The sequence below is a fragment of the Pleurodeles waltl genome, chromosome 7 (assembly GCF_031143425.1).
Source record: "Pleurodeles waltl isolate 20211129_DDA chromosome 7, aPleWal1.hap1.20221129, whole genome shotgun sequence".
Classification (NCBI taxonomy): domain Eukaryota; kingdom Metazoa; phylum Chordata; class Amphibia; order Caudata; family Salamandridae; genus Pleurodeles; species Pleurodeles waltl.
Genome location: NC_090446.1, coordinates 135077783 through 135328186, shown reverse-complemented (window position 1 = coordinate 135328186; position 250404 = coordinate 135077783). Strand labels below are relative to the sequence as shown.

At 45.0% G+C, this 250404-nt stretch overlaps 1 protein-coding gene across 1 annotated transcript; it reads right to left on the bottom strand.

The window, feature by feature from the left end:
* Window positions 1-102901: 102901 nt before the first annotated feature.
* TM9SF4 (transmembrane 9 superfamily member 4) lies at window positions 102902-249581 on the bottom strand. The gene is made up of 19 exons (XM_069243379.1): window positions 249261-249581; window positions 172722-172855; window positions 124534-124647; window positions 123650-123749; window positions 122828-122996; window positions 122208-122337; window positions 121840-121963; window positions 120460-120578; window positions 118303-118414; window positions 116219-116289; window positions 115851-115983; window positions 110850-110931; window positions 110423-110498; window positions 109628-109711; window positions 108979-109154; window positions 108236-108299; window positions 105983-106102; window positions 105453-105542; window positions 102902-104990 (listed from the first exon to the last, which is right to left on the bottom strand). Exons 2-19 carry the CDS (start codon window positions 172734-172736, stop codon window positions 104841-104843), a joined length of 1929 nt encoding a protein of 642 aa, XP_069099480.1. The 5' UTR covers window positions 172737-172855; window positions 249261-249581; the 3' UTR covers window positions 102902-104840.
* Between the last annotated feature and the right edge of the window lie 823 nt (window positions 249582-250404).

Sequence of the window (250404 nt, the reverse complement as noted above, 5' to 3'; positions counted from 1 at the left end):
TCACTGGTCCAGCTCTTTTAAAAGCAGTCTTAGGAATTTTACTGCATTTCAGGCTAGGGGAATTGAGGTGCCACTTAGCCATGTTATTAAAGCTTGCCTGCAGGAGCAAATTTGCAGATTTAAAAGGGCTGGCTTCAACAGCTTTTTCCTTTCTGCCATAGGCACCGGGCATAGACAGAAAATGTGTTCTAACATCTCTTGCTTATATCTGTATAAACAGCAAGTTTGGTTTTGCAACAGTTTTTTTCCAAGCTAGAATGTGATCTTTAATGCCTATGGGAAAAGTGTACTGAAAGGTACTCCTGGGGCCTCAAGTTTTTGCATGAGTTGATAACTGTCCAGGCGTGTCTTCTTGTATCTGTTGCAAGAGACAGTAATCAAGTTGAGGTGTTTGTTACACAGTTAAAGGCAGATTTGTCCGTGCTGGTAGCCAGACATCTTAATTACCTAATTTCTCAATGGCCTGGCTTTAGTATTGTCTCCATGATCCTTTTTGGTTACTGTGCTGTTGTTCCTCATTTTCAAGCCAGCATCAATTGTAAATGGAGCCGCTTTAGGAAGCACGCAGTTTCCAGCACAGTTTGACAAAAGCGCTTTTACTTTGTAGTGATTGATTTTTTTGTAAGCCAAGCTCCATGCATACCTTGGCAGATGGAGCACTTTTGGGAATAGAAAACACTGTTTAATACACTTTTCATTTTGATGTTGTTGAGTGTAGCTATTTCCTGTCAGTGCATGATTTCCATGCCGTAGGCCACCGCTGGCATTAGCTGTGCTGACATTATGGTAAGTAGATGGCTAAATGATGGACAGCTCTGTTTCTTTTTCAGTAATTTGAACCCAAGGATTAATGACTGTGCTTTTGCCTGCATAGCGGCTAAATGATGTTTAAAGGTAATTTGATGCTCTAAGTTGATGCCTAAATATTTGTATGTGGTAGCAACCACAATCTTTTTTGGCCTTCTATAAACCAGGTGAATGGCTTAAATCAGGTACCAACCAGGTGGACCACTTTAGTTTTCTTTAAGTTTAACTCAAACCGTTGATTGTCCACATAGTTTTTAGAGCATTCATGGTTCGTTGCAGGCTTATTGGTGGTTGGCTCAAGACCACAATGTCATTCGCATACTGCAGACACCTAACCATCTCTGATGCAAGAATTGGGGGTGGCTGTTGTCTTGTTGGAGGGCTCTGACAAGATCTGCTAGATATAATTTAAACAGACTTGGGGCGAGCACTCATCCCTGTTTGAGGCCGTTCACTGGCGATTTTATTTGTGACAAAGCTAGCATCTCCTATTTTCTCTTGCGGACAGGTTTCTCTGTGTAGTACTGTGATTGCCCTCAACAAGTCTCTTGGGATGCCTGATTTCTCCAGTTTTACCCAAATACGATCACAGGAGACCCAATCAAAGGCAGACTTAAGGCCTTCAAAACATGCAAACAGCTGTGTTTTTTCTCTGTTTGGCCTTTTCTACTAGGATACTTAAAGGTGTAAGTTTGTCAGTGTTCCCATGTCTGGTCTAAATTCTGCTTGAATTCGTGGTATCAGATTTTTTTCATTTGCCCATGCTTGTAAGTTCTGGAGTAAACATGCTGCAAATAGTTTTGTTTCTACGTCGATTAAAGCAATTCGCTTTGAGTTGTTCAGTAGGACTGGGTTTTCGTTCTTATAGACGTGTTGGAAGGTGTTACCTTTCTATGAGTTTGGAATAACATTGTTTTGGTGCAATAAATGCAGTTGAAAAGAGGTGCTAGGTAGTGGACCCAGTAATCTATATCACACCTGAAGAGGGCATAGGGGAGACCGTTTGGGCCACAGCCCCTCCAGCCTTCAGTTTTTTTTTACAAGTTGTTCAATGTCCACAATTAAGACCGCGTTGTTTTGGTAGTCTTTAGTTGAGCTCTTGGACTCATCTAGGTTCACCAGGGCGCTGTAGGATGCAGAGACTGGCTGGGTATTTTGGGACTCCCAACTTTCAGCTTTGGATGGCTGGCTTTATCCGTCTCCATCTATGACTGGCTTTGCGTACATTGCATGGATATGTGATTCCCAGGAGTCCGCATCTATTCCAGTGTTTTGATTTCTGGCTTTTCCAGATAGCAACACATTTACCACTTGCCATAAGTTATTGCTGTTTGGCTGCTTACTGGACCATAAGAGCTTGTTCCACATTTCCTCTTGGTAACTTCTTTTTGCTTTCCAGCATTCATTATATTGCAGTCTCAAGAATCTTAGGGCTATATGTACGAACACATTTTCCCATTGACACAGAATGGGAAAAACCCTTTGCTACATCTGGCCCATAATTTAGCTTTAGTGGCCCACTTCCCTTTGTTTATCTCCTTTGCTACTCTTCTTGTTTCTTTCACAATTTCAGCTTTTAGTTTGCAAAGCCCGCTGTTATAACAATTTTGCTTTCCTGAACCCTCTTTTTTGTTTGTTCCCTCTGGTTATGTTCTGACTGGAAATTGTGTGAGAAGGGTCGAAATTAGGGTTGCCCATGCTTTTTCACATTCTCCTCCTGTTTTTTTTGCTTCGTCCTGATTACCTGTTGCTCTTTTTACCTCCTCTCCCTGCACAACCGTAAACCTCACCCATCAGCTTTTCTATCCCAGAGCAACACCATTATAATCATTTTAGGTTATGAGTAACCGAGGCAGAGATTACACCATTTGCTGGACACAGCAGATTGAACTTGCAAACTATCCAGAAGCTTTGGGGGAAGTGGTCACTCTCCGTGCAGGGTGAAATTCGAAATTGGAAGTCAAAGGGCAAGGCTGCCACAGCGTGCAGTCTATTGTTGAACTTCTTCTACCACACAGGTGGGTGATGGATGCTGGAGTGTCCTCCATTGTATTGCCGTTCAAGAGCCTTAGGCCTACTTTTTCCAGCTGCTTTCGTAGTCTGATGCTGCTGAGGTTGTTGCCCCCTTTTTTGCTGCAGTAACTTAGAGTTGAGTTGAAGTTGCTGGAAATGACAAAGTTCCCTTTCTTATGTAATTTTTGTAATGTTTTTGTTAGTTTGAGCAGAATAGCCATGTGTTCCCCTTTCTCTGCTTTTCTAGGCTGAATGTATACATTTATGATGAGCAGTGATGTCTGAACGGGGCAATCCTTTTTGAGTGCTAGCCTGATTACTTGATTCCAGTTTACTCCGGGTTCAATTGGTTCTATGATCCAATTGAATTTAGTAGACCAGAACATAGATAGGCCTCCCTCCCGGGATGCTCGAAGTTTGGAGACTTTTTGCTGTACTTAGCCCACTATTGGCGCTGGTTGTAGGCTCTGAGTTTCCTGTGTTAGAATAATGTCAAATTTTTAAAACAATGACATTGCTTCCCCATCCTGTAACATGTTCTCAAAGACAAGGGTTTTCCATGGGTATATGTTAATGCAATACAGATCCGACACCAAGCTGTTGCTATTACTGTCAGGACTAGTTAGTATCCTGGTCGCTAATGGACAGTGGCCAGTCCCGATTTGTAAGTTCCGTGATGTCATGATAAACCCGCTAGTCCTGAGCCTGGTGAACCTTGCTTCAGTTTGGACCTATTGTTAGGTTTTCTAAGTGTGCTGGACCCAAACCTGCCCCATCGCAACCCTTAGGACCAAGGGCCATATGTACAAAAGCTTTTCCCCATAGACACAGAATGGGTAAAATCCTTTGGTACATCTGGCCCACAGCTCCCTCTTTTTGACAGTGATGGACTGAAGATTCTTTCTTTTATGGGAAGCAGCTGTCCTGGGTATCAAAGGGGTTCAATCTTTTGTTAGCTCAATTCCCCTATGATTTGAAAATGTCCTTCGGCGCCAGCAATTGCTGGATTATAGCAGGCAGGCCCAAGATGTTGCCGTTGCCTCTCTGTCACTTCTGTAAGGGTGCAGTTTAAATTCTTTTGACAAGAGGTCGGAGGAAGTAATGTCCACTAGCCCCCTTATTTCCTTTATTAACTTTATGCTGGCTCCCCTGTTTAAAGTATCCAACAACATGTAATTAGGTATTAGCAGAAGTTTTGCAACTTTTTGTGACTAGGTGGATTTTATTCCTGAATAAACCCGTAATTGTACTTGCTGGCTCTCATCCTGACTTACATGTTGCCCCTCTTCCAAGGCCTGCAATGGCGTTGCATCTTGTTGTAAATGGATGCTTCTCCTCCCCTCTCCCCATTTTGGAGTTTTCATAGCCCTCGTGCCAGGTTTGCTGCTCCTTACTATCAAAAATTCAGAGAGAATAGGGCTCCACAGTGCAATCTGGGCGCTTGCCTGTGATTCTGATGTCTTTTGTATTGTAATGTGTTAATGATACAACCCAACTGCCTCTCAGACTTTGTACTGTGTCTTGGCCATTTGTAGGCATTGCTGAATATTTTGCTGCCCTTTTCTGAATTCTTGTAGGGCTTGGGACGGTTGCTGGCCCTGGTATGTTGGCCCAGGGGTTTCAATTGATTTGTTTTCTTCATTTTTTGGTTGCACAGCGTTGGAGGGAACTGATGTTCTCTGTTGAGCAAATAACTGCAAAATGCTATTTTGTTTCATCACGTTGCATTTCTTGCAGGCTTTTCTTTGCCTTTTTTTCCTCCTTTTTGTTAGGGCCAATTCATTTCTCCCCGTTTCTCAGTTGTAATTGCTGGAGCTCCTGATTCCACAACCTCAGGTACTGGAGTCTTCCAACCTGCACCTGCTGCAACTTGCTAAGAGGACTTAGCGTCACTGGTGAGCATTGGCAAACCGTTCACCCAGGGACTAATGGGAGCAGTCAGTGCTGAAACGTCTCCTGTTGCTTGCGGGCTGGTAGTGTGTGCTGTGTCTTTAGATTCATCTTCTAGAACCAGCATCCTTTCAAGTGGTCTTACTGATTCCAGCAAAAAATGTTTAAGAAGTAATGGGAGGACCTGAAGTATGTCCCCTAAATTTGCACATTGACGTGTGACTTGCTAAATATGGTTATAATTTTGGTCTGTCTGCATCTGCTCATTAAGTTGCTTCAAGGCAGATTGCTGAGGAAATTGCATCCATGGTAGACAGGAGTTCCCCCAGTGTGCAAGCTGAAACTTTGGTGTTTACTGTTTTGAGTACCACTTCAACTGTTGTTTTTATATTTGTAACCATACTCACTCTTCCAAGTGCCGTGGGGCCTGAGGTCGAGGCTGCCTTTTGAAGAGGTCTCTCAATTGGACTTAAGGGGGTCTTGGATTCGAAGATTAACTTATCCTTGGTCGGTGGGCTACTACTACAGTCCACAAATTGGGCTTAGACTAACGGCTGTTATATCAAGTTGTTGCACCTGCCCCATGCAAAGGAGCTAGAGGTGGCACAAGAGTGTTTATAATTTGCATTACGGTAGCAACATGTGTGATTGGAGCTGCTTCTGTAAATTCGAATAGAGGTTGGTACTGTGTGTGTGGATCATTTGGGTGGTGCACAGGGTTGACTGGGGCCGACCCTGAACTGAGCAACCCCCATTTACTGTAGTGTCGTGCCCTTGACATAACGGTGTTGCGACCACTACCATGTGGGGTCAGGATATGAGGGGTGTTTTCGTATGCTACCCCTGACGTTTGTCTTTAATGTGGTGACCTGTGCGTTACATGGTAATGGGCTTATAAATTGGGTGCGGCCGACAGGCATGGTCAGGTATAGCACTACATGGCGATACAGGTGCACGTCCGATTAGCCGAAACCCATGATACGACATACACACACGGTGTCCGTCTCATTATTATGCGCAAGTGCACATATCAAATATTAGCGCAACTCCAATGTGCTCGAAGGCCCCACTCTAGAGACGAGGATGACACACTGTCTGCTTCCACGATGTGGCAGCCCACCAGCTGATTTCAAGCAGCCCTGACTGTCTAACTGCCAGTACTGGCGACCCCGATGCAGCTGTTAAATGGGGGAATCTGCCTGGCTTCCAGGGAGCAACGCGTTTACCAGAAAGGGCCAGTGAGTCGGAGCAAGCCACGCCCCCGTCCCTGGAGCCTCTTAAGGCTACAGAGTCCAAAAGACAGATGCAACCTTTGTACTCCACATGAGTGTCCTGCAGTGAAGCCAGGTTTCACCAGGCCACCCAGGATCCCAATTAAAAAATAAAAATAACTATAAGGTGGAGAGAAAAATAAATAATAAGACATTTGCACAGAGTGTAAGGACATTAGGCACGTACCTCAGAACGAAACAGCCAGAGTGGGGTCATCCACAAGACACCTCACACCTGCAAAATGAACACCATACCCCCCCCATAGAGCCGTTCATAGTGGAAGGTGCCCCGTCTGCACAAGCCTCCAGGTGGAAGGACTGGTTAGAGAGTGTGATGGTATCCTTTGAAGCCATGAAAATCGAAAATGCACAGAAGAGGGCCAAGTTACTGCACTTAGGAGGAAAAGACATACATCGTATATCTAAAACGATAGTCAAGGAAGAACAGAGGACACACCTAACCCTCATTGCAGCCCTCAAAGTCCACTTTGAACCTCTGGTCAACATCAACTATGAGAGGTTCATATTCAGGCAAGCCTAGCAAAACCCGAAGAGTCCATTGACACATTCTATATGAGGCTTAAAGAATTAGCTAACACATGCGATTTCCATGATGAAAACAATGAAATCAGGGGGCAGATTATTCAAGAGTGTGCCTCATCCAAGCTATGGGAATGCATCCTGGAAGAATCGGAACGGTCCCTAGCGGACGTTCTGACAATGGGGAGAACAAAGGAGCTGTCAAAAGCGAGAACCTCCCACATGGAGGCAGCGCTCCAGAGCCCCGTCACAGCAGAGCAAGTTGCCGCAGTCATGTCCGCACCGTACAGACCCAGGCTTTGGAAACAAATGCCACAGCAGAGAACATGTGGTTGATGTGGAGGGTCGTCCCACCCCCTATCAGATTGTCCAAGCAAAGGGAAGAAGTGTGAAGGATGCGGCAAGTTCAACCATTTTGTCAAGATGTGCCAACTGACGAAGGGTGCACCGACCCAAACCACTGTAAATACTGCCCTCGAGATTCAGATTCGTGGCAGTGACATGGATGAAGATGAAGCACAAACGGTACACTCAGTCTTCACTGTCAGCACTGCCACACAGAGGAATGAAAGACTGCCCAAGTGGAAGGTACTAATAGCGGGATGCACTCACTGCCATAGTGGACTCAGGAGCATCAATCCATGTCATGTCAAATGCCATGTACAAAAGCCTGCAGCCGCAACCACTCCTAACGCCAACACAGATTAGAGTATTCGCATATGGACATGCCCAACCACTTACCATGAGAGGGAAGTTCTGGTCTCCCATTTGTCATGGATCGCATGAGACAGATGCATATGTGTATGTTGTGGAAGGAGGCCAGCGCACACTCCTAGAATGTCACACAGCTGAGGCCCTAGGCGTAACCTTCACATTCGGCTTCTAGGTCTAGTCCCTCAGCGACATCCTAGAATCATTCCTGCAGGTGTTTGAAGGGATAGGGTGTCTCAAAAACAAAGAAATCACCCTACATATAGACCAGCCGATCCAACCAGTGGTCCTCCGGCATAGATGGATAGCTTTCCACCTCAGGCCTCTCGTTGAAAGAGAACTGGAGAAACTGGAGGTTGCGGGTATTATTGAAAAAGAAGACGGTCCAACACCGTAGGTGTCGCCAATTGTAGTGGCCAAGAAACCAAAACAACCCAGGGAGGTCAGAATCTGTGTCGACATGAGGCTACCCAGTGCCAAGATAAAGAGGGAACGACACCTTACTCCCACCATTGATGATTTAATTGGGGAACTGAGTGAAGCCCGATGGTTTTCAAAACTAGACCTATGGTCTGGATATCACCAACTAGTTCTAGCAGAGGAATCTAGGTACCTCACAACGTTTTAATCCCACGTGGGGCTTCGCCGTTACAGAAGACTGAACTTTAACCAGTGCGGCAGAAGTTTTTCAGAACACCATCCGTGAACTTCTGAGAGACTTATCTGGTGTCATCAACGTAAGTGATGACATTTTGATTTATGCAAAGAGCATTCCAGAACATCATGCACAACTAAAGAAAGTCCTTCAGCGCATACATGAGTCGGGCTTCACCCTTCATAAAGAAAAATGTGAGTTCCTGAAGAACAAACTACAGTTTTTTGGCTATGTATTTTTGTCGGAAGGGGTCGCTCCCGACCCTGACAAGGTTGCAGGCATCAAGAATGCTCGCCCACCCACAAGTGTAACTGAAGTCCAGAGTTTTTTAGGCATGGTAAATTACTGCGGGCAATTCATTAAGGATCTCAAATCCCTCACGCAACCACTGAAAGACCTGACTAAAGCCACCACTGCGTGGTCATGGGATCCGGCACAGGAGAGCGTGTTCCAGGCGACAAAAGATGCACTATCTGCAGATACCATCCTGCGGTACTTTGACCCCAGGAGAGAGACTACCGTAGCAGTAGACACCAGCCCAACAGGGCTAGGAGTGGTGCTCCTGCAGGAATTTCAAGCAGAAGAGTGGCCCTCATGACCTACGCCAGCTGCTCCCTAACTGAAACGGAGAGGAGATACTCTCAGATTGAGCGAGAAGCGATTGCTATCCATTGGGGGTACGGACACCCTTTCACTGTCACCACTGACCACAAACCACTTATCCCTCTATTTAATGGCACCACCTCCAAACCACCCCCTCGCATAGAAAAATGGATGAAACAACTGCGGGGGTATAGCTGCAAAGTTGAGTATCGCCCTGGAATCAACAACCCTGCAGACTAACTCTTGAGACATCCGCGGCCTGCCACCCCCACCGAAGAAGATGAGGCTCAAGAAACAGAGGAGTATGTAAGGTGTGTGATAGAGAGATCCGACTTCTGCCTATCTCTATAGAAGCTATGCAGCAATCAACCACAGAGGATGAAAACCTACAATGGGTCATGCACCGACGGAAATGCAGACATGGCACACAGTGCAGAAGCAGTGGCATCATCTCACCCTATAAGCACAGAGGACCATGGAAGGGTTGTACCGAGGCCGTCAAGAATTGACTGTCAGTGGTGAAGGATGCCTCCTCCGAGGACACGGACTAGTGATCCCAGCCAGTCTCCCCAACAGAGCTGTCCAATTAGCTCATGCTGGCCACCAAGGCATGGTGAAAACCAAGAGTTGTCACGCCGCGGCCGCCGCAACTCCTACGGCGGCCGCGAGCTCGGGTCACTGCAGCGCGGCATTCCCTTCATGCCGCGGCCTGTGTGCGAGCCTCGGGAGAGGCTGCGGCTGGCGCGGAGGCCGCGGGAGAAGCCGCGGCTTGCGCGCAAGCCGCGGGAATGTCAAGAGACCTGGTCAGGGGTCGCGGCACTCGCCACGCCCCTTTCTTTAAGTTCTGCCACAAAGGCAGACGCGGCAGGGCTTGAGACCCCGAGTGGGTTTCAGGCCTGACAGCGCATTTAGTGCGCTTTACATCCAGTCTTCCTGTACTAATGTATTAAACCTCTGCTCACCACTTACCAATGTCTCCAGGCAAAAGCCAAACACTTGCACATGGTGGTGTTTTTATGCCTGCCTTTTCCTTTCCCAGCATGCTGCCCACTTCCTCTCTTCCCAGCATGCATTGTTTTTCTTTGTTTGGACGCATGTACCTGATTCACTATTATACTCTTTTCCCCAATCCAAGATGGTGGTGTTTCTACTTCCTGTTTCCTACTTCCTGTCTAGAGGTATATAAGGGGAATTCAGCTGCTTGTTCATTGCGTTGCAACACTCCTTGGTGGTAGTCACGCTCTGACTGGTTTCTTCCTGTGAATCCAGTATTTCCTGACCTGTCTTCGTTTCCAGTCTTCCTGTACTCCGGATCTTCAGCTCTAACGCCTTGGTGTCCTCCTTCCGTTTCAGGGAGTTCCTGTTGGAGGTTTTTTACCCTCCTGGGGTTTTTCCTCTGGGACTCCTTCTGGAGGGCACGGACTGTAGTGGCTTGCTATTGTCAAACAGCACCGTGGCTACCGGAAGGGGTCGCCCCTACCTCGGCCAGAGCAGAACCTGCCGGAACCGGGGTCGTTCCCCAACTCTTCTCAACTTCGACGGTAAGCCCATTGAAAACCGTGATAGGAGTAGACTGAGGACCAAAGTATGGTTCCCATTGATGGATACGAAAGTTGAACAGCTAGTCCACTCCTGCCATTGGTATCAAGTGACTGGAGAGCCAACCATGCTGGTCCCCATAGAAACGGAAAAATTACCTAAAAACCCTGGATTTCAGCCAACCTTGATCTTGGGAGCCTGGCTGATGGCAAACATATGATGGTGCTGATTGATGATTTCTCCTGTTATCCCGGAAGTGGAAATTGTCCACTCTTTTACAGAGACAGAAGTAATACCGAAGCTGGAAAAGGTATTTGCTATCCACGGATTGCTCAAAGAGATTTAAACGGGCAATGGTCTCTTTTTTCAAGAAAGGGAGTTTACAGAATACATAAACTCTCTTGAATAAGACACCAAAAGATCACACCACGATGGCCGCGAGGCAATGGAGAGGTAGAAAGGTTTATGTGGACTTTAAACAAAGTAGTCCAAATTGCCTCTGCGAAGAATGAAATGCCAGAGTTGGCGGTATATTTGTTTCTTCACGATTACCATCAGACCTCGCACTCCACGACGGGAGTAACCCCGAGTCAGCTCTGCATGGGTCGAGTCATCACAGATGTCATTCCTCATCATGAGTCCTGGACCCCTGCGCCCATTAATGAGGACGTAGAATAATTAAAAAGAAAGCACTCCAATGGCAGAATAAGGGTTCACCGGCGATCATGCCCCTCTGACTTGCAGGTGGGGGATCCTGTCCGCCTCAAAGATTGGTTTCCTGGCAGTAAGTTCTGAATACCATTTGAGGATTGCCACTGGGTCGTAAAGCAACGCCAGGGATCCATGGTAGTCGTGCAGAGAGGAGCAGAACAAGTTGCCCACAACATCTCATGGTTCAAAAGGTTCCATCCCCCTGCGTCCATAACTGACGGGGTCTCCCCAGATAACCCCCTCCAGATGGATGCTGATGACACATTGGATGATGGCCGGTCAGAAGAACCCCTGCTGAGAGGTATCGCTGATGATGGTGATCCTGAGTCACCTGATCCTGAGAGAAACCCCGGTGTCAGCCCGAGTAGACCCAGCTCACCTGCCAGACCCGCTCATGCCAGTTCTTGGCATGAGTTGAGGAGTAACCCAGCACCTTTGACTCGATTGGGAGACTATCTGGTATGACTGAGTGGTAAACAATGCATGAACATTTTGAATAAGGTTAAGGGCAGTGTTTGCATTCTGTGTTTATTATTTTGTGTTTTTGGGAGGTATGTAGTGTCACACCCGTGACGTAATGGTGTCGCAACCACTACCATGTGGGGTCAGGATATGAGGGGTGTTTTCGTATGCTACCCCTGACATTTAACTTTAATGTGGTGACCGCGGGTCACATAATGGGCTAATAAATTGGGCATGGCCGACAGGTGTAGTCAGGTATAGCACTACATGGCAATACAGGAGCATGCCTGATCAGCCGAGACCCATGATATATATTTCTCTCTCTGTCTCTCACACACACACCCCCGTCCCCCATCTCATTATTACACATGAGTGAAATATTAGAGGTTCGGGGATGAGCATTACACTGTTGAGCTGCTTTTGTGAACTTCCGCCTGTCTTGTGTGAGACTTTTCCGTTGCTGGGCTTAGTGGATTTGTACCTGTGGCAAACACCTCTTGCATGATTTGTCTGTAAAGACATTTCTCTGCTACCTTTACTGGGCTGTCTGGGACCGGGGCGGGGAGCAGAACTTTGTGCAGGCACAAGCCGCACCGGCCTAATGCCAACTGCCTCTGCACAGTGCAGGAAGTCGGCAGGATGTTGCTGCTAACACACCACTCACTGCCACCAACTTTCAGTCATCCCACTGCGTTGCCGCCGCTCCGCAGCCTCGTGATGGAATGCAGGGATCGCAGAGGACACAGGTTCATGGGAGCATGGTGGCGGAGCTGGGCAGTGTGGTGCTGACACTGTGCTGTGGTGAGGTGGGATGAGGCACCGCCTGTGCATGCTCCTGGGCACCTGCCTCACAGCTCTCCCAGCACTCTCGGTGCCCTACCTCTAGGGCTCAGACTGCTGCTCACTTCTCTCCCAGCTACCTCCGCTGCGTGCGCCGCATCCTTGCTCCTCCCGTGGGTGTCAGTCTATTTGTTTTTTCATCATTTCAGTATACATGGCAATAGACCCAATCAGGTGACAGACTCCTGTTTTTTAAAGCCAAAAATGGCATAATTTTGACTGTCTCCCTCCTGAAATTGCCTCTACTTTAATAGAGGGCAATGGAGGAAACACATTCGGATTATTTTTTTAGAATCTCTCTATTTCCTCGACAAAAATGTTGCCATGACTGGTTCAGCATCGCTAAAAGTTAGTGCATGGAGTGCCGTGGGCTAGATTTGGGTAGAGTGAAATGGGGTAGATTAGAGTGTGGAAGATTGGAATGGAGTGGGCTAGATTGGAGTGGTGTGGGGGTAGATTAAGGTAGAGGGGGGTAGATTGCAGTGAGATAGATAGTGGGGTAGATTGAGGTAGATTGGGGCAGGCAGGAGTGGAGTAGGTTGGAGTGAGGTAGATTGGGACATGGTGTGGTAGGCTGGAGTGGGGAATATTGGAGTTGGGTAGATTTGAGTGAAGTATACTGGAGTGGAGTAGATTGGGGTAGATTGGAGTGATGCAGACTGGATAGGGTAGACTGGAGTAGGGTAGTTTGGGGTGGAGTGGGGTAACGTAGACTGGAGTGTGATGGATTTGGGTGAAGTGGATTAGATTGGACTGAATTGGGGTAGATTTGAGTGGCATGTAATATAGAGTGAAGTGGGGTAGACTGGGTAGATTGGAGTGGGTAGAATGCAGGGGAGTAGTATGGGGTAGAGTGGCAAGGGTAGCGTGGAGTTGGACAGATTGGACTGGAGTCGAGATTGGAGTGCAGTGGGATAGATTGAGGGAGATTGTAGTATAGTGGGGTAAATTAGGTGGAGTGGGGCAGATAGGGAGGAGTATGGTAAATGGGAGTGGGTTAGATTGGAGTGGGGTAGATTAGAATGCAGTAGATTGAAGAGATGCGATTGGTGTTGGGTAGATTGGCATGAGGAAGACTGAAATCAGGTGGAGTGGGGTGGATTGCGTCAAAGTGGGGTAGAATGGGGTGGAGTAGATTGGACTGGCGTAAATTGGGTTGGGGTAGATTGGAGTATGGAAGAGTGGTATAGATTGGAGTGGGGTGACTGGGGTGCAGTAGGTTAGACTGAAGTGGAGTGAGGTATTTTAAGTCAAGTTTGGTGGTTTAGAGTGGGTAGATTGGAGTTAAATGGAGTGAGCTAGATTTGGGTAGATTGGAGTGTGGTAAGGTGGAGTAGGATAGCCTAGGGGAGTGGGGTAGATTGCTATGGGGCAGATTTGACTGGGGTAGATTGGGTGGAGTGGAGTAGATTGGTGTGGAGTGGGGTAGATTGGTGTTGGATAGACTGAAATGAGGTGGATTGGAGTGGGGTAGATCAGGTAGAGCAGAGTGACATACATTGGGGACATTGGAGTGCAGTGGATTGGGGTAGGTTGGGATGGGATAGTCTAGTGTGGGGTAGATTGGAGAGGAGTAGGGTGGATCGGATTGGATAGCAGTAGATTGGAGTAAAATAGACTGGTGTAGATTGGAGTGGAGAGGAGTTTGATTGGAGTGGCGTGGGGCAGAGTAGGGTGGAGTGTTACAGACTGGAGTGGGATAGAATCAGTAGATTGGAGTGAAGTGGGGTAGACTGGAGTAAGATAGGTGTGGGATAGTTTGAACTGGGGTAGATTGGCATGGACTGGGGTATATTGGAGTGGGGTAGAGTGGAGCGGGTTGGATTGGATAGATTGGAGTTGAGTAGTTTGGAGTGGAGTGGGGCTGGATAGATTGGAGTGGTGTGGATTGAGTGGAGTGGGTTAGATTGGACTGCACCGGGGTAGATTTGAGTGGCATGGGGTACACTAGAGTGAAGTGGAGAATAGTATACTAGGTAGAGTGGAATGGAGTGTGGTAGATTGGGGTAGAGTTGAGTGCTGTAGATTGGGTGGATTGGAGTGGGGCAGAGTGGAGTTGGATCGATTGGAGGGAGGTAGACAGGAGTGTAGTGGGGTAGACTGTAGTGTAGTGAGGTAGGGTGGGGTACAGTGGGGTAGATTGGTTATATTAGAGTAGGATAAATTGGAATGGAGTGGGGTAGATCGGAGAGGGATGACTGGAGTGGGATAGTTAGGGTAGATTTAGGTAGAGTTGGGTGGGATAGATTGGAGTGTGGAGGAGTGGGTTCCATTGGGCTGGAGTAGGGTAGATTTGAGCATAGTGTGTTAGATTAGAGAGGAGTAGGTTGGAGTGAACTGGAGTGTGGTAGATTTGAGTGGAGTGAGGTAGAGTGCAGTAGGATATGGATTAAAAGGAGTGGGATAGACTGGAGTCGGGTAGATTGAAGTGGATAGGAGTAGACTGGAATGGAGTGGGGAGACTGGTGTGGAGTGGGGTAGACAGGAGAGGAGTAGATTGTAGTGAAGTGGGGTAGATCGGGGTGGAATGGGGTAGATTAGAGTGAAGAGTGGCTAGAATAGGGTGGGGCACAGTGCAGCAGATTGGTTGGATTAGAATAGGGTAAATTTGAATAGAGTGGGGTAGATTTGAGTAGGGTAGATCGAAGTAGGATGACTGGAGTGGAGTAGTTTGCAGTGGGGTAGATAAGGTTAGATTGGAGTGGGGTGGAATGGATTAGGAAACAGTAGCTTGGATAAGGGTGAGGTAGGGTAGATTTTGGTAGAGTGGAGAAGGGTAGATATGAGTGTGGTAGATTGTGCTAGATTGGAGTGGGTAAGTTTGTGGGAGAGTGTGGTAGATTGGAGTGGAGTGGGGTAAATTGGAGTGGAGTTGTTTGGAGTGAGGCAGAATGGAGTGGATTTGGATAGATTGGAGTGGGTTGAATTGGGTACCTCGGAGTGGCGTAGATTGCGGTAGATTGGAATGTGGTAGAGTAGGGTAGACTCGGGTGAATAGGAGCAGTGTGTGGTAGATTTGAGTGGAGTGCAGTGAATTGGGGTAGATTGGAGTGGGATAGACTGGAGTGGGCAAGAGTAGACTGGAATGGAGTGGGGTAGACTAGAGTGTGATAGATTAGGTAGATGAAGGTGGGGTAGATTGGAGTGGAGTGGGGTAGACTGGAGGTGAGTGGGGTTTATTGGAGTTGAGTTAGTTAGTGATGCAGTCAAAATGTTAGTGTTGTCCCTTATGTCACAGAAGTGTTTTACATGTGACAGTTTATGCATTGTTAACCAATGTACTAATAGTTTGATTGTGGAAAGGTTAGACTAATGTTAGAAACCCTGGTGGTATCAACGGTTATTTAAATGTTTGAAGGATTTAATTGATATTATGTTATAATTTAGACTCTAGAGTAATAGTGTGCATTGAAACAATATTGAATTTCTAAAGATTAATTATTTAAATATGTGTGTAAAACTGGATAAATGCAGTTCTGCATTATACTGAAAGGGTGTATTAAGAGTTCACTTGTTTAAAGTTACTGTAACATGAATATTAATGAAGAATTTTTTTTGTTGACGTTAGGAGTTTGCATATTAAAATGTGTTTTTAGAACATATTAATCTAATGTACTATACTCACTTGCATTAGCCTAGTTTAGGCCTGTATTTTGTGACCGCGCAGAGAATGCGGATATATTTTGTTAACGTGAACTTTCTTTCAGACTTAGTTCCCATGAGAAGACTAGCTTTAGTAATAGATCCCTGTTGTTTTACACATAGAGTTATACAATTTGTTCCTGGACTGCAGACTAGCAATTTAAACAATTGTTCCAATCTTGTGTGAAGCCATGTGGATGGATGCCGTTCCTATGACAGACACTGGAAATAAAGTGAATGTCTCAACTTGGAGTCGTATAATTAGTTGCTATTGATTGATGGCCTTTAAATGTCAAATTAACTGTTGTCCTAAGCAAATCCAACTGTAGTATAAACTTTGATATGTCATTGGCCAGTTGGATTTTGGTCAGAAGCAGATGCAGATTCCCACTCAGAATCAGGACATATACCTTGCGGATGAAGAGCCCTGCATGCTGACCATCTGGGAGAGGTGTCTTCCTCTTTGCCTTTGCCCCTTTGAAATGTTGTTCTGAGATTTAGAGATTTTCCCTAACCTACCAGAAAACTCTTGATCAAGCTTTTGACATGCTGACGCTTTTGCTTTTTACCTATCTTTTGCCCACCTTATTAGTACCCTGTTGCCAAAGATTATATTTCTCCAAATTCCTTTTGCCCTTTTTTTCTGCATGTGGCAAGTAGTAGGGTTTTCCCTGAGCCCAGCTAAATTTGAACTTGATGGTCTGAATTGCATTGATGCTTGTCAGAGCTGATAAATGTTTATTTTCTGTATCTCAGATTCTCTTGTTAATGTTCTGCATTATTCTTGTAGAATGCTTAGTATTATTAATGCTAGTTTGTTTGGACTTGTTTCATCGCCTTGGGCAACCCTTGGTGATTTTGCAACTATATAACTTATTTTTACAAATTGTCTAATGACACTAAGTTTGAGTTTTATTAAATCCATTGGCATTATTTCTGACTGGATTTTTTCTTGTATGGTCAAATTGATCATACTGTGTAACTTAATTGGGTGGTATTGAAATTGTGTTGTATGGTTCTACCACATTCTATGCGGGGTCCAAAGATCCTTCGACCTAAATTGAGCATTGATTCCTGCTAAGGATGAAAATGCTCCAGCAGATCATTGGAGTGGGGTAGATTGTAGTGGGGTACATTGGAGTGGAGTGGGGTAGGATAGATTGGAGTTGGTTAGTCCGGACTAGATTTGAGTGGCATGGGGTAGATTAGAGTGAAGTGGATTGGGGTAGATAATGTAGAGTGGAATGGAGTGCAGTAGATCGGGTGGATTAGAGTAGGTAGACTGGAGAGGAGTGGGGCAGAGTGGAGCTGGATAGATTGGAGTGGAGGGAGATAGATTGGGGGAGAGTAGAGAGAGGTAGACTGGAATGTAGTGGGATAAACTAGGGTGGGGTAAAGTAGGGTGGATTAGAGTGGCGTAAATTTGAATGGAGTGGGGTTGGTTGGAGTGGGGTAGACTGAAGAGGGATGATTGGAGTGGAGTAGATAGGGTAGATTGAGGTGGGGTAGATTGGGGAGGGGTAGACTGGAATAGGGTAGAGTAGGGTAGAGTGGGGTAGGGTAGACTGGTGTTGGGTGGAGCAGGTTAGACTGGAGTGGGTTGGGGTAGATTTCAGCAGAGTGGTAGATTAGAGTGGGGTACATTTGGCTAGAGGGGAATGGAGTGTGATAGAGTGGAGTGGGGTAGATTGGAGTGTGATAGACTGGTAGATCAAAGTGGGGTAGATTGTGGGATAGTGGAGTAGATTGGAGTGTAGTAGATTGGAGTGGAGCTGATTGGAGCGGGGTAGATTGGAGTGGATTTCTGTAAACCGGAGTGAAGTGAGTTGGTCTGAGGTAAATTGGTGAGGGTGGAGTGGGGCAGACTGAAGTGTGATGGATTGGAGTGGAGTAGCATAGACAGAAGCAGGGTGGGGTAGATTTGAGTGGAATGCAGTAGACTGGAGTAGGGTTGATTGGATTTGATTGAGTGGAGTGTCATAGTGTAGAGTATGCATGGTGTAGTAACACTGCCATTACAGAAACAGATTTCAACTGAAATTACCCTTACATTTGCACCAAAGTGCAGTTTTACTACACATAAATGATAATCTGTGCAATTGTCATCACCTAGTGTATTGATGTGTATTGATCATATTCAAATATTTGTTTTAACCACACTTCAGAGTTATTAAGAAAATGTGTTTCATTCGCACTAACTCTAAAATATTCTGAAATATCAGCACAGTTTTTTGTTGTTTACTAGAAAAAACAGAACATCCCTCCTCATCTTACATGTGTCCTCAGCAGGCTTGTCCCATAAATTCCCTCTCTTTCAAGACAGAGAAAAAAAACACCAAGCTATCTGAAGGAGAGAGTCTGACATTTGACGTCAGTCTTTGAATGTGACAAGCTAAAAACAAGATTTAAAGGCTTGTTTACAAAAAGCGAGTTTGTGAAGAACACAGTAAACACAGTTTAGGAAAAGGGAGCGATGAACTGAACCTTGAGAGGCTAAAGCAAATAATGCCAGCAAATAGCCAGAAAGTGTGAGTTACAAACCATAAAGCCAATGGTAATCAATGAGTGGAATGCATTGCTAGGCCAGCTTTCTGAAAGTCCCCAAGCTGTGACCTAACAATGACTGTGAAATAGACAACCAAACCTATTTTAAATTGATACTTATGCGCAGAGCTTCAGTTAACTTTTTGGTTTATTGTATAATTTTTAAAGACTTCATTTATGCAGATGTTAAGACAACAAATAAATCCAGTGCACATGTTTTTTTAAGTAGAAGCAAGTGAGAAGAATTGCAAAGCTCCCTATCCTCTCCACCGCTCACCTCTCTCATCAAGCCAACACAGATCATAGTTGTCACTGTATATTGTCAAGTGGCCATAAGTAGTATACACCCATCAACCAAGCAGTTCACGTTTGTCGCACAGTTCAGGTGTATAGTTTCTCGCTACTAGCTCCATTTAGTTTTTAGTGCATTTCTTGAGTTTCCCTCTGTCTATTCCTTCAGCGAAGCACTCTGAGTCCCCCCACCCCACAAGTCGTAAGGTTGTCTTGGACTTTGTCATCCACCCGGACATTTTAATGTGCATTTCTTGTGCTGGAGACCATTCCAGTGTATCCTGCAGCCATAGTGCAGTATTTGGGTATCGCTACCCAGCCAGCCAATGACTTATAGTGCATTCTCTTCCCCTTTGTTCGAGTCAGGAAACCCAGTAGAAAACTCAGGGATAGCAAACTGCCCGTTGCTCCATGTATCCTCTCCCTCACTTCCAGGCTATAATCCCACACACTCAGGCAGAGGCGGGCCATATACAGAAAGGTTAACCGCTCCGCCCCACATCATGGGCTGTGACCTAGTCAGATATATCTCAGGATGCTTAAGGTCAGATACATACAATGTAGGTGATTAAAATGCACTAACTTGAATCACATGTTCCCTGACACTTTATTAACCAGCTCAATTCGCTGCCCACAGTCTGTCAGTCAGCAGAGTACCGAAATCTGCCTCTCAGGCACGCCTAGCTTTATACTGGGATCTAGGATAATCAGACTTCAGAGCCCTGTACATCAGTGTGATCATATGCTGCACCATACCTAGCTGTAATATACTTTTTCAGTGTGTTGGGAAAGTCCATCCCTAACTCCCTAGCCGTTTTAGCAAGTCTTGCATATTGTAGGAATTGTCCAGGACCAACCCCAAAAGCACCTTGCATTGGCTAATGTGCAGGGCTTTTCCCTTGTACAAACTAAGCTGAATCTTGATTATCTGAAATGCCCTAATAATTATTAAAACTGAGCAACCCTTGATTTATGTTCATCAGATAATTTTACTGATGTTCTGTATTGCTTTTGTTGAGTATTTAGTTCTCTTAATGATAGTTCGCCTGAACTTTCATTGCCTTGGTCATCCCTTGGTTATTTTGTATCTTTATAACTTTGTCTTTAGGATTGTCTACATGACTTTGAGTGTAAGTTTGTAATAAAACCCCTTAACTCAATTCCCAACTGGTGTTTTCCTTGTATGGCTACATTGGTCATGCTGTGTAATTGTATTGGCTTGTGTTGAAAATGGCCTGCATGAGTTTTCCACGCCCTTACACTGGGTCCAAAGATCTGTTGACCTCGTCGAGCACTGATTCCCGTGAAGGAAGAAAACACTCCAGCACATCAGTGGACATTGTTTACATGAGTAGATTTATCTCAGCAACAGAACCATATATGTGCGAACATAAAAAAAACATATTGGAGTCAGGGTCTTTATACCCAACATCTTAAGAAAGTAAACCTCTATTTATGTGCATACACATCTACACAGATGGGTGGAGTACTGTTTAAACTGAACATTGTATAGAGCAGCCCAGAATGTTTTGAAAACACAGAATGACAAATCAACCATTTTCAGTGCTTTTCTGAGTGTTACATGTACTAGCCCAAAGGTAAACCCAGAGAGGAACAAGGCATTGTTCCTTTTCACCTACACTAGTATTCTGAGAATAATGAAGAAAAATGTTTTGAGTGGAAAACATGGATGAAGCAGGCAGCCAAGAGCCCCTGCCCAATAGGCCTAGAACTGAAGAAAAGAGGAAGCTTCCTGTTGGGCCAGGATGCAACACGCTCTGTCTGACAGAAAAACACTGACTGATCCAGAGCCCAGTCACTCCTGCTATGAAATAACTATGGAATATGCTACAGAATTGAAGAGAGAACAGTGATTGGATAATTATACAGTTGTCCAGGCAGGTTTGTCAGGCCCTTTGATTTTGAATTTCCTTTGTTTCCACAGATACATTGTTTATTCATACCAGCACCCAACTGTTCACCCTGTTCCTTGCTACATCTTTCTACCACAAAGGAACATGCAAGCACCTTTAAGTTACTGATGCACAACTGACTTTCATCTAGTAACCATTTTACACCCATGGCCACCTCTCAAATCGTATACACAGTCCAGTCTTACCGATATTGAACTGTAATTTGATGCATAGCACATGGAAAAAATATAACTCCTGTTATATGAGTCCCCCTGGAGGAGCCACAGCAGCACCCCCTCCCATACATCGGGAGAAAGCAAGATGGATTATGAACTGAAGAGAGGTTTTTTTATCAACTCTGTTTAAGCTCTGCTATCACCCTGTAAAACTGGGTGAAAAGTGGGCTGGATTAATTTTTTCAACAATAAAATAGCCAATTGAACTTGCAGAACTATATCTGACTTGCTCAGAAATAGACAAAAATGTCTTGCGAGATACACCCAAATCCTTCTTATTCTCAAGAATGCTATAACCATAAATAATTTCTTAAATAAAGCACGTCAGAGCTGATGACAGGCAAAAAGGCAGGGGGTAGAAGCGATACTTGTTTTAATTTCAGATAAAGTTCATCATTCATTCTGGCCGAACAGGAGAATCCCAGGTCTCCAGTTTAAAAAGACTATAGGACACAAATCTGTTTAAGACCTTTACGTTTATCACTGGATGAAATACCTTCCTCCCTTTTCTGACCCAAACAAATTGCATAGAAAGAAGGATCTTCTCCACAACTCTTTTGTAAACCAACTCATGGACCTCATGACTTACCAACCATCAATCTGATACTGAGAATATACATGGATGAGGTGAAAGCAACTGAACTGATTAGGAATAATATTCCACTTTGTACCACTGAAGAGTATGAACCACCTATGGTAAGATATAATCCTTCTCCACAGATAGACCGTAGAAAAAGAGCACGTCTTCCATCCAGGTTACCTGGGCAAGAAAGTGTGAATTGAGAAAAACATACTAGAGTTTAGTCAATATAATCTTAGACCACCTAGAGTATGAAATCCTCAAAAGGAACTCTGAGGTGGTTAGGACATTTGGACACTTCAGCCACTGAAGGGTTTGCCCCTCTTGCAGAGTAGTAAAATGGTCTAAAATAGCTGTGGGTGTTTTGATGAGAAGACGAAGCTGAACTTCTACTTGCCCTGGGTGGAAAGTTTGATTTTTTGTATTCTGCAGAGCTCTATCCATTAAGGTAAGTGTTTGGATATAGGGCAAAATATCCTTAGTAAATTTGCCTCCAGAAGAAGACCATTGACTTTTTGCCCCAACTCCTCATCAGCTATATTGATCACGTTTGAGTCTGTTTTCATCTACAAAGCACTGTGTTTTTGGAAGACAAGGGCATTTTTGTGTTCCCAAAACAAACACATTTTCCAGCCCTTCAAGAGTGATGAGTGTGGAAACATTTAAAAGAAGGCTAGAAATTACTGGTTCTAAGATCTCCAGTAGTGTTGACTGAGATGTTCGTGATACCGAATCAACCCCATTTTTAAGATCTTTCAGTCATTCTGCAAGACAGAACATTAGAGACAGTCCAAACCTTTGGTCTCTGTCACATTGTCTAAGAAAGTGTGTCTGGTATATTCAGATCTTAGCTTACTTTAATTAGATGTACTCATAGAATTTTACACCAAGGAACAAAGGAATTCACCAATGGAATAGGAAGTGTCCACTTTAATTGCCTAGGATTGTCGCATAGGTTCTCATTATCCTAATGAGACTACTGGATTTGGGTGGCTGAATCACCTGAATTGTAGGGTAATGAGTACAATCCCACACCATGTGACACCTGCCGACCCAATCCAGGTTTTCCAGCTAACTAGCAGTGCCTCATCTCCACCTGGGAGCAGGAATGATTGTGGCAACCAGGCGCATGACAGAAAGGGGAATCGTGGTCGATCAGATCTCATTCCTTTCTCTCAGTTACATTAGTCTCACACAGGCAAAGGCAAATAGAAGCATAGTATAGTTCAATAAGGTTTATTGAAGTAACTGCATCTTAGATGAAATGGCATGTATTGTAATAACTGGGATGATAACACACGCTAGAAGCAAAATGGTGGCAAGAAAAGTGAAACACAAAAACAGTCCCACCACACTCACACTAGGAATAATATATTTGTATTTCCTACCTAAGCTATGTTAGAGCACAGCACGATAAGCCCTAGTTCGCCCTTCAGTTTTCCCCCCAGGAAGACATCATCCCCCTTACCTGAGCAAGGGAGCCTGTTGTGTAGAAAGACACAATCCCCATGTAGGCCAGGGATTTAGCAATCTGAGCAAGCAGCTGTGGCAAAGATGTTCAGCAATCAGCATGCGGTCATGGACATCTGGCTGGAATCTCCCTCTAATGTGTTAGGGACAGAGAAGTGTTTTTATAATAAAACACCGGATGTTCTGAGAAATGTCCCCACATAAGGATGTGTTTGTTTCTGCAAATGTCGGAGACACAGCGTACCACTTTTGCCAGCAATCCTATCTGACTGCAGTCTTGAGGAAAGCACAAAGTGGAATGAATGTCCTGCTAAAAATGTAATGCTTTCCTAGGCAAAAGAACAACTAGATAGAGAAAATAAAACAACACCGCAAATGTGGCTAATGTTAGAAGAATAAAGCAATGCTGAATAAAATGTAACTCGGCTAAAGTGCAGAAAGTCAGGCCAAGTTTGCTAAAATAACATGTCTAAAATATGGCTAAAATAGCTATACAACCCCCTTCACTTGTCGGTTCAAAGTTGGTTTGAGTCTAAAATAAAATATAAAAGCTACTAAAACCTCTTCATAAAAAGCCATAGGAGCACATGAACATGAATGTAAAAAATGATAAGTTAAGACACTTGAGCATGGGATAAAATTGGCAATTTAAAACATTAGTAGTGGCGCCAATAAAAGCGAATTCAAAAGTCAATGTAATTTTTAAAATCGCCAATTATATCCAGGACAACTGAAGCCAGGAAATGCTCAAATTCGGCAGGTGTTAAAATATCCAAGTCATTTCCAAGGAAAACCAAGGAACACTCATGTTTCAAAGCCTGAGCTCTACTTGAGGCAGCAGCATTCTGTGTTGTGCCCAATGTTGAGTTAAGAGCTGCATGATCCACGAAGGGTAACTCATAGCCAGATTCCTGTAGCAAACACACCCTCAATGCACATGTCTGGTAATGAGCCCTAAGCAAGAACATCAACAGATCAGCGTCCAATAAAAGTAGGCGCTGCGTAGAAAAAGAAACTTTCAGTGCACATTCGAAAAGGCACCACAGGCATCGAAACATGGGCTGCACACAATCCAAAACCGGTCCAAATGACAGAGACCAGTCGCACTCCGGTTCTTCCAGGAGTGGTGCTCCAAAATGTTGCATCATGCGTTCATTACCCAGTTGCACTGGTGGAAGCGCTTTCAGTCCTCCTTGTTGGGAAGGGACAGCCATTGCGCAGAAAATATAGCAACATCAGAATGCCACCTATTGTAGCCAAAGTAATTGGAAATCCCCCCAAAATACTCAAAAATATTGAGTGTATGGCTGAAGGTATTAAGGAAGGATACCAGAACCAAACATCCTTAAAAAAATGTGCGATTCCAGTAGTACTGGGTGCGTTAAATACTCATACCACAAGTTCACCAAGATGTCTCAGAAAGTTTGTACTTAAAAGGGACTGAATCTCTCTGATGACCTCGCAACTTGAAGCGAATAGGTCTCACATGCAGATGTAAGCACCCCATGTTTTTGAAACAATAAAGCCTTGAGTCTGCTTAACTTGTCAAAAATCACATCTGAAGTAGCAATATGATGCCAAATCTCTGCTACTTCCCTTTTTTGTGTAGTGGGAAAAAGCACACTACCGCAACAAGTGACAATTTGGGAGACCAAAACGACATAAGGTATTCCGGTTTACATTCCACAACAACTCTCACTGTTAAGGAGCACATAGTTACCATTTGAGAGTACCTGGAACGCATGTCTAATCAAGGGGACTGGAACTCCCTTCAGATAGCAAGCCAAGTTCGCTGCCGAAGCGTTATACGCCCTGTGCAAGGACAGACAAACCATTGAATGGCTCACAGAAGACTCGCAATCACTGCCACTAAGAAAGACCTCTTTCATGCATTTAAATATTCATACAAAAGGGAAGCTCCCACACCTCTTGCTATCTCCCAGCTTTTCATATCTGCCTACTGGAATGTGTTTCAAGCCGGATGTAAATTGAAGTGTTGAAATAGGCAGATTAATAACCCTGTGTATTAACCATTTAGCAGATGGTATTTCAGCCACAGTAAAAGGCAACTTTTCTAATTTCTTAATGTTTAGCAGGACATAAGTCTCTTCCTTCTTAGCCACAATTTATTTTTGTCGCGATAAATTAAATGTTGAAAATATGTCCCTTGCTCTAACATGTTGGCAGGGAACGTGACCTGCTTTAAATGTTTGTAGTGTCCAACTTAACTGCATAATGGACTTAAGCTCACTCTGTCCATGGTGTAAAGATGACATGTCACTCTGTACTATGTCTGTTGCAGAAGCAACAATGTTGTTTAAAGTGTATATCTGGTCAGATAAGGTGTTAAGCCCATTATCTACAATGCCTAATACTTTCTGTAAATTTTCCTGATCTATTTGCTTTAACGGGGAAGCAACTTCTTGTTGGGAAAGTTTCCAAATTTCATTATATACTGCATATAAGAAGCGCTTTATGCGTTGTCTTCTGGCACCTAACAGAAAATCCTGCAAATCTGTATCGTTAGACAGGAGATTGAGGTGTTCTTTAACAGCATCAAGTGCGTAACTTTTCAAACATTACTGGCATAATTTCCTTACACTATATGTTGTCACAATACCCGAGTGTTCCACTGACACATAGCGAGGGTCTGGCTTATCTGTTTTACAACCCCCCCCCCCGGAGCTTAGAAAACATGTATGGCACCCATTGGTGTCTACTAGCCACAATAACCGCCCACCAGGATGTGAAAATGATGTGTTAAATGTTCAGTTTTTGACCCCTTATCAAGCTGATCTTCAGTTGCATTTATGTACTTTTGCCATTTGTAAAATTTTGCAAGGGCAGGAATACTGGACGCATTCAAATCCTTAATTTTTTGCCAAGCCTAAACAACTTGTCTGTTGTACTGCTTCATTTAAAAATATCATTTGAACAGGTATCAGGCATGCTCTAAATAAAGCTTCCTTTCCCCTTATTTGCCAATTTTTAGTTACCCACACACTTTTCAAGTCAATCGACTTCAACAAATATTCATAGCCTTCAATAGCTAACCGGGAAACAAAGGAATCAGAATAAATACATTTTGTATCGGTCAATAAAACATGTTGACTTTCCATTACTGGTAATTTAAAATGATTCAGAATTTTTAACATTGTGCCCAGAGAAATATGCAAACCTTTCAGTATACGTTTTAGAACTCCACACTGGCGGAGTCGGACAGTGTTCCCACTGTGTATAATTAGAAATAGTCTTTGGGATACTTGCTCTGTAAATGAAATGCTATCAATAGTAATTATAACAGAATATATCTCCATAATTTTCTTTGGATTGATAAACATCCTTACTTTCAAATACAGTGAAATATTGAAAATAGAATCAACTGTTTTCACATCCCAATCATCAGAAACAACTCTGGGTGTTATTACATTGTTCATAGAAAGTTTAAATACATACAGAATTTGGTCCATTTATATCAAATAATATTTTATCTCAAACAATCCCATCACAAATAGGTATAGCGGAAATGTTCGAGTACCTTGGGAGATGAAAAATGTGGTTTTAGGACCTCATCCACTAGTTCAACTGTAGAGCGTTCAGGAAGGTAATGACCATGTATAAGTAATAAGAAAACAATAACAAACTGAATCCAAAGGCGGAGAGCAAGTATAGTTAATAAGAGCCATAGGTAGTTCAATGGAATAATAAAATAGTTCATTTTGAGACAAATTATCAGCTTACGTGCTCTTGACAGTTCTGTTGCAGTAGAGGCAGATGGGTCCATGAAAGTTTCCTTGATGTTGAAAAAGTATCAATAAGCAGTTTGTGCAAAATCTGGAGGCATGTTTGGAAGAGGAGAGCTGGCAGAAGTCTCTTGCAGTGGTTCATAGTAGACTATACCATCCGTTTGTGTAGAACTTGAGTAGTATCGTTCAATGTTGTTGACAGTACTTGTTGCAGAAGAATTGATACTAATGAAAGATACTTTTCTACCCTTCCCAAGCTTGGAGAGGTGTCAGCGTTGCTGCTTAAAACCTGTAGAGGTTGCTGCTTAAAACCTGTAGAGGAACACCCTTGTCTGTAGTGAGAGGGATTCGGGTACTACCCAGGAATACTCTAGGTCTGCAGTGCAGCATCGGCCATATGGTGTAGTTTGACATTGTCGATGGACACAAAGCGATTTTCTTTAGAACTAGGCAGCGGTGGTAGACTGACAGTTCTGGTACCGTGTATTCCCAGGACTGGAACCAGTGCATGATTGGAAGGACCAAACGTCTTTTTTACAGCAATCTTTTCACGCACTAGATCCCCAACTTTTGGATTCCAGCTGGTAGATGTTACTGGTCCATCCCTTATTCCCAAGGAGGCGGGACTGGCAGATGCGTTGTCGTCACAGAACTGTTGTAAGTCCTGTAAGACAGTGACACGTTCATTTATGTCAAAAGGTGTATCTGCCGCATCCGCTCCAGGACCATCAAGATCTGGAACATACATTTTTGTTCCAAACAGGCATTCATATGAGGTACGCACCCTCAGGGCAGATTATTTAGTGCTCTCTGGACTCCATACAGGTGAGTAAGCCAACTACAACCCGTGCCTAATACTCCATTGTTAAGGATTGCTTTAAATCCCAGTTTCTTCGCTCCACAATACTATTTCCTTCGGGATGAAATGGAGACGAATAATGCAGTTGAACCCCCTAATGAAGCCATGGCGTCCCTGAAAACCGCTGAGGCAAAAGCAGGGCCCAGGTCCGAGTGGAAAGCTGCAACAGCATATGTGCAGATAAAAACTTGCAAATCTTTAATAACAGTTTGAGCATCAGCTGAGCGTTTTGGCCACACCCCTTGAAATCTGGAGCATGAGTCAACAGCGACTAAAATGTATGCACTGTCAGGGGACCACAATGGTCCAAGTACACACATTGTAATGGTTTGTTAGAAATTAAGAGGGGTGGGTGTTTGACGGTGGACCCTTTTATTTATTGACAGATGTCACAACAAAGGACATACTGCTTGGTCTGTATGGACCTGGCCACCAGTAATGTGCTTGTAACAATGATATTATAGCCACCACACCAGCATGGGCAAAAGCATCTCCCTAATGCGCTGCTTTGATCAATTCTGGTTTGTGATCTTTGTTAGGAATCACATGATTACCCACCCATGGTATTACAACTCGGGCAGTATTGAGGCATGACATGCAGTAGGAATATTTGGCAGGATATGCCTTTGGCAAGGGTGTGTCATCAGCCGAAGCTTTCACAGCATCTAGTGTGTCATCATCCAATTTTGTTCTAGTACGAGTTACTGCAGCAACAGAAGTTGTAGTTACTGCTTCATCAGCCAAAGTATTGCCAGCAACATGTATTCCAACACGGTGGTGTCCTAGTGTATGTACAACATGGACACTAGGTAGCATTTCCTTCAGATCTGCTACTTTCCGCCACAGAAGTCTCTGTTTGATGGTGTTACCTTTTGAATTCCTGAACCCATTCTGTCGCCAGTATTGCAGATATTCATTAAGGGACTGGACATAATAGTACAAATCACAGACAATCAGCGTCAGCTGTTCAGGATCCATGTGTTCCAGTACGAGCACCAGAGCTTTAAGCTCTACCAATTGTGCAGTGCAGTCCCCTCAGGTCTGCGTATAAGTATGCTGTGGATGGAATTCACCATCCTTCATGTAGACACTCACGACTGCACAAGCAGCGGAGTATTGATGTTTTTTGCCTATAGCTGGTTGGGTTGAACCATCAGTCTTTGATATTGTTCAATAGACAATGTGTTTACTGGGACTCGTTATTCAAGTTTGTACTGCAAAAATTCATGAGTTTGAAATTTTGGAGTCAAAAACATAGTCAACATCAGTGGCGGTCATAGACGTTGCCCATTGAACCCAATGTGGATATAGGGCCAGATGTATCATCACGGCCCTTTGCGATTCAGAAATAGCGATTTTTAAGAAATCGCTATTTCCGACTCGCAAAGTGCCATGTATCACATTTGCAAATCGGTAATAGCATTTGCGATTTTTAAGAAATCGCTATTACGGAATCACAAATTGCAATACCGGCCCCATTCGCAGCAATGGGTCTGTTGGCCCATATCTGCAAATTTTTTGCATTTCCTAAATTGCGATTTCTGAACCAGAAATCGCAATTTTGGAAATGCAAAACTCCAGGGTGCTGGGGGCCTAAGGCCCCCTCTGCTGCATCCCAAAAACATTTTTGGGGACATGTAAGGTGCACACATGCCAAAAGGGCATGTGTGCTTTACATGTAAAATTCAAAAATGCATTTTAAATGCATTTTTAAATTTTGCACCAGGTTACCACCTGGTTTCTTTTAATGGTATTTTGCATGTGCAAAATGCCATTCTGCGAAAAATTGCAATTTTTGATTTTTTGCAGCATCTCCTTGCGATTTGGATTTTGCGAATCACAAATTGCGACTCGCAAAACCAGGTTGCAACGCAAGAAATCGCAATTTTTGCGATTTCTTATTTGTGGTCTGCGAATGCCTTTCATGCATCGCAGACCACTTTTTTGCACTCGCAAACGGCCAAATTTTGCGATTCGCACCGTTTGCGAGTGCAAACAAAATTCATACATCTGGTGCTTTAGCGTTAGGAACACTGGCTTTAGTTACAGCCTCAAGGGTCAGGATGGGGAATATGACAATAATAAGTTTTCCTGAGCCAGAGGTCTCTCTTTGATGACAGCCATCTGATCAGCAGTGAGAATTTTTGCAGTGGGAGCAAAGGGTTGTTCTGCTGTAAATGTGATTTGTATGGAATCAGGACGGTCTCACCCTCATTGAACGTTACATGGGTGAAACCAATGGCACCAGCAATTACCCTGATGACCAAGTGTTTTTGTTGTCCCTTGTGTGTGTTTAGCTGCAAGCATGTCTTGTTGTAATGCTCTCAGAATGCGTGTGTGTTTGACTGGCCAGTATTTACTGGAAAAGTCAGGACGTATCAAGTCATATAAGGATTTAATGTGTTGTGCATAATCTGGAATGTATGTTCTGCCAACGTTTAAAAAGCCCAACAAAGACTGGAGCTTTTTGATGGTATTTGGAGGTTGTTGTTGTGCGCCTTTTTCAAAAAATTGGGGCGCTATGCTCTTGCCTTCGTCTGATAATTCGTTTCCCTAAAACAGGACACTGCGGAAGGCTATTTTTATTTTTTTTTAATTGAATTTGTAGCCTAATTTGGCAAATCCTACAACAATGCGGACTACCCGTCTTACATGTTGCATGAGGTCATCGTCTGTGAGGTAGTCATCTACGTAGGACACCGCCTCAAGGTTAATGTTGTGTAAAATAGATGTGACATGGGCTGACAACAGTTGTGAACTGTTGCTGTACTTTGTGGAAGTCAGCAAAAGTTTTCTGAGAGCTTAAAGCGCCGATACTTGTTAAGTCCCTACCTACAGGTGCTATATTTTGCAAAGTTGTTTTATATTTTTTGTGCGCTATATTGTTCATAAGTGCTGTGTAATTTTTTTTAAGCAAATGTGTGTGTATGACTGTTTAAATGTCTATAGTCTAAGACTGGTCTGGTTTATCTATGGGGTACAATGGATTGTTCATTGGTGAGACACGGTTCAATTACGCTGTGGTACTCTAACTGTGTGAGGATTTTCCCTCACAGGTGCTTTAGCTTCATGCTTTATTGGATATTGGGGCTGAGGTTGGGATTTAATGCGTCTTACATGATAGGGGGACTCTTCATCCCACGCTATGTGGTTGCAATATAACGCAGGTGCCTGCGCCACTGCCCAAATAATGGCGTGAATTTCTACGAGCTTTCTGGGAACAAGGGGTGAGAAAGACTGTTCAATTATTTCTTCCCCATAAGGGAAATAACGGACAAATTCTGTGGCCAATCCTTTTCGGACAGCAAAATATCACAAATGATAACAACGTGGTTGATTGTGCATTTGATGTCTCCTTCTAACTGTATAGTTACTTTATACACCCTATGGGGCGTGAAGACACGCATGTCCACAGTCTCAACTTGTGAGAAGCCATCAGTTGCTTTCACCTCCAGATGCTCTTGAAGATTCTGGCAAGTTATTGTGATCTCTGCTGCACTGTCAACCAGTGCTAGTGCCCACTTCCTGTTCTTCAGTAAAGCCCTCTTCCTGAGTGGCATGTCGTATTGCAACTGCTGCCACTTTTTTGTTTTTGAATGGAGGTTTTTGTTGGAGAAGTTTCTCTTCTTTCTTAACAGAAACTTCACACAAGCGTTGTGAGTCCTTTCTCGGTTTCACGTACTCAGTTCACTGCTCTGACCGCCCACCTCTCTTACTGCATTTTTCTGGTTAGCCCTGAAAGGAACGAGATTGGTGTGTATCAGTATATTGATACCTGTCAGGCATTTTTATACTATCTCTATTTCTAAGATTATAGCGGTTTTGAGGGGTCTCCCAACATGGAGATTCTCCCCTTTCTTTTTTAGGTGTTTGTTGTTTTTTTTATCCCAGCATTTTTTAGATCCTTCAGGTGCTTACTTGGTAGAATCTGTATTAGATTTATCCTGTAATTGTGGTTTAATAGGTCTGGCCTCCAGACTATCTCGACCAATACTAGAGTAGGTCTCGGCAATAATCTTTGGCAGCTCACGTTCTTGATCCTGTACGGTAACGTCTCGGATCCGCAAATGCACTGCTAGTGCAACTGTTTCCCCTTTGAGATTTATTATTGAAGACACTGGCAAAATTGGCCATTAATTGCTTACCGAAATCAAGGGCCGGGGTATCCCCATATTCATCTTGAATTTGTTTTAACACCTCTGGAAGATTGGCAACTGTTGGTGTACTGTGTGCAGTAGATTAAGCGTGGCAAATACAGTGCCCCAAGTGTTGCAGTTATCTACTGTTTGAACCATCCTAAATGGCAAGCCCATAGTTAGTATTCTATGTTTATCCTGAGGACCCGTATGGGGGGAAACTGCTTCTAGCACATTACTTTTTTGAGCTAACCAAAAATGAATTTCCTCTCGTTTGGCGGGTACTTTACCCATGATCGAATGTACAGTCACTGGCGTAACTGCATGTGATTGCGCTGGGGCAGCATGTGCTGGGTTGGTATTTAGTGTAAGCATTACAAACTGTACTAACATTCTGTAGATTCCCATGAGTTCTGTATATAAGCGGAGAACCTCAGCTACCACATAAAGGGTGCGGTGTGTATGCGGTCAATAAAGGCCAGGTAGGACCATCATTGCTCAGATGACCTAACCTAACATGTAAAATTGTATGCGGTAGGGCGCCATTAAGCCAATTATTATGGTCTTGATAAGATAGAGGTATCTCTAAATATGCATAAGCTCTGTATTATGCAGGTATATTAGCAGGTGTGTAGTAGTGTTCCCATCAACTGCTGGAAAAGTGACCCAAGAATAAAAGATTTCTACTCTGTAGGCCGAATGAGCCTCAGCAACAAATGTGACTTGATCCCCCTGGCCTGTGGGCCATTTGCCAATAAATGTGCTGTGAGGGGTGGGTGGTCGCATGTTTACTGCATTGCTACCCGTTGCAGGTTCGCCACAGTAATGGTAAAGGTATTTGTTCAGAGATAAGGACACCAAATGGGGACTGGTCCTTTTAAGGTTCAAGCTTGAATAACCCACAGAGTTAGACAGGTACTACCAACTTAGTTGAGCAGGAAATCCTCAATACCACGGACGTCTCTGTATAAAGTATTTAGGTGCCTTTAGCACATCGTGAGACAGTGAATCACCTGAATTGTAGGGTAATGAGTACAATCCCACACCATGTGACACCCTGCGACCCAATCCAGGTTTTTCAGCCAACTAGCATTTCCTCATCTCCACCTGAGAGCAGGAATGATTGTGGCAACCGGGTGCATGACAGAGAGGACTCCTCAGGGGAATCGTGGTCGATCAGATCTCATTCCTTCCTCTCAGTTACATTAGTCTCACACAGGCAAATATAAACAGAAGCAGAGAATAGTTCACTAAGGTTTATTGAAGTAACTGCATCTTAGATAAAATGGCATGTATGGCAATAACTAGGATGATAACACACTCTAGAAGCAAAATAGTGACAAGAAGAGTGAAACAAAAAAACAGTCCCACCAGGGACTGTCACTAGGAATAATATATTTGTATTTCCTACCAAAGCTATGTTAGAGCACAGCGTGATAAGCCCCAATTCACCCTTCTGGTTTCCCCCTTGGGAAGACATCATACCCCATACCTGAGCAAGGAAGCCTGTTGTCTAGAAAGACACCGTCCCCATATAGGCCAGGGATTTGGCAGTCTAAGCAAGCAGCTGTAGCGAAGACATTCAGCAATCACCATGCGGTCATGGTCATCTGGCTGGAATCTCCCTCTAACGTGTTAGGGACAGAGAAATGTTTTTATAATAAAACAGCTGATGTTCTGAGAAATGTCCCAACGTAACGATGTGTATGTTTCTGTGAATGTTGGAGAGACAGCATACCACTTTTGCCAGCAACCCTATTTGACTGCAGCCTTGATGAAAGCACAAAGATAAATGAATGTCCTGCTAAGAAAGTAATGCTTTCCTAGGCGAAAGAACAACCAGGTAGAGAAAATAACACCACAAATGTGGCTAATGCTAGAAAAACAAAGCGATGCTGAATAAAATGTAACTGAGCTAAAGTGCAAAACAGCAGGCCTAGTTTGCTACAATAACGTGTCTAAAATATGGCTAAAATAGCTATACAACAGGATGCTCAATTGTATTTGGATTGAACTATGGAATACTCAAAGAACTCCAAATATTTCCATTCGCTTAAGGAAGAACAATTACAATCCCTATAGCTTTATCCAAGGTATCCTTGTGTGGCATTCATAACCTAAACCATTTTAACTAGCCACAAAGAAGCTGGATAGTCACCAATGAACATCTTTATTGAAAGAACAGATGGAGGAGTCCATTTGAACAGGTGTGCTTGTTCGAAACAGAGTTAAATGGTCTATTTTAGCTCAAACTCTTACTTGTCAATCTTCTTAGATCCCTGCGGTTCTGACTGTTTTTATTCTGTAATTTCCTTCTGCTCCTAAGGATCTTTACTTGAGTAGCATCTGGCAATTTTTCCCTCAACCTGACATAATCTGTAATTACTAACAGAGTGCAGCAATCAGTCAACTAAAAGAGACTGCAACAGATTTTTCAAATGTATTATTCATTGTCTTAAAAGGCCGGATGTATATATACTATTTTATCCACTGAGGAAAGCTATTCAAATGCATCTTCTGAAATGAAAGATGTGGTCCTGGATAATAGCTGCTCCCGACCAGGAAATGTTCATGAGCACCCTGTCAAATCAAATCAAATCAAATCATAAACATTTATAAAGCGCGCTACTCACCCGTGCGGGTCTCAAGGCGCTAGGGGGAAGGGGTTACTGCTGCTCGAAGAGCCAGGTCTTGAGTAGTCTCCGGAAAGCGGAGTGGTCCTGGGTGGTCCTGAGGATGGTGGGGAGGGAGTTCCATGTCTTGGACGCCAGGTAGGAGAAGGACCTCCCACCCGCTGTGGTGCGGCGGATGCGAGGGACGGCGGCGAGAGCGAGGTTGGCGGAGCGAAGAGGACGGGTGGGTGTGTAGAAGCTGAGGCGGCGGTTGAGGTATTCGGGTCCCTTGTTGTGGAGGGCTTTGTGAGCGTGGGTGAGGAGTCGGAAGGTGATCCTTTTGTTGACGGGAAGCCAGTGCAGGTGTCTCAGGTGAGCGGAGATGTGGCTGTTGCGGGGTATGTTGAGGATAAGGCGGGCGGAGGCGTTTTGAATTCGTTGCAGACGTTTCTGGAGTTTAGCAGTGGTTCCTGCGTATAGGGCGTTGCCGTAGTCCAGGCGGCTTGTGACGAGGGCGTGGGAGCCGGTCTTTCTGGTGTCGGCGGGGATCCAACGGAAGATCTTTTGGAGCATGCGGAGGGTGAGGAAGCAGGAGGATGATACGGCGTTGACTTGTTTGGTCATGGTGAGAAGTGGGTCCAGGATGAAACCGAGGTTGCGTGCATGGTCTGAGGGGGTCGGTGCGGTGCCAAGGGCCGTGGGCCACCAGGAGACGTCCCAGGCTGCTTTGGGGCATGAAAAATTAGAAGATGGGATGTGTGTGTCCTAAAAAAGCGAGCCGATCTGAGTGCAACAGAAACAAAGCCAAAAAATGCTGGAGCAGAAGGGAAGGGGAGGAAAGACATGGAAAAAGGTGATCCAATGTACAGCATAATCAAAACCCTATTAACAATGTCTACAAAGGACACAGCACCATTTCCGGACCTAATTACAAAGTGATCAGCAAAGAGTAACACTGAAAGGAGAGAAAGACATATTGAAGGATGTGTCCTTATCAATGCAGTAGGACAAAAAAACTTCCCGTTTCAGGAACTGTATTTCTTAAAGTGATACTGAGATAATTTTGTTGTAAAACTGTTTTGAAATGTTTCTTTCATATTGCTCTGCTGCGATGTTGATTACTAACGGCAATAATGCTATAATGGAGCTTCCAGGCATGCAATATAATGAATTGCAGACATGATCTCTATCAAATTTTCAAAGCTAGCCATATGATACATCTCAAGCAACCCACAGTGGTGGTTCCCTCAATTTATCTTAATTTGTGTGCAGTATAAACAACCTATACATTATCTTGACCATCCCCCCGATATTAAGTCAAAGCTTTTCTAAGTGAGTTTGAACTAGGGCCAGCATTCCAACATGAGGAAAAACATGGAAGAAATTCTAGGTCACTCCAGCCATCTTGGATTGGGTTTCTGAGCTCCTTGTATTCCAATGCTGTGTATTAGTTTCTAATATTTGTATTTAGTTACAGTGTGAGTTACACCACAGCATAACTGGAAGCATAGTCAATTGAATTATTCATCAATGGTTGTCACATTGCTCTACATTTGTATATGCACAGGGAGACAAACAGAACCCATTTTCCAGCATTTTTTCACTACATGTCTTGGAGGACACCTGTGAACTAATTTTGCATTGTTTCTTTCAACTGTTTGCCAGGTATACCCATATCTAGACGATTATCTAATAAAATCCAACAATCGTACACAATGCCAAAAACATACACGTTATGTGATAGAAACTCTGCACACACTAAGATTTTCTATAAACTACCAAACGTCACACCTTCAACTAGCACAAGTACAATCGTATCTAGGTGCTATCCTAAATACTCACCTAGCTCTACCGTATCTAAATATCGAAAGGATACAAGCTTTCCAAAATCTAATTCCACTCATACAGCCAAATCAACAATACACTGTAATTCTACTCACCAAAAGTGCTTCGACGCCTCGTCAGGGGTAGTAAGTGCTATATCAATACTATTACCATACAATACAATTTCATATTTTTAACTTTATTTCTTCAGCCACTTTTTAATTTTTGCCTCTCTTTTTTTTTTTTTTACTTTAGTTTTTTAGGTACTCTGCTGCAGTTTCCTTTTCCTCCCCTTTGTCTGCAGTGTCCGAGAACTATGGCCATTCCGAAAATTCAGACTCAGTCACATCATAATAATCGTGCCTCTAATAATCAGCACCATCCACTGTCCCAACCTCCACAACTAGATTTAGTCTAACCCATTTGATGACTGTAATGTCCATTAAGATGATTTCAATTGTGAAGGTAGAAAGCGGGTTGTGTCTGCCTGGGACCTGCAGAACTGTAACACCACTGCTACAGAACAGACAGAGGGAGATGGCACCTTGGCAAAAAGTGGTTGTATTGGAGTGTGAGGGAGACGGTGCTGTGTCTGTGTGTTTGATGCTATATTATTCTAAAGTCTACGGCTAGGATACTGAAGCATAATGGAATTTGAGTGTCTACAGCATAGGATTCTGGAGATGATACCTGACAATGATTTAATCTAATAAAGATTTTTTGAATCTCTACTTGTACAGTGTCTTTTGGACTTTGACTGGAAATTATGTAATTGGTAGTTAGAGATAATGGAATGAAACACTGCTTAATATGATATTTGTTTCCCACAAATGTATTTATGAGATCATGGGCAATACTAACAGTTATAATTTTATTTTAGTGGTAGTCCTTTGTTGTTGCACAATAAAGTATTTCACTCAATCTGAATATTTTTATTAAAAGAACCAGCATGATAAACTAAGGAAAACAAGTTTGTCCCTTAAATTGTATATCTTGCATAGTCGGGCACAATTATGAGTGATCCTTAAAAAATGAAAGGAAAGAGTTTATATTTTTGTTCATCTTTTTATGATACTTAGCAAATAACTCTTGAGTGTGACAGTTCATTTTTAATAGAACAGTCATCAGTGTGTGCCCATGTGGAGCACAAAGAACTGTCTGGCTCTGCATCACAGTGCACACTCAGAAAACACAATTTCCTATGTTAGTTCCAATAGGAATTTTTAAACAGTGTTTTATAAAACATAAAAAAAACAACAGCTGCACAGAATTACATCAGATTTGGCAGAAAGCTAGATCTTTACTCAGAAAGCAAGCGTTGTGTGATTTAGTGTAAATCCGTGGTCTTTGAGAAATTAAGGTTCAAAAGTTAGTGATGTCTTGAAAGGTGTTGTCAAGATGCTCTGATTGACCACATTAAATGGGACTAGTCAATCCTGATTGGTTGGTCACAACTTGAACAGTATGTTTGTGCAGCTGTTACAGGACTCAGGGGCATGGTCCCTTTGTCCTCAAAATTAATATTAAAATATATTTACAAAGAAGCAGGATGAGGGATGGCTTGATTGGCTGACTACAACATTGATACCATGTTGTGGTGGCCATTACAGTTGGAGGGGGAGCATGATCTGCTAGCTACAACATTGACAATATGTTGTGGGAGCCATCACAGGACTCTAGGACTTGGGGCCTCATTTAGAGTTTGGCAGAGGGGTTGCTCCATCACAATGGTGCGCCACAATTTAAATCCCATAATGTCCTATTTCTGCAGAAGGGATATCCATCACTGTTGTGACGAGTTACCCCTGCACCAAACTCTAAATCAGGCCCATAGTCTCCAATGAAATGCATTGCAGTGAAAGACATTTTTCAGGGTCACTAAAAGGAGCACATATTGTTCTAATGAACAACTATAGCACTAACATTATTATGTACGACAAACCTTTGGCATACCCGAAGACATCTTTATTGAATTAAAGCTGTAAAACTTAAATCATTTCCTTTAGAAATGAACAAAATTATTGGATTCCTTTCGTTACAGAGATTATGGTCAGTGATGTAGAAACCAAAATTAGGATACATTTTGTATGAGTTTTCAAAAACCTTCCTCATCTACTTTCAGCAGAACATTGACATGCAGGCAAATGTACTTTCAACACCTGCAGCAGCTAATATTCTGTATTTATGACAAAACTGTGGCACACCTGAACACCATCATGATAGAATCAATGCTGTAAAACTGAAATCAAATCCTAGAGAAGATACTGCAGTAAATGAAGAAATGAGGCAGCTTAATAACAAAAAAGTTACCCAAGGATCAGCCTTGGGAAAAAAGTGAGCCCAAATTGTAGCCCAAGCATTACCTACATGTAGCCCACATATAGTCTAATGATGTAAGTGTGCAACATGAGTAAATAGTGCAACAAATAATCTAGTGACCAATTGGACAACATAGATAAAAAATAGTAATTAGTTTAAAAGGCCTTTATCGCTATTTGAGAACGCAGAAAATGTGTCCTCATTTTAGCTTTCTAGAGCACTAACCATAGTTTCTATGAGTAAAAATCTCTCATTTTGTTAATTTTCTGAAGGAAATGCTTTGGGGTTTAACAGTTTTGATTCGGACAAGATCAGCAGCAGCACCTGGACCCAGCCTGAGTGAGTCCTGACCTTCCAAGGGTTGCCTGTCCAACCCTGAACGCTTGGAAGTGGCACTAAAGGTGTGCATATGGCCAACATCTGAAACTTGGGACTTAGATTTCAGCCACAAAGTGCCCTGAGAACTGAGAGTAGACCACAACCTATGTGCTCACCGATCCGCCCAAGGTGCATCACCAGGTGGCCTACCTTCACAGTGATTTCTGTAACTCTCATTTCCATCTGTAGCACTCAGCAAGTCCTGTTCAGCGGCTTCTTGCAGAAGGGGCATCTGCCTTGCTGAGTCCTTGTCCGCTACAGCTACAGCTAAGGCTTCATTTCACAGGATATTTTTGACTTCCAAAAAAGAGACTATGGACCTGATTTAGTTCTTGGTGGACGGGTTACTCTGTCACAAACGTGATGGTTATTCCAACTGCCATATTACAATTTCTATAGGATATAATAGAATCATAATACAGCGGGTGGGACAGCTGTCACGTTTGTCACAGAGTAGCCCCATCCGCCAAGATCTAATCCAGAACCTAAATCTGACAATAGAAATGTTCACCATAAATTTGTCCAGCGGCTCCCTGACAACGAAGACTCCTTTGACAATGCAGGCTGCCTTGCCCTGTTACACTCTACCTTTTTGGTGCATTGATCTTTTAGGCACTATTTTTCGCTATGAACTTTAATAATTCATAACTCCAGTTCTAGTGAAGGGATTTTTGTTGTTTTGGTATCAAATGATATATAACATTTTACACATTTTCTAAATTAGTGTGGGAATTTTTTGTATTTTGTGTTCCCTTTATTATTGTTTCAGTGGTGAATAATACTTTACACATTGCCTCTAAGTTAAGCCTGACTGCTTCTATGCCAAGCTACCAGAGGTTTAAGCACAGGTTAATTTAGTGAATTTTTCTGTTTTACCCTCGCTAGGATTAGGGCTGTTGTTTGAGAAGGGCTCACACGACATTCAACCAACAACCCAATTTCTCACAGGAGAGAATATGGACACGAATAACAGAGGAAAGATGAGCAGATTGCAACTGTCCACTCAGGCCATGTGGTCGTGGCAGCACAACGGACCACAATGGGAAAGAGAAAGGGGGCATGAGCATGCACAAAGGACCATGAAGGGCAGAAAGGAGGATGTAACAGGTAGACTCAGACAGGGGCAAGGGAAGCAAGCTGACCATGCAATGGACAGGTAAGGCAGAGGCAGCACAGTAGATCATGAATGGCAGGAGAGAGGGTATAGAGGCATGGAATCAGATGAAGGCAGGCATGGGGAAAGCAGGGAGCAGGAGTGTTATATATGAGGGTGAAGGATTGCTAGAGCTACCCAAAATATCCCTGCCCACCCCTTTTACAGAGAGCTTTAAGACAAGCCATGTCGAGTACGTTAACAATCCAACATGGTATTGACACTGTCCGATGAGCGGACCCAGTGGTTCTCGCAGTTTTAGCCTTCACAAAGCCCACATCTATGTTTATGTATGTTTACGGGGTAGGGACAAGGACAGGCACAGCAAGTTTAACTTGCTGGGCAAGAAGGGGGTGCTGTGGCAATACAAGGGACCTCACAGGGCAGGCAGAAGGGGAAGTAGCAGCTCAATGGACCATAAGGGCTGGATGAAGGAGGCAGTGGCATGCACAAAGACAACAAAGGGCAGGGTGGAGCAGGAAAACCTTTGCTTGGGAACAGGTAGAAATGTCATGTTTGGTGTCTAAGGAATTGTAACTTAAAATCCTCTCCAATGGGAAACTAACCAATCCGATGGAAAATGTGGTGGCAGCACAACTGGCTACTTAGGGATGGACTGAGAGGGCAGGGGCATGGACTCTGACACATGTGGGACAGAGAGGAGGTGGGTAAGAGCAGCACGTCTAGCACAGAAGGCAAGAGGGACAGTCAATGGCAGCACAAAAGGGCATACAAGGCAGGACTCAGACAATGGAGGACAAGGAAAAAGGGAGAATGGGCAGCAAGCTAACCATGTAGGGTAGGCTTGCAGGGCCGGCACAATGGATCATGGAGGGCATGAGGGAAGGGGCAGTGGCCTGCACACAATAAATCAATCAGGATTTATAAAACACTGCAAATCACCAGGGGTAGGTGGAGCTTGCAGAGTTCTACTACATTGAATTCCACTGAGTTATCTAAAAACTCAGTGAGATTCCGTGGAGTACATTGTGCAGCGTAATGCGGTCCAGTCCTAGAAAAGTAATGTTGCATACACTATCTCATTTAGAGGATTAATTTTTGCTGCTCACGGTTCTTTTGCTAATGAGCCATTTTGCATTAAAGATTTGATCAAAGCTGGGCCTCCTCAAGCACGCGCTCAATGCTGTGTAGAAGTAGGCTTTCTTGAGGCACGGTTTGTCACCAATTAGATTACACTGGCACAAGGTGCTGTCTGACGAGATTCTTGCCCATTTTTGTAGCTACATTTTGAAGCACCCGATTTCCCATCAGCAAAAAGGTTTATTTTCTTACCTGGGGGTAAGAGCACCGCTTGGGGTCGCTGCCACGCAGCATGGGACACACTTCTTCTTCCACAGAATTATGCTTTCCAGGGCAGGTGCAGCAAACTCGCCACGTAGACATGCCAGTAGGGGCAGTAAGCGGTCCACCTAGGGTGGATTTAGATGCGGCAGCTGCATGCAGATAGTAAATGGAAGGCAGGCAGAAGAGGTTGGGACACAGTAATCTCATCATGACAAGCAGGCCTGCATGAGCAGTGTCTCCACAATGGACCATGGAGGGCAGGAGGGAAGCACATGTAAAAAGGGGGGCCGGGTTAGTGGTAGCATCCTGAAGCACAGACTGGGCGGAGGGCGGTGGAGAGGAGGATGAGGTCAGCAAGCTGACCGCAGAGGGCAGGTGGGAAGGTCTGGAGCAATAGATAGAGAATAGAGGGCAGGCAAGAGGGGGCCAGAGGCATTAAGTGGACCAGAGAGGACAGGGAAGGGGCAGGCAGATGGAGAACAAGCAGGAGGTGAGAAGGGGCAACAAGCCGACCATGGATGTTGTAGTCAGGTATTGTTATGTGGCCTTCCCTAACATAAAATAACCTCAGAAATTCACTGAAAAACACACACAGGTTAAAATGTAATTTTAGTTAGGTATCGCATTATTATCTTAAGCTTATGTTAAAATACTAGAAATTGACCAAAAAAAAGACAAAGTCACATTATAGTTAGGTGTTGAAACGAGTTAAAAATGAACACTAAAAACGCACAAAGAACAATGACATTTGCGAGTTATAATTTAGTGAGGTAATTATAACTAGACACCCCCCCATTGGTCTTCTTATGACATCACTAATAACATCATCCAAGCGACTGCTCCTCAAGTGACTTTAGAAACCACTCAATTTTAGAAAAGTAATTAGGAAAGGGCTCATAAACATTTACAGCACACGATTCAGTGCTTAATTTGTAAATAAAAAAGTGCTGGTTTCCAAAGCCCTCCTATTAAACACAAGGCTTCTGCAATTAAATGTGCGAACACGGAATACTGAGGCAGCATAATCCTGAAGCCATCTCGGGCCTCTTTAATCCATTTAAAGATACTCCCTACCCCTCCCACTCTTGCAGCTTTCTGCTTTCTCCTATTGTGACGCGTTTTCATTTTTCTCTTCCTTCGTCTTTCCCATATATGTATTTTCCTCAGAGTAAATGCTTGAGGCAGAAAAATATGTGCCGGCCCTCAAAATAAGTGCTGGTGCTCCGCACCGGAAACAACAAGCACAAATTAAGCACTGCACTGATTGTATCTACAAGTGTGCATCTATGAAATATAAATAGTGCAGTGCGAGAGTATGTAGAGCTACACATTCCAACTTATTAAAGAGGGCACAGTGCTCCTGGGTACAATCCTGAGTTGGGGTGCTACACTCCTTGAGTTCCCTTGCTAATGCTACCCAAGTGCCTCCCTTGTGCCTGGTCACCTCTTTAGCAGTCAGGTAAAAGCATGCACATTCAGTTTTCCAGTTTACTAGGGGTAGCGGGTAGACAATAGTCTTCGTCACTACCCTAGTGCATATCTGCCAGCTCTTTTGCACACCTGTAGGAAGGGGTGACAATGAGAAAAGATATTCCAAGTGTCCTGGGCATGCAAGGCATGGGTGTTGCCTCAATTTATACACTTCCCTAGCCTAAAGCTGTGGTGCAGCAGTGCTGGCACAGGTGAGGTCTCAGTGGCTGCAGCTTCCTTGGGCGATGGATGGGTTGTGGTCCATTCTGTACTGATGTACGTAGTTGCACCCGGATTAGGCTGCTGTGAGGAACCCCGGAGATACAGCCCTAGCAGCGATGCAATGATCATTACAGGTGCATCCCCCCAGTGGTCCAATGAAATAAGAACCACAGATGCAGACCATCCCCATGATAGTTTCTACCTGAAGCCATTACTGTCAGGAACCATTGATGAGAGACAACAGAGAACCTTGTTGCAGTGTGGTCCAAATGGGCACGCTGGGCTACTCTCCTCCTGGACAGTCTCCCCTCCTGCGGGGCTAGACCTAGCAGGTAGGCCTCTAGGCACTTTAGGCAGATTGTCGATAACTCCAGCAGAAAGTGCAGACTTTAAGTGATGTCCCCTGGTCGACGAGGTGTTAGGCAGACAAAATCCCTAATGCACAGCAGTCCTTCAAAAAACCTGCAGAACACCCTCTTTCCTGGTCTAATAGGACTGGAGAAAAGAGACAAAGTGGTGGGGTTCGGGTCCTACTTCTATACACATTTTTAAGACAAGGGATGTGGATACACTCTCCTAAACTGCCGACCCAGTGTGGGATGGTTCTTCATATAAGTATCCTCCTTAGCGTGCTGGGATGCAACTTTTGTGTAGAGTGATAATTCTCATAGCACTGGGGCTATCTCCAAACTAGAGAAGCCACAACACAATGAGGTGTGAGATTTCTGCTTCAACTTCTGCTCTCTGGCTCGTGCCGAAAGTTTGAATTTTTGTATACAATAGCAAGAACTGCCATTGGGCACCACCTCCCTTCTCCTGCTGGCCCCTGTTTAATGCCGGTGGGTCCAACATGGAGCCCCCTTTACTAATATCAATTCTTTGTCTTTTGTTTTTCTACCTATTGGTATAAGTGCGAGCGATTCTGCCACTCACATTTCAGTGGCATTATGACAGTATGTGTGTAATCACACTTGTTTATGATGCTGTCGGAGATACTTCTGACATAACCTGAAACTTCTTAAGCTGTCACATTGAGTTCTGCTGGTACTGCAACTCCTACTTTTGTCATATCCTTGAGCCTTGCTGCTGGTACTGAGTCTCGATTTCAGTGCCTGCAGGTCTTAATGTTGTCATGCCCTGCAACTCATGCCCTTGTGACTGTGAGGGCTCCTGCTATCATATAATGCCAACTCTTGCTACTGTCACTCTAGGTACTGCTGTCAATGGATATAACTCATGCCAGTGCCCTGCTTCTTCAAACCATCATGCACAATGCTGTCACCCACTGGTGATCCAGCTGTCAGTCCTTCTGCTACCACCTCTCGGGCTTGGTTGCAGAAGGCAAAGCCCAAATTGAGGGGATGGATTTGTGAAGCTTAAAGCCTGTGAGGGCATGTCAAGGGTACAAGAGGAGGGATTTCCTTCAGTAGCAGCAATCTACAATCATAGTTTAATTAGCAAACATAGTTTAATTAGCAAACAAGTCTAAACACTCCACTAGACTGCTAGCTTTTCCTTCCATCTTTTTGCAAAACATCATCAAGCATTTGTGCCGGTGGAGGAACATGAGTATCTCACTAGCTGGTGGTGTCCCCCAGCTGGAGATACAGCACCCCTGTGTCGGGGGCAGCAGGTTCAAGGGCATGCTCACACCTTCTCACATAAATGTGTCTATGCCCAGTTCTCCATATGGTTATCCTGGTATCTCTCAATCTAATCCTGCAGCAGCAGTGTTTTGCTCTGTTGATCCCCAACTTAATAGGATGTAATTAAATTTTTACACAGCTTCAGTTCCTTCGTAAAACATGGCTGAAAAACGTTATTTACCATAATGACTTTCTAGTGCAGCATGTGCATTTTTAAAAATTGGTATCTTTATTTAACCCTCCTTTATTGAGAGAAAAGGGAAATGTGACTGAGTGCAAGTTTAGCCTACGCATGTGTTTGCATTTTGGAAAGACATTTAACCTGCAGCTCAAAACAGTAACTGGATTTATAGATGTAATTTGCACTCTTGGTGTTTTCCCGTTACAGCAGCTCATATCCATATCAAGAAAGGATTGCAGGGCTAAAAACAGAAAAAGGTTCATCAACCCTTTGTTTGTTGTTTTAAATGATACCAAGTACCACAGCAAAAAAAAAAAAGGTACTGATCTCCTGGATAATGATCTTTGTTCACCCCGATAGGTACAACGGAGATGTATCACTATTAAAAAAAACATAACATCATTGCTAAATAAGTAAATATGAATATTATATCTCATTTTACACTCTAACCTATAGTGCATATGCACAGACAAACCTGAACCTTAAATAAGAGATAATGTAATCAAGATAGGATCCCTGTATAATAACTCGATACCAGATTAATTGCATTTGCTCTACTCATTCAACAGCATAGGGAACACAGCATAATGCCTAAGGGAAAATATAAAACAAAAATGTGTTCATGAGGATTGGTAACCTTTTATTGATTTTTATTTATTTTTTATTATAAATTAAGGAAGAAAATGTGGTGTAGTGAATAATTCAGCCTGGGAACCTGGTTTTGAATACACTGTGGTGCTTCACTGAAAATTGTGCAGTTCTAGGGAAATCACTTAATCTGTTATAATGGTGTAATTGTGTTTAACTGTTTAATTCAAATATTTAGGCCTTCACTTGGTGTATGCAGTCTCACTCCCCAGCCAAGTCTGTGCTATATAAACAAGTTTTTACATTGTGAAGAAATCCCGCTTATTCCATTCTGTAAATGCCCCTTCCTTTGAGCTCTGTATCTTCCTGCCTCATTTTATGATATTCTGATAGAAGCCCCATATCATTTTCATTATCTCAGTATCCATGCCATACCTTTATTAGGGTTTATATAAGTCTACTTCTCCATGTCTGTGGAAGCATTATTTTGTGTTCTCTAGGAGATCCCCATACACATCTTTATGTTTCATGGAAAGCTTTGTTTGTTATGTTTCTTATATTGCTTTTAGTAAGAAAAACACCCTTCAATAAGGTTTCAGTGTTTCTGTTCTGTGTGTTATGTCTGCACTCACTCTCACTGTACTAATCATCTTTCTGACATCTGATGCTCCCCGGTCTGGTTGACTCTTGAAACTCCATCACTGCTTAGTGCCCAAGTGGAAATTATTAGCAAAGCCAATAGATCTGACATTAATGTGCTACAGGATGAAAATACAGACATGCACAAATGTGGTTTGCATTAGCACACTAACGCCAGACATACTGGCAATGTGTGCTCTCATACTGGCTCTGCAGATGTCTCTGCCCACATTATGTTAAGTGATAGCCCCACCACTGTGCCTTGAAGTGGTAGCCCCACCACAGCTTGAAATATTAGCTCCCACTCCCTAAGTTTAGGTCTAGTTGTACCCCTGCCTGTGATGCCCTACAGAAGTGCGCTTTCCATGTGTGAATGAGGGTGTGGACAACATGTAATGCCCTGTGTCCACTACCCTCTAATAAACCACCAGGTACATTGTCACTCAAAGAAAGGCACCTAGTTTTAGCTTCCACCTCCTTAAATAAGCCCTTACTTTAAAATATGTTTGCCAACCTCCTTTATTAGGTAATTTACTTAGGTGGATTTTGGCAACACTCCCTCTGTGGGCTGTTTTTGAAGGGGAGGGAGGGCCCAATTAAGAAATGCAGATGCACAATTAAGCCTGGATTACAGCTTTTAAGGCCAAGCAGCAACATTTTGACCATGGCCCTACTGGTGCAAACACATACAAGGTATATAATAATGTTAGCAATATTCTCAGGATCATGTTGTTGTCCACACCTGGCTATACTATCACTTGCCATCTGTGCCAAAGGGCATGGCCAAGATGTTGGTGTAACTGGACCCTCACCACTGGAGCTCCCCATCTCTCCTGGTGATTTCTTGGCTTTGAGCTGCCGCACCTTCAAGCAGGTGATTCTGGAAATATTTTGGGACCCTTAGAGGTGGGGCCCCTGAGGAAGTGTCAGACCAGAGGCTTCTGAAACCCTTCTGTGACAAATAAGATGAACTGGCCTGTTTGCTGTGCCCAAGGCGTCGCACAATAAGCAAGGAAGGCCCAGGGGAGAGTGTGGTGCTCCATCTTGGATGAGAACCCCAACGGATTGGGTGCTTGAGGCGACAAAGAGGCCCACTGTTCCACAAATGAAGCATGAGAGCTATGACATGCAAACACAGATGTGCACTCCCGGATGAGCTGTTTTCGTCTGTGTGAGCTGTACCTATTCACAGCGGCAGCTGCTGCAAATCTCAACCTAGCATGAAAGCAGCGTCAAGATTGGTCGGAGTGGCTTGGACTGCCACTCAAACACAACCCTGGGGTCTGTGCAGTTTCTTCAGCCCGACTGTTCAACACAGCCGGGCTCAAGAAACCTAAGTGTGCATGTGTATTTGGCCGGCCTGAGACAGTTGACCAAACACACATGCACACTTAGGTGCACTCTCTCTTCATCCCCCTCTCCCCTACCGTGGCCCGGCCCGGCCCAGCCTGTCCGTCCCTCCCTTCACAGGCTGCTGGTTAAGGCAGCAGCTGAAAGATAAAACAATAACAAAATATCATTTTATCTTTCAGCTCCTGGCTTAGCCAGGGGGGCAATGCTCCTTCCCCATTGTGAAGGAGCTGCCCCTGCCTATACAGGTGAGTTTCCACGTGGCCTGTAGACCAGAGACTGCGGCTTTTAAGGCGTGCAGCCCTGTGCACACTGCAACTGTGGAGGCTGCGTAACTGGACAGGACATGTGCTTGTTGTGGAGGGGACAAATTGCTGACTCCTGGATTGCTGCTTGGAGCCCATGAGGCAGCTTGCCAGCAGGGGTGCAGCCTAGATGCGCCGGCAGTACTATGGGAGCCACCTAGCTGAACCACATCATTGATCTCCGACCAGAGAAGTGCTTGGACTGCAGTTCAAAACCACCAATTATCCTGCTTGCTAGCAGATTGGACCAGTGGCACTACGGACAGTCTCCTAGTTCAGACAATCCATATGCGGCAGCCTTCTGTCCTGCATGGATAGTCAAAAGACGGCCTAGTAGAGTAGACAAAGATGCCGATTGATGTCTGCAAAATCCTGTCCGGAAAATGCTAACTAAATAAAATCTGCTCAAGAGCCTTAGCCCCTTCAAACCTGAATTATGTGACGAGCTCCGTCAAGAATTTGAGAAGGGCCTCGCAGGCATGTGCTCTGACATGGGAGGCATAGCTCCACATTGGAACAGCAACTAAAATGGCCTCAGGATAATATAGAGTACTGTGAAAATCGCTCCTGTAGAGAAACCTTGCAACACCCTGGCCTGAGCTAGAATGTTGATGAGAATAAGCGGTCTACATTTGTTATGGGCCTTCTATCATCTTTACTTGGGGATGTCCACCCAGAGATCTACCTGAAAAAGATGCACTGCACTGGCCTGAGGAGACTATCCACACAGCAACGACCCTGTGATGTCCTGGTTAAGTTCTACAGTTTTTCAAGAAAGAAGTGGTCCTCCGGAGCGCAAGAGCACTTGGCACGGTCTCTTTACAAAATCTGACCTGTGCTGTGTTTGTGGATGTCTCTCAGGCAACCAGACTACACAGCGCCAAACTTAGGCCAGTCAGCCAGAAACTACAAGTACACAGGTGGATATTTCCCTTTGGTTGTAGTGAGGCCATTTCGACCTGGGTTGGTTCTTCATTTTATATTTTACACTTTACACATTTTAGCTGACCACTTTTAGCAGGGACATTTTACATACTTAGGCTTACACAATGTTAATCTAAGAATACATTGGTCTTTCTCGACATGTAATCTGTACGTTCTTTTGAAGACCAGGAACACAGTACAAGATATTTTAGTACTTGTGTTGGCCATTCAACAACAGCTTACACCATCTAGACATATCAGAGCAGTTTGGCTTTGATGATACAAATGATGCACTGACCCAGGAGGACGTCAGAGGGACACTCCAGCTGCAACCGCTGTGCTGTGATTGATATGCAGCTCTTGATCTTCCAGTGTGCAGAAAGGATTGCCATCTACACTACAGGCTGACACCTGATTCAGTTCCCCAGGTTTGGGGGCTAAGGCTATCCTCTTAGATTGGGCAAAAACGGATCACAGCAAACAATAAGCAACAGTAAGGAAAAAAAAAAAGAGTCTTAGACGCTCCATAGTGTCCATGGTTTGTTGTGCTTCAATCGATTGAAACACAACAAACCATGGACACACAGGACTAGACGTTTACGCGAATTTGGCTCTTGGGCTCATCATGGTCCTAATCATTGGCTATCCTTTACCAATTTTGGACGCCTTTTCCAGTGTGGCACATTAATACCGGCAAACTTAGTCATAGACTATTTGATGCAAGGACTCTATTTCTGAGATTCATATACTTATCTTGCGGTTATTATTACGCATGAATAGCCTTGAAAAAGTCACCAGTGTGACGAAACACGTGTTGGCTGTGTTTGGAGTGATGCACTCTGTTTACTGAATGCAACTTCGCCCATAATTAAAGAACTAACATTTCACGACAACATTTGAATACCGACATGCCTGTTTTCTTCATTTACTCAACCTAACACAACACTACGGAGCGTCTAAGACTCTTTTTTCTTATTGTGTGCTGTGATCTGTTTTTGCCCATCATTACATGCGTAAAGTTTTACACATTGTCTGTGTTCATGGGTAGTAGGGCACTTTGATCACCTGCACCATATTCTCTTCTACAAGTACTCTACATTATTGTACACTCCCCTAGGAGTGCGGCTAATCTCACCATTACTACCCCTACATTTTAGTTCTCTTAGATTGGGCGCTAAGGATATTCTCTTAGATCGGGCAAAAGCAGGGACTTCAATGCAGCATGGAATCATTTTACATACAGGTAGGTCTATCAAGAGGGCCAGGTGGGTGCATTTTTCAAGCAACTGAAGCACTACCTAAGAGAGCTAGATCACAAGAAGCATAGCGTGAGTAGTACCTCATAGATGTAGAATTCACATTTTATTTGCATGTGCGCTGGACGCACTCTTACATTGTATTGTATTGTATTGTAATCGTATTTATATAGCGCTTACTACCCCTGACGAGGCATCGAAGCGCTTTTCGATGAGTAGCACGCTACTCTGGAGCCCAACAAGAATTATTGATGGATTAATATTGTTAAATAATGAGTACAGTTTTAGTATTATTATGAGTTAATTTGAGCCGCGGATCTGAGAGTTTGTTAGTTAGATTGACTGGAGTAATGGAGGGGTGGAGGAGGAAAGAAATCCAGAAGTGTTAATTGGGAGTATATCCTTGATTTACTCAACCCAAAGGCTTGGGATGAGTAAAGGGGGGAAAGGGGGGAAAGAGTATGTGTAAGGGTTAGGGAGAGCATAGTAGCAGGGTGAGATAAATGCAGGATAATTTAGTAGGGTTGTGTGGGAGGTAACAGTAGTAGAGTGAGGTTTGGTGAGTTAGATGTGGAAGCGGAGGGAAGAGCTTAGGCAGAGTTATTTAGGAGATGAAAGTAGTAGAAGGGATTTGGGATGAGTCAGAGCGAGAATGGAGGATAGTTTGATAGAGACTTGACATATGATGATGAGTAGATAAGTGTGATAAGATGAGAGCAGGAATTCATAGATATCTAGTATAACAACCCACCCAGGAGCCATGCAATGATCCACGAACATGGCAAGCACAGAAACAACATATACACATACATACATACATATATATATATATATATACACACACACACAAATGCACACATGTATGCACACACAATACATAGTTAGAACCATGGGTAAAAAATACTTAGTCAAACAGGTTTAAAGAGTGTGTGTGTATTTTATTGTGATGACATAGTAGCAATACATATTTTCTAAAAAAAAACTATAAATAAATAGAAATATACATATAATCTGAAAAAATATTTATCAACATAGGCATATGCAGTTCATAGTTGTTTGAATATGGTGGTTATGAAGGAAAGAGCCAACTCTTGAGTAGTTTTCTGAAGACAAGAAAGTTATCTGTGGCTCTTATAGTTGGGGGTAATGAATTCCATAGTTTGGCTGCTTGGACGGAGAAGGATGTACCACCTATAGTCTTTCTTGTATGGTAGTGTTCTAAGGCAGGGTGCCAATCTTGAGCGGAGGGTTCTTTGTTGGATGTATTTGGTAATTTTCTTTCTGATAAAAAGCGGTCCTGTTCCATGTATAGCTTTGTGGGTGATACAAAGCAGTTTGAAAGTGCATCTTCTGGCAACGGGTAACTGTAGGAAAGTACCATCTTGCCTGGCATGTTACCCCCATTTTTCACTGTATATATGTTGTTTTAGTTGTATGTGTCACTGGGACCCTGCCAGCCAGGGCCCCAGTGCTCATAAGTGTGCCTGAAAGTGTTACCTGTGTTATGACTAACTGTCTCACTGAGGCTCTGCTATCCAGAACCTCAGTGGTTATGCTCTCTCATTTCTTTCCAAATTGTCACTAACAGGCTAGTGACCAATTTCACCAATTCACATTGGCATACTGGAACACCCTTATAATTCCCTAGTATATGGTACTGAGGTACCCAGGGTATTGGGGTTCCAGGAGATCCCTATGGGCTGCAGCATTTCTTTTGCCACCCATAGGGAGCTCTGACAATTCTTACACAGGCTTGCCACTGCAGCCTGACTGAAATAACGTCCACGTTATTTCACAGCCATTTACCACTGCACTTAAGTAACTTATAAGTCACCTATATGTCTAACCTTTACCTGGTAAAGGTTAGGTGCCAAGTTACTTAGTGTGTGGGCACCCTGGCACTAGCCAAGGTGCCCCCACATTGTTCAGGGCAAATTCCCCGGACTTTGTGAGTGCGGGGACACCATTACACGCGTGCACTACACATAGGTCACTACCTATGTGTAGCTTCACAATGGTAACTCCGAATATGGCCATGTAACATGTCTAAGATCATGGAATTGCCCCCTCTATGCCATCCTGGCATTGTTGGCACAATCCCATGATCCCACGGATCTGTAGCTCAGACCCGGATACTGCCAAACTGCCTTTTCAGGGGTTTCACTGCAGCTGCTGCTGCTGCCAACCCCCCAGACAGGTTTCTGCCCTCCTGGGGTCCAGCCAGGCTTGGCCCAGGATGGCAGAACAAAGGACTTCCTCAGAGAGAGGGTGTTACACCCTCTCCCTTTGGAAAAAGGTGTTAAGGCAGGGGAGGAGTAGCCTCCCCCAGCCTCTGGAAATGCTTTCATGGGCACAGATGGTGCCCATTTCTGCATAAGCCAGTCTACACCGGTTCACGGACCCCTCAGCCCTGCTCTGGCGCGAAACTGGACAAAGGGAAGGGGAGTGACCACTCCCCTGACCTGCACCTCCCCTGGCAGGTGCCCAGAGCTTCTCCAGTGTGCTTCAGACCTCTGCCATCTTGGAAACAGAGGTGCTGCTGGCGCACTGGACTGCTCTGAGTGGCCAGGGCCAGCAGGTGACGTCAGAGACTCCTTCTGATAGGCTCCTTCAGGTGTTGCTAGCCTATCCTCTCTCCTAAGTAGCCAAACCCTCTTTTCTGGCTATTTAGGGTCTCTGCTTTGGGGAATTCCTTAGATAACGAATGCAAGAGCTCATCAGAGTTCCTCTGCATCTCTCTCTTCCCCTTCTGCCAAGGAATCGACTGCTGACCGCGCTGGAAGCCTGCAAAACTGCAACAAAGTAGCTAAGACGACTACTGCAACTCTGTAACGCTGATCCTGCCGCCTTCTCGACTGTTTTCCTGGTGGTGCATGCTGTGGGGGTAGTCTGCCTCCTCTCTGCACTAGAAGCTCTGAAGAAATCTCCCGTGGGTCGACGGAATCTACCCCCTGCTACCGCAGGCACCAAAGAACTGCATCACTGGTCCCCTGGGTCTCCTCTCAGCACGACGAGCGAGGTCCCTTGAATCCAGCAACTGTGTCCAAGTGACTCCCACAGTCCAGTGACTCTTCAGTCCAAGTTTGGTGGAGGTAAGTCCTTGCCTCCCCACGCCAGACTGCATTGCTGGGAACCACGACTTTTGCAGCTACTCCGGCCTCTGTGCACTTCCGGCAGAAATCCTTTGTGCACAGCCAAGCCTGGGTCCACGGCACTCTAACCTGCATTGCACGACTTTCTAAGTTGTCCTCCGACGGCGTGGGACTCCTTTGTGCAACTTCGGGTGAGCACCGTTTCACTCCTCTTTGTAGTGCCTGTTACGGCACTTCTGCGGGTGCTGCCTGCTTCTGAGAGGGCTCCTTGTCTTGCTCGACGCCCCCTCTGTCCCCAGACGCAATTGGCGACATCCTGGTCCCTCCTGGGCCACAGCAGCATCCAAAAACCCTAACCGCACGATTTGCAGCTAGCAAGGCTTGTTGGCGGTCTTTCTTCAGGAAAACACTTCTGCACGACTCTCCACGGCGTGGGGGATCCATCCTCCAAAGGGGAAGTTTCTAGCCCTTGTCGTTCCTGCAGAATCCTCAGCTTCTACTGTCCAGTAGCAGCTTCTTTGCACCCACAGCTGGCATTTCCTGGGCATCTGCCCATCTCCGACTTGCTTGTGACTTTAGGACTTGGTCCCCTTGTTCCACAGGTACCCTCGACTGGAAATCCATTGTTGTTGCATTGCTGGTTTGTGTCTTTCCTGCAGAATTCCCCTATCACGACTTCTATGTCCTTTGGGGAACTTTAGTGCACTTTGCACTCACTTTTCAGGGTCTCGGGGTGGGCTATTTTTCTAACCCTCACTGTTTTCTTACAGTCCCAGCGACCCTCTACAAGGTCACATAGGTTTGGGGTCCATTCGTGGTTAGCATTCCACTTTTGGAGTATATGGTTTGTGTTGCCCCTATCCCTATGTGTCCCCATTGCATCCTATTGTAACTATACATTGTTTGCACTGTTTTCTAAGACTATACTGCATATTTTTGGTGTTGTGTACATATATCTTGTGTATATTTGCTATCCTCATACTGAGGGTACACTCTGAGATACTTTGGCATATTGTTATAAAAATAAAGTACCTTTATTTTTAGTATATCTGTGTATTGTGTTTTCTTATGATATTGTGCAAGTGACACTAGTGGTACTGTAGGAGCTTCACTTGTCTCCTAGTTCAGCCTAAGCTGCTCTGCTAAGCTACCATTATCTATCAGCATAAGCTGCTAGACACCCTATACACTGATAAGGGATACCTGGGCCTGGTGCAAGGTGTAAGTACCCCTTGGTACTCACTACAAGCCAGTCCAGCCTCCTACATTGGTTGTGCAGCGGTGGGATAAGTGCTTTGTAACTACTTACCACTTTTGTCATTGTACTTTTCATAAGAGAAAAATATACAAAACAAGTTCAGTGTATGTACACCTAACCAAAAAGTTTTGCATTTCCTCTTTTCACTCTTTTCTAAGTGCTGAAAAGTACCTCTAAACTTTCTAAAAGTTCTTAAAAAGTTTTAAAAGTTTTTTTTCTGTCTTTCTGAAAGTTCTGAAAAACGTTTTCTCTCTTTTTCTATCACTTAAACACTGTCTAAAATGTCTGGCACAGGCCAAACTGTTGATCTGTCCAAACTTGCATATGATCACCTTAGCTGGAAAGGAGCAAGAAGTCTCTGCATAGAGAGAGGTTTGAGTGTAGGGAAGAATCCCCCCCAGAGAACTGTTGGTTAACATGCTTATGGAACAGGATAAGGCCAGAGGTGCCCCTTCTGTTGAAAAAGTAGCTAATGGTTCCCAATCTGATCCAGGGACTCCCGTAGAAAAAGATTCAGGAAAGAAACTTCCTAGCCTGCCCATTACTAGACAGCCTAGCATAGTTGCTACTGATGTAGATTTGCACCATACTGATAGTGTTGTCTCACATCATAGCAAGAGTATTCCTTCTCACCATAGTAGAAGTGATGTTTCTGTTAACCAAGCTGTTAGGATGCCTTCTGTAAGGGATGGGTCTCCTTCTGTACATTCTCACCACACTTCTGTTTCAAGGCATGTCCCTCCCACCCACCCTGATGACAGATTGTTAGAAAGGGAGCTCAATAGATTGAGAGTGGAACAAACCAGACTGAAGCTCAAGAAGCAACAGCTGGATTTGGATAGACAGTCCTTAGAAGTGGAAAGGGAAAGACAGAAATTGGGTTTAGAAACCCATGGTGGCAGCAGCAGTATTCCCCATAGTCATCCTGCAAAAGAGCATGATTCCAGGAACCTGCACAAGATAGTTCCCCCTTATAAGGAGGGGGATGACATTAACAAGTGGTTTGCTGCACTTGAGAGGGCCTGTGTTGTACAGGATGTCCCTCAAAGGCAGTGGGCTGCTATCCTATGGCTATCATTTAGTGGAAAGGGTAGGGATAGGCTCCTTACTGTGAAAGAAAGTGATGCCAATAATTTTACAGTTCTTAAGAATGCACTCCTGGATGGTTATGGCTTAACCACTGAACAGTACAGGATGAAGGTCAGAGAGACCAAAAAGGAGTCTTCACAAGACTGGGTTGATTTTGTTGACCATTCAGTGAAGGCCTTGGAGGGGTGGTTACATGGCAGTAAAGTTACTGATTATGAAAGCCTGTATAACTTGATCCTGAGAGAGCATATTCTTAATAATTGTCTGTCTGATTTGTTGCACCAGTACTTGGTGGACTCTGATCTGACCTCTCCCCAAGAATTGGGAAAGAAGGCAGACAAATGGGTCAGAACAAGGGTGAACAGAAAAGTTCATACAGGGGGTGACAAAGATGGCAATAAGAAGAAGGATGGTAAGTCTTCTGACAAGGGTGGGGACAAATCTAAAAATGAGTCTTCATCAGGTCCAAAAAAACACTCTGGTGGGGGTGGTGGGCCCAAATCCTCTTCTAATCAAAACAAAGAAAAGAAACCATGGTGCTATTTATGTAAAATAAAAGGCCATTGGACAACGGATCCCAGTTGTCCAAAGAAAAGCACCAAGCCTCCTACCACTACAACCCCTACTGCTACACCTAGTGTCCCTACTAATAGCAGTGGTGGTGGGAGCAAACCTACTAATAGCCAATCTAAGGGAGTAGCTGGGCTCACCTTTGGTAACTTAGTTGGGGTTGGTCTGATTAGGGAGACCACAAAGGCTGTGTTAGTCTCTGAGGGGGCTATTGATTTAGCCACCTTGGTTGCTTGTCCCCTTAACATGGATAAGTACAAGCAACTACCCCTAATAAATGGTGTTGAGGTTCAGGCCTACAGGGACACTGGTGCCAGTGTTACAATGGTAATAGAGAAACTGGTCCACCCTGAACAACACCTACTTGGTCACCAGTACCAAGTAACCGATGCTCATAACAACACCCTTAGCCACCCCATGGCTGTTGCGAATCTCAACTGGGGAGTGGGGGGGGGGTTACTGGCCCAAAGAAAGTTGTGGTTGCCTCAGATTTACCTGTAGACTGTCTATTAGGGAATGATTTAGAGACATCAGCTTAGGCAGAAGTGGAGTTGGAGGCTCATGCAGCAATGCTGGGCATTCCAAGGCATATTTTTGCTTTAACCAGGGCTCAGGCCAAAAAGCAAAAAGGACAGGGTGACTTGGATCCTGGAAGAATGGACCAAGTGCTCCCTAAAGCTAGGGCTAGTAGAAGTAAAGCACTACCTACTATCCCTCCCTCTACAGTGGATTCTACTTCTGAGGAAGAAGAATTTCCACCCTGTGCAGAACCTACACCAGAGGAGCTGGAAGCAGACACTGCTGAGCTTTTGGGTGAAGGGGGCCTGCCAGGGAGGAGCTGAGTGTGGCACAGCAGACCTGTCCCACACTAGGGGGTCTAAGACAGCAAGCTGTCAAACAAGCAAATGGGGATGTCAGTGACTCTCACAGAGTTTACTGGAAGGACAACCTCTTGTACACTGAAGCAAGGGATCCAAAACCTGGAGCTGCCAGGAGATTGGTGATTCCTCAGGAGTACAGAAAGTTCCTCCTAACTCTTGCTCACAACATTCCCCTAGCTGGACATTTGGGGCAAATGAAAACTTGGAACAGGCTTGTTCCCTTGTTTCATTGGCCTAGAATGTCAGAGGACACAAAAGATTTTTGTAAGTCCTGTGAAACCTGTCAAGCCAGTGGCAAGACAGGTGGCACACCAAAGGCACCCCTTATTCCACTGCCTGTGGTTGGGGTTCCCTTTGAAAGGGTAGGGGTTGACATAGTTGGCCCCCTTGACCCTCCTACTGCTTCAGGCAATAGGTTTATCTTGGTGGTAGTGGACCATGCCACCAGATATCCTGAAGCAATTCCTCTAAGGACTACTACAGCTCCTGCAGTGGCAAAGGCCCTCCTAGGAATCTTTTCCAGGGTGGGCTTCCCAAAAGAGGTGGTATCAGACACGGGAAGCAATTTCATGTCTGCTTACTTAAAGGCCATGTGGAAGGAGTGTGGTGTGACATACAAGTTCACCACACCCTATCATCCACAAACAAATGGGCTGGTGGAGAGATTTAACAAAACTCTCAAAGGCATGATTATGGGACTCCCTGAAAAACTCCGCAGGAGATGGGATATCCTTCTACCATGCCTCCTTTTTGCTTACAGGGAGGTACCCCAGAAAGGAGTGGGCTTCAGCCCCTTTGAACTTCTTTTTGGTCACCCTGTGAGAGGTCATCTAACACTTGTAAAGGAGGGTTGGGAACAACCTTTAAAAGCTCCTAAGCAAGACAAAGTGGACTATGTACTTGGCCTAAGATCAAGAATGGCTGAGTACATGAAAAAGGCCAGTAAAAACCTTCAGGCCAGCCAAGAGCTCCAAAAGCAATGGCATGACCAGAAGGCTGTTTTGGTTCAGTACCAACCAGGGCTGAAAGTGTGGGTCTTGGAGCCTGTGGCCCCAAGAGCACTCCAAGATAAATGGAGTGGACCCCACACAATTGTTGAGAAAAAGGGTGAAGTCACCTACTTAGTTGACTTAGGCACTGCCAGGAGTCCCCTTAGGGTGCTCCATGTCAATCGCCTGAAACCCTACTATGACAGTGCTGATCTCACCCTGCTCATGGCAACTGATGAGGGACAGGAAGAAGACAGTGATCCTCTTCCTGATCTCTTCTCTTCCACAGAACAAGATGCTCTGGTTGAAGGTGTTGTACTGGCAGATTGTCTTACTGCTGAGCAGAAAGACCACTGCATAAATCTCCTGGGTCAGTTTTCTGAACTCTTCTCTACTGTGCCAGGTACCACTTCTTGGTGTGAGCACACTATAGATACTGGAGACAGCTTGCCTGTCAAAAGTAAGATCTATAGGCAGCCTGACCATGTCAGAGACTGCATAAAGCAAGAGGTGCAGAAAATGTTAGAACTGGGAGTGGTTGAGCACTCTGAAAGTCCATGGGCTTCTCCTGTGGTACTTGTACCAAAACCTCATTCCAAAGATGGAAAGAAGGAAATGCGGTTTTGTGTAGACTACAGAGGTCTCAACCAGGTAACCAAAACTGACGCTCATCCTATACCCAGGGCAGATGAGCTCATAGATACACTGGCATCTGCCAAGTATCTAAGCACTTTTGATTTGACTGCAGGGTATTGGCAGATCAAATTATCAGAAGATGCTAAAGCTAAAACTGCATTTTCAACCATTGGAGGCCATTACCAATTCACAGTAATGCCTTTTGGATTGAAAAATGCACCTGCCACTTTTCAGAGGTTGGTGAACACAGTCCTGCAAGGGCTGGAAGCTTTTAGTGCAGCATATTTGGACGATATAGCTGTCTTTAGCTCCAGCTGGGATGATCACCTGGTCCACCTAAGGAACGTTTTGGAGGCCCTGCAAATGGAAGGCCTCACTATCAAGGCTTCAAAGTGCCAGATAGGGCAGGGGAAGGTGGTTTATCTGGGACACCTGGTTGGTGGAGAACAGATTGCACCACTTCAGGGGAAAATCCAAACAATTATTGATTGGGTTCCCCCTACTACTCAGACTCAGGTGAGAGCCTTTTTAGGCCTCACTGGGTACTATAGGAGGTTCAAAAAGAACTATGGCTCCATTGCAGCCCCTCTAAATGACCTCACTTCAAAGAAAATGCCTAAGAAGGTATTATGGACAGCAAACTGTCAGAAAGCTTTTGAGGAGCTGAAGCAGGCCATGTGCTCTGCACCTGTCCTGAAAAGCCCTTCTTACTCTAAAAAATTCTATGTCCAAACTGATGCATCTGAATTAGGAGTAGGGGCAGTCCTATCACAACTTAATTCTGAGGGCCAGGACCAACCTGTTGCTTTTATCAGCAGGAGGTTGACCCCTAGAGAAAAGCGTTGGTCTGCCATTGAGAGGGAGGCCTTTGCTGTGGTCTGGGCACTGAAGAAGTTGAGGCCATACCTGTTTGGCACTCACTTCATTGTTCAGACAGACCACAAACCTCTACTTTGGCTAAAACAAATGAAAGATGAAAATCCTAAATTGTTGAGGTGGTCCATATCCCTGCAGGGAATGGACTATAAAGTGGAACATAGACCTGGGAGTACCCACTCCAATGCAGATGGACTCTCCAGATATTTCCACTTAGACAATGAAGACCCATCAGGTAATGACTAGTCTTATTGTCCTTTGTTTGGGGGGGGGGGGGGTTGTGTAGGAAAGGACCATCTTGCCTGGCATGTTACCCCCATTTTTCACTGTATATATGTTGTTTTAGTTGTATGTGTCACTGGGACCCTGCCAGCCAGGGCCCCAGTGCTCATAAGTGTGCCTGAAAGTGTTACCTGTGTTATGACTAACTGTCTTACTGAGGCTCTGCTATCCAGAACCTCAGTGGTTATGCTCTCTCATTTCTTTCCAAATTGTCACTAACAGGCTAGTGACCAATTTCACCAATTCACATTGGCATACTGGAACACCCTTATAATTCCCTAGTATATGGTACTGAGGTACCCAGGGTATTGGGGTCCCAGGAGATCCCTATGCGCTGCAGCATTTCTTTTGCCACCCATAGGGAGCTGCGACAATTCTTACACAGGCCTGCCACTGCAGCCTGAGTGAAATAACGTCCACGTTATTTCACAGCCATTTACCACTGCACTTAAGTAACTTATAAGTCACCTATATGTCTAACCTTTACCTGGTAAAGGTTAGGTGCCAAGTTACTTAGTGTGTGGGCACCCTGGCACTAGCCAAGGTGCCCCCACATTGTTCAGGGCAAATTCCTCGGACTTTGTGAGTTACATTACACGTGTGCACTACACATAGGTCACTACCTATGTGTAGCTTCACAATGGTAACTCCGAATATGGCCATGTAACATGTCTAAGATCATGGAATTGCCCCCTCTATGCCATCCTGGCATTGTTGGCACAATCCCATGATCCCACGGGTCTGTAGCTCAGACCCGGGTACTGCCAAACTGCCTTTTCAGGGGTTTCACTGCAGCGGCTGCTGCTGCCAACCCCTCAGACAGGTTTCTGCCCTCCTGGGGTCCAGCCAGGCTTGGCCCAGGATGGCAGAACAAAGGACTTCCTCAGAGAGAGGGTGTTACACCCTCTCCCTTTGGAAAAAGGTGTTAAGGCAGGAGAGGAGTAGCCTCCCACAGCCTCTGGAAATGCTTTCATGGGCACAGATGGTGCTCATTTCTGCATAAGCCAGTCTACACCAGTTCAGGGACCCCTCAGCCCTGCTCTGGCGCGAAACTGGACAAAGGGAAGGGGAGTGACCACTCCCCTGACCTGCACCTCCCCTGGGAGGTGCCCAGAGCTCCTCCAGTGTGCTCCAGACCTCTGCCATCTTGGAAACAGAGGTGCTGCTGGCACACTGGACTGCTCTGAGTGGCCAGGGCCAGCAGGTGACGTCAGAGACTCCTTCTGATAGGCTTCTTCAGGTGTTGCTAGCCTATCCTCTCTCCTAAGTAGCCAAACCCTCTTTTCTGGCTATTTAGGGTCTCTGCTTTGGGGAATTCCTTAGATAACGAATGCAAGAGCTCATCAGAGTTCCTCTGCATCTCTCTCTTCACCTTCTGCCAAGGAATCGACTGCTGACCGCGCTGGAAGCCTGCAAAACTGCAACAAAGTAGCTAAGACGACTACTGCAACTCTGTAACGCTGATCCTGCCGCCTTCTCGACTGTTTTCCTGGTGGTGCATGCTGTGGGGGTAGTCTGCCTCCTCTCTGCACTAGAAGCTCCGAAGAAATCTCCCGTGGGTCGATGGAATCTTCCCCCTGCTACCGCAGGCACCAAAGAACTGCATCACCGGTCCCCTGGGTCTCCTCTCAGCACGACGAGCGAGGTCTCTTGAATCCAGCAACTGTGTCCAAGTGACCCCCACAGTCCAGTGACACCTCCACAAAACTTGGACTGAAGAAAGTCCTTGCCTCCCCACGCCAGACTGCATTGCTGGGAACCACGACTTTTGCAGCTACTCCGGCCTCTGTGCACTTCCGGCGGAAATCCTTTGTGCACAGCCAAGCCTGGGTCCACGGCACTCTAACCTGCATTGCACGACTTTCTAAGTTGTCCTCCGACGGCGTGGGACTCCTTTGTGCAACTTCGGGTGAGCACCGTTTCACTCCTCTTCGCAGTGCCTGTTCCGGCACTTTTGCAGGTGCTCCTTGTCTTGCTCGACGCCCCCTCTGTCCCCAGACGCAATTGGCGACATCCTGGTCCCTCCTGGGCCACAGCAGCATCCAAAAACCCTAACCGCACGATTTGCAGCTAGCAAGGCTTGTTGGCGGTCTTTCTTCAGGAAAACACTTCTGCACGACTCTCCACGGCGTGGGGGATCCATCCTCCAAAGGGGAAGTTTCTAGCCCTTGTCGTTCCTGCAGAATCCTCAGCTTCTACTGTCCAGTAGCAGCTTCTTTGCACCCACAGCTGGCATTTCCTGGGGATCTGCCCATCTCCGACTTGCTTGTGACTTTTGGACTTGGTCCCCTTGTTCCACAGGTTCCCTCGACTGGAAATCCATTGTTGTTGCATTGCTGGTTTGTGTCTTTCCTGCAGAATTCCCCTATCACGACTTCTATGTCCTTTGGGGAACTTTAGTGCAGTTTGCACTCACTTTTCAGGGTCTTGGGGTGGGCTATTTTTCTATCCCTCACTGTTTTCTTACAGTCCCAGCGACCCTCTACAAGGTCACATAGGTTTGGGGTCCATTCGTGGTTCGCATTCCACTTTTGGAGTATATGGTTTGTGTTGCCCCTATCCCTGTGTGTCCCCATTGCATCCTATTGTAACTATACATTGTTTGCACTGTTTTCTAAGACTATACTGCATATTTTTGGTGTTGTGTACATATATCTTGTGTATATTTGCTATCCTCATACTGAGGGTAAACTCTGAGATACTTTGGCATATTGTCATAAAAATAAAGTACCTTTATTTTTAGTATATCTGTGTATTGTGTTTTCTTATGATATTGTGCAAGTGACACTAGTGGTACTGTAGGAGCTTCACTCGTCTTCTAGTTCAGCCTAAGCTGCTCTGCTAAGCTACCATTATCTATCAGCATAAGCTGCTAGACACCCTATACACTGATAAGGGATACCTGGGCCTGGTGCAAGGTGTAAGTACCCCTTGGTACTCACTACAAGCCAGTCCAGCCTCCTACAGTAACCAGTGTAGTGCTCTCAAGGCAGGGGAGATGTGGGCTTGCGGCTTTATATGTAATAGTAGCCTGGCTGCGGAATTCTGGATACGTTGTAGTTTTTCATAACAGATAGAGATGATCCATGGTAGAGGCTATTGGCATAATCCCGTTTGGATAGTACAAGCGAGATAGTAGCTTGCACCTTGTGTGGAAATCCGAGGTGGGGGAAGATGCGTCGTAAAGTCTTCAAGGTGATGAAGCTTGTGCGTGCTAATTTGTCTACTTGGGCATTCATAGTTAACTTGGAATCCATGGTGATTCCTAGGTTTTTAACTTTTTGGATAATTGAGGAGGTGGTCCGAGATCGTCAGGTCAGACGCACAGAGGGTCATAATTTTTCCAGTCACCACTTTGGAGGTATTTAGTTTGAGATGGCTCCAGGTCATCCACTGATCAACGGCTCTGAGGCAACTGAAGATTTGTGAGTTTTCAATGTTATTGGGGCATTCTAATTTAAGTAGTATTTGTGTGTCATCTGCATAGTTGTAGCATGTGAGATGGAAATCATTGATCAGTTCTGGTAAAGATATCATGTAGATGTTGAAAAGCAAAGGTGAGATGATTGACCCTTGGGGGACCCCTGCTTTTGTGAGGTAGGGTTCGGACAAGAAGGGGGGGCGAGTGGATGATATTCGACCTTTTTTGAAGCTAGGAAGTAATCCAGTCGAGAGCAATCCCTTGTATGCCGGCTTTGTGGAGTCTTTGAGTTAGGGTGTCATGGTCAACTGTATCAAAGGCAGCTGAGAGGTCCAAGAGAAGTAGTGCAGCAACTCCATTTCGGTCAACTGTGTTTTTAAGATTCCCAGATTGCCATGAGTGCTGATTCAGTGCTTCTTCCTGGGCGGAATCCAGTTTGGAAGTCTGAAAGTATAGAATGGTCTTCAATGAATTGTGACATCTGGGCGAATGCTGCTCTTTCTATCAATTTGCCCAGGAAAGGTCCATTTGTGATTGTTCTGTAGTTGTGGTAACTGTGACTAGTAGGGCTAAATTTGACCGGTGCATTCTAATTTATATCGATATATCTTATCATAAATATTGGCTCTAAACCTACCCACTATTGTGAAGATAATTTGCAAACTGCGTATTTCACACACAAATTAGACTGATGGAAGCAAACGTCCGAATTGGTCTCTGTTACGTCACAGCAGAACCTTGTTTTTGCAGCAAATAAAGCATTTTGAAAAGCCTGTTCACAAAGGTGGTCAGCTAAGGGAGCCATATAAAAACGTACGTTTATTTGTCTTGTGTGTTTTACCTGTGTAGGAAGTTGGCTCTGTATGCACTATTTCAAAGTAAGGAATAGTATGCACAGAGTCCAAGGGTTTCCCCTTAGAGGTAAGATAGTGGCAAAAAGAGATAATACTCTATTTTGTGGTAGTGTGGTCGAGCAGTAGGCTTATCAAAGGAGAAGTGTTAAGCATTTGTTGTACACACACAGGCAATAAATGAGGAACACACACTCAAAGACAATTCCAGGCCAATAGGTTTTTGTATAGAAAAATATATTTTCTTAGTTTATTTTAAGAACCACAGGTTCAAGATTTACATGTAATACTTCAAATGAAAGGTATTGCAGGTAGGTACTTTAGGAACTTTGAATTAGCAAAATAGCATATACAGTTGTCACATAAATGACATATAGCTATTTTAAAACTAGACACAGTGCAATTTTCAACAGTTCCTGGGGGGAGTAAGAGTTTGTTAGTTTTTGCAGGTAAGTAAACCACCTACGGGGTTCAAGTTTAATTCCAAGGTAGACCAACGTTGGGGGTTCAGAGCAACCCCAAAGTTACCACACCAGCAGCTCAGGGCCGGTCAGGTGCAGAGGTCAAAGTGGTGCCCAAAACGCATAGGCTTCAATGGAGAAGGGTGTGCCCCGGTTCCAGTCTGCCAGCAGGTAAGTACCCGCGTTAATAATGGCATGGGTACAATTATAGTCTCTGACCATTCCTCAGTGATCCTAATGTTAGAGCTGGGACCGATGGAATACTTTCAGACAAGGTTTCTCTACGTTTCCTTATTGCGAGAACCTTCATGCCTAGATGGTTTAACATTGCGAGAATGGATGATGAGGGGGATGCTGAATCGTTGAGCTATATTTACTCTTGTACCCCAAACACTTTCTTGCAATGCAAGGCAGAGTTTCACCTTTCTGAGAAAAAGCGTCAAGGTTATGCTGAGCACTGCCACTGTGTTACACACTTGAAGCTACATGAGCTAAAACCTAATTTGAGTCTTTCTCCCTTAAATTAAATGGTTTTAAGGGCACCATCTCTAACCTATGTTGCACACTTCTGATGCAAGAAGCACCACAGATGTGGAAACACAATCAGACGTAAGCACATCGTTTAGGCATGTATTAGTCACAGAGAAGCAGTGGGATAACCTGGGAAGGGACATACACTCATTCTCTAAATGTATTCATGGCAGAGAAACTCACTACAAGTTATGGGTTGATTGACACTACCCCCTATCCTGCCTGCACAGCATATACGCAAATGTTAGTCCTAAATGATGCAGGACTGTGGCAAACAGGGGCGTTTTACATATCTTGTGGCAGTGTACCACAACTCACCCTCATTGGGAACACGTGGCAGATATGCTGAAGGTGATTCTATGGTATCCTCTACCCTTTGTTTCGGAGGAAATGCTCTTGGGGGTAAAACCAATGACAAAGGGTGAATGGCACATGTTCTTGCAGTCCCTTACAGCGGCTAAGCTGAATACGGCGCACAACTAGAACAAAATAGATACTCCACCACTCACTCACTGGTTTCACAGACTCTGGTCCGCTTGACAATTGAGCGGCTTACTAGCAATATAAACTGTTGTGCAGCGGTTTCCCAAATTCTGTATTTCCCCCCTGATGGAGGGCTCTTGGTATGTGAGTGCGATGAAGGGATTGCCTTCATTGTGCCCTCTCTGGTGCCAAGCCAACGTATGCATCCCTGTGAGACTATTTAGTACTGCCACCCAAGTGGTTCACCAGGCTCCCGACTAATAGTGGGAATATTTTATTACAGAGAAAAAACACTATAAAGCAACAGGAATTTGCCTAAACGCGACAGCAGGTAATGAGTCTTCATTATCACTTAGGCTACAGTCAAGGTTTGTGCACTACAGTTATGAAGAATATGAAGAAAGCACATCCTGTTCAATAGATATTACAGAGGTTACACAGTAAGTAATTGATTGACTTTAAACCATTCTATTCTCTCTGTAACCTCTAATTCATCAAATCAGATAAACACATTTCGAAATATTAGAAATTGACTGAGTGGTAGAACATTTGAAAACAAATTTCCAGAGAAACCATTATTAACTGTAGTGACTGCAATAATGTAGTAAATGGAGATAAATCAAACCATACAGACTTGGAAGGCTATAGAGATCAAAGATTGTTCTCAGCTGTGATAAAAGCTATGTGGTTTATACTATCAGATATCCATATGTCTGACATTTGGTAGGTAACACTAGCAGAGAGGTAAAAAAACAGGTAGAACGAGTTTACCAACTAAGTGTGAGATAGGGTTGAAAAATGAAAAGTGTCCACTGGTAAGACACTATCCTTAGTAAACACAGTAGCGCAAAAGTGATTTCAATTTGTCGAGCCCCAATTCATGAGAACCCCAATTCTCATAAACATAGTGATCAAGATTTAGTATCATCATGGTATGAAATTAAATTGATAATTTAGCAACGTCAACTCCCAAAGGGCTTAATGTTCATAAAAATATGATGTGTTTTTGTAAAGAAACAATTTAAAGCTAACACTTTCCGACAGCTGTAATCAAAAGAAGAGCTTTTAACAACGTCTAACTATATAAAAATGAAGAACATACATTTTGATACGACACCCAGTTTTCAGAGTTAAAGTAGTATAGATTTGTGATTTAAAAATTTACATGAATCTAACAGGAAATTGTGTTAGACTCTACATAATGTTGACAAGAAAAACAGAAATGACAGCAGAGAAACTTTAATAGGGCACTTGAGCAACCTGCCAAAATTTCCAGTTGTAATTTGAAGGAAGATCAGACAGACTGCAATTTTATATTGTAATGTCTGCAGTATAATTTTTAAGCAGTTGCGTGATCAAGTTTAGATTTAGCAGCATTTATGTATTTACAGGAATTAGTGATGAAATACTATGCAGTCATTGAAGTTTTGATAGCCATGTTAAAGGTATAAAGAATACTTTATATATTAAACAGTGCAGCAGAACTACATAATACAATTGTCATCTAAATAAATGTCTTTCCCATATATCGTTGAAAGTGTCTTGGCTAAACAATTGCTGTAGGCGGTGCCCTTGGAATGCTCTGAAATGCTTGGAGGCCAATTGTTTGCCATTGAGATATATGAAACTGTTTATTGAAACTAGAGTGCCTTTTGAAAGATATTGAGATTATATGTTTGAATTACTTCTTGTAAAGAGAGATATATCAATATTCAAAAATGTTATTTAACAAAGTCTCTGCATATAGCACAAAACACTCCTCGCATCACAGGTGCACTGTAAAATGGCTCCAAAATCATATCTAAAATGGACACAAATTTAATGTAAGAAACACATACATATGTAAAAATATATATTAAAGGTTGAATTAAAGTTGACTTCTGACATGATCCATGATAAATGCTTAAATGTCGATAAAGGACCATTTATTTAAAAAATCTAATAAGAAAAAGACCGACAGTCAAGCTTAAAAATATACAAATTCCATACCTGCCATACACTGATGATGAACTGAAAGTTTGGAGAAAATTTCACAGATTACATTAAAAAGTACTTTACACATAATATAATCAATTACATGACAATATAAGCAATGATTTTATTAATGTTGTGCATGCCACAGAAAAGTATGTTTTGTTGAGTCATTTGTCATACAACATACATTATTTGTAAGACTAACAGACCTGCCTATTAACTGGCAGTCTTGAACACTGTTTTGTCCAAAATATCTGCTGGTCTTCGCATAACGGCAAAGGAGGCGCTTTCCTCAGTGGCAAGTCCAGGAAAGAAAACAAGATCAGTATCTGAAGAAGCATCCGGGCCACTGACACCTTCGAGTTCTTCTTCCCAATTTTCTTCATCATACTGGGGGACAACATCATCGCCTTCATCAAAATTGTCATTGTCGGAATTAGTGTCAAAAAGCTTGTGACAAATATGGGCCCTACCTAGTGCTAAGTGCAAAAATAAAGAAGTAGAGGAATTGCCCGCTGGCTGCTCTCCATTGGGGAAAGGTCTCAGCTAAGGTGGATTCTGTTTGAACTTGGAAAATACAATTGGCTGGAAGTCCACTGTGCAGCGTTGATGCAAAGGGAACCAGCACGTCTGCAGTGGTGCTGAATCTGAAGAGGATTTGAGAGCACAGAAGACATCAGGGGCAGTCCTGCCAATGGAAGGTCAACTAAAGGCCCCCCTAAGGATTCTTGGGACTAGAATGCACACCTGAGGGAACTGGTAAAGTGCCAAAAATGTGAACCAAGGACACATTACAGGTGTCCATTTGCTGCAACATCGCAGATGGACCCAGATATTCGATGGTTCATTGGGACTACACTCCAAATCAGCTTTGATGGAGACGGAGCGAGACCGGGAGGCACGCTGAGGCCCTCGTGCCCACTCTTGAGTTCAAGAGTGGAGGGAAGGTGCTCATTCCGGTATCGGTTTCTTATGCTTCTTTTTGGACTTACCAAAAGACTTTGACTGCTACTACGGTCTGCTGCAAGAACGGGACCTTTCATCTTCAACCGGTCATGGCTTGGAGCTTCCAATGTTTATCAACATGCATCTTCACCTTGTGGTCTTCTATGGCTATTGAATTAATCTGGGCGCAGGTGTCGCAGGCCCTGCAATTGTGATTTTACCTCAGGCACGATAAGCATTCTTCATGAGAGTCTGTCAAAGACATCTGTTTGCAAAAGTGCCTAAATGGCTAAAACTCTGTGTTAACGGGTGACATTTTCCCCTGCAAACTGTTTTGAAAAAAAGCGTCTGGAATGCCTAAGGGATAGGGATTCACCTAACAGCCTGGGGAGAAAGAAACTACAATCCCCAGAACAGAGCGCAGCAGGAGCCACGTCAGATGCCAGTAGGTGCATAAACTATGGGCACTTAACCCACAGCGCGGGATTCACATAATGGTATGGGGTGACTGAAACCACAACCCCAGAACAGAAAGCGGCAGAAGCTGCTTTGTTACCACCACGTAAGAAACCAGGAGACACAAACGAAAGGCGCTTGACCCGCAAAACAAGATGCGCTCAGGCAAAGTCTGGTTCAAGGGCGAGCCTGTCTGCACCCGAAACGAGGCCGGGCGGAACTGGACCTGGTTGTTTATTGTGGTAAGACTACCCGGTGTCAGTCATAACGGGAAAGAGAAAACAATCCCAAGATAGATTCGATAATATTAAAACATCTAATACTGCTAGCCGTGATTACTACTTATTTGACATATGCAATGGGCAGATTAAATGAAGACATTGTCAGTGCAGAAGCAAAACTGGCGGCCACGAAAAATGTTTTGCAGGGGGTTATTGACAAAGTGAATACTGAGTCTATCAATTTAACTAACGATACAGAGTTATTCGGTATTCTTGGTGCAAAGCCCAAGTCAGTTTGTCTGCCATCGGTGTATACGGGGTCATTGGGAAGTACTGAAAGAACATGCTCACAGTGATGATGTAACACCATCTCCACCTAAGAACAAGAGATGTAGGCAGTCAGCAAAAGCTGACTTAAGACCGTCATTCAAGTCACCGAATACTGGAAAAGCAAGAACAGCCCCAGGAGGTAAAGGGACAAAGCCATTAGACCAGCCTTAAGCTCACGATCTGCCAGTCTCCAAGGGCTTGGAGCTCTTATTAAAGAGGGTACACAGTAAATTGGTTAATACTGAATTACAATCCTGGCAGAAATCAGAGAAGTTAAAGAACGTACAACTCTGACTGAAGAATCAATGAAGCATTTTTTGGGTAAACAGAATTCCACCACAGTGGGCTGCCTAGCTTCAAATGGGAACCTAAACGCATGGTCCCTCCTAAACAAATGTCTACTGCAGATACAGTGACCATAAATACCACCACTAAGGAGACTATAAAGGAATCTGCCAGAGTAGACAGTAGAAATAATATGACTGTACAGCAGGAATCACAGCAAGTAATGGTATGTTAACGGGAAAACTGGATTGACTCAAACTCTTGCTCCAAGAGTGCAAGCAGATCAAAGGCCTCGATTGAGATTTTACATTTGCCCCCTGAAGTGACTCCATATGTAATTATTTTGAAGAATGTACTTAAACTTAGACCAGGGGCCTCAGAGGCCTGGCTAGATCTATGCATCAAGATTGTATAATCGTTGTCAAAGGATATTTGTATCCCCAATGTTCTGTATCAAGAAATCTTAATGGTGAGACATGTTCAGTGGTTGGGTTATTCTAAAATGCAAAAAGGAGGAGACTGCATAGTGGTAAATTTTTGACATCCCCCTACTTGTTAAAAACCTTCTTACAAACTTATAAAAAGACAGCCAAATAACCTAAACAGGAGAGGGGATAGTACTGCTGCACCCCTGGTTTTTTTCTATAGACCAATGAATACATTTAATGCATGACAAGGAAAAGGTGAAACAGGGTCAAAGCAAGAACACCACAATTCTTTATTAAGTATGAAATACTTTGCCCCCCCTTAGTGGCATTGATGAGCTGGACTGACAACTAGATTGTAGAAAGAAGGAGGAAGTGTCTACCATTAAAGAACGCCTGCCAGATCCAGAAGGTTTGATAATTAATAATAAAGTTCTGGTTTGTTCTGAATTTAAGGAACTCTTAGCCCCCATAGATGACTCAATTACTTTCATGTCTTGTAATGTAGCAGGAGTGAAAAGTGTTATCAAATAAGGACTGGCATACAGTATTGAGTTCGACACACATTATTTGCTTACAAGAGACATGGCATAAAGAGACTTTTTATACTGAAGGATATGTCTCAATTACCCCAGCCACACCAACTTTTAGTGGGAGAGCCAAAGGGGGGGTTAGCCGTGCTGATAGCCACTTTAATTCCATATAAATTGATCAAATCATTTACCAAATCCACATTTTTTTCTTAGTTTCAATCAAGGGACAGGATAGGAATCATGCTTCTTAGCTTTTATAACAACAGGTTCAACAATACTAAAAGTATGGTGGTTGCCATGCTTGAAGAAGAAATAAGTATGCTCTTAGGTGAGATTGTAGACCCTTATATTCTGATATGTGTAGGAGATTTTAATATTGGTACTTGTCAGGTAATGACAGAGAAAGTTTGTGGATATTTAGATGATGAGGGAAATGGTCAAACCCACGTTCCGCATGATGAATATGGGACGGCCCTGAATACGATAATGACAAGATTCAATTTGGAGCTGAGAAAACAGGTAAGATGCCCTGATAACACTCAGATTCCAAAATTTTTGGGGGGAGGGAACTAAGGGGGGGGGGGGGGGGGTTTGAAATACTCCTCAGTTATTGATCACATTTCGGTTTCTAAGAATGGTTTCTCAATGTTCGACACAATTAAGATTACACCAACTAAAGGCGTGGCTATGGGCGTCAAGATTGCGGTTGCACCCGGAGTGCTCCGGACCCCTCCTTCATCGTGCTCGATTTGCCCTTGCCGGTGCCCCCGCATGCAGAGGAGTTTGCAGCTTTTTACTAAATCTGCGGCGGAGCCTGGGACGGGCTCCGCCGAGTGAGGCCAGTGCTGACGGGCTACGTTGCGGCCCAGACGAGTGAGGCGGGCTGCCGGTGGGATTTGGCGGCCACCGGGGATTCAGCGGCCACCGGGAGCAGTGTACTGCGCCCGCAGCGGCGCGCCCGAGTCCGGGGGACGTTGCCTGCCATGACCTGCGATGTCGCTGCGGGTGGCGACGAAGAGGACGGGCGGTGCCCTGCCCCTCAGGGCCACGGCCTGCGGCCCGCACTGCGGCGAGATCTGGACAGCAGCGAGGGGGGTCTGTGCCGGCCCAAAGTTGAAGGCGTGGAAGGAGCAGCGGCCGGTGGGGCCCACAACTGGTGGTGACAGTGGGCCCCACCTGGTGGAGGGGGTCGGAGCAGCTGGTGACGGCCAACGCTGCAGCTGAGGTGGTTGGTCCCGGTTGGGCCTTGGAGGGCCCGGATTGAATGGGCCAAGGGGGCCGGGCGCACCCTCAGAGGTGTCCCGGTGGACTTTTGGGGGTGGGGAGAGGGGCCAACTGAACCCTGTCCACTCCCCTACCCCCCCCCCCATGCACGGGGGGGGCTGGGGCGCAGGCAGCCTGGGGGAGATCCGCAATTTGGAGTCTGGGGCCCTCGAGGAACGGAGCCGCCTGTGGCGGGGGACTGGGCCCCAGAGGAGAACAAAGACTGCAACAGAAGGCGCATAAAGGGGGGAGCCTGCGGCGGCTGGTGAGACCCGGTCAGTGGTCGGACGTGGGCAGGACCTGGCCGAGGGGTCATTGCGCGGAGGAGCCGGAGTGGGCTGGGGTTCTGCAAAGGTCGGGACGGTCGGTCCCCCGCTTGCCCGCCAGAGGGTGCTCCCCGGAGTCTGGAGTGTGCTGCTGAGGATCCTCCACGGACCTTCTGGTGATCGGATCACTGGAATGGGCCCGGTGGCGTCAGTACAGCCCCTGACTAGTAACCGCCATGGGGAAGGACAAAGCAAGTAAGCAGCCGCCGTTGTCGCAGCAGATCAATTCGCCAAGCAGGCAGCCTCCAGAGCGGCAGGAGTTCCGGGCCTGGAGGCCTCAGCGGCGGAGGGGGTGAATATGATCCTCCAGGCCATCCAATCCTCGCAGTTGGCAGTGGAGACCACGGTCTGTGACGTAAGGGAGGATGTGGGCTGGTTGAGACAGGATCTGCGGAAAGCAGGGGGTCGAATCAAAGAAGTCGAAGACCGGGTCTCCGAGGCGGAGATCGCAGAGCTCAAGGCGAAGGTTGCTCAGCTGCAGACTCGCAAAAGACGCTGAAAACCGCTCCAGGCACAACAACCTGCGATTCGTGGGATTCCCGGAAGGTGTGGAGGCGAGCTCTGCGGTTGATTTCCTGGAGCGCTGGATTAGATAGTAGATCCCTGACCAGCGGCTCTCCCCCTGGTTTGCTATAGAGCGTGCCCACAGGGCTTTGGCGCCCCCGCTGGGAGGCCCCCGGCTGCCAATGATTGCAAGATTCCTCAACTTTAAAGACCGGGACATCATTCTTCGGGAGGCAAGAGCCCACCCGGACCTTCCTTGGGATAACCACAGGATCCTAATATTTCTGGACTATACCCGCGAGGTGCAGGCCAGGCACTGCTCGTACAAAGGAGTCAAGCAGAAGCCGCGCGCCTCAAGGACCTTATGGATGGGAAATCCTTCTTTAGACTCACCGGAGGCCGCGTGGAATTGGCTAATCGATGAACGCCGGGTGGCCTGGAGGGGCCCCACAGGGCCTGGGCGTGGCCTCCCAGCAACTGGCTCTGCTGGCTCCCCTGGCGTACCTGGTCCTGCCGGAGGAGGAGGAGGAGGAGCGGTCTGCGTGGCGGAGGATGGATGGCCGGACCAGTCTCCCTCCGGGGGTGGGAGTACACCAAACGGTCCACAGGAGAAGAGGCAGACTCCACATGCTGAGGGGGAGCGCCTTAGCCAATCTCACTTACTGTCTTGAGACTGACCTGTATGAACCCTGCGTAGCTGGGAGGGCATGGATGAGCTCTCCCCTCCAGGCATGCGGCGGACAGCCGCATTGCAGAACTCAGACTCAATGGAGGGGTCCACCACTCCACACCTACTATTGACACACTGTTTCTACAGTTTGGGGCGACAGATGCTTCTGGGGTGGAAGTATGGGGTGGGGGGCAGTTGCATGGGTTCAGGGGGTTGTTCATTTGTAGTTTTTTTATGGTTGAGTTTGTGTTATGCTCGCCAGTGTTCGTCTAGTTGGTCACGAGGGGGAGGTCAGACGGGCGCACTGCACACACTACTACTGATTTCTTACTCATGTCAGAGACAGCCAAGCGGGTCCTCTCCTGGAACGTAAATGGGCTACTGGATAAAATTAAACGATCAGCGGTCTTTTCTACCCTCCGCCGCTTTTATCCGCCTGTAGTCTTACTCCAGGAGACCCATCTGCTTGGTACTCGATGCCCTATGCTCATGAGGAGGGGATATGACAGGGTCTACCATGCAGGTTTTTCCAGGGACTCGAGGGTGGTGGCCATCTTGTTGCACCATTCTTTACCAATGGTGATTGCTGACTCCGGGTCGGATCCGCAGGGCAGGTAAGTGGTGGTCTCTGGACTGCTCGGGGGCACCCGATCCATATCCTCAGCGTCAACATTCCTCCGGGGGCGCTGCAGTGTTTTCTTGTGACCCTCAGGGACTTCCCCTAAGGTTAACCATATTGGGGGGAGATTTCAACTCCGTAATGAACCCGGAGTTGGATACCACTGGGCCTTTATCCTCGAGCCATGCTACCAGGGTGTCGGGGTTGCTCAGATGGGTGGAGGGCCTTGGTCTCTGTGATGTGTGGCCGGTATGGCACCCCCATTTGCGACAATACACCCACACTTCAGCGGCGCACTACACCCATGCCAGGATAGACCTCTTTCTTGTGCCGGCCCTTGATGTACCCCGGGTTACGGGGGTGGAGGTGCTCCCCCATGGGGTCTCGGACCATGCACCACTCCTGCTTCGGTTGGATAATATTGATGCAGTCAAGCGCCTAGTGCGGCGGCTCAATGTCTGGTATCTTCAGTATAGCGAATACGCTCAGGTCATAAGGGACCGGCTCTCAGACTACTTTTCTTTTCATCTTAGTTCGGTGCGTCTCCGGGTACAATCTGGGCTGCTTGCAAGGCCACTCTTACGGGACATGCCAGGCATCTCCTTCGTATGCGGTAGCACGTAACCAGAAAGTATCGGCGCTGGAGGCCCAGGCAGTGCGCGCCTGGAGGGCCAACTCACTGATGCCACGAACATGGCTGTCACGAGGCAGCTCGCTTTGGTTAGGCAAGAGATTAGGCCCGCCACTCTCAAGACAGCAAAGCACATGTGGCGGGCCTCCGCGGCCAATGTATACGGGTGGGGGGATGAAAACGGCAAGCTTTTGCACTGGCTTGCAATAGGCCCGATGGCAGGCAGAGTCATTCCGGAGATCGTTGACAAGTCGGGATCGGTTTCCCGGTTGCCTTGCGAGATTGCGCAGAGTTTCGCCCCCTATTACGCAAGGCTCTACGAGGGGCGTCCTATGCCCCAGGTGGAGAGGTAGGCCCCTTTGCTACAGGAAGGCCCTCATGACCTCTCCATTGGCGCTCCTCCTTGTGGACTTCGAAAAGGCATTTGACACGGTGGACTCGTGCTACCTTCGGGAGATGCCAGTGAGTGCTGGGTTTGGTCCACAGTTCCGTGCGCTGGTAGAGCTCCTCTACTGTAATCCCACAGCCCGGGTGCAGGTGAACGGGTCGGTGTCGGACCAGTAAGGGAACCCGCCAGGGCTGCCCCCTGTCCCGCTTCTATTCGCGCTAGCGATGGAGTTGCTAGCGAAGGTATTAAGGGAGGGACCGCCCGATTGACGGCTGGGCTTGGCCCACTGGAAAGGAGGACTGCATCGCGTTATACACAGACGATGTACTCTTGTTCTTGTCAACATCAGGACAGTGCGCGCTCTACGGGCGACGTAAATGCAAAAACCCAGTCCTTATGCAAGGGCATATTTCATGCATTGTGTTTCGATGCAGTATGTTAACCTTTTGCATTGCAGAGCTTTTCCCTTGAAAAGTCATTAATGCTGTTTGTAATACATTGTTCATTTGCAAGGCTTGTTTGCAGGATTACAGCGTGTGGTCCTTATTCTAAGACATTCTAGAAGACTTTCCTGCAGCATGGTTGGGTGTGGCTTGTGGGCGGGGCTTGGCTCTATATAAGGGAGCCTGCCCAGCTCCATGTGCTCACTATTCAGAGGTCCCGGTGCAGAGCAGCAGCATTTTCCAGAGTTCCTGTCCCGGAGGCCTATCAAGTCATTTCCACGCCTGCCCTCATTTATTTGGTGATCTTCAAGCAGGACGGTAAGGTGGAGGTCGGGTTAGGCCCCGACTCCGTTTCCAGTGACATTCAAGTTTTGGGCCTGAACATAAAATCGCGTGTGCGATTATTTTCCTGGCATTTGTCTCTTGGCATTCAGGTCGGCAGTGTGCGTGATCCTTTCATGGCAATTGCATCGTGATGTTCGAATCGGCAACAGTGTGCGCGATTCATTCCTGGCATTTAACTCTTGGCATTCAGATCGGCAGTGTGCGCGATCATTTCATGGCCTTTGATTCTTGATGTTCGAATCGGCAACAGTGTGCGCGATTCATTCCTGGCATTTAATTCTTAGCATTCAGATCGGCAATGTGCGCGATCATTTCATGGTCTTTGATTCTTGATGTTCGAATCGGCAACAGTGTGCGCGATTCATTCCTGGCATTGGGCTCTTGGCATTCAGGTCGGCAGTGTGCGCAACCATTTCATGGCATTTGCATCGTGAAGTTCGAATCGGCAACAGTGTACGCGATTCATTCCTGGCATTTAACTCTTGGCATTCAGATTGGCAGTGTGCGCGATCATTTCCTGGCCTTTGATTTTTGAATCGGCAACAGTGTGCGCAATTCATTTCTGGCATTTAACTCTTGAATTACAGATCGGCAGTGCGCGCGATCGTTTTATTGCATTTGAATCTAGATGTGTGAATCAGCAACAGTGTGCGCGATTCATTCCTGGAGCTTTAACTTTTGAAATACAGATCGGCAGAGTGCGCAATCATTTCTAGACATTGAAATCTTGATGTGCAGTTTGATTAAGGTGCATAATAATTCCTGAACATTTGAGTCTTGGAACCCTTAATCAGAGTGTGACGTAGCACTGTTATTCATGATTCTAGTACAGTTTATTCATGCAGAGAAAACCAGGTGCTCTTTGATTTTTGTTGTAATGCAGTGATTATTCTAAGAACTATTTGGAGAGCGTTCATTGTTCAAAATATGATATGTTAATTCTGGAATGTTCATATGAAACTTTGCATAACCTTTCTTGATTTCCAGGTACCTAGATTCCTGAGGCCTAGTTATAGTAAAGCTTTTGGCCATTCATGTTTTCAGTGCAAGTGTTATTTGAAACAAAGCTTATTGAAAGTCATTGTGATTAATCTTGCAATTGTGTTGTTTAACTCTTGCTTCCACGGGTCTCCTTCCCCGCTGTTCCCAACCCAAAACCCATTCCCCCACTTGGCCATTCTTTAACTCTGTGTTATAATAACGAGTTTGGAGCTGTCAAGAGGTGGACATGTTGGGAACATGCGCAAGCCCCGAGGATCTGGTCTCCTTGACAGAATAGTGAGCCCACAAATATTTAATCATGCTGGTTTGCGCTAGGTTCTCAATATGGCCACTTTGGATGAGTTAGTTAAAGTTATCACGCAGCTCCAATCGGATGTAGTAGCATCCAAAGACATAGCAACCAGCTTAGCTGAGAGAGTGAGTCAGTTACAAGACCGAGTAGAAAAGAAGGAGCAAGGTTCTTTGGGTGCGGGTTGGCCTGGCCCTCCTTCTCAAGGTTCAGGAGGTAATCCTCCAACTAACATCTCCCTCAACGTTCCTTCAGACATTACTCTGGCTCCTCTAGAGCGTTTTTCAGGTGATCCTCTGAAAACGCAATCCTTGTTGATTCAAGTAGAATTGCATTTTACCTGTCGACCAAGCACTTTCCCTGATGCCCAATCCAGGATGGCCTTCTTGTTATCTTATCTGACTGGAGACGTGGCCACCTGGGCAATTCCTCTTGTGCGTAAAGACAGTCCCCTGCTTTAATATTGGAGAAACTTTGTCTGTGAATTTGAAAGAGTGTTTGATCGAAGAACAGTGACTCTATCAGCAGACCGAGAACTGTTAGAATTGCGACAAGGCAATAAAGATTTAGTTTCCTACTTGGCTAGTTTTAATCAGCTGATAGCAGAGACATCCTGGCCTGAAGAAAAGCAAGCAGTCCTGTTCTACCAAGGACTCAAAGAAGAGCTAAAACACATTCTTGCCCAGATCGATCCTCAACCTACAGATTGTCAAGATCTGATAAACCTTGTTTTGAGAATAGACCATCGTCTTGCAGAACGACAGGGAACATGCAAAAAGACTGAGAAATATTCCTGGCGTGTTCACGAACGTAGAGAATCAAGAACTCAGAAAGAGAGTAATCATGAACCAATGGAAATTGGAACTATCAGGCGGCCTTTGACAAAAGAAAACAAAGACCTACGTAGGAAGAACGGACAATGTCTTTACTGTGGGCGCAAGGACCACTTCGCCAAAGACTCTCCAATAAAACCAAAGAGCAAACAAGTTCCTATCAAGAAAATTGCAGCAAATGTACAAACCGAGCAGGAAAAACTAGATCACCCAAGATGTAAAGAAGGGTTGCTCTTGGGTGTCACCATGGACCCTTCACAGTCAAGGCATCTTAAGTTAGACATCGAAGTACAAGTAAAGAAGAGAAAATTATCTTTGATGTCATCCATGCTCCTCAGTTTGGAATCATTCTTGGACTGCTGTGGTTAAGTTATCATAACCCTGAAATCAACTTGTCAGAACGGAAAATCATATTCTCCTCCATCTTGTGTAATGAAAAATGTCTCCAGACATCATGAGTGTCAAAACCTTACAAATCTCACGCAGCAACAGCTGCTGAAAAAGATTTAACGCTGCCCTGGCACTACTCATCCTATCTAGATGTATTTGATGAAAGAGAAGCAGAAACCTTGCCACCTCACAGACCATATGACTGCCAAATTGATCTAACTCCTGGTGCTATACTCCCTAGTTGTTGTGTGTACGCCTTGTCAGAACACGAAAATCAACACCTAAGAAAATACTTAAATCAATTTCTAGCTAATGGCTTTATTCGTCCTTCCAAGTCTCCTGCAGCGTCTCCTCTTTTTTTGTCCCCAAGGCTAATGGGGCTCTTCAAACCTGCATAGACTATAGAGGATTGAACAACATCACAGCCAAGAACAAATACCCATTACCTCTAATTACTGTCTTGTTGGATCAAGTTAAAAAAGCAAAGATCTACACTAAGTTAGACTTAAGAGGTGCTTACCATTTAGTCAGAATGAGAGAAGGCGATGAATGGAAAACTGCCTTTAAAACCCGATATGGTCTGTTTGAATACACAATCATGCCCTTTGGACTTTGTAACGCTCCAGCAGCATTTCAATTCTTTCTGAATGACATCCGTAGAGAGTAAAGAAGTCGAACATGTACAACATGTCAAGAAGATTCTCACAGCCCTTTGAAAACATCATCTGTATTGCAAATTAACCAAATGTGAATTCCACGTTACCACCGTCGAGTTCTTAGGAGTCATCTTTACCCCTCAATGTATGGTCATGGCAGAAAGAAAAGTACAAGCGGTAGCTGATTGGCAGACTCCAAAGACTGTTCGAGATGTTCAGTGCTTCCTAGGTTTTGCAAACTTCTATCGCAGGTTCATAAATCATTTCTCTCAGGTAGTGGCGCCAATCACCAAGCTGTTAAGAAAGAAAGAACCATTTTTATGGTCCCCCGAAGCTGACAGAGCCTTTTCAACCTTAAAGGAAGCCTTCTCCACTACCCCAGTATTGACTCACCCAGACGTTGAGCGTCCATTCATAGTGGAAGCAGATGATTCAGATGTGGCAATTGGTGCAGTGTTATCACAATGCAGTAAAGATACTGGTCAGCTACATCTGGTAGCCTACACGTCTCGAAAACTGAACAAAGCTGAACAAAATTGTCATTGCTGAGAAAGAGCCTCTGGCAATCAGTGATGCCTTCAAAGAATGGAGACACCATTTGTTAAGCGCCAAATATACTATCACAGTATATACAGATCACCGCAATCTCCAGTTCATGAGTTCAGCTAGACTTTTGACTCCTCTGCAATTACGATGGATGCTGTTTTTTTGCCGAGTTTGATTTTGTAGTAACCTTCCGTCCCGGAAAAGATAATCATAAAGCAGATGCTTTGTCCCATCAAGACTCTACTATGTTACCTGCGATCCAGTCTCCTAGGTCTATCATTGCTCCAGACAAGGTTCTTTGCATCATAAAAACCAAAGCCTTTTTTGAAGAAATCTGTAATTCCTTCACCATTGAGAAATGGCAGACATGGGCTCAAGCAGATCCCAAAAGGTCAATCAAACAAGGACTACCTTTCCATGATGCCCGTTTATTTGTTCCAACTACAAAGTTGCGCAAGTTGGTATTTCATTGGTTGCATGTTATAACTACGGCAGGTCATCCAGGTATTCCTAAAACTCTTGAATTAGTCCAACGCTATTTTTGGTGGTCTACTTTGATAAAAGACGTCAAGCAAATGGTAGCTAACTGTGAAGTTTGTACTTGCATCAAGTCAAGTCATTCAAAACCAAAAGGATTGTTACATCCTCTCCCAACTCCACTTCGACCTTGGGAGCACATCTCAGTCTCACAAAATATGCACATTTCATTGCTTGCAAGAAATTGCCCACCTCCAGTGAACTGGCAACAATCCTTTTATATCGAGTGGTCCGATATCACGGATTACAAAAAATGATTCTCTCCGATCGAGGATCACAATTTGCCTCTAACTTCTGGAAAACGTGGTGCTTCAAATCACTTCTACACTGTCTACCAGTCATCATCCTCAAACGGATGGCCAAACTGAGAGACTAAATCAGACATTGAAACAATATCTGCGTGCTTATGCTGAGAAAGCACTTAATTCTTGGACATAGAAGCTTTGGTTAGCTGAACTAGCCTACAATAACTCGTATCATACTTCCCTGGTGTCACCCCCTTTTTTGGTCTGTTTGGCTATCATCCTGATACCCTGTCAATCACGATTCCACAAGAAAGTTCACTTACACCAGCCGTGTCAGAGACGATTCAACAACTCCATCAAACCCGGAAACAAATCCAGCAACATCTAGATAAAGCTAAACAAACGTATAAAAAGCACTATGACAAGAAACATTGTGAAGGACCCCAATATAAGTGTGGCTTTCCACACGTCATATTGACTTCAAGAAAAAGCATATGTTTAATCCCAAATTCATAGGTCCTTACACAGTCCTTCAGCAAATCAATCCAGTGACCTATAAACTGCAGTTACCAAGGTCACTACATATTCATCCAGTGGTTCATACTTCTCTCCTGAAAAGAGCTGTCCAAAAAGTCCGCTCCCAACTAGCTCCAGTTCTAGTACTGGGAGAATTGGAATACGAAGTTAAACAGGTGCTGGATTCAAAATTTAGAGGTCGTAATCTCTGGTATCTAATATCTTGGAAAGGTTATGGTCCTGAGAGCAACTCATGGGTCTCCGCATCGGACATTCATGCTCCAATAATGAGGCGTTTTCATCGCCTAAAACCAGACAAACCAGGCACTAGAGCGTGTTTGGGGGGGGGGGGAGGGGTGAGTACTGTCAACATCAGGACAGGGTGTGCTCTACAGGCGACATAAATGCAAAAACCCAGTCCTTATGCAAGGGCATATCTCATGCATTGTGTTTCTATGCAGTATTTTAACCTTTTGCATTGCAGAGCTTTTCCCTTGAAAAGTCATTATTGCTGTTTATAATACATTGTTCATTTGCAAGGCTTGTTTGCAGGATTACAGGGTGTGGTCCTTATTCTAAGACATTCTAGAAGACTTTCCTGCAGCATAGTTGGGTGTGGCTTGTGGGCGGGGCTTGGCTCTATATAAGGGAGCCAGCCCAGCTCCTCGAGCTCACTATTCAGAGGTCCCGGTGCAGAGCAGCAGCATTTTCCTGAGTTCCTGTCCCAGAGGCCTGTCAAGTCATTTCCAGGCCTGCCCTCATTTATTTGGTGATCTTCAAGCAGGGCGGTAAGGCGGAGGTCGGGTTAGGCCCGCAACTCCGTTTCCACGGACATTTGAGTTTTGGGCCTAAACATAAAATTGCGTGTGTGATTGTTTTCCTGGCATTTAGCTCTTGACATTCAGGTCAGCAGTGTGCTCGATCCTAACATGGCAATTGCATTGTGATGTTCGAATCAGCAACAGTGTGCGCAATTCATTCCTGGCATTTGGCTCTTGGCATTCAGGTCAGCAGTGTGCGCGATCATTTCATGGCAATTGCATCGGGATGTTCGAATCGGCAACAATGTGCGCGATTCACTCCTGGTATTTAATTCTTGCCATTCAGATCGGCAGTGTGCGCGATTCATTCCCAACATTTAATTCCTGGCATTCAGATCCGGAGTGTGCGCAATTCATTCCTGGCATTTAATTCTTGGCATTCAGATCGGTAGTGTGTGCGATCATTTCATGGCATTTGCATCGTGAAGTTTGAATCGGCAACAGTGTGCGTGATTCATTCCAGGCATTTAATTCTTGGCATTCAGATCGGCAGTGTGCGCAATTCATTCCTGGCATTTAACTCTTGAATCACAGATCAGCAGTGCGCGCGATCGTTTCACTGCATTTGAATCTAGATGTGCGAATCGGCAACAGTGTGCGCAATTCATTCCTGGTGCTTTAACTTTTGAAATACAGATCAGCAGAGTGCGCGATCATTTCTAGACATTGAAATCTTGATGTGCAGTTTGATTAAGGTGTATAAAAATTCCTGAACATTTGAGTCTTGGAACTCTTAATCAGAGTGTGACGTAGCAGTATTATTCATGATTCTAGTACAGTTCATTCATGCAGAGAAAACCAGGTGCTCTTTGATTTTTGTTGTAATGCAGTGATTATTCTAAGAACTATTTGGAGAGCGTTCATTGTTCAAAATATGATATGTTAATTCTGGAATGTTCATATGAAACTTTGCATAACCTTTCTAGATTTCCAGGTACCTAGATTCCTGAGGCCTAGTTATAGTGAAGCTTTTGGCCATTCATGTTTTCAGTGCAAGTGTTATTTGAAACAAAGCTTATTGAAAGTCATTGTGATTAATCTTGCAATTGTGTTGTTTAACTCTTGCTTCCACAGGTCTCCTTGCCCGCTGTTCCCAACCCAAAACCCATTCCCCCACTTGGCCATTCTTTAACTCGTTGTTATAATAACTAGTGGAGTTTGGAGCTGCCAAGAGGTGGACATGTTGGGAACACGCGCAAGCCCCAAGGATCTGGTCTCCTTGACAGTTCTTAGCTAATCCGGCCAGCAGTGGATCTCAGGTGATGCAGCTCTTGGGGCTGTTCGCCAAGGCGTCAGGTCTAATAATTAACCCCAGTAAATCTCTCTTGGTTCCGCTGAACCCCACCAGGGACTGTTATGATTGGCAGCAGACCATTCCAATCCGACACAGTAGTTTCCGGTATCTCAGGGTGCACATAGCACTACTACCCGAGCTGGCATGGTCTCTCAATGTGGTGCCATTAACTCGAAGAGTCAGGGAGGACCTCTCAACATCCTGGGCCAGATTGCGCTGTATAAAATGATGGTGCTTCCCCGGTTCCTTTATATGCTTCAGAACTTTCCCTACCGCATCCCTAGGCGGTGGTTCAGGGAGATGGAGGCGGTTGCGCAGCAATTCCTCTGGCACAACTCACGCTCCAGGCTTCGTACCTGTCAGGGTGATGTCTATGAGGGGGGTCTAGGGATGTCTAACCTCTATCTTTACCACCTTGCGATGCATTTACTGGTTGTTAATAACTGTTTGGGGGGTGGGGTGGAGGGTTTGGTCGGATCCCGCGTATCAGTTGGAACTCTTGACGATGGGCTTTCCCAGTTTGCTTGGGATGCTGTACAGTGCCCCCCCCCGCCACATAAAATCCCGGAAGTGACTAGGGATGTGCTGATGGGGTGGGGGCTGCGCTCCAGGTGACGGGGTGGTGGCGCCGCCTCACTCAACCGATACCGCTGTGGCAGGGGCTGTGGCTGGGGGATGTCTCGGCGCTCCAGGCGTTCCATAAATGGGACCCATAGGTATTTTGCTGCTGGGTGATGTCAGGGGGGGCTCCCCACATGGGGTCCTTCCTGTAGCTTCAGCAGCAGTTCGCGCTCACTCAGTCCCAGTTTCATAAATATCTGCAACTCACACACGCACATTCAGGCAGGGACTGTTCTCCCTGAGTTTAGCCCTGTTGAGGCCAAGATAATGATGGGCACCCTGGGTAAAGTGGGGGTGGTGGCGCGTATTTATCGCTCGTTAGTCTAAAACACAGCTCTGAGAGCGATGGGTGGGTTTCCGATGGAGGATGGGGACTGGAGGGATGCGTTGATGGCCCCACGGACACTGACCATGACCTCCCGCGGTGCAGACCTACTTTCTCCACAGGGCATACCTCTCTCCTGACAGGTTGCATAGAGCGGGCCTCCGGCCCCAGGCTAACTGCCCTCGTTGTGCAAGCCCCAGTGCAGACTTTTTTCACATGGTGTGGACATGCCCCCACATAGCCACTTACTGGCTGGCGGTGGTAAAAGAGATCTCCAGAGTTATACAGGTGGAGGTTGCGGTTGCCCTGCTACCTATTTTACAGGGAGTTCTTGATGGGGTAGGTTCCGACAGAGCGCACCGGTCATTTGTGGGGACGGCCTGCTTAGTGGCCAAAAGAGATTGCAGCAAATTGGAAGATGGAGACTGTCCCCGCGATGGCGAAGTGGCACCAGGGGGTAGACTGGTGCACCCAGCAAGAGAAATTGGTTTATGAAGCGAGGGTCTGTCCAACCAAGTATCAAAGAGCGTGGGGGAAGTGGATGGAGACTTGGGAAGATTGTGCAGTAGGCACAGCTTCATTATAGGGAGGATGTGCACCTTGTCTTTGACTATCATGATGGTCCTTGAATGTATACTTGTGTTATATGCTTTGGATCTGTGTAGTTCGGTCTGATAATTGTAATCGTGACCCGTTTTTTTTTTTATGTTGCTCTATATAAAACTAATAAAAATGGTTTATAAAAAATAAAATAAAAAGATTACACCAACTATTTTTAGTGATCATTATCCATTGTCAACTGTGTTTAAAACCAGGATAACATTTAAAGAAAGAGGAATGTTTAGCAATGGATACAAAATACAAAGATGATAAAGGCTGTAATGGCATTAGTAGAAGGTGGGCAGGCATCAATTAAGCCAATTTTATGGAGAAAACGATTAGAGAGAATAAGAAATAAATAAGTAAATGTAAAGAGTGGAATCCGAGCCCAGGGGAAATCCTACGTGCATTTCATAAGCTCAGTATGGCTATATAGAAACAATTTAAAATCAAATCTAGAACCCGGAAAAAAGATGGGGATTAAAAAGGGTGGTTTGATCATAATTGTACCAAAGCCAGATGAGAGCTAAAACACACCACACAAACCCACCCCAGAAACAGAAGAGATAACTGAGAAACACCTTAATTATAAACAAGTACTAGAGAATAGTAAATCTAGGTTGAGAGATAAGGCGTGGGAAGATTTGGAGCGAGCAGCCTTTCTGCAAAATAGTACTTTGTTTCAGAAAACTGTAAATCAGCCTTTTTTGAAAGATACAAATTCCTGTGAAATCGTTATGTATGTCCAATCTGATGATTGCTTATTCACTATGGTAGGACTATTAACCCCGATGACTTGACTCTTGCTACCATAAAGACAGCAGTAATTGAGCTTAGCCCACCTTTTTGTAATAGTATTACATTAGATGTATTAAGAACTGCCATGGAGCAATGTGCAAAAGGGAAGGCACCTGGCCCAGATGGGGCCCCTGTAGATACCTTTAAATCATATATTGATTTGTGGGGCCCCATTCTAATGCAAGTATATAAGGAAGCCTCCAACGGTTTTATTTTAACATCTTGGACGGAAAGTATAACCACCCCTCCACCCCCATCTTCAAAAAAGGGAATAGAGGGGGATGTAAAACTTTTAGGAAGGATACTTTTAGAAAGGCTGGCGATTTGGGCAACAGATAACTAGGTGCTTACAGAGACAACTAAGCTTTAGACCTGAAGTAGGGACCCTGGAACAGTGTATTAATCTCCATGTATTAGTGAGTAAATATATGATTGCAAAAAAAAAAAAAAAATACACCCTTTCCTGTGTTTTGTGGATCTTACTAGTGCCTTCGATCTTGTTAATCATGCAAAAATTTGGAAGGTCTTAATGGAACTGGGGGTTCCTGCAGACAGTTAATTTTTCAGCACAGCTGTATTGTCTTCTTACAGAAATGGTACGCTACGGGACAATTGGAGAATGTACGTCCAGCTTTAAGATAGGGAGGGGCATCCGCCAGGGTTGCGTTTTAGCACCATTTTTCTTTTCTTTATACATTAATGGGGCGGATATGCACCTACAGCAATTTCCTGCTGATGCACCGAAACTTGTTAACTGCCCAGTCCTAATTCTCTTGTACGCGGATGATACAGTCTTATCAAGGATCGCTAATGGTCTCCAGCGGATGATTGAGGGCTTTATAGAATTTATGGAGGAAAGGGACATGTGCCTAAATGTGAACAAGACATTTGCAATGACCATTGGTTTGGGCAAGGCTAGGAAGAGAATTTACAGTGCTAAAGTCCAAAAACTTGTAGAGGTGAATAGCTTCACCCACTTGGGTTAACACTTTTCTAAATCAGGTTTTTGGAACCAACAATTGAGAATCATGAAATTGAAATTCCTTAGATCTACAGAGGCCATTTTTAGGTTCTCATCCAAAATTAGTAACAAACCTGTAAATGAAATGTTAAAAATCTATAAAAGTAAAACAATTAGTAGTGTTTCATATGGCTCCGCCCTATGGGGATTAGAAAACATCCAACTGTTGCAAGTAATGGAGAATACATTTTTGTGTATTTACTCGCTGTGCCTGGTTCCACATCATCATATACTGCACACAAGGATCTGCTACTTCCTTTTATCAAAGGCACCATTTATACAAGGGTATTGTTAACCTGCCATGGAATTTAGTCTAAAACAGAGAGAGGTTTTACTAAAGATGCTATAAGAAATTGTTTAGCCCTCAAGCACAGAGGGAGAATTCCATGGTTTGCAGATCTGAAGACTTTGTTGAAAAGTGTGGACTTGAATACTTACTTGGACAGCCCTCTTAGCATACTTGAATATAATAATATATATATTTTTTTTTTTTAAAGATGAAAATGCTACTGATGGACCAGAGGGAGGCTGATGGGGGAGCCACAGAAGGTATGAAATCCACTGTTGCGTGTTACTAAAGACAAAAGTGCAAGATAGGTTTTATTTATCTAGATTGTGTTTTAGGACTTTGCACCATCTAGTAGCGTTTCCAACAGTGGGGAAATGGTCGGAGTATTTGCCAAATTGTCCCTGTAACGGTAAAACTGTACAATCTACTCAGCACTTTATTTTTTTGTCAATTTTATCATGATATTAGGAGATGTTTTTTAAAACCTTTATTTATGGCTAATAGGTTATCTTTTAAAGAGGCCTTTATTTTATATGCAAATTAAGCACTGTTAAAATCTGTTTTGCGGTAACTCAATTTATCACTTGTGCAATCAAACAGAGAAAATAAATATATATATATATATATATATATATATATATATATATACACACCCAGAGAATATATGTTATGAGGAAGAGAAGATGGATGATTGTGGGGCAGGGCAATAAGGATGAAAACAGTTTAATTGACTGATGTGTATGTTTTATACAGGAATCTATTAATTTTACAATTAATTTTAATAATTGATTTTTACGCTTGTATCTTTTATGGATTTTATTAGATGAATAAAGATTACATTGAATTGAATTGACTAAGCAATAGCTCCGGAGCACCATCTTAAGGTGCAGAAAGAAAGCAATTAATGTCATTGCACATGGGTGGAGCTTATACGTAGCTCCATTTGTCACTTCGGAGCAAAATGATGTCTGTGTGCTACCAGAGCGCATGAGTACTGCTTTAGAGATTCTGGATCCAATCTGATGCCAGGATAATACACAAAATGTGAGAAATCTGCAGTTAGGAGACTCCATCTGAATGCTTGGTCACATTAACGTCAGAGGTTCAAATGGACAAAGAAATAAATTGGTCATTAAACGGAGTGCAGCGGTGTTGTTGCCCTGGGACGCCAGTGGTAAGCAACACAGTCCTCAAAGGATTCTGCAGAGTAACTGCTGACTGTCCAAGGACCCCAAGAAAATCACTCACACACCAGTAATAATGTGTTGATAAACGGTAAACCACACTAGTCTGGGCACTTTCAGGTTTGTTAGGGGAAAAAAAAACCAGAAAGGGTAGGAAAAAGTTTTGTGAAGAACGAGGATCCTGTTCAGAAACAAATATTTGCTCAGTTGTGGGGAGCGTAATTAGCAATACATGAATTATGTAGAGGATGCAAATAAGTTACTTACCTGTAACTGTGGTTCTCCAGTATTGGTATCTTTCATAGATTCACATGCTTGAATCATTACCAGTCGTTGAAGTGGGAGTCCCACGGTACATAGAAAGCAGTAAAAAAGAAATTGTCTTTTTTGTTTTGTTTTGTTTGTAGTACATGGCAAAAATACATCCACTTTCCTAGCTTATTAGCCTCATTAGGAAAGGCCAAAAGTTCAGCCAATCAGGCGAGACCACCCCTTTAGAACCCTCAGCACAGAGGCTCAGATTTTTCCTGCACTAGTGACTTCAAGAGATAAACAGAGGTGAGCCCCCACGGGGAGGAGGGTGGGTCGCATGTGAATCTATGAAAGATACCAATACTGGAGAACCACAGTTACAGGTAAATAACTTATTTTCTTCTCCAGTATTGGGGTATCTTTCATAGATTCACATGCTTGAATCAGAATAGTCAGCAGTACAAGAAGATGTTTGAGTTCTGCAATTATCAGAAAACATCTTTCTTTACATTTCTTTATATATTAAGTTATATAGGTAGCTAGATATCCTTAATATCTAAAGACATACACGTACATCTACTTTATCTATATATATATATAAGATAAATATCAGTGTGGAAATAACATTCGAGGACGGTGGATAAAGAAGATTATTGGCTCACCTTATGCGAATAAATTGCGTAACACTGCTTGTCCTACCACGGCATCCATCGTGTCAGTAGCATCCAGGCAGTAGTGTTGAGTAAAGGTGTGGGCACGTGTCCACGTCGCCGCTCTGCATATCTGGTTCAGTGGCACTCCTGCAAATAGAGCTGCTGACGTACACTCTGCTCTAGTGGAATGTGCCTTGACATTGGATGACAGCGGTCTTCCCGCTAGCTGGTGGCAGAATTGTATGGCAGAAGAGATCCAGCGTGCTATAGTTTGTTTGGAAACAGCATTGCCGCTAGTGACTTGGCCATAGCTAATAAACAGCTGTTCAGCTTTACGAAAGCTGCTAGTCCTTTGTATGTAGAATTTCAGGCATTGTTTAATGTCTAGGGAATGTAATGCTCGCTCTGCTGGAGTTCGAGGATCCGGAAAAAAGGTCTTCAAAATCACTGGTTCATACAAATGAAAGTTCGAAGGAACCTTGGGGATGAATTTTGGGTTAGTTCTCAGAATGATTCTCAGAATGATCATATCTGATTTAAATTGCAGGAAGGGTGGTGAGATTGTGAATGCTTGGATGTCGCTAACCTTCTTCGCGGAAGTGAGGGAGAGAAGGAGAGCCGTTTTCCAAGAGATGTATTTCAGGTCTGCTTTGTGAATAGGCTCAAATGGATGCTTCATCAATTGGGACAGCACAATATTCAAATGCCAGGAAGGTGGAGGACGTTGAATCGGAGGAAACATCCTGAACAAGCCTTTTAGAAATTGTTTTACTATTCTGGATGACCATAAAGATGGTAGTACTGCCGTCCGGCGGAAACCAGCTTTGGCAGCTAGGTGGACCTTGATAGACGAATGAGAGAGACCTGAATTCGCTAAGTGTAACAGGTATGGAAGGATCTGTTCTGGAGAAGACTTCAGAGGATGAACATTAGAAGTTTTGCACCATATGCAGAACCTTTTCCACTTTAGTTTGTACGTCTTATTTGTAGACTTGGCTCTGGCACAGGCAAGCACTTCGACAGTCTGCAGGGATATCAAAGCCGTCAAACTCATAGAATTCAGGAGCCAGGCCGATAATCGAAGAGAAGTCAGGTTGGGATGACGGACCTGCCCCTGATTCATCGTTAGCAAGTCTGGTGTTGGTCTCAGCCGCATGTGAGGCTGTTCCAAGAGTAGTAGAAGTTCTGTGAACCAAAACTGGCGCGGCCATTTGGGAGCAATCAATAGAAGCCGGCATGGTTCCCTCTTCATCTTCTGCAGAAGTCTCGAAATGAGCGGGGAAAAAGCGTAGGCATAAATCCCTGACCATTCGATCAAAAACACATTCCCCTTTGACCCTCTCTGCAGTTGCCAGCTTGCAAAGTGTTGGCATTTTTGGTTCTCTCTTGTCGCAAACCGATCCAGACTGGGTTTGCCCCAACGACGAAAGAGACGGTCAAGAATTGTCTGATTGAGTTCCCATTCGTGACAGGTGGTTCGGGTTCTGCTTAAGGCATCCGCCCAAGTATTGGAAATGCCCGGAAGATGTTCTGCTCTGATTGATATCTGATGCCGAAGCACCCAATGCCATAGTTCCTGTGTTTGCAGAGACAGCGCCTGTGATCTTGTACCCCCCTGCTTGTTGAGATAATGCATGACTGTGGTGTTGTTGGTCTTGATCAACACCGAGGAAACTTTGATCTTGGTGAGGAAGGCTTTGAGCGCCAAGGAAACTGCTTTTAATTCCAATCTGTTTATGTGGAGAGCTGATTCCTGTGTAGACTATCTTCCTCTCACTGATAGGTCCTGCAAATGTGCGCCCCATCCCTCCAAGGACACATCCGTTGTTATAATGTGCACTGGTTTGTCTTTCAGGAAGGAGAGACCCTCCGAGATGAGAGGGGTGTCCTTCCACCACTTTAGGGCTTGCCTCGCTGGTGGAGTTATTTGAACTACATCGTCGAAAGATCCTTTTATTTGCCTCCATTGAATGTCCAATTGTTGCTGAAGTGTCCTCCTGTGGAGACGACAGTTTGCTATCAATGGAATGCATGAAGAAAGCATTCCCAGAAAAAACTTGGAAGTCCGAACAGAAGCGGACTTTCTTCTGCTGAGACGGGTCGCTAGATTTTGAAGTCTTTTCTGTCTGTCGCGCAAAGGAAAAGCTCTCGCTTGCTCCGTGTCCAAGACGGCTCCTAGAAAGGTGATGCTCTGTGAAGGGTCTAGGTGAGACTTTGGATAATTGACTGTTAAGCCTAATGTCTTGAAGAGAGATAAGCATGTACTTGTGTCCCTGGCCGCTTTTAGAGCAGTTCTTGCTTTTATTAGCCAGTCGTCTAAGTACGGGAACACCTGAATCCCTCACTGCCTGAAGTAGGCTGCAACTGGTGCCAAGACTTTGGTGAAAACTCTTGGGGCCGTTCTGAGGCCAAAAGGTAACACTCTGAACTGATAATGGGTGCCTGCAACCTTGAACCGTAAGGATTTCCTGTGACTGGGATGAATGGGGATGTGGAAATACGCGTCCTGGAGGTCCAAGAACGCCATGAAATCTCCTTGGTTGAGTAAGCGTAGGACATCTTGAAGGGAGATCATGCAAAATGATTGCTTCTTGAGGAATTTGTTCAGAGAACGAAGGTCTAAAATAGGTCTCCAGTCTCCTGTATTTTTCCGTATAAGGAAGAAGCGAGAGTAGAAACCTGCTCCCCTCTGATTCCTTGGTACGATCCCTATTGCTCCCTTGTCCATCAAGATGGCAATCTGCACTAGGAGTTCCTTTAGATGGGTAGGTGGGGGTCCCCATGGTGGTATGTGAGGGGGAGGCTGATTGAATTCTAGTGTGTGTCCCTTGCTGACAATATCGAGGACCCATCTGTCTGATGTAATTTGGGACCACTGGTAAAGGAAATCGGAAATTCTGCCCCCTATCAGAGTGTTGGAATAGGGGTTGGGTGCAGGCAACTGATGAAGGTCAGTGTTTTCTTGCTGTTTCTTTGGCCTTGTAAGCAGGTTTTCCTCTTGAGGTTTGCCAGAAGTGTGTAGATTGTGGTTGCTGATAAGTATGCGGCTGCTGTTGACCAATGGTGGAGCGAAATTGGCCTTGGTAGGATGAATACTGGCGGTACTGGTGTGAGCCGCCTTTGTAAGAATAGAGCCCTGTTCCTTTCGCTCCTCGAAAGGGCTGTCTTCTGAAATGTGAAGTACCCAGGGATCTGGCTGTTTTGGTGTCTGTTTTAATGGATTGTAAAGCATCATCAATATGCTTACCGAATAACAATTCACCATCATAGGGCATGTGTAAGATCTTTAACTGCACCTCTGGGCGAAACGATGTGGCCTTCAGCCACCCCTGACGTCTGATTACAGCCACCCCGGCTAACTGGCGGAACCCCGTAGATGAGACATCGATGGCACAATCTATCATCTCAGCCGAGATCTTCTCACCCTCCTGTAATATCTTATGTGCCTCCGCTCTACTATCCTCAGGCAGCAGGTCTATAAACTGTGATATGTCTAACCGCATTTGACGGTCGTATCTTCCCAGGATTGCCAGATAATTTGCTGCTTTGACCGTGGTGGCCGCCCTAGTTGAGAATTTCCTGCCAATTGAATCTAACCGCCACCCTTCTCTATCCGGGGGTGCAATTAAAGAAGACGGATTCCTGGACCTTCGCTGAGCTGCCTGGGATATCACAGAGTCCGGCTTAGGGTGACTAACCAAGGAAGCTGCTGAATTATCTGGTGCCTTGTACTACTTTTCGAGCCTTGGTAGCACCGCTGGTATTGAAGACTGGGTCTGCATGACCTTAAGCCCTTCTTCCCAAATAAAGTCGACAATAGGTATTGCTCTTACCGACTTTCTAGTGTCTTCCTTGAAATCATAGAGGAAACAGTGATTGCTTGGATGTTACGGGCAGTTTAAATATCTTTTTGCTGCTCTCTCCATTATACTGTGGAAACCACCAATGTCTTGCGGTGGAGAGTCGACCGGCGATGGTGTAGTAGGGGATTGCGTCTGAATCTGATAGTCAACCCATTCCTGAATTAGCAAGTCAGAGTCCTGTATCTCACCTTCCTCCTGTTAGTCATCTGACGAAGGTGGATCAATATCCTGGCCAGATGATGGGACTGGGATAGGTCCCCTGAAATCCGATGGCTGGATGGGAGTGGTCAGCGGTGTGGCTGGAGGTTGGACCGGAGTAGTGGAGCCAGGTGGAGGAAATCTAGTGTAATAATCTTGCATCATCTGCTGAAGGTTGGCAATCAAGGAGACAGGCATCTGGATAGTTTGTTCCTGTTGCAACTCCTGAGGTTCTGTGTGACTCTGCGCCTGTTGTTGTAAATAGAGTTGATCATTCTCCTCTTCATCCTGACATTTAATGCGCAACTCTGAAGGACTACGCGCCACCAGGAAAAGACCGTCATCTGAATATATATCGTCCTCTTCCTCATCATCAGCAAACCGATGTTGTGGGGGTGCTGGCGACACCTTACTAGGTGAAGTATGAGAAGGCAACAGGTGAGTAGATTTACTCCTTATTGGCAGAATCCTTTGAGGCAAGAAAGGAGATCCTCCATATTGTTTGGCTGAAGACTCAGAAAATTGAGCCGTCGACGGGGCTGTCGTCAATGGTGTTGTCGTCGACGGAGCTGTCCTCGACGGAGCTGGTGTCATCGGCAATGCCGTTGTCACTGCAGCAGTCAGTGGAATCATCGATTAAGAGCTACACATCTTACTTGTTGACGTCGACGTTGTGTGCGTCGACGATAGAGACCTCATCTTCTTCCCAGTCGAAGGTCTCTTAGAAATTTTGATGATTTGAGCAGATGAGGGACCGTATTTTAAAAACTCACCGACGTTATGGTAGACGTTGACAACGGGGAAGAAGTCGTCATCATCATTGGCGACGACGGAGCTGTAAATGTGGCCGTCGCTGTAGTCGTTGATGAAGCAAAGCCTGTCGACGATGCGGTCGTCGACGGTGCTGTCGATGGTGTGGAAATCTTGGATGTCGACGATGGTAGGGAACTTTAAGATTTCTTGAACTTCTTTGATGTGGTAGCTGGAGTAGATGGCTCAGAATGAACCTTACCACTATGTTCCCTGGAAGTTGATGGATGTTCCTCAGCTCTGTCCTTAAACACATGCAGCTTTTTGGCTGACTTACCGGTTTTGGGGGAGGAACTCTCCACAGACCTCTTCCTTTTCTTTGAGGCCACTGAAGCATCACTGTCCTCCTCCTAAGACAAAATCTCTCTGGACTTCCACTTTTGTAGCCAAAGCAGGAGCCTGGCTTCTCTGTCTCTGAGAGTCTTACTAGGAAATGTTCTGCAGATCTTGCAATCCTTGACTTTATGTTCAGGATGGAGACAGTAGTAGCAGTCCTTGTGAGGGTGTTCACAATGAAGTCTTAATTTCCCACAGGTACCACAAGGTCTAAATAATCGATCCTAGCTGTAGACATGATGAAGAAAGAACTACAGCCAAGCTAAGAGTGAAAGCGGAATATATCTCCTGAAGAGAAAATAAACTGAGCAGAGCTCACACGACGTGCGGTAGAAAACCTGAGAGACTGAGCCTCGGTGCTGAGGGCTTTAAAGGGGTGGTCTCGCCTGGTTGGCCGAACTTTGGGCCTTTCCTAATGAGGCTAATAAGCTAGGAAAGTGGATGTATTTGTGCCATTGACTACAAAAAAAAAAAAAAAAAAAAGAGTAAAAAAAACAATTTCTTTTTTACTGCTTTCTATCTACCGTGGGACTCCCACTTCGACGACGGGGAATGATTCAAGCATGTGAATCTATGAAAGATACCCCAATACTGGAGAATTAAGACTTCCTTACAGGTCGGTTAAGCAATTGGTTGAGTGTTTTGTTTTCTTGCATTTTTTCTATGGGGAGAAAGGCTTTGTTAGAGGTTGAAGAATCTAGACATGCGCCTTGGTACCAAAGGTGGACCAATTTGAACCCAGACAACTTTCTGATCAACCCATGAAAACACACACTAAACAAATCTACGACAGGGTAGTTTGGATATTCAGGACCCTAGCACCCTGATAATGCAGGGAGGCAAGAGTAACCTCTGATGTGAGAAATTTGATTAAAAAAAACTATCAGCCTTTGCTCGGAGAAACCCCAGGTTGCTCCAGGCCGATTTGGGGGCCAATTCTAAGGCAAAAACAACCCTCTCTGATAGCCTATGAACTGGGGCAGGTGTAAATAGGTCATATGTAAGCACAAGACACAAAACATTGGACTTATCCTTGTCCCTCCAAGAGAGGGAAGGAATGGTTTCTTACCTGTAACTCCAGTTCTCTCGTAGGGGTATTTCCATGATAGTCATAAGCACTGAATAGTTCCGCGCGCCTGCGGGGACCCCGGAGCAATGGTGTGAAGTATATTCTTAAGTGCAAATACCAACCCTTTGAAAAAAAGGTTTGTCAAAAAACACTTAAGAATAACACTGTGCAGCCTATGTGAACAGTTACACAGGCCAAATTGTTAAAAGAAAAAACAGTTATAGTGTAAATTCACGTTTAAACATCTATTTATTTTATAAATATATTAACAAATACATTCTCATATTTTATTTACACCTCTCATGAGAATAAAACAATGCAGGGCAGTGTAGCCCATAGGCTGCCATTATACAGAATGAAAATAGAGCTGTGCCTTTAAGAAAGTAAAGTCTTCCTGTTTCCCATCATGCACAGCAAAAGGCAGTTGCCTCAGTTCTTTTTTGGAGGCTTGTAACCTGACATGAAGAAACAAAACATTTGTTGGAGTACCAACCTCGATAATATTCATGTTCTATGTCAACTCCACCGGGGAGGAGGGAGGGTTGCTTATGACTATCATGGAAATACCCTTACGAGAGAACTGGAGTTACAGGTAAGAAACCATTCCTTCTCTCGTAGGGGATTTCCATGTATAGTCATAAGCACTGAATAGAGTTGCAAGCCCATCCCCATAACCGCGGTGGAGTAGACAGAAGAATACTGAGAAAACATGAATCATGCAAATAAATTCTTGAGCAAGGCCTGTCCAACCTGCGCATCTGCCCTAGCGTCTGTGTCAAGGCAGTAATGCTTAGTAAAGGTATGGACCGACTTCCAAGTGGCAGCCTTGCATATTTCTGCCAAAGGGACATTTCTCATCAAGGCTGCAGTAGCTGCCTTCCCTCTAGTAGAGTGGGCTTTTGGCCTACCACCAAGGGATTTGTTTGCTAACTGATAACATAACATTATACATGAAACAATCCACCTGGATAAAGATTGTTTAGACGTGCCCAACCCTGTTCTAACTGGGCCATAGTTAATAAAAAGCTGTTGTGATTTCCGTAAGCTTTTTGTCCTGTCCAAGTAAAATTTCAAGACTCTCTTTACATCCAGAGAGTGCAGAGTTCTCTCAGCAGGAGTAGTTGGATTTTGAAAGAAAGTCGGTAATGAAATTGTTTGGTTCACATGGAAGACGGTGACTACCTTAGGTAAAAATTTTGGATGAGTTCTCATTACCACTTTCGCAGAATGAAAAACCGTGTAGGGTTCTTGAGCGCAAAGGGCCTGGATTTCGCTGACCCTACGCGCTGAAGTGATTGCCACTAGAAAAGCAGTTTTCCATGTGAGATGCTGAAGTGATGCCTTATGTATTGGCTCGAATGGAGGTAGCATCAGACGCGATAGGACAACATTCAGTTCCCATGGAGGAGATGGTCTTCTAATGGGAGGAAAAACCTTTTTTAAACCCTCCAGGAAGTCCTTAATAACTGGGATTCGAAAAAAGGAAGTTTGTGAGGGGCTCTTTCTGTATGCTGTTAGAGCCGCCAAATGTACCTTTATTGATGACAATTGTAAGCCCGATTTTGCCAAACTTAACAAGTATGGCAGAATAGACTCCTCTCCGCAGGATATCGGGTCAATGTTGTTGCCTAAGCACAACACGCAGAATCTCTTCCACTTGCTTGCATAAGTGGATCGTGTGGAAGGGCGCTTTGCTTCTTTCAGGATTTCCATACAATCCTGAGGTAAGTTCAAGTGTCCATATTGCACTAGCTCAGGAGCCATGCTGCCAAACTCAACGATGAGAGGTTGGGATGGGACATCTGCCCTCTGAACTTCGTGAGAAGGTCCGGGCGATAAGGGAGCCTGATGTGTGGTTTGAGTGACCGGTGAAGGTGGTCTGGGAACCACCAATGGCGTGGCCATTCCGGAGCAATCAGGATCATTTTGGACTGAGCATTGGATAACTTCTGGAGGACCGCCGGAATCAGGGGAAGCGGCGGAAAGGCGTAAAGAAATGCTCCTGACCAGCTTATCCACAGGGCATTCCCCAGTGTCCCTGGATGGTAATATCTGGAGGCGAAGTTTTGCCATTTTTTGTTTTCTGGGGTTGCGAATAGATCTATAGAGGGGGTACCCCATAGTACGAAAATGGAATGAACGACGTCGTCGTGTAGAACCCACTTGTGGTTCTCGTCCATTACGCGTCTGAGAGCATCCGCTTGAACATTCTGGATGCCCGGCAGGTGAGTTGCTACTAGCGACATGTTCCTGGCTAGAAGCCAATGCCAGATTGTCTGAGCCTCTCTGGATAAAATCCTGGACCTGGTGCCTCCTTGTTTGTTTACGTAGTACATAGTGGCCACGTTGTCCGTCTGGAGAAGGAGAGTTTCCGCTCTCAGAGAGGGAAGGAAAGCTTTGAGCGCTAGGTGGACTGCGCGAAGCTCCAGCAGGTTGATATGATAGAGACTCTCTTTCTGTGACCACTTGCCTTGGACTCGAAGATGTTCCATGTGCGCTCCCCATCCGAGCAGTGACGCATCTGTTACGATGGTTTGAGCTGGAGGCCGATGTTGGAACGGAATCCCCACCAAGAGATTGTCGGGTAGACACCACCACTTGAGGGACTGTAGGGCGTGGGGAGAAAGGAGGACTTTGCTCTCCCATTCGTTCATTAGTTGACTCCATTGATCCTCCAGGTTTTCCTGTAATGGTCTCATATGGAGGCGAGCATTGGGAACGAGATGGATACAAGACGCCATCGAGCCCAGTAGAGAAGCCATTACTCTTGCAGTGGTCTGTGGAGTCTCTTGCAGTTGTTTGCACTTTTGGAGAATCGATAATCGTCGTTCCTCCGAAGGAAACACCTTTCCTAGATTGGTATCTATAATGGCCCCTAAGTAATGCAACCTCTGAATAGGTGTTGATGTGGATTTCAGGAGATTTACTTGAAGACCTAGCTTCTGCAACAGCTGTAGAGTCCATTTGAAATGTTGTTGTGCCTCTAGATAACTGGAGGCCTTTATGAGCCAATCGTCTAGATAAGGGTAGACAAATATTCAAGGTTTCCTCAAGTGGGCGGCTACCACCGCCATGCATTTGGAAAAAGTCCTCGGCGCTGATTTGAGGCCGAAGGGAAGAACCGCAAATTGGTAATGACGTTTTCCGACGGTGAACCTTAGGAATTTTCAAGGTTTCTTGGTCACCGGAATATGAAAGTAAGCGTCGCAAAGGTCTATTGCACAGAGCCAGTCGCCCTGACGAAGATGTGGGTAAATTTGGTGCAAGGATAGCATCCTGAATTTCTCTTTGCGAATCCACTTGTTTGCTGTCCTTAGATCTAGAATGGGACGAAACTCTTGCTTGTCTTTTTTTTGGGCACAAGGAAATACCTCGAATAAATCCCCTTCCCTTGTTGGCTGATCGGGACGGGTTCTATGGCTCTTTTTTGTAATAGAATGGCGACTTCTAACTGAAGAGCTTCGAGGTGTCGGCTGGTTGTTTTGGGTGGAACAGATGGTGGAGGACTGGTGAATCTGAGAACGTAACCATGTCTCACAATATTCAATACCCAGGCGTCTGTTGTGATGCGTAGCCACTCGTCCAGATGATTTGAGATACTTCCCCCTACCGGAGTGGATAACGGAGGAGGGGGAAGCGAAGATTCAGGGCTTCGACGCGGGAGCCTGTCGGGTTGCCTGAGTTTGAGGTGTTGAACGACCCCTTGTCGACCTTCGTTGTGTGGAGAAACCCCTATGATGCTGCTGCTGTTGCTGGGGACGTGAAGACATCCAATGTGGAGTCTGATACCTGTGGGTGAACAGTCTTCGTTGATATGGGCGGAATACCCTTCGCTGTTCTTTCGGTCGTTCCATGCCTACTGCTTTCAGGGTATCCAGCTCAGACTTCATTCTGGCCATCTCGTCATCGGCATGAGAGCCGAACAAAGTGGAGCCTGAGAAAGGTAAATTTTGTATTCTCTGCTGTGCTTCAGGTTTAAGCGATGTAAGTCGCAGCCATGCATGTCTCCTGAGCGCTATTCCGTGAGCATAGTTATGTGCAGATAGTATCGAAGAATCCGCCGCAGCACTTATAACTTGGTTAGAAACCATAGCTCCCTCGCCCACGACCTCCAGGAAATCTTCCCTTTTGTCCTTAGGAAGATGCTCCGCAAACTGCAGTACAGAGTCCCAGAGGGCTCGATCATATCTCCCTAATAGAGCAGTGGCACTGGCTGCTTTCATGGTGATGGATGCAGTAGAGCATACTTTTCTTCCTGCAGCATCGATCTTTCTGCTCTCTTTATCTGGAGGTGAAGAGGAAGACGGTGACGTAGAATGCAATTTCTTTTCTGCCACTATAACCACCGAGTCCGGTACTGGGTCCGACCTCAAGAATAGAGGATCTTGTTCTGGTGGACGGTATTTTTTAGTAAGTCTGGAAGGAGCAGACTTTGTTGCAGCCGGTGTAAGAAAAATGTCCACTGCCGGTTCAATAAGACCCGGAACCAGTTGAAGCAAAGGTCTTGAAGATGTCCTGTGATGCAAGGTCTCGAAGATTACTGACGTCGATGGAGCCGGCACCGCCAGCGGGATATTCAGTTTGGTTGCCCCTCGCACCAAGACCTCCTGGAATGTATTCACATCATCTATGGGGGACTCTATGGGGGACACTCTCGGGGACGGTGAGTCCGATAAGGTTGGAGAGTAGTCCCGTGTAGACGAAGAAGAATGTCTATGATGTGAATGCTGAGATCTCTGTCGTGATTCAGGACGATGGTGCCGAGAGGAAGAAGAACGTCTAGAAGAATGTCCAGAACGCCTTACAGATCACGTTAGAGTCCTCGGAACAGACTCTGAAGGAGGAGCCGGAAGAGGAGCCGTAGGTGTTACCGGTGTCTGCGGCAACGGCGATTGCCGAGGCGAGAGCTGTGGAAGCAGGATAAGTGAGGCCGAGGATTCCGATGTTGTATAAACCCTTCTAGGCCTCTTTGATTGTCGTCTCGACGTCGACACACTCCTCGATGTCGAAGAACGGTGACGGCGACCTCTGGACGTCGATTCCTCTCGCCGTGGAGAACCCCTCGACGGCGACCCTCGACGTCGTTGTGGTGATGGCGAACATCTCAGACGGCGAGTACTCTCTCTCGACGTCGATCGTCCTCGCCGTGTCGGCGGCGAGCCTGACTCGGATCTCCTCGACGTGGAACGTCCTGGCCGTGTCGATGGCGACCCAGATCCTTTCGACGTCGTGTGTCCACGTCGTCTCGACGGCGAAATGGTTGTCGCCGGCAAACGATGTCTTTTCCTCGCCGGCGAACCACTCCTCGACGGCGAACATGTTGACGCCGTTCCCCGTTTCGACGTCGACGCCCTCGACGTCGTCGGAGACCTGTGCCGTTTTTCAGCAGGTCTGGTAGGAGTTATAGAGGAAACAGATTGAGCCCTGGTAGAAGCCTGACCTTCTCCTCGCTCTGTGGTGGAATGGCCACTTTTTCTTCTGTCCTCTCTCGCCTGAAGTCGGATTTTCTCCCTATCACGAAGAGTTCTTCTGGAGAAGGTTTTACAGATGTCACACGACTCTGGTTTGTGGCTGGATGGAAGACAAATTATGCAGACCCTATGTGGATCTGTTTTAGCCTTTTTTCTGCCACAAGAAGGACATTTGTCAAAAAGTGAAGGCATTTCTAAACTAGAAAAACCTCAAAATTCTGTCAGAATTTAACAGAAACTAGTAGGAAATGATCACTCAATGTTAAAAACATCGAGTGAAATTGAAATTCAAAAAGATTTTAAATGAATTTCTGTCACAAAAAACTTTGTGAGGTAGAGCTCAATGCTTCAGGGTCCTGTCAGAAGGAGCCGGAAAAAAGAACTGAGGCAACTGCCTTTTGCTGTGCATGATGGGAAACAGGAAGACTTTACTTTCTTAAAGGCACAGCTCTATTTTCATTCTGTATAATGGCAGCCTATGGGCTACACTGCCCTGCATTGTTTTATTCTCATGAGAGGTGTAAATAAAATATGAGAATGTATTTGTTAATATATTTATAAAATAAATAGATGTTTAAACGTGAATTTACACTATAACTGTTTTTTCTTCTAACAATTTGGCCTGTGTAGCTGTTCACATAGACTGCACAGTGTTATTCTTAAGTGTTTTTTGACAAACCTTTTTTACAAAGGGTTGGTATTTGCACTTAAGAATATACTTCACACCAGTGCTCCGGGGTCCCCGCAGGCACGCGGAACTATTCAGTGCTTATGACTATACATGGAAATCCCCTACGAGAGAACACTAAATGTATATGAAGAGACATTCTCTTTTCCTAAACCGGCAGTAGGTGGCCTTGGAAAGGGGGAGGAAGCTTTCTTACTATAAAACTAAGCCTTGGCAACTTGACAAGTGTGTCTGGTACCACACTCTTAACCAAGAAGAAGAACAGCAGCATTCTACTACAAAATCCTGGATCCTAAGCATCTGCCAGCTTTTACAAAAAGTAGTTTCTCAGTGACATCAAATGAATTAAAGTGTAGAAAGAAGGAACTCGCCACTTCTCTGGACTTCTGAATGTTTCGTTTTGACTTTGTTAGAAAAAAAAAAAAATGGTATCCATAGGTAGGTATTTAAAAATATAAACTTCAGAAGTTTCTGATTTGTTCTGTTTGGGTTTTGCCAGAAAAGGTTACATATCTGGTGCACATAACAAGCTCTCATGAGCCCTGAAAGTGACAACATTATTGAATTGTGGGTGAAGGTGTCTTGGAAGGTTTGGAAATAGATTGCTGGACTAATAAGGTCCAGGTTAACTCTAGACTGTACCAGGTTCAATATTTTGATCAGTACTGCCTATAATATTCCTTGTTGATCCTGTATTTTTCCAGTTTGGACGCATGCTGCGATGCCCTCAGTCTGTGGACAATTGAAAGCTTATAATATGAGAATGCTCAGCCTGGAATCATTTTCGAGATGGGTACTAAAACAAAGTGAAGGGATCAACGGGGCTTAGGGCCAACAAGTTTATTCATTGCTAGGGCTAACTTCACATAAATAATAATAATGTAAGTGGCAACCCAGAGAGGCCATCTCTTTTAAGCAAGATTGATTTCCAGAAATAGTCCTCAACTGAACTCCGCAGTTGTCGAGTGAGCTCATAAAATGAATATTGTTTTACATTAGGATAGGTTGTGTTCCTGTGACTGGGTAAATCTGGCAAGTCTGATAGAATCTAGAGGGGCATATTGAGTACTGGGTGAAAAATGCAACGGTTGGAGGTGCTTTGTTATGAAAGGATGGAGACGGAGCAGAGTTTTAGTTTAGGATTTTGATGCCTGCTCCAATTTGTACTATCAATACATTTATTGATCCCCTGAATTTTATAGTAGATTACAATAATGTATAACGTCTGAATAATACGTCTGTTTTGCATGCTTTACTCTAGTTCATTTGTTGTGCAAATGTGTTGGTTTTAACTAGAATGGGTTCTTAAATAATCCAGAGATGGCTAGATTTTTCTATTTAAAGAAAAGGGTAAAAGAATAAGTAGAACAAATACAATACCGTATTCCCAAACACTGTTAGCACACTTCATGTTGGCTTGACGACAAAAGAAGAGACATAAAAGATGCGACAGAAACAAGCCGAGACAGCAGAATAACACAACAGTGTAGTCCATAAAGGAAATATAAGGAACACAAACTCTGCTTCATGTTCTATGGGGGGGGGTCTGGGAAAATCAGGAAATGCGTAGTATATTTGGTGATGGATGGGTGAAAAACAGAGCTGTGTTAGACTTTTGGGGGTGTTTACGTTGCAGTGCTGCAAAACTAATAAAGTGACTGTGTATTTTAAAAAACATTTTTTGACACTGCCTGTGAGAGCAATTTCCAAGCAGTTGTGAAAGAGGCGAAGTAGAATGACGGAGTAAGAGGAAGGTCATTTACCTATCCATTAGGCTGGTTTTACCCTGAGGTTTTTAATTAATTTTATGAAAATATCGTTAATTGAAAATGAAACTCAATTTTCCTTCTCTATCATGGGATTTTCATTAATATTTGAAACTATACAAAAGGGCAAAGCGGCACCCTACCCTCAACAGGGAGCGATTAAACAAGAAGAATAGGAAAAGCAGTAACAAGTATGACCAACCTGGGTCTATGTTTCTGGTGTGAGAATCCAGATAATGGAGTCTGATACAGTTATATTGTTGTGGCTGTTCTGTAAATGTCGCAAACTGATCAGTAGACCTTTTATGGAAGGGGTCTTAAGCCCACCCAGGAGTGGTCTGTTAGTGATCCAATAGCATGAATTGGAGCATTCGTTTTCTGTCTGGCTATGGGAAGTGGCAAAACAGCACATAACTCTATTTATAGCACAGAAGCAGATTTTATTTACAACAGACACTTATTACAGGCATGAAAAAAAGAGTTCGGAAACTACAGCCAAAATAAAGTCCAGCCAAGTCTCTTCAAAACAAACAAAATTTCAAAATGTTTCTATCCAGGTCAAATATGCTGCAGATTCAGTGAAATATCTGTATTCTGTGCTCCATATGCCCCCAATGATGCCTTTTAATTTGGCTCAGTGGCAACCTTAAAAAGTGGAAAAACATCCAGTGCAGAGAAACTGTTATTAGCTTAAAATTCAATTGCTTTTCGAAGGGGATGCTTCAGACTGATGTACACAAAGTCAAACAAACAGAGAATTCACAACCAATGGCAAAACGTTCTTGGAAGGGGTGTTGCGCGACAGGGCACCTATGTCCCACCCCCACATCAAAGCACTACCACTTTGCCCCGCTACCTCAAGTGGTGGGGTATATCATGCCTTCAATGCCAGGGAAGTGTTCCAATACAAACCACTGATACTGCTACGGAAAGATGATCTTTGCACTCTTACCCACAGAGGTGTCTGAACATCACTTCAAACTCTTCCGCATCCATCTCACCTCGCAGTGATATGTCCAAAAGGAAGGGGTGCTCAAGTTTGTAATTATTTGCGTTTCTGCACAGCCTAGGATTTAGACACTATCTGTTCTCTCTTATACTAGCTTTTGAGTGGCATTTCCCATTTGTTCAGCATACAGCAACATTCCTACAGTGTACCGGTTACTCTTCTGATAAAGCTGTTCAAGCTGTGAAACTCAACCACACAGCCAATGATATTTTCCCTCAATATTCCTTCATAAATTCCCACAGACATATGTCTAGGCGATCTATCTCGCCATCCTTCATTAGAGATGCATGTTTAAACTGAGACAGAGGAAAACAGGGGTACTGAAGATCTCATGTGCCCGTGTTAGTTGCAAAGACAATTTCCCAGACATTGGAGGAAATGTGAAAATACCATGCCCATCAAATGTGAAAGCAGACAAGGCAGCAGCTATGCGGGAGCAGATATGGACAGAGGTCTCACTTCTTCAGATCCAAAGCGATTGAACGCAACTAACACTGAGCTTTTTGAGTCTATTTGCAACTTGCCCAATTTTCTGTCCTTCACCAACTCCCCTCCACGCACATTTTACATATTTAACAGTATAGACTGAAAGGCCACTAAATGTTTCTGCACTAAGTGTCCTCCAGAACACCCAAAGCCATACATTTATCTGCAGTTCAAACAAGCACCAAGATAAGTGTGTCACTTGGCAGCGAACATACAAGACTCACAAATTTACCCTTGGCAACTGTGACAGAGAATACCCACCCCTCTCAAGGTGATCATGGCACAAAAAGGGCGTATATTTACAAAGCCCTGACTTTCCACTGCAAGTCTACTGTAAGCCTCTAAACCTACTTCCAAAGCAGGGTGCTAAGCAAGAGGGACAATAAAATAAGGAGACTGGGGTAACCCCCAAGAGATAAATGCTGTACAACATATTCATCTCACAACATTTTTACTGGTTCTGCCTGCAGACAACCACTGCAGAAATAAGCCAAGATGCAAGACTCGCTGTGTGCATGGAGAAGGAAAGTGTACAGCAGCATCAAAAAAAGAAAACACATGAAGCAATCCCTTTGCCTTTCACACCCAATCAATTAAAAAAAGACTAATTACCAAAAATAACTTTACATAAGAGGGTTCTCATTGAACCACTCCTGAACTGGAATATAAAGTTAAAATGCATTGATATATCACTGTGTCCCTCCCCCAAAATCCATGGGCACTGTCCCAAAAAGTTCATTTCCACCGAGAGCGACCCTGCCGAGTTCCAGGCCATAGGTGGTGTGCCACTGTTAACATTTGTTCCTTAAAAAACGCAGAAACACCAGTGTCCGAGGTTGAGTCTCTCACACACACAGTTGAACTCAGTCTATTTTCACAGCAGCATAGATCTTTCGGATGAACATGTATGCTGCGTAGAACCCAATGGTACCAGTGAGAAGCCAGAAGGACAGGACCATCAGAGCAGTATATCCAAAGTATAGGAGCGAGGGGATAAATTCCACAATATCCAGCTATAAGACAAAAGACAAGGATGTTCTTAGTATTACTAACAAAATGTATCTATACAATGTGCTATATACTGGAACAAACAGTTCTGCACTGCATCCACCTCCAAGAGGAGAGGCTCCCCTAAACCAATATGGCGGAGATTTGCAATATCCCTCAAGCTCCAAGGAAGTAGGGCAAACACCAACTTTATGATGAAGGTCCACTGCTCAGGTTGTGGCAGATTTTTATTCCTGGTTAATTCTAGCAGCTGGCATACGTGTCCTGTGCTGTCCAATCCACAGCTCTTATAACTGCCCATGGACACATCAGTCGTATTCACTCTTATCTCTTTGCAACCATGCACACTTTTAAACAAAGAATACCAGTTGCACAGGCCTGGAGATAACGAACTGTTGCAGTGAAGTCTATGATGAAATTACGCCTCATGCTTTCTGGGTTGCAGCGACTTTGGTATATTACATTACCTTATTTACAAAGTAGAAAACGGCATAGATTAGGACGTAGAAAGCTGATCCTCCAGATACAAGGAATGTCCGCCACCACCAGCGATAATCCTAAAAATCGAATAAGAAAAATCATGACAAAGAAAACCAAGCAAACACTCTAATTTCACTTCCAATGTAGTACTAGACCCGCCCAACGATCCAAGAGCACAGTACCACTACATCACAAATCCTACAGTATTTGATTTACCACCCCACCAACACTAAGATTTTCTCATTTCATCACCCCCACACTATGCAATCAAACAGCAAAGCACTGCCCAACAGTACCACATCAAGGCAAGTGCCTCACTAACTGTACATCACCAACAGCCATTCCAATGTCAATAGTACAGAACCCCCACCACCGATCCCACGGAACACATTCACAAACACCTCAGCAAAGAACACCCACCACACCCATGGACAGAACATTCTCCACCAAATACACAGCAATGACCCCACAATATGCCCTGATACATGCTGAGGTAGCGTCACTTGCCCTTTCCTACCTCGGCGCAGAGCTGGAAGTAGACCATTACTATGCTGATCTGGGAACATGATACCACAAGGATTATAAAGACCAGGAAAAGGAAGCCGAAGAGGTAGTAGAACTGATTTTCCCAGATAGCCTGAAAAACAGAACAAGTGTCACATATTTAACACCTTAAAATATCACTTAGTTAAAATGCATTGCATATCAGAACACCGAAAGCACACTACCAGTAATAGTTTGCCTCTTCAAAAGTGTGCCACAGGCCCCCAAAAAGAAAGTGCAACCTTAAAACATAGCATTTCTTATGTCTTGAGAGGAGTGCCACTCAAAAACACAGAGCATATCATCCAAAACACACTGCTACAGCTCTCTGAAGTGCCACACCAACACACAATCTGTACAAGCTAGTCACACATACAAACAATAAAGCACTGTACATCACTGTACTAATAGATATGTCCCCAATACATCACATCCAAAAACACAGCCTGCTACAGTTAATACAATACACAACCTGTCAAAAGCCTTCACACAGAGCACTTCCAAAAATATTCAAAGTTAGGTCCCGCACATGACAGAATAGTAGGACCAGGCCGAAGTGTTTTTCTGAGAGTAGGGTAGGCCATTATTTATGGAGGCTGAAGTGATTCTGGGGAAATGTTATGAACCATGTCACCAAGACCTTGGTGAGCAGGATTAATAACTGAGGCCAACATATAATATTAAAACTTGTCATTTCAATGGAATACACTTAAAACTACTGCTACTTACTTCCATTTATGGAAGTTACTAAACAAAAACTGGATTTTGTTGTTAACCCTGGAAGAATAAAAGGCCACACTGGTACTGAAGGGATTAAAACATGACATTTGATTAGACAATGGGTTTTGAGACTAGCTGTCACACAATTCAGCTACATTAGTGAATAAGGAATAGTTTCTTACCTGTAACTCCAGTTTTCTCGTAGGGGTATTTCCATGATTCACAAGCATTGAATAGTTCTGCCCACCCATACACAAGGTATCTCTTCTCCAACACTTCATTTGATAAAACTGCTTTTCTTGTGGCAATTACATCATAACAGGATTAGCAAGATTCAGGTTCTGTGCTCACAAACCTTATACAGTATTCCACTCCTCCAAAGTAGTGATGCGAACACATCCTAAATTCCTGCCCAAGGTTATCTCTGACTCATGTCAACCAGTCGATTTCCTTGCCAACTTTCTTTCAAAATCCATTTACTCCAGCTAGACACAGAGAGGGTTTTAAAATTCTACAATGCTAAAAACAAATTTATTAGTTTGTTAATTATGGGCTGGTGTGCACCGGTCTGGCCACCTCCAATCAATCAATCTCTAGGTGGATTGTCTCCTTATTCTATATTGGTACCAACTATCTAACAAACCCTAACTGGCAGACAAAAAGCACACTCTACCAGAGGCAAGTCTGCCACGACTGCCTTGATGAGGAATGTTCCCTTAAGAGCTGCTACCTGGTGGTCTGTCCACACGTTCACTAAGCACTACTGTCTTGACTCCGGTAGGACAGGCTTTCTCTCAGGAACCTCTTTGCTTGATAGCATACTTCATAATTGCTCTGTCTACTCCACCGTTGTCTATGGCATTGGCTTGGTATTCTATTCAATGCTTAGGACTATACATGGAAATCCCCGACGAGGAAAAGAATAGTATCTTACCTGTAACTCTCTTGTAGGAGTATTTTTATGATCGTCATAAGCAACCCTCCCCGGCGGCGAAGACAAAATAATATTTCAGGTATATCATTACCTATTTGTTCTTTTTAAAGCAAACAAGATGAAGAATTTCAGACACTATAGCCTTTCCTTTAGGCTGCATATTGAGATTCTTAAGTGACTTTACAGGCCTTTCTGAAGTAAGGCGAACATCAACAATTAAGAAGATATATTGGACAAAGTGCTCCGGGGTCCCCACAGGCTGGCGGAACTATTCAAGGCTTATGACTATACATGGAAAACCCCTACAAGAGAATGGTCGGTCTTCGTTGCTGAGCTTGTTAAACTGTATCCAACTGCAAAAGTAGATAATTTTGACTGCCAGACTTGTGTATCACACTAGGACTAAATACTAGCAAGACATGTTCCAAACAGTGTCAATCTCACTGCCCAAGATGCAAGTGCAGAGGCAAGGTTTGAAAAGCAAATCCAGACAGCATGCAGCCAAGTTTAATGTTGACGTTTGAGAGGACAAGCCAAAGAGTGCTGACAGTCTGCAACAAAGTTGCTACCTACACTGAAAATGAAGAACAGCTCAATGAACATGGCTCCAAAGGGCAATATTCCGGCCATAAGGATCCTGTGGAGACGAATAAGCACAAGGTTAAGAGACCAGAAGAGAACATGACAAAAATCATCACTCACAACCCAAGATGGTCATTCCACCGCACATTCAACATGGCTCCTATATAATTAAACAAGAGCAACAGTTTTAGATGAAGGGCAGAGCGAGAATTAATTTGCCTAGGATCTTACATACATCAATGGCAAGTGGCATTGTGATTCCAGGAACTTCAAAACACAGAGGCTGAATTTCTAGATCACATGACTTCCATTAGCAGCAGAAAAATGGCACAGCCTCTCACTACACCAGTGGTACAGAATCACGGCATGTCATACATCCCAGAGAGACAGCTAACTGAATTCTCAGCAGAACACATGTAGGAACTTGTTTACACAAAGTGGATTCTACATTGATATTTTAGATGGGGCACATGAACCCAGGGCCAGTTTTGCAAATGGGGACCCAGCAAATAGCTAGGAGTATCCAATGAGTACTACACAAACTTGCAGCCAGTGTGCAAACAATTGTTTCCCTTCCCGATGGTCAACAATTCATTTTAGGCACCAATATGAAAAACTAGTGGCTGACTCATAGGGACTGAAAACCAGGCGGTTAAGTTACCACAGATGATCACCTTCCATGCGGATAGCTAGAACTGTGGCATAATTATTCACAACAATGTTGGGAAACCTACCCCACAAATCTCTTCATGTACCACCTCTGTTCTGGAATCTGCCGAGGGATCTGGTTGGTCCGCACAGGGTTATCGTATGGCTGCTTACGAAATCCAAAGTAATAGCCAAGATACACTAGGGGCAGAGAGATTCCAAACCACATGCACAACAGGGCAGCCATTGTTGGAAAAGGAACCTGGCAGCAGAAAAAAAAAAAAGTCAGTCATCATCTGCACATGAAGCTTAGCCAACAATGATACAAGTTACCTGCCAAGTTAACAACAGCAAAGGCTCATTGTCCTGTCTGGGTTAGTGGTTCATGACACCAGATACCTTCCAGTGTATATATGTTCTACCAGAGCATGACCCCTGCCTTCTCTATTCATATAACCTGCAAAATGGAACGCTCTTGCTATCGTACTTAGTGTAAAGCTTGGACTAATGCAGGATCCTAGTCATCCAGCTACGTTCAGGATCCATACTATCTTTCTGTATGATGTCTTACTACACATTCATGGCTACTTTCATGGAATTGTCCCTTTCTGCCCACTCAAGACTGGGACTACAGCCCTCACCCAGTAAAGATTTTATAGGAATGCATCATACCTTTGCATGGAAGATGCTTTCCAACAGTCTCACAAGTTCCCCATGTCCCCAATGAGTACTTACCGCTCCAGAAGAATGCTTTCCCCAGATAAAGCAGTTAAGGATAAAACAGATTCCAAACACGACCCCTGGGTATAGCATGGCAGTCTGAAAGAAAACAGAGTGACACTAACTGGTCATGTGTAACCTCAAAATTGAACTCCCGATACACCACTGTCAAATGCACAAATTGTGTACACCTCCTTAATCCTCCCCAGTATGCAGTTTATGATAAGCCCCTACTGCAGACAGAGGACATATTCCCATAGCATAATGCTAATTGCCATAGATTTCTTATTTCTAACCTTCAAAACTATATGCTTTCTGCCTGTCCCAAGAGAACAGGATCTACAAAAATCAAACATAAAACTCATTGAACATTTGCCCCCCACCAAAGCTTTTCTATCTTTGAGAACCACAAAAACAGGCCAGTACCTCCAAAAAAAAACTCCATACAAAATGAAGGAATAGTTGTGCATCCTCACTGCAGTATGTGCAAAGTGCCACAATTTTGTCATATGAGGGGAGTATTGAGTGACAGGCATAACTGAAATGTGATGTCAATACGAGAGCCAACAAGTGGTAACTACTTCATTAATATGATCACAGAAAGGAAATCTCTATAATGGAAGACTATCTGACGCAGATGTAACATTTCTGACAAAAAAGTAGAAGCGTAAATAGTTAGGACATTTACAACCCTTTATTAGACACTGAGGATCTTTCTTGAATCCTAATTGGCCTTCCCATGTCCTAGTTTGATAAAGTACAGTAACCACCCTGCACTACTCTTACACACTTGTAGATGAAGACACTTACACAGAAAGCTCCTTTCCTCCATCGGTGGCCTTTCAACGTCCGATACAAGCGACCAGCAGAAAAACCCCCAAACACCCTAAAGAAAAACATACAGAGTCAGCGGAACAACTAAAGCACGAAGAATTTGTCTTTGGAATTGTCAGCACAAGGGAAATAAAACAGAAGAAAGAATAGGAGATTCCCTCAAATGAATAGCAGCAGCAAAGAACACATAAGAAAGGTCACAGTAAGAGGAAAGCAATCAAATGGATATGCGAAAACAATGCAAGCAGGTGATAGCACAGAAGCAGTCAACCTATAGATAAAAACCTTACAGCGTGGAGCAGTTAGAGTAATAAGAGAAGGCATCTTCACACACACACAGGCAAAGATCATATGGTCGATCAAAAATATTTAAACACAGTAGCTCCGGTTAAGTTCTACATACCCCATGAACATGAAGAGGAAACAGGCAGTGGTCATCAAAGCTCCTCGGCTGGATGGTGAGAGCATTCCTAACATGGCAACAACTGCAGAATAAGAGGACATATAGTAAACACACAAATAATGTTTTATGTACTGTGGCTACCACCATCCCTAAATAGTGATTATAGTATCCAACTATCATGTACACAGCCCATCACTGCTTACTTGCCTTGAATACCATGTTTATGTCGCCCTGAGCCTTTCAATAATGAGCAAGAGTCACTGTCTTAAGTACTGTCTGTTATTAGTTCTGTAAACAACGGTTAGTTTGGTTATATTAACATTTAGATTTTGTTTAAAGATGTATCAACAACACTGATAACTGAACAACATAGTGAATAGTACCTGAAACACTGCCACATACATTGGGCTGAGGGAACACGCAGCTTCATTATGTGAGCCCTCTGCACCATGTAGTGTCTGATTCCAATAACTCTCAGTATCTCAATGTCTGTTAACTAGGAAGATCAAGATGGTATCTTATATGAGATGTATCTGTGGTGATAGAGGTATGAGCTTTCTGAACAGCACTATCACGTGGAAAAACAAGAAGTATGAAATAAAGGGGAAATGGAATTGCACCAATGATGGCAGCAGATGTGAGACACAAATACTGCTGGACTCTGTAAGGACTATTTTGCAGGAACAGGATTCCACTGTAGCCTGCTTGAAAGGGACTCTACTCCATAAAAAATAAAAAAATAAAAAACTACACGATTTAATGATGCACTTTTGGACAATCAAAACAATACAGCAATAATATATCACTGTGATTTCAAAACGCCTCCAAACTATCCATTTGTCTTTTGAACAATATATTCTCCATTGTGCCTGTAGGACTGTAGTACCCCTCACTAACTAACGCTAGGTGGCATGTGCCGTCATAGGGACCTCTTTCACAAGTTGGTGCGGTGGGTGGGGGCAATTCCTGAGCTCTCGTTTTTGTGTGTGGAGGGATTGTGGTGAAAGGGGAATGGCTGTGAGTATTAAAATTATGTTTAGACAGAAAATTATCGATTTTGTTGTGCCTATATAATACAAGGTTAAAAACGGGAAACAGAGAGGTGCGTCTGGCAAAATGTAGGGTTACTTCTTCACTACCTTAAGTTGGTCAACGTGTAACAGCAGCTCACAATGTAGTTAAGGTATCACTGGGCTTTCTTCAGGACCAGGCAGAGGGGCATTCTTATCTTCCCTGGATGCTTTCTACTCAGTGTGAAGGATAGCAAATCATCTGTAACCAACTGCAATATTCTTATGGTACCATTTAACAAAAATAGTTCCTCTCTGACTTTCAAAACCCTTGGCAACTCCAAAAGATTCTAGTTCACTGTGCATTCCTAATGTCAGATAATTCTATATAAAAATGTATAAATATATTATCTCAATAGAACTCATCCCAATTCACTTATGTTTTTTCTTAGCCCATATTACGTTAACGTGATTAAAAAGAACATTACAATGCAATTCTTCTTTCTTCTTATATAATTTGTTATGAGTTCATGCTAATAGTTATTCTTTTCTTTTAAATGCGAATACAAGGCTGTCTTATTTATTTGTACTGAGATAAATATTTTATTACATTTTTTAAATTCTGTTCCAAAATGTAATCAGTTATTCTAGTAGCACATGTTCTATGTAAAACCAATGGGCTACAATATGTTTGTAAAGCTAATGGCTAGCATATTGTATACAGCTTCACATGCCTAAACAGCATGTCTTATTCCCTGTGGAGCCAGATCACCAGAATTTCAAATGTAGTATGTGAGAAACATCTTGGGTAATGGTTTGATAGCATAGATTAATTTGCTTTTAGAGTCAACTTAATAAAACCTCTGCAGGGGTAAGTATTTGTTCAGCAAATAACTGTCTGATAATCGTTTTAGATTTTTTAATTTTTTAAATCAAACATGTGAGTAAGGCATGCACATTTTTTAAGATTAGACACATGAGTAAGACATGCTACAAGCCGACTTCTTTCTGCCACTTTATCTGCTTTAAAAAAAAAGTGATTTTGCGCTTCTTTTTATTTATTCCATCTCGGATTGGAAAAAGAAAAAAAAGAAATGGTGCCCACATAATTTTGTGGGTTTGCACGCCTAATGACACGTGTGCTTATAAAATGACAGCCACGCCATCACACCTTTTTTTGTTTTTAATTCTTAGTCTGTTGTAACCTTTATATAAGACACCTCAAATAGAATGATTATATTCAATTATACAATGTGTCTTGTACAGATGAAATAACTCACAAATTCAGATATTAAACCTTTATCTGTTCATTCTTTTGGTGAAACAGGGGATTTCATTTTATTTATTAATTTAGCACATTCACGCCGTAGACAGTTTCAAAGAGCACAATTCAAAATTAACAAAACAAATAATAAAATAAAGAAGAATTTGTCACATAAGCTAAAATACAAATAGGCAGCACGTCATTCGGTAATTAGCCTTTTAGATACATTTCCAGTTGGCATTTGGATTTAATCAAACTGTCACGATATCTTTAGCTAGTTGGCAAGAAGTTCCATAAAGCCGCTCTAACAGCCATGAACATTTGTTTTCACCAGGCTCTGAGCAGTTTTCATTCAGGAACAACTAGTTTAGGATCTTCAGCTGAGCAAAGCTACCTTAGGAGTTTAACTTGAAAGTCATTCTTTATAAACTCTGGACGCAGATCACGTAGCAGTTTACAAATGACATTTAAAGCCCTAAAGGTAATTGGGTCTTCTACAGGCAACTAAGTTAAGGTCAACCTATACCCTGTTTAGTCCGCATACAATTCCAACTTTCACATATTCAACAGCTAGTTTGCATTCTTTTCAGACTGATTTGGCGTCTGTTAAAGTATACACTAACACAATATTAAGTCTAGAAAGAACACTGCACTTAATAATGAAATCAGATGGGTGGTCGTGAGGCAGTTGAGTATTTTTGAATAGGTAGGTCAAATGATGGGCTCCTTTAGTAATTAATCTTGTTTGAGTATGAACAGATGCATTTTGGATCAAAAACATCCAAATCAATGACCACAGACACTGGCTTTCGAGGGGCCCTAATTCACATGGCCAGAACTCATAAGATATCTTGATTTACAACTGAAAGTAACATTTCAGTTTTACTGCTGTTCAAACCTAGTCCAGTGGTTGCCAAACATTTTCGACCCGTCTCCCTTGACTTATTGGCCGCGGCTCTCCTTTATGTTACTTTTTTGGCTGGTCAGGGGTTGTAAGCCCAGCCTAGGGAGTGCTTCCATTTTTCTCTGTGAAAATAATTGGGATGAAGCTGATGATGGTATTGCAGTTATAGATATAACAAAATAAAAATATAACAATAAAATTAATTAATACATTTCAAATAACAATTTTAAGAAAAAAAACTCTAGTTGGCTGAGCCAGAACCAATACTCTTCAGCACTGGGGACTGCATACCATACATCATTTTTTTTAAACTACTTTTTGTTTTAAAAAATTGCTTTTGGTGCACCATACTGCATACAATTTGCAGGAAGCCCCCCCATTTTAAATAGGTGCCACCCCTAGCCCCCGTTACTACTGTTTTATCAAAACATAATAGTGAAAACTGCAGGAAGTGTATATTTGACTCTTCCTATAAACTTGAAAGCCTTTGTTTCCATTTTTCTTTGTTTTCTCCCAGGTTAATGGCCCTGGACTGAAGAACAAAATAAACGTGCCCCATGCCAGATAAGGGCTTGTGGCTGTGAAAATGTTTAGTCCTGAAGTGATTTGGCTGAATTGGTATTGCATGTGCAATCAAAACCTATTAACGCACGTGTGCACTAAAGTATCTGTTTACATTTTGTCAGTTGTTTTAGAGAAAGTGCAATGCCTCTGCGCACACACAAATGTAAATATATCCAACTTGCTACATCATAGCAATTTAAACATTGTGTAAACATGAGGCAAAGGCAACATGATTTGCTGCGTGCTCCAGAAGATGGTGGTGTTTTGCTGGTTTCTCAGTTAGGCCAATTGATAAATCCCTCACATGGACAGTGTTCTTATGACCCTGCTGGGGGAACAAGAGCCAATGATACCTGCTGAGGTGATTAGTCTCGGCAGGAAGCAATAAGAGGCTGCTGTAAACCAGAGGAAGAAAAATAGCCAAATCCTGCAGTTCTAGGTCATAGAAGGACTGGTGTCAGAGCATCCCTAATCATCCACAACTGATGTACTGCTGAATGTCTGCCACAATACACGCTGGGACCAAAGCATGCATACATCTGTGAGCAGAGTTTTCTGTTCAACAGTTGTGGTCTCTTGGTATCGGTTTTCATGTATTCTCTATCGTTCACCTACTTTCCGGTAGTATGCATGCAAGGACACTGTGGCTGCCAAGGGATAAACGGAACTTAGCATTTTCTGTTATTGTCTTTATCGAGCCCTACAGTACATTACATCTTTCAGATCATTTATAGCGCCTGGAAAGGAAGTTCCCATTAATTGCATAGTTTACATTTATGATTTTAAGCGAGTGATTCATTTAAATTTGAGTTATTTCGCAGTGGTTCCCAAACTGAGTGCGCTGCCCCTAGCTAGTTTTGACAGCTCATCTGGGAGCCGCGCTTCTCAGAGTGGGAACCACTGACCTAATCTATTTGAGTTCATCCAGTTTTGTAGAGCTCTTAAACATGACTGAGCTTCAGGTATCGCCTCCAATTGATCATGAAGATCTACCACACTCAGGGTGTTATCTTCATACATTTACTATTAAAGACCATGGGCCTTGGTTATTGAATGAGAAAAGAAAAAGAAAAAAAAAACACATACATCTAAAAATGCAACGCTTGTAATGTCTGTCTGCTGTCTTGACAGTTTTGAATGCCCACATGTTAGAAACTAGATTGAGAAAATAAATGAAATGCTGTTAAGTTAAACAACCCTTAATAACTTTTCCTAAGGTACAAAGTACACACCCCCTTCACATCCTAGGTGATACTTACAAATGACAATAAGGATCATGCAGAAGAGCTGAATTCCTGATCCAAGAAGTGAGCTGAGGATCATCGGATACTGGGGTGGCCGGAAGACGTCTCCATGTACAAGTTTCCACCCAGATTCTTCCATGGTATCTTCCTGTTTTACAGAAGAGAAAATACACATGAGAAAGGAGATTTTTCCTCCACATTCAAATCGCTCATACCAAAGAAAGGCAGACTATCCAACCTTCACATATAATTTTCTGTATAATTTTACAAGGTCTTTCACTTATGCAGAAGCTGTAGGGTGTACCCAGCATTAACAGGCCCTGCAGTCACACAATAAACATGTACGTGAAACTTTAGATAAAAGAAGATTTAAGAACCCATACAATGTCATCTTCCTTATTGTAGTTTGCAATGTCTTTCCGCAACGTCCGGATAATAATCATACTCAGTATACCTGGAAAAGAAAAATCAAGGTTTAATACTTCTACTCAGGGAAGCAAAACACAACACTCTCGGTGTTTGCATACTAGTATTCATAATGTACGTGCCCAGCGGATAGGCTACTGCACCTGCATACACAGCTCATTTTAAACCTTCCAACAATGTTATTTTACAAAGTCAAAAGTAATCTTATGGAGAACACTACAGACAATTCTTGGACAACTCAATCATTTAATTATGCTGCTTCGATGGTGGGGTGGTATTCCACAACTGGGCCTCAATAATCTATGATCAGGTATACTCTAGGAAACCGATACTGGCCAAGTGTTGGGGGAAAATAAAAAGGCAGGAACAGCCTGGACAACCAATAGATTCCACACATCTTTCAGTCATTTGATTACTTCATACATGGTTATAAGATTAATACCTGTCAAACCTTTTGAATGAGCATATCTTCGCATGGACATATTTTGACAACCATAACATCTTTAAAAACAAGGCCATTACCCAGACTGCAAAGACCTCAACGTGGCTCTGACTTCAAAATAGGAATCCAGTCAGAATAGTAAATCAGCAAAGTCAAAGTTATGGGCAAGGCAATTTCAAGTCACTGGAGCTACCATTGGGATGGCAATGAACTCTGATAATGCATCACATCTCCAGAAAGTGCAAAACCCATTAGGAGAGCAACTTTGTACTGATATAGTTAGAATAACTGAAGGATTCATAATCCTTAGAATGCAGAATTATGTTTTTATAACCTATATCGCCAAAAGAAGTGCAGTGAATGGATTTAACACCCAAACAAGTAATGGCTTTTGTCATATGTAGTTTGTGGCGACTGCACAAGTCCTGCTACCTAGCCCCACATAAGCAATTAATGTAGTGTGTTGAAAAACAGGTGGAAAAGGGCTCCTGCACGTATTCACACTTTTTGAAACACTAGAATGAGATGTTAAACAAAAGGGGTGGGATGACGGGCAAAAACAAATGTCATTAAAAATAAAACATGTCCTTGCAGAAGGAATTAAGCAGAAATTCACCATCAGATGTGTCTCAGTGATGCTCAAACTTAAATACTTTGGTAAGCATTTACAGTTCATGTGCTTTTAATGGTGAAGTTAATTCACATCAAAAGTGGTAGAGTGAATGCATTTAGCCTGAGGCGTTCACACCCTCCAGCCCCCAACAGCAATTGATTCCAACTCAGCGGCAGAAGCAAAACAAAATGTGCTTGGGGTAGTGGAAAACAATTCACAAAGCAGGATCAACCTTGACATCTTGGTTGAGATACTACTACTATTACTACTACAGTCTGTTCTTGTGGATGCGGACAAAGCAAGAATCTCATTTCAGTTCAGTGACTTAAAGAACACGGCTTAGCTCAATGCACTGTGTTCGACATTTTTACTGTGTAGTTTTGTCTTTGCCAATACTCGTTTGTGCTCTGGGAAGCGAGTGCAGACATAGGCTTCTAGAAAAATCTACTACAAGAAAAGTAAGTTGCTTTATTTTGCGTAGCATTAATTTTACAGATGCTTTTATCAGTGCTTACTGCCTAGCAGGCCACTTGCAAACTGGAAAAAGAACACACATTTTTCTATTGATGGTGGAACAACCCAGCTACAGAGCCAACAGAAAAATGGAAACACCAAAACATCCCCTACAGGTTGATCCAAATGGAACTGACAAGGTTTCAAGACAATGGCTGAAGGTTCCATAGCATAATAGGCCAATGGATGAAAGAGGCTGAAACCAAACCCTTATAAATCAAACACAATACGTTTGCCGTAAATGGTGCAAGCATCATATGTCAAAACTAGAAGTAGAGTGAGACCATACACGTACTTCAAATAGGCCTCTGCCAGGGTGACTCAATTTTATGAATTGCTCCCTTAGTGTTACTCTTAATATCCTTCTACAGTCCACCTGAAAATGACCACCCCATATGCTTCAGTAGATTAATCCCTTCAAGATAGGTCGTGCCCCTTGCCCTTAATAATCCAAATGCCCAGGTACATCTTACCTGAAAGAAAAAATACGACAACAACGGAGTTAACAATGGAAAACCAGTGGATCTGCACATCACTCATGGTTAGATAAGTGTCCCACCGCGATGCCCATTTAACATCACTGTGCTGCAATGAAATAATGTTTTAGGTGAAAGACTTATAACACAAAAAGCGAGAAAAAACAAACACAAATTGGATGATCAAACAAAGGCTTTCAGTGTTAGTTGTGGTAAGTGGCTACTCTTCTTCCACTCATGACTTATCTAGCCTATGGCAAATTCAAGTGGCTGCAACTGATCACTTCATTCACGCCTGTCCCATCTACACCCTTCTCAATATACATCCTGAAAGTCTGGCTCAGCCAATTAAACCAAACCTATTGGGCAAAACTCACTCTTTCTCTACTTTAATGCTTCTCCATGCCTAATAGCGACAAATAGATTCCAAACATTTCCAGCAACAGATCATACTCAAGAGCTGGGACAGTAGAACCAGGGAAGATGTGTTTGCCTGACTCAGCAGCTTCATAATCCACTTTTTGTTGCCAACAGCATACTTGGTGGAGAAACAATTACAGCAGAAGAGGCTCAAAATGTAAATACATTTGCAAAACCTTAGTGTTAACCTGAAATATCCTTAGAGAGGAGTCTGCTTGTTGTAGGCATAATTAAGTCAAAATGTGATATTTAACACACCTTTGTACATTTCTATGAATGAAGAGATTTTAAAACACCATATGTCTTCAGTGTATGCACTGCCTTCATTAGTTCCTCAAACGTTTTGTGATGCATATTAAATATTTTAAAAAGCTATTTATATGGCATATTTATAGATAAAAAGGGCTGCAGAGCACTTTACAGATAAAAGGACAACCAACCGTAGTCTGGATGTCCCTGCTAGCCTATTTTATGTCCTCTACCACAAGCCCATAGGTGAAATGTTCCGTTTCATCCTGTCCTGCCAGTTGTCTGCTGGACTTTGCGAGGCATAATGGATAGAAACTTTGTTACATTGAGCAAGAAATTCGAGGGTTTTGCACCATGTGATGTGTAGCCTTTTGAATGAAAATGGCAAAGCTTATCACACACACATCGTTTTTAATAAGTCTGAAAACAATGTTTAATGATAAATACAAACGGAATTTTTAAAATTAAGATTTAAGAGTGAAGCAGGTCATTCATGTATTCAACAGAGAAATCCTTGTGCTCAAATGTTCTTGATATAGATTCATGAAAATCCCTTGGCGAGGGCAAATCAAAACAGGAGCACTACAATAAGCGCTGGCAACATATCACGACAAGCCCAAAAAAAAAATTTGGAACCTTTGCCTGATACTCTACGGTTTGGAAATCGTATTGGCAATGAAACAAAAACCACAGTATAACCAGCAATTCTGCCAGAATTAACAGATATATGCAGATAGTGCAAACCTATGGAGGCTACAAGCTGCATAAAACGCATGCACTCCGACATTTCTGTATTTGGGTCATTTAGGGCCACTTTTCTCTTTTAGCATCTTCCCTTTTTAGGATCGAGAACAACAACATGTGGAGCAATATCATTAAAGAAAATTCATAAACTTAACAATTGCTTATATAGCTTCTGTGAGCAAACCGATATTGAAGCTAGGATTGCATTACTTTAGAGCCAAGCCAAAACACCAATGAGCTTTAGTGGGTACAGAGCAAAGCAACAGAGGCAAATTAAAGAGCATAACAGCAAGAGTCACCAAAGCAAACCTCTGGCATTTAAGTGCACCAATCCACCTGGCACAAAGATAAACTAACTTTCCAAGTTATAAGTAATGGGACCTCCGGTTCGTTAGGAAATGCTAAGATCAAGAGGTGCAGCCTGCACTACACTCTCTGCACTAGCGCCGAGAAGATATTTTAACAAAGAGGATTACACTAGCCCTCCAAAGTGGCTAAAGTTCCTGAGTGTCAAAGCCGAATTTTCTATTACAGTTGGAAAAAAACAATGTTGAAAGTTTTTGGGATTGAAATTCCATCGGTTGCGTTTGTTCTTAATCCACATCAAAGTATGGTCTACGGAATGGTGCACCATTATTCAAAATAAAGCAATTGCAAAAAACACAATTACAGGGTCCCACTGCTGAAAATGTTAGTACAAGATAAAACAAAAGTGTAAAATCCTTGGACTATACTTCTTACCTCCCAGTGGACAGAGTAAGAGAAAAGCAGCTGGTTCTCTTTGGTGGGGTCGATCTCCTGAGCAGCAGTACCAGAGGTTTCAGGAAGTGTGCATGTCCCCTTCTCATTCACCTTCAATTCTTAGATGGAAGACAGCTTAAACATCAGTAACTTAAGACAAACAGGTGAAAGCATAATAAAAAAGGTTATGTAGTCTTGAATGCACTCTGATCTCATATTGAGGCTTTCATCAGAAACAAAACAATGCTTATACATATAGGAGATGGAAATGCAGTCCAACTGAGTAGGACTCAGAGAAAATCCTCATTTTTGTAGGTCCTCAAAGGGTCACTTATCTGGTGTGCCCACTCCCCCCTCACACAGATAAATCTGCCTCCTTTGGGGCTCAAGCCGTATGACTCCCTTATGGACCACCAAACTGCCCCACCACTATGAATGGAAATCGGTCTCTCCACCACAAACACCGCCCACCACTGTGAGGCGCCAACAATTTCCACTTACATCAATCATGCAACCGAAATGTGACCCATCACTGTGAAACACACAACAAGTGTCCACCTTTACAACCTATCAAAATGCTGTCTGGTTCATTTCCACTATCAAATTTTTGTCTACTTCTGGGAAAAATTAAAGCAACTTGCAACCCTCCATGTCAACAAGGCGCAACCCTTCCAGATTTCAACACACTGCCCACCCTGTTAAGTCGTCTCATCCACCATCACTACTACTACTACTACCATGGTGCACCAAAAGACCAGCAAGCTAAAACGGCTATTCTCTCCCTATTTGTGGCCAAAAAAAAAAAAAGAAACTCTGAATGGCAACCAAACACACACTACCACATGCGTGCTACCGAAAGAAAAGCCAACCCTTTGGATCACCAAACCTCCCATATGCATTTGTATCTTTCCAAAATTACCTCACGTTCAACAAACTCATGCTCTGTGGCTCATTCTTGTAGCATATCAACATTAACCCACGGGTCCTCAAATTAACCCTAATCCCTGTGACTTACCGACCAAAACGTCTACATTTGTGACCCACAAATATACCAGTTACAGACCAAGAGAACGCCCTAAACCCTCACAGCCTACCTTCAAAAAAATAAACATCTGCTGCCTGGTTTAACTAGAAACTAACTGTGCTAAGATCCAAATAACTCAAAAACACCACAGTCACATCTAAGGTCAAAACATTTTCAACTTTGGAAAATCATCCGCAGTGAAAGCACTCAGCAGTGTCTCCTATAGAGGACACCATGAAACACCTGCAATTCCTGTAGTCTTTAAAAGGCCAATCAGCAGCAAAACATGACCTCAGACAAAACACTAGAACACTGCTCAGAGAGGATATCGACTTCTGAGTATGCTTAACTTGTACCTGATAGCTTGATGCTCTGAGGAATGACCTCGAAGCGCACAACCCTGAAAGTGTGCTCCTGATTATCTTCCACTTCCTCCCGGTGATAATGCAGGATAAAGGATAGATGGTTGTGCACATAGAACTGAAAGAAAGATTAAGATTCAGGGATAGCACTCCGAGCATGTTCATGCTGATACAGGTAAGCTAGTATCACATCCTTAAGAGAGTCACTTCACGGGAATAAACTCTTTTACAAAGAGTACAAAATAGCACCTGCGGGAGTTTCATAATTGCCCTTTAAAAGCATGTCATTATCACAACAACATTATAGGTAAGTCCTACCTTACCTAAAAATCACAGATCAAGCTATGGTCTACCATGCTTACTTTGCCTCCTTCTGTGAACCCGAGACGGTACCCATGTTCAAACTGCACTTCCTTTTCTTTTTTCTTTTCCCCATCTTCACTGTTCAAGTAGAGTTCCAGGCGGGTTGCCACCGGAAGGTTATCAGCAATGCTGAAAACAAAAAGCAGAAGGCAAAAAAGTACTCAATCAATTAACTGTTATAAGAACGCTGGAAACACTGCTATTCATAGTTTCTACTGTCAAATTACAGGAACAGAAAAACGTATTGAGTTGAGAAAAGATTATTTAAAGTGCCAAAACCAAATGAGAAAAAATGCTAAACATAGCAAATTGCAGCAAAAAAGTTAAACGGAAAAAGAAACTAAAAGCTCAATAAGTAAGCAGTTTCGGCAAGATGCAGGAAGAAGCTGAAAATCCGCAGGGTGGTTAAAAAAAAAAAAAAAAAAAAAAAAAAAAGTGCCACACAATATTTTCTCCCCTTACAATCAATATTGCACAATTTAAAATATGTAAATTAGAATGAATTTAACATGGTCAATGTTAATACAAAAAATTATCATATGCCAAGAGAGCGACACCACACTACCACCATACTGATCCAACCCCAAAACCTACCCAGGGGGCACAGAGCAAGACTTACAGGTGAATGTAGTAATCCTCCTCGATACGCTCTGCCATGAGCTTACTCTGTGCAACAGTCAACACTGTAGTTTTACTGGGTGTGTAGCACAGAACTTCACACTTTTTCTCACTGTTCATCAGCACACTGAAAGGAGTGTTAACAATTCGATCACCACGCAGCACCTCTCCTGCATGGAAACAGAGGTCCAGATACATATTAATCTAAAAGGCACTTTCCAACAACTAACACCATGTGAAGTAGGTTAGTTTCTCGCTCTAGATTTAAATGACCGCCCAGATAGAAGCTTTCTCCTGTGACTGCTCTTTAGCCGACGTAGATATAATCCAAATGGTAAAGCATCCTGTGCAAGCCAGAGATCCTATCTAGATGCAAGTGACTCACCAAGTAAGCCCTCTATGCATTGAGTCCTCTATCCACCCATACCTCCATCACCAAAAAGCATTCTACGCATTCCTCCAGCATTAAATGACTGACATTAAACTCCTTTATTCCAATATGTATGCTACCCTGTTGAAAAAGAAGAGCAGGACAAGGTAACCCATCCTTGAACACTCTTATTAAGAGTAACCGTCATGGTGAGTACTTCTGGCCTCCTAAGCCTGCTCAGTCCAGGTTACCTTCTAGGCAACTATATCCCTTGTCTGAAGACCAAGGGCTAAAATCAATCAATTGCAGTGACCTATCCGACAGGGCATTTAATCTACAAATAAAAAGCTACATCAGAGGCTGCATGGCTGACCTCTCGAGGAGTTACATTTATTTGGATTTTTAAGATTACACACATTTGAGGATTATGGAGAATAGCACAGCAGAGTTTACCCAGATTCTCAGCCTTGTAAGTGATCTTGTCAGGTTGGCAGAAAGGCAGCGAATAATACTCATAAGGAAGTTGAGTTCGAGAACTTGTGAGCTTCACAGCCTATTCAAAGAGTTAAAAAAACACAGTATTGGCACATGAACATATCAAAGGTCAATGAAGAGCTAGGACTAAGAAATATTTCCAACCATCTACTTCCTGCCCCATTCCAACAATTAGTCTGTTTAATGCAACTAAATCCTGCAACTCAAAATCAAACAGTAGGACAAACAGGACTGATGACCGGAAAGCAGGTTTAACCCCCAACTACTAACAACTATAAAAGCAGGCAAAGCAGCATTGTAAATTAGACCTGTAAATAGTTTAAAGTGTCATTGAGTGTAGCTGAACTTCAAAACTTTGGTAAGTTGAGAATTCTTGTGGAATTCACACAACTTTACGGTAAGAATAAGGTTTCAGCAGGAGATTTGTCCTGCAAATTCATGTCTTAATAGGAACATTCTAAGAAATATTGTTTCCACGCTCAAAGCATTAATCGTACGTGACTTTATGCCAGATGTACTATTTATTCTATGGAAGCAAAGAAGCTCTGGTTCATACATCTGTTAAAAATACACATAAATCCTTTTAAAGTTCGTATTTCATCACCATAATTTTCAGCTAGGACCTCAACATATTTCACTAAGATTATAAACTGGACAGAACTTCCACCCAGTATTCGTCAGCACATTTTCCAGCCCTGATATCAAACACTGCCACTAAGTATCACAATGATACCTCCTCACTCTTGCAATTCTAATTCTGCACATACTCCTCCACTACCACAAGCACCTTCATCAACATTTCCATCACCTTTTGAGAAGAAAAAAAAAAAATCAAAACCTACCTTGATTTCCACAGGGTCATTTTGATGGAAGTTTATTGGGGCAACACCAGGCACATAGAAGGTGCCTGCCCTGTGGAGAATGACGAGAAGTGTCACGGGCCACATGCACCTTGCCTGTGGAATTGGAGAGAAAGGTTTACTGGTTAACTAATTTTAATGTAGGTTTGGCCAACCTCCGACACTCCCATTTGTGCATGATGGGGGGGGGGGGGGGGGGGGGGGGGGGGGGGGGGGGGTACTGGGAGAGGACCTTGTCAATCAGCTCCTGTAAATTCTGCACTGCAAATAAAGCAACTTTCCTACCATTGAGTACTACCATCACTTTGTACATTCATATCGAAAATTATTTTTACAGTCTACAACTAGAATTAACAATCATTCCAAACCCATTAATGAAAATAAGCTTCTTAGTCAATGAAACCAGCCTTCATTAGCTTTTAACAGTTTTTGAGGGAATACAGATTACTCAAGCACACATTTCATTGTTAACATCGGGCTTACAAAGGCAAGGCTGCAGGGGGTGAAGCACAGGAACGATATCTTATTAGTGCCAAGAAACTACTTCAGTGGTGAACAAGTTCTAAACAAAAAGACTGATAGTGCTACACATCACAAAGCATTTCCCAGTAGGTCACCTTTTTCGGTCGAGCCTACTAGACAGCTGTCTGTTGCGAGGCATATTATGGCTTTCCGTGAACAGAGAGTAGCTTGGAGCTTGCCTATTGTTGATCATGGTTTGGCTTTCATTGTCCCTCTCATCTGCCTGCTTCTTATCAGTGCTCCATCAAGCCAGTCTTGTGTTTGCGTCTACCATGGAACATTGCCTTTAACTTCACTTTCATTCCCTGGAACCTCTGCTTGCTTTTTTTTAAGCACTACTTTTTGTGGTCTTGCTTGACAGTGCAGCTGTCCCCAGACAATTATGGGCGCATCACTAGAGAGAGGCTTTGGCTCCTCTTAAATGTTGGGAGCCAGGAGTACATGTTTTGATTGAGCAGAAGTTGTGTGCTTCCACAAAAAATGGCTTGCCCTCCACACAGCTGCTGTTATTTTATTTATCCAGCTGCTTGAGCTTTAACTTTCAGGGCACACACCAGAAACTGTAATGCTATCAAAGTGTCTTCGATAACTAGAATGTATGGCGATTTTCTCCTGCAGCAGCACAGAACGGGAGGGGAGTGGCTGGAGTGGTCATTACCCTACATGAATGTTTAGGTGTGACTTGACAGTCAAATTGTCACCTGACCTTTTACCTACACCAGTATTATTCTTTAGTTCTTTGCATCTACACAAATACATATTCATTCCCATTCTACCTACTTCTAATGCTTCACATTAACATACATTCCTACAGAGCCAGTCCTATCAGCATTGCAAAAGCTTGTTTCTTTTGTGTTGAGCACAAATGTGCATGTAGTTTCGAGCTGAGCTGTCTCCCTAGTATACTTCTAGCTCCATGTCTAGCTTTCTTTCATTAGAGTGCTTCTTCATCCCCCTCTCTGTCGCGCTTGCCCATGTGCTTCTCCACATTGCCTTGCGCACCACAGTATGTACGATGATGCATTCTCAGAGCTAATCATCTGCTGAAGAAAGAGAACAGTTTAAAGGGTAGAGAGAGTGATTTCATATTGCTTGGATAGGAAAGAATGGCAGACGGCTCTGTCCATGTATTCCGGCCGCTCTGTTCCAGTAAAAACTCGCACACCTGGCAGTGATAGTGGATTGCCAGGTAAACCTTGTAGGGACGTCAGATGTTATAGAAATTGGGTGGAGTTGCTCCCTGCCCATAGGCAGCCCAACAAGCCACTGCAGCTGTGCCTGAGGACTAAAGCTGCAAGTACAGGTGGAGGAGCCAGAGAATTCAAGGGCGGAGCCAAACCACAGCCAATTCAAGGGTCTGATTTGGCGCTACAAGACCAAGTACAAGCAGATCCGGAAAAAATAAAATAAAAAATAAAATAAAATTAAGCATGGGGAAATTTTTCTCGTAAATTATGTAAAAGACGTACGTTGAGGTAAATAGGTGTGCAAATAATCCAAGACTCATTAACCCCTTCGGTGCTAAGGATAGAACCATTCCGTCCTCAGCACTGGCACTCATGTGCTGAGGATGGAACCATTTTGTCCTCATCACATGATCACCAAACGCCTCTGCTGTTTACAGCAGAGGGGGTTTGGTTTTTCTAAAAACAGCCTAGGGAGCTAAGATAAATCTTTCTCGGCTCCAAGGTTGTTTTTAGTTTTCATTGAAATGAAGAAAAGAGCACCTGGCGCACTGACGTAATTTCAGTGAAAACGAAAATGAAATGAGCCTATTGGCTCATTTCACTTTCTCTGCCTAGATGCCAGGGTGCTATCTAAGCCCATGAGCACAGAGGCAGACGGACGAAGTATCATTGGAAAGGGGAGAATCTCCCTATTGGATCCCTGCTTGGGGATCGCCCAAGCAGGGATTCACCTACTAGACACCATGTGGGGGAATGGGCCCTCGGGCAAGGGCATTTGCTCCCCTCCAACATTTTTGGGCCAAATCAGTCTTTCTGCCCTCCTGAGGGGAAGATTGGGGCATTAGCCCAGTAGGCCCCTGGGAGATAGTTTTTTTTTGCCAGAGTAGGGGTGGGGGCAGCCCAGAAGGGGCTTGGCAATGCCCCACCAAAAAATGAGCACAGTCTTTCTGCCTTCCCCGCCCCCGGTCGGGCAGAAAGCCCAGCAGGCCCCACAGAGGACAAAGAGTATTTTATTTAGCCCGAGTACGGATAGGGGCTGCCCAGACTGGACTTGGCAAACCTCCCACCCTTCCCAAAATATGAGCATTCTTTCTACCCTCCGGAGATAGATAGGGGCAATAGCCCATGATCTTGCCCCTGGTGGGGGGAGAGAACCACCAAGCACCAGGGAGTATTTCTTTCCCCCACCAGTGTAGGGTTGGGGGCTTTCCGGAATGGGAATTTCAGTGCCCACCCCCCCAAAAAACACATGAGCAGTCTTTCTGAGGGCAATAGCCCCTAGGCACCAGGGAGTTCCCCCCCTCCCCACCAGAGTAGGGGTGGGGGCATGTTAAACCTCCACCCCTGCCCCCCACAAAAAATGGGGGGGAGGGGGGGTCGAAAGCCCAATAGGCATCAGGGAATATTTATTTCTTTATCTAGGGGTGTGGGCTGCCAATGCCACCTACATCCAAAAACAAAATGGGCACAGGTTCTTGGGTGACGTCGTACATGGACTGGCACCTGGCTGGCATTGTGCATGGACTGGCACTTGGCTGGTGTCGTGTATGGACTGGAGGTTGGCTGGCAGTCTGGCTTCTGTGCATCCTCCAGCATTTTCTTACCCAGAATCCTGTGCAAACCTTAAATTTAGCTAAAAAGTTACATTTTCCTCACATTTCTGTGTGGGAAAGTTGTAGGACCACCACACAGGAAGCAAATGTCCTACCACCCAGCGTTCCCTCTGGTCTCCCGAAAAAAAGAGCACCTCACTTGTTTGGGTATCCAAAGCAGAACCAACCTAAAAATGTATGAAATGAAAAACTGAGGGGGGATCCAAAGTGGCTCCAAAAGGCAGTTTGCACGTTTTTGGCCCTTCCCTGTCACAGGCACCTGGCCTACCCACACAACTGAGTCATCATTTTTATTGGGAGACGGGGGGATAGCTGGGTGGTAGGAAATTTGTGCAGGCACGGTGATCCCACACCTTTTCCACACAGAAATGAGAGGAAAGTGTAATGTGTTTTAGCTAAATACGAGTTTTGCATAGGATTCCGAATAAGAAAATGTTGGGGGAAATCAAAGCAAGTCACATCTCCCTTGAAAATGGGATTTCTTAGTGAATTTTTGCAAAGAATTCTGGGTAAAAACATGGTGTGAGCCATGCAAGTCAGCCCACCCTGGATACCCCTAGGTGTCTAGCTTTAAAAAATGTACAGGTTATATAAGTTTAGTTAGGTGCCGGCTGAGCTAGGATCCAAAATCTCAAGCTACTAACATTGGAAAAAAAGGTTCAGTTTTCAGTGGAAAAAATGTGATATACCCATGTTGCGTTTTGGCCGTTTCCTGTCGAGGGCATTACCCACACAGGTGAAGCACCATATTTTTTTTTTTTATATATATTTTTTTAATTCAGGAGACTTGGGAGAATGCTGGGTGGAAGGACATTTGTGGCTCCCCTCAGATTCCAGAACTTTCCATCTCAGAAATGTGAGGAAAATGTGTTTTGTAGACAAATCTGGAGGTTTGAAAGTGATTCTGACTAACAGAACCTTGTGAGAGTCATACAAGTCACCTCATCCTAGATTCCCCTGAGTGTTTAGTTTTTAAAAAAAATACGGGTTTGCTAGGTTTCTGTAGATGCCGGCTCAGCTACAGCCCAAAATCAAAAGCTAGGCACACTGCAAATAAAGGGTCAGTTTTCAGTGGAAAAATGATGTGTCCATGTTGCATTTTGGGTCATTTCCTGTCACGGGCACTATGCCTAGCCACACAAGTGAGCTACCATTTTTATCGGGAGACTTAAAGGAACACAGAATATTAGGACTAGTGGTATTGCCAATTGTCTTTCTCTGCATTTGCGCCTTCCAAATGTAAGACAGTGTATAAAAATGTCATTTTGAGAAATGCCCTCTAATTCACCTCAGTATGGGTACCCACTTTTAGAAATGAAGCCTCTGGTCGGTAGTGGTTTGCACCATGTCCAAGTAGGGACCCTCATTCTAATCTGGCCTAGGGAGCCACACAGTTAAGATAACCCCTTCTCACCCCCTTAGTAGCTTGGCAGAGTATTCAAGCTTAGAATTTTTAAAGATTAAATCTTGGTAAAGCGCTTAGAATCACGATAGCTCCAACTAAGGCTATCTCAGCGTCTTGACGGAGTCGTTCCCAAAAGTTCAATGCTACTCGCAGGGGAGTGTGGGCCAGAAATACAGACTCAGATCCATGGCACATGCCCAAAATAATATAGTTTTTCAAATGTTCAAAAGATTCTTCACTTTTAGGTTTATTCTTAGACGGTTCTTTCTCTTTTGATGTCTCAGTTCCAACCAATTCTCAACCAGCATGTGTTTGGTCATGTGGTAGTTTCCCCATGACTTCATCAGGGCTGGAAATAACAAACACCTGCCATTGTAATCACATATATTAGGTATTTTTTTGTATACATCATTTGTCTTACTAGTGGAAAACCATGCAAATTGCAACCACAGAGAAATTCTTGTGAAAAATATAATGAGATATCAACATGAAGAGTGCGAGACACTCACTACTGCAGTGGCAGGTCCGAGACATGTTTACATGGCTACTCGTGTGTGTCAGAATTACTGCTGCAGGCCCACTACTAGCATTTGATTTACAGGCCCTGGGCACACTATACTAGGGACTTAATAGTAAATCAAATATGCCATTAATGGATAAACCAATGACTAATACCATTTACATAGAGAGCACTTGCACTTTAGCACTGGTCAGCAGTGGTAAAGTGCCCAGAGTCTTAACCAGCAAAAAATACAGCACAGGATCAAAAACAGGAGGTCAGAAGCCCAAGACAGGGGAAATCCTGCAGAAAGGGCCATAATTTCCAAAACCCACTAATTCAGAGATGTGCAAATAACTACTGCTTCTAAACTCCATATCTTGTGCCCATTTTGGAAATACATAGGTTTCCATGATACCAGTTTTTCCACTCTTTATAGTTTACCAAATGAATTGCTGTATACCCGGAACACAATGTAAAACCATTGCAAGGTGCAGCTCACTTATTAGTTCTGGGTACCTCGGGTTCTTGGTGAATATAAAAGCCCTATATATCCCCACAACCAGAAGGATCCAGGGGACGCAACTATATATTGCTTTCGAAAATCTGCCATAGTAAGAAGTTACAGATGAAAACGTAGACACAAATGGCTGTTTTTTCAACTCAATTTCAATATTTGTTCATTTCAGCTTTGACTTTCCATGGGAAAACCTTGAAAGACCTACACAAATGACCCCCTGCTGAATTCAGAAATGTGTCTACTTTTCAAAAATGTACAGCTTTCCGGGATGTGCCATTGCTTTTACACCCATTTCTACCACTAACTGGAAGGAGGTTGAAAGCACAAAAAAATAGGAAAAATGGCTATGTCTCAGTAAAATGCCAAAATGGAGTTTGGTTTTCTGACTCAAGTCTGCCTGTTCCTGAAAGCTGGGAAGATGGTGATTTTTAGCACCGCAAACCCTTCGTTGATGTCCTTTGCAGGGGAGAAATACCAGATGCTTTCTTCGGCAGCACTTTTTTCCCCCAACTCCCCCGCCCCCACCTCAAAGGAATTAAGCTGTATTTTGGCTAATTGCTCAGTCCCCTCGATGGGAATCCACAAACCCTGGGTACCTTTAGAATCCCCATGAAGTTGGGGAAAAAAGAACGCAAGTTTGTTGTGGATACCTTATGTGGACAAAACATTTTGGCAGCCTAAGCCCAAACTACACCAAAACCCCCCAAAAAAGGTTAGTAGTCGGGGTGCAGGAGCCTAGCGGCAAAGTGGTTAAAATTGAGAAAATAAATGTTTAATTACTGACCAGTTGTGTTTCATCATTCACTAGCCAGACCTGAGAAGGTTCTGGGGAGGTGGGGTAATCAAGGCTACGTAACCGACCACCACTGATCTGTTGAGTGATTACCATTATGCTACTCGTGTAATACGACAACTCAATGCACTTCACGCTCTAAATTTGAAAAGGTGGTGTGGAGAGCAGCTACATTTCAAACTTTCAAACTGCCATCTGAGCAATGACTGCAGCTTTTTCTACTTCAGCCTTGGTAGACCCAAACCATTTCTTGCTTCAATCTTCAGCAGACACCTTAGCTCCAGTTAAAGTCATCCACAAGAAAAAAGCTCTAGCTAATTGTTGATACAGACTCCAGTAACATCCCTCAAGTCGTTGCAATGTACAAGGGAATGTTGCAGGCGTCAGGACTACAATCCCAGTACCAAGGCCGAGTACAGCACGTTAAACCATGACTACAATAAAGCAAACCAGAAGGCTAAAGCTGTTTTGTTTAAGAAACACCCTGCAAATTATTCCAAAGCAATCTTGTTTATTATAAACCATCTCCATGTGCTGCCTTCTCAGCAGGAGGCTATTAACTAATACAAAATGCAACTTGATCACTGATTTTTCTTAAAAGAAACTGAGGGCATTTCGTTTTCTCTGGATTTCTTTTCAGGCACCTATAGATATTTGTATTTAAATTTCTAAACCTCACACCCTGCGTTTTCCTTGCTCAGTGACAAGGAGGTAAGTGTGCTGACAGTTCATACGAAATCCTCTGGTTCTCCATGGGATTTTGTCCCAGCTCTACTGCTAAAAAAGGGCATGTGTAACTCCTTTATTAAAAGAAACCTATTCTGAAACCAGAGGAATGATATAACTATAAACCCATTTCTCAACTGCCATTCCCAAATAAGCTTCTGGAGAAAGTGGTTTATTATCAGTTTGAGTTTTGTGACCAAAAATAGACTATGCAAACAAATTCCATCTGGAAGGTGTGTAGGCTACAAATTACTCACCACTATCTGAGCTCTCGATTTACAATGTATTGCTGATGCCTGAATTACTATTGGATTTGAAATGAGCTTTTGATGTGGACAGTCGCGCTGTTTGACTCGGTTCTCTGAACTTGGCACCACTGCTCAACATTTACTATGAATTACCAACTTTATACCTCAGAGAGCCTTTCGGGTAGCGTAGGCCTCTTTCGTGTCCTAAAAAAGGCTAAATCAATGACGGCTGCCCCAAGGCTCCATTATATCCTTGCTGCTTTTTTTTTTATCTCTACATTATTGTTTTGGATGATTTAATTGAGGGGTTTGTGTTCAATTATTTTCTATATGCAGATAATACACAGTTCACTGTTAAACCACTGCTGAGGCTAAACTGCATGCCTGTATTTTTAATATTCAGTGATGGATAACCAGAAATTCTCTAACTTAACGGGAGCAAGACAGAGATTTCATGTTCTCCTAAACCCTCAAGGCTCCTGAACTCTCTCTGTTCAACAACTTAATTTCTCCCAGCCCCTTATACAGTGAAAGTTGTGAATAACTTGCTAGGACTGAGTTAGAACTATTGGATCCGGTCTCAGTGATGATTAAATCTACTCTTTTCCACCCACCTACTTTGAGGTGGGTACTTTACTTTTTCAGTCCCATTTAAAAGATTCAAATCAAAAATATCCCTTTGCATTCACCACTAGATTACTGTATGCCGTCTATCTGGACGTGCCATCCTCTTTGATGTACAACCGAACCAGGATTATTCAACCAGACTAACGTAGTGTGAATTATAGGAGTCATTTCTCTCCTACTGTAGCTTTTTTACCCTGGCTTCCAGTGAAGGTCCGTCCGCTCCTTTTCAAATCAGTATCTGGTTCATAAAGCAATCTCTTCTCCGGATAGCTCACCCCTTCAACATCTTTTTAAATGATACCATCCTTTTTGTGCACTGCCGTCTGTGAACCTGCGTCTCCTTATGACATCAAAATCTCACCAAAAATCAATAAGCTATAAAGCCTTTCCTGCTGCAGCCCGGTGGAATTTGCTTCCCCTGTATCTTTACTTAGAGCCAGATTTACTAAAATTCAGAAAGTAATTACAAACCTATTTTTCCCCTCGACTTTTAGATCTTCCCACAGCTTGCATGTATTTCGGCTTGTTATTGCATCCCCAGAGCCAAGGCTGCAATGCCTTAGTAATGGTGAAAGTGAAGTGTGCACTACAAAAACACAAATACATCTCAGAACACAGAGAGTGCAGAAAATAGCATTCCACGGTAATCAGTGAGACACTGCAGGCAGAAAGGAGCTCCCCTAAAACAGGACCATATGGCTTTGCAGCCAAGCCACAACCTGCATTAATGAAACAATCCAATACTTTTGTGATGTACCAGGCAAACCTTAACCCCACACCTCCCCCCGTTGGCATGTTGAACTAGCCCTTACAAAAATAAAACAGATTTTTTTAGCACAATTTCACAAACAATTGTACTGCAGCGTTAAAATCTGATTATGCAATGTCAAATGTCCTATAGTTTCTATAACTGTGCGTATAAGCATTTACACCCTGCCAGCCAGCCAGCCCTTGCTGCGCGCGGTCCCGGGCCAGTGGACTGCAGTGGTTGGCTACTTGCCGTTTGTGGGGTGAAAGTTCGGCCACTGCCAGCTGTCCCTGGCTTAAGGCCATGTTCAGGGGGGGGGGGGGGGGGGGGGGGGAGAAACTTGCTGTTGGTTTAAGCACAGGACTTGCCAGTGATCCACTACAAAAGGTACAAACTGATTTATGGTGTAGCTCAAACACGGTAACGAAATCTAGCGAATTTCAGAGGTTTTCTAATACACAAAACATGTACCGTAATTCGCACGGTCACTCAGTTTTAAAATGTGTTGATGCAGTGAAAATGATAAATCCTCACTTCATTTTTCAATTCTCCCCCTTCCGAGTAGATTCTCAGTTCTAATCTATTTGCAAAGGGGCAGAACAGAAAAATCCAAGTTTTTGGCAATCTCTTAATACAAGGCCACAGCCTTCAGAACTAGAGAATTTACAGGTTCACACTGCCGGCCTTCTTATCATTTACTAACAGCTCACAGAATCAGAGAGGTTCACTCAATATTACATGATCAGGCAGGAGTAATAGCAAGCAAACAGTTATCAATATAAGTGACGAAATGCTTCCACACACATCAAAGTAACATTCGTAGCAGTCAGTTCCCTTTCCTGTCACCAAAACTTCAAAGTCAGCCATTAGCCCCCTCAAACCGTAAAGCATGAAATCTGGAGACTAGACTTCTATTTCCAGTTTCTACACTTGACGGGAGTTGTTTGGTTCTTTCAAAACTACTTGGCATTCTGCAGCTTTATTTTACTTTACCTGCAAAACTTACAGTCCAACCACCACAATTAAGCGTGATAGTTGTAAAAAAAAAAAAAAAAAAAAAAAAAAAAACACAAACAAACACAAGAAATTCATATCCAAATACATCGTAGTAGATTTTGGTGTGTGAAATGGACCATTCAGCAAGTTGAATGGGAAAGAGGGAAAATAATACAGAGTATTTTTATTGTAGAATGCAAGGGCAAGACTCATTAGACATTATGCATGGAGCCTCATCACGTTTCAGCCACCAATGAGAGATTAATCAGCTGAGGGCCTGAATTCAGGCATCGGCTAAGATGACTCCCTAGCATATGTCCACTACGAAGGATGACTGAACCATAAAATACAAAAGGCACTGAAGGAATGCTTGCAATAAGTTTAACCACTGGCAATCGCTCGGAGTCGCATTCCAATTTTAGTTGTTCTGCCCACCATGCCACCACAGATTAGAATAAGACATATGCAAATCAGTTTTGGTCCTGTTTATTAGGAACTGTTCAAGCTGAATTGCCAAGCCAGGTCTTCACTGAACTGTTATATATATATATAACCCATTACCAATCTCGGCATGACTGGCCTTTCAGTCAGGTGTAACTTGGTTCCAGTGGCATAGTGAGCAAGGGACCGACGTCTTAGAATACCCTTAGCCACTTAGGGCATTACAGCTAATACGCAAAACTAGATGGGAGGAATGCATGAAATAACTTTAACCACTTGGAATCCACTTGGGTTAGCATTCAAACCCATCCTTCTTTTGCCCACCAAACCACCTGAGATTAGACCCAGTCATATAGGAGCAGTTCAGCTTGAACTGCCAAGCCAGGTCTGTTCTAAACCGGAACACAAGCAACCAAAGACTGGTTTCAGCCTGACTGGGCCTCTTTAGTACAGTGTGTTTGATGACTGAACCATAGCCCGTCTTCCACATGTTGTGAGCAGGTTGAAAAATCAGCAGACACCTTTCTTACACAAAGTGTAGCGCAAGAACCTCTTCGGACCCTGCCTTGCTTATTGTCAGTGGTGGCAAGTAAGTGGGTGGGATGTTGAAAATGTCAACAATCACTGCTTCCGTCTGTCCCTGCTAGAGTGTTATTCTGGGGCTTCAACAAAGCTGCAGGCGATTGGGAGTACAGATCGTTGCGCTGAGCTAAGAAAGGAAATTTGAGGGTGGGAAGCATGTGCACATCTGTATGTGCATGCAAGAATGTGTATTTGGTACACAAGCATGTATTTGTTTGGGGGTTGTGAGATGGGGGTATGGACAAGTTGGTAATCACAGGGGGAGTGCTGTGCGGCATTAGTGCCAATATATGACCTCATACAGATATTCAAGATAACATTCTGGCATTCTCTACTCTTGATGTATTGTGGGCAATCTTAGCAATATTCTAGTTATCTATAGTATAACAGTGACCCATACAGGACAGATCCTAGTTATTCTAGACAACATACAGTCTGCATTTGACATAATACTGCCCATCCTTGACTTTCTGTGGGCGTTCCTAGAAATGGAAAATGTTCTTACCCAGTAGACATCTGTACGTGGCAAGTAGTGCTGTAGATTCACATGCTTTGCATGAGTCTGCCATCTAGTGTTGGGTCTGTAGTATAACAATTTGTTTTTGTTCGAAGAATGCTTTCGAGTCACAAGCTTGAGTGACTCCTCTCAGTTATACTGTGCATGGGCATAGAGCCCTTTGTGTTTTTCGGCAGGTGGGTGAGGTAAGGAGTGTATACAGCATAAAGAGAAAGATGTCCATGCAATGTATTTACAGATATACAATATTTATATAAGAATGCAACTGCAAAGGCCGCACCCAAATTTACAGCACTACATGCCACAAACTGATGTCTACTGGGTAAGTAACATGTTCTGATCAATGGCATGTGTGGCCGTAGATATACATGTTTTACATATACTGTAAAGCAGTCCCTCAAAGTAAGCGGTGGCTAGCCAGTAAGAGTTGCTTGAAAAAGTGTTCTGAGCACTGCTTAGCCAACATTGGCTTGTTGATGAGCTAAAACCATCTACACAATACTGTTCAGTAAATGTATGTGGTGTAGACCAAGTAGCAACTTTACTTATATCTGCTATTGGGATGTTACCTAAAAAGGCCATGGCCATAAAAGCACCCTTCATTCTGGTGGAGTGTGCTTTGGGGATAACTGGTAAATGCCTTTGGGCCTAACAAGTTTGAATACACTTGACTATCCTTTTGGCAATACAATTTTTTGTTATTGGGCTACCTTCATGAGGCGTTGAAAATGCTACAAAAAGCTGTTTGGATTTACTAAAGGGTTTGATCCTGTCAATCTAATACATAAGAGCCCTTTTAATATCTAGTGTGTGAAGAGCTCTCTCTGCAACTGAGGCTGATTGTGGGGAAAAGATACTGGTTAATATGGAATTGTGAAGCTACTTTTGGAAGTAATTTAGGGTTTGTTTTAAGAACTACTCTGTCTCTGTGTAACTAGAAGAATGGTTCTTCTAAAGTTAGAGCCTGGAGTTCACTTACATGTCTTAGGGAAGGGGCAGCTACTAAAAAGGCTACCTTCCATGACAGGAATTGTAAAGGGCATGCATGCATGCATAGGGTCAAAAGGTTGACCCATGAGCCTAGTAAGTGCAACATTAAGGTTCCAGGATGGTGCTGGGGAACTCTTGGTGGAAGGACTATTGTGATCTTCCAAAAAGGATATGATAGCTAGGATTCTAAATAAAGAGACGTCTATTTTGGAGGTAAGCAGATATAGCTGCTAAATGAAGCCGAATAGATGAGTGTGCTTAGTTTGCCTTATGCAAATGCAGCAGATAGCAAACAAATGTCTTGGACTGAGGCTTTGAGTGGGTTGATGTGTTTAGGTCGACAATGTCATACAAAATGTTTCCATTTTGCAGCATAACACCGTCTAGTTGTCGGGTTTATGTGCCCCTTTAAGAATAAGCATGATTCTGGCGGAAGATTTAAATAACCAAACTCTGACTTCAGGTGCCATATCGCAAGGTTGAGCGTTTTGGGATCTGGAATTTGGATCTGACCTCGACTTTGAATAAGAGGGTCCTGTCTGTTGGGGAGTTTCTCATGAGGAACTACAAACAGATTGAAAAGTGTTGTGAACCAAGTTTGACTTGCCAATGTGGGAGCTACAAAGATCATTGCGAGTGAGGATTGTATCAGTTTGCGAACTAGAGACGCAACGAGTGGGAGAGGCGGAAAAGTGTAAGCAAATATTCCTGACCAATTCATCCATAGAGCATTGCCCTTGCACTGAGGGTGTGGGTATCTGGACGCAAAGTTTTGGCATTTTTAATTTTCTGTGGTGGCGAAGAGATCTATTTGTGGTGTTGCCCAGCTTTGAAAGTACTGGTGAAGAACTTGTGGTTGGAGTTCCCAATCATGGAATTGTTGCTGCATCCTGCTGAGGAGGTCTGCAAACTGGTGTCCATTCCTGGGAGATACTGTGCCACTAGGTTAATGTGGTGGTGAATTGCCCATTTTCATATTGACTGAGCAAGATAGGACAATTGAAAAGAACGTGTGTCCCCCCCATCACTCCCTGTTTTTGCAGATAATACACAGCTGTCATCTTGTCTGTACGGACTAGAACCACTTTGTGGGAGAGTTGTGGTAGAAAGGCTTAGATTGCTAGGAAAACTGCCTGCAACTCCAAGTAGTTGATGTGGGAATGTTGTTGAATGTGATCCCTTGTACTGCAAGGTTGTTGAGGTGAGCTCCCCAACCTGTCTGTGATGCATCTGTAGTAAGTGATTTGAAGCACTGGGTCCTGAAAGGGCCGCCCTTTGGAGAGGTTGGTGGAATTCCACCAATGCAGAGCATGGTCAGTCTAGCGGTCCAACAATACTAGATCTTGGCGCTGACCCTGTGACTGAGACCACTGATGAGATAGACACTGCTGTAAGGGATGCATGTGTAGCCTGGCATGGGGAACAATGACAATGCAGGAAGCCATTATCCCTAGTAGTTGCATCACTGATCTCACTGTGTAAGTGTGGTTTTCCTGTAGTTGGGAAATAAGAGTTTGAATTCGAGCTGGAGTTGGATATGCTAGCTCTGACTGAGCATTGAGAATTGTCCCTAGGTAAGGCTGTATCTGTAAAGGTAGGAGATGGGTTTTGAGAAAGTGGATGGTGAATCCAAGAGCATGAAGGGGGCGTATTGTGACTTGAGTGTTATTGTTCTGTACTGGCTTTGATTAACCAGTTGTCCAAGTAGGGGAAGACATGGATGTGTTATCGTCTGAGGTGTGCTGCAACTACTGCTAGACATTTTGTGAAGACCTTGGTGGCGGTGGTTAGTAGAGGCTGAGTGGTCGGAGATCTAGAATGGGTCTGAATGACCTGTCCTCCTTTGATATGAGGAAGTATAGGGAGTATACTACTAACCGTTTCTGTGAGATGGAAACTGGTTCTATAGCCCCTTTGAGAAGAAGGGATTGTATCTCTTCTTTCAGAAGAGAAAGATGGTCTTGAGAGCGCGAGGGGGAATGTTTGGTGGAGGTAAATGAGCTCCAGACAGTAACCAATACTGGACCATTGTGGGTAGAAATCTTTTAAGTCTTCCCCCTACTGGAGAGGTGTGAGCCGGTGGAAGGTGTAGGTAGTCACTAGCATGTAGTAGAGGCAGATCCTCTAGATGTGGCCTTTCCTCTGCCTTTGTTGTTTGCACCTCTGAAGGAACCTCTAGTATAGAAATGGGTGCCTTGCTTGCTTTGAGATGTGGAAGGCTCAGTAGTGGATGGTTTGAAGTTTCCCCCTGAACTGTGGGTGATGAAATCTGGGCCAACTACACTAAGTACCGAAAACATCAAGTCAAGATCAAATTACAACAGTGTCGTTGAAGGAAAGAAGGAAAAAAACAGTTTGGAATAAACCGACCCGAGGAATACAGGAACGAGAGGAACACACGTCCGACCCAGACGGCAGAGAAAAAACAATCTAAGAAATTACTTGATGCCCATGCGCAGTATCACCGAAAGGAGGGGTCACTTGATCTCATGACTTGAAAATATTCTAAAAACAAAAACAACCTGTAACCCTCCGGACCCAACACTAGATGTCGGACTTATGCAAAGCATGTGTATCTACAGCCACACATGCCATTGAACATTCTTCTTATCTTGGGAGAATGATGCAGTTGTTACTATTTGTGTTATTCTGCTCACGGCCAACGATGAACCAGAACAACGGTGCACATACATAAGTTATTCAGGTAATTTTTTTAATTGGACTACCCCGGCCACAATGGTGCAATCATCCTTACCCTATGATTGATGTCCGTGGTACAAGAGCACGGAAGGCTGAATCTCTTCTTGTGTTAACAGCAGTATTTTGAGGAATGTGTGTAAATGACTAAAAATGAAAATCTGTTATACCACTACCTGTACTAATTTTTTTGTGAAAAACAGCAAGCTTATGTTTATTGTAAATTAACTATTTTGGCAAAACAGGCCAAACCTATAGTCCCCAGTGCACTGGAAACCCTACACTGTACAATCAAAGAAAAAAAAAAGTTTACACAATAGGGCACTCATTCTACCGTAATTGGTTTTATGGAAACAACAAATGGCATTGATTTTTTAAATTAATTTCATACACGAAAATTAATTCTTTAAATGGATTGAGCTCGGGCAACTTTCATGCCTAGAGACAGGACAGCACCAGTTTTTATTGCTGCATTCAACATCCTCCGTATTACGCGGGGTCCTCTGGTTGTGCCTTGTAGATTCTTTCAACCCTGTCCATCACTTTTAACACAGTCTTGTTCGCCTTTCTTCTTAGTCATGTTGAAGAGGGAGTAAGGATAGATGCACTGGCTTGGCCTGAATTATTTTTTAATTAGATGTGCACATCCAGTGAACCTTTTATCATTTTAAATCCTAATTCCAAGGAGTTACCCCTTTTCATTTATATGAATTTCCTTTGACGGCTGTTATGTATTTGTTTGGTTTTAGAATTTTCAGCTATTCCAATAACATTTCAACTCATCACTTGCATGGATTTTAATTCTCCTTCCACTGCCTCGACTACAATGGTGTCCAAAGTCAGCTTCTGACTAGATGGTTTATACCTATCCAAAACTGAATGCAAGAATAAAGAGGTTTTTCCTACACCATCTTTGTGGTTCCCAAGTGAGGTGGCTTGCTTTGATGCATATGAATCCTAACTTTGCTCAAAATGTGAGAGACCTTTGGTAACATTTTGATACACAATTCAAACTGAAACACCTGATAATCAAAGCCACTTGCTCCACAGCACATAAAGCATTAAAGAAACATTATTTCAACTTTGCTCAAGGGTGGTCTTAAAGTAGTGGTCTAGGCAAAGATATTATCTGGCCTGGATTAGGGGAATTCTATTTATATGGGGTATCCTAAATATGCTTGGTCACAATTATAGTCTGTTGGGAATGAGTGAGGTAGACTGCTACGAAGTGCTCTGAATCTGTATCCAATCATCAAGGCAATCTACGTGGCCTTCCAATTAAGAGAAGAATCGTCTTCAAATATCTTAGTATAAATTCAACAGTGTCATTTACGGGTCTAGGGCTGATATTTTTGCACATTTCCATTCTTCCCCAACAACCTCACTCATCTACGCCACAGTTGCCACCGAAGATATTTACTTTATGTATGGGTGTATTTTTGTGAAACAATCACTCACAGTGAAGTTAGGCCATGGCTAAAATGGGCTGGCCCACTGCTCCATGCTGAATACATGGTCAGCTAAAGACAAATGTGATACACAATAATAGATTTATGGATTAAAAAGGCTGGTTGAAAGCCCTTTAAGTACGACATTAAAAGGCTGGCCAAACCCAGACCAAAAAAATGAATTCTCTACTAGTCTCCTTAATGATAAGAACAAATACTGACTTTACATGCAGCATCATAACGCCTGGTCATTTACAAGATATAGCTTAACTTATTTCACCTGCTGTTGAAGTAGACTCTCAACCCTTAAAGTAATGTTTGAGAGATCAGAACACTTCACAAGTGACCACTCATTCTTTTAAATATTGCAACATAAAGTTTCCATTTTTAAGCTGGTTAAAATACTTGGCAGGTCTTATTGTTGCATGCTTTATTGATCCACCTGCCCTGCGGTTTATCCTCCGAGCACTGAAAGTGTTATATTAATCTTAATAAACACAGTCCACTTTACCAGTGCTGAAATCTGGACCAGTCGTAACATTTTATCCCCTAAATCCGATCAATATGTATACCAAAACCAGAAAACTATGAATAATGTTAATCCCACCAATAGCACCTTTCCACTGATTTATTTCATTTGTATGTTTTCTGCTTTCATTCAGGTTGTTTAAGGGTATTATTACATGTAAACCTATTACTGTTTAACCATTATATTGCGTCCACAGACTTTATATTATTGACAATTTACTTCCATCAGTTTTTCCACTAATATATACAATCTCTGCGACCGTCCAGGAAGCCCTTTACTCTTCACCCAATATAACAGCCCACTTAAGGCATAAGCACCTTACCAAGGGACGGGGTTAGGGGCCTCCACTTCCCTCCCACGTACATGTATGGGATAATGGATGACTAGTCCATGTCTTTGCCCATCTCCTCTCCCTTCAACTACTTCTTGCAAGTCGAATTCCAATTTTTATTTTTCCTCATTGAGCATTTATCAACTGATATTGATTCTTTCAAATTTTAAATTTTATCCTTGATGATTGCCCTAACAGCATGAACTGGACAATTCAAATCTGGTTATGATTCTGCTCTTTATCTCAAGTTGCTTGTATAGTCTTCCAAAGATATCATCAAATTGTTAGCTGAAGGTACATACACTAACACTGAGCTTAAAATATTAAAAGAAGAAAAGAATATGCAACCAATGTCAAGATTTTGTGCTTTGCTCTTAGTGAAAACAATTCCTTTTTTTTACAGGTTAAAAACGAAGCAAGAAAAAATAGGAGCTCTGAACTAGATCAAGAAAGGGAACAAAAAAAGATGATTACAAAACTAATAGACACTTTCAAAATATTATGAATGCAATCAAATTTGTTACCCTATTTTTTATATTTACTTAGATAAAATGCAATCAAAGATCTAAACTGATAAAGAACTGTCAACCTTTAGGGTTGGAAAAAAATCCTGTTCCATTTTACTTATTCCAGTCTTGTGAATTTCCAATCATGTATCAAAACTATGAGTAACTGGAGTACATTCTGAATTGTGCATTGTCATCTTACAAATCACAGACCTGTTGAGTTAAAATGCCAGGAGGTCTCTTAAAAACAAAATGCAATCTTGGTGTTAACCTGAATATAACATCCATTAAGAGAACTCCGGAGTCAAGCCCAAGGGCTGCAACTGGATTACACAATGGTACACTCAATTCATTCCAATTAATCGCTTTCAAGGCTTTTTAAATTTGAATGTATTGGAAAGGCAAGACTGCTCAAATAAGTAATTGCTCAAAAAAAGTTTGCATTCAGAACCTGTAGTAGTAAGTCTTTATTTGCATGAGTAATTAAAATCTTGGAAAAAAAGGGAAGACCGGGGAAGAAACCAGAATACATAATGCATAGTCTCGTTCAAGATGCATACGTAAAACACATATACTTGGCACTTTACATAAAACCTTTAAAGCTATTGTAAACATCAAGTTCCTTTAAAGTGCTATAGGATTTGAGTTCATTAGGATATAAGGTTCAAATAGAGGGGGAATAGGAATGCGTAAACTCTCTTCATAATACTTTAAGTATTCCATTAACACTATTATAAGTATATAATCATTCTAATGTGCCACGAGATTTAGGTCTATCGAAAAACGAAGTGCCAGTACAGGGAGAGCAGAAATACGTAAACCTTTCAAAGTGCATAATTATGATGGAACCCTCTGGCTCTGCATACAGTACCAATGCTTAATGCATGACTCACATCTATTGATGTTATAAGACTGTACAGTTGGAATTTGTTTAAACATAAAAATTCTCATAGCTTCTCTAAAATAATGCAATTTATGCAGAGGATATCGTTAAGTCTTCATAATATACTAAAATAATTTAAAATTTAATGTAGTTGAGTTTGTGCTAAGCTTCCGTGATAGACATTGACAAAACTATAAAGCCCTATGGAATCTAAAAGAAGGGGCTAGTACAGCCAGTTAGATATTTTGCATGCAGGCTTAAAAATTTCACCAGTCTACAAAGTATCTGCGGCTCAGACGGGTCAACCACTTTCAGAACTGCTGGTAACATAAACTAGTTTTAACAGTTGGTGACGTGCTTCTCTTAAAGCCAGACAGATGCAAATCAGATGGACCATATCCTCTGTTCCGATGTTGCACAGCCTGCAAAACATCCAACCCCATTCTTCGATGTTGGTTGCTCCGCTAGAGACTGCAAGGAGCCCAATTGCATGGTAAGCAACTGGGGTTTCAAGTGCACTGGAACTATTGAGACTAAAGACAGTGCTGGCACTAGTTTGGTATAATTGTGGATAACGATCCAGGCATGCGATCGGCCCGCAAACTTATGCATGTCGTCCACCAAGGACTGCTGCGTACCTTCCCTATTTAATGCACACCAGAATGAGGGGTGCAACATATTAGAGTACCATAAGTATGTTGTTTGAGTCTCTTGCACAGAGCGTTCCAGGAACCCATTGTATACTGACTTTGGGTCTTTAGCTAGAGTTCCATACGGCTGCAACTAACTGGCTTGTTTTATTTCCCCTGATTTTATGTCAGATCTTAATCGTATGGAATTTTCTGTCTAGCTGCCGCTGTTTGAGACCAAATTCTAGCCTAACTTGTGAAGGAGAAGTGGTACGGGGGATGGGGTCGAAAAACTTGTTTATATACTTTTATTTGTTGACGGTCAAGAATTAAAGGGTATTTTCTGCGTAATACTGCGCTTCCATAAGTTATGGCTGGTTAAAGTTTTGCAATCATGACAGACATATGGATTTGTATGAAGGCCCTTTCAGCTTTCTAGTCAGGGCGCAAAAGGCAAATGTCAATGCTTTGCATTTCTGTGTGATATTTTGTTTTTGCACTGCAAAGTTCAGTTTGTTATCTATATTAAGGCTCAGATATTTGTAATGACTGATCGATTCCAATACTGTGTTGCCTAATTTAAGCTAGAGTGCAGTGCTGAAGTTACACCCCCAAGGACAGTTTTCAACTTGCTGTTGCTGATTTCCAATTTATTTGTTGCTGTAAAATTGGCCAAGGTGTTAGCTAACCTCTGTAGACCCACTTTTGTGTGGTTCAATAAGTCTATGTCATCTGCATATGAGAGCTGTGATATAGACAAAGTTCCCAACTTCGGGAAGTGCGAGTTGGTCACATCCAGCTTAGGGAAGAGGTCAGCCATGAAGACATTAAACAGGTGAGGGGCCAAAACACACCCTTGTTTCAAACCAATAAGAGTTGGAATCCTCGTTGGCTAACCTAATTTGCATCCACGTTTTATCATATAGCATTTTTATGCTTCGCAGAATTCTTTCATGCAGACCCCAGCTTTGCAACTTACCACAAAGGATGGCTCTGTCAACACGGTCCAAAGCACTTTTAAAATCTATAAAGCACAGATAAAGTTTTTCCTTTAGGCGTTTTGATTTATCAGCAATATCGCCAAGTGCGAATAGGTTTATCATGGTGCCATGCCCCTTCAGGAAGCCAGTTTGGTGGTACTAAATTGTTAAGAGTTAGACCAATCAAGCTGGTAATCTAGGTTCAAAGAGGCAAAGTACTTCGCCTCCAAGTCAATTAGGGCGATCAATCTAAAGTTAGCTGGATTTGCTCGGTCACCCCCATTAAAAATCGGATTGACAATAGAGCTTCTCCAGGTGTCTGATATTGTTCTGCCCTGTTCTACTTCCGTGAAGAGGATTGCAAGTGGCATGGACCAGTATTTTGGGTCTACCTTAAGTACTGCCTGAGGGAGGACATTGGGCCCAGGCACACCATCACTATGTCCCTTCTTAATGTCTAGCGTTACTGCCTCGGCGTTGTAACCTATTTAATTCTGGGAGCTGTAGTAATAACTTGTTTGCACCTTTAGGTGTGGATTTGTGTTGGGTGATTCTTGACTAGTAAACATGTTGGCCAGGTGTTTTACTCATTTTTCCTCGGAATGGATGAGCAGTTGGTAACTCTTGACATCCAATCAATGCCGTTAACCATTGCCCAAAAGGCCCTGGAATTAGCTGTTTTTGAGTTAAGAAGCAGTTTTGACAAAAAGTTGTCCTCCTTTTTGAGTTAAAGCCTTATCAGGGATTTGTAACTCTTCCTTAAGTGCTTTATTCTTTCTCACACAGATGCTGTATCATTTGATTTCGTGATCTTCCTGAATTTGTTCTGGAACGTCCTCAACTTTAATATTTTTGTCCACAGGCTGTGGGATCTACTGGCGCTTGCATCACCGTGGGTCTCGGAGAAGAACTGAGGGAAGATGCAGTTAGAAAGGTTGTCAACACTTCCACTGGTGCAGCATGCAAAGATATTATTGTAGATTGGTACAGGGCTTGTATCTAGGTGCTTACCTTGGGAAGTGAGTTTGACGACCAGGACAGGCACTTTAAGTTGATGGATCCAAGACTACCAAGACTGTCATGTATCTTAGTGCATCCAGGTTCAGCTCTGTAGGTTGAAATGAGTGATCGCTTTGGATGGTGGTTTCAACATTGAATTCCCTCAACTGAGACCACAAAGCAAGGTTCACAGCTGTGTAGTCCATTGTTGAGCCCACCTTTGCGCTATAACGGGTGATCATCTGTGGGTCTCCCATTAAGGACCCTTATTGCCAGATGCTCCAATGTACCAACCAGTTTCCTGCCCATGCCATCTGTTTGCTTCTGTGGCTGAGGGGCTTGGGGCAGGACTGACCAGATAGCATTTTGAAGAGCCAGCTGCTCATTGTGGTCTGGCGTATAGATTAAATGTGTGTTGAAATGCCGGAGTGGTTTGCTGTCTTCGGGCCAATAAGGGGAAAAGATAACATGGTTTAGGTGGCTTTGGAAGGGCTATCCCCCCACGCTTCAAACTTTTCTGGCAGCCCAAGTCGATGTTGAGATTTCCCCGAGATCTCCAGGTAGTGAGAGTTTGTTCTAAACCCAAGTGGTCACTGCTAGGGAGAAATGTCACTGATATTAGGTCTGTGGATTCTATGCTCTGAAGCAACTGCAACTCGACTAACAGCCTCAGGATGTTAACTCCATTCAGTGGTTCCCAACCTTTTGACTTCTGTGGACCCCCACGTTATTACTGGAACCCGGGGACACCCACTGAATCCTTATTGGAATCCAGGCCCCCCCCCCCCCCCCCCCCCCCAATGAGTCATTACAGAAATCTGGGGACCTAACGTGTTAATAATATTTAATTTTCGAAGCAGTCGCAGACCCCCTGAGGAGTCTTTGCGGACCCCTAGGAGTCCCCGGACCACAGGTTGGGAACCACTGGTCTATTTAAAATATCTTGTTGGCCTTGCGATGTATAATGAGCACGATTCGCCAAGATTCCCGGGGAGGGAGATATATATATATATATATATATATATATATATATATAAATAGGGGGGGAAGAGGAGGGAGGGGGGAAGGGGTTGCTGCTCATCCTGTGGTTTCCCTGTGAGTGTCCATTGTGGGACGGTGATTTCAACTGATTTGTGGGGACCTATGTTGGGTATCCACTGGAGAAGACCGTAAATTCTTAATCATTACATTTGTTATTGTAAGACCCTGCTCATTACTGATGGTTACCATCCTCGGAGGCGAGCTTGACTTTGTGGCTGGTTCATTTAGTTTTCCTCTGTACTGGGTGATCTGATCACTATGGCATGAACACTCTACACAGTTCGGTGATGCACTGGGTTGACACACAGGCTTTGTGTGTACCAAGCCGTGATGATTCTGGAGATTCTGTAGTTGTGGCTTGTTTCCCTGCAAATCACCCATACCAACACCCACACATTCAGCTCTAGTTGGAAGTAGGTCCTCTTGAATGGCCGGTATTTTGAGCACTGATGTAGCCAAATTCCCTGGGCAAATCTTGTTTCCCCAGTGTCTCTACCTACGTGCTATCCATTAGTTCTGTTATTGTTGGAGGCATCTTTGGGGGATCCTCCAGAGACGATACTGGTCTGAACTGTTCCACACGCAACCTGATGTCTGTGTGTACTAGTTTTGTTACTGCCATGAGCATCCTTGCATTTTTGGCTTTTATGGTGAGCGCGGAACCTTCTGCGCTACATCCCTCATATACGTACAAGTTGGTTTGAGTGCTTTAGTTCCGTGATCCTGTGCACTACGTGTTTTGCCTGTTGGGGAGAGACTGATTATTGTAGATTGTCAGAAATCAGCTGTACAGAGCCATTTACTATCCTTGTCTGGGTATCTTCTGAGGGCATAGATGTTTGCAAATGACCTGGAAAAGGAGGTGGGGGGATGGGTGCGGAGAGGGGGAGGCATTGTTTCGGTGGCTTTACTTGCATTGTAAACATAAAAGTTGTTACTACGGTCTTCTCTGTGGAGTTTATTCCTGGCCTTTCTGGCTAGTTTTTAGTCTTCTTTTGGTTAGTAGCCTAGGCACAACCACATGGGGTTCATCAGGCTGCTTTGCTCGGAGAGACATGGATTGAGACATCTGATTCCCCAATTTATTGATCACTGGAATATTGTAGGTTACTGGGGATGTTGGTAAACTGCTCTGATCTTTTAAGTTGGAATTTGAGCTAGCTATGATTTCTACCAAATGCTTCTCACTATTTGTTGCTGCTTGGTCATGATCCTGGAGGAGTCGGACGTTAGACAGTTCTCCACTTGGTTTATTTTAATTTGATTGCGGAGTTAAATAACTGGGTGGTTGGAGCTTGCTCCCATTAGGTTTTAGCTCATCTACTATATTTGTTAAAATGTCAGACAGAGTGCTCACTTTGTCCATAATTGGACCACATTTGCAAGAGTCTTGATGTAGCTGATCTGTTTTAGCCTTGAATGCACACGATCAATTGGTTAACTTATCTAATTTGTGACTGATATACACGATGTGCGTTGCCATGATGTTCATTAAATCAATTTGGAGGTCTAATTTATCCGATTGCATGTTAAGAGCTATAGTTGAAGTATGCAGGGCATTTAGTAGGGTGTAATGTAGCCAAGAGAGGTCCCCCCCCTTTTTAAGAATATTAAGGCCGTCTAAGGATAGAATATTTGGGGGGGATGGGGGTGATTATCTCTGTTGCAGCTAGTAGGAAAGACCCATTTATTAATACTGCTACCTAAAATGCCCATGTTACTAAGCTCATTTGCTCCCTTAGTTAGAGCACCTACATCATGTTGTAACTCGCTCCAACCACTTTAGATTTTAGTTTATCGGGTTAGGAGCCTTTTTCTGCTGTGGTGTGATGGAGCAGAACATTACCTCCTGGAGCCGTGATGTTTGTGCCAACTGCTGATCTTTGGAGGGAGTGAGCTGTTCTTTGATGTTAGGCATAGTGAAGGTTTTCAGCTCCAAAGCTTGAACTAGCTCTTCATCGTTTGTTATAGAAATTGATTGTAACCATGAATCTTCCAGCTCAGTGGTAGGTGATCCACTGCTAACTTTAAAACCCTCTTTGCACCCTTGCGTGACTGGTTTTTGTGGCAATATAGGCATCGACTGTTGGTAGATTATATTGGGCAACAGGACCCTGAATGTCTCCATCTGATCTTGGGGGACTGTTATTTACTGTGACTCATGTGGATTATCTATCCTGTTTCTAATTGACTGGACGATCTGCTACGAGTCAGGCTGGTTGGAACATGAACCAGAACCTTGGTCATGATGCTATTTGCCTGCAGTTTGTTTTTGAATCAAGTAATATTCAGAGACCCACCTTCTATCCTGGGAGCCTATTGGCTGCTCGAGGTCTGCATCCAACTCGGACTGCTTGTCTGCGGGAATTAGAGAGGGGTTTTCTAGCTTCGGATCTTGAGTTGAAGCTAATCGGATCATTAAAGAAGCAGACTTTTGCTGGAGCATAGTCCGTTTTGTCAAACAATACACCCAGCTGTGCTGGGATGGAGCCCAGTATTTGAGGTGCCATTGAAGTCGGGAGACAGCTGTTGGAAAAGCAAACTTGCCGGTGCTACTGGGCTTCTTAAAGTAAGTCTGTAGAGGGGTGAGGAGCAGTGTAGTTTGCTCAAGGTTTTTGCTCAGTTTTTCTGTTCCTGTGCACTTTCTTCTCTTTTGCGCCATCTTCATTCCTTGGTTTCTCCTCTGTATGAAGTCAAGCCCTACCCCACCTCATGATGATTTGTCTTGTGACAATTTTATCGGAAATATCAGAAATGAAAATGTATTCACTGATAGTCTGTCGAAGCATCCCTTTGTGTTTTCCTTGATAGGTCCTTTGCCATTACCTGGCCCTTTGCACTGGCGGCATACAATGGAGGGAGAAAGAGAAAGGTATGGCAGGTGAGAGGGACACTCACAAATCTCACCCAGGCCTAGCTGGGCCGCTTCCGTGGGGTCCCGGTGCACAGACTGCACAGTTGCACACTATGACAGCCGTGTTCACCTTCAGTCCCTGGGATGTCCGAGGGGGTATAACTAACTTCACCCCGTTATAGCTTTGTTGGTAACGAGCGACTGGTGATTCCCTGACGCCCAGGCAGGTTGGTAGCTTATGCTTCAATCCACAGGCATGCCAAGTGTGATGGATCCTGTAGATGCACACACCGAAGCTGGGCGGGCGCAGGGAGGAAAAATAAAAATGTTAACGGTAGCGCCGTTTTCATGTGTAGGTGGGGCGGTAGGTAGCGATTGCAGAGGAGTGAGGTAGGTAGTGGCACATCTCATCAGTCGTAAGGCAACAGGTAGGGAGCGGCCTCAGTGGGAGCAGTGAGACAACTTGGGGAGAGCAGGAGAGCAGAGGACAGAGTACACTGAGATACCCTGTTGAGCCCTCGCCAGTCAAATTCAGTGCAGGTTTTGCACAACCACCAGAGAAAGCTTGGTGCTTCGATACACACAGCCAATCCCACAGGTTTGTCACTATGTCGCTTGCCTTGCCTTTCAGCTCACCTTGGTCTCCTTGTCAGCCTCAGCCTCACCTCCCTATTCAGTCATGGACGCAATGCCTTGGCCACTCTGCTTCTCTGCCTTGGCCTCTGCCTCCTTCCTGTTAGGCCGTCTTGCACCTTGCACCGCCTTATACCGCCACGGCCTCCTCCCTGGTAGGCCTCCGTGCGCACCACTGTGTGCACAAGCTTCTACCGCGCTGTATACTGCCCGGGCCACGGCTCTGCAGAAACTCCCGCCTCCACCTCCCTCCGCTCTGCTGGGATACTGACGTTGACATACTCAAATGTGCACCTAGAAGTGTTTCCAGAGTCCTTCCAGTGTTGCATAAACAGTAAATTTACACCTGTCATGTCTGCTGCGTTTCAAATAAAAACCTGTAATATTTGAGAGAGGAACTGCCTGCATACTTATGAAAAAAACTAATTTGTCTTCCTATCAGTAACGTAGATAGCCACAAGGTTGCCAATGTGTCAGACTATGTGCCGTAACCACTTAAAGTTAGAACTAGGAAGCTAGAGTACTTCATCATGAATTTCATTGCTTAATTATCCAAATGTCACTTGAAGTTGTCTGAACACTTAGGTCATTGCTCAAAGAGGTTAAACAAAAAACAAACAACAACCTTTCAGGAATGGTCTTACATTACCCCAATTAGTCATCCTGGATACTTCCCAAAGTCCGAGAACGGTGGTGATGCCAAGCCTGGCAAAGAATGTTTGGAGTTGCATCAAGACACACACACACACAGCACTGGTCTGAACTGAATTTACCAGTTTGGTGTTCTTGACTCATTCTAGTCTTTTTTTTCTCTTTCTTTTTTTTTTTTTTTTTTTAAAGACTTTGATCTATTCCATTTTTGTAAATGTGAAAGGGTTTTTTTTTTTTTTTTTTTTTTTTAAACTTTCCGGGAATTGTCCTGCCCAAACCAAGATGGGAGAAATCAGTTCCAGGTCAGGCGATGACCTCATAATACTTAAATCAGCCGGGAGTGGATTCTAATGCTTTGCAACTTTGTGTCTGTTTGGGTTTCTCGCACAGGTTCTCATGGCAGCTTCATATCCTTTTAACCTCCTGGGTGCCTGCTAATTCACTTGCATGAAGTGCATGCTTCCGTTTTCACCAGCTTCCAGAAGTTGTTTTATGCAATTCGGAAATTATTTCCTCTGAAATAGTGGAATTCCAGTAATCTATAATTGACTCCATGCTGTTCCCGCTATTGTAAATTTTGGATCAGGGACAAGTCTTTAGGAGAGATGGGCTTTACCTGTGAGAAAAAAAGAAGACCAGCAAGAACCACCAGTAGAAGGTTGGTGTTTGCTAAAAACATAGGTGCTAATGAGCAATCTTCTCACACCTGTGTAGACCAGCTGTGTATTAACCCCTTCCCCGCCACGGACGTAATGGTTACGTCCATGGCAGCGCCCGTGTGGCGCCATGGACGTAACCATTACGTCCTGAATGCTTCCCTCGGGAGAAGCGCTAGCGCTCCTCCCGAGGGCCGCCCCCCCACCCCCCTAGGTCAGGGCTGACCGGGGAATCCCTTCCCCTTCCACCCCCGACACCCCCACACCCCCCCCTGTGACGTCAGGGGGGGCAGAAACCTCTAGGCACCAGGGACCATTTTTTTTTTTTTGTTTCATTTTTTTTTATTGAGGTGGGGAGCGACCCCTTAGGCAAGGGTCGCTCCCCTTGGGGGAAAATTATATTTTGGCCATTTCTGCCTCCCTTGGGGGCAGATTGGCCTATTTTGATGAGGCCAATCTGCCCCCAAGGGGGGTAGAAACCACTAGACACCAGGGAGTTTTTTCTTTGCGTGAATTTCACGCAAAGGGAGCGACCCCTTAGGCAAGGGTCGCTCCCTGGGGGGGGAGGGCAATTTATTTTAGGCCATTTCTGCCCCCCCTGGAGGGGGGGGGGGGGGTGCAGAACACTCTAGGCACCAGGGCAATTTTTTTTTTTTTTTTTTGTTGTTGTTTCTTTTTTTAGAGATGGGGAGCGACCCATCAGGCAAGGGTCGCTCCCCTGGGGGGCAAATTGTATTTAGACCATTTCTGCCCCCAGATTGGCCAATTTTAGGTCAATCTGCCCCCAAGGGGGCAGAAACCACTAGGCACCGGGGATTTGTTTTTTGGCGCCAATGTCACGCAGGGGGAGCGACCCCGTAGGCAAGGGTCGCTCCCGGGGGGGGGGGGGGGGGGGGGGGTGTTGGGGGGGCAAATTTATTTTAGGCCATTTCTGCCCCCCCGGGGGGCAGATCGGCCTATTATTAGGCCGATCTGCCCCCGGGGGGGGGGGGGGGGGGGCAGAAACCTCTAGGCGCCAGGGGAATTTTTCTTTTTCTTCTTTTTTTTTTCCAGAGATGGGGAGCGACCCATCGGGCAAAAGTCGCTCCCCTGGGGGACAAATTGTATTTAGGCCATTTCTGCCCCCCTTGGGGGCAGATTGGCTGAGTTTAGGTCAACCTGCCCCCAAGGGGGCAGAAACCACTAGGCACCGGGGATTTGTTTTTTGGTGCCAATGTCACGCAGGGGGAGGGTGGGGGTTGGGGGGGCAAATTTATTTTAGGGCATTTCTGCCCCCCCCCCCCCCCCCCCCCTGGGGCCGGCTGAGCTACAGGCCAAACACCACAGGTAGGCACCTTGCAAAAAACACCTCTGTTTTCTGTGAAAAAATATGTTGTGTCCACGTTGTGTTTTGGGCCATTTCCTTTTGTGGGCGCTAGGCCTACCCACAGAAGTGATGTACCATTTTTATCGAGAGACTTAGGGGAACGCTGGGTGTAAGGAAATTTGTGGCTCCTCTCAGATTCCAGAACTTTCTGTCACCGAAATGAGAGGAAAAAGTGTTTTTTGGGCCAAATTTTGATGTTTGCAAAGGATTCTGGGTAACATAACCTGGTCAGAGCCCCGCAAGTCACCCCATCTTGGATTCCCCTGGGTTTCTAGTTTTAAAAAATGCACTGGTTTGCTAGGTTTCCTCAGGTGTCGGCTGAGCTACAGGCCAAAATCCACAGGTAGGCACTGCTTTTTATAAAAAAAATGTGATGTATCCACGTTGTGTTTTGGGCCCTTTCCTTTCGTGGGCGCTAGTCCTACCCACACAAGTGATGTATCATTTTTATCGGGAGACTTGGGGGAACGCTGGGTAGAAGGAAATTTGTGGCTCCTCTCAGATTCCAGAACTTTCTGCCACAGAAATGTGAGTAACGTGTATTTTTAGCCAAATTTTGAGGTTTGCAAAGGATTCTGGGTAACAGAACCTGGTCCGAGCCCCGCAAGTCACCCCTCCTTGGATTCCCCTAGGTCTCTAGTTTTCAGACATGCACAGGTTTGGTAGGTTTCCCTAGGTGCCGGCTGAGCTAGAGGCCAAAATCTACAGGTAGTCACTTTGCATAAAACACCTCTGTTTTTTTCCAAAATTTAGGATGTGTTCACGTTGCGCTTTGGGGTGTTTCCTGTCGCCGGCGCTAGGCCTACCCACGCAAGTGAGGTATCATTTTTATCGGGAGACTTGGGGGAACGCTGGGTGGAAGGAAATTTGTAGCTCCTCTCAGATTCCAGAACTTTCTGCCACAGAAATGTGAGGGACATGTGTTTTTTTAGCCAAATTTTGAGGTTTGCAAAGGATTCTGGGTAACAGAACCTGGTCCGAGCCACACAAGTCACCCCTCCTTGGATTCCCCTAGGTCTCTAGTTTTCAGAAATGCATAGGTTTGGTAGGTTTCCCTAGGTGGCGGCTGAGCTAGAGGCCAAAATCTACAGGTAGTCACTTTGCTAAAAACAGCTCTGTTTTCTGTGATATGTCCACGTTGTGTTTTGGGGCATATCCTGTCGCGGGCGCTAGGCCTACCCACACAAGTGAGGTATCATTTTTATCGGGAGACGTGGGGGAACGCTAAGTGGAAGGAAATTTGTGGCTCCTCTCAGATTCCAGAACTTTCTGCCACAGAAATGTGAGGAACATGTGTTTTTTTAGCCAAATTTTGAGGTTTGCAAAGGATTCTGGGTAACCGAACCTGGTCCGAGCCACACAAGTCACCCCTCCTTGGATTCCCCTAGGTCTCTAGTTTTCAGAAATGCACAGGTTTGGTAGGTTTCCCTAGGTGGCGGCTGAGCTAGAGGCCAAAATCTACAGGTAGTCACTTTGCTAAAAACAGCTCTGTTTTCTGTGATGTGTCCACGTTGTGTTTTGGGGCATATCCTGTCGCGGGCGCTAGGCCTACCCAAACAAGTGAGGTATCATTTTTATCGGGAGACTTGGGGGAACATAGAATAGCAAAACAAGTGTTATTGCCCCTTGTCTTTCTCTACATTTATTCCTTCCAAATATAGGGGTGTGTGTAAAAAAGACATCTATTTGAGAAATTCCATGTAATTCACGTGCTACTATGGTCACCCCGGAATTCAGAGATGTGCAAATAACCACTGCTCCTCAACACCTTATCTTGTGCCCTTTTTGGAAATGCAAAGGTTTTCTTGATAGCTATTTTTTACTCCTTATATTTCAGCAAATGAATTACTGTATACCCGGTATAGAATGAAAACGCACTGCAGGGTGCAGCTCATTTATTGGCTCTGGGTTCCTCGGGTTCTTGATGAACCTACAAACCCTATATATCCCTGCAACCAGAGGAGTCCAGCAGACGTAACGGTATATTGCTTTCGATAATCTGACATTGCAGGGAAAAGTTACAGAGTAAAAAGTAGAGAAAAATTGATGTTTTTTTCACCTCAATTTCAATATTTTTCTTTTTCAGCTGTTATTTTCAGTAGGAAACCCTTGTAGGATCTACACAAATGACCCCTTGCTGAATTCAGAATTTTGTCTACTTTTCAGAAATGTTTAGGTTTCTGGGATCCAGCATTGGTTTCATGACCATTCCTGTCACTGACTGGAAGGAGGCTGAAAGCACAAAAAATTGCACAAATGGGGTATGCCCCAGTAAAATGCCACAATTGTGTTGAAAAATTGGGTTTTCGGATTCAAGTCTGCCTGTTCCTGAAAGCTGGGAAGCTGCTTAGTTTAGCACCGCAAACCCTTTGTTGATGCCATTTTCAGGGGAAAAACCACAAGCCTTCTTCTGCAGCCACTTTTTCCAATTTTTTTGAAAAAAACAAAATTTTCCCTGTATTTTGGCCAATTTCTTGGCCTCTTTCAGGGGAACCCACAAAGTCTGGGTACCTCCAGAATCCCTAGGATGTTGGAAAAAAAGGACGCAAATTTGGCTTGGTTAGCTTATGTGGACAAAAAGTTATGCGGGCCTAAGCGAGAACTGCCCCAAATAGGCAAAAAAAGGCCTGGCACAGGAGGGGGAAAAGGCCTGGTTAAGCTCTGTAACCTGTCCCTTTCTTCAACACCCCCAAAAAGCTTCTGTGACCTCCCTGACTAGTAGGGTTCATTGTAGCAGATCTCAACTCATGAGCATTTGATCATGTTTCTTCCAAAGTTAATTCTGTTGAACCAACCGAAGCAGAGAGCTAGATCCAAGAAAACATACAGGTGAGCCTTGTAAATGTAAAATGTAAATTAGCACTTGTATAGCGCACTACTCACCCGTTAGGGTCTCAAGGCGCTGTACTCATACCGCTATGGAACCCCTCCGGGCTTTTCCCTGTGAGGCACCCACTCCTGAGCACCCCCAGGGTGAAGCCAGGCATCCAAGCGCTGTTGGGGCCGTTGTGGAGATTAAGCAAGCTATTGCCCAGAGTTGCAGAGTGGGACCCATGAATTAGATTAGGCACCGAGGCGAGAATTATCTGGTCAAGGGGAATTGAGCCCAAGACCTTCCGAAGCGGGACTTGAACCCTGGTCTTGAGCCAGATCTCTGCTTCAGGGTCTGCCGCTCTAACCATTGAGCCACACTTCTCCACTTCATTACCAACATATGCTGCTCTAGTTTCAGAGCCAAGAAGTGATCTTCTGTGTTCCTATCCGAGTGGATGGAAACTTGATTGATAGTCCAGAATTACCACAACCTCCATTGTTAATTTTTCCATATGGTTCATTATCTACTTAGTATAAAGGACATTTACAACCAGGAGTAAAAATGGGTCTGCAGCATTCCAGTTTTCCTCACTGATTGTTAGGATAACTGTACTGAGCCTCCAAGACTTTGTCACATATTTGTGCTTCACAAATGCAGTTAAATGACATACCGTAAAGTGACTGCAAAACCTTAACAGATAGCCCAAGTGACTCTCCTGTCTGTGGGATACAATATCAGGGGTGTGGAATTCCTATAGCCCGATGCCCAGGACATATTGTTAGGAGTCAAGGACAACAAGTTCTGATGTCTATTTTGTCCTTGGGACAAGTAGGCCCAACACCCTGCAGCACAAACCCTCTGGCTGCCAATTTGCAGTACCACATTATAGAGCAGCGAAGGGAATTGTTTGCAGTTGTGGTAATATTTGTGTCCATCTGTTTATGCTGTTTGAGCTTGTATTTGTGGTTCATTAATGCAAAGCCTTTATTATTAGGGTGAGCGCTCTAAATACATGTTGCAAGCTTGGATTGCACTAATGCCAGTGGTTCCATTATTAAAAAGTACCCGTTTGCATAGTTTAACAATAGGAAGCTACATGTAATGTTCCCAAAATGCTCTCTGCTTAGTTGAAAATATTTGCAGAAGCTTGGACACAAGAGTTGCTTTAAAAAAAAAAAAAAAAAAAAAAAAAAAAAAGAAGAAAATGTTCACAAAAAAAATGCAACTAGGAAAAAAAAATGTTTTGCTAAATTACTGTGAAATTTGACGTACTATTTCTTTGAAGCATCATTCAGTAGAATGTTTTGACGCAGGATAGTATTTCCAAAAAAATATTCCAAATGGAAATCAGTTTCAACAAGATTATGGAAAGCATTAAAAGAAACACGCATTGGCAAAGCCTATAGGTCTGACATCAGCTGTCAGCCTTTTGGTTTTGTCAATGCATGTCTTATTTTGACAAGACTTTTGCAAAAGTTTATTCTTGTGGAATCTGCAGGCCTTCACGAACAAACATTGGCAAAACACAAAAATATTTTTTGGTCTCAAATATCACACACTGCCAGAGTAGTTTCTGGCACTGAACAAGACTACTTTGTGTGCAGTGGTGTAACAAAGGCCTCTGAGCTCCAGGAGGTCCCCCGAGCACAGCACCCTGGCCTGACAGCTCCTGAGTGAGTGTGGAGGGAGGGGGATTTCCATCTACTGTGCAGAGGGGGGCCCCCTGAAAGATGTGTTACACCACTGTTTGTGTGCCAATATCCTCCTTGTGAAAGAGCAGATTACTATCACTCACAGTGGAGGCAGTCAATAGATGAATAGAGAGAGGGAAAGAATTTTAATAAAAACAAAAAGGTCCTGGTTAACACCAGACTCATTTAGGGGGCCAATTGTTAAAGTCAAAATTGTGCACCCAAAGCATATGTCTTTGCAATTGTGCAGATTTACATCTTTCATGAATTTACAAGAACTTACAGAAGTAGACAAGGATATCATACTCCTAGATATTTGTGAACTGTATTTTAGTATGAGCAAAGATGCATGTGTAGATTTGCTTATTCGAAAATGTGCTGAGCGTTTACAAGCTCAATTTCCCTACAACCACTTTTTCACCCCCAACCCTGGAAGACGTTTTACTTCTGCCCTTGTCAGGAGTAAATATCCAACCTTTTCCAGTATGTATAAAGATTAGAAAAGAGCTTGGCAAAACCTATAAGACATGCAAGTTAGTAGGTTTGCACAGACTCAAAAGGGTATTCCAACCCTGGAACCTTTGTTTACTGCTACCTCCGGCCCAAGTATGTAGATCTGCGGAAAGGTGATAAAATAAGGAAATTGTTAGTATTCAAGCCCTTCTACATATAGTATTAACCCTGGCATAATCAGAGAGGCTATTATTAGAGCTCTAATATATGGAGATTGCTGCCATACTTTTTCGCCACTCTACATGGCACCTAAGAGACAAGTAGATTCTTTTACAGGACAAGTAAATTTATGAAGAAACATGCCCCATGGACAAGTAGATATTTTATTAAATTCCACACCCCTGAATATTTCTCTTATATTTCCCCATCCCTTTTGAATCGAGTCCAGGGCAGTTACTATGTTCCCGCTCAATGTCACCATGATTGCTCTGAACACTGGGCAAGGGTAGTTAATGTATTGGGGGAAAAAAGCTTTTGCTTGAAACCAAAAGGGAGACATTCCAAAAACCCTATTCAATCAGTTTTAAGCACAAAATACTCATTCTGGTTACATTTGAACAAGACCTTTTTCACAGGCTTAGGCTCTCATTAAGTTTGTCAAAATAAGGTGGGGGTAGTTACCAAATGTGGTAAATACCATTAAACCATGGTGCGATATTTACCAAATGTGATAGATACCTAATGCTCTGAGTTTATTAAAGGAAAATAGGGCATAACGTGCATTGTTTTTTAATACACCAAATTCTGCATGATGTGCCTTTTTACCCCTAGACCTTTTCTCCTGATAAATTCTGTCATATCAAACTTGCTGAAATTTAACAAGGTTCACTCCTCAACTGCATTAATTTAAAAAATGAAGTGTAAGCAGCTTTAAAGGAAACGGAAGAGGAACTATGATGACACTTCCATGCTAGAATATAGAAATGCAATCAGATCTTTCCATGCGGAAATTAAATCGGCACAGCAGCTTTTTATACCTCCAGAATTGAACAGTCTTCTAATACTGCGAAAGAGATCTTTCTAATTTTTAAGAAAATGATCCAGGATCAGTTCTTGGATAACCCAATGGAAGCCTCCAAAGAACAAAGTAACAATCTGGCATGCTTTTTTCAAAAGAAAATCCTTGATATTCACGCAACTTTCTCTCTTAATCCCTCTCATATGGCAGATTTGCTAGCCCAGGACAATTCCAGCTTCCTAGAGCTATACTCTCAGTTTTTCAACCATTGACTGAAGACTTAGTAACAAACTAAGTATCTACAATAAAATCTGGATCTCCTTTAGATCCCGCTCCCCAGTGTACCTTAGCTCTGAGCTCAGATGATATAGTGCCTGTATTAACGGATATCCAAAACCACTCTCTGATATCTGGCCTTATACTACAACATTGGAAACATGCGGTTGTTAAACCCCCTAATTAAAAAAAAAAAAAAAAAACACAGACTCGATGCAGCCCTTTTTAGTAATTACAAATTGCTCTTCTCCCTAAAGCATCCAAAATCATCAAAAAACACATCAATAACACATTGACAGGCTTTCTTGAAAGTCAAACTTCTCCATCCCACGCAAATGGGCTTCAGACCACAACACAGTACTGAAACTGTTCTTTTAGCCGTTACAGTAGACACTCGACAATGATTAGATTCAGGTGGATATGCAGCTATCATCTTACTAGACCTAAGCGCTGCATTTGATACTGTGGACTATAATATATTACTTCAAAGAATATCACTGGTAGGAATTGAAAGGACCACTTTCAATTGGTTCTCTTCCTTTCTAAGAGAGATGACCTTCCAAGTTCATGACCGTTCATTTCTTTCTAACACGTTTTACCTTCCCTGTGGGGTCACACACGGCTCTTCTTTGAGTCCCACTCTTTTAAACATGTATATGTCCCCTTTAGCCACAATTGTGGAATCATAAGGTCTTTCCCCTAGTATCCTATGCGGACGACACTCAGTTGGTCTTCTCTCCCTCTACCAATGTCAACCTGGAACAGGTTAATGTATCCTCTTGTCTTTCAGATGTAGCTAGATGGATGGCCAACTCCAAACTCAAACTCAATGATGAGAAATCAGAAGTAATGTTAATTGGGAACTTTTCTCTCCTCAAATCCCCGGCCCCTATTTTGGAAGGGTTGAAAGATCTCCCTCTGCCTAAAGAGAATATAAAGAGCTTAGGTTTATGGTTAGACCCCACTCCAAAAAGTTGGCCGTATCCTCTTTTAGTAGCTAAGAACTATCAGGAAAATGTTCAAAGTTCTCATTTTTGGCCAAAAGAATCATCATTCAGGCCCTTATATTGTCACGTCTAGACTATGGAAATTCTCTTTTCCTGAGTTCTCCCAGTTATGTAAAAAAGAGATTGCAGATTGTGCAGAATGCTGCTGCTCGTCTGCTTATGACCATTCCCAGACATCTTTCTGTTAAATCACCACTGGCCTCACTCCACTCTCTTCCTATAGAACAACATATTAATTTTAAAGCCATGTGCATGGTACACAAAGCCCTTCATAATAAGGGTTCGGCATTCCTTAGGCAAATTATAACATTTTCTACCCCTCAGAGGGCACTCAGATCATTCTCCGCCTCACTAATTAACACCCCTTGTGTTACAAAAGCAATATGGGGAGGCAGTTTCTTTGCCTTCAAAGCCGCCTGCCTCTGGAACTCGCTCCCTTTGGAACTTCATCAAGACAACTTGGAATCCTCCTTTCGTAGGAAACTGAAGACATTATCCTCAGTATAGGCACGTCCTAGTTTAGTGGTTCCACTTTAGCGCTGGGAAGCCTTGGGGGAGCCATGCACTTTATAAATGCAGTAAACTAAAACTAAACATGGGGAAACTGCCAGTTTATGATAATTATTACATAACTTGCAGTTTCAATCCCTGTGCAAACATGGGATTAAACAGAGATCTGAATTTAGTCTTCAACTCGTAATGTTAAGGTGTTAAGGATTCAGGAGCCAAAAAAGCATGGGTGTTTCAGTATTACTTGTTTAAATGATAATCACTGTCAAGCCTGTCTTACTTAAGGGCTAAAATGTAGTTCCCTTCTCTGGCACTTCCCATTATGTATACTATTTGCACAGTCTTTTCAAAATCATGCAAAGAGGGACCCATGTGCTTTTACCACATCTACTGGAGAGTAACCATATTTTAATATAATAAGAATAAAACTCCATGCTGGCCTAAAAACTAAAATAATCTTAACAGCATATCGGGCAATAGAGGAAAAATGTTTCTCTTAGTCCAAGCATTTACCCATAAATGCACTACCCTACTCCCAATCCAGCGTAATCTATGAAATAACTGGCAGTTTGAGCGACAGAGGTATATAATTAGTGCGAGAACAGATGCAAATATAAAAACTTACACAAATTAAAGTACATCAATCAATGACAGACATAACCACCTGTCAGGAAGGTCAGTCTAGGTTGAATGGCCAAGTTATCCTTACATTCAACTGATATGAAGCAGTTCAATCCACGAATTGTACATAAAATGTAACAGTTGTCACTGTTTGTTACACAAGACTGTTCATTGAAACAATATGCAATCCTCTTTGAATTAACCTCCTTAATAAGTGTTACAAATTATTTGTGTTAAACAGGTGTACCACTGCACAAGTCGTATGACAGGAACCCGGTACTAAAACTGGAATAAAACAAAGCCTTTTTCATTTTAGATGTCTGGAGAGGAAACTAACAGGAAGCTATAAAGTAATTTGATTTTTTTCCAATGTAACTGCCAGCATTTCAAGAGAGTCCTAAGAACACATAACTGGTTCCTCGTGGGCACTAGTGTTTGTCAGGGTCACATGTTTAGCTCTCCATGATCTCGGAGGGTGAACAACCAAAGCTGCTTCTAGCTCCCTGTCAATCTTTCGGGGGTTCCAGGCCATGAAAACCATTACCTCAAGTTAGCTGCTGCTTTTACTAGTCAAACATCCTCAATCTGGTGGAATCTCAAAATGGTGCAACTACGCATGGACGCAAACAGAAAATGTCAAGAGACGGTGTGCCTACGTGCAGGATGGACATCTACATATGCAGTAATCAGGTATTTCAACTTTACTTCTTGAAGAATTGAAAGCAGAGGAACTACTGAAAAATTGCAGTTCTCTAAAGATTGGTAAAAACTGTGAAAAGTGAAGCGTTTGCTTTAGTGCAATGTGATGCTAACTTTAGTTTAAGAAAAAAATATATAAAATTTGGGAATGAAAAAGTGCTGGTAATAGATTACACTGCAGTTTCACTGAGACCAACATATAAATACAAAAAGCTATCTTATCTAAAAGGCCATCAACCAATAGCCGAAAACCAGAAATGCTGAATCCAGCCTAGTTTAAGAAACCATGGTACACCAGCTTTGGTTTTACTGTAGGCATGCATCTTTACTCCTTAACGGCCACTTTTAAAGGGCTAATGGGTTTCAAAAGCATTTATTTTCATTGATTTTTTTTTATCTTCCTGTCACTGTGGTCTTCAGAGGTTTTTACTGAGGTGTAAAAGTAAAAAGCAGCACTGGTGCTTAAAAACGTTTATGAATTAACTGTAAATTTTGTGTTGTATTGTGAAGTATGTTTTTCTCTTGTTGCATATGAATTTGTTTACATGGTCTTAATATCTAATACATTGTTTATGGTGCATGCCATTTGGTCTAGCAGGCAAAGTAATTCCAGTGTCACAAATGACCGTCAAGTGGATCACAATTAAAGAAAGGAGACTGACTGAAGAAATGCAGCTACATGTATTCTCAGCTGTACAAATGAAGGGAGCAAATGCGTCAATCAAATACATCTATCGGACACAACTTTCAATATTACTCAATTGGTCAGATTGTGTTCAACAAGACAGCAGTTTCTGAATCTCTGAAGTGCAGTTACAAAAGAAACCAGAGAATGGACTGCAATGATCTCTTTAGCCACGTTAAAAGTGTCTACAAGCCACATTGGAGAAAAGATACAATCCAATTTAAACCTACATTTATATTTTCCTTGCAACAATACAATGCCAACAGTTCTGAACTAAATGAGAATAAATGCCGACTTGTGTTCCACACAGAAAACAGCTCTTTTTCCTTATATTCAGGATTTCAACACAATAGTCAAGAGTACCTGGGCCACTTCCCATGCATAGAAGTAGGGCTTTCCTTATATTGCAGAATATGCTGCGAACGCTCCACTATCTGATGAGTAAATATATGCTAAGGTGAATACCCAACCCTAGCCCCACAAAGCAAGAGCACACTATGAAGAGGACATTAAAGAGGGACTTGATACTAGTGTTAAAATGTTAAATAGTAAAACAGAGGTCCAAGCTTAAGCAGTTGTTACAATGTAGCTACCAACATAATCTAACAACTGACGAAGTAGCTATTCATCTTCCACGTGGGTTTACAATATGCACTGATCATGCAACTGTGGGTTCATATACTACAGAGGGGTGATGCCCCACTGCTGTTGGAATCTAAGATATATCTTAGAGTTAGTGTGTCAAGTGGCATTCGAGTCAACTAGATACTAAAGATGCACTTTGGCACTGTCGTAATCATCTGGATGTGTTTCTTGGACTCACACAAGGAAAGGTCTGTCACATTTGTGGCTGTCATAACTACATTTTCTGATTTATTTTGTCTGTATGATGTTCAAGTGGTGGTTACAACTATGCCATGTTGTAGGTTCATGGGAGAGAGGCATAAAAACGGACTTCCTGTATGAGCTATTTTTCCTTAGGTGCAGGATCTTAAAATACCCCAGCCCGGTAACTCCTAGGGGGGAAGTTAGATTGAAAAGCAGCCCTTCAAACCATGAGATAAAGCTCTAGTATTAGGACCATCTTCAGTGACTTGCTACCTGGAGTTTGTTTCTTCTCATGAAACCTTTTGTGTAATTTCTGGTTTGTCTAACTTTACGGCACACTGGAAGAAAGAGGACGGGACAAAGGAAAAAACTGTACAGTGAACTAAGTAGTAAATCCAAGCAGAATAGCACATCCTCAAGGGTCCTCTCCCACACAGTGCAAAATACGTCCTTCACGGGAGGCAGGAAAAGATTCCTGAGTGCCTTTCCTCATTCTGTCTGAACAAGGGCACTGTGTACCCAATGATCGCCTTTCTTTGGAAGTATTTTCTCCTGATAAGGACTCCTAAAAGCATAATAATGGGGCTTCCATTTCTAAATTACAAGCTACGGAAGCACACAGCTCACTACTCTTCATTCCTCAATAGCCCACATGCTCGCACCATCACAGTATCAACACTTTCAAGGCGAACAGCGTGGTCTGGAATACCACACTGCTGAGTACAGAAGGAGTAGAGCTCTTCAACTCAACACACTGCTGAAAAAGTACAGTGTACGAGCCTTTTCACTCTTCCTCCATGGCTAATATCTGCAGAGCAGTGATCTTTCTCGTCAGCAATCCGCCAGGATGACAGAAATGGTGTGAAGCCAGTAAAATTAGATTTATAAAGCAAGTCCGATTAAAAGGCTGTGGGACGTTCTTATGTGTGATATTTGAGACAGTAAAAACAACAAATTTTCCACCTAAAGACCAGGGTTCATTCTTGCCTCCGAGCTGTTAAAAATAGCTACATTCCTAGTAAGAAGAATTGGAGTGAGGAAGTGAGTGTCTTTCCAATAACAAATAAAATTTAAGTCAGTAGGACAAATTACAATTATTTTGAGTACACATCCAGCTTTAGAAAAAACTAACTTTGTGGAAGAGGCGATGGTAGTCTTTATTTAAATCTAGAAATCATGAATGAAAGTTGAAACCTGTCTTGGACTTCCCAGTTATACATGAGAACAAAAAAGGAAACCGAGGAGGGGCTGCACCCTGCCCAAGGAGGATCATGGGCAATACATGTCCAGAGCAAACACGAGCACAGATCAAATCAATCAAGTGACAAGTTACAGATGGCTGTGGAATAGGTGTGGCTGTAGCAGAGACTCAGCATGGCCATATACTTGGAAAACATGTATATGGAATGGATGCCCTATTAAATAACCTTTACAACTAAAAGTGGAGAGAAACGTTAAGTACTGTGCAGCAACCTATGTAAAAGGAAGGCTCTTTTTTAAGCTCGAACTATTTCACATCCTCAAATATGCTTGATGTCACAAAGTAAGCGCAGCACTTCCAAGAAATGCAAATAGCGCTGGAATGCAAATAGTCCATCCCTGCTGCAATCCTGGAGAAATAACATCAAATTAAGAAATACCCAAATGTTTAATGCCATCCTCTTCGTTTACAGATTTAAAAAAATATGAACCAGTCATTTTCTAAATTACCCCAAATTCTGAAATATTTTAGTTGCCTAGCCACAAGTTTAAGCCACTGGATAGTTTTAGATAAGGCTATTGTCCCAGAACATATTGAATTACAGGAACCTGAGTAAAAGCCATTTGGATGACCAACTAACGCAAAAGATAAGTTAGCCATTGATCATTTGAATTAATTCAGAGCTTGTTTAATGCTTTCCATCCGATCAAAGAAGAGCGAAATCTAGCTTTACAGCAGGACAGACTACAATGACCAACCACCACCCAATTACCTTGGGAGGGGTACAAGATAAATAAAAGTAGTCACTTTCTCTTAATCATCTGGCAACTCCTTTGATTTTGGAATCCCCGTGCCAGCACAGGTGCTGTGCAAGCACCCCAACGCCCTGAGCATTCTTTCAGGAAGAGGTGAGCGATCCAGGACGGGAGGAATCCTGACACTGGTTGGTACAGATATGAGCAGTCTCAATGTGGGGCGGGAGGGGATGTTAGACCAGAAGACATTATGTATTACTGGTGGCAAGGCCACCAACCAACAGTGCAATTGAATTCAAAGTTTGCAATCTTAGCAATCATATTATGACAAGGGCAGAGAAGTGCTCCACAAGTTCCATCCTTCATAATTACTAAACACCCAAACTTATGTTTTTAATGCAACTGGAACTTTTCAGGTTCTTCCATATAATTCAGCTACTGTACTTGGAAATAACATCAAGCACTGATTTACATTGATCACTAAATTTTAACTCCCCTGCCCTCCACATCTGGTATCAGAGGTATTGTCCACATCTGAGAAATTTATACTCAAGAGATTAACTGTCTTGAAAAGAATCTGTACTTTCCACAAAATATAAGCAGGGAAGGTTGTCAAGCCCTCACTAATCTGAAAAACGTAACGGTTTTAATTAAACCGGCAGCAATGAGATTTTGGACACCAGCTACTATAAGAATGAAATTACCAAACAGCTGAGCAATTACATACATTACAGGAAACCCAGTGAGCCTCTCAAAGGAACCAAACAAAAAAAAAAAACGATTTTAAAAACAACAAAGGAAACACATAATTGTAATGCCCAATCAAGCACCTAACTGCAATTATTTAATTGTATTTCTGCAGCCTTGCTACTAACAGCTTTAGTTGCCTGTCGCAAACAGTACGGTATCCCAAATATACAATATGGGCTTTGGTTTCACTTTCTGCTCGTGACTGGATGTCCTTTTTCTTCATCTCATCTCCACACTCCTGATTTGAAGGCTCCCACTCTAATCTTGTATTGTCTCTCCCCTGGTGCATAGGGCTTCCACACTAGTTTTTAGGTTTGACTCGATAGAGTGGTTGCTCTCAGACCTTATGTGATAAACAGACGAAGAGCTTTAAGAAGCACTACCAAGAGAAGGTCTGAAATGAAGTGCCTGCACTGCACTTTGTGCCTTGTGCTCAATATGGTAGATCTGAGTTGGTTATGGTGACAAACCAATAGAACAAGGCTATAGTCATGACCTGTTTCTTATAAAGCATTGTGATAGCAGTAGGCTGCAAAAATGTATTGTGAATAGCATATGTTAAAGCCAATAGACACTTAAGGACGGATTGCTATTACATAAGGTGAAAGCACTACACAGGAGCACATGGTTTTCCTCATTCTTGCTTGTCTTGCTTTAGATTCATGTCACCCCTCTCTGAGCTTGTTTGCACCACTGGCTGACTTTGCGCATCCACCCTGTATCCCCTGCTTTTGTTTTTACCTCACCTTGGTTCTATCATTGCTTTTTCGGCCTGACCACTGCATCCTGCCTCCCTTATCAACTGAAGGAGACACACAGAAAGAGAAGCCAGGTATATCTCTCAACCACTGGCAGCTTGATGAATGAGATTTAGGGCCTGATTACGAGCCTGGCAGTCCCAAGACCGCCAGACTCGCAGTGGCGGCCGGAGCGCCGCCACAGCTGTGGTGGTCCGACCGCCACATTACGACCATGGTAGTCCGACCACCAGCGGACCGACATCTCCGCCGGGATCTCTGATCCTGACAGGATCACTCAGCCAGGGCGATGCTGAAGTCAAAGGCGCCCTTCTGATTACAACCTTGTTCTCCGTCAGCCTTTTTATGGCGGTCTGATCGCCAATAAAAACCTGGTGGAGAAGAAGTGCAGGAGGCTGCAGGGGTCCCCTTGCCCAGCACCCTGCGTACGGCAACATTGCTGCTGGCTCAATTATGTGCGGGGAACAATGCTGCTGCACCTTTCCCACAGGGCTGTCGGGCGGGAACCAGCCAGCCCAATGGGAACGTTGTAATGGGGCCAGTGGGGAGACCGCCAGAACCGTGGCAGTCTCCTTGTCGGGGTTTAGCAGTCGGATGTTTACAACCGCCAAATTCGTAATGAACCCCTAAGTTTCGACAGGATACGCTGGAATTTTTTTTCTTTCCAGTCAAAAATGACATTTTATCTTCAAGCCACATATGTGAATTCATGTGTGTAAAGTGTCCTCTATGTTAAAGGAGATTAAAGTGTTATGCCACTAAACAAACATGTATTATTACTTGTATACATGGTCTCTCTCTGCTTCACTTTTTCTAACAATTACAAAATTATTAGTCAGCTAATGGAAGGATGGCCTGTGCTGCACGCTCATCACTTCGATAAAAGTGGTGGTCAGCAGATCACAAGTTTGAATCCAAAGCAGTGATGACTGTCATTCTCCCGAAGGACAATAACCCAAGTACCTGGCCTGTGAATTTACTTTTAACACCAAATCTCTAAATTATGAATCCAAGCCCTTTATAATGAGTTTTCATTTAAATTGCAACACCAACAGTGTAATAAACTTTATTTGGTACCCATTTCAACTTGTATATGTAGGTAAAAGCACATTCTTATTAGGATTTCAAACCACTGGAGTAGGATTCATTTTAAGACCCAAATCTCCACGATAGTCACACACTATCCACAAGCAAGACACGGTAAAGAAATCATGAACTGACAAGTAACTGATGCTGTACATAGACCACCTAAAGGAGGAACTATTGCAATACATCTACACAGGGTAAAAAATGACTTTGGATAGAAAAATTGGATACTATATTGGATGGAATCAATGCAATGGAAGAATTACATAGCATGATTTTCCTATGATGTCTTTATGTGTTTAGCCAGAAATCTGGATTCTATATGATTTGAATTCTATATATGAACAATAGTGTATGATTGTCAAGTGTCTTTACTAGTAAGTTTTATATATTAGCAATTTACCATTTACAAGTTGCATGGTGAATTTATGATTGTCTGTATTCAAAATCAATGTTTGCACTTGACATTCAGTCTTTCTTACCTGCTATAACAATATATGTTCTGTATTTTTCTGAATGCTTTTCTATGCGTCTCGTGTAGGCAGCATTGATCTCAATCCAAACTCAAAATTTTGCAATTTACCCAACTCATTTTTTCCAACACAGGACCCCAAAGGCCGTCTGACTGTCTCCTTGTCCCCACATATTGGCCATCTTTAATTAGCCTTTTGTTGACACACACTTGCGCTTCCATTGCCAGGTCAGTGAAGGTTGCATCCCCCATTCTAGCTTTACATTTGTACGTTTTGAGCTCGGAATCAGACTACTCAAAAGGTATTGTTAGTAATCAATTCTTAGCAAGAGTTTTTCTCCTTTTTATACATGTGGAAACGGTGTGTCAATTCTGCACCATAATGTTGATTTAGCCAAATCCCACCACCACCTCAGAGTCACCAGGAAAGCCACCCTGCAGGATCGCATCAGCGCTACCGCTCACAACCCCAAAGAGCTCTTCGCTGTGGTCAATGAGTTTGCCAAACCGCAATCAGAGACGGCAAGCATCCCTCCATCTTAAGACCTCTGCGAAGGCTACCCAACTTCTTTCACTGGAAAAACAAAGACATACATGACAGCTTCTGACCCCAAGACCTCTGAGCCCTCCAACAACCCCCCAGCTTTGACCCATTGAACAACCCCAAACCCTGCACCATTGGACCACCCTCACCATAGAGGAGACCGGCACCATTGTGAGCAGCATCCACTCCGGAGCCCCTATGGATCCATGTCCTCACCACATTTCCAACAAGGCCAACACATCTATAGCACCCGAGCTTTGACACACCCTCAACTGCTCCATAGAGAAAGCCACCTTCCCAGAGGACTGGAAGCATGCCGAGATCCGCCTGCTCTTGAAGAAACCCACAGCCGATCCCCCAGGACCTCAAGAATTACCGCCCCATCTGTCTGCTGCAGTTCCCCGCCAAGGTCATCAAAAGGGCCATCAACGCTCAGCTCCGTAAGCACAACAAGGACAACAACATCCTGGATACCTCACAATCAGGCTTCAGGAGCAACCAAAGCACAAAGACCGCCCTCCTTACCACCACCGATTAACTCCATTAGCTCGACAGCAGCCCTCATTCTACTGGACCTATTGCTCACCTTCGACAGTCTCAAACCTCACCCTCTGCTCCATGCTCCACGCAGCCGGCATCCGCAGAATGTTTTTTGCAAATGATTTATTTTTTTATCCTGATAAATAGCCGATTGGTCAATATGAGTCAAAACACCAATATTATACAAGTAGCTCATTATATTGTAATCACTCAGTTACAGCGATATGCTAGCTTGTTTGTCCAGAATATCAGCTTACCTCTGTATGTATATATATATATATATATATATATTTTAAAAAATGGGACAAAGTATTATTTATATTGTTTCTAAAGTGTATCTCCTACTAATGTCTGGTGTAGTACTTTCACTTACAAAGAGTAGCCTAGATGTTTTTCATCATGATCTTTACTCTACGATATAACATATGAACTGTCTGAACTATGTGTTTTAATGTCTCCTTTCTCAATGAATTTGAATAATTATTTTCAAGGAGGAACCATTTTGTTGCTTCTACTTCAGAGGGCACATGGCTTAGCAGTTTAAAATGAACTGGTAATTTTGAGGTGCAGCCAAGAATGACTTACATGAGACTGATCCCTGCTTTAATGCCAATGACAAGCTAAATGCAATGAAAGGTAACACATTAAGATCAATTAGAAGTGGTCCATATTAACTATTACCACCCATCACTTTCATGCAAAAACCAATAATTTATGGCACCGGTCTGGAGAAGTGCACGTTAATGCTAATCCTAGAGAGCAAATGCAGCAAATTTTCTTTATGATGATGGTGGGATCAATAGCCTATTGTCCAATAAGTTAGGAAAAGAGGGATTAAATATTTTTCTGATACCTTGGTGAAAGACGATCAAATGTCCACCCTCAGGTACAGGTATTTAGAACCCAAGAACTCTATGCCCGAATGAAAAGGAGAAACTGATATAGCTTCATGCAAGGAACGATGTTCAGAAGATGATAAATGAAAGGATCTCTCCGTATAAAACAGCAAGGAAGACGTCATGCAATTTAGTAGGACCAGCGTCCCGTGTGAAGCTCAGCAAGTATGATTTGTCTCACTCGATCATGTAATTAGACAAAACGACTAAAGAAGTTCTCCTCGTTAAGATGCACTGTTTACAAAGACTATTTCTGGAAGTGATTCTCCGCCAGTTTTTGGAATAACCCATATAAATAAATGGATTTTGAGGCTCATCTAGACTCTGACAATATAAGTCTAACCTCCTCTGGAATCTGTGCCAGTACTCAATGCCACAAACATGGGCCCCTTCTCAAATAAATGTCTCCACTTCCACTGATGGCAGGGGTCTGCCTCCTTGACGGCACGGTCTATCCCTCTTTACACTCTACCACCAGTCTCAGTGAAATGGTTACTTCCTGGCAGATTAGTAGGAGCATCTCCCTTGATGTCAATGGCCTCTCAGAGATCGTCCCTAGTTGTAGGACCTCCTACTCACTGGCAGGTACCCTCTTCTGTTTTTCAGTGACAGGATCTCATCTTAATATCAGTGACAGACCCCTTCTTCGTCCGTGACTGGGTCTTCATTTCTTCTTTTAAATGACAAGGCTACTCCCTTTCAATCTGAAGTACAGCTCCCCCAAGTCAACCCATCCATCTGACGAACCCCTCCGTCATCTCTTGGTGACAACCCCTCAGAACGCTACTCATTGTCATATTTCCTCTCTCCTACGTCGGTGACATCACCTTCCCTAACGACAAGAACTTAAACCCTGGCACATACTGGTGTGGGTGTAAATCTGGCAAATAACCTCGTACCACGCGGGCGAATTGAGTACTGGCGTGTCAACCAACAGTAACACGCATATTGCCATTTGTAGACCCATAGTTATAAAGGAAAAAGTGGAACTACAAGATGGAGCCGTTAGCTGAAAATCCAAGGGTGGCTGAAATCCAGCCTTGTGATAAGGACAGGTTGGTAACCATTAATACAATCAACTTAATTTTTATCGGTAGTTATTTATCTCATTAACAGCCCCTTTCTCCAATTGGCAGTTCTCATTCCACCCCAGAGGTCTCCGTTAATGTCTCAAAGAAACTCCACCCCCCCCTTTTTTTTTTTTACTCTGACGCAGGAACAGCTATCCTTTTTCCACCGTAAAATATTCACTCTCACAAAAGACAGCCCCCTCCTAGCTGCCAGACACCACTTCCCGGTACCTGCCGCGCCCCTCCCTTTGTGAGAAGTGATGTGTATTACAGCACACCATTACTCGGTGACTGTAGTCGTCCTCAACGCCAAGCATAAAAAAAAAACAATGCACCAGTGCCAACCGCTGCCACTTCAGTGGGTACCCCGATATCCAGCTGACAGCGCTCGACCAGACTACCTAAACTTAAGCGAGGCTCCCTCTCAGCGATGGATCCTCTGTAACAAATTGTTCCTCAGTGGCAGACTGCCTGACAGATTCAGCGACGGCCTGAAACCACACAGATGACAGACACCCGCAACTTTCCCCTACCCCTCTTCTTTCGGTAATAACACACTCACAAATAGTCTGCTAATCTCACTAGCAAGTCGAGTGACAAAGCAAAGTGACGGCTCTTTTTACAACTCCCTGCCCTCTCTCATAAAAGCCCCTTCCAATCAACGCTTCCTTAAACACAGCTCCTTGGGCTCGCTGAGCTTCTTCGCAGTGACAACCCTTTCAAGCTACAGACCGGGGGATCTCTGTGGGCCGCTCTTTGTAATGAAGTGCTCCCGCCGCTCTCCCTCCCGGGAACTTTGTGTCTGCACTGGTAAGGGGCAGCAAAGATCCCACCCCGAAGGCCTTCTCCCGCCTGGATCCGGAATACTCGCTACTCACCAGTGCTGGCGCCATCTTGGATCCACGTGTCACCACTGACGTCTACGGAAGTGACGCGCCCCAAAACGACTCGTTTATCTCCATGGGAACGAGCTGGAGCGTAGTTGTCGATGGCGGAGCTTGCACCTTAGTGTCTGTCAAAGAAAAATAGACGCTTATTAATGCTTTGTATTGACAAACACTTCCCATTCGCGGGGCGGGAGGGAACACCAAAGGTGATATAACAGAAACTGCCCAACGGCCCCGTGTCATGTGTGACACGTTCCATCAGTCTATTTATTAGCAGCATAGAGCTATCAGGCGTTTGAAATCGATTTGTGTGTAATTTACGCAATCTTACTTTTTACTATGCAAGGTGGCACTGGTAGTCAGGTTATTCTCAATAAAATAGAGATTACGTGTACAAGAATGCAAAGTAAAATCCTCGACTGGATCAGTTACTCCCACGTGGACCTGGGAAATGTTGACTAGGCTAATTCGTATTTGGAACCTCATACTACTATTCCCTCCTTCTGTCCACTTTTTCAGTTTTTTTCTTTGGGGATGGGATCTAACCACATCTTTTGTCTCCTATCTTCATCCCTTTTTCTGTACCCCAAGTCAGATCCTTTCACTTCACACAGTGCCTAATTTGAGCCTGTGGTTGCTCGTGGGGGGCACCAGCATTTATTTTTGAGGGCTGCACTTATTTTTCTGCATCAGGCAATTACTGCGAGCAAAAGTCACAATTGGGGAACAGGGAGCAAAGATGCGTCACAAAGGGAGAAAGCAGAAAGCTGCAAGAGTGAGCTGAAGGGACAGGGAGTGGCTGTAAATGGATTAAACATGGACATAATTTAGGGGTCGCAGCTGCGACCCTTAGTTTCCCCCTTGTAAACCCTGGCACTGTCTTTGCGACCCCTGGCCTCAGAGGTGGCAAAAGCAGTGCCAGAAATAGGACCAGCATCTCCTTATGGGCGTTGGTTGGGATTCCTCCCTCTTTGTTTTCTTTCATTTTTTTTCATTACACTGATAATGAATAATGTTTAATTATAAACTATTGCTGGAATAAAAAAAATGCAGTACAATTAGCTGGATTAGACCTTCCCTCTCAGCTGAGGTATGCAAACAAAAAAAATGGTATTAAATGTAGGTTGTGTGCATGATTGAGGGCTAGTGTGTTTAGAAGAGCGAGTGTGTGTATATAAATGTGAATGTGTGTATGTGTAAGCATATGTGTGTGAGTGGAATTGAATATCAAAATGGGTGTGAGACGTCACTTCCGCTAACCCCTGGCATTTTGGTGAATTGACGTTCCTGGGATTAAAGAGGGCTCTGTCTCAGTATTCTGTGCTCACACATTTAAATACAGCAGCCCCGTGTTTCAGAGGAGAGCTTTGGGCACCAGCTGGACTGAACAAATAAAAAAAAAAAAAAAAATATGAGGGTTTATTTACAAATTAATCACTGCTTTCAGCCTCATATATTTTTTATATTTTTATTTTGTTCAATTCACTTCTACTGGCCCAGTACTGCTATTCGGCCCAAATCACAGTTCCTCAACCCCATGCCTATACATTGTACCCAGACTCTGGCTTTACCTAATACCTATATGTCTGCCTATCCCTAGAATATCTACTTCTACCCAGTAACAGTACGCTGCCCTTACTCTCATACCTTTAACTCTACTCACAGATTTTTTTTCTTTTTTTCATGGTCATCCCCAATTTTTTCCCTTTTGCTGGACCCTCTATTTTTGTAGATTTTAGGGATCTGTGCACTTTACCCCTGCTAACCAGGAGTAGAGTGAGAGGCTCCCCCTTTAAACATTGTCAAATTTGCTTATTCATAATTGGCACATTTAACTTGCCTGTCCGTTTCTAGTATATGGTGTAGAAAGTGCACTTAGGGCCTGGAAGTTAAATTCTACTTGTAGACTGTATCACCTACCGTACCATCCTCTGTAGTGCCAGTAGAAACATGGCTCCAGGCCCACCCTTGCAGCCTGACTACTGTAGTGTAAAATAACCATTTTGACAGGTAAAACCTACCTTTCAAATATTAATGAGTCACCCTTAGCTAAGCTTTGTAGCCCACAGGGTAGGTTGCATAGTATTTAAAAGTATGGCATGAAAATATACTGTTTCATATCCCTACAGTGACAAAGCCCCAAATGCTATTTTCACTGTGGCAGGGCTAGCTGTCTTATGTAGAGAACCAGAATACATGTTAAAATACTAATACTGTGCCTCAGAAATGGGATCAACTAGAAAAATAATGGCAGCGCTATTTTTAATAGCTATTAAAAGTTGAATTCAATGGTGAGGTCAGATTTTCAATAAATATTAAAGTAACATAATTTTTAGAAAGTTACCCTTCACCTGCATGAACTTTAAGAAAGCCAATTAGCATACACCTTTGCCAGCTCTCAGCCTGTGCGCAGACTTGAATAGATGTGAATACGATGTGACATGACTCCCAGGAGCACACAATAGGCTCACCTAAAAGGGCAGAGAGGACTCCTTTGAGCTCCACCGAATGTTCAGAGTGGGGACTGTAAGCATCCTGTGACACCACACTGTCAAATCTGGGTGACATATCTGTTGAGCCATATGTTGCACTTGGGACACACTTGAAAGGGAGGGAACTGGGTACTAACAAAATGCTTTTGGATGCTCTGCCTGTTTGCTGAAGGACCCTGCTTTTGTCCTATCAGACATCTGTTTCTGTTGTTTTGAGGGTACAGTGCCTGCTTCAAAATGGAGTTTAGTGCTGGATGTGGGTGGACACTAGGATTACCACAGTACACTCCCTGCATAAATCTCCAGCCAGCAAAGCCCAAGTGTAGTGTGGCCGAAGACTTTTGTCATCTTGAAATGCCATAACATGTGGCATTGTATGTCTGTTTGCAGTAAAGCCAACAGGAACTAGTGAAAAAGTAGGTAGGGTCGGCACTGGGAACTTTTACCCTATTGATTAGGGAGTGCCCAGGAGTCATTTCTATTCATGAGCTGGTGCCAGGCATAAATATGGCACTTCTAAACACCCACTGCAGAACATGTTCAGAACCTGCAGAGGATTAAAAGAGGACTAGGCCTGCTGGGAGCTCAGAGGTGCCCTAGATGACTGGACTTGCTTCCTCTTGTACCCATGACAATGAAGTGGACGCCAGGGTGTGGGCAGTTGGATTACTTTCTGTTTGGCTGCAAGAAGACAACAAGCTGCAATTCCCTATCTGGCCAGACCTGGATTGGAAGCACTGTTGGCATCTGCCCGACACCCGGTGAGTGTCTAAGTGCCTGTCATGAGGTCCTGGAGGGCTTTAGGAATGTACTCCTGTGGTTGATTGGGAATTAAAAAACTAAGCCAGAAAGTAAAATATTTTACAGGGACAAACCTAGATGGTGCAACCTAACCAGGCTTTATCACAGTCAGCCAGTAATTGTGTCTATGGCCTGGTCTACCATGTCACTGGCAGCTAGCGCTTATTTGTGTAATTTCTAATTAAAAACTTAACCACTTCGCTGCCAGGCCTTTTCCCCCTCAGGTGCCAAGTCTTTTTTTGGCTATTTGGTGCAGTTCGCACTTAGGCCCACATAACTTCTGTCCACATAAGCTATTTTAGAAGTTCTCATAATTTGTGAGTTCCCCTGAAGGAGACCAAGAAATTAGCCAAAATACAGCGAAAAGTTTGTTTAAAAAAAAAAAAATGGGAAAAAAGGGCTGCAGAAGGCTTGTGGGGCCAATATGTAGCCCCGTTATTAACTGGCAATCTTCAAGCAGCATACCTACCGGGCTGTCAACCTGGCCAGACCGACACCATACACGGAAATAAAGAAAAGCATTTTGGAACAGGTGGGGTATGATACGGAATATTACAGACTTAAATTCAGGAAGACTAAATGGTGTCCATCAGAGAAACCCCCGGGCTCTCTATTATAGAGTGAAGGATCTGGGACTCAAGTGGTTGGGGCCTATTGGAACCGAAAGAGAAGACATCATAAAAACCATCCTCCAAGAGCAATACCTAGAGACACTACCCACTGTTACGCGTAACTGGATCAAACAATACCCTAACATAGATACGAATACGGCCATTAACCTGGATTGCGCCTATCATCGCTCTACGGACTTTCGGCCAGGTCCATCAAAGGCCGCCAACCCTGGTAACCGACCACTAGGCACCTCCTATCGCCCCCGCTAAGGAGAAACTCCGAGGATCTCCTTAGTCCCCTTAGTTAACGAGAAACTTCCCACCAAACAGTCCCAATGTTACAGTTGTGGGGAATGGGGGCATATTGCCCGAATGTGTCCCCACAAAGAGGATAAACCAGAGCCCATGGAAATTGGTATCACTAGAGGAAGAGTTATGTATACAGGGAAGGAAAATACCTCCTATACTAAAAGAATAACCATTAATGACCATGAAATCACAGTGCTGGTAGATTCTGGATGTAGCCAGTCGGTAATTCGGGCCAGTCTGGCGGAAGCAAGTACCCAATCCTCCCAGGGCGTCGTCTCCATCTGTTGCATCCATGGGGATTTAAGAGAATATCCAATGGTTTCTGTTGCCCTCGAGTGGGAGGGACAACGTGATACAATGGATATGGAAATCCTTGACCATTTAGTGGAGGAATGTATTGTGGGCACAGACTATATACATTTCCCTGACTTGTTGAGTAGTATCACAGATAAGACCCAATTGGAGTTATGGTGGGAGGAGGCACCATTCTCGGAAATCCCCATAAACCCAGGAGTAAATAGATACAAACTGAGTAGGAAAGAGAAAAGAGAAATAAAGAAGTTATATCAGGTAAAAGAAGGAAAAGAGGAACCAATGAGTCCACAAACCATAGCTGTTACTTCCTTACCCACTTTTCGCAGTAGACAGCGGGAGGACTCTACTCTCCAAAACGCCTGGAAGACGGCTAAGCCTAGGATTACTGGAGAGGTGGGTCCCTATTTTACAATACAAAGAGGTCTCCTATACAGAGTCACAAATTATAACAACCAAGAAAAGAGGCAGTTAGTCATTCCCGAACCCTACAGTATCCAAGCACTCCACTTAGCGCACAGTCAAATGGGAGGGGGACATTTTGGCAGGGAAAAAACACAAGAATACCTTTTACGCTGTTTTTACTGGCCTGGGGTATTCACCCGCATTCAGCACTTTTGTCTGCCGTGTCCTAGATGCCAGATGACCGACCACGGACCCAAAATGAAAGCACCCCTATACCCAGCACCCCTATACCCACTACCCATCATTGATATACCCTTCACGAGAGTGGGAATGGATTTAGTCGGACCCCTCACTCCATCCAAAGGCTACACCTACATTCTGGTCCTAGTGGACTATACTGTCAACATCAGGACAGTGCGCGCTCTACGGGTGACGTAATGCTAAAAAACAATCCTTATGTCATGTAATATTTCATGCATTTTGTGTTAATACAGTATGTTAACCTTTTGCATTGCAGAGATCATTAGTACTGTTTGCAATGCATTGCTCATTTTCAAGACTTTGCTGCAGGATTACAGGGTGTGGTTAGGGTGTGGTCCCTATTCTAAGCCTTTCTAGAATCATTTCCTGCAGCATAGTTGGGTGTGCCACGTGGGCAGGGCTTGGGTCTATTCAAGGGACCCAGCCCAGCTCCACATGCTCACTATTCAGAGGTCCTGGTGCAGAGCAGGAGCATTTTCCTGAGCTCCTGTTCCGAAGTCCTACCTAGGATTTCCAGACCCTGTCTTCATTTCCTTGGTGATCTTTAAGCAGGGCGGTAAGGCAGAGGTCGGGTTAGGCCCCCGACTCCGTTTTCAGAAATACTCGAGTTTTGGGCCTTTTGGTTAAATCGCGTATGTAATGGTTTTCTTAGCATTTAAATCTTGCAGTTCGGATCGGCAGTGTGCGCGATCGTATCTTGGCATTTAAAACTTGATGGTTGAATCGGCAGCAGTGTGCACAATTCATTCTTGGCATTTAACTCTTGCAGTTCGGATCGGCAGTGAACGCGATCATACCCTGGCATTTAAAACTTGATGGTTGAATCGGCAGCAGTGTGCACAATTCATATTTGGCATTTAACTCTTGCAGTTCGGATCAGCAGTGTGCGCAATCATATCCTGGCATTTAAACCTTGATGGTTGAATCGGCAACAGTGAGCACGATTCATTCTTGGCATTTACCTCTCACAGTTTGGGTCGGCAGTGTGCACGATCATATCCTGGCATTTAAACCTTGATGGTTGAATCGGCAACAGTGAGCACAATTCATTCTTGGCATTTACCTCTCATAGTTCGGATCGGCAGTGTGGGCGATCATATCCTGACATTTAAACCTTGATGGTTGAATCGGCAGCAGTCTGTGCAATTCATTCTTGGCATTTAAGGCTTGTAGTTCAGATCGGCAGTGTGTGCGATCACATTTTGACATTTGAACTTTGATGGTCGAATTGGCATCAGTGTGCGCGATTCATTTTTGGCAATTAAAACTTGCAACTCAGATCGGCAGAGTGCGCAATTGTATTTTGACATTTAAATCCTGAAGATTGAATCAATGATAGAGTGTGTGAGTCATTCTCGATATTTAACCCTTGTGTTTCAGATTGGCAGATAGTGCAATCATTTCTAGACATTGAAACCTTGATGCACAGTTTGATATTTAAAGTGTATAATAATTCATAAGCAATTGAATCTTGAAATCCTAGACAGAGTGTATCCTTGCAGTTCCATTCATGAGCTTCCCACAGTTTATTCCTGAAAACCAGTGTGGTAATTGATTACTGGTATAGTGTGTCCTTACAGTATCATTCATGAGTCAACGCAGTTTATTCCTGAAAAAACAAATGTGTTTATTGATCACTGTCATTAAGTAATTTCCATTCAAAGAAATAAGTCAGTTTAAGGTTCAGAGCATAAGACTGAATTCTACAAAAACTCTCATATGAAAACTTGCATAATCCTTATTTATTTTCCAGGTACTCAGAGAGTTAATAAGGTCATGATATAGGAAAGCTCCTGATCATTCATGTTATCAGTATACAGATGTTATGAACAAAGCTTATGAAAGTCAACGTGAATAATCTGGCTATTGTGTTCTTAACTTTTACTTCCACAGGTCTCCTTCCCCGCTGTTCCCAACCTAAAACCCCATTCCCCCACTTGGCCATTCTTTAACTCTGTGCTATAACGGCTAGTAGAGTTTGGAGCTGCCAAGAGGTGGACATATTGGGAACAGGCACAAACCCCGAGGATCCGGACTCCTTGACAGAATAGTGAGCCCACAAATTTTTAATCCTCCTGGTTTGCGCTAGGTTGTCAATTATGGTCACATTGGATGAGCTAGTTAAAGTAATTATGCAGCTCCAATTGGATGTAGTAGCATCTAAAGATGTAGCAACCAGTCTAGCAGAGAGAGTGAGTCAGTTGCAAGACAGAGTAGAAAAGAAGGAGCAAGGTCCTCTGGGTGCAGGTTGGTTCGGTCCTCCTACTCAAGGTTCAGGAGGAAATCCTCCAACTAACAATTCTCTCACAATTCTTTTGGCTCCTCCAGAAAGGTTTTCAGGTGATCCTCAGAAAGAACAATCCTTTTTGACTCAAGTAGAATTGTATTTCACCTGTCGACCAAACACCTTCCCTAATGCCCAATCCAAGGTGGCCTTCTTGGATTGGGCAAGGATAGCTATCCTAACTATCCTATTTGACCGGAGACGCGGCCACTTTGGCAATTCCTCTTGTGCGTAAAGACAGTCCACTGCTTTATAATTGGAGAAACTTTGTCTGGGAATTTGAAAGAGTGTTTGATCAAAGAACAGTCACTTTATCCGCAGACCGAGAACTGCTAGAATTGCGACAAGGCAATAAAGACTTAGGGGGTTATTACAACTTTGGAGGAGGTGTTAATCCGTCCCAAAAGTGACGGATATACCACCAGCCGTATTACGAGTTCCATAGGATATAATGGACTCGTAATACGGCTGGTGGTATATCGGTCACTTTACCGTCACTTTTGGGACGGATTAACACCTCCTCCAAAGTTGTAATAACCCCCTTAGTTTCGTACTTGGCTAGCTTTAATCGTTTGATAGCAGAAACATCTTGGCCTGAAGAAAAACAAGCAGCCCTGTTTTATCAAGGACTCAAAGATGAGTTAAAAGACATTCTTGCTCAGATCGATCCTCAACCCACGGATTGTCAAGATTTGATACATCTTGTTTTAAGACTAGACCATCATCTTTCTAAACGACATGGAACACGCAAAAAGACTGAAAAACATTTCTGGCGTGTTCATGAACTCAGAGAATCACGAGTTCAGAAAGAGCATAATCATGAACCAATGGAAATTGGAACCATCAGACGGCCCTTGAAGAAAGAAGAAAAGGATCTACGTAGAAAGAACGGACAATGCCTATACTGTGGTAGGAAGGGTCACTTCGTCAAAGAATGTACAGTAAAACCAAAAGGCAAACAAATCTCCACCAAGAAAGTGGTAGCTAATGTACAAATGGAGTAGGAAAACTAGAACACCCAAGGTGTAAAGAAGGGTTGCTCTTGGGTGTAACTTTTGACCCTTCACAGTCAAGACATCTCAAGTTAGACCTAGAAGTGCTAGTTAAAAAGAAGAATTATCTTATGAAAGCCTTAGTCGACTCAGGGGCTACTGGCAACTTTATTGATGCACAATTGGTTCAAACATGGGGGATCCCATGTAAGAAGAAGAAAACACAAGAAATAGTAGATGGAAAGCTCCCAGATGGAGGTCCAGTGACTCTACAGACCCTTCCCCCCCTTTTCTGTGATCTGCAAAGGGGGAATCAAGATACCAAACACGTAGAAAAACTAATCTTTGACGTCATCCATGCCCCTCAGTATGGGATCATCCTTGGAATGCCGTGGTTAAGTCACCATAACCCTGTGATAGACTGTCAAGAAAGAAGAATCATGTTTTCTTCACTCATGTGTAAAGAAAAATGTCTCCAGATAACAAGAGTCACAGTTCCTCACAAAAACCACATAGCCACAGCCGCTGAAAAAAAGGTGACGCTACCCAGGCAGTATTCATCCTTACTAGATGTGTTTGATGAAAAAGAAGCAGAAACCTTGCCTCCTCACAGACCATATGACTGTCAAATTGATCTGACTCCAGGCGCTGTACTCCCTAGTTTTCGTGTGTAAGCCCTGTCCGAGCATGAAACCCAACACCTAAGAAAATACTTAGACCAGTTTCTAGCAAATGGATTCATTCGTCCCTCCAAGTCTGTTGCAGTATCTCCTCTTTTTTTTGTCCCAAAGGCTAATGGGGATCTTTGAACCTGTATAGACTACAGATGACTGAATAAAATCACAATAAAAAACAAATACCCATTACCCTTGATTCCTGTCTTGTTGGATCAAGTTAAGAAGGCCAAAATCTACACCAAGTTATACCTAAGAGGCGCTTACCACTTGGTGAGAATGCGAGAAGGCGACAAATGGAAGACTGCTTTTAAAACTAGACATTGTCTATTTGAATACACGGTCATGCCCTTTGGACTTTGTAATGCACCAGCAGCGTTCCAATTCTTTTTTAATGATGTCCTCAGAGAATTTCTAGATATCTTTGCAATAGTCTATATCGATGATATTCTAATCTATTCAGATAACAAAGTCGAACATGTGCAACATGTCAAGAAGATTCTCACCGTTCTTCGAAAACATCATCTATATTGCAAATTAACTAAATGTGAATTTCATGTTACCACCGTTGAATTTTAAGGGGTCATTCTTTCCCCTAAAGGCATGGTCATGGCAGAAAGAAAAGTACAAGCAGTATCTGATTGGTCAATTCCAAAGACTGTTCGAGATGTTCAATGCTTCTTAGGCTTTGCAAACTTCTATCACAGGTTCATAGTCCATTTCTCACAGACAGTAGCACCAATCACCAAGTTATTAAGAAAGAAAGAACCATTTGTATGGTCTCCAGAAGCTGAGAAGACCTTTTCCACCTTAAAGGAAGCTTTCTCCACTGCCCCAGTCTTGACTCACCCACACACTAAACGTCCATTCATAGTGGAAGCAGATGCTTCAGATGTAGCAATTGGCGCAGTGTTATCACAATGCAGTAAAGATATTGGTCAGCTACACCCTGTAGCCTACATGTCTCGAAAACTAAACGAAGTGGAACAAAAGTATGTCATCGCTGAGAAAGAGCTTCTAGCAATCCGTGATGCCTTCAAAGAGTGGAGACACTATTTGCTAGGTGCCAAATACACTATCACAGTATACACAGATCATCGCAATCTCCAATTCATGAGCTCAGCTAGACTTTCGACTCCTCGACAATTGCGTTGGATGCTGTTTTTTGCTGAGTTTGATTTTGTGGTAACCTTCTGTCCTGGTAAAGATAATCACAAAGCGGATGCCTTATCCAGACAAGATTCCACCATGTTACCCGCAATCCAGCCTCCACGGGCTATCATTGCTCCAGACAAAATCCTCTGTATCATCAAAACAGAAGACTTTTTTGAAGAAATTCGCAATTCTTTCACCATTGAGAAATGGCAGAACTGGGCTCAAGCAGATCCCAAAAGATCAACTAAACAAGGCTTACCTTTTCATGATGTATGTTTATTTGTCACAACTACCAAGTTGCGCAAATTAGAGTTTCATTGGTTACATGTTATACCTGCGGCAGGTCATCCAGGTATTCCTAAGACTCTTGAACAAATACAACAATACTTTTGGTGGCCTACTTTGACAAAAGACATCAAGCACATGGTAGATAACTGCGAAGTTTGTGCTTGCATCAAGACAAGTCATTCAAAACCAAAAGGGTTGTTACATCCTCTCCCAACTCCACTCCGACCTTGGGAACACATATCATTAGACTTTATTACAGGATTGCCAGTTGTTTAATCTCACTCAGTAATCCTTGTAGTGGTAGATAGTCTCACTAAGTATGCACATTTCATTGCTTGCAGGAAATTGTCTACCTCCAGTGAATTGGCAACAATACTTTTAAATGAAGTGGTCCGTTATCAGGGATTACCAAAAGTGATCCTCTCCGATCGAGGATCACAATTTGCCTCTAACTTCTGAAAGACGTGGTGCAAAACCCTACAAGTTACATCTACACTATCTACCAGTCATCATCCTCAAACGGATGGCCAAACTGAGAGACTCAATCAGACATTGAAACAATATCTGCGTGCTTACGCTGAGAAAGCACTTCATTCTTGGAAATCAATGCTTTGGTTAGCCGAACTGGCCTACAATAACTCGTATCATACTTCCACTGGTGCAACGCCCTTTTTTGGTCTATTTGGCTACCATCCTGGTACTTTGCCAATCACAATTCCACAAGAAAGCTCACTTACACCAGCGGTGTCAGAAACAATACGGCAACTCCACCAAACCCAGAAACAAATCCAACAACACCTAGATAAAGCAAAACAAACGTATAAAAAATATTATGACAAAAAACATTGTAAAGGACCACAGTATAAGCCAGGAGACAGAGTGTGGCTTTACACACGCCATATTGATTTCAAGAAAAAACATATGTTTAATCCCAAATTTATAGGTCCTTACACAGTCCTTCAGCAGATCAATCCAGTAACCTATAAGCTGCAGTTACCAAAATCACTACGTATTCATCCAGTATTTCATACTTCTCTCCTGAAAACAGCAGTCCAAAAAGCCCGCTCGCAACCAGCTCCAGTTCTAGTACAGGGAGAATTGGAATACGAAGTAATACAAGTTCTGAATTCAAAATTTAGAGGTCGTAAACTCTGGTATCTGATATCTTGGAAAGGTTACGGTCCAGAAGACAACTCTTGGGTCTCCGCATCTGACATTCATGCTCCCCAACTAGTGCGGTGTTTCCATCGCCTAAACCCAGACAAACCAGGCCCTAGAGCGCGTTCGGGGGGGGGGTGTACTGTCAACATCAGGACAGTGCACGGTCTAAGGGCGACGTAATGCTAAAAACCAATCCTTATGTCATGTAATATTTCATGCATTATGTGTTAATACAGTATGTTAACCTTTTGCATTGCAGAGATTCATAATGAAACATCATTAATACTGTTTGCAATGCATTGTTCATTTTCAAGACCTTACTGCAGGATTACAGGGTGTGGTTAGGGTGTGTCCCTATTCTAAGCCTTTCTAGAATCCTTTCCTGCAGCATAGCTGGGTGTGGCACGTGGGTGGGGCCTGGGTCTATTTAAGGGACCCAGCCCAGCTCCACGTGCTCACTTTTCAGAGGTCCCAGTGCAGAGCAGCAGCATTTTCCTGAGCTCCTGTTCCGAAGTCCTACCTAGGATTTCCAGGCCCTGTCTTCATTTCCTTGGTGATCTTCAAGCAGGGCGGTAAGGCAGAGGTTAGGTTAGGCCCCCGACTCCGTTTTCAGAAATACTTGAGATTTGGGCCTTTTGGTTAAATCGCGTATGCAATTGTTTTCTTGGCATTTAAGTCTTGCAGTTCGGATCGGCAGTGTGCGCGATCGTATCTTGGCATTTAAAACTTGATGGTTGAATCGGCAGCAGTGTGCACGATTCATTCTTGGCATTTAACTCTTGCAGTTTGGATCGGCAGTGTGCGCAATCATATCCTGGCAGTTAAACCTTGATGGTTGAATCGGCAACAGTGAGCACGATTCATTCTTGGCATTTGCCTCTCACAGTTCGGATCGGCAGTGTGCGCGATCATATCCTGCCATTTAAACCTTGATGGTTGAATCGGCAACAGTGAGCACGATTCATTCTTGGCATTTATCTCTCATAGATCGGATCAGCAGTGTGCTCGATCATATCCTGGCATTTAAACCTTTATGGTTGAATCGGCAGCAGTGTGCGCGATTCATTCTTGGCATTTAACGCTTGTAGTTCAGATCGGCAGTGTGTGCGATCACGTTTTGACATTTGAACTTTGATGGTCGAATCGGCATCAGTGTGCACGATTCATTTTTGGCAATTAAAACTTGCAACTCAGATCGGCAGAGTGCACCATTGTATTTTGACATTTAAATCCTGAAGATTGAATCAATGATAGAGTGTGTGTGCCATTCTTGACATTTAATCCTTGTGTTTCAGATCGGCAGATAGCGCGATCATTTCTAGACATTGAAACCTTGATGCACAGTTTGATGTTTAAAGTGTATAATAATTCATAAGCAACTGAATCTTGAAAGCCTAGACAGAGTGTATCCTTGCAGTACCATTCATGAGCTTACCACAGTTTATTCCTGAAAACCAGTGTGGTAATTGATTATTGGTATAGTGTGTTCTTACAGTATTATTCATGAGTCTAACGCAGTTTATTCCTAAAAAAACGAATGTGTTTATTGATCACTGTCATTAAGTAATTTCCATTCAAAGAAATATCTCAAGTCAGTTTAAGGTTCAGAGCATAAGACTGAATTCTACAAAAACTCTCATATGAAAACTTGCATAATCCTTATTTATTTTCCCCGGGGGCAGTTTAAAAAAAAAGTAATTCTGTTGGTTTATCCTGGGGGGGGCGCAATCGCCCCCCGCAGGGGTTAAAGCTTAAAATATATTCTAAAAAAAGAAATTGACAGTGGTTCGCCCGCGAGCAGGGCTGACTCCCATGTGGTTTATTTTTATTTTTATAGATATGTAGTTTCCCTGGGGGCCACAATCTCCCCCCAGGGAAACCACACATCTATTAACAAAAAAGTGATCTCTGTCTATCTCTCTCTCGCTCTCTCTATATATATACATATGTGTGGTTTCCCTCAGGGCCATGATTGGCCCCCAGGGAAACCACACACACATATAAAAGTGATCTATTACATATACATATGGAGAGAGAGAGCGAGAGAGAGAGGGACACTCTCTCCATTATATATATATATATATATATATATATATGTATAAACAAGTCCCTTTCAGGGTTAGAGTGACACATAAAGTATGCAAAACACAAGAGAGAACTCTGGGTAGTTCCCAAATTTAGGTGGACAGCAGCACTAGTAAGGAGCACTCTACAACACCAGCGACACTCTAGATTTGCTCACCTCAAATGTCTGTTTATCTAGCAAAGTTTTTAAGCATAGGATCAGCACAGTGCTGTCCATGCCGAGCTAGATAGGGACAAAGGGGGTGATTCTGACCCCGGCGGTCCGTGTCGGCGGGAGCACCGCCAACAGGCTGGCGGTGCCCCGCAGGGCATTCTGACCGCGGCGGTTTGGCCGCGGTAAGAAAGGGAGACCTGGCGGTCTCCCGCCGGTTTTCTGCGCCGCCATGGAGGATTCTGACACCCCATACCGCCATCCTGTTCCTGGCGGTTCTCCCGCCAGGAACAGGATGGCGGTATGGGGTGTCGCGGGGCCCCTGGGGGCCCCTGCAGTGCCCATGCCAATGGCATGGGCACTGCAGGGGCCCCCGTAAGAGGGCCCCAAAAAGAATTTCAGTGTCTGCTTTGCAGACACTGAAATTCGCGACGGGTGCAACTGCACCCGTCGCACCTTCCCACTCCGCCGGCTCAATTCTGAGCCGGCGTCCTCGTGGGAAGGGTTTTTTGCACTGGGCTGGCGGGCGGCCTTTTGGCGGTCGCCCGCCAGCCCAGTGCAAAAGCCAAAATACCCTCAGCGGTCTTTCGACCGCGGAGCGGTATTTTGGAGGGGGGAAGTCTGGCGGGCGGCCTCCGCCGCCCGCCAGACTCAGAATGACCCCCAAAGTCTTTTGCCATTTGTACAGCAAAATCTTTAAGCAAAGGATTGACACAGTGTTATCCTCGCCGAGCTGTAAAATGACAAAAGCCATTTACCACTCCCGGCACAGTATTACAGCTCTGGACTGGTCAAATACCAGCAAAGCCAACCTGGAATGAGTTTGTCCCTGTGGTTCGCGATATGTGAGAAGCACAATCTTTTCCCTTAAAAAACAGATATTAGCACACTGGCGCGCCATCAAGAATAATGATGCAACTTATGGAGTGGCCCGTCACTGTAATTTGGTGCATGAAGGAAAGTCTGAGGAAATGTAATTTTTCTGAATAGATAGGGTATTACCAACCCCAAGGGGGGGTGATAGGAAGCGTACACTCAGGAGGATGGAATCTGAATATATTATTCGATTAAATAGCAGATACCAGTGGGGATTAAATCAGGATGAGGAACTTTATGTGCATATTGGATAAAGTGTGACAGCGTATTGATAAGGTTATGTTTGGTCATTATAGCAATTGAGCCATTAGGGGTTCTATAATTGTGTCTTGCTTTTAATATTGGCCGATACTCCCCGGATGGATAATGGAATTGATTTATGATGTAAAAGTCATATGAATCCATAAACACCAAGATTTGAAAAAAGAAAAAAAGAAAAATAGAAAAGTGGGGACCCATTAATATGAGGCCACCAAGGGGTGGGTTGATGTTACCATGGGGTTTATTTAGATTTAGTCTAATGTATTTTTGAATTTATAAGTTTTGGTAATAGTATTCTAATGTTGAAAGATTTGAGAATAATATTCAAGATAATTGTAGTCCCATCTTTTGATATTTTGATTTTTGGGTTATTTAAGTATATATGTTTGAAAGTATTGAGGATTTCTTTTATGTCTACCATGGTCAATGGTATATCTTATATGGGAGGAGGGGCTTCTGTAATGATCTGGGCCAATGAAGAAGACCGCATAGGTCAAAACGTGCCGCTTTTTGCAAGCTGATATTTTGTTCTTTTGAAAGAATTGTATGAGCCTTAAGTAAACATTGAAGCTGCTTAGAGTGCCGTTTGTGAATTTTGTTGTTCTTTGGATATATTACGGGTCCTGCGCCCGTATCTGTGCACCGACTCCACGAGGCACAACTAGGAAGAACAACAGGAAGCAGGAACTGTCAAAAAAAAAAATATATATATATATATATGTATACATACATACACACATACAGCTATAAAACAGCAATAAAAATGTCAAGATAACTCTTGAGATTATGTTTATGCTGGAGAGGCATCAGACTTTTGTCTACTTGCAGTTTTGATTGCATGAAGTAGCACAGAGGGTAATATGCCTGCTGCAAAGAACAGATGTTTTTTTGTGTGGATAGCTGAGTGGGTTAGTAAAGCCAGTCATTACCAGCCCTTTAAAGCAAATGCAATGTATATGAGAGAGGGGCTATGGAGAGTTTAGGGGCACTTTTGCTGGGTAGTGAAGGAATCCAAGAAGAAGGTCATGGGGTGTCAAAATTGATTGACGCACTAGGCCCCACCAGGGCTAAAGGCTCTGAAGATGGGTCTGTTGCAAGGTGAAGTAATACTGTGTCTCTGTTTTTTTTTTAAAATTTTTTTTTAGTGTTTTTGGAGAACCTGTTGATTGAGGGAAGAAGACAAGGAAAGGTGACCGATGTTATTTACTGTTGCACACATCACTCACACACACACACATACACCCACCAACAGTTTGCAAACAATATATCTGCCTTCTATGTAGGATAGTGTTTTAGAAGGACGGTTTTAGCCAGTAACAGATATGGTGTCTCATTGGATGACTGCTGCTCAAGCTCTATCTCAGGTTATGGAGGACAGCTCTGAGGCAGAATCGGAAAATAAGGCAGCTGATACTGAGACAGCATCTGAGGGAGAGGGCAATTGAGCAGAATCTGAAAGTGATTTTTCAGTCGGCGGAGTCCCATCGGACGACTCCTCTTCCAACAATTCTGAGGGAGATGATGATGATAGTCATGCTGTCCATTCACAAAGCACAGTCCGTGCAAAGGGACAACAGTAATAGGTTAGACAAACCCAAAGAGAGACACGTGCGGCGGCAAGCACTGACAGAGTACTCTCTCAGCAGCCCCCAATTTAGGTCAGCCTCAAATTCTGCCTTTCACCAGTGACTCTGGATGTAAAGTTGATAAGGCCAACTTTTTGCCAATTGACTACTTTCATCCCTTTTTGGGATCTTAACTTCCTTGAGCAAATTGTGTAGCAAACAAATTTGCGTGCCAAACAATTTCTGAGGGAGCACAGAAGCACTTTAGGGCCCCGTTTTAGGGCACACCAGTGAACTCCCACTTTGCTGGAAGAGTTGAAGATATTTTTGGCCGTTACGCACAAAATAGGGTTAGTGCAGAAAACAACTTTGCGTTCCCCCAAGTCGCCTGAGAAAAACGGTTCATCACTTGTGTGGGCAGGCCAAGGACCCAAAACATATTGTGGAAAGTCAAAATTATCTATCAAACAACAACCTGGTTTTGTAAGAGGGACATCTGCGTTTTTGGTCCCTGGCTCGGCAGCCATTTAGACACCTGGGGTAGATCAAGGGAGGTGTAGCTTGAGTGGATTCTCAAAGTTTTCTTGCCCAGAATACCTTGCAAAAGTGAATGTTGAATAAAAACACAATTTTTCCTTGCATTTCTATGATGTAAACTACAAGAATGTGCAGGGATCCTCAAACTTCCCACCACCCAGCGTTCCCCCACTCGTGTTGATAAAAACAAGACCCCACTTGTGTGCCTAGTGCCCGCGTCAGGAATGGATCACCCCAGGGTCATTAGTAGTCCTCATGCAAGGACTACAGTTGACCTTTGTGTGATCCATTCCTGTCAATAGCACTAGGCCCAGGCACACCAGTGGGTTAGCGTTTTTATTGTGACTAGCTGGGAAGCTCTGAGTGGTGTTAGCATACAAGGGAGACATGAATAGGCCGATGGCCCTTTTGACTGCGCTTCAAGTTTTTCCCATCACGAACCCTCGTACCAATACAAATCAATAACCATAACGATCAATGATATCAATAATCGATAGGAGTCAGCAATTTCCACACACCATGACCTTGCGGCCATGAATAACAACACTTTTATGTAAAAGTTAAAATGTTTATTTCCTTATATTAACAATGCTAAAGTCACGTACCTTAGTCTCAAAATCAAATGATAAACATTCAGAAACAATACTGGCTGCCCAAAGCGCCGAAACAATCGCATTCTAATCAAAGCTTGAGCCACTAGACATTCTAAGGTTACATTACAAATTAATAGCAAAAATAACTGCACAAACGAAGTAACATACATTTAGATTCAGCAAAGAAAAGACATCAAGTGTTATTACTTGTAGCAAGCATAATCAGTGAATACCTTAACTAACGTCAGATTAGAATAACATGTTTGGACTTCAATGCAAAACAATTTAGTCACACAAATTTAGAAAACATCTAGCTATGACAAAAGTAAATAAATAGACATAACAACCAGTAACATAGTCTTTATAGCTGTCCTCAATATGGTTCAGCAAGATGTGACAGTCTGCGTCAATAGGACATCAGTTCGGTCAGCCAGGTATCAGGATTCAGCATTAAAGTTCGGAAAAAGCTACGTTTCTTCAAGCAATAAAGTTAAGAACGTCTCTTCTAGGGATGGTCAAGAAAATGTTGGCATAGTGGAAAATGGAAAAATTATGTTTTCTCTCGGTGCAGTCTGGCTAAGTTCCATCTCCTAAAGCTAATTCTCACTTCCTTATTGGTCAAAGAATTGCATGTCTGCAGTTAGTCCAATGAAATTAAAACCCCAAATCTGCAATTTTACTAGTACACAGTTCACATGTCGATTATTGGCTCATTTTCTCCTGTTCCCATTGTTTGGCTTGTCAGGTATCAATACTGTTGCAGCTTATACTCCAGTCAGGGTATCCATTGTCTTCTCCTGGGAAGGTCAGTTTTACACATAGTACATTAAACATTGTATCCTAGCTAGTACATCATCTTCTAGCAAGCAGTTCTCATGAGAAAGATTTTAAGCTACGAGCACTTGGTCAGCACAGTGGAAAATCACAATTTAATTCTCTAAGCAGCCATTTTATAAGTCGATTAAGAAATGCATCTTGACATGAGGCAGTGCAACTAGGCCAAAGACCTCGCTAAGTTAGGGCCTGCAATTAATAAAGCTAAGACATAATGCATAACCCTTAATATGACATATTACTACATTAATTAATAAAACATAAGCTCAACATTTCATATTATTAATCTATTAATCAGTACACTTTGTGAACATTGGTAGACACTCAGGTGGGCGCTCCTTTAAATGCGTGCATTATTTTCCTCTATTTTAATTCATTTTCTATGCAAATTCAACACTCAGAATACATGAGTATTCTTTAGTAAAATTCAGTGTTAACAGTGGTAAAAAGATTGTGGATCCCTGCACATTTCTGTTTTTTACAACCCAGAAATGAAAGAAAAAATAGTGATTTTATTTAGTGTTTCACCTTTGAAGGGTATTCTGAGTAAGAAATCTTTGGGGGATCCACACAAGCAATACCTCCCTGGACTCCCCGTGATGTCTACTTTTCAAAAATTCCCGAGTTTCATAGGTTTCCCTACATGGTTGCCGATACCGGGACTAATTAATACTCTAACCATTGTCATCATAACCACCACAATACGTTTTGGGCCCCTCTCTGACGTGGGCACTTGGCCCACCCACACAAGTCAGGTACCATTTTTATCTGAAGACCAGGGGGAGTGCTGGGTCATAGGAAATTTGTGACTGCCTGCAGATTCCAGAACTTTCTATCACAGAATTGTGAGGAAAATGTGTTTTTTGAGTCAAAGTTTGAGGTTTGCAAGGGATTCTGTGTAGCTAAACATGGCGAGAACCACATAAGTTAGCCCACCCTGGATACCTCTAGGTGTCTTGTTTTCAAAAATGTACAGGTTGACTAGGTTTACCTAGGTGCTTACTGAGCTAGGGTCTAAAACCTCAAACTACCCACATTGGAAAAAAATAACGAGTTTTCATTAGAAAAATGTGATGCATCCATTTTGTGTTTTGGGACGTTTCCTGTTGCAGACACAAGGTCTACCCACACAAGTGAGGTACCATTTTTATCAGGAGACATAGGGAAATGCAGGTGGAAGGAAGTTTGTGGCTCCTCACAGATTACAGAATTTATCATCACAGAAATGTGAGGAAATGTGTTTTTTGTCAAAGTTTGAGGTTTGCAAGGGATTCTAGGCAAACAAACTGGTGTGAGCCATGCAAGTCAGCCACCCTTGATACCCCTAGGTATATAGTTTTGAAAAATGTACAGGTTGACTAGGTTTCCCTAGGTGCTGACTGAGCTAGGGTCCAAAATCTCGAGCTACCCATTGGGAAAAATGACCAGTTTTCAGTAGACAAATGTGATGCGTCCATGTTGCATTTTGGGGCGTTTCCTATAGAAGGCACTAGGTCTACCCACACAAGTGATTTACCATTTTGACCGACAGACCTGGGGGAATACTGGGTGGAAAGAAGTTTGTAGCTCCCCACAGATTACAGAACATTCCAACACAGAAATATGAGGAATTTGTTTTTTCCAGTCATAGTTTTTTTTTTGATAAAGAGATTTTATTAAATTTTGCATAAAACAATTATGAATACAGTACAACATGATGCCAACGGGCATCAAAACAGTAATGGTCAAGTCCTCGGTCCCTGCCCCTTTTATTACTAAATGTTGCTCACCATCCACTCTTAAAGGCCCGCTACATCCTCCCACTTCCCCCATATCTTCTTATGTTTGTGTAAGCAACCTCTGGCCTCGTACACAAGTTTCTCCCGCTGCGCACACCAATCCACTCCCCGTCTCCACTTAGCCAGTGCCGGAGCCACCCTGGCCTTCCAATCTGCCATTATGTCCCTTTTGGCCACTAGACACGCTACCCCTAAGAAGGACCGATCTGCTCTTCGTAGCTCTGTATCTCCCATGACCCCGAGAAGGAGGGGCAGTGGCGACCTCTTTACCTCCTCCTGTAGGACCTCAGATATCTCTTGCACCACCTTTTCCCAATAGGCCATTATAATCGGGCATGTCCATACCATGTGGTAGAAATCCGCTGTATGATACCTGCAGCGGGGGCATTCCGCTGTGAGGCGGAGGCCTGCTTTATGTAACATGGCGGGTGTGAGGTATGCGACATGTAGGAAATAGGATTGTATTAAACGGAAGCGTGTGGCCATTGTTACGGAGCGTGGGGCCATTAGTGCTTCTGTTCAGTCCGCTTCCTCCATGGATATCACCCAACTCTCCCACCTTTGGCGAAGCTCTCTCAGGGGTCCCCCAGTGGCGGTGATTAAGGTGCGATAAATCTGAGAAACCCCTCCCCTTCCCAGGTCTCCCATCAGTGCCTTGGCTTCCATGGGGCTGTGCTCGGGTATGGTGTCTCCTGTCTGCAGGTGAACTAGTAGGGCATGGCGTCATTGGAGATATCGGTGGAACTGTGTTTTGTTTAAGGAATATTGTTTCTGGAGGTCTTGAAAAGATCGTATATGTGTCCCTCTCCAAATATCTCCCAGCGTGGAGATCCCTATGGTGTCCCATTTCTGAAAGCCCTCCAGACCTGCCACATGTATCAGCTGCTTCCCATGCCATAGCGGGGTTTGTTGGGTTAGACGTCCCCACCACCCCGTCACTTTCTGGGCTGTACGCCGTCCCAGAAGTACCACTTTGGTCACATCTGGAGTATCCCGGGGTATCGGGCTCCCGTAGAGTATGTCAAGGATCCGTGGGTAGCCCATTGTCTGTAATTCTAGTTGGTATGCAGGGTCTGTCCATCCACCTCCCATCCAGTCATCGATTACAAGTGTGTGCATCGCTAGATAATAGTATTGAATTTTCGACATGCCCAGTCCACCCTCATATACATCCCTCTGACAGGTTTTTAGCGACAATCTTGTACGTGAGCCACTCCATATGAATTGGCGTGCTAAAGAGTCCATCTCCTTGAACCATCTCACGGGGATGGGGTGTGGGAAATTCTGCAGGAGGTATAAGAGCCTGGGGAGAATCATCATCTTGTACAGCGCTATTCTACCCAGTAAATTCAAGGGGAGGGCCTTCCAGCGCAGAAGGTCGATTTTGATTTTCTTTGAAAGCGGCGTGACATTGAGTTCCCACGCTAGCTCGGGGAGAAGTGAGATATGTATCCCGAGGTATTTAAAGCTGTTTCTCCGTACAGGGATATTCCGTTGCCAATCTATACAGTCGTGCGAGCGATGAAGGGGGATCAGTAAAGATTTGGCTGGGTTCAGGGTCAGCCCTGAGGCTTCCGCGAAAAGTCTAAGGATCTCTAGGACGCGTGGGCTGCTTTTGGATGGGTTGGAGATATACAGGAGCACATCATCTGCGTACAAAGCCACTCTGTCTTCCGAACCAGAGGGCCAGTGCCAGCCCTCGATCAGTGGGTCGCTTCTCATTAGTATCGCCAGTGGCTCTATAACTAGTGCGAAGAGCAGGGGAGATAACGGGCATCCCTGTCGAGTCCCACGGCCAATGGGGATTGGGTCGGAGACTACTCCATTCACCCTGATTCGAGCCGTCGGGTTAGAGTATAGGAGTTTCACCAATCCCCGGAATTTAGGTCCGAGCCCGTTTTTATATAGGACCTGATTGAGGTAGGACCAATCTACCGTATCAAAGGCCTTTTCGAAGTCGAGTAAAAGCAGTGCCAATTGCGTATGCAATAGTGCTTTGCGGTGCGCCAAAGCAAGATGTAATCGTCTGATGCAGTGCCTTGTGCTACGAGTGGGCATAAAACCACACTGGTCAGGGTGCACCAGCGTGGGCATTACCTCCTTCAGTCTGGAAGCAAGGATCGAAGAGAGCACCTTGACTTCCACATTTAGGAGCGAGATAGGCCGGTACGCTGAACATTGTCGTGATGGGGGTTGGGTTTTGGGGATTACCACAATAGTGGCTTGATCAATCTCTGTTGGGAAGCGGCCTTGATTCTCCGCTTCTTCGTACATGTTGAGCAGGTGGGGACCCAGAATATCGCTGCATTTACTATAAAATTCCGCTGGAAAGCCGTCGGGCCTGGTGTTTTGCCTGATGCCAGTCCTGATATTGCGTTGCAGACTTCTACAAGACCGATCGCCTCGTCCAGTCTGTCTCTCACCTCTGGGGTTACCCCGGGAAGGGTAATCTCATTTAGTAGGGGGGACTCTCTCTCAACAGCAGGGCGTGAGTGCCTGGCGTATAGACGGGCGTAGTAGGAGGCGAAGCTATGTGCGATTTCCACTGCTGTTTTGATAAGAGTACCCGAGTCATCTAAGATCTCCAGTATAATTCTGTTGGCCATGGGGCGGGTGGCCAGCCAATGCAGTAGCTTCCCGTTTTTATCCCCCCATCCATAAATTCGGCCTGCTGAGGCTCTCCACATGTGCTTGGCCGAATCTAGCATTATATGTTTAATATCTTCTCTTACCCTGGTCAGTTTCCTCATGGTCGAGGCCGATGCCAAGTTTTTATGTTGGCATTCGAGTCTCCGGGCCTTGTTCTCTAGCTCGGTGATCTGGGAGTTTTGATCCCGTTCACGGGACCGAAGAATGCTTCTGGCATGTCCTCTAATAGTGGCCTTGCAGGCAGCCCATAACATTCCTGGGGACCGAACCGAGCCCTCATTTAATTCGAAATATTGGTCGAGGTGCAACCTGATCTTTTGGGTGTACTCTGTATCTTGTAAGTGCCACGCGTTCAAGCGCCACATAGGCCTTCTGGTAAGGTCTGCTCTACCCAGTCGGATCCGTATTGGTGCATGATCGGAGACCCCCCGTGGAAGAATCTCTGCCCCTGCGACTTTTAAGAAATCTAGGGCGGGCATGAACACCAGGTCTATTCTGGATTGCGTCTGGTGGGCTGCCGAAGTATGTGTGTATTGGCGTTCTCTGGGATGCCAGGTGCGCCACACCCTCACACAAGCCGAGGCTCTCCGCCCAACTACTTAGGGCTGAGGCCCGCTTGGATCTATTTATGGTAGTTTCCCCAGAAATGTCCAGCTTTGGGTCAAGGACCGCGTTGAAGTCGCCTCCCAGTAGGGTAGTTCCTTGGGGTAATCCTGAGGTTACTCGGTGGAGGGAAAGTAGGAAGGAGTCAAGATTTGCCGGGGGCGCATAGGCGCACACCAAGTTTAGCGGTTGTCCGTGAAGAGTCCCCGTGACCACCATGAATCTACCTTGTGAGTCAGATTGTGTGGAAGTGATTACCATAGGCAAAGATCGGTGGAGCAGAATGGCCACTCCTCTAGAGCCTCTGGAAAACCCTGCATGGTATACCCTATCGTATCCTCCTCTCGCAAGCATAGGGCATCTGGACCCAAGAAGATGGGTCTCTTGCAGGAGAACTACTGAGGGGCAATACCTGCGGAGGGTGTTAAATACTGCCGATCTTTTGATCTTGTCTTTACATTCCAGGAGAGGACCTGGGTTACTGAGGGCCAAGCGTGAGGTGTGCCGATGTTGGGCATGTTTGGATGTCTGGGTGCTGGCCCAGGGATGAACATTTCGGACGTGACCGTGAAATTTTAAATCTACAAACCAGGATAACTAATTTGTTGCCTCTTAAACCTAACTTAAACTTCCTCTCCCCCTAAACTCCCCCCCTCCCCATACTGCCCCCCGGAAGCATCTGTCGCCCATGTACCCAACCAAAACCAGACAGCCAGTAAAACTGTCATTGGAGTGGAGTGATGGACCCCTCCTTTCTTTCGGATCAATTGCAATTAGCAGTCACAAATCAAGCGTTCAACACCATACTCTAGGAAGTCTCCGGAGCTATCAATGTTAATCTCGCTAGGGGTCGCCCGAGAGGATCAAGCGAAGCCCGAATCCCCCTACGTCTCGCGCAGGGGTCCCACACCTCCCGTCAGCCGAGTACCGGAGACTGACTCAATCGCCCATCCTCGGCGGGTCGGGACGGTGTTCGAGACACCGGAAGAATCTCAGTGTTAGATTCGGCATGAGGACCAGAGTCCCGAGCTGTTTCATCCTCCGCAGGAGCGATCGAGTCTTTCTGTCTGCCTCGCCGGGATCTGGTGCGCCACCTGCTCCTCCGGGGCCCCTCTGATGGTGAGGGCCCGACATGTGGGGTTCTTCCAGTGGTCCCGGGGGGACCCTTTCGGGCTCCGATGCCCTCCTCTGTCAGCCAGTCCCAAGCTTCCTCAGGAGAATCAAAAAAGTAGGCTTTCCCAGCCATGAGGACTTTGAGGCGTGCGGGGAAAAGGAGCATGTACGAGAGCTGCATTGCCCTTAGTTTTTGCTTAACATGTTCGTACGACCTACGGCGGGTTTGGACTTCTCTGGTGTAGTCCGGGAAAATTAGGATTTTGTGGTTTTCCCACTGCGTACCCTCTTGCCGCCTCGCTTCCCTGAGGATATTGTCTCTGTCCTTAAAGTTAAGGAATCGTGCGATCATCGGGCGCCTCGGGCCGCCCGGGGGTGGGCGAGGTGCGAGCGCCCTGTGGGCTCTTTCAATTGCAAACAAGGGCGAGAGGGATTGGTCAGGCATCCAAGATTTGATCCACGTCTCCAGGAATTCGGCGGCCTTGTCATCCTCTATGCCCTCCGGGAAACCTATGAAGCGTAGGTTGTTGCGCCTGGCCCGGTTTTCCGCATCTTCTGCACGGCGGTGAAGCTCGCCGGTTCGGGATTGTAGCTGGGCTACTTTGGCTTTGAGGTCAGACAAATCGTTTTCGGTTTGGGAGACTCGGGTTTCCACTTCCGTAATTCGGGTGACTGCATTTCTAAGGTCCTGTCTGATGAGGCCCATGTCCACTCGCACCTCACCAATTTTTGTTTCCACAGCTATCTGCGATGATTGAATAGCTTGGAGAATGGCACTGACCCCGTCCGGGGCCGAACCCCCACCAGCCACTTCTCCCCCTCCTCGTTGGCCCGTTGTAGTCGTGAACTGGTCGATTTTTTGTTGGGAGGGCGGAGGTTGTTTGTTCGTTTTATCTTTTCCCATCGTGGCACTTGAGGCGGGTGTCAGGTGGGCCACACCTTCCTTAATGCGGTTTCAAGCCTGAGAATTTAGTGCGTTGTTAAGTACCTTGGACTGTGGGGGGGCTCGCTATGTCTGATCACATAAGGACGGCCGGCGATGGCACCGTTGGCCCCTTCTTTTCAGGTCCCTTTCTCGCTCTCTCCACCAGTTGGGGGGGACCCGTCTGAGTCCCAGACCCAGGCCTCTCCACCTTAAGGGCTCTGCACCTCCACTGTAGGCCCCGCGCCGTCACGACCTTGCTCTCAATCTCTCGAGTCGTTCCGACCAGGGTCTAAGGTCAACCAAGCACGACCCGGAACCCAGGATATCCACTTGCCCCAAGGTGTTGTCCTCCACTGCTCGGCTCGCAGTCTAGATTCTGCCGCAGTCCAGCTCGCGCTCCACCCGGGCCCGGGCCCGAGAGAGGCCGGAACCAAGCCCCCAGGCCCCCGAGCCCCCTCTTGTTGCTGCAGGGATGGGGGGGTGGGGTTGTCACCGCTCGTCTTCTCCTTCCACCCCCTCCCGGTCTCCGATTCACTTCTTTGCCCCCCCCGGGGGCACCACTCGGATCTCCGGGCGGGTCCTGATCCCCAGCACGCCTCCAGATTTAAATTCCCTCTAGTAGGGGGATCTCGGGGGCCAGGGCCTCCGCCACGGCCCCAGCGCGGCACCGCAAGCCGCTCGGGCGGCCAGAGAGGGCCTCCAGTCTCCCGGGCCGCACCCGCGCCTCGTGCGCTGGCGCGGCGCCGCTCACCTGGTGTCCTCCTCCTCGACAAGGGGGGGCCTGTCGGCACTCCAGCGGCAGGGATCCACCGTCGGGGCGTGCCCCAGCTCTCACCGGGCCTCTCGCCGCCCCTCAACCTGCAGCAATCGTCTCCCAAGCCCACCTCAGATCCGCCGGGTGCATCTCGCAGCGGCCGCCATCTTGAACTCCTCTTTACGGGATCAGCCGAGCCGCCGTATGAGGGCGAGCCGCCGGCTTTTCACCAAATCGCCCCACCAGACTTCTCCACGGGCCCCCGGGACACCGGGGAGCCATGTACAGCGTTTTTTGCTCCCTTGGACCGCGGTAGTTAAGGGCGGATGACGGAGGGGTCCAGAGCACTCTCAGAGTGCGACCGCCATCTTGACGCCCGAAGCCACGCTAACTTTTCCAGTGATAGTTTGAGGTTTGCAAGGGATTCAGGGTAAAAAAACGTGGTGTGAGCCAGGCAAGTTAGCCTACTCTGGATACCCCTAGGTGTCTAGTTTAAAAAAATGTACAGGTCGGCCAGGTTCCGGTAGGTGCTTACTGAGCTACGGTTCAACATCTCAAGCTACTCACATTGGAAAAAAATTACCAGTTTTCATTGGATGCAACCATGTTGTGTTTTGGGATGATTCCTGTCACAGAACCTATGTCTATCGACACAAGTGAGGGACTGTTTTTATCAGGAGACCTGGAGGAATGCCGAGTGGAAGGAAGTTTGTGGTTCCCCACAGATTACAGAACTTTTCATCCCAGAAATGTGAGAAAGATGTGTTTTTTTAGTCAAAGTTTTAGGTTTGCAAGGGATTCCAGGTATAAAACGTGGTGTCAGCCATGCAAGTCAGCCCACCTGGATACCATCAGGTGTCTAGTTTTCAAATATTTACAGGTCGGATAGGTTTCCCTAGGTGCTAGCTGAGCTAGGGTCCAAAATCCTGAGCTACCTACTTTAGAAAAAAATGACCAGTTGTCGGTGGAAAAATGCGATGCATCCATGTTACGTTTTGGGACATTTTCTGTCTCAGGCACTAGGTCTACCCACACAAATGAGTTATCATTTGTATCGGGAGACCCTGGGGATTGCCTGGTGGAAGGAAGTTTGTTGGTCCACACAGATTACAGAACTTTTCATCACAGAAATGTGAGGAAAATGTGTTTTTTTTTAGTCAAAGTTTGAGGTTTGCAGGGGGTTCTGGGTAAAAACAATGTGGTGTGAGCCACACAAGTCAGCCCACACTGGATATCCCTAGGTGTCTAGTGTTCAAGAATGCACAGGTTGGCTAGGTTTCCCTTGGTGCTGGCTGAGCTAGGGCCCAAAATCACGAGCTACCCACATTAGAAAAAAAATACCAGTTTTCAGTAGAAAAATGTGATGCCTCCATGTTGCATTTTGGGATGCTTCCTGTCACAGGCAATAGGTCTACCCACATAAGTGAGGTACCATTTTTATCAGGATACCTGGAGGAATGCCAAGTGAAAGGAAGTTTGTGGCTCCTGACATATTTCAAAACTTTCCATCACAGAAATATGATACAAATGTGTTTTTTAGTTAAAGTTTGAGGTTTGCAAGGGATTCTGGATAGAAAACACATGGTGTGAGCCACACAGGTCAGCCCACCCTGGATGCATCTAGGGGTCTAGCTTTAAAAAATATCCAAGTTGGCTAGGTTTCCCTTGGTGTTGGCTGAGCTAGGCCCCAAAACCTCGAGCTACTCACACTGGGGAAAAAAGGACCAGTTTTCATTGGAATAATATGATGAATCCATGTTGCATTTTTGGCCATTTCCTGTCATGGGCTGTGAGAAAACCGAGCTGATTGCACCCATTTTTCACTTTTTGCTGGTGTTTATCTGACTCTGATGGTGCCCTGGGTACTGCTAACCAGTTTCTGGGCCTGTGCTCTGTGTGAAATGTGTATGCAAATTAGACTAATTATAATTAGCTATGTCAACCTACCTATAGGTCTCTAGTCTATGGTAGGGCATGTAGGTTTAGGGACCACAGCATAGGTGGTTAACCCATAGGTGCACTAATGAGGTGTCCAGGGTCATTGTAAAGGCAGGCCTGCCTTCATGGCTGCTTTTGAATTAAAGTTCCATGCAAATTTGACTTTGGAATTAAAAGCACTTCCAAAGTCAAGTCTTAAACGACCTTATTTTTACAGATATCACCGCTAAGGTGTGCCCTGGATGCCCCCAGGATTGGGTGCAGGGACCTTATAAAATATGTTTTATAAGCCCTGGTGAGGAAAAATAGCAACATTTGTTTTTCCCTCATTGGAGTAAATAGGCTCCATAGGCTAAAATTGAGAGCCTTTATTTTAATTAATAAAGCCTTCATGGAAGCTAGATATACCAAGTTTGGGCTCAAACTAATTGTTATAATAAATGCAACAACTTGCCATTGTTGGATTTAATGTAACTAGTTCAGGGAAAGCATTTTTTAACCCTTCCTAAAAATTACCCCTGTCAGCTCTGTTGTGCCCTTCTCTGATTTGCCAGCCTCTGGCAGCCTGGCCAGGCTTCTTTGATGATGTGTGAAGTACCCTGGGCTGAACACAAAGGAAGTGCCTAGGGGAGAAGATCTGCCTTAGCAGATAGTGTAACAGGGTGGGGGAGAGCAGCCAAACTAGTCTTCAAAGGAGGGAAGGACATTTTGAGCAGCTGTGGACCTCCTCATTTTCTGTAAACCCAGACAACCAGGTGCCCTCTTGATTAGATTAGGAGGCGGCAGGAGAGGGGCGTTTTAAGGATTTTTAGCTAACCCAGTGAGTGGGCTCAGCCAGATCTAACCTCCAAACTTTAGTTTCAGCCATTTTGTATTTTTAAAGAATGTTGCTCCCTGGAATTGATTTTTCCTTCATTTCCCAGTAAGTGATCATCCAAGGGGGTAGTAGCCTGCCTGTGAATGGACAGTTGACCCTCCCTGCTTTTCACCCCAGGAGCAAGGATACATTTGGCAGAGCTGCACCCACACCTCAGATCTCTACAAGGAATGATGACAGAAGAAGGTCTGCCCTGCTGGACCCCCTGACCTGTACCTGGACACTGCACTGTGACGGACTGCACCAGCTGCACACTTGGACTTCACCACTAAAAGAACTTTGCCTGTCTTCAACTGGTTCAAGAAGGGATTCCCTGCTTGCTACAGGTGAAACATAGCTAACCAGAGACCCCTGCATCAAAACCTGAAGGAACTGACCAGCTGACTAGTGGCTAGTGGTCATTTTTGAATTTTTACATTCTGGGAGTTGGAGTCCTAACCCTTAAGGAGCAACTCAGAGCTTCTGGCCCTTGGGGTGAGCTATGGACTCTTAAAGGGAACTTTAAGACCTTCTGAAATAACATCCAGAAGTTTGGAGAAGTTTGTAGAACTTTTGGAAAAAAGCTCTATAAAGGGTCCAACGTGCAGTGGTGAGACAAGCCGGCTTACCTCAACTGCGACCTGGCCTGACTTGCAGGTTCGTACTGCTGAAAAGCTCCTGAGCCCCAGACTACCAGGATTTCACCGGGGCCCCTGGAAAGGTGATCCGACGACCTTGCACCAAAATCAGCTTGCTGAGGAGGGTTGACCCCTGTTGGAAGGAAAAAGTGACAAAGTCCGAACATGAAAAGTTGACCGGGACTTCCCGTGCAGCTTATCTGAGGAGGGCTCCAGGGACATCAGCTCAAGTTTCAGCCCGGTTGAAGATTTCTGTCCTGAAGAAACACCAAAGGTAGAATTCTTCACCGAGATCTCCGGCGATGCGTAGCCGAAGAGGGCTCCTAGGAGGTCAGATCGGATTGGTGACTTCTTCTCGCTGAAGAAAATCTTCACAAAAAAAAGACTAAGGCCCTACTTACCCCTACTTACCCCACCATGCTGAGTGCCGTCAACATACCGCTGCCGCAGCGGATTGCCGCCACCCATATTAGAGACCCACACATAGCAATCCGTCACTGTACAGCCACACACACAAGTCTGCCAGCCCAAAGGTCAGTGATAAACTGGTGGTAGTAAAACCCACACCATTACGGCAACAGAAGTACGCCCACAGCATTATGACCCACAAATCACCGCAGCGGACATTCAGTGGCGCTAAACCATTGGCGGTACATACCGCTGCGCTCAAAATATACACACACTAACAAAACAACACCACATTGGACAATGTGAATAACACACACCTGACACACATATACACACCACACACACCACTATAAAACACACACACACAATACCTACAACCCTTTACCATTACAAACAAGTGTGAGAAGAGAGATAGCAAAACCACAGACAAGATCACAGACACACACCACCATCACCTATACACCATCCACGCACCTTACATAACACACCCCCTAGACAGCACTCCACACACCCTCACCCACACCACCCACAATACACCCATGGCACTGCAACAACACCCCAGGCTCTCATAGGAGGAGCTAAGGGTCATGGTGTAGGAAATCATTTGGTTAGAGCCACAGCTTTCGGATCACAGGTGCAGCAGACGTCCATTGCAAGCAAGATGGAGCTATGGCGGAGGATCATGGACAGGGTCAACGCCGTGGGACAGCTCCCCAGAACAAGGGATGACATCAGGAAGAGGTGGAACGACCTACGGGGGAAGGTGCGTTCCACAGCAGCAAGACACCAAATAGCTGTACAGAGGACTGGCGGTGGACCCCCACCTCCTCCCCCACAACTAACAACATGGGAGAAGCAAGTCTTGGCAATCATGCATCCTGAGGGCCTGGCAAGAGTAGCAGGAGGACTGGACTTTGGTAAGTCAAATCTCTGTTATTATAACCCACCCTACCTGCATGCCATCACATACCCCTACCCTTACCCTCACTCCCATCACTCCACCACCTCCCACACACCCCACCATCACAACCCACCCCTCCCAATACCAAGCCCTGCACGTAACACCAATGCACGGACCCCCATCACAGACCTGCATGGACACCCATCACTAAAGCATGCACATTAGAGAGAATCACCTAGCCCACAAAATCACTACTCACACAAGAAAAAGCTGCCAGGGCAGTAACAACCATACAGGGCAACACTCCCATGCACAAAATGGTACACACAGAAACAATAACACTGCATTTACATCCCCACAGGTCCCCCACCCAACGTCACCAGAGAGGAGGTGCCAGCAACATCCAGTCCACCTCCAGAAGAGGCCCATAGTGATAACAGCAGCTCTGGACATCCCGGATCTGGATGACCAACCTGGCCTATCAGGGATCTCCGGACAGTCGGTTACCATGGCACAGTACCATACCACTACAGAGCCTCCCTCCTCAGGAAATACCACCACAGTACCCGCCCAGCTGGCCAATACCGCTGTCCCCAGGACACGTCACTCAGCAGTGTGTCCACCACTACAGGTACCCCAGGGCACCCCACAAACACGATGATCAGGGACCTGGGGTCAGTGGCAGTGGGCACACGGTTCAGGAGACAGAGGCACAGGACAACAGGGAAGCTGGGAAGACTGCTGTGCGACAGGGGGAGAACAGGCCCAGGGAACTGACTCTCCAGGAGGCACTCACCAACATACCACCATTCCCAGGAGACGATGGGCCAGATACTGGACAAGTTGCAGGAGGCCCAGCGGCTGCAGGAGGGACAGTCCCTGGGGTTCAGGGAGGACTTGAAGGACATCTACACCACCCTGGTCACCATTGCAGGGGTGCTGGCAGACATGGTCAACACCATGAGGGAGGCAGTGGCACACCACCGGGCCCCTGACACTAGCCAAAACGATGAACAGCCTTCCACCTCCGCTGCCGCTAGTGGACAGGATGCCCCGCCACAGGAACAACAAGTCACCAGCACCCCACCTCCTGAGAAGGAGAACCACCCGCAAACGGTCCCTGCGATCCAGGCAGAAGCCAGAGAACATTGCCAAGACCCCCGCCAGGAAATACGACTCTCCTGAATGTCACCCTTGTGTCCCACTCTGTCACCTTGTCCACCTTGAACTGCCATTGCTCCACTTCCAATGCCCCCTTGGACAATGCACCTGTGATACAAATAGACTGGACTCTCGCCTGGACTTTCGTCCATCATCACCCCAGCCCATTGCACACCCCCCTCTAATCATTAGCACTTAAATAATGTATGGAGTCTGTCAAATCATTTATTTGTTTAACAAGCTTTAAACACTACAATACAACTGTACAGTAATGCATACATAGGAATGGCCTGTAGTTGGCTGCAGTCAACACACTAGGAGCGATAGTGGGACACAAATATCTGAAAATAGAGATGCCAAAGGGTACAGTAAGTGGCCATAGAAATTGGAAAATCAGCCTGCCAGTGACAATATCAAATACAAAACTGTCAATGTAAAGTGTAATTACAGTGTCTTACCTGTGTGTCATTGTAAGTACTCTCTTATGATAGCACTTCTGTTGTCCTCATCCTCATCCTCTGCCTCCTCATCTTCACTGTCCACAGGGTCCACTGCTGCCACACGCCCATCTCCAGCTTCATCCTCCTGCAGAAAAGGCACCTGGCGACGTAAGGCAAGGTTGTGCAACATACAGCATGCCACGATGATCTGGCACACCTTCTTGGGTGAGTAGTACAGGGATCCACCTGTTAGATGGAGGCAACAAAACCTGGCCTTCAGGAGGCCGAATGCCCTTTCTATTATTCTTAGTGTTCGCCCATGTGCCTCATTGTAACGTTCCTCTGCTCTTGTCCTGGGATTCCTCACAGGGGTCAGTAGCCATGAGAGGTTGGGGTAACCAGAGTCACCTGCAAATATCTAAGGACAACTGTTAGACACACACTAACCATTGGGGCCCACACCATAGCCATACACCAACACCTACTGTGTGGGAACCAGGGCTTACCTATTAGCCACACCCGGTGCCTCTGGAGTTGAGCCATCACATATGGGATGCTGCTGTTAAAGGATAAAGGCATCATGCACAGACCCAGGATACTTTGCATTGACATCGGAGATGTACTGGTCCGCCAGGCACACTATCTGCACATTCATGGAGTGAAAGCTCTTTCGACTTCTGAACACCTGTTCATTTCTCCGTGGTGGGGGGGGCAAATGCTATATGTGTACCATCAATAGCCCCTGTAATGTTGGGGATATGTCCCATAGCATAGAAATCAGCTTTCCCTGTGTCCAAATCCTCCACCTGGGGAAAAACGATGTAGCTGTGCATGTGTTTAATCAGGGCAGAGAATACTCTGGTCAGCACTATTGAGAACATTGGCTGAGACATTCATGCTGCCAAGCCCACTGTCACTTGGAAAGAGCCACTTGCCAGGAAATGGAACACAGACAGGACTTGCATAAGAGGGGTGATCCCGGTGGGCTGACGGAGAGCAGATATCAGGTCAGGTTCCAAATGGGCACACAGCTCTGTATTTGTGGCCCTGTCCGTTCTATAGGTGAGGATAATGTGGCTGTCCTCCATTGTTGCCAAGTCCACCAGGGGCCTGTACACAGGGGATGGCTCCATCTCCTATTCATCCTCAGCGGTTGCAATCTAGGGGGCAAACGGTGAGTAGCTGGTCAGTATTACATATTTCCAAACACTACACTGCATTGCATGTTGTGACTGTAGCACAATAGTGTTGTATAGGCCCAAGTGGTGCCTATGTGTACTGTGACGCAGTTAGGTGCCATTGCCTGCCCCCCCCCGAAATGGAGTCTGCCTGTCCTGTATGGAGAGACAGGTGGAAATGAGATAATTCCGCTGACGTGCACAGTTGGATCCCATTGGGCCCTATGGGTTACAGTGGCCAATGGTGATGTACGCCAGTGGTGACAGTACGCAATGCTGCGGATGTGACTGCCATTTTCTATCTGTTCACCCAGTTGCTACCTGACCTTCAACAGGAGAGGACCTACACTGCAAGTGCCGCTGTGACCTGTGTCTGGAACCGACCATGGCTCGTGTCACTCAGGAAAGGGCCTCTGCCTTCACCGCTGCGGAGTTGGAGAGACTGGTGGATGGGGTCCTACCCCAGTACCGAATGCTGTATGGGCCTCCAGACCAACAAGTGAGTACACTGTGAGCACAATGCATGGACATGAATGCATGGAGTGCTGTGAGTGAGGTCCTCGTGTGGGGGGGTTGGTGGAAGGGCCCTGGGCTGCGAGCTGCATGTATGGTTGACAATGTCTGTGCGTAAGGGGGTGGGAGGACTATGGTGGGACATGAGTGTAACAGGCCGGACGGTCTGACTGATACCTTTTGCTATGTGTATATTTCTGCAGGTCAGAGCCAATCAGAAAAAGGGTATACAACGTGCCATCACCAAGGAAGTGCGGACCCTGGGGGTCTATGGCAGGCGGAGCACCCACTGTCGCAAACGGTGGGAGGACCTGAGACGCTGGGCAAGGAAGACGACGGAGGCCCAGCTGGGGATGGCCTCCCAACGGCGAATGGGTGCCCGTCGAACCCTGACCCCCCGGATGGCCTGCATACTGGCGGTGGCCTATATGGAGCTGGATGGGCGCTTGAGGGCATCACAGCAGCCATAAGGGGGTGATTAGAGTTTCCCAATATACTACTTGCTCGTGGTGGGGTGGTCTCCGGGTGGGGGATGTGGGCCTGTGGGTGCCCCTTGGCCAGGCCGGACTTTGCAGGTTAGGTCCCATGTTGGGCAGTGTATTATGTGAACCACCTCCAACCAAGCTAGTAGGCATCAACTACTGGGCAGGGGTCCGTGGATCTCAGGTATGCTGTTAATGGCATTAGGTACTACTGTTCATGGCCTGGTGACTAGCATTGTGACTGGTAGTGCATTGCCTAATGCGTAGGGCTGTTCCCTGTGTGTGTGTGTCGTTTACGCCTGCGGTGGTGTTGTTACAGCCATTGACCAAGTGTATCCTTTGTCTCTTCCCTCACCCTTTTTGTTTTGTCACCCTGTCCTTCTGTGCATTAGCATCATCTTGCGGAGGAGCAGAGGCACTGGCGACGGAGGGAGCTGCATCCCACATGGCCCAGGAGGCCGAATCCACCGACTGTGAGGGCACCAATGGGACGGAGGGTGAGGGGAGCACCACGGCGGAGACAGGAAGGGACAGTTCTGACAGTGATACCTCCTCCGATGGAAGCTCCCTGGTGGTGGCGGACTCCTCTGTGGCCTCCCCAACTACTGGTACAGCCTCCACCTCTGTACCAGCACCGCCCTCCCAGCAGCCCCTCAGCATGTTTCCCGTGTCCACTCACCCAGGAGGGTGGGCATCTCCTTCGCCCCAGGGACCTCAGGCCCTGCCCCAGTTTGCCCTGCTGCCCTAAGTGAGGAGGCTATTGACCTCCTGCGATCCATCTCTGTTGGGCAGTCAACCATTGTGAATGCCATCCAGGGGCTGGCAGGCCATTTGCAGCAAACAAATGCATTCCTGGAGGGCATTCACTCTGGCATGGCGGCCCAACAGAGATCAATCCAGGCTCTGGCCTCCTCTCTGATGGAATCCATTGCCTCTGTTTCTAGCCTTCCCCTCCAACTTCCTTTACCCAATCCCATTCCCCTCAACCCCAACCTATCCCAAGCACACAGCAGGCCTGCATGCACACAGGACAACACACAGGAGTGGTTCAGGCAAACACAAGCACCACACATCATCCCACAGGCACTCGCACAAACACCATCCAGATGCAGACATACCAACATCCTCTGCCTCCACTGTGTCCCCCTCCTCCTCCTCGTCCACCTCCCTCCCAGTAGTGTCTACACTCACACCTGCATGCACTACATCCTCATCCACTACCTCCATCACCAGCACGCCTATCACTACACACCTCTCACTGGCAGTCACCACCCCCACATCCATGCACCTGTGTCCTCTCCCACTGTGTCTGTGCCCCCTCCTCCCAAAGTACACAAACGCAAGCACTCAGACACCCAACAGCCATCCACTTCACAACAGCATGCAGCCCATGCACCTGCACCCAAACACAGCAGACAGACACCTCCTACAACCACTTCCTCTTCCTCCACTCTCAAACCTTCACCCTCTTCCTGCCCCAATGTCCCTAAGAAGCTTTTCCTCTCCACCGTTGACCTCTTTCCTACCCCTCCCCCCGTCCTTCACGTCGGGCCAGGGTAGTCAGAACCCAGGCGAGCACCTCAGCCACCCAGTCCATGGCCACAGTAGTGTCGACAACTACTGCAGGTGGGAGAGGATCCCGGGAACCAGCCAGCAGCACTGAAAGTGTGCCTGTACCATGTGCATCAAGGAAGGGCAAGGAGGCACCACAACCTGCAAAAGGGAAGGGCAAGGAGGCACCACCAGCTGCGAAAGGGAAGGGCAAGGAAGCACCACCAGCTGCGAAAGGGATGGGCAAAGGGGCCTGCACCTGCAGGTAGGCAGAACAGGAGGCCTGGTGCTGGGACTCATTCGGAGCCCCACCACCAACCATGATGGTTCAGCTGCAGGGGAAGGGCAGAAGCCTCCCCCCACCACTGCCAACACCACCACCAGCACCGGCACCAGCACCGCTACCAGAACCACTGCCAGCAGCAGCACCCCCAGTAGGCAGCTGACCAAGGCTTCAGGGGAAGGGCTGGAGCCTCCCTCCACCACTGCCAGCACCACCACCAGCACCACTACCAGCAGCAGCAGCCCTAGTGGGCAGCCTTTTGAGGTTACAGGGGCTGGAACCTACCCCCACCATTACCAGCACCGCCACCAGCAACTCCACTAGCACCACTGCCAGCAGCAGTAGCCCCAGTGGGCAGCCTTCCGAGGCTGTAGGGGAAGGGCTGAAGCCTACCACTGCCAGCCCCCCCACTGCCATCACTGAGCAGCCGTCACCGCCGACGGGCAGTGTTTAGTCCTGCCTCCATGGGCTGTAGTGCATCCTAGATCCTGCAAATCCTGTAGGTGTGACACACAGGTGAGAGACTGTGACCTTGCACTCCCCAAGATCTGCATCACAGGGCACAATGCCCCCTCCAGAACCAGTGGAAGAAGCCATCCACTCACCGCATCCTTCCCAGGATGAAGCACACTTGGCACAAGGCCCCCTCCAGAACCAGTGGAAGAAGCCGTCCACTCACCGCATCCTTCTCAGGATGAAGCAAACGGGGCAGAAGGACCCCCCCCCCCCCCAGAACCAGTGGAAGAAGCCATCCACTCACTGCATCCTTCACAGGATGAAGCACACTGGGCACAATGCCCCATCCAGAACCAGTGGAAGAAGCCATCCACTAGAGAGACAGTGGCCTTGCAATGCCCAGGACCAAGCAGTGGGCAAACCACCCACTTGAGAGACTGTGGCCTTGCATTCCCCAGGACCAAGCAGTGGGCAACCCACCCACTTGAGAGACTGTGACCTTGCACTCCCCAGGACCAAGCACAGGGCATGTTGCCCCCTCCAGAGCATGTGGGCAAGTCACCCACTTGAGAGACTGTAGCCTTGTACCCAAAGGACCAAGCAGTGGGCATCCCTCCCACTTAAGAGACTGTGGCTTGGCACTCCCCAGGACCAAGCAATGGGCAAACCACCCACTTGAGAGAATATGGCCTTGCACTCCCCAGGACCAAACAGTGGGCAAACCACCCACTTGAGAGACTGTGGCCTTGCACTTCCCAGGATCAAGCAGTGGGCAAACCACCCACTTGAGAGACTGTGGCCTTGCACTCCCCAGGACCAAGCAGTGGGCAAACCAACCACTTGAGAGACTGTGGCCTTGCACTCCCCAGGACCAAGCACAGGGCATGTTGCCCCCTCCAGAGCATATGGGCAAGTCACCCACTTGAGAGACTGTGGCCTTGCACTCCCCAGGACCAAGCAGTGGGCATACCACCTACTTGAGAGACTGTGGCTTTGTACTCCCCAGGACCAAGCAGTGGGCAAACCACCCACTTGAGAGACTGTGGCCTTGCACTCCCCAGGACCAAGCAATGGGCAAACCACCCACTTGGGAGACTGTGGCCTTGCACTCCCCAGGACCAAGCACAGGGCATGTTGCCCCCTTCAGAGCATATGGGCAAGTCACCCACTTGAGAGACTGTGGCCTTGCACTCCCCAGGACCAAGCAGTGGGCAAACCACCTACTTGAGAGACTGTGGCTTTGTACTCCCCAGGACCAAGCAGTGGGCAAACCACCCACTTGAGAGACTGTGGCCTTGGCCTCCCCAGGACCTAACAGTGGGTAAACCACCCACTTGGGAGACCGTGGCCTTGCACTCCCCAGGACCAAGCAGTGGGCAAACAACCCACTTTAGAGACTGTGGCCTTGCACTCCCCAGGACCAAGTAGTGGGCAAACCACCCACTTGAGAGACTGTGGTCTTGCACTCCCCAGGACCAAGCAAAGGGCATGTTGCCCCCTCCAGAGCATGTGGGCAAGTCACCCACTTGAGAGACTGTGGCCTTGCACTCCCCAGGCATCGCACAGGGCATGTATCCCCTCCTCCAGGACCAGTGGCGGTGTACCATCTTCCGGCTGAGGTGCCCCCCCATTCCCCATCCTCCTGAGGTGCCTATGTATTTTTGACCTAATGCCCCTGCAGTGCTCTCTCCGTGTTGTTGCAGGAGTGAGGTGGGGCCTTGGCCTAGGTGATGTGGCCCTGTGGCCCACGGACCTTGAGGACTGGGCAGTGTCCCTACATTTGTAAATATGTATATATGTTTGGATTTTGACGCACTTATTCATGTTATTTTATCGTATTACACTCACTTTCTTCCAATCATTTTGTCCTTGCATTATTCCTGAGGGGTACGGGGTGGATATGTAATGTTTGTGCTTCTGTTTGTGTGTATGGTGTTGGGGGTGGGAGCGTTGCGTGTGTGTTAGTCACCCTCTTTTTCCTCCCCCCCCCCCTTGTGTGCTAGGCGGCAGTACTCACTGTGGTCATCTTCGTCGGCGTTGCTGCTCATAATGCAGGAAAAAGTAGACGAGCATGGGGAAAATGTGCAACTCGGGCTCCATGGCGTTGTGGTTGTTCCCTGAGTCTCCAGAGGTGAGTCCTTTGACTTCTGTGTTCTGTTTCCACCGTGCTTTTGATGTCATTGGTACCACCCTGGAAAAGGTGGCGGATAGGTCTGTCATAATACAGTGGGCGGTACATTGTCTTCCGCCTGGCTGTTGGCGGTTACCTCCATGGTGCTTGTTGCTACCGCCATGGTGGTCGGTGTGTTAAAGTGGCTGTCTGTCTGAGCGGTTTCCGTCGTGGTCATAATTCCTATTTTTTTTACCGCTGGCATGTTGGCGGTATTACCGCCTCTTTGTCACCGACCGCCAGGGTTGTAATGAGGGCCTAAGTCCAAAGGTAATCTCTTTGACCGAGGTCTCTCGCTTGCGGTAGCCGAGTAGGGCTCCATTGTGGTCGGCCTCAAAATGTGACTTAGACTATGCCCGGGTCTAGTGCAATCAGATGGGCACTTTTAGTTTCCATGCGCTAAAAAACATTAATTCTTTAAAAATCATATCTCCGGTTCCCCGTATCCAATTGTAATAGTATTAGTGTCACTTTAAAGATAAAAATATACTCTGTCGTTATAAATTGGTGTTGGACATTTATTGTGTTTTGTGTGGCCTATTGCTAACTATAGGTACTTGCCTGCCCTTAACAATAATCCACTTTCCAACATGGGCACTACGCCTACCCACACAAGTGAGGGACCATTTTTATTAAGAGACTTGTGGGAGCATAGAATAGTAGAAAATATTATATAACCTATTGGATTTTGCTGCATTTGTGCCTTTCTTTTGTAAGCCAGTGTATAAGAAAGTTGGCATTTTGAAACACATCCTCCAAATCATATACTAGTATGGGTACCCACAACTTCAGTGACGTAGAAATTACCACTGTGCCTAAACTCCATATTTTGTGCCCATTTCAGAAATACCTTAGCTTCCTTGAAACCCATTTTTTCACGCTGCCTATTTCACTTTAAGAATTGGTCTATACTCTGTACTCAATGGAAAACCATTGTACAGTGCACCTCAGTTGTTTGCTCTGGTTAACTTGAGTGCTCAGAGAACCTACAAACCCTATACATCCCTGCAATCAGAAGGGTCTAGCTGATGTAGTGGTATATTGCTTTGGTCAATCGGCCATCGTGACAAAATGTTACAGATGAAAATGTTGCCACAAATGCTAATTTTTTCTACTAATTTTTAATATTTGTTTATTTCAACAGTTATTTTCCTTGGCAAAACCTTGAGCAATCTAGACATAGAACCCCTTGCTGAATTTGGAATTTTGTCTACTTTTCAGAAATCTATTTCTTTTCTAGATTGCCTATAGTTTCACACTAGCCTCTACCACAAACTGGAAGTAGGTTGAGAGCCCAAACAATAGGGAAAATAGACTACCTCTTATAAAAATGACAAAACTGTGATACAAAGTTAGTTTTCTGGATTCAGCTCAGTGTGTTTCTAAAAGCTGGGAAGATGGTGACATTAGTACAGCAAACTGTTCGTGGATAACATATTTAGGGGAAAAAACAGCCACTTTTATCTGGAGCATATTTTTCCTATTTTTCTAAAAAAAACAAAAACTCAAATTTTTGCTATATTTTGCCTATTTTCTCAATCTCCTCCAGGCAAATTCACATACCCTAGGTACCTTTATGATCCCCAGGTTGATGGAAAGAAATTACGCAGATTTGGTGTGGGTAGGTTAAGTGGAAGCGTGAAGTGCCCCAAATAGCCAAAAAGGGCTCAGCAATGGGAGGGGGGGAGAAGACCCTGCAGCTATGGGGTTAAGCTCAGGTTAATTTAGTGACTTGGAGGGTTAACCCTGACAGAGGCTGTCATTATTTCTTGAAGTTCTTGAAGTTGGCGGCCTCCTACTCCAAATAATAGTCCAGTTTCTTACACTACCTATAACCTAGTACACCTACCTGGTAACTACAGCTTAAGCAACACTTAAGTTCACACATTTTCTTTAAATCTGCTACCATGCCTACACCCTAGTGCTTCTAATCTTGACTACATCCTATTGCTTCACCTCTCTAGGTACCTTAGAAAAGGTAACTCTGCCTATACCTTCATGTCTCTACCAATCCTTTTAGCATAGTTTCTTTACCTCCCTTTAACCCTACCTACACCCTAGGACATCTACCCCTGTCTGTACCTTAGTAACTATACTTCTACTTATACCCAACTCTCCTACAAAAAAAACATTTTTATTATTTGGCATTTGTACTTTATTACCCTTTTGGTACTGCATAAATATCTAATACACTGCTCTTAGTTAAGCCTGTCTGTTCTGTGCCATAGCTACCAAAGCATTAATATCGGGTTAATTTAATGACTTTGTGGGTTTGCCCTGCCAGGGGTTGTCATAATTCCTTGAAGCGGACATTCTCTCACTCCAAATAATAGTCCAGCTTCTTACACTTTCTATAACCTAGTACAACTATCTAGTAACTACAGCCTTAGCCACACCCTAGTTCACACATATTCTTTAGTTCTGATATAATGCCTACATCCTCATCCTTCTACTCTTGACTACACCCTATCATTTCATCTTTCTAGGTACCTTAGCAATGCAAAGTCTGCAATATCATTGTGTCTCTACCAATCCTTTTATCCTAGTTCCTCTACCCATACCATGGTCTAATCACTCTAACCCTACCTATACCCTAGGGCACCTACTCCAGCCTGTTCCTTAGTATCTATACTCCTACCTATACCCAACTCTCCTACATATTCCTGAGTTCCTATATCCCTTCTTATTCACTAGTATTTCTGAGTATACAGTAGTATCTTACCACTAACTCCAACTTATTTCCTCCACCTGCCCTCTACGTCTATCTATAACTTATTACATCTACCCTACATATGTATACCCTAGTGCCTGTACCAGTTCCTATACTACACCCTTGTTCTTCTGCACACACCTATGTATTTTACCTCTATTTTACATATGACGTAGTACAAGTATGCAGGCCATACCAGTACACCTCCTCTGCCTATGCTACTATTACTTCAACTTCTATCCTAGTTCCTCAAGTATTTCCTGTTCTACCTATGGCTAGTACCACTGCCTGTGCCCTAGTACATTTTCCCCTTCCCATTTCTATTACTTTTGTTCCTTTTTTTTCTTTGCCTGTGGAATTTCTTTGCACTGTTTTTAATCATATATTTTCAAGCCATTTAAGTACTATAGTTTTACCTAAGGACACTGGACATTCACTAAAATGGGATTATGCCAATGTGAGATAATCAGACTGCTAACTTATATTTAGATTTTGCTCTGAAATGAGGAAGACTCATTATAATAAGCCTGCTCAAAGCATGTTTGCACCTAAAATGGGATTAGAAGTCCACTTCAATTTGGACCCAAAGTGGGTGTTTGCTCCTAAGAATTGCAACAAGTACACCATTCCACAAAATATGGGAGCAAATAGTGCACATGCACTATTTACACACCACAGGATGGTCTTATACTTACAGTGGCATTTGGGCTAGACTAATGCTTACCACTGGTTTCCTTTCCTTTCTTGTCTCTTTCATTTGATTGCTTCCTGTTGAATGTTTTTCCTTCTCCTTCTTGAATTTGCCTCTCCCCTGGAGCACAGCTAGTCAATTATATTATTGACTTGATGACTTGCATGTTTTCACTGTTCACATTCAGGGAGGTACTATCTTACCTATATTTAGGTATTTATATAGACTTTCCATTTGTTTTTTAAAAATGTGTACTTTGTTTCTATCATATTGATATACAATGTACTAGTGCCATTTTGATATTCATCTAAACCTTCTGTCAATGCCTTTTCACCATTATATAGACATATATGTACTAATAGTTGTTTGATTTTTCTTTTAACCATGCTATCATTGCCTTTACGTATGAAAACAAAACTAACCCAAAAAGTGTTCATAGGAAAGTGCCTCTTTTTGACATGGTTACTTCCCTCCCACACTTTGTGACTGGTATCTGTTGTGATTTCAGCTGAAAGTGCACTTGGTTTTTGCTAACCAGGTCCCCAGTGCCAGATCTCTTTCCCTAAATTGTACAATTGTTTTCCTAAATGGCAAATCCTTGGGCACCCTTCGTATGTCCCTAGTAAATGGTACTCCTGGTGCCTAAGGCCTGAGGTGCTTAGATCCCTAAGGGCTTCAGCATAAATTGAGCCACCCTAAGGGACCCCTTACCAAGCACATGACAGGCGGCCATTACAGGCTATGGCTCTCATTATGACTTCGGCGGTCTATAAATAGACCACCGAAGTCCCACCAGCCACAAGACCGACAGGGATGGCGGTCATCCGACCACCATATTATGACTGCTGGTGGCTCTCTGCTAGAATTTGGGCAGAGAGCCGCCAGCAGCCATACTGGTGGTCGGCGGTGCAGTGGAGACTGCTCCGCTTGCACCGCCACGTCATCACAGCACCGCCACGCCTATTACGAGTTGGTAATAGGCGTGGTGGTGGTGTGGTGACAGGGCAGTGCCGGCGGAGCAAGCCCCATGGATCTCGTCGCCTCCCGGACGTCCACTGTGAAAAGGTAAGTGCCTGTCTGATAGGGGATGATGAGTGGTCTGTGCGTGCATGGGGGTGTGAGTTTGTGTGATTGCAGGGGGGTGGTGTTTGTGTTCTTGTATGTGTGTGATTGTGAGTGTCTGTGTGAGTGCGTGAATGGATGCGGGGGTGGTGGGGGGTGTGCGAGTGTATGTGTGTGTGTGTATGAGTGTGTCTGTATGAGTGCGTGAATGTGTGATTGCATGTGTGTGTGTGTGGTGCATGCATGCTTGGATGGGGTGGGGGGTCTCTAGGGGCGACCGTGGCTGTGTAGGGGGGGGGCTGAGGGGTGTCGCATACTGGCGACAGGAATGTAGATTCCTGTTGCCAGTATCCTGGTGGTTCACCTTCGCCCCGGCGGCCCGACCGCCCTGGCGGTACAGGCAGTGTCCTGGCTGCTTTGCAGCCTGTTCACCGCTGTGGTCATAATCTGGTGGTCCAGCACCGCCACGCTGTCGGCAGTGTTGCCACCACCGCCAGCGTGGCGGAGCTGGACTGCCAGTGTCATAATGAGGGCCTATGTTTTGTGGTGCAGACAAAAGTGAAAACACAATGTGGCCCACAGCCTTTGTGCCATGTCCCCTGACACTGCATGCAATATATGTAATTCACCCCATAGCAGGCTTTACAGCCCTAAGGCAGGGTGCATTATATTACATGTAAGAACATATCTGCAAGAACATATATGCCCCCGCTATGTCAGTCAATTCTTAGATATAGTAAGTGGACAGGGAAGCTGTTTTAAATGCATGTGCTGGAGACTGGTCAATACGAGTTACCCAGCTACATGATAGCTTCACTGAAGATAGATGTATGGTATCAAGCATCTCCTATTGGTAAACCCACACTGGTGCCAGTGCTGGATTTACCAACACATGTACCCAGAGGACACCTTAGAGGTGCCCACTGAAAACCTACCAGCCTCTCGTGTGCTTACTGACTGGTTTCTGCTAGTCTGCGACCTGAGACCCTGTTCTGGCCCTCTAGGGTGGGAACCTCACAGCAATGATTCTTCAGAACCAAATCCCTTGGATGCATCACCTTGTCAATCACTCTGACCGTCCCTGCCACTTCTAGTGGCCAAAGAGAGGCCCTGTCCCCCCAGCAAAGGAGTAGTCACGGGAACCCATGGGAGGCAGCCTCAATAGTTAACACCTTGTCGAGTGGGAATCAGCCAGAGAAGCGGCAACAAACTGGGAATGAACCCAGCTTCTCAGCAAGAGATTATGCGCCGAGAACAGAGCAGGGCATAGGTACTACGAAGAGGCAGTGGCCCGCTGTTAGGGCAGAGTCCAGTTCTGAGGTGTCTGAAATGGTTGTACTAGAGAATCCTCTACCTTCCTGTTAAGGGAATAGGACCACCTGAAAATACAATAGTACTCAGCCGCACCACTGGGCCAGCACCAATATATTAAGCATTGTACTGGAATACAACTCTAGAGGGAACCATAATGTTCTGAACAGGGGCAACATCCTTAGGCTGTTGACAACAATCCAAAAACTCAGTGATCTGCGTTCAAGGGACATTGAGACAATAAAATGAGTGCTCTCTGATGAAGTACCCGGAGAGTTGGGGCATAAAGATCCTCCCACATCATGACCCAGGATATCCCCTACCCCTCCTCTCTCTAGATTCATCAAGAGGGATGACCCAGAGACAAAAATCAACTTTTTCTGTGCTTAGGGGAGCACAGGGCCCCACTTCAAGGATATAAGTTGTCTCCACTGCCCACCAAGAATCAGCTGAAGACGGCACTGAGGACTTCAGGGGAGATGAGAGCTGGGCAGTGAGAACATTCACCCATTCCCCTATGAGCAGATGACAGCGCTCAGCCCCATGGCCCGCAGGAGAAGTCAGAGGTCCTTCAGTGCATTTGTGCCCCGGGAACATTAATGGTCTTGCCACTAAGCTAAGCGATCCAAGTTTCGTAGACTATGTTTAGGAATTTGATATCATCCTCCTAAAGGAGACATGGCTGGCTGATCCTGCACACATACATGGCTGTATGAACTTCTCCGCACCAGCCGTGAAAAAAAACCCCAACATCCATCTTTCAGGTGGGCTAGCAACTTATGTTTCTACAGCAACTATAGCTCTGCCTCGACCTTGAGTGTCAGGTCTCCCGATCTCACAGTGATCATCTTACCATCTCTGTGGACCACAACAATCTTGAAGTGGTCCTCATTAACGGCTACGTCCACCCAAAAAGGAAATTGAAGGCCTCCAGGCAGTTGGCACAAGATCTACTGAAGATCATAGAGGAAGAGCAAACCTCATATTTTGTCGTCACTGGGGAATTCAACCTGAATTTAATGGGCTCTTCCTGAGTGACCTTGTAAAGACCAAGTCGGCACACTGGGAGGTCCTGGAGCAAGGCAGGAAGCAACCAGGGGATTTGATCAAAATAGGAAGTCACCAGCTTGAGGACCTTGAGCATCTAGACTTCAGAGCACTGAACGGTAGTCACATACTACTCTTTGAGATTCAGCTCAACATTGGATTACACCTTTGTTAGTCTCCTGCTATTCCAACATGTATGTGTATACCAGATAAACGTAGATCTGACAGCGATCACCTCCCTCAAGTAGTGACCTTCTTTCCTGGGATATCTGCTTTAAGCCAAATAAGGGAGGCAGTGGTCACTACACATACTTACACCATCAATTGTAAGAGGATCAAGGTCTACTTGGCTTTTGCAAGGGATTTGACCCTGGCCGCAACTGCCATGCTAACAAAAAGCTAGAGTATTGTCTAGTGATGCCATGGGTATGTGCGAAAACTTGAACACAATCTTCCAGGAGTCATTTGCCACACCAGTCAGGAGGAGACTTCCCAATCCGGGCGACTATAGGCACAAGCAAAGGACATTGGTGGCAGAACTCAGGCCACTTAAAAAAGTAATTAACCGAATACGCAGGCTTTGTGGAATCGACCAGGAGAGGAAGGTCTGCGAGTTACCTTAAAACATCAGTTCCCTGGGGGCCACTGATGCCTCCAACCAATCGTCGTCATCCATCTCCCCGACCATTGTGCCCATTTCTGTCGCAGGTGGTCAAACCCATCGGGGCATTCATAAGTAGTGACTTATAAATTTGGGATACTGCTTTCTTCCCCAAATTTTCCAGTTAATAATTTTGCCTCAAGCGGGTTATAGTCAGGAAGCTGGGTGTCTGAAGGAATATAGGCCCCCCCAAGGAGTGTCGCAGGTGAAGGTATTGAAAGAAATGTGTCTTGTGCAGTCCATATTGTTCTTTCAGTTCCTGTAATGATAGAGGGCTAGCCCCTGTGTACACGTCCCCCAAATAGATGATCCCTAATGAGTCCCAGCAATGAAACCCCTTATGTGTTTTAAGTTGGTGTAGCCATTCCCCATGCCACAGTGGGGTCATTTGAGTAAAGAGCAGGCCCCATTTTATTAGTCTTAGGGCCGCCCTCCAGCATCCCATGGCAAACCGGGTACATGAAGCTGTTTGGTCAGGAATCTGGCCTCCATAAAGCATACCCAACAGGCCACCAAAGCCCACCTAATGGATGGATTTCACGCCAGTACGCAGGGTCATCCTTCTAAATAATAAACATATAGATCCTGGATCCCCTGTCCCCCAACATACGGAGACCTCTGCGCTGTGCTAAAGGCCACTTTGTGTTGCCCCCCGTTCCATATAAAATTAGTACATTTAGATGTGAGCGCTCAGAACCATTCCCTTGGTATCTGATAGGTATAATTTGTGAAGGCATACAGGTAGCGGAGGAACCACATCATTTTAAGGAGGGCAGTGCGCCCAATTGGGTTTAAGTGGAGATCTTTCCGGTGCCTCAGGTACCTCTCTAAGTGTGTAGATAGTCCCCGAAAGTTTAGTACCCAAGCTAATTCAGATAGAAGGGAGATGTGGATCCCCAGATATTTAAACACATTCCTCTGCACTGAAAATTGGGGCACCACAATCGTCCCTCCGCATCCCCCCTTACCTCCACCAGTATTGACTTATTGGTTTTAAATAGAAGCCTGGAGATCTCCCCAAACCTCTCAAATAATTCCACACATCTGGGGCCTGACATGGTTGGATCCCCCAGGAATATCAGGACATCGTCTGCGTACAGCACCACTCTATCCTCCACCCCATCCCCCCATCTCCAGCCCCACATCAGAGGATTGCTCCGCAACAGGCATGTCAGGGTAAGGGACATCCCTGACACGTTCCCCGCTGGATAGGGAATGTAGGGGAGAGCACTCCATTTACCTGGACCTGGGCCCTGGGATGCTGATACAGGATATGGATCGTTCAGCGGAGCAACTGCCCCAACCCCATAGGTAGTAGGATTACATCCATGTATTCCCATGAAATTGTGTCAAATGCCTTGCAAAAATCAACAAGAAGTAGGGCCAGGGGACCACGAGATAGGGCCACTTGAACTCGACGGATGCAGTGCTGCGTACTCATGCCTGGCATAAAGGCACACTGATCCGGATTAATGAGATGGGCCAGCGTGCAGGTGAGACGTGTTGCCAGTATTCTGGCATATATCTTTATGTCAGCATTGATGAGAGAGATTGGCCGATACAATGCACACTGGCCCGGGGGCAGTACCTCATTTGGCAGGACCACAATTGTGGCACAATCTAGTTCAGGGGGAAAAGCTCCCTTCAACAGCGCTTCTGCATAAAAGTGCAGGAGATGAGGCACCAGCAAGGAACAGAACCTTTTGTAGTACTCTATTGGGTACCCTTCCGACCCTGCAGTTTTCCCCCGTTAAGCTCAGATATTGCAGCGTCTACCTCTTCTGCCATCAATGGTTGATCTAAGACTTGAGCAAGATTGGACGGGATAGTCAGTACCAGAAGGTCCCAAACTATAGAGCCCTCCTCTGTCAGATGCGGGAGGGGGTCTCTAGCATAAAGGTCTTGGTAGTAGGTCGCAAAGGCCTGAGCTATCGCCGCCAATTCCACTTGGGTGTTTCCCTCCCTATCGTATATGGATGGGATGACCCTGACTAGTGCCCTGCGCATTGCCAGCCAATAGAGCAACTTGCCTGACTTGTCACCCTTCCCATACACTCTGCTGGTCGACGCCTTCCAGCATTGCTTAGCCTCCTCAAGGGATATTTGGCGTAGTTCAGACCGCACAACAGCCAGTTGACGTTGCATCACCTGTGTATCAAAGTGCCTGGCCTGCCCCTCCAGTTCTAGTATCTTGGCCTCGATGCTGAGCACATTGTGCCCTCTGGCACCGCTCCTGCCCATGGATGTAGCTTTTGATAATGCCGCGCATTGTTGGTTTACATGCCACCCACAGCGTCGCCCTGGAGTCCACCGAGCCCTTATTGCAGCAGAAGAAAGCCTTGAGTCCCCCTTCAACAAAACTGGCACACTCCGGGGTCTTCAAGTACCATGCGTTAAGTCTCCAGGTCGGCCGCTGTGCCTGGTGCCCTGCATCCTTATCCGCCTAAATTGGTTCATTATCTGATATGACCCTGGGGAAGATCAGAACAGATCTCAAATTCATTACGTCTGTTGTTGGGACCCACAGGAGGTAGTTTCGGGCCTCAGTGTGATAGGCAGCAGAACGGTGAGTGTAGGCATGGTCATGTGGGTGCCAGACCCGCCAAGCATCACAAAGGTCCCACGAGTCCGCCCAGGCTTTAAGGCATGCAGATCAGAGGCGTCAGGTGGGACTGGGTTCCGCAGAGACAGCCCCAATTGGGTCCGGCACCACATTGAAATCTCCCCCCAACAGTGTAAAACCGGCTGGGTGTTACCCCAACAGCGATCCAATCACCTCGCAGGTGTGCTGCAAAAGTTGTGGGAGAATATAGCAGGACACCATATTGTACTTCTTGGCCTCTAACTGACCCTTCACACCAATGTACCTACCCAAGGTGTCCTCGTGAACCTTTGTCACTGTCCGTGGTAGCAACTTATGCAACAGCAGGGTCACTCCCCGGGCCCTACGTGTGAAACCAGAGTGGTTGACCCTGTTGTATCTTAAATGCTCCAAGAAGGAGCAGCGGGTCCCCAGTAAATGTGTCTCCTGCAGGAAGACCCCCCCGGGCACGCTTCTTGATGTATCGAAGTACTGTGGTCCGTTTAATGCGATCTTGGAACCCATTTATGTTCCATGAAATTACTGAGATCATATTCAGTGTAGGAATGGATGTGTTGAGCCCATGAGGCACCACAATGGACAAGGGGCGACCCATGGGAGCAGTGGACCATAAAGGCAGAGGCTTTAAACCAACACTTAATGCACTTTGGTGTCCCAGAACATTTGTGTGTTGAGCATCAGTGTTACACGTAGTCTTCATTTGAACTTGAAGACAGCATTCAATAATAACTACTATACTAGAAAGAACAATTCCCTCGCCCCCCAACTTCCCCCACCCCACACTTCCTTCCTAGAAGCATCTGTCACCCCCACACACATTTGAAAACTGTGGTAACTCGTGGAGGTGCTCAGCAACCTACATCTGGATACCTCCCACCCATGTACGGATGATCCACCTGACAGCTACATTCACATTAGCAATGAACAAATAAGGGAAGGCAATTATCTAGCACCATCGATCCCTCCCTCGAGTGTCAACACCTCCGCTCCCCCAAGCCCTCCCAGGATGGAAATGACCCACTACTGCAACCAGTCCTCTTCATACATATGTACAGTCACAGCATCAGTTTCATGGGTCAAGGCCGCTCCAGGGCACCAGTCAAGGAGGACCCCCATCAGAGTTAAAAATGGCCGGTGTGTCAGACAGAGAGGAGTCTTGGGTCTCCGTCTGCGACCAATCCACTCCTGCAGCCAGGCTTGCCGAGGCCCCCCTCTGCCTCCGTGCTTGGGGCACCTCCTCTTAGACCTCCGATGGCACTCATGGGCCTCTCTGGCAGGCCTTGGCAGTCAAGAATCAGAACCGTTCAGAAGGCCCACAGCCGATCCACTCCAGGGGCTCAATTCCCACTGCTCCGTGGCCAATTCCCATGCCTGCTTTGGTGTTTCAAAGAATAGGGTAGAAGCTCCGTAGATAACCTTCAACTTGGCCGGGAAAAGGAGCATGTATCGCACGTTCAGCGCACATAATATCTGCTTAACTTCCTCGTACGATCGTCAACGTTGTTGAACAGCTCGAGTGTAGTCCGGTATGATCAAAAATTTTTAATTGGAGTATCGTACCTCCACCTGGGAACGGGCCTCCCACAGAATAGTGTTCCAGCCTCTGTAGTTGAGGAGTTGGACCACCACAGGCCGGGGAGGAGCCCCAGGCAGGGGCCTTTTTGCTAGCACTCAGTGCACCGTTCCACCACAGAGCAACTTGATAGCCTGTCCTCAGGGACCCAGGAGCGGAACCAGGTCTCCATGAGCTCCTCCATTTTGCCTCCTGTTATCTCCTCCGGCAAACCAACCAGGCGAAGATTGTTTCTGCGAGAATGGTTCTTGGCATCTTCGGCCCTCTCCTCCAGGTCAGCCACCTTTGAGGTAAGCTGAGAGACTCTTGTCTGGAGGGTGGTCACTGCATCCTCCACTGTGAAAATTCTAGTTTCTGTCTCCGCCACTCTCAGCCACTCACCTTAGGTCCTGACACACCAGGGAGAGGTCCTCACAGACACCATCCACCTTGGACTCTACCGCCTTCCTTGTTTTCTAGATCGCCTTTAGAAGCGTTGCCATATCCAGTGGGTTGGGGGGGTCCCCTCTGCCTGTTTCGCTGTGCCCGGTGCCAAGCCAGTGCCCATTTCCCTGGGCGCGGTGCATTGGTAAAAAAAATTCTGTGCTGCCTTAGTATGGGGGGCTTGTCACGCCCTATATCCCTGGGTATGCTCAACCGAGTGGCCGCCCCCCAAAGGAGAACGGGCCATCAAGGAGCAGAGGCAAGTGCCCCCAGGGCCGATAACTGTGTCGCCACTCAGTTTATGTCTCCGTGCACCAAGGCCGCAGCGCGACACTTCGGAGCGGGAGGCCCCCAGCAGTCTTCACTGAGCTTACCAACTAACACTTGCCTGGCTTTGGTAGGAGAATTGTCTGTGGACCTGCATGAAGTGCGCCAAAGTCGTATTTGTCTGACCCCTAGGCCTCCAAGGACATGCCCAGCCACTTTGTGTCCCTACGAAGATTAGACCTAGCCAGCCGCAATTGTGGCTTCATACTTAAGTGCAGGTGACCAAAGTAGCATTTGTAGACCCCAGGGAGGCAGGCAGCAGGCCGGCCAAACCACCACTCCCAAAGGCCGGAGGCTTCCATCACGAACAGAGCCAGCCAGTCCACGGCCCTACATTGTCCCCACAGCTGCAGCCATGTTGCTTCAGTCAATCTGGCCTCCCCCAGCATGCTGAGTCAATAGTGCGACTCCGTTCCTTTATTCGGGGGGCAGAGGGGGAGACCAGGAAGCCTACAAGCCTGCACTTTGGGGACCCGGGCCTCGAGTGCAAGGCCGAGTTTTGCCCCACACTCGGTAACACCCGAACCCCACTCTGGGGGTCATTCTGACCCTGGCGGCCGGTGACCGCCAGGGTCACCAACCACGGGAGCACCGCCAACAGGCTGGCGGTTCTCCCGAGGGCATTCTGACCGCGGCGGTTCAGCCGCGGCCAGAAAGGGTAAACCGGCGGTCTCCCGCCGGTTTACCACTGCCCTTGTGAATCCTCCATGGCTGCGGAGCGCGCTCCGCAGCCATGGGGATTCTGACACCCGCTACCGCCATCCTGTTCCTGGCGGGTCTCCCGCCAGGAAAAGGATGGCGGTAGGGGGTGCCGCGGGGCCCCTGGCGGCCCCTGCAGTGCCCATGCCCATGGCATGGGCACTGCAGGGGCCCCCGTAAGAGGGCCCGCAAAGTATTTCAGTGTCTGCTAAGCAGACACTGAAATACGCGACGGGTGCAACTGCACCCGTCGCACCCCTGCACCTACGCCGGCTCAATTCTGAGCCGGCGTCCTCGTTGCAGGGGCATTTCCTCTGGGCCGGCGGGCGCTCTTTTGGAGAGCGCCCGCCGGCCCAGAGGAAATGTCTGAATGGCCGCCGCGGTCTTTTGACCGCGGTGCGGTCATTCAGCGGCGGTACCTTGGCGGACGGCCTCCGCCGTCCGCCAAGGTCAAAATGACCCCCTCTGTCTCTCTCCCCGCCTTGGGCAATGCCACCCCAAAGCAGGCCTCACCTTGCCGCAGTCCCAGCCCTCAGCGCAGCTTCTGTTCTAGGCCGCCCCCAATCACCAGGGCGGCAGTGAGGTGCATTCCTCTGCTCAGCCCAAACCAGCCAACCCGTCTGGGTGCCACTCGCGGTCACCGCTGGGGCCGCACCACTACCTCCTCCGCCGCCCGCCAAGCGGCAGGCCCGTCTCCGCTCTGCACCCTCTCCCGGGCCCTGGCTGCCATCTCCTCCACCTGGCCTGGCTCTGCCAGCCCCTGGCACCCTGGGACCGCAAGGAACGCAGTCACCTCTTACCCGGCAGCAGCGCCGTCACCCGCTGCATAGGTGAGGCAGCCAGCACACGCCGCGAGCCGCAACAGTCTTCCGGGCCCCAGCCGCTCCGGTCCGTTGGACCTATGCCCCAGAGGGCCGGCTCAGGACGTGCCTTGTCCGCAGCTCCCTGGTGGTCCCCTCTTGCTCCGCCAATAGCCTCAGCAGGCTTCCCCTGTCGCCAGGTGTCTCCCCCAACCACGTGGGCTGGTGGGGATGGTCAGCTGCCAAGCAGGATCGTTTGGCAGATCGGAGGAGCGGGAGCTCCTTCAGATTGCTCCCGCCATGATGGCTTGCTTGGCCACCCCCACCTTAACAGATCATTTTAATCACCACAGCACCGGCAGTACACTACAGCACCCTCAAGAAGCTGCTCACTCAGTTTTTCCCATAGGGCCAACTGTGATTGATGAGATACCAATCAAGCGGCAGATAGCAAAAGGGGGAAGGGATGGTGCCCCAGGATCTAACAGCATTCCTCCAGCAGTCTTCAAACAGAATGCACACTTCTGGTCCAGAATTCTAGCACTAGTCTTCTCCCAGGTTAGAAGCCTAGGTGTCCTACTGGCATCATGTGGAGGCTCCATAATCTCACCTATTTTCAAAAGTGGCGACAGAGCCTTGCCTGCCAATTACAATTTAGTAGCACTCATTGACAATGAAGCAAAATACTTTGCTGGGACCCTGCTCCAAGAACTAATTCCACTGAACCAGACTGGCTTTTCAAAAAAGTCAGGCACAGCAACAAACATTCTGCCACTTTCTCTCTTAATGGATGCAGCAAAAAATGCCAGAATGCCACTGTACCTTTTCTTTATTGATTATAAGGCAGCCTTTGATCATGTCGACCTGGAGAAGCTCTGGAAAAGCTAGAATATTCTGTAGCCCCTGCTTGACATGCTGATCTTGCTTCACAAGGACACATGGGCGCAGGTCAAGCTAGGTGCTGGAACACACTTATCAGAGAAAATTGCAACTAATCAAGGCTTGAATCAGGAGTAGTTTTGGCACAACTCTTTTTAATCTCTTCTTGGCAGATCTATTCCAACAACTACAATCCTGTAATGCCCATGCTTCACAATTAGGAGGCTCCTAACTCTCCAGCCTCCTCTTTGCTGATGACGTGGTCTTAGTCAGTCACAACAGGTGGGGGTGCAGGGGCTTCTTAACACCACAAGAGCTTATTCTCTGAGCACTTGGCTTGACCATTAATATTGGGTAAACCAAAACCATGACATTTAACTGCAGAAAAAACAGAGCTCTGACATGGTTTTGGGGAGATACCCGGATTGAAAACACCTGTGGGTCAAAAATGATTAAAAAATACTCTTTTTCTGCCCAAAAAGAAGCAGTTAAAAGGAAGCTTCTGGTCCTGGCTGTCGTGATCCTCATCCTTTGCATAGACCCCAACGATTACATATGGCAGTGAGCTACTTAGGAGTGGTGACACCAGAGTTCTGGATAACTTAATGGCTCGCTGTCACAGAATTATCTTCTCACTCCCTCACTTCACATCACCAGCACAGATCTGCTTGGAGTTTGAGCTGCTTAAACAGTCTTCAGCCAGATAGGGAGCTTATATAATGTGCTGGAACAAGATCAGAGAAGCGGAGCCAAAGACATTGAATCATGTCTTATAGAGGGAACTGCATGATAAAGACATGTCCCCGGCAATGGCCTATCTCTTGGAGTCTCTGGTATGCTCTGGGCTCACACTGCTTTGGGAGACATTTAAAAGTCACCGGGTATTTAAAACACGTGTCTGGAAATCCCTAAAAACACCCTTGCTGGCTGATGATAAGTCTTCACTAGAATGTAGAGCCTATGGCTGGATGACGCTAAATAATTACAAGGTTCTCACGCTGTTTAAATATTTGAGTACCGGGTATTCAGTTTCTGTCAAAGAGCAGTTGCTGTAGCTGGGGTTGCTCCCCATAACACTGCACCTTCCACCATGGTTACGGGAGGGTCTTCCAAGCAAGTGCAGACTGTGCGATCTGGGGAACGGTGACCTGCTCCATCTGGTCTGCTCCTGCGATGCTCTGACGGAGGAAAGGAGACTGCTGTTCAAAGGGTCGTTCAATCAAAGGAGCATTTGCACACGAAGGCTGGCAGTATTGGCTGGCTTCGATTGAGGGGATGCTCAGTTGAACTGCTGCTTGGTCAAATTTCTGTTGAAGGCAGTGAAAAAATTGTCTCAGCATACTGTGGCTGGCCCTACCATAGAGGCAGTGGACACGATCGATGAATGAGAAGACTGGCCCCCAGATGAATTGTCATCTGGCCCAGGGCTTTGTGGTCCCTGTGGGAGTGTGGTCATTCTTATTTAGTGCTCAGTCTCATGGCCACTGGGAGGGGGGGCCATTTGGCACTGGTTACCATGAAAGGAAATCAGTGCATCATGTGTGCACTGTTGTTTTAATTTGGTGGGGGGGCGCCTGGTCAAAGGCCACTGTGGGAGGGTAGTCATTCCCATCCTTCCTTCCCCCTCGTTTTGCTGGTTGCTGGGGAATGTGCCACTTTCTTCTCTTTTGCACTTCGCACTTTACCACTGGGGTGAGGCGAGTCCCCTTGCCCCTTAGGAAGGTACTGTCTCACCCCAAAGAAGTTGCTTCTGCTAGTCACAGTTGTGTAGTATGATTGTGCAGTAGCTTTTATTCAATGTTTTAACTTGTGCTATTCTATTTTTAAATAACACTGGGATCTACGCCCAAAGACATGGGTATTACCATCCCAACAATAATGGCTATGGGGGCTTGGCTGTTTATGTCTTGGGGCTATAATCAGTTCATTTATTTTATGGCTACCACGTAGGCCCTCATTATGACATTGGCGGTAAATCCTACTTACCACCATGCTGACTGCCAACATACCACCGCCGCCGCGGATATCCGTTCACCATATTATGACACACACACACCTTAATCCGCCACAGACACAAGTTCACCACACCAAAGGTTAGTGATAAACTGGCGGTATCAAAACCCACACCGTTATGCCAACAAAACAACGCCCACCACATTATGACCCACGAATCATCACGGTGGACATTCAATGGCGGTAAACCATTGGCGGTAGATACCGCCGCGCTCAAAATACACACACTTAAACAAAACACCACCACATTGGACAATTCAAACAACACACACCTGACACCCATACACACACCACACCCACACCACTATAAAACACACACCCACATTACCCACAACCCCTTCCGAATACAAACCATTGGCACGAGACAGACACCACGACTAAAGACAAAACCAGAGCCATACACCACCTACACCTATACACCACCCACGCACCCCACATCACACACCCCAACACATCACCCTACACACCCTCACCTACACAACTCACACAACACCCATGGCACCACAAAGACACCCCAGATTCTCAGAGGAGGAGCTAAGGGTCATGGTGGAGGAAATCATCAGGGTAGAGCCACAGATATTTGGAGAACAGGTGCAGCAGATATCCATTGCTAGGAAGATGGAGCTATGGCGGAGGATCGTGGACTGGGTCAACGCCGTGGGACAGCACCCCAGAACAAGGGACGACATCAGGAAGAGGTGGAATGACCTACGGGGAAGGTGCGTTCCATTGCAGCAAGACACCAACTGGCTGTACAGAGAACTGGTGGTGGACCCCCACCTCCTCCCCCACAACTAACAACATGGGAGGAGCACGTCTTGGCAAGCATGCATCCTGAGGGCCCGGCCGGAGTAGCAGGAGGACTAGACTCTGGTAAGTCAACTCTATACTACTATCACCCCCCCTACCTGCATGCCATCACATACCCCCCCCCTCACTCCCATCACTCCACCACCTCCCACACACCCCACCATCACATCTCACTCATCCCAATACCAAGACCTGCATGCCATACCAATGTATGGACACCACTCACAGACCTGCATGGACACCTATCACTAAAGCATGCACACTAGAAAGAACTAATCATCCCACCATACACCAATGTACACAAGTGAAAGCTGCCAGGGCAAATACAAAGAGGGCAACCCACCGATGCACAATATGTCACACACAGAAACAATAACACAGCATTTATATCCCCACAGGTATCGCAGCCAATGTCAGCGGAGAAGAGGTGCCAGCACTATCCAGTCCCCCAACTGAAGAGGCCCACAGTGATGACAGCAACTCTGGTCGCCTGGATCTGGATGACCAACCTGGCCCATCAGGGACCTCTGAACAGTCAGTTACCCAGGCACAGTCACACACCACCACAGATCCTCCCCCACCTGGAAACACAATCACAGCACCCACCCAGCGTACCCATACCTCTGTCCCCAGGACTCGTCAATCAGTAGTGTGTCCACCACTACAGGGACCCCAGGGCACACCGCATACCCAAGACAATCAGAGACCTGGGGGTCAGTGGCAGTGGGCACACATTTCAGGGGACAAGGGGACAGAGGCACAGGACAACAGGGAAAATGAGAGGACTGTTGTGCGCCAGGGGGAGGACAGGCCCAGGGAACTGACTCTCCTGGAGGCACTTGCAGAGATCCTGGAAGCCTACTAACATTCCCAGGAAACACTGGGCCAGATCCTGGACAACATGCATGAGAACAGGGGGCTGCAGGAGGGACAGTACCAGGGGATCAGGGAGGACTTGCAGGCCATCAACACCACCCTGGTCCCCATAGCAGGGGTGCTGGCAGACATGGCCAACATTATGAGGGAGGCAGTCTCACAACAGCAGGCCCCTGCCACTAGCCAGACATCTGAACTGCCTTCCACCTCCGCTGCCGTTAGTGGACAGGAGGCCCTGCCACAGGACCGACAGGCCACCAGCACCCCTCCCCCTGCAGAAGGTGAACCACCCTGCAAACATTCCCTGTGATCCAGGCAGAGACTTGCCAAGACCCCCGCCAGGAAATGAGACTCTCCTGATTGTCACCCTTGTGCCCCACTCTGTCACCCTGTCCACCTTGAACTGCCATTACTCCCCTTTCTATGTTCCCTTGGACAATGCACCGGTGCACCAAAAAGACTGAACCCTGGACTTTCCTCCATCATCACCCCATCCCAATGCACTTGCCCCTCTTCTTCTTAGCATTTCAATAAACACCCTTTGAAAAAATACAAGTATGGAGTTTGTCAAATCTTTTAAGTATGCATTCGTTTAACCAGGTTCAAACATCGATATTCAACTGTACAGTAATGTGCACATAGGAAAGACCTGTAGTTGGCTGCAGTGATCACACCAGGAGTGATATTGGGGCACCAACATCTGCAAAATGAATTGCCAAAGGGTACAGTGAGGGGGCATAGAAGTGAGAAATAACAGCATGCCAGTGCCAAAGATAATCTAAATAATGACAATACAATGTGAAGTAACACTGTCTTACCTGTGTGTCATTGGAAGTATTGTCGTATTACTGCTGGTCTGTTGTGCTCATCTTCATCCTCTGCTTCCTCATCATCACTGTCCACAGGGTCCACTGCTGCCACACGGCCATCTCCAGCCTCCTCCTGGAGAAAAAGCACATGGCATCTCAAGGCAAGATTGTGCAACATGCCACGATTATCTGTCAGACTTTCTTGGGTGAGTAGCACAGGGATTCCCCAGTTAGAGGGAGGTACCTGAAACTGGCCTTCAGAAGCCAAAGGTCAGTTTGATTATGCTTCTTGTTCGCCCATGTGGCTCATTGTAACATTCTTCTGCCCTTGTCCTGGCATTCCTCACAGGGGTCAGTAGCCATGATAGGTTGGGGTCACCTGAGTTACCTGCAAATATAGAGGGACAACATTTAGGCACACACTATCCTATATGGCCCACACCATACCCATTCACCAACATCTACTGGGTGGGAACCAGGGCTCACCTATTAGCCACAACCAGTGCCTCTGTAGTTGGGCCATCACATTTGAGATGCTGCTATTCCTCAGGACAAAAGCATCATGCACCAACCCAGGATACTTAGCACTGACATGGGAGATGTACAGGTCTGCCAAGCACACCATCTGTACATTCATTGAGTGGAAACTCTTGCGATTTCTGAACACCTGTTCATTTTTCAAGAGGGGGGGGACAAATGCAATATGAGTTCCATTAATCGCCCCAATGACATTGTGCATATGTCCCATTGTATAGAAGTCAGACTTCACTTTGGCCAAATCCTCCACCTGGGGGAAAACAATGTAGCTGCACATATGTTTAATCAGGGCAGACAACACTCTTGCCAGCACATTTGAGAACATTGGCTGTGACATTCCTGCTGCCAGGCCAACTGTCACTTGGAAAGACCCAGTTGTCAAGAAATGGAGCACAGGTAGGACTTGCACAAGAGGGGGGATCCTAGTGGGGTGACGGATAGCAGATATCAGGTCAGGCTCCAATTGGGCACACAGCTCTGTGATTGTGGCCCTGTCAAGTCTACAGGTGAGGATAATGTGCCTCTCCTCCATTGTTGCCAAGTCCACCAGGGGTCTGTACACGGGGGTATGTCTCCATCTGCTATTCATCTGCAGCGGTAGGTATCTAAGGGACAAAAGAGTGAGGAGCCAGTCACAAACTGAACATCGGAGCCACAACAGTACAATGCATGATGTTAATTTGTAATGGTTAAGTGGGATTTGTCCTGTATGTCTTATTTTTAACTGTGACCCAGTTATTATCCAGGGCCTGCCCCCCCCCTGAAATGGCATCCACCTGTCCTGTGTGTAGGGACAGGTGGAAGTGAGGTAATTCAGCTGACGTTCTGCGCTGTTGCAGTAGGCAGTCAGGAACCACTGTGCAACTCCTCATTGGTTAACATTGGGCCCTATGGTGTACAGTGGCCAATGGTGATGTACGTCGGCGGTGACAGTATGCACCGCTGCGGACGTGACCACCATTTTCTATTTGATCACTCACTTGCTACCTGACCTTCAGCAGGAGAAGACCTACACTGCATGTGCTGCTGTGACCTGTGTCTGGAACCTACCATGGCTCGTGTAACTGGGGAAAGGGCCCCTGCCCTCACCTCTGCAGAGTTGGAGCGACTGGTGGATGGGGTCCTACCCCAGTACAGACTGCTGTATGGGCCTCCAGACCAACAGATGAGTGCACTGTAGGTTCGATGCATGTTGCATGAATGCATGGAGTGGTGCGTGTGAAGGCCTCATGTAGGTGGTGTGGGTGGATGTCCCCTGGGCGGCATACATCTTGTGTGCTGGGCTATGTGTGTGTAAATGGTGATGTTAAGGGGTATGGTGGGCCATAAGTGTAACAGACAGGACGGTCTGACTGACACCATTTCCTGTGTGTATTTCTCTGCAGGCCAGCGCCCATCAAAAGAAGGGTATATGGCGTGCCACCGCCAAGGACGTGTGGACCCAGGGGGTCGACGGCAGGTGGAGCACCCAATGTCGGAAACGGTGTGAGGACCTGAGACACTGTGCACGGAAGACGGCAGAGACCCAGCTGGGGATGGCCTCCCAAAGAGGAAGGGGTGCCCGTTGAACCCTGACCCCCCTGATGGCCCGCATACTGGCGGTGGCATAACCTGAGCTGGATGGGCACTTGAGGGCATCACAGCAGCCACAACGGGGTAAGTACAGTTCCCATCATTACAACTTATGCATGGTAGGGGGTTACCCGGGTAGGGGATGTGTGTCAGTGGGTGTTCCTAGGCCAGTTAGGACTCCCTAACAATGCCTGCAACCTCTGCACTCAGCACCCCTCTACAGCGACCTCTCCGGTAAAGAAAACCCAACACCTAAGGACACCTCTGTACCTGTCACCCCTGAGCCGTGGAGAAGAGGACCAAAGGTGCCTACATGTGCCTGAACATCGTCAGGGCTGAGCGCTGCTGTTGGTTCAGCTCGACTGGCCTCCTGGCCAGAGCCTGCAGCCTCTTTCCACACTGACTGATCTCCATTGAAAAGCATTGGGCACCTGAGGCTGTTTTGCACTCTGCACCCGGCTGCCCCCGTGCCTCTGGTGGTGTACTGCTGGTGATACCTTGGACCTTGCCCACTACTCACCGTAACTCATGAAGATTGGTCTTGTAAGTCACTGTACTCTACCTGTTTGCAGAACTCGTTTTTCCTCCCGTAGGATAACATTGCTGAACTCAGAAATTGCACTGTCCACTTTTTCAAGTGTAAAGAACTCCTAGTTAAAAATGTACTTACATGAATGATTTTTCTCTGATGCCTAAATATATATATAAAGATACTTGATATATGTATAAATTAGTGAGGATCTCCTTCTTGAGTCATGTGTCTCATTTATTGACTATTATGCATATTTGTCGATGTCTTGCACTCCTCTGTGTTAAGCCTAAGGCTGCTCAACCACACTACTACTAAATATAACACTTTGGGATTGCATAGCAAACCCTCCCGCATATGGGGGAACTTCTGGACCCTTTACACATTATATACATATCACATAAAGGGCCAGCTTGCTATAGTGTTTGTCCTTTAAGAGCTCTTTTCAATGTCATATGTGTACATATGCATCACAGTGTACTTTCTGCATTCTACCAGGCCAATGGTACTACACATGATGCAGCTGATGGAAACACTTGCCTTGCTCCCTTATTGTTCTTTCTACAGGTGCTTACCGAGTTGGATGCAGGGGATATTAATGTATGCTACACATGTGAAGCAATTTATTAGCATTCCTTCACCAAATATTATAATTCTTCTTCTGAAGTTTCTTATTATCCGTTCATTTTTTTTTTACCAATACAACATTATTGACTGTACAATCTGATTCACCACCACCCTGGTGAAGACTCCCAGAGTTTAGTACAGTTGGACTGAAACATCTTGATTTCTTTATTTGGGACTATTACATTGGATCTTACCAGTGTAGGATCTATTTCACCTGATTATGTTGTACCTTGGCCCAAGTTTCATCCTGAAAATTCTTAACAGCCAAACACTGCATTGTGTGCTTGTTTTTCCTGTTTAGCTATACTGCTCACATTATGTGCCATCCACTTTTGTCATATTATGACTGAGATGTGGATTTGCTGAGAATGCAAGCCTTTCCTAAGTCTCTTCAGAGGTGCTGAGCATGCCCTCACCCATCATAGAATAAGAGGAAATTGGGAAGTGGAAGAGAAAACCCAGGAGAACTTGCCATTGTAGAATGGTGGTGATAAGACCAAGCTAAGATTGTATTCAGGTTTCGAACCTATTAGCTTGCTAACTCTGAAGCACAAGGTGGAGTGAACTCTGAGTAGGAATGGTAAGTACCAGATAGTTATTATACATGCAAACATTACATATTATACATGCAGATATTGCATCCTTATACAGTGTAAAACCTTTCAGTATCAGGGATAATCTTGTAACCTGCTCCATGGTGGTGGAAACAATGACGAGACCACATGCTAACCAAGCCACCAGCACTGATCCCTGGGATGTCAAAGAGCTGGGAGGTCTTTAAACCGCAGCAGCAAGATGAAGGACAACCAACAGAAAAACGAACAACAGAGACAGAGCCCTAAGTAAAAGGAGCATCTGACCAAAAGGGAAACTGTGAAGGCAAAAAACAAGAAAAGTGAAGGGACATATGGCTGAGTGAGCAAACTAAGCAGGAGCAGAGAGCCAGTTCAACTGTGAGATGTTGCCAAGCCCAGAGCCATGATTATAGTGCTGCTCATTGTGCTCTGCTCTGGTTGTCCTGGAAGTGGAAACCCACACCTGGAAGTTCCCACCACCATGGTGGTTATTACCTAGTTGATCTCAGATGGCACTGCCTGGTCTTCCAAAGTTTCCTGCCCTTTCCCTGTTTAAAATGGGTAATTATAAGATTCCAGTGAGGAGTGATTGTACAATGGCAGGTTATTTTAGCTCTCCCTTTTAACAAGTTCCTCTATAACTCCTTACTCATTTGCTTCTGTGCTGAAATCATAACATTTGTTGTAGTATCATATGTGATTCACTTAAAAGATTTACTCCACTTGCACAATATATACATGGCAACATAATTTTTAAAAAAACTTGTGGGGAAATCAATAATTTAATTTGATCTAGGTCCAATTTAAATTTGGTGTGAACTATAAATTATTTTTGAATCATATTTTATGATCTCTGCCTGAGAGTGTAATGCTTCATAGCTTCAGGAAGCAATGTAGCAAACAATTCACATGTGAGTTTCAGACTCCAGTTACCCAGCATACATCGAGGCTCTTGAGTTCAGCTTCTTTGAGGTTCTATTTTAACTAGACATCACACAGATGAAAGCTCCTCCACCATTCCAGGATCCTCCAAAGAAATCTGATAACATACAGAAACTTACAGCACTGGATTCTTCTTTTTCTGAAAACTGTCTCAAGAATGTTGTTTATTGCCCGCCTCAGTGTCTGTTGGCTTATAAAGCCATTAAAGTCATGTCTAAAATTCTTGCCAAGCTGCCCATTCAATGCCTTGAGGAAAAAGTTGAAGAACGAGGGCTAATTGTCAAGGACAGCTGGACATTTGCCCTGGCCTAACTAAGGATCACCAAGTGTTTGCCCTGTGGAATGTTGCAAGAGGTCAGTGACTGAGGCTAACTTATTCATCTCTTTCGATGATTTCTGTGTGGTAACTGGGTAGATGAGTCCTTATTGTGGTTAAAATTGAGAGATATAAGCATCACACAGTTGCCCTTTTTCTTAGTAGAGGTGCTGCATACATCAAGATGAAAGACGTTCCAGTATACAAAATAGGAATACATGACACATAAAATGAACACCCGAAATAGCCTAAACAAGTTTGCATCCTGGCTCCTCTTTTTTCGAGCTTTCCTCCACTGACCTTCTTAAGGTTCTGGAAAGTGCTGGATTGTCATTTTATCTTATCATTATATATATGTATATCATTAAATACTCCTTATATCACAGGATAATGCATTATGCTTTAACCAGTGTAGATTCAGCCAGTATTCCCATTAAGGTATTATCAATAACGAAATAAAGCAACAAAAAGAGCATTGGAAAACCAGGACTGGATGAACAATGCTCCATTGGTTGCGGAGCATTTGTGTGAAGTAGGAGTTTTTTTTTCTTTTGCATATAAAAGGGCACTCTATCACAATGAACTCTATGGGCTGTTGAAGGCTACGGCCGAAATGTGTTGCCATGTTTACAAGCACTTTAAAATCTAATAAATGAGAAAATAAGGACTTTGAATTGTATCCTGGTGGTGCCGCCTTATTTCTCTTTCTTGGGATTGGAACTTTCAACTAGCATCGAGAAAAGAGAGGCTCCTGGAGGGAGCACAGGTCTTCTCACCATTCTCTTCTGTCCACTTGGTTGCAGCACATACTTGGGTGTGAGGACCCCATACATAACAAAAACAGACTCCGCCCATACCGGAGAAATGAACGTGCACTTCAGTTGTTTGAGAATCCGTTACTTACCTAAATTGATGGCAAGCACATCCTTAAACATATTGGGGGTCATTACAACCCTGGCGGTACAAGACCGCCAGGGCTGTTATGAAGGAAGCACCGCCAACAGGCTGGCGGTGCTTCACAGGTCATTACGACCGTGGCGGAAGCGCCGTGGTCGCAACCGCTGGGGCCGGCGTTTTCCCACCACAGTGGCCCCGGCGGTAGTAATCCGCAAGGGCAGAGCTGCTAGCAGCGCTGCCCAGGGGATTACGAGTCCCCCTACCGCCAGCCTTTTCCTGGCGGTTTGAACCGCCAGGAAAAGGCTGGCGGTACGGGGAGTCGCGGGCCCCATTTTTCAGGAGGTACAACATAAAACTTCCCCTTATTGAATAAACTATATTTTAATAATTCGGTACCAGCAGTGTTTTTAAAATAAAGCCACGCACCAATATATTTAATTTCAAAGTGACTGGTAGGATTGACATTTTAGGTCTCGAATGGAAAACCTATGTAAGGAAAAGTAATGTTAACTTCATTTTTTATTTTTCTTGTAATGTCATTGTTTCTCTGGTGGAAAATCTGACACGTGGGATACTGTTTACGTGCCATCTTGTTGCTAAAGATGGCGTTTTGGATACAGAGTGGTAGATACGCAGCAAAAAAAGTGTGTAGTGCTGTTTAAAATAAAAACAACAAAAACAATAAACGCAAATCACTTCCAAGACCGAATTGGAACAAGGTTCGAGAGTCCTCATAGCCCATAAATCCAAACCCTGCATGGCGCGGTGGCCCTCTGTAGAAACCCTCTGCAAACAGCCAACTGGAATTGCCTCCAAGGGTAAAGTTAGAACAGGTGGGCAGTTGAAAGGTGGCCTATCCAGGCAGGCATCACCAGATCCGTACCCCCTCAGTGCTGCAGATGCACCCCTGCACCTGGTCTGCTTCACACTGCCAGAATTAAACTGCTCTATATTCAGACACCAGGTGACCCCGGCAGCCTCGGAATACATCAGCTACTCTTCACGGTCCAGTGTATGTCCCCTGCTTGCCTCCAATGACATCCAAGCCTCATCATGCAACAGGAATGCTGCAGACGTACAGTGTTACCCCGAGCAGCAGTGCACCCCTGATTCGTTCAGGAATGGGAAGTCCAAATCCGAAGTGCCAGCCGCAATGATGCTCTCAGGGGCATTTTCTTCATCTCTGATCCAGCAGGGGCAGCTCCTCCGTAATGGTGGAGGAGGGTCAGCGCTATGGCTAAGAGCCAGCAGATAGATGCAAAAAGAACAAGTGATGGACGGAATGCTGAACAATGTCAAACATTCAGCCCCAGTACAGAGATCTGGGCCTAAATCCATCGTTTTTTTGCTGCCCATGCCATTCCAGTTTGGACCCAGCCATATGCAAATCAGTCTTGACCCTGTTCCCCATGGGAACAGTCCAGCCCGAACTGCCAGGCCAGGTCTTCCCTGGACTGGAAACAAGCATCCTGGGACCGGTTTCGGGGTTTCACCCTTCATCAGCCAGGCTAGCTTGAATCCAGTGGCATGGGAAGCACGGGACCCACGTCTGGGCATACCCTTCCCACTAAGGGCGACAAATGCAAAAAGAACAAGTGATGGACGGAATGCTGAACAATGTCAAACATTCACCCCCAGTACAGAGATATGGGCCTAAATCCATCGTTTTTTTGCTGCCCGTGCCATTCCAGTTTGGACCCAGCCATATGCAAATCAGTCTTGACCCTGTTCCCCATGGGAACAGTCCAGCCCGAACTGCCAGGCCAGGTCTTCCCTGGACTGGAAACAAGCATCCTGGGACCGGTTTCGGGGTTTCACCCCTCATCAGCCAGGCTAGCTTGAATCCAGTGGCATGGGAAGCACGGGACCCACGTCTGGGCATACCCTTCCCACTTAGGGCGAAATAATTGTTTTATTTTTCATTTACTGGCTCAGTCAGCAGTGCAGGGAGGGGCAGGTATGGGCCACGGGAGGTGGGGGAGAGTGGAGGAGGAGACGAGTGCAACTAAGTGCATGTGTGTTTGGCCAGCTGTCTTAGGCCGACCAAACACACATGCGCACTGAGTTTTCCCCAACCTGGCTGTGCTGCACAGCCGGGCTGGAGAAACAGCACAGACCCCAGTGCACTGTCTGAGCAGCAGTCCAAGCAGCTTAGACCAATCCTGATGCTGCTTTCAAGCTAAGTTTATCATGAGAGCAGCATCAGGATCGCTGAGGAGCCTGCGCTTATGTCCCAGTGAATGCTGGGCCACCATCAGGAGCAGAGGAGCGAGGCGGCAGGAGGCGGTGTTGATGGAACTGCAAATGTTTTTTTATCTTTAATTATTTCCCCCCATCATCGTCCCCCACACTCTAGAAATTTGCGGCTGCTGTCATCCACATCTCTCTGGAAAAGTTACCAAACAAATGCTTTACATTAAAACAAAGCGATTACGTTATGAATTAGAATTAGAATTCTTCACTCTATTCACCACTTTGCTCATTATTCATTTTTTCAAAATATGCATAAGTGGTTCTATGAATTTTGTCACTCTTAGAACTCCCAATACAAGCAGAAGGTTATACAAATATATTCACATTCTGTTTTAGGTTAATTTGTCACTTTTCATCAGCGTTTATTTTCTTATGCAAATCATTCATTTTTTTCCTTTTTCTTGCAAGACAAAACTCCTTTCAGCACATACGAATGCGATACCACAACTGGCGTTTGTGAAATGTAGGATTTATGTTCCATGTATTATTAATGCTGCTACTTGGTCATGTCTTTTAAAAAAATGCGTATAAATGGTATGGTTTGGTGAATGCACCAAAACTTCCTTGTTACTTTGTAGCGCCCAAAGCCCGTCATCAGGGTGCTTGCCTCGCACACGTAAGATGCTGACAGATCAGGTGTCGAAGACGGGAACATAGTGCTCGCATCATTTCACCTACATTAATTCATGTGCAATTCAAAGAATAATATTAGGCACCTCCTTTAAAGACTGGAATGTAACATTTTCGCAAAAGCAGGCTGGTGCTCCTTCAAATGTAAGCACTGTCACAAATGCACACATTTAATCACTATTGAAATAGTATAGCCGTAACTCTACCTATGCGGGAGACCACATCTGTTTTGTTTTGTTAAATTTTGAAAACAGATTCATGGATCCTCCTCAAATTTGCGGAGCCTTTGCGTATTCGCAGCAAAAGTTAAAAAAACAGAAAACTTTTGGCTCATGGAACGGTCGCTATGGGACTCCACCTCCAGGTCTAGGGAGTCAGGGTATTTTTACCCTGCTCTCCTCTGTTTTTTTCCCTTTTTTCTTGGGACACAGCTGAGTCCGAGTCCCAAGATGGCTGCCAAACCTTCCTAGTTGGAGTGCTGGCAGGCAATCAAATCTCACCATGAAATCTGTCAGGTCCGTAAACCCTCCACGCCCCTAGGTATCTATAAATGTTTTTTCTTTAATAACTCAAAAACTACTGAATGGACAGGGGCATAGCTTCGGGGGTGCATGGGGTGGTACATCCCCCTGATAAATGCATTCTCTGATAACTAGTTGGGTACAGGTGCTTCCAGTCGGGTATTGTGAGATGTCAGTCGGATTTCAGCAGGAATTTTTACATACACACAGACAAAAAACACAAACACACTCTCTCACTCTCTGCTTTGAAACTTTTTGTTTTCTCTCTTAAGACTCCTACCAATCCGGTTTCCTCTCCATTTCTGCTGGCCCTTAGACCCCTCTCATGCACCTTGCTTGTTGAATAAATGTTTTTTCACATTATATGCCAGTTCAATTGTCGGAAAATCTAAGCTTACCCCCCCCCCCAATCTTACTGACCAAGCTACAGCCCTGTGAATGGATTTACACCATATTGGAGAAAGCACTCTTTCTGGACCAAGAGCTAGCTTTTTGCCAAATTTGGTGTAATTCGTTTAGTGGTTCTAGCGGTAGTCACGTTCAAGATCCCTATGGGAAATTGCATGGGTTAAATCTGTTTTGGGACCCCCTTTTCTTGGCCCCCGCTTGATGAATCATCCCAAAACTTTCAAGACAGGAGGTAAAGTGAGTGCAAACTAGTTTGGAACATTTCGTGAAGATGCGTCAAACTATACCAAAGTTATTAGCAAAACAACACTCTGTCCATGGAAACTAGGGGGCATATTATACTCTTTCATGCAAAACTGCACTAACGCAGTTTTGTGTGAAAAAGCATACCGCCAGCTAGCGCCATTCCAAGACACTGGCTGAGTGTAATATTTTTTTAATGACAGTAGCCGGCATTAAGGCCCGGCTTGCGTCTTAAAAAAGGACACTAGCCGGGTGGGGAAGGCGTAGGGCGAACATGAGGTTGTGCGTCAAAGGAGGACGCTAGTATGGGCAGAGGCATAAAAAATGCCTCTAACCAGACTAGCGTCATTTTTTGACGTAAAACCCCCATGGACATGACTCCTGTCTTAGTAAAGACAGGAGTCCTGCCCACCACCTCAATGGCCGTGTAGGGGGGCCCAAGTCAGTTCCCCTATGGAACTTTGAAAAACAATTACAAATACTTACCTTACTTACCTGGGATGGGGTCCCCCCATCCTCTGGCATCCCCCTAGGGCGGGTGGGGGTGTTCCTAGGGCCAGGGAAGGGCACTTGTGAGCCCATTCCATGGTCTCTGACCATGGAAATAGGTCCACAGGTCGCCATATGCCTGCCCTGACCCACGTGCTAAATAATGGCGCTAAGCAAGCTTAGCACCATTATTTAAGGCCCCTTTCCCCGTGCATCATTTTAGCATGGGGGGATAACTATGGCGCTTAGGCCATATCGTTATTTTTTGCACGGGAACTCCTACCTTGCATCTCATTGACGCAAGGTAGTTTCCCGGTAGCAAAAAATGACTGGTCTAGCGCCAAAGTATAAATTTGGAGTTTGGTTTGTGCCGAATTTGCATTAAAAAAAAATGACACAAATTCGGCGCAAAGCAAGTATAAATATGGGGGTAGGTCATAACTATAACTACCGACTCTGCAAAATATTGAAGCAAGGGTCCCTGAGTAGCTCCCACGTTTTAGGCAGAGTGCAGCTCTTTGATATGGAACGCTCCACCAACACTCTAAGGGCCAGATGTAACAAAGCTTTTTGCATTTGCAAACGGTGTGAACGGCCGTTTGCGAATGCAAAAATGCCTTTCAGTATGTATGAAAGGCATTCGCTATGCAATTTTAAGGAATCGCAAAAATAACGATTCCTTAAAATTGCGACCCCGTTTAGAGAATCACAAATTGCGATACTCTAAATCAGAAATCGCAAATAAGGAATCCTTATTTGCGATTTCTTAAGCACATGTATCAAGCTTTTCCTTAATGCAAATTGGGCATTAAGGAATCGCAACTACCACCAAATACAATTTGGTGGTAACCATGTGCAAATTTTAAAAATGCATTTTTTTTATTGACATGTAATGCACCGATGCCCCTTTGACACATGTGCACATTACATGTCCTAAAATAATTTTTGGGGCTGCAGCAGAGGGGGCCTTAGGCCCCCAGCACCCTGGGGTTTGCATTTCCGAAATTGCGAATTTCAGTTAGGAATTTGCAATTTGGGAAATGCAAAAAGTTTGCAAATATGGGCCTACAGGCCCATAGGTGCGAATGGGGTCAGAATCGCTATTTGCGATTCGGTAATAGCATTTGCGATTTTTAAGAAATCACTGTTACCGATTTGCAAATATGATACATACCATTTTGCAACTCTGAAATAGCGATTTCTTAAAAATCGCTATTTGAGAATCACAAAATGGATTCTTGATACATCTGGCCCTAAAACTGCTCACCTCAAATGTCTGTTATTTTATCACAGTTTTATGCATCGGAATATCACAGTACCATTTGAATCAAGCTAAACAAGTGACAAAGGGCCTGGTGTATCAAGCAATTTTGCATTTGCAAACGGTGCGAATCGTAAAAATCAGCAGTTTGCGAATGAAAAAATGCCTTTTGCAATGTATGAAAGGCATTCGCAGTGCGAAAATAAGGATTTGCCAAAATATCGATTTTTTGCGAATGAGACGAATTTGAGTGTCGCAAACAGCGTATCGCAAATAGCGACATGAATTTCCGAATCGCTAATTGTGAAACGCAAATTGCAACATCGATTAGAGATTCGCAGATAGCGATCCGCAAAATCGGGACACTATTTGCGATACACAAAAAACGATTCGCAATGTGATGCATCAAAAAATCGCAAATTGCGAATATTCACAGAATGGCCTTTGGCACATGCAATTTATCACAAATTGAAATCAGGTGGTAACCAGGTGCAACCTATATAAAGAGACCCAGAATGCCTCAGCCGTTCCTCCACAATGGCCACAATGGCGAGGAGAATGAGGATCTTGGCAGGTTTGAGGAGAGGGAGGAGGAGACAGGAGCGCATTTTCAGAGTTTGCATAACCCTTTTTGACCAGACTGAGGAGGAAATTTATGAGAAGTACAGGTTAAGCTCAGCCATGATACTTGACCTGATAGCTGAGCTACAACCCATGCTGCAGCGCACAACACACAGGACCAATAGCATACCCGCCCCAGTGGAGGTATCATGCTCCCTACACCTACTAGCCTCAGGGAGCTATTAAGGGGTCATAGCAGCAGCTGGAGGGGTACCACAGAGTGCCCTCTCTAGATTTTTCAACACATTCCTCAATGCCATGCTGAGCAGATCACAACCGTACATAAGATTCCCCAACACCCCCACAGGCATTACAGCAACCTAAAATAAATTTCTACCAGATAGCACTGTTCCCACATGTCCTAGCTGCCATCGATGGGACACATGTAGCAATCCGTCCACCATCGGCCAGCGAGTTTGTGTATCGCAACCGTAAAAACAATCATTCTATGAACATACAGGTGATATGCAATGCCTCCTACATCATTACCGATCTCGTGGCCAGATACCCAGGAGGCACACATGACTCGTACATGTTTTGCCACAGCGGGATTCACACAAGTCTGCTAGCTGGGGAGTTTGGTAAAGGATATCTACTAGGTAATTTGATTGTTTACAATGTTGCATTGATGTAAGTGTGACGTCAGATATCACAAGTACTTATATTACTTTCTGTGCATTCAGGAGACAGTGCCTACGCTATGCGCATCTATATGCTGACGCCCTACCTGAGCCCTGCAACTCCAGCAGAGAAGAGGTACAATGCTGCACACAGGGCAGCCCGCAATGTGGTGGAGTGCACTTTCGGGCTGCTGAAGAGCCGCTTCAGGTGCATCCATAAGAGTGGAGGTGCACTACAGTAAAGCTCAGAGACGACATGCAAAATTGTGGCCACATGTGCTATCTTGCACAACATAGCAACCACCAGGGGCATACCAGTGAAACTCACAGAGCTGGACTCAGATGAGGATGATGATCCCTTACCACCCCTTCAACCAGCAGAGAGGAGCAGTGCAGCACAGGGCAGTCAAAGACGTGCTGACATCACGGCAACCATTTTTGATGTAAGTAATGACAACTCTACTCCAATAATATGTATTTCTGTAGTTAGCATCTTTATTACCTTGACTTCAGGTAACAAATGTGTCAATAGGACATAGCTATGCTCATTAGGCAGACATGAACGATTAACAGTGTCACACTATTAGCATCATAGTATAACTGTATTGCTACATGTTTAGGTAGTCCCCTGTAGCCCTCAACATCACTTCTTACGTCCACACACTCCATTTGAGTGCTCAGTGCCCTCGCTGGCACCTCTTGTAGCAGGTTCACAGGCAGTACTGTGTCTGGCACTGCGACGCCTCGGACCAATCACAGGGACTGTCAGACTGCTGAGGCTTGAGGACTCCTCACTATCCCCAGCACTCAGTTCGCTGGTTGTGGCACTGCATACTGTTTGCATTGCATCCAGTACGTTGGTTATTTGCACCAATCCCTGTGCAACGTCCCGACTGCAATGCGCCATCTCCACCTGTGTGGCAATGGCACGCCGTGATATCAAGGCTGTTGAACTTGCGAGCCAATTGACGGATCTACAGAAGCTATCAAACCTTCCCAAGAATTGGTGGTGGTGCCTGCGCTGGCTGACGCCCTCCTGCCGTATCTCAGTGCAGAGTTCCCCAATGGCGTGTGTCAACTCCTTGGTGTTTTCAGCTGCTGTTTGCTGTCCCTTTATCAGAGTCTCCAACTGCTTATGTAGTAATCCCATATTTTAATTGTGAGACACAAACTGTCTGTGCAATGACCTCATGTGCTTGCATTGCAGGCGCTGCACCTTCAGCATGGAAGCTTCAAGGCTGCCAAAGATTGATGGGCCCACTCCTTCATCTGTGCACTGTCTGCCTGCATCATGGCGCCTCCTCAGGGGAGTTGACTGTCGCTGGCTCAGGGACTGCTGTCTTCCTGTGGGACTAGCCTCTGTTGGTGGTTTAGGTTCGTCTTCTGGCATCTCATCTGAGTCCAGGTTATGCTCTGGGAGTGGTACCACCCTTGCCCTGCGTCTAGTAGGTGCAATACTGTAGGACTCACTGGTATTTGAGTCAGACTGTGGCTGTGTTTCTGGTTCCCCCACTTTTTCTGATCCTGCTGCAGCAGGGCCCAGGGCATCTGCAAGGACAATGTGCAGCATGTCAGTTTTTGAATTTTTCACAGAATGTCTCATTGTTGCTTTAAACGCACAATTAAATTGTGTCACTATATAAGTCGTTTGTGGTTTTACTCTATGCGAATGACCGCTATCTTGCTATTTATGTGGTGTATTCACCTTGGGGTTGTGTACTACCACTCCCATATGGCATAGTTGTGTTGTATGTAAGATGTGACATGGACTACTTTTCACTGTGCATCAAGCTGATATATATTTCCTAAGGGGCATTTGTACATGCACATATGGGGATACACATAATTAATGGCCTTACCTTTGATGGTGCTGGGTGTCCCTGAGGTGTCAATGTCAGTAACACCACTGACAGCTTCTGGAAGCAGTGTGGACTCCACCAGGTCTTCCATGGGGGTGGACGGTGTCTGGGTGGATGGTCCGCCTCTGGTGCTCCTTGCTTCCTTTATCCTGCTGGCCACCCTCTCTTTGGCATGGGAACGCAAGTCGTACCATCACTTGCGTATCTCCTCCACAGAGCGCTGCGCAACGCCCACTGCGCATATTTTTGTCTGGATGTCAGACCAGAGTTTCCACTTCTCACTCTCAGGTACTTGGAGTGAGTTCTTGCCAAATAGTCTGTCATGGTCCCTAACAACCTCCTCAGTGAGCACCTCCAATTCTTGCTCACTGAATTTGAGCTTCCTCTTCCTGTCTCACTTCTCCTTCCCATTTCCAGCATTGGCCATGTTGCTGTTTGGTCCTGGCTTGCTCGCAATGCTGACTCCCTGGTGCTGGGCTGTGTCTCTCTCCCTGCTCCTGTGGGTGGGGCTCCAGGAAACAGAATGGGCTGACTCACTTCCTGGTTGTGATGTCATAAGGCTGTTCCGGTTTGCCATTTACGCTATTTGCGATTTTCAATTACTGAATCGCAATTTTTTACCGATTCGGTATTTGCATCTCGCAAATTGCGTTTGCGAATTTTAAGAAATCGCTATTAGCGACTTTCAATTTTGATACATTGCTTTTTGCATTTCTTAAATAGCGATTTATTAAAAATCGGTATTTGAGAATCGCTAACTGGAATCTTGATACATCTGGCCCAAAGTCTTTTGCCATTTATGCAGCAAAGTATTTAAGCATGGATTAGCTAGTTCAATTCAGATCCAGTAGAAAACCGACAAAAGCCTTTTACCACTCCAGGCACTGTACTATAGCTTTGGATTGGTTAAAATACCATCTAAGCCACTCTGGAATGAAAAAATGCAACCCTTGACACGTGTTTCATTCACATTAAAGTTCTCAGAGAGGTATAGCTTTATCCAAAAAAAGGGAGCATATAGTCACAGCAATACACTTTCAGGCTTGAAGTGCCACATAAACGATGCAAAATAGGAACCAGGGAATTTTTGCAATCGCTATACTTATAGAAGCTATATATGCATCGATTCGGCAGAGTGTCCTATAGAGAGAAAGAATTATGAGATGTTGTGCTTCTAAAATGCATGATTCTGCTTGTCTTCCTACAGAGAAATCGTTGAGTACTCACCGCTCACCATACATGCAAATGGACCCAATTCAGGCGGGAGACTCCTGATTTTTGAAGCAAAAAATGGCTATATCTTGGCTGTCTCAGTTTGAAATTGCCTCTCCTTCCATAGAAGTCAATGGGAGAAATACATTCTGACGATTGTTTTTTTAGGATCACCTGCTTCATAGCTGCCAAGGTTTCAGATTACTGTGTGTGACATTTTCATAAATTCAGTGTAATTATGAATGACATTTCAATGACTGTGAGTGACACGTTCTGAGAAGCAAAACCAATCAATGAAGACGAGGGAAACATGTAAATATCGAAATTACACCCATTTGAGGAAGGCATATTAACCCTCAGCATTACTTTATGATGAGTGACAACTGCCACTTGTCAGAAAGCTGATCTCGCTTCAGCACTCCATTTTTCGCCAGTTACCTTGACATGTTTATTGTTGCATGAAAACTACTGGACACACAACGAATTTGGTCCCACTACCAGTTGGTTTTAAAACCGTTATTTACCACTTTCTGTCCCCTCAGCTCAGCGCCAGGTGCTGTGCGCAAAAGTTGCACAAGTAATAAAAGTATTTCCGTGAGAAAAGCAGTAACTCACACATGTAATCCGACCTTATAAAATACAGTTTTGGGTGTAGTACACGTTGCACGCAATGGTACACGTTGTTTGCAGCAGGGATATTAACCCTCTGTGCTAGTACATCATGCTGAGTCAAAAATGGAGGTAGTCAAAACTGCAACCTTTGCAGGAACATTTATAAGCATCAGCTGTAATGTTTGCATTACCAAAAGTCTGAGAGTCACAACAGTGCTGCAGCTGGGAAAATATAACCTGGTGCCTCTGGGTCGCTGAAGTTAGAGTCACTGGGAGTCATTCCCCGGCTGCAAACAGCTGCTGACTGTAGAAGATAATTCTGTTACAGTGGTGAGAGAAGCTAAGTGGTGGCACCAGTGTCCTGAGAGCCATGTGTCTTTCAAAGACGCTTAGCACCCGCCCTGTGACCACACAACCCGTCCGGGGACTCCCCACGACCAGGCAGCAGCATGTGTCCAGGTCAAGAGGTTGGACTGACACCGTTGTGTCCTATACTCCAGCGCCGGGTGGCAGCACCAGTAACCCCCGCACTTGGCCCAACGGACTACACCACTGCCGAAAGCTCGTTGTAGACTCGGACCGGCTAGAAAGAGGTACCGAGTATGTGTGCCGTGAGGACAGCCAGCATCTAATGTAAGGAGACCTACTGCTCGTGTGGATTTCGGGCCAAGGCCGTAAAAACCCGCCCTGCTCCGCTCAGTTCGCCCGTTCTTTATATTCTGTGGCAAATAAATGCTAATCCGCAAACAGTTGATACTGATCACACATTTTACAGCAGCTAACGTGTATGTTTGAGCCCAGGCGAAGCAGAGATTACGTGTACTAATACCATAGGTGGCTTTCTACTGCTTGTACAGAAAAGGTGTCGTACCGGGGATAGAAACGTAGGCAGGTTGCTCATAAAGTTGAAAGATTCACAATGCAGAGAAAGGCTGTCTTTGCGCACCAGTCTGGGTTTTGGCAAAGGACCGCCTCAGGGGCCGGTCGCGTTCGCGCCATCTGCCTACAAGTCTCTCGGGCTAAATATAATATTAACAACCCAACATACGCTAAAGTATCCATTTCTCACCTCCGGCTGTGGAGAGTTTTATTTTGATCCGAAGGGATTCGGAAGACGAGACGTGATGTTCCACTTTCATACGAGGCGTCCGAGCTCTGCATCTTCGAGTCTTCGCGATCCCGCGCGCTGTCCCTTGAGGCCCACGAAGTGATTCTGCCTGGGCAGCAGTATCCTTTTTGTCTGCCCTCCAAAATGAGGGCGGGGCGGTGTCTCCCCAATCCCATTGGGGGTTTGTACTTTCCTTGTTCCTCAACAGAGAGGGGCTCCTCCCTCTCCCTTGAGGGGGAATACCCAAATGTCCTTCGTCGGTTTTGCCGCTGGTGCGGCTGTGAACTATAATTTCCGGGTCCCCGGCAGCGGTTAATGCGCCGGCCCCTGATGCCCCCTGCGGGGGCGGTCCTTTGCCAATCCTGGGGGGCCCGACCTGGCCGGCAGCAATAAAATGAATCGGCGACAGGACCCTTCTCCCTAGCATCATGACAGTGAGACAGAGTCTGTTCTGTCCACATGGGCCTGACTGAACCGAGAGGCAGAGGCGCGGGCACCAGTGGCTTCATCCTGGCGCTAGGCGTGGAAGACAGAGCTGTGTGATTTGTGGTGCCGAGTCAAAATTCTACAGCTGCATTTGTGAAGCCCCCAAAAGCGGAAAGGTCACTGACACTGGAGGTGACTCCAGTTGTTGTTGAAAGACCCGCAACAGCCAGGGAAGGTGCAACCCCCGGATAATTAATCTACCAGCACGGAAGGAACTACTGCATTCTTCATGACAAACTCTGAAGCAACCATAGCATTGTCTCAGCTGCAGAATACAGCTCCCAAGGGCACGAGCCCGACGCAGTTCTGCGTTGCAGACTGCTTAAGTTAATTGATATGATATTAATGTTCATTAATTTTCCTACATGTTTCAGTCAATATTTTATTTACTAATATAGACCTGAGCAGCCAGTATGAGTCTTGCCGCAGTGTCTGCACAGCACTCAGATGCTGCTGCTGTAAGAGCAGCTCCTACGGTTGCAGTCCTCCTTCTCCCTCACAGCTCGCAGGTGGTCAAGGCACTAAAAACGCGTGATTAATACATTTTAATGCGGTAATGCGGACCACCACATCAAAATGCGTTGGCATAACGCCTGATGCGTAGTACTTGGCAGGGTTA

Excerpts from the sequence above, each read along its gene's own strand:
- TM9SF4 (XM_069243379.1), bottom strand. Across the intron at positions 110,932-115,850 it reads CATGATCCTTATTGTCATTT|TTGTTGCCATGTTAGGAATG; the intron begins GTAAGTATCACC and ends CTTATTCTGCAG. Across the intron at positions 108,300-108,978 it reads TACATGAAGAGATTTGTGGG|GATCCTTATGGCCGGAATAT; the intron begins GTAGGTTTCCCA and ends TCGTCTCCACAG.